This window comes from Ctenocephalides felis, unplaced genomic scaffold (genome assembly GCF_003426905.1).
Source record: "Ctenocephalides felis isolate EL2017-DRISC unplaced genomic scaffold, ASM342690v1 CF-g0.4_SCAFFOLD_01492, whole genome shotgun sequence".
Taxonomy (NCBI): domain Eukaryota; kingdom Metazoa; phylum Arthropoda; class Insecta; order Siphonaptera; family Pulicidae; genus Ctenocephalides; species Ctenocephalides felis.
The window spans coordinates 54,234,457-54,522,814 of NW_020537646.1; the positions used below are offsets into that span (position 1 = coordinate 54,234,457).

The following is a 288,358-nucleotide window of genomic DNA, read 5'->3' on the forward strand; positions in this document are numbered from 1 at the left end:
GGAGGAAGACCAAGGTTATGTTGCAAACTTCAAGACATTTAATAAACCTAAAAGGATTCAAGTTCCACCCTCAACCAAGAGAGAAAAGAATGGGGCTGTAATCGGACATAGCATAAAACCTGTTTGGAAAGAAAATATGGCTGACAAGGGAAATGCCATAAACCCTAGAAAAAGATTAAAAAACAAATCAGATTCTGATTCAGAAAATGAAGTAAAATCCAATAGGAAAAGTGAAGATCCTAACACATCAGGTGGCCTATATCATTTCATTAGGCTGCTAAAGGACGTCTATAATCCAAATGATCCCGTATTGAAAAATTTGTTAAGTGATGTTTTTCTCAAAATGGTAAAAATTAAACACAAAATAGATCCTGCAAGTTTAAAAAAGAAAAAATCTAATAAGGAATTACCTGTGAGTTAAGAAAAATAAATCAATCAGTACTCCTTTCATTATGAAACAAATAAACATTTTACAATATAACTGTAGATCAATGTTAGCAAACAAGAGTAGTATAGAACATTATCTGTGGTCTCATAAAATTCATGTGGCAGGTCTGTCCGAAACCTGGCTTAAAGAAGGTCACAAATATTTTATCAAAGGTTATCGGATTTTCCGAGAAGACAGAGTTGACGGTTATGGCGGTACTGCCATTCTAGTCAAAGACAACATATTATGCGAGAAAATTAACCACCCATTTCAGTGCCATCTTATCCAAATGTGTGCAGTGATTTTAAAATCAGAAAACCCTCTATGTATCATTTCAATCTATTGTGCGCCGAACTCTAAGGAATATTTCAAGAATATTAAAGATTTAATTGAAACTATCTCCATGCCTATGCTCATAATAGGGGATTTTAACTGCAAAAATTTAGCTTGGGGCAGTGACTTCATTGACAGAGGAGGCGAGATTCTATACAACATTATTGAAGACCTAAACCTCACAATAATGAATGATGGAAGACCAACCACTATTAGCACGGCAAGTAGGAAAGGAACGCCAATAGATCTTACTCTTTGCTCCAATAATTTATATGACAAAATCCAGTGGGACATTTATGCAGGCAGCTTAGGATCTGACCATTTGCCGATTAACATTGCGTTAAAGACTAATTTTGATGTAAAAGACTATATATATCCCTCTAGAAAATGGAATACTAAAGAGGGCAATTGGAATAATTACGCATGGGAAATAGAAGATAAGTTGAAAAAAGTGGTACTCCATGAGGATCATAAGTCTAAATATGATGCCATTATCAAGATTATAAACGAAGCAGCTGGTAAACACTTCAAGGAACGTAAAACAGTGGCAATTAAACAATTTAAACCCGTTATCTGGTGGGACGAAGAATGTGAAAATCAGATCAGGCAAAGAAAAATAGCGTACAAAAAGATGATAGACGAGTTTTCTTATAACAATTTTATTGAGTATCAAAAAATAAATGCTATTACAAAAAAAATTCTCAAATCCAAAAAGAGAAAAAAGTGGATGGATTTTACAAACTCACTCAATAGTAATATTAATACATCAAAGCTTTGGAATATAGTTAAAATTTTTAACAACAAAAATAATAGAAACTCATCTACGCATTCCGTCTGTAGCTCATTCTTCGAAGACATGCTAAAAATGTTCGTTCCAGACTTTGTCTCCAATGAAATCAATCTGAATTTTGCAAATAATCTCGAAAAAGGTCCCGATGACTTAAATTCTCCCATCAGACTTTACGAATTAGATAATATATTGAAAAATAAAAAAGACAGCGTGCCAGGAATGGATAATATCTCATATATTATGCTAAAGAAGAGCCCCATAGCATTAAAATGTTTAATCATAGAAGTATTTAACTCAATTCTTTCTACTTGTTGGATTCCAGAAGATTGGAAAAAAATTATAATTATTCCCATCTTGAAACCGAATAAAGATCCTTTGTCGATAGAATCCTACCGACCTATCTCTTTATTATCATGTTTGAACAATACATTTGAAGCCATCGTCAAGAATAGACTGGAGTGGTATCTAGAAAACAAGTCTCTTTTCAATCATAACCAATTTGGCTTTAGAAGAGGTCAAGGCACAAGTGATCTTTTAAGTACTTTATCCATTGACATTCATATATCCAATTCAAATAATAGATACCTGCTATTGTTAGCGACGGATGTACACAAGGCTTACGATAATGTTGATCATAGTATTTTACTGAATAGACTTGAGAAGTTGAATATTCCCCATAATATTATAAAAGTTATAATTCTTTTACTAACCAATAGGTTACTATATGTAAAAAACAAAAATAAATTAATAGGTCCCAGAGTAGCTCTAACAGGCTTACCACAAGGATCGATATTGAGTCCATTATTATTTAATATTTACATGTCGGACTTTGCTGCAGAAACCCAAGACGATGTTAGGACACTACAATATGCTGATGATTTATTTTTGTATATTTCTTGCAACTCGCTTGAGGAATGCATTCACAAAATAAAGTGTTCGATCTCAGAGGTCTCAGAATGGATGAGGTCCAACCACCTAAACCTTTCCTTGATCAAAACAAAGGGTATCCTGTTCACCAGGCACAGAAAATTCCTTCACCCTCAAGAAATTAATATGGGGAATTGGATCTGTAAAATATACGATAGTGTGAAAATTTTAGGGGTTACCTTTGATAAAAAGATGACCTTCCGGGCGCACGTTGAAGAGGTGATCAAAAAATGTGAAGTAGGTAAGAACATCATTAGAAAATTAGTTGGGACTGATTGGGGAGCCCACCCAAGTTCATGTTTGGCCATCTACAAATCCATAATTAGATCTCATATTGATTACGGATACATCATTTACGGAGGAATCTCAACTAATATACAAGGATTGTTAGATAAGGCTCAACTCTCGGCTTTAAGATTGTGTTTGGGAGCTATAAGGTCAACGCCTTGCATTGCCGTTTTAGCAGAAGTCGGGGAAGCTCCATTAAATATAAGGAAACACATACTAACCAATAGATTTTTAATTAAAAAATTCAACTCGGATTCAGCTCGAATCCTGAAGCAATTGGAAGTTTTAGCTGTTCTGCATTTTAGAACAAACTATTGGAAAAACAGACCTACACCTCCATTAATAACTGGATTGTATAATTTGAAACCTCTAGAAGACATAATAATTACAAATGATAAAATTCCGTATCATAGTCATTCTTGGAAATACTCATTTCCCAAGAAATATATAGGGTTGAATGATTTCAATTATACGACACATAATTGTAACAAAAATATAATAAACTGGGAGTTTGACAATTGGTTAGATACGGAATGGAAAGATTTTACGCTTTTCTACACTGATGGTTCCAAGTTAGAAAATAAAGTTGGATGTGCTGTGTATGTACCTAATAGAGATAAACAATTACAATTCAATTTACCGGGTTTTGCCTCAGTCTTTTCGGCAGAACTTACAGGTATTAATGCTGCCTTAGACTTCGTCATACAAGAAAAGATTCCAAAAACCATAATCCTAACTGACAGTAAATCTGCACTTCTGGCTCTAAACCATCCTAAACAAAATTGTAATTTTTTAATATTTGACACTATCCACAAAATAGAAAGCATCTTAGCAAATAAATTTGAGTTCAAATTAGTATGGATAAAAGGGCATTCCAACATTCGTGGAATAAGACTAGACTTTAAGAGATAGTGTAGATATTATGTAATTTAGTATATGGCTAATGTACTAGCTTATAAAGCCAATAAATCATATATAAAAAAAAAACATTCGTGGAAACGAATATGTGGATGGACTTGCAAAAGAAGCCTTTTTATCAGTTTTTCCTTCAAGAAAGGCTACTTCGACTGATCTTAAAAGCTGGGTAAGGAAACAAGGATTAAGGTTATGGCAAAATGAATATGATATGGAAGACAGAAAAGGAACCTTATTTAAATTTTGCAAACCAAAAGTGTCTTTCAGTACATGGTTTGCCAAATCCAGGTTTAACAGAAACGAAATTACCATTATCAATCGAATTAGATCTGCACACACATTTTGCAAATCTCATCTTTTTAGAATAGGTATGGCAGAAGATCCCTTCTGTTTGTGCGGCTTGGAAATACACAATCTTGACCACATCTTCTGGAAGTGCAAACTCTATGCTAGTCAAAGAACATCCCTACTACAAGAACTGTATAAATATAATTTCATATTTCCTATTAACACCACAATAGCCTTTTCCACTAATGATGAAAATATATATAAAATTTTTGTTTATTTTTTACAAAAATGTAACATTAAATTATAGTTATTAAGTATTAGTTATTAAGGTTTTATGAATCAAGTCACAATCTTATGTTGTAAACAATTTGTAAAATATGTATATTTCTCTGAAAGTTATAAATTTGTAAAATATTATTTTGTAATAAGAGGCTAAATGACCACACGGTCAAATGCCATTAATAAAATAAAAAAAAATTAAAAAAAAAATAATGAGATGAAAAAAATTATATAAATCAAAATCTTAATAAATCGCTGTTTTATAGTGTTCTAGGAACAATATTATGCTAAATATGAGAATGGATTTTTATAGTGCTCAAAATAAGCTTTAAAATTAGTATTTCTGCGTGTAAAATGAGTAAGCTATCAAGCAAATAAAAGACGCATACAATGTTTTTTTCATTCAGTAATCAAACCAGGAAAAACAACAGAAAAAATTAATTATAATGTAAAATTGATTGAACACTAAACTTGTATAAAATAATAAAATAATAAAATAATAAACTCTAGAGTGTCCACAATGCAATGCTATCAATAACATTAAATATAGGAGGGCAATATGTGCTCCTTCTATTTCTCGTTTGTTAATATAATAATATTTTATTATTTTACACAAATTTACTGTTCAATCAATTTTACATCATAATTAATTTTTTCTGTTGTTTTTTCTGGTTTGATTACTGAATTATGACAGACATCAAGTGTCGAAACGTTAAATGGAATAAATAATTTCGTTATTTAATCTTTTTTTATTTCGACGGTTGGGCTGCAAAAATATTACAAATATATATATATATATATATATATATTATATATATATATATATAAATATATATATATATATATATATATATATATATATATGTTGAAAATGTTTAAATTTGATGTTGAAATGTATGATAGATTTCTTGGAGGGCGTAACATCAAGTAAAAAAAGTAAAGTAAAGATTTTTTTCAAAACATCTTTATTTATCCATACGTTTCGACGTAAAATTCTACGTCATCTTCAGTGGTTCTACAATTTAAAAAACAGAAAGTAACGTTACAATTTGAATATACATAAGCAATAGTAAAAAGAAAAGTTTTAACTAAAGAGAATTGCAAAAAAACATTACTTACTTGAATTATTTATATTATCACTAACACATATTAATATAACTTGTAAAAATTAATAATTATAGAATTATAGAATTATAAATAAAGATGTTTTGAAAAAAATCTTTACTTTACTTTTTTTACTTGATGTTACGCCCTCCAAGAAATCTATCATATATATATATATATACTCGTATATATATATATATATATATATATATATATATATAATATATATATAATATATATATATATATATATATATATATATATATATATATATATATATATATATAATATATATATATATATATATATATATATATATATACTAGATGACCCAACAGACGTTGTCCTGCACCCATGTCTACAATTTTTTAATATAATATACTAATATTTACCGTTTACCTAAAAATAATAATTATTGTTTTTTAAATTACTCTTCACACCAAAATGCGCATATACATTTATAACATAACCATAACCATAACATAACACTTGTACTTCATGTTGGATTAAATTAATTTAATTTTTTATTATTTAAGATATCCAAAATTGCATCTTAAACTTCTCCTAATCGATATCTTTATCTTTACTTTCCCATTTCTTTTTGCAAAGTGAAATTTTTACGAATTTTAAAAATATTGTAGAAAGATTAGTAAAAGATGCAAAGAAATTATGTATTGAAAAAAAACTATATTGCAAATTTCATATCCGAATCTTGTGTTGGCGCCCTTTAAGGCGTGCGCTCGTATTTTTCGCATGCATCGCATTAAAGGTAGGACCGGCCCTGATTAATACTTAATTTTATATTTTATGTGAGTTAATTTGTCATATTGGTTCATATGTGTATAATTCCTGTATTATAACTACTGTAAATACTGTATTTTATATTATTTGAATTTTTGGCACATCTCAGCTGCTTTTCGGCAATAATAATGTAAACATTTCATTTTTGTTATTCATAATCATAAATTTATTATACATATTATAATATTGTCTAGGTTCATAAGTAAATTGAAATTTTTGGCAGATGATAGTTTTCATTATATTCACGTACATCCTAGAAAATTTCCTTATCAAACTTCAGAAAGATTCATCAAAATCCGAATAATCTTTTAGAAAGAGTATACAGTGAGTGCTTGTAATTTAATATGAATTTTAATAGCAATAAAGCTCAAATTGATTCTAAGTTTTAGTTAGAAAACGTTTGTATGAGAAAAAGAAAAGGGCTGTTTTTAGGGTTTTCCCGGCAATTATTCTATTTTGTCTCGCCGTAAGAACCATCCTTGGACTTCAACGAACATTTTTAAGAAAGAAATGGCCAAATTGGTCCGAGCGTTGTTGAGTTATGCGCTTACCAACACATTTTGCGATCCATTTTTATATATAAGAAGATATATATATATATATATATATATATATATATAATATATTATTAAAGGTTATAAATTAGACGATGATTTATATATTTAAATATATTTAAATATATATATATATATATATATATATATGTGTGTGTGAGTTTGCTAGTGAAGTAAATGAAAAAATTAAGCCAACTCGGAATGACGGAACTTATCTCACATTTGACCATGCATTAGAAAACTTCATCCTATATTTCTAAATTTTATATTAAATGAATTGCAAAGTTAACATTATTTATTTCAAGTATATCTGTAAGATAAAGAGTTTTTGAGATTTAAAACCTCATTTGTTTTTATAAATTAAATGAATTATATAGATCGTTTGCTCTATATATCTTTTATATAAAAATGGAGCTCGTTAAAATGATCCGTTAAAACTCGAAAACGGTTAAACTGATTTGGTCAATCTTGTTCTTGAAAAATTCGTGCCAATCCAGAAATTGCCCAAAAGGTGAGAAATTATTGAGTCTATAAAAAAGTGAAAACAATTTTTTGTTTCAAATTTTCGGGTAGTGCGGTTGTTTGGACTAATTTTTAATTAGCATCGTTAGAAAGGCTATTAATTTTTCTTACGCTATCCAAAACTTAGTTTTAGTCCAAGCGGTAGAACACATTCAAAAGTCGAGCAAATACACGCTCGCACTCACAGAACAGCCGTGTAAATTGTCTCTCAATTGCAAAGGCGAGTAGAATACTGCTCGTGTCTTATAACAAATTCTGTATATTGAACAATTCTAGGTAAAACATTTAGTAAAGCACTATATTCGTACATTTATATTTTAAATAATTTTATATTTGTGTATGCGTTTCGTTTAAAAATGCACAAATATACTATATGATTTATATTCCATACAATTTTTCTTAAAAAAAGAAAAAAAATATACACAAATAATAATATTTTATCGGCATTTGATTTTCATTAGTGCCACAGCAATATAATGCAAGTATGTTAAGTTAGTCATAAATACATTAAATAATATATAAAAATCTATTGAATGAAATGTCTCTCCATAATGTACCCATAAATACTCAGAATAACTGCTGAACTACCAAAATATGGAAAGCAGTGGTCCATATGTAGTATATTGATCTTCTTGTAGAAACAATAATCACCAGATATAGAAACAGTTGGTGATATTTAAGGAATTTTATTTATGATTAAATATTGACAACACTATGTGTAATCATATCGATCATTTATAAAATGTAGTTAGTATTTGCATATTTACAATTAAAAAGAAAAGGTTTCAAGAATTATAATTTTGGCAATTAGACTCGGGAGAAACAATAGAGAGATCCGAACTGACACTTGAACTTTTTGTTTTTGTGCTGACACTATGATGAGCCCAAAATAATGTACATCTGTCAAGTTGAGATGCGACGTGTGTTGACAGGTCGATACAGATCACTCCGCCCCAAATTGTTTTACATCTCTTACTGCCATCTTGAATTTTCTTGTAAATTTTTTGGTTGAGATTTTTTTGTTTTTTTTTTTAATTTAATTTTTCCTATTTTTATTGTGTGATTAATTTTTGTTTGTTTGTGGCCGCGGCCGTTTTTGCTGACGGTTGCCATGTTTGCTTGGTGAGTTGTTTGCTTGCTTGTGGCCGTTTTGTATGGCGGTTGCCATGTTTGCTTGTTGCATTGTTTGATTGTTTATGGCTGTTTCGTATGGCGGTTGCCCTGTTTGTTTGATGCTCCCTGTCCGCTGCCGTTGTGCCTATAATCGACATATTTACCAGGATAATAAGTGATTTATTGAGCACGTGTTGTTGTTGATCTCGATGTGCGTGATCGGAGTCTCAGTTGTATGATTAGAATGTTTTTCGAGTTATGGCGGTTGTAAGCCATTTATATTAATTATTTATATTTTTTTAAAAAATTCTTTTCTTAATAATTCATGAGACTTCAATTTTTTTTGTTACTTCTAAATGTATCTTGATCTTCTATACAATAATAAATACTATACAATTGTGCATTATCCTTGATTAAAACGATTTCTGAAATGCGGATTTATTAATTTCATTATGTTAATCACTATATTACTACAATAATGATAACTGAATAATGATTTTTTTATATTTCATGTAGTTTGTATTTTCTTTTCTTTTTTTATGTTTTGTTTGATGTTTGGCAAACGACACTTTTGTTGTACCAGTTCAATTTGCAATTTTCTTATATTTTGGTGACAATTTGTTCAATGTAAAATATAGTAATATAGCTGTTAACATAATGAAATTAATAATTCGGTATTTCAGAAATTGTTTTAATTAAGGATAATGCACAATTGTATAGTAGTTCAATAGTTATTCTGAGTATTTACGGCTACATTATGGAGAGACATTTTATTCAATAGATGTTTATATAATATTTAATGTACTTGCATTACATTGCTGTGGCACGAATAAAAATCAAATGCCGATATATTATTATTTGTGTATATTTTTCATCTTTTATTTAGGCAAAATTGATGAAATATAAATCATATAGTATATATATATTAGTGCATTTTAAAACAAATATTAAGTTTTAAGATATAAAATTGAAATTGAAATAATTTATTGCACACATACAAATATATAAAAATAAATATTATTTACGCATACACAAATATAAAATTATTTAAAATATAAATGTACAAATATAGTGCTTTACTAATTAACTTCCCGTAGGGTAAGTTATAGTAATCGCAAAAAAATCTAAAATGAAATTTTTTATATATCTTTACGTTTCAGAGGTTTCTGAACATTTTGGCATACCTTAGAAAAAATGGATGTATGTGTGTGTGTGTGTGTGTGTGTGCGTGTGTGTGCGGTTACAAATTTTCGTCGACGATTTCGGAAACACGGTTTAACCGATTTCGATTATTCAAAGAGCATTCGATTGCTGTTGATGAGGAGACGTGCTGATTAGTTTTTGGCATAAGCAGGGCTAGCCGTTCCGAAGATCCGGGGCAAAAAGTGGCACAAACGGTAACTCAGTTTTTAAGAGAACGGAGCGTCCGATTTTAATAATTCAAAAAACATTTTACTTGTATTGACAAGATAAATGATTGATCAAATTTTTATAAAGGCAGGTCTAGCGGTTTTGGAGATTTAGTGAAAAAAGTAAAAAAATGCCATTTGGCGGTCAAAAATGATCATTAGACATATGCACATCAAATTATCTTATATTTTATAGAGATTTTAACTGGAAGTATAAATTTTGTTTACATGTCTATCGGTTCCGTGCCAATGTTTTGATATTTCGTCTCTAAGCAGTTAAAGCAGTACGATTGCTTCGAAAATAAGTTCAGAATTTCCAAAATATTTCAAAATAAAGAAAACAAATTTTTTCAAAAAGTCTTTTTTTCAAAAAAGGTAAATTTTTGTCAAAATTTTATAGTTTCTCAAAAATCTAATTTTTTCAAAATATTTTTTTTTTTCAAAAATGTTAATCTTTTTAAAAGAAAATAATTATTAATACGGGAAGTTTCAACAATTTGCCTTATGGCACGATGCCATGCGCCCCACTAGTTTTACAAAGAATTGTTCAATATACAGAATTTGTTATAAGACGCGCGCTGCGAACACTCGAGGAGTGTTCTACTCGCCTTTGCAATTGAGAGACGATTTACACAGCTGTTCTATGAGCGCGAGCGTGTACTTGCTCAGGTTATTTCAACTTTTGAATGTGTTCTACCACATGGACTAAAACTAAATTTTGGATAGCGTAAGAAAAATTATTAGCCTTTCTAACGATGCTAATTAAAAATTAGTCGAAACAACCCCACTACCCGAAAATTTAGAACAAAAAAATGTTTTCACTTTTTCATAGACTAACAAATAATTATTTAACAATGTTTGTTAATGATAATATAGTCCACATCAATGTAAATAGAATTACTGCAGTAAACGGAGAGAAAAAAAGGGTATAACCTCTGAATTTTTTTACTGTGCTCCGAATTGAATGAAATTTTGGAATTAGGTTCATCTTACCTTCAAGTTCAAAAGTGAAAACAATTCGGGTTGCGCTATCACCCCCCGGGGGGATGACACCCCTTCTCAATTATGTAATTATATTTTTAAATCAAAATAGCGCCGGAAATCGATAGAAGAACTAATTATAAGAAAAAAATGTCTTTTATAGTTTTTCAAAAAACTAATACTTTTCAAGTTACTGGCCACTAAAGATTCATATATTTTTGGCGTTTTTCTTCGCTTTTTTGCAAATATCTCCTAAAATATACATTTTAACGAAAATCATGCAATGAACAAAATAATGTCAATAAAAATCTTAATAAATCGGTATTACATTAAGTGTTCTAGGAAAAATATTAAGCAAGATTTGAAAGAGCAAATTCGTTTTTTATTTCGTTCGAAATTTACATGTATTTGAAAGCATCTAGTGTCGAGGTTTTACATTTTATGGATTTCGATGAAATGAGGTTTTATAGTGCTCAACATAAGCTTTAAAATGAGTGCTGTTACAAGTTTTTTGCATGTAAAATGAGTGAGCTATCATGCAAATAAGAAGCATAGACAAAGTTTTTTTCTTCTAAATCATATGGTTTAATGAGCGCCATTACCACCAGAATTGAAGTAATTCACATTCCATCTAGAAGTCACTTCATTATAGATATCTTGATGGAATCTAGCAGATTAACTACTTTAGTACAAACTATTTTCAGAAAACTCACGATTTTATAAAAACTTTTTTTCCCAAATTTGAAATTCGAATTTTTTCGAAAATACTATAAAATGGCATCAAATGCCAGGGTGGGGCCAGTTCTGTATGGAAACTCGATCAGACCCTTTAATTTGATAATTTTTGGTAAACAGCACTTGATTTAAAATGGCTTCCTACACAATATTATTCATATGACAAATGAATCGCCTACTCATATGTCAAATGTTTTGACATTTGCATAATTTTATATTCATCAGTATTTATAAAACATTTTGTAGATTATATTATTATTTTATTTAGATTATTTAAATTAAAAACCTAAATTTGGAATCGATCAAAGGGGACATTTTGTCCTCCCAGATATAACAGACCACAACTTTAATAAGAAGATTCGATTGATAATATAACTTGGGAACACACACCTGTAAAAATGTCATTGCACAAAATTACAAGTTCTCTGGAATAAAATATTTTGAAAATTGATTATAATGCTCGCATTCAATTAAATTTATTAACAGTTCCGGTACTAGAACAAGTATAGCAGAAAAATGATTCACTGATGTCCTACAATTTTGAAGAAATTCCTTCCAAACGATATGTCAACATCTATGCATTTGAAACACAGTCAGGTATTGTTCATGTTTCATTAAATCACTCTTATAAATTGAAAAAGATAAAAAACTTTAGCAATCATTGGATAATGCAATGTAAAATATAATTTACTAATGGTTACTTTCCACTAATTTTAAAGAATAAACTGGAAAAATGTTCTATGAATTTATCGAATTTTGAATAAGATTCAACAGTTTTCTTTATTTAAACACTTTAAAAACTTACATCTGTGTAAAGCAAAAATGACCAACTAAAAAGCACATTTCTACAATGATGAAGTAGATGGCAGTTTACTGAACGTAGTCAAATAATTGTTCGTTTGATATGTGTTATTAGTTGTGATATAATTGTTATGGTTTTCACAATATAGTTTATATTTGCTCAAAGTCAAATTGGACCTTTGTGCCCTGCTCTACATATATACTTTTTATTAAATTTAAAATAAAATATAAACATATAAACTTTAATCCATCGAATGTTACTTAAAACTTTTCAAAAAGCAGGCCAAAGAAGAAATACTTAATTCATTTTCTATTTCTCCTCGCAAAAATTTGAAAATATTTGTATAAGCTCAGTAGTATTATTTACAATTACAAACAAAATCCAAAATCCAAAAAGAATCTGAAAAACTTGAAACGTAATCAATAAGTCGAAAGACCAAAAAAGACTTGGATGGATTAATGCTCGCATTCAATTAAATTTATTAACAGTTCCGGTACTAGAACAAGTATAGCAGAAAAATGATTCACTGATGTCCTACAATTTTGAAGAAATTCCTTCCAAACGATATGTCAACATCTATGCATTTGAAACACAGTCAGGTATTGTTCATGTTTCATTAAATCACTCTTATAAATTGAAAAAGATAAAAAACTTTAGCAATCATTGGATAATGCAATGTAAAATATAATTTACTAATGGTTACTTTCCACTAATTTTAAAGAATAAACTGGAAAAATGTTCTATGAATTTATCGAATTTTGAATAAGATTCAACAGTTTTCTTTATTTAAACACTTTAAAAACTTACATCTGTGTAAAGCAAAAATGACCAACTAAAAAGCACATTTCTACAATGATGAAGTAGATGGCAGTTTACTGAACGTAGTCAAATAATTGTTCGTTTGATATGTGTTATTAGTTGTGATATAATTGTTATGGTTTTCACAATATAGTTTATATTTGCTCAAAGTCAAATTGGACCTTTGTGCCCTGCTCTACATATATACTTTTTATTAAATTTAAAATAAAATATAAACATATAAACTTTAATCCATCGAATGTTACTTAAAACTTTTCAAAAAGCAGGCCAAAGAAGAAATACTTAATTCATTTTCTATTTCTCCTCGCAAAAATTTGAAAATATTTGTATAAGCTCAGTAGTATTATTTACAATTACAAACAAAATCCAAAATCCAAAAAGAATCTGAAAAACTTGAAACGTAATCAATAAGTCGAAAGACCAAAAAAGACTTGGATGGATTATACCAAGTTTTCTATAGAAAGTGTATAAATCTTCCAGTTTGATTGTATTGACAAAATATAGACAAACTAATGGGGTTTATTGTTTTTATGATACTTCATTGTATATAGCATTCAAACAATACATCCTTATACACTTAAAGTATTAATATTTTTGATTCTCTAGAAATTGTTTAGAATATACCTTACTTAGCAAAACAAAGTTTGCCAGGTCAGCTAGTATATATATATATATGTATATATATATATATATATATATGATATATATATATATATATATATATATATATATATATATATATATAAATTCACGCGTGTCTGTCATTCTGTCTGTCTATACGTTCGAGACGCGTTTTTAACAAAAAAGACAAAAAAAATATTTTTTCAAAATTTTCAAAGGAAAATACTTTTTATAATTTATATTCTTAATGTCACAAGTTTAAACTTTTGTCTTTCTGAAATTAAATACTAATACAAGTTAAACAGTGTTTCACTCATTTATAAAATAACCGACCCGGCAAACATTGTTTTGCTAACTAAAGTATTTCTAAACAATTTCTAGAGAATAAAAAAAAACTTTATTTTAGGGGTGTAAGGATGTGTTGTCTGAAAGGTACAGACAATAAGGTATTATAAACACAATAAAGCCCAAAGTCTCCTTGTGTAATAATGAATTATATGATTCATAATGACAATATTCGCTGTCCCTATTTTGTTAATACAATCAAACTGGAAGTTTTATACACTTTCTATAAAAATATGGTATAATTCAATCCAAGTCTTTATTGGTCATTTAACAATTTGTTATCTAGACTTTTTTACCCTATAGGCGGGGTAACTTGAAACGTGCATGTGGCAAAAAGGTTTAAAGCCTTTCCATAATTTTAAAGATATTTTACAAAATAATTACATTTTTAACTAATGCTAAAAAACTAACAACGGAAGAAAATACTTTTATTATGGATTTTCAAAGATTACCGTTTATCTCCCCCATTTCAAAGATTGCCGTTTTCACATCAAGGTTATAGCTGGTTATACATCTTTTTTCCTCAACTTTCAAATATTGTTAAACAATGCTTAACTTTACTGATTTTTGACACATCTTTCACCTTTTTAACCCCGGACCTTCATATATTACTATCTATTCTTCGATAAATTCTGAAAAATTATAACTGGGAAAATGTTATTCGACAAAATGTCCATTTGATTGATATCAAATTTAGGTTCTGAATTTAAATAACATAAAAAAAATAATATAACCTAGAAATATAAAGTTTGTCTATATTTTGTCAACACAATCAAACTGTTAGTTTTATACACTTTCTATAGAAAACATGGTTTCAGATTCTTTTTGGATTCTGGATTTTGTGTATAATTGTAAATAATACTACTAAATATTTTCAAATTTCAGAGGAGAGATAAAAAATTAATTAAGTATTTCTTCTTTGTCCTGCTTTTTGAAAAGTTTCAAGTAACATTCGATGAATTAAAGTAAATTTAATAAAAAGTATATATGTAGAGCAGGGCGAGACACAAAGGTCCAATTTGACTTTGTGATTATAATTGATATATATATATTTTACTATATTGTGAAAACCATAACAATTATATTTCAACAAATAAGACATATCAAACGAACAATTATCTGACTACGTTCAGTAAACTGTTTCATCGTTGTAGAAATGTGCTTTTTTTAGGTCTTCCAAAAATTTGTTATCTAGACTTTTTTATCCTATATGCGGGGTAACTTGTAACGGGCAGGTGGCAAAAGGTTTAAAGCCTTATTATAACTTAAAGGTATTTTACAAAATAATCACAGTTTTAACTAATGCTAAAACTACCAACGGAAGAAAATACTTTTATTATGGATTTCAAAGATTACCGTTTATCTCCCCCATTTCAAAGATTATCGTTTTCAAATCAAGTTTGTAGCTGGCTATACATCTTTTTTCCTCTACTTTCAAATATTGTTGTTAAACAATGCTTAACTTTACTGATTTTTGGCACATCGGTGGTGGACCTTTTTAATCCCGGACCTTCATATATTACTATCTATTCTGCCATAAATTCTGGGTAATTATAACTGGAAAAATGTTATTCGACAAAATGTCCATTTGATCGACACCAAATTTAGGTTCTGAATTTAAATAAGATAAATAAAAAATAATATAACCTAGAAAATGTTTTATAAATACCAATGACTATATAATTATACAAATGAGATCTTTCAGAGCACCGTGTTTGAGAAACATATGCCAAAAAGTGCATTTTCATATTAACATATCAAAAAAGTTTATATTTTCAGTCTCTGGTAACACTTGCGGCCCGTTTACTAACGTTTTTGTATATAAATAAAACTACAAACAAAACTATTTACTACAAATTTATCATAAATAAATAATATTCGCGTAAAACATCCTATTAAACGTAATTGAACATCATCTGTCAAAAGCGTTTGACATTTCAAGCGGATTTGAAATAATACCTCACCTTTCCGACCTTCTCTGGATTGGCACGAATTTTTCAAGACTAAGACTGGCCAAATTGATTCAGCCGTTTTCGAGTTTTATTCGGACATTTGAAAGAGAGCTCCATTTTTATATATAAGATATATATATATATATATATATATATATATATATATATATATATATATATATATATATATATATATATATATATATATATATATATATAAATATATATATATATATATATATATATATATATATATATGGCGGAATGACCGACCACATGACAGATGTCAGTTGAATGACGCCAATTGATGACAAAACTAAATTACATTGGGCTACGCTGATGCGAATCTGGCATCAAGCAAGCCATAGCTAGCGGATAGTACGTATTTATTCTATCATGTATATTTAAAAAAATACGATCGTAAATTTGATTGGGTTTTAATGATCAAATATTTTGTCGGGACAAAAATTGTAGTTCGAAAATTATATAATGATAAATCTAGTTTTTAATAAACTGACATCATAAACGAGTCTACATCCGATAATTGTGGTTTCACTTCTAAATAATAATTAATAAATAATAAATGGCCAACTAGCCCCATAACTGAAACACTGCGCCTCATTCAAGATGTTCTCCGTAATCCTCCAATGACGGGCAAATACAAATATATAAAAAAAAACTATATTAAGCAGAATGTCTGAATCCAGAGGTAAGCAGATTGACAAGCTATTAAAAAACTTAACTCTAGGAGAGAAAAAACCATCACAGCTCCTACGAGAAATGATGGATTTGGCTAAGGGAGAGGTCAGTGAAGACATCATAATTAAATTGTGGTCAGAACGCCTGCCACACCACATTCAGCCACAATTGATAGTTTCTCGTCATCTTGGTCCGGATGCCCTGGCTGAAGTAGCCGATATTTTGGTCGATCACTGTAGCCCCACATCACATGTGATGTCCTCAACACGCAAGTCTTCAGTGGAACAGAGACTGGACCACCATGAAACTCTTCTTATGTCATTAGCCCAGGAAATCAAGGAACTAAGGGCAATGTTAAACACTGAAAGGCAGAAAAATGATCAGCAAGAATCACAACACAACCGGTCAAGATCAAGAAGTGGACAACACAATCAGTCAAGATCAAGAAGTGGTTCTCGACATAGTTCCAGGACACATTCTCGTGGATCAGTTTGCTACTATCATTACAGATACGGTGAGAAAACCACAAAGTGTGAAGAGGCCTGCCTGCTTAAATCTCTGAACCGGTCGGAAAACTTACTTCACCGTCATTAATTGGAGCTTGCCATGACGGTGAAATAAATTCTGTCTGCTCTGAGCTCCGCCTACATATTTCAGACAGAAAGACTGCAATCCAATTTCTTATAGATTCAGGATCAGTTTTATTCATTTTACCAGCCCATAAGTTCGCCAATGGTCATGCCAAGGAAGAACTAATTTTGTTTGCAGCAAACTCTAGCAGAATTTCCACATATGGCAAGAGAACTCTGGAGATGGATTTATCTTTACGCAGAAGCTTTAACTGGCAGTTTGTTGTTGCCGATGTAGCCACAGCCATAATAGGAGCCGATTTCTTAAGCAACTATAATCTATTAATAGACTTGAAGGGTAGAAGATTGATTGATTCCACCACAGGCCTTACCTCTGATGGAAAGGTACTCAAGGCACAGCAAGTCAACATCTCCACTGTCAACCCGGCAGAGCCTTTCAAGGATTTACTGGCACAATACATCGCAATAACAAAGCCACAGGTAACCACCAATAATAAATCTTCTCATTTTGCACACAGGATAACCACAACAGGTCCACCATTAGCTACCAGATTCAGGAAGATCTTCGGAGAAAAGGCTGTGATTTCAATTTTGTTTTTATTTATATAGACGACGTCCTGGTAATGTAGACTGATATGAATGAGCACCGTCGTCATCTTCAATTGGTTTTTGAGAGGCTACAGGAATATTCTCTTACAATCAACTTAGAGAAATGCGCCTTTGGAAAAGATGAAGTAAACTTCCTCGGTTACAAACTGAGTGCTGCAGGATATTCTCCTTCACCAGACCGAGTAGAGAAAATTATTAATTATCCAAAACCTTCGACAGTTATAGAACTCAGAAGATTTTTGGGCATGGTAAACTATTATCGTAAATCAATACCCAAGGCAGCAAATATACAAGCACCACTTTATGAGTATGTGAAGTCCTCAGTTAAAAACGACAAGACTCAAATTGAATGGAATGACAATTCATTATCAGCATTCAGCAAGCTGAAGGAAGCTCTAGCAAATGCAACTCTTCTTCATTTTCCTCCAAGTATAGCAAATATTAATTTAATTACAGATGCATCTACAACAGCCATTGGAGCAACTCTGGAGCAGGAAGAAAATGGCGCATGGCACCCTATAGGTTTCTTTTCCAGAAAGCTCACATCTACTGAACAGCGATATTCAACTTACGATCGCGAGCTACTAGCCATCTTTGCGGCTTTAAAGTATTTTGAATATCTGCTAGAAGGAAGGCACTTTGTAATCAAGACAGACCACAAGCCAATCACACATGCATTTAAACAAAAATTAGAGAAGGCTTCAGATCGTCAGCGACGGCAGCTAGAATACATATCACAGTTTTCCACTGATATTATATATGTGAAGGGTGATCAGATCGTTGTTGCTGATGCGTTGTCCAGGATCAATGCCATTCAAATGCCATCAAAGTTAACCGCAGAGGAAATTTCGCAAGAACAGAGCAAGGACGTTGAAATGCAAACTATATTGAACGGCAACACCTCTCTTAATCTTCAAAAATTGACATTAGGGGGCTATCCAGTTTATTGCAACAGGCAAGATAATTTTGTGAAGCTCTACCTTCCGCAAGGTCTTCGCAGAATTGCTTTTGACATTGTACATGGAAATGCACACCCAAGCATAAGGATTACTTCAAGGGAGTTGCGAAGAAGGTATGTGTGGCCTGGGATTGGTAAAGACGTCACCATGTGGGCACGTCAATGCATTCCTTGCCAAAAATCCAAAATACACAAACATAATCACCTCACTCCTATCCATATTCCTATTCCTGAAAACAGATTTTCGCATATTTACATCGACATAATTAAATTACCTAATATTAATGGATATCCTTATTGCCTAACAATCATCAACAGATTCACAAGATGGCCAGAAGCTATTCCTCTAATGGACATTTCTGCAGACACGATTGTCCAAGCCCTATTTTCAAACTGGATATCAAGATTTGGTACACCATGTGTGATAACATCCGACCACGGATGCCAGTTTGAATCAGCTATATTCAAATCATTAATGGATGCAATAGGTGCTAAGAAAATACGGACAACGGCATATCACCCTCAGTCCAATGGTCTGGTTGAACGCTGGCATAGAACTCTGAAAGCAGCTTTAATGTGCTCTCCTGAGCCCTGGATCAAAGTATTACCTGTAGTCTTACTAGGTTTACGTTCTTCATACAAAGAAGACCTTAAAGCATCTCCTGCTGAGATGGTTTATGGAACCACATTAAGACTACCAGGCGAATTTTTCACATCTAAAGAACTGTCATCTGATCTACAAGCATTTCTGGACTGTCATAGAAAAATAATGCGTGATTTAAAGCCTACAGCCACAGCTCATCATAATAAAGCCAAGATGTTCGTATTAAAGGACATGGATATATATATATATATTATATATATATATATATATCGGAGATCATGAAACCGCAAGTGACGCGATTCGAGTTCATCCCAAGTCTGGAATGAAAAGAAAAATTAGATATGTTCAGTTCAGACCAACTGAAACATTTTAGATAATCAATGCATGTTTTCAGAATATGATGCACAATTTAATATCTTCGTTTTGAGCACCGTTAGAAGATCAGGAATAATAAATGCAATGTCGGCAGTTTGCTGATAGAAAATAGACTTGAATCAATCCTGTCCGTTAATGTGCGTCAAATTCTAATGTGGATCTGCAAAAAGGAAGAAGCGCAGTATCAAAAAAGAACTATACTAATAAATGAATTTGAATAAAAGATATTTTATATAGAAAGGGTTAGTAAAATGTATTAAATAATAAAATTTAGGGAAAAGATCATATAAATGAGAGGCAGATGATTACTAAATCATCAAAATTAACCAATTCTGAAATATCATAGAAATATTGAGCTTTTAAGAATTTTACTATAGTATTGTGAAATTTATGATTATTTAGTTTTCGTATGTGAAGTGGTAGTAAGTTAAAAAGTTGAATTCCAAATCCGTCAATTGAGTTAAAAGACGTTGCAAGTTTAAATACTGGTGCTTTAATAGTTAAGTTTCTTGTCTTGTAATGAGAATTTGACATTGAAGACAAATTGAAACGTTCGGGATTATTTTTTATAAACGATAAAGTAATGAGCAAAAATATACTGGGAACGGTAAGGATACTATGTTCACGAAAAATGTGTTTACAAGAGGGATAAAGAACTAATAGAAAAAATTATTCTCAGAGCTCTTTTTTGAAGTTTGAAAATGCGGTTAAGAGATGGAGAGAACCCCCAAAACTGGATTCCATAAGCGATGTGTGAGTAAAAATTGGAATAGTAAATTGAGAGAAGACAATTTAAACTTACCTTAGATTTAAGAACTCTTAACATAAAACACGTTTTCGTTAAATTGGGTGTTAGTACAGAATCAATGTGATAGTCCCAATTTAAGTTTTTATGCAATTGTATGCCTAAAAACTTCGAAATAGAAGAAAATTTGAAAATAGTATCATTTACGTTCAGCGAACTTATCTCATTATTAATTTTATTAACGGTACGAAATGACATTATTTGGGTTTATCATTATTGAGTAAAAGATTATTGGATTTAAACCAATTGGAAATTGAAGCCATTACTAAATTTAATTTGTTACTTATTTCTTCCAAAGAATTTCCCTTAACAATAATACTAGTGTCATCAGCAAAAAGAATAAATTTACAAAGATCTGAACAATTTGGAAGATCATTTATATATATAAGAAATAATAAAGGTCCAAGTATTGAACCTTGAGGGACACCGAGTTTGATATTTAATTTGTCTGATATTATTACCGAACCATCATCATCGCTCAAGTAAACAGACTGAGTCCTGTTGGATAAATAAGACGAAAATAAGTCAAAAGCTAAACCACGTACGCCGTATTTTTCAAGCTTATTACAAAGGATATCATGGGAGATACTATCAAAGGCTTTGGACAAGTCACAAAAAATTGTAATGCAAAAGCTACCATCTTCAAAAGAATAAACAATATCATGTAATAAAGTGTATATAGAATGGCATGTTGAGCATTTTTGTCGAAATCCAAACTGATTTTTAAATAGAATACCATTTTTTGTTAAAAAATTATTAAGGCGACTATGTAAAATTTTTTCAAAAATTTTATCAAAAGCATTTAACAATGAAATTGGTCTGTAATTATTAATTAAATCAGTGGCCCCTTTCTTATAAAGAGGCTTAACTTTTGAATGTTTAAGATGATTTGGATAGGTGCCTTTATCGATAGCGTTATTAAAACATATGAGAAGTTTATCAATAAATAATGGGAAAAATGTTTTAAAATGTCAGATGAAATTTCATCTGGTCCTGGAGAATAAGAATTATTAAGAGAAGAAATTGCATGCGACAATTCCTCGGAGGATATAGGATATAGATAAAAGGAATTTGAATTAGTTTTTATTCTAGAAAAGATTGCATTTGATATGACCGGATCAATAGTTATATTTGAAGTCAAATTAAAAGCTTCATTAACGAAAAAAATTATTAAATGCGTTGGCAATTGATAGCTGATCATAATTTTTTTTATTATTAATATTAAGGCATTCAATATTGGTAGAATTTGCTTTAAAGTTAACTTCCGATTTTATGAGTGACCACATCGCTTTTTGTTTATTAGAGAAGTGAAGATAATATATCATTGTACTTAATTTTTGCTAGTTCACATAAATCGTTGAAAAATTCCATTTACCATTTTTGTTAAAAAATTATTAAGGCGACTATGTAAAATTTTTTCAAAAATTTTATCAAAAGCATTTAACATGAAATTGGTCTGTAATTATTAATTAAATCAGTGGCCCCTTTCTTATAAAGAGGCTTAACTTTTGAATGTTTAAGATGATTTGGATAGGTGCCTTTATCGATAGCGTTATTAAAACATATGAGAAGTTTATCAATAAATAATGGGAAAAATTGTTTTAAAATGTCAGATGAAATTTCATCTGGTCCTGGAGAATAAGAATTATTAAGAGAAGAAATTGCATGCGACAATTCCTCGGAGGATATAGGATATAGATAAAAGGAATTTGAATTAGTTTTTATTCTAGAAAAGATTGCATTTGATATGACCGGATCAATAGTTATATTTGAAGTCAAATTAAAAGCTTCATTAACGAAAAAATTATTAAATGCGTTGGCAATTGATAGCTGATCATAATTTTTTTTATTATTAATATTAAGGCATTCAATATTGGTAGAATTTGCTTTAAAGTTAACTTCCGATTTTATGAGTGACCACATCGCTTTTTGTTTATTATGAGAAGTGAAGATAATATTATCATTGTACTTAATTTTTGCTAGTTCACATAAATCGTTGAAAATTTCTCTATATTTCAAAAAATAAATCATAAAACTAAAATTACTATTATGTTTGGATTCTCTTTCTGAACGCAATAATTTATTATATGAAATACATAGGCCTTGAGAGTACCACGTTTGAGTTTTATTAATGTTCAATTTATGTTTTGATATAGGGAAAGCAGTGTTGAAATTATGTAAAAAGGAATTTATAAATGAATCAAATGTGAGATAATTGGATTGATCCAACATATTCCAAGTCTCTTTTTCTAGTAGTTCCTTGAAAAGTAATTTATTTTTTATATTAAATTTTCTTTTATACCGATACACATGGGAAGTAGAATTAGTAGTATTAGGCAAAGAGAGCGAAATTCCATAATGGTCAGAAAGACCGGTATTAATTACACAGGAATTTACCGTAGATATATTTGTGAAAAAATTATCAATACAATATGAGGAGGAGATAGTTATTCTCGTAGTGTCATTAATAGTAGGAAATAATCCGAATGATTCCATGCTAAATTTGAAACTATCACTAATCCGGTCTCTTTTGTTTAAATGGATATTGAAGTCACCGCAAACAATTATTGAATCATATTTAATAAAAAGTTCATCTAACAGATTATATACTAAACTTATAAACTTCTTGACGTCTTGGTCAGGAGATCTGTAAACACAAACAACACAAAACGTGCTGTGAGAAAAATGGGTTTCGATGGCACAAAATTCAAAGACTTTTTCTATAGGCAAAATATTAGTTTTGATACTTTTACATTTCAATTTTGTTGAAGCAAAGATACAAACACCGCCATGTTTGAAGACATTCCGGGCAAAGAAGGAGCATAAATTATAACCATTTAATTTGATTAATAAAAGTTTAGAGTCGGTTAACCAATGTTCAGTCAAGCATAAAAAATTTGGTTTATATTTAGTCAGAACTATATCAAGTTTGTTTAATTTGTTAGGTAAATTTTGTATGTTCTGACAGAGAATAAATGAATTAACGTCATCAGCGAAAGCGAAAGGATTTGGAGTTACCGGAATTTATCAGAGGCAGCATATCTCTTGCGAGAATACGACAAAGCTTCTGTTTGGCACTGGAAATAAAATGAAGGCCGTGCCTGGTGTAGTCAGTTTTGTTAACGAACCTATTGATATCAAAGATCCTAACATTATTGAATTTACCACGACCAAAGTCACGGAAAATGCAACGATTGGCGTTGAAAATTCTGGAATTCAGAGCATAATCGTCATATCGGTAAGGAATTGTAACAATACATAGATTTGTCTTGCTACATGAATGACGGGCTATCTCTAATACATCCCTAATAGCATAATTAGATTTAGTGTCATTCGTTCCAGCCAATATAACAACATGATCACGAGCGCCAAAATTCGCAACTAGACCCGAGATATCAGCAATCACGCTAGAGAACCCCGCACCGGGTTTGACCACTCCAAGCACACTGTATTTGGTACCTAACAAACCTCTTAAGAACTCGGACCAAGATCTGCCGTGGCTGTCAGACAAAATCAGTAGTTTAGGAGTGGCCTGGGGAGAGGAGGAAGAAGGAAGTGTGGGAGACGCTTTGGCCGGTTGACTTGTACTATTAACTGCTGGGGGTGATGCCCTTAATCCAGATTGCACCTTTGAATTTTCGCCATTCAACTTGGAATTGGCTATTGCCAACTCTTTCGTTAACCTGGCAATAATTCTGTCTTTTTCGTCAAGCGCTGCTTTCAGTGAATTTTTACATACACGTAAACACAAACACTCGGCGCAGACAACGGTGCTGTCCAAATTAAACGCATCTTCAAAAACAGTTTCATCTACTGAAATATTACTCACCATTTGACTTCTTGTATTGACCATCTTGACTATGAGGGGCGCAGGTAAAAACTTGTATGGGCAGGTAGTAGAAATCGTCCGTTTGAGTGAGTTCACAACACAATGGAATTAAATGCACCAGGTATATTATATTTCTTAGGAGGTAATAAAGTAACTTATTTTAAAATTAAAATTGAAAGGAAATTGAGAATAATAAATGTGAAAAATATATATAAGAGACTTGTGTACTCTTCCGAGGTCGGCGGCGGACTGATATAAAATGACTGACTGATATAAAATCCTTGAAAAAATCTCAGACAAAGTATACAAAATTTCTATGGATGGTAGTGAAAAGAGCATATCGGTTGATAGGTTGAAACCAGCTTATACAATTAAAACAGATAATATTGAACTAAGCACTCCACAAGAATTTAAATCACATAACTTGGAATTATCGATGGATCCTCCAAGAAAAATTAATCCTAAAAAAGTCTCCTTCAAATTATAATAATTAAACTTATTTATTTATTTCTAATGGATACTTCTTTTTCTTTTAAAGGGGAGTTATATGGCGGAATGAACACGACCACATGACAGATGCCAGTTGAATGACGCCAATTGATGACAAAACTAAATTACATTGGGCTACGCTGATGCGAATCTGGCATCAAGCAAGCCATAGCTAGCGGATTGTTTTTATCGAAAAATTATCTCTCATTGTTTTAAAAAATACGATCGTGAATTTGATTGGGTTTTAATGATCGAATATTTTGTCGGGACAAAAATTGTAGTTCGAAAATTATATAATGATAAATCTAGTTTTTAATAAACTGACATCATAAACGAGTCTACATCCGATAATTGTGGTTTCACTTCTAAATAATAATTAATAAATAATGGCCAACTAGCGCCATATACGAGAAAAAAAATACGATCGTGAATTTGATTGGGTTTTAATGATCGAATATTTTGTCGGGACGAAAATTGTAGTTCGAAAATTATATAATGATAAATCTAGTTTTTAATAAACTGACATCATAAACGAGTCTACATCCGATAATTGTGGTTTCACTTCTAAATAATAATTAATAAATAATGGCCAACTAGCGCCATATACGAGGTCTGTTCAAAAAGTACCCGGAATTTTCGTTTTTTCAAAAAAATATTTATTTATTCGTCTACATTAATGTGGTCCCCTTCAAAGTAGTCCCCCCCAGATATAATACACTTATGCCAGCGTTTTTTCCAATTTTCGAAGCACCCTTGATATTCACTTTTTGATATGTCCTTGAGCACTCTCAGCGATTTTCTTCAATCGAGGAAAACCGCCGTCCTTTCATGGGTCTCTTCAACTTTGGGAATAGGAAAAAGTCACACGGAGCCATATCTGGTGAATATGGAGGTTGGGGCATGACTACGGTATTGTTTTTGGCCAAAAAATTACGAACAAGCAACGACGAGTGAGGAATTTTGGAATGAATTTTGCTGCCACTCGTTTCATGCCCAAAACATTTGAAAAAATGTTATGACATGAGCCAATTGATATGCCAACTTCATCAGCAACTTCTCTAATTGTGATTCGGCGATCATTCATAACCATTTTTTCCACTTCTTTCACATTTTCATCGTTTGTTGACGTGCTGGGTCGACCGGAGCGTTCGTCATCTTCAACGTCTTCGCGGCCATCTTGGAAACGCTTATACCACTCGTAAACACTTGTTTTTTTCATAGCAGACTCACCATAGGCTTTTTGTAACATTTCACACACTTTGTTACACTTTATTTCATTTTTTACGCAAAATTTAATACAAATTCTTTGACTTTTCAATTCTTCCATTGTAAAAATCGCCGAGCTCAGAAAACACGTCGAACCTTAGCGACTACCACAGACAAAGTAAACAGTGAATATAGCTGAAAATTTCATCATACTTTAGGGGCATGTATACCAACACAATAAAAAAAAAATTTTGACAATCAGACACTCCAGACCCGCGAAATTTAAAAATTCCGGGTACTTTTTGAACACACCTCGTATATATATATATATATATATATATATATATATATATATATATAAATTGGTACAGAAAAACTACATGGTCAGGAAGATACCTTCATTACGCGTCATATTGTCCCAAAAATTATAAAGTCAATACAATCATTTCTTTGATAGACCACGCAATCATGTTGTCTCACTCTTCTTTTCATACCCAAAACATAACATTAGTAACTAAAACTTTATTAGAAAACGGATATCCCCTCACCCTCATCAATTCCATTACCAATAAAAGACTTCCCTATCATAAAAGTAGCAATTATCAATCCATCTCCAAATTATTCCAAGACAACAATATTAAACCAACTTTTCACAGCATGCCTTACATTGAAGGCTTATTTGATTATTTTGCCAAATTACTCAAAGAAGAAAATATTTTTATTTCAGGAACAGCTCTATATTCTTTTAAAGAAATGTTTTCAAAAATTAAATCCACCACCCCTCCTAAATTCAATACTAACATAGTTTATTCCATCCCTTGCAAAAATTGCCAAAAACAATACGTTGGCCAAACATCACAGTACATTCATAAGAGAATGAGACAACATGAATTAAGCGTCACTCATCATAAAAGCCAAAATTTCCAAAGCACTCTTGTCCAGCATTCCATCGAAAACTCACATAATTTCACCTTTGAACCCAATATTTTATAAAGAGAGGATTGTACTTTTAAAAGACTTTTTTCTGAAAGCAGTTTAATCTTTTCGAATTCGTCAAATAGTGTTAATAAAAGATCAGATCACAATATCATTCATGACTCATATCTAAATTTTTTAAACCTGATTAAAAACAATTAATCCTAATAATTTTTGAATATGTATATATATACATGTATATGTGTTATAATATATGCACATCCATATATGTGCTTATATGTATGTTTTTGTGTGTACACTATATACATGCACTTGCATATATGTTTATGTATATAATTGTGGATACATTAATATATAGATATGTGCATATGTATGTATGAATATGTAGGTGTGCATATGCTTATGCATGTATATATATATATATATATATATATATATATATATATATATATACATAATATTTCTCAACATTTACTAAAGCAATATTTCCTCTTTTTTCGTAAATTACCAATACAAGAGCTATAAAAAATCATTTTTGCCAGGAATTCCGTACGTTGTCCTTTACATCTGGCCGACAGAACTCCATATCAGTGTATTTAAGTCTTGTGTAGTCGTAACATCTACAAATATTCTCCAAAAAAATCGAGTGTTTTTAACAAAAAACTATTAGTGATATGGATATATAAATTATTACAGGTAAATAATTTTTGCTTCTCAATTTTATATAAAACCTTTTTTAGTTAGTTCTTATTACTCTTTACCCCGGTACATAATCCATTCCTTTATAAACATTTTTTTCTAATTAATCTGTATTGACCATCATTAATTAATGTTAATCAATATTTTTAAAAAACATTGTATTTGACAGAATAAACCTGATGATGGAACGTACCTAGTTCCGAAACGTCATATTAAACATCTTCAAAAAACAAATTGTTTTTTATTATTGGATTTACTGTTCGGAAAAGAAACAATCAATATATTGAAAAAATCCAGGCCTTATATATTGAATATATATATATATATATATATATATATATATATATATATATATGAGAAAAAAATTCTATACCATATAATTGACTCATTTTTTATTAACATTTTTTATTTCAAAAAATATAATTAACAAAACATAATATGCGAATGCAATACAGAATTTGGCAATTTGGCTAATATAAAGATTCGTAAATAAGTTAAAAGTTTAAGAAAAATATGTTATACAGATCTCGAGCTCAAGATGACGAATTTCTTCCAAGCTTCTAGCGCTGAAAAAAATTAAACTAGTAACGCATGGCATTGTGCCTTAAGGAAAGTTACTGAAAATTACATTTTATAAAGAGCTTTAACATTTTCTGAAAAATGAAAAAAATTGAATTTAAAAAACCTTTCTTTTATTTTTCGAATTTTTTTAAAAAAAATTAACTTTTATTTATTAAATTTATTAAAATTAAATTTTATTTGAAAGATTTGATTCCTACTGATAACGATAACATGCTGATTAGTTATTGGCCAAGGCAGATCCAACTGTTTCGAAAATACGGGCCTAAATGCCAAACATAATAATTCAGGTTTTGAGAAACGGAACGTCCAATATCATTAAAAAAAATACATGTATAGACAAAATAAAGAACTGCTTAACTTTGTGGGAGGCAGGTCTAGCGGTGTTCCAATAAAAAAAAATTAAATAGAAACATTTGGTGGTCAAAAGTGATCATTAGACATGTGCACATCAAATTTCAGATATTTTTTATATTTCAGATATTACTCATCAAATTATCAAATATTTTAATAATAAGTATAAATTTTGTTTACATTTCTATGGGTTCTGTAATATTATTTATCCGTTATTCTGCGACGCGGCGCTTACACTCTTCTATCTTTTGTCTCTACGCAGCTAAAGCAGCGCGATTGGTTTAAAAAAATGTTGAAAATTTTCAAAATATAAAAAAAACTCAAAATTTTTCAGTTTTCAATTTTTTTTTAATGTTAATTTTTGGTAAGTATAAATTCAGGAATGGGGCGGTATTTTTGTCAGTACCCCTTGGCGGCAAATTTCTAAATCCGGCCCTGTATATATATACTCGTACATATATATTAACTGTGATATAGATTAACTGGACTAGACGAGGTTCTAAGGAAACTTTTTTGTCAATCTGGTGGGCTGGCTTAGAGGTATGCTCTGCTGGCCATTTAGCAGCCAAAAAAGATTTTTAGACATATGCACATTAAATTATCAAATATTGCTATGTTACTAAAAATAGTAACTTTTATTTTGATCTTGTTTTTTAAATTTTCATACAATTTAGAATTTTCACAAAAAAACAAAATAAGTGTTTGAAATTATATCAACGTTTCATTATTTGATAACCATACTTTGTTAATTTATTCCAATACATTTATTAAGATGCTACTATAATAAACGTAAGCTTGGAAGCTATCAAAATATTACAACGGTGTATGGATGTATGTGAGGCGCCAAATTTTATCACTGAATTAAGAACAAGCTCGTGGTTGAGCAAAACACCGATTGTTTCTATAAATGATGTTCAACGATGCAAAATTTTGTTCTGTAATAATCTCGCAAGTCTAATTTAATAATAGTGTAGGCGTATGGCAACGTCGCTATGTTAAGGGTCGTGCCGGATGGTGCGTACGGATGTGAGAACAGGCAGCCGGTCCCGGGTTGTTGTCGCGATAAGATATCTCTGTACATAAACTGTTAATAACTTTTTATTATAAATTAACATATGCATTTCATTGGTAATATACCGAAGTGGTGACCCCGACGTGATTTAGTGTGTGTGTTAATTTTAAATGAATTCACGTGCGAAGAAGTTAAATGCAGTGGAAAACATGAGTACGCCAGTAGTAGTGCCCCGCGATAACGTAAATTTGCCACATTTTTACGAGCAGGACCCAGAATTGTAGTTTGCTTCAGCTGAAAGTGTGTTTGTACACGCTAATGTGAAGGATGAAAGTGCAAAATTTCATACGGTCATTAGTAAGTTGGATCCGCGGTATGCGTCGAAAGTTTGCTATATAATTCTGAAACCCCCTAAAGATAATCCACATAGTGTGTTGAAAAAGGAATTGTTGAAACGATATGGCATTTCCGATGAAACAAAGCTACGCCAGTTGTTGGAAGGTCAGGAAATGGGTGATAGAACCCCATCACAGTTTTTACGGCACCTAAGCTCATTAGCGGGTTCAGCTGTTTCAAAAGAAATGCTAAACTTAATGTGGTCGTCGCGCTTGCCTACGCATGTGCAAGCGTTAATATCTGTACGGGAAAACAATGACATAGATTTGAATGCGAAAGCCGCCGACAGAATTATGCAATTGGAGACAGCATTGGGTGCAACAACAATGGCGATTGCAAGCACATTGTCGCACGCGGATTATTTTTACGGCAACATCGCCTCAGAATTGCGGAATATGCGAACAGAGATTTCTGACCTGAGGAAGCAGGTAGAGCGCCGACGAGACGGTTCATCCTTTTGTCGTAGGCGCAGATCGCGTACGCCCGCGAGCGCTCGGTCAGGCTCGGAAGAGCGCGTACGAACGCTGTGCGAAGATCATCGACGGTTTGGTTGGAACGCAACGAGATGGAGATCGCCGTACGACATGCGTTCGGAAAACTCCGTGGGCCATTGTTATTAGCGGCAAACGATATACGCCCAGGAAGACAGATAAGCCGCCGCGTTTGCCTAAGTGACAGAAAGAGTCAGGTGTCGTACCTGATTGATACGGGGTCGGACTTTTCAGCGTTTCCGCGCTCATTATTATGCAATCCAAATAGGAAGAGGATTGCATACCAGCTAGCCGCCGCAAATAATACGACGATTGCAACCTATGGTGCGGTGGCAATGGTGGTTGATCTTGGGCTACGTCGCGACCTGTCATGGAACTTTATTATAGCAGACGTTACGCAACCAATAATTGGTGTAGATTTTCTCGCATACTACGGTTTGATTGTGGATGTGAAAAATCGTCAAATAACGGATGCTATGACAGGATTAACGGCGCAGGCGGATATTGCAGCGGGATCAATAGCGACTATAAAGATGGTAACGGGTTCAACGGCGTACCATAAGTTTCTTGAGAAGTTTCCTGGTTTAACACGAACAGACGGCGCTGTTAGGTTACACAAGCACGCGACGCAGCACCATATAGAAACTAGTCCTGGACCGCCGGTGGTTCAAAAACCGCGGAGATTAGCTCCGGACAGACTAATTGCTGCTAGAAAAGGGTTTGAAGCTATACCGAAATTAGGAACGGCTCGACCATCAAAAAGTTGTTGGGCAGCCCCGCTACATATGGTTCCAAAAGGGTGTGATGAGTGGCGTCTATGTGGCGATTATAGAGGTTTGAATGCGCGAACGAAGTCCGACAAATATCCGGTACGTCATATTCATGATTTTGCCCAAGCCTTGGACGAAAAAACTATATTCTCGACTATAGACTTGGTGAAAGTGTTTAACCAAATTCCGGTGGCGGAAGACGATATTGCAAAAACCGGTACTAAAACGCCGTTTGGACTATATGAATTTCCGTACATGACGTTTGGATTGCGCAACGCCGCGCAAACATTCCAGAGATTTATCGATGAGGTGTTGCAGGGGTTAGATTTATGTTACGCCTATATCGATGATATTCTTGTTTCTTCCTCGTCCGAGAAAGAATATATGGCGCACCTAGAGACACTGTTTAGTAAACTTCTGGAATTTGGAGTAGTAATAAACCCAACTAAATGCGTATTCGGCCAAAGAAGTGTAAAGTTTTTGGGATATGGGGTTTTGGCTAAGGGTACTCGCCCCTGGCGAGAGAAGGTTGAAGTTATTAGGACATTCACAAAGCCAGCGACAACGCAAGAGCTGAGACGGTTTTTGGGCATGCTAAACTTTTATAGAAGGTTCATACCAAATGCTGCTCAAATTCAAGCATTCAGTTAAATGAGTTTCTGCGTGGAGATCCGAAGAGTAAAACCCCGGTAGAGTGGACAGCGCATACGTCAGCTGCTTTTGAAGCGTGTAAGGAGAGTCTGGCTCAAGCAGCACTACTATCACACCCACGCGCTAACGCTCATTTAGCTATTTTCTGCGACGCTTCAGAACATTCCATTGGAGCCTTCCGCAAACATTCCAGCTGAAATCTGATATTAACAGCAGATCTCAGCCGTTGAGCCCGACAGAGCGTGAGCAAATTGCACAACAAAACTCTTCAACAAGACGAGGACGCCGAGTTCGGTTTCCGGATTTTTGGCAGGCCGGATTTTTGTGAACTTCGTCACTAGAGGCGGATTACTGTAGGCGTATGGCAACGTCGCTGTGTTAAGGGTCGTGCCGGATGGTGCGTACGGATGTGAGAACAGGCAGTCGGTCCCGAGTTGTCGCGATAAGATATCTCTGTACAAAAAGTGTTAATAAAATATTATTATAAATTAACATACTTATTCATTGGTAATATACCAAAATAGAATAGTTTTAGTTTGTTCACTGTTCTACTCTTTAGAGTATAACGTTTCTTAATATACTGGAATATAGTACATTCCTTATTCATTATAAACCTTATATTATAAATCTTATATAATAAAAACATATGTTCATTTTGTATAATTATAATAATATAAATTTTGTACAACAATTAATATATATATATATATATATATATATATATATATATAAAATAAATATATATATATATATATATATATATATATATATATATATGCATATATACGTATATATATATATATATATATATATATACGTATATATATATATATATATATATATACTTGATAACAACATATATTACCAAACACATATTTATGCACATATAATGACACATATTCAACTAGACAGATGTAGGACAAACAACAGTCATATCACTCAAGTCATAATTTAATCCGAATCTAACTTCCGAAGATTTTGGTCTGTTGTAAATGTCATTTGCATCTGCAGATTTATAACTATCATTAGTGATTGCGGTTACTGCTCCTTGAACATTGTCAGGATTAAAATTTGTTCTGCCACGACTATTTTTTATTTTACGAGGAAACACACTATTTTCCATTTGCAATGTTGCATTCACTTCGTTACCTGCCGCACAAGTACAAGCTTTAAGAAAACTCTTTTTAAAGTTATCACTTAGAAAAGCATATAAAATAGGGTTAACCGCACTGTTCGAGTAACTAAAACACCCTGATAGTAGAAAAACTGCGACTGCCGTTCGAGTTTGGCATTGATTAGGTGGAGTGTACAATAGCGCCACTTGGGAAATCCAATAAGGCAACCAACATAGTATATATACAGTGATCACAGTCAGCACAAGTTTTGTAACTTTTCTATGTGAACGTTTTTTTTCTTTGGATTTGTTTTTTGGGCCCACTGTTCTGAGTTTTTGAATAACAAGACAATAAAATATCATAATTAATGTTAATGGTACTGCAAAACCCAAAACTAGAGAGTAAAGTGTAAACGTTGTCTGTCCATTATCATTTCCGCTTTCCGGCCACATAATGTTGCACGTAGCTTTATCTTGTGCTATTTCTATCGTACTTGCGTATAAAAAAACGGGAATCATAAATAAAGCACTAGCAATCCATGCAATAACCGAAACTATTCGAGATATAAATGGCGTTCGAAACCTTGGCGATGATATAGGATGACAGACGGCGATATATCTATCGGCACTCATTATAAATAAAAATATGCTACTTGTGAATTGATTTATACTGGTTGATATCATATACGCTTTACACATGGCGTTGCCAAATGGCCAGTGCCCTAGATGCATGGTTGTAATCAAGAATGGTATTCCCGTTAGAAAGCATTCATCAGCAATAGCCAAATTTACAATGTACATATTAGTGACTGTTTGCATTTTTGAAAAGCGCAGTACTACATATACTACCAACGTATTTCCTAATAATCCCACAATGCACACAATAGCGTATAGAATTTGTGTAATGACATTGATGTACGGAACGTTTTGAGGAAGACACATAGTTGATGTTTCTGTGTAGTTATTCCAAAATAGATCTGAGTTGTTTGTGAGTGCTCCTGTTAGATTATAAATAGCCATTGCGATTGATTGAAGTCTGATATTTACATTGTTTTAGATTGCAAGTTGATCTCATAGAACATTATTCAATAGTTGTGCATAAATTACTTTCCTTTATATTTAAATTTCTTCTCATTATTCTTTAATGTCATTTCTTAAATTTGAATTCCATCTATATTTTAAGTAATTTATACATTGAAATATGAGATGTCAAATCTGCTGAGTATTCTAAACATTATTTCTTTTTTTACACGTTGACATCGCGATAACATTTATGCAGCGATGTTGAGAATAAAATACTGCACACCTGAAAAAAGTATAAACAATATACTACGATAATTTTACCAATTAAGCGAAGAACATATATACAAATTTGAGTCTTTATCATATTATATGTTAAATGTTTTCGTGGTTATTAAAATAGAGGTATGTTAAAATATGTTACATTTCTATCATGCTAATTATTTATTTGTTATGCAGAACATGATAGCATTTATTTGTGCTCAATATATATATATATATATATATATATATATATATATATATATATGTATATATATTAGTGATGTGCCGACTCGAAAAATTCCCGATTCGAATGATTTGAATCAGAAAAAAACCTGATTCGAATCATGATTCGAATCAAGTTTATAAATGGACAAAAAAAATCATGAATGAATTTATTTAGTAAAAATGATTCAAATTTATAATCAAAATTGTTAGTTTAACCAATATAACAGACAAAGTAGAAATTGTAAACATAAATTACTATCAAAAAGTATATTCTGAAAATTATTAAAAATGATTTAATTTTAAAGGCGGTTGATACATATCTACAAGTTGATTTACAATAATAGATTACCAAATAATTGTGCATCACTAAAGCATATAAAATAATATTTGGAATCATGGGTCAATTGTTTATTTTACTATGTAATCAGTAAAGGATCGCAACTAAACTGAGAGCTGAAAGTTAATTTTATTAATGTGAATTAGCCATTACTTACATAATCAGAAGTTGAATATAATTTACTGGCTTTCTGGTGTTTTGTAATTATAAAAGGTAATTATACTTATATAAAAAAGGGTATTATATTGAAAGATTCCCGAAACTTGTTTCATAATTTTGAGTGGATTATTTTGATAACATTTAAAATCTAAAACACTTAATTATTATTAAAATTGGGTATTGATACTTCACCAACAAAATCGCTCTCAGCGCTCTGTAAAATAAATAAACACGCAAGAACGACGACGCATTGTATCTATTTCGAACTCATATCGCAAGTCAGATTAATGCGGTTTGAGTCATATGAAGTCGATTGAAGTCTTATCGCTCGAAGTCGGATTGATTCGGTTTGAGTCATATGGACTCGATTGAAGTCTTATCGCTCGAAGTCGGAATGATTCGGTTTGAGTCATATGAAGTCGATTGAAATCTTATCGCTCGAAGTCGGAATGATTCGGCTTGAGTCATATGAAGTCGATTGAAGTCTTATCGCTCGAAGTCGGAATGATAGTTAGTCGATGAATGCGGTTAAAGTCATATAAAGTCGATTGGAGTCGGGTGATACATTTAAGCGTATTATATATATATATATATATATATATATATATATTATATATATGTATATATATATATATATATATATATATATATATATAGAGATGGGCTTATCATATCCGAAGCCGGATCGGCTCGGATTTAACTCCGCTTCAGGGAGGAGTTATATCCGCTTAACAACTCCACGACTCCGACAACTTTGAAACCGAAATACTCGACACAAATGCGTCGAGTACGTTGTTTATGCATCTAAGGATTTTCCAAATCCCATTTAATTTTTTTAAATGAAAATTTATGAATAAAATAAAATTAAAAAAATATTAATAAAATAATTTTTCTAAAAAATTCACAAATAAATGACGAGTTGTAAAACTTTTCGGTCGACCACATGATCGACTCAACGACTCGTAATTTTAACAGTGTTGACCAAAGTAAAAATGCAAAACTTTCTTTGATGAGAAAATAATTGATTTTTTGGAATAATTTTATATAAAAATAATGTAGTAAACTTTGTAATAAAAGCAAAACACTTATCATGAAATATTTTCATCAAATAATAATACTTCTGCTTTATAATTTTTTCTTCTGCTATTTCCATTCGAGAATTAATATTATATCAGGTAGTTCGATTAGCATATTATTACTTTTATACAATTATATAATTGTGTAAAAGTAATAATATAATATAAATATTTTTTGCTGGTTAAATACATTGACGTCACTGATATATTTTACACTCTAAAAAGTATTGTTATTTCAGGCTATGGAAAAACAGACTAAATGTGTCCAAATTCACGGCCAAAGATTGCCGTAGTTAGAAATATGACCCCTTACTATTCAATAAATTATACATTGGAGTTATTCACACTTGAACACAATTTCATTGTTCTATATCTTTGAAGTAATATTTTTGTATTTTCTGGAAAAAAACGTATACCTAAAAGGTCATAAAACTGCCTGTTTAGAAGACGAGAAAGCGACAGCTTCCTTAGTACCAGTGTTCGCGCCAATTAAAGCATGCGGTTATCTTCTATATATATAAAAATAAGTCGGGTTTTCCTTCCTGACGAAATAACTCCAGAACGCACGAACCGATTTCGACAATTTTGCATTCGTTGGAAAGGTCTCGGGCTCCGCAAGGTTTTTAGCTAAGAAAATTAGTTGTGAATGGCATCGTGCCTTAATGCAAGCTGCTGGAACTTCACGCACCGTAATTAAAAATTCTAATAATGACATTAGTGAGAATTATCAGAATTATGAATCTTGGTTAAGTCAACGAGCAATTCTTGCCGCAAAGAATAATGATGTACACGCACTGAATTTCACCATTCAATCAAAAATTGCTGGCGATTTGGTGACATACCAATGATTCTGACTGGTCTTCAAACTGGTTTGACTTCAAACGATTGCAATTTCCAGTTTGCCTTGCGTTCGCAATAACAAGTCTCAAGGCAAATCGCTTAATGTTTGCGGGATAAATTTTAAATAGATTATTTAGAAAATCATTGTTTTTCACATGGGCAGTTATACGTTGCCTATTCACGAGTTGGAAAACCATCCGCTTTGTTTGTGTTAACGTCAGACCAAAAAACAAAAAATGTGGTTTACCAAAGAGCACTTCAATGAAACGGGTAATTTGCGAATTCACTTTCATTTACTTAGAGAAGTTCAACTAAAAAACACTTCATTTTTGTAATCGAAATAAATTCATTACTGTTGTATAATAAAATCAAATTTTTTCTTTTCATATATAAAACAAACAAAAAATTTCTTCATCTGTCTCATGAAACCATCTGGTGGCGAAACGGAGTTCGTCGGGTTTGCTAGTATTGATATATAAACAAAAAATCATCAGTCGAAAATCACAAAATAAATAAAATCAATCAATACGTTATCAAAAAACATATTAAAATTATTGTAAATACACTTATAACTTGTTATTAACATAAAATAAATATTACTAGTTACAAATTATAGTATTTTACAATTGGTCCTTCAAAATTCAATCACAACAATCATTGAATAAGCAACCAGTTTAGGGAAGTCGGATATGACAAATCCGGCGAGACAACTCCACTCGTCCACCACAGTGATAACTCCGGAGTGAGTTACCCATCTCTAATATATATATATATATATATATATATATATATATATATATATAATACATATTATATATATATATATATATGTACATATATTTATATATATATATATATATATATATATGTATGTATATATATGTATGTATATATATACAAATATATATATATATATATATATATATATATACAGGGCCGGTCCTGCCTTGCATGCGATGCATGCAAAAAATGCGGGCGCACGCCTTAGGGGGCGCCAAAACAAGTTTCGAAAATTAAATTTATATTTTTTATATAAAATCTGGAATTATTTATATAAAATCTAGAATACTTAATAAATAATAATAAACAATCTAACTTAACTAGGGATACGGAGACACAAAAAGCATATTTATTTTGCAATGTGATATCAGTAGAAGCAATTAATCGATTAATAAATGACTCTGCAAATTAGTGAATACCAGCTCTATTTATTGCTTAATCTTCTTATTCATTTTTTTTAAGTTGCCGTGGAATCAAAGAAGAAATCATCTAGTGTCAATCCCATAAGCGCAAACCTGCGAAAGATTAAATTCGGAAAAAAGGGTAGTCAGTGCTTTAATGGCATGTTTACTCCGAAGAATAGAATTGTAACTTTTATTTTTGTAGCAAATGTTTTGCATCTGATGAATTTTGAATGTTGAAGATATGCGTAGTTAGGGTTATGGAAATGGAACAAATATGAAAAATAAAAGCAAAATTTACTTTGGAACGAAAATCTTAAGGCTTTTTCATACCTAGTGGTGCCCATACTCTAAATTTTTAACTATGCGGAAATAATACATATAAAATATAATGAGATTTTTTTCAATATAGTTTAAGAAATGTGTAATTTCTTTACAGTTTTCACTGATTTTTGGACAATACTTCTAAAATTTAACTTTAAAACAACAAATTCTTACTCTGAATATAACGGGAAAGCCTGGATGAATACAATTCGGCTCTTACGATATCAATAAAAAAAAGTTTACGACGTAATTTTGGATATTGTAAATGATGAAAAATTAAATTAAATTAAAATTTAAAAAATCCAACATGAAATACGAGTGTTATGATTGAAAATGGAAAGCTAGTTTTTTTAGCTCTCTTGGAATGATTTGCTCAATAAAATATATAGCATAATGAATAAGTAAAATGTTTTAAAACCCAAATATTATAATTGCACATACGCTAAAAATAATTGAAAATTTAAAAGTATTTAATTATAATCGCCACTATTTTCTAAATAAATTTAAAATGAATATATTTTATACGATTTTAGATTATATCTAATTATTTGAGTACTAAATCTAGAATAATTAAAAAATTAATTAATTATAAACTGTTAAAACAGTTAAAATTAATAGGGGGGGGGGCGTTAGAAAAAAAGTTGCATGCGGGCGCTAAGAATCCCAGGACCGGCACTGTATATATATATACATATACGTGATATAAAAATATGCAACATCAACTTAAGATATTAGCATTTAAAATACATAAATATAACAGTGTATTCAAATTTTAGTTGCGTAAATAACCATTCCAAATAATAGGCAATAATAAAAACCGTTTAATGATATTGCAAAAACAATTCATTCTTAGCTTCTTTAACACTTTCGACTCGGGAGTCAGACTGCCAGTCGGTACGCTGCGCTCGGAATATTATTGTGCTATACATATCTCTCAACTCGGATTTTTTTTTTGTATCGGATTTTTTCAAAATGTGGTTATATTGCTTTTAAATATAGTTATTATGATAATAAAATAGAAAATTTTGAAAATTAAAAAAAAATGCACTCAAAACCATGCTATATTGTTTAAAAAATCATTTCTTCACAGATCTTTATTAGAATTATGGGGATCATGAGCTAATAAATTAATTTTGTTATATATTTATTTATAAAATTAATAAATCAATCAATAAATGAATGTAATAGTAAATTAATTTTTAAAAAATAAAAAAAAATTAAATGTAAGTTTAGTTTGCGACGGGTCATCGCCGACACGATTTGCCGTCGGAGCGGCGGCATCCGAGCTTAACGGTAAAACATATCATGCCGCCGGAGCGGCGGCATCCGAGCACAACGGTAAAATGACTATGCCGCCGGAGCGGCGGCATCCGAGTCGAAAGGGTTATTATATATATATATATATATATATATATATATATATATATCCTAGATGACCCGACAAACGTTGTCTTGTACCCACGTCCTATACTTTTTAATATTCTATTTAATGTCCTTTCGGTTATGGTCTTTTTGTTAGTATAAGCTATATAAGTATTGGAAACTGCAGTTTTTTGATCAGTATAAGTAATTCAGAAAAAATAAATAAAGTATTTACGGTAAAAGAATAATATCACCTATGTTATTTCCAACCAATAGAATTGCTTTCATAATTTATATCATACATAATAGTCTATAATTTTTATAATCTCGTACTCTACATCAGTTGCTTTTTACCAATTACAATTTTTAAATTTCATTTTTCTTACTAATAAACATTATTACTTTTGTTAAAACCTTAGTTTAATTATAATTTGTAAAACCTAGTTCATATCCAATCTAAGATCATCAAACCTAGTCACTATCCAATCTAAGATCATGAACTTGCTAAATATTTTATATCCAATACCAAATAAATAAATTTTTGACACATGAAAAAAATTCTAAATTATTTTTTCAATAAGTAGAAATATTCTTCTGTATTTAAATATTTAGTAAAGTAAAGCAAAATATAACATGCATAAATTTAAAAAAATAATGTTAGCGCAATTTTGAGCGTATTATGTTATTTATTAAATTAAATTATATAATTTCATCTGCCAAACAAATACTGTATCTTATATTGTTTTAATTTCTAGCACATCTGAGCTGGTTTTCGGCAATAATATTGTAGATATTACATTTTTCTTATTCATAATCATGAATGTGAATATTATATATTAAGATTGTCTAGACTCGCTTAAACTAAGTTCAAATTTTAAGTGAATAGTTATTTTTGGCAGATGACAGTTTTCATGTATCAAAATGTTTTCAACGTCAAACAATGATAAGTTGTTTTTTGCAATTTTTTCCATTTATTTCTACAATATTACTATATTTTTCTAATCTTAACAAACTTCAGAAAGATTTAACAAAATCCGAATAATCGTTCAGGAGGGGTATATTTTCATACATCATTACAGAAGAATTTTATATATTTGAGATATATGTGTATACTGTATATATATAGATATATGTATATATATATATATATATATATATATATATATTATATATAAAAATGGAGCTCTCGATAAAATGATCCGCTAAAACTCAAAAACGGCTAAACCGTTTTGGCTAGGATTAGTCTTGAAAAATTTGTGTTCATCAGTAGGTTGTCGGAAAGGTGAGATATTATTTCAAAATCGCGTAGGAACTTTACATTTTTAATTTGAAAATTTGTTTAGAAGCGTCATTTGAATAAAACAATGGACGGTGGCTAATACGTGAAATGTCAAACGTTTTTGATAGATGATGTTCAATTACGATTAATAGGATGTTTTACGTAAATATTATTTAATTATGATTAAATTGTAGTAAGTAGTTTTGTTTATAGTTATATTTATACACAAAAACGTTATTAAACGGATCGCAAGTGTTACTAGAAACTGAACATTTTAACTTTTATGAAATGTTAATATGAAAATGCGCTTTTTGGCGTTGTAGCACTCTTTTTTTGCGAATTATATTTTTCTTAAACACGGTGCTCTGAAAGATCTCATTTGTATAATTATATACCCATTGATATTTATAAAACATTTTCTAGGTTATATTATTAACTTCTCGTAGGGCAAGTTATAGTAGAGTAGGGCAGGGCTAGTTGAGCAAATTTTCACTTAAACGGATGTAGCTCCTCAATGAAAAGTTTCAATAAATTGCTATACGACCTAATAGATTTGTTGTTTATCGCTTAACAAAAGTGTTAATACTATTTTTTTGTAATATGTAAAATTTAAAAGCTACAGCTGTTTAAATTCAAAAAGTCAAGTATGCTCAATGTACCCCATAGGTGGGGCATGTTGAGCACTAAGAAATTATGCTGAAATTGTAGGTTTAATGTCGATTAGTGATGAAATAAAATAAGTTTTTAATAACCAGTTCTATATTAATAGTCTTTATTGACAGAGAAAACAAAACTTATAGTAATTTTCTTTGAATAATTAACCAAAAGTAGAATCAGCAAAACAATATCGTATCTTAGGAATTATTTTACCATCATATTCAGTTTTTGTTTAAAATCATTATTTCTTTATATTATTACTCATAGTCTTAGCTTAAATCTTAAAAATAATAATTAATTTCTGGAAGTTGATGGTAATTGTCTTAGTGACAGAACAAGTTTAGCAACTATGCTCAACTAACCCCAACTCGGAATTTCAAAGTGAAAGTGAGTTTATAAAAAAAAACGTGAGAATTATACCCAGAATCTCTGTGCATATTAAATGTACTATAATTATATGGAAGAATAACATTTACCTGATTAAAAATAAATAACATTTGACTAAACCAGACGAAAACTTGTGATGAATTACTTTTTTACTTTTTGGTCTCAAAATAAACAAAACGCCCGTGAGCCTCACTCATTTGTCCAGCGGCCACTAGCGATCGCGGGATGTTTATTTCTTTCAAATCTCTATCTTTCCGCCATATAATGCCTAAACGGACGGTGAATAGTTTTCGAGATATTTCGATTGCTCAACTTGCCCCTATGCTCAACTAGCCCCGTCCTACCCTAATCGCAAAAAAATCGAAAATATTTTTTTTTATATATCTTTACGTTTCAGAAGTTTCTGAATATTTTGGCATACCTTAAAAAGATGGATGTATGTGTGTGCGCGTGTATGTGAGTATGTGTGTGTGCGTGCGTGTGTGTGTTCGGATACAAATTTTCGTTGACGATTCCGGGAACACGGATGAAGCGATTTGAATAATTTAAAAAACATTCGATTCGTATTGATAAGGAGACGTGCTGATTAGTTTTTGGCGAAGGCAGGTCTAGCCGTTCGAAAGATATGAGGTAAAAAGTGCCAATAACTGTAACTCAGTTTTTAAGAGAACGGAGCGTCTGATTTGAATAATTCAAAAAACATTTTACTTGTATTAACAAGATGAAGAACTGATCTGATTTAATGAAGGCAGGTCTAGCGGTTTCGGAGATCTAGTTAAAAATGTAAAAAAAATGCCATCTGGCGGTCAAAAATGATCATTTGAAATATGCACATTAAATTATCAGATATTTTATAGAGATTTTAACAATAAGTATAAATTTTGTTTACATTCATATGGGTTCCGTACCAATGTTTATCCGTTAGACGGCGGCGCGGCACTTACGCGCTTTGATATTTCGTCTCTGTGCAGTTAAAGTAGTACGATTGCTTTGAAAAAAAAGTTCAGAATTTCCAAAATATTTCAAAAAAAATTTTTCTTCAAAAAGTCTTTTTTTTCTCAAAAAAAGTAAATTTTTAACAAAAATTTGTAGTTTCTCGAAAATCTATTTTTTTCAGAGTAAATTTTTTTCAGAAATGTAAATCCTTTAAAAAAAAAAAATTTTGGTACGGGAATTTCCAGCAATTTGCCTTAAGGCATGACGCCATGCGCCCCACTAGATTTATTTCAATTCAGAAACTATAATGGTATCGATCAAAGGAACATTTTGTCGAATAACATTTTCCCAGTTATAATTTCCCAGAATTTGTCGAAAAATAGATAGTAATATATGAAGGGCCGGGATTAAAAAGGTCCACCATCGATGTCTCAAAAACCAGTAGAGTTAAGCATTGTTTAACAACAATATGTGAAAGTAGAGGGAAAAAATGTATAACCAGTTATAACATTGATTCTTATGACTTTGCTATCAGGAGATAAACGGTTATCTTTGAAAGCCCATAATAAAAGTATTTTCTTCAGTTGGTAGTTTTTTAGCATTCGTTAAAAATGTAATTTTGTTCCAGGAAAATGCCGTTCCAGGTTACCCCGCCCTTAGGGTAAAAAGGTCTAGATAACAAATTTTTGAAATCAAAAAAGCACATTTCTACAATAATGATGCAGCTGACAGTTTTACTGAACGTAGTCAGATAATTGTTCGTTTGAAATGTGTTATTTGTTGTGATGTTGTTTTGGTTTTCACAATATAGTTTATATTTGCTCAAAGTTAAATTGAACCTTTGTGCCTCGCCCTGCTCTACATATATACTTTTTATTAAAATTACTTTAATTTATCGAATGTTACTTTTCAAAAAGCAGGTCAAAGAAGAAATACTTTATTCATTTTCTATCTCTCCTCGCAGAAATTTGAAAATTTTGTATAAGATCAGTAGTATTATTTACAATTATACACAAAATCCAGAATCCAAAAAAAATTTGAAAAACTTATACACATAAAGTATTAATATTTTTGATTCTCTAGAAATTGTTTAAAATATACCTTACTTAGCAAAAAAACGTTTGCTGGGTCAGCTAGTATATATATTGTATTGAAGCACAATCATTACCTTAATAGACAACACATTACTATTATCATATAGTAAATTCTTAAGAAAGAATCTCTCTCTCATTTCACAAATTCTAACAAACAACTCTTACCCACAACACCTTATCCAATACATAACAAACTAGCTGTAAGTGGAATTCTGTCTTAAGGCAATTAGGGCATCGTGCCTTAAGGCAAATTGCTGGAACTTCCCGTACCAAAAATTATTATTTTTTTTAAAAACGATTAACATTTTTGAAAAAAAATTACTTTGAAAAAATAAGATTTTTGAGAAACTATAAATATGACAAAAAATTAGTTTTTTTTTGAAAAAAAAAATTTAAAAAAAAAAATTTTTTTTTTAAAAAAATTTTTTTCTTTGAAAAAAAAAATTTTTTTCTTTATTTTGACATATTGTGGAAGATCTGAACTTTTTTTTCAAAGCAATCGTACTGCTTTAACTACATAGGGACAAAATATAAAGCGCGTAAGCGCCGCGTCGCTGTCTAACGCATAAGCATTGGTACGGAACCCATAGGAATGTTAACAAAATGTATACTTATTGTTAAAATCTCTATAAAATATCTGATAATTTGATGTGCATATGTCTAATGATCATTTTTGACCGCCAAATGGCTCATTTTTTTACTTTTTTCTCTATATCTCCGAAACCGCTGGACCTATCTTAATGAAAGTTGTATCGATTCTTCATCTTGTCAATACAAATAAAATGTTTTTTGAATTATGCAAATCGGACGCTCCGTTCTCTTAAAAACTGAGTTACCGTTTTCGGAACTTTTTGCCCCGTATCTTCGGAACGGCTTGACCTGCCTTTACCAAAAACTAATCAGCACGTCTCCTTATCAATACGGATCGAATGTTTTTTGAATTATTCAAATCGGTTGATCCGTGTTCCCGAAATCGTCGACGAAAATTTGTATCCGCACATACATACACACACATACATACATACACACACACACACACACATACACACACACACACACACATACATCCATTTTTTCTAAGGTATGCCAAAATGTTCAGAAACCTCTGAAACGTAAAGATATATAAAAATTTTCATTTTCGATTTTTTTGCGATTACTATAACTTACCCTACGGGAAGTTAAAAATAGAATCCTATATTTCCAAAACCGTCACAATAATTCAATTGAAAATTCAAACCATGAAAACTACGTCGGAACTATAAGTTTACCTTTTATAAAAGAATTGAATTACCCGTGGAGAAAACTTTTCAGTAAAAATAATATAAGAGTAGTTTGTCCTTCCAAATACACTCTTTCAACTTTTTTACGAAATTAAAATCCAAATTTAATCCAAGAATCCTAAGTAATCTAGTTTATGAGCTTAATTGTCTAAATTGTAATTGCGTTTACATAGATGAAACCAATCAAAACTTGCACAAAAGAACATCACAACCTAAAAACAATTCCAAAAACAAAAACCAGTATAAAACAATGCTAACAGATCATATTAATGAGCTCAAGCATACCATAGATTTTTTCAATCCCACGATCCTACATTTCGCAAATAGTTTATTTAAAAGAAGATTTAGCGAAGGATGCCTAATATCTTTACACAATAAGACAGCCATAAATAAGAGAACGGACAACAATTCGCTTTGCAACGTCTATAAAATAATCCTTGACCATTTTTCAAAATTCTATTAAATCTGAATGAAGCGTGTATTTTAATATTTTATTATTTCACAAAAAACATATAGTTACCAGTTCTTTTATACTTTTACAAAAAATTTGTAAGCACAATTCATTCAGTTTTTAGATGTCAATAACTCTGTACACACTAGAATGTAACAAAAAAATGTCAAAGATCATTAGTTTTAAATGTTCCAATTATTAATAGCTTGGTTTAATACTGTGTAATGGTGTAGTGTATTTTTGTGTAATTAATTTTCTGTAAGTATTAATATATAAGTCTATAATTTTATATCATTTTCCTTCTACATTTTTTAAAACATCTTTTAGTTGTTCCACTGAATGACGGTTTCAACGAAGACCGAAACGTGTGGCTAAATAAAATTTTTACAACTACTTTAGCTTTTTTACTTGGTGTTACTGCCCGAATTAAAATAAAACATATATATATATATATATATATATATATATATATATATATATATAGTGACCACAATGCCATGCTATCAATAACATCAAATATAGGAGGGCAATATGTGCTCCTTCTATTTCTCGTTTGTTAATATAATAGTATAGTTTGTATATTGTAGGAGTGCTATCGCATACAAAAATCGATAAAAATGAAAAAACAAATTAATTTATTGAAAAGAATAAGATAAATGAAAAAAATTATAAATTATTAATGATGTTTATATAAGTGTCATGTAAGACACCTAAGAACCGACACAAATATTTTACATGACACTTATATAAACATCATTAATAATTTATATTTTTTTTCATTTATCTTATTATTTTCAATAAATTAATTTGTTTTTTCATTTTTATCGATTTTTGTATGCGATAGCACTCCTTTTGTTTACATTATAATGATACCCATTCTGTCTCCATCTAGATAAGTACTTCAAATTTGTTTAGAATATTTCTGTAAGTGTTATATGTTTCTTTAGTACTGTGTCAAGCATTGCAAGGAATAGTTGGTGTTTTTTGTATATCAAAAATTAAATGAAATTATTAAAGAATGTGTAGTATATAAGTAACTGTTTTTGAAATTACACTGAAGATGAGACACACCATGGTCTCGAAACGTCTGTAATCATAAAATAAAGTTGTGTTAAACAAATCTGAGTGCTGTTTTGTTCATATTAAACAATTAATATATATATATATATATACGAGGTGTGTTCAAAAAGTACCCGGAATTACTAATAATTAAATTTCGCGGGTCTGGAGTGTCTGATTGTCAAAATTTTTTTTTTATTGTGTTGGTATACATGCCCCTAAAGTATGATGAAATTTTCAGCTATATTCACTGTTTACTTTGTCTGTGGTAGTCGCTAAGGTTCGACGTGTTTTTCTGAGCTCGGCGATTTTTACAATGGAAGAATTGAAAAGTCAAAGAATTTGTATTAAATTTTGCGTAAAAAATGAAATAAAGTGTTGCAAAGTGCAAAAATTCACCAGATATGGCTCCGTGTGACTTTTTCCTATTCCCAAAGTTGAAGAGACCCATGAAAGGACGGCGGTTTTCCTCGATTGAAGAAAATCGCTGAGAGTGCTCAAGGACATATCAAAAAGTGAATATCAAGGGTGCTTCGAAAATTGGAAAAAACGCTGGCATAAGTGTATTATATCTGGGGGGGACTACTTTGAAGGGGACCACATTAATGTAGACGAATAAATAAATATTTTTTTGAAAAAACGAAAATTCCGGGTACTTTTTGAACAGACCTCGTATATATATATATATATATATATATATATATATATATATGTGTGTGTATCAACGTCGACAAAACTATCATATATATATATATATATATATATATATATATATATATTGTTAAGAACTATTATATTTTTATTATAATATTTTATGTTTATCTATCTCTTCAGTATACATATATGTATAAATTTAAATCATTAATCGGATTTTAATAAATCTTTTTAGAGCTTATCTAGGTAAAAGTTAAAGATTTAATAAACTTTAAAACTATAGTGATAATATAGAGATAAATAAAAAAAACGTAGACAACAGCATATGACTGTTTGATATTGAAAACATTTTGACGCATAGAACTGTCATCTGCCAGAATCGTCGATCCATTTGTTATTTGAATTTAGGTTAAAATATGAGCTTAAACAATATTTTGATATAATATGTTCATGAGTATAAATAAAAAAGAGTAATGTCTACAATTTTATTGTCAAAAAACAACTAAGATGTGCTTATGGTGCTTATGTGCAACTAAGATAGTATATATTGGGCAGATGAAACTATTTGAATTATGGAAATTTTTTAAACTTATGCGTGTCGCATTTTGCCTTTAATTTACTAAATTATTTCACAAGACAAAAAAATTACTTATTTAAAATAATATATATAGAATATCTATTATATATATATATACCCATACAGCACGGGTCAAACAATGGTCGACCTGTTTGGTACCATTTACAGCCTACCGGGTTATTATAAGCCCATTATGGGCCAATTTATGACGCAGTGGGTTTAGACCCATACGTTACCCGCCGGGTCAAACAATGGTCGACCTACTCTGACCCATTACTCACCGAGTTGTTATGGGCAAATGAAAAATGGATTCAAATATACCGCGCATGCGCATACGCGTGCGCGCCGTTTGCGCAACTAGCGCACAGATGGTGGCACTTCTGTGTTGTTCGGCGTTGTTGCATTTCTTTGTTTGATGACTCAAGACTGTCATAGATAAACACGATGAAGAAATATAACCTGAGTACTGTATACGTATACTTATGCTACTAAAATTCTAAACAATATTAGAATATAATATATTCGTAATTTGTTTGTTGTTTGACTCTGTAATTTGTCAAAAAAAAATTCTATAAATAAATATGTCTGATAAAAAAATTCGCAAACACATTGCGACTGTGTCAGATAGACATTTTTATAGAAGACTTTTTTGGGAAATGCAGAAATTACGTTCGGAAAGTGTTTTGCAGAACTCTGAATGCGAAAAGGATAATATTGATTTGCCTAGTACTAGTGCTTTTACAACAGATAATATTGAAACTGCGACATTGTATATGACTTTAAAGGACCGTCTTCTTACAAGGCAGAGTTACAGGGTAATGTTGAAACAAATGATTATATTTCTCTTTCATATAGCGAGGATAGTTCCAATGAAGATATAACTGAAGTTTTTGATGCAAGACAATTTTTAGCAGACTAGGCTGTGAATTATCAGATACCTCATAATGCTGTATTCGCACTACTTAAAGGGCTAAAACTTCATGATTGTTTCAGTGATTTACCAGCAGATAGTAGAACACTTCTGAAAACACAAAGAACTACTGTATCAAAAGTTGTAAGTCTAGGTGAATATATTCATTTTGGTTTATTAACTGGATTGAAAGATTCTATTGATAGGTTGAAATTGATATCTTCTATCATTGAATTAGAAATTAATGTTGATGGTTTGCCTCTCTCGAATTCTTCAAACATGTCAGCTTGGTTAAGTTTCATTGTGTTAAAAATTTATTTGTATGGCTTTGGATATAGAATATATAGTTAGTAGATCATAGAGTGAATAGCACATACGAACAGGATTTGACTTTCTTAATTCACTAAAAATATGAACTATAATGCACATTCAATTATTAGTAAAAAAATGTAATTTAAACATTATAATTACTAAAAATCAGTTAAAATATGGCACGAGGTTATAGAAAATTACTGAAGCAATTATTTTGGATGGAAACACCAAGATGATTGTTCGCGCCAATCAAAGCATGCGCGTATATGCGAAATAGAAAACAAAAAATCATCAATCGATTTATTATAAAATTAAACTCAAATCATTCAACACGTAATAAAATCATATTAAATTATTATAAATACGATGTAATTTATGTAATTAAAGTAAAATAAATATTACTAGTTACAAAATCAAAGTATTTACAATCGGTCCTTCGAAAAGCAAAATTCAATTCAAGCAACACCCTAATAAACATTGGTCCAGACGAGTCGAATTGAAGTCCAGCACTCGAAGAAAAGAATACATCAAATCGGAAGTAAAAGGAGCAGAAATCAGGTCACTTAAAACTTTTACAATTACAATCCACGTCAAAATGGAATCTTTAAAATCGCTAAAACTGAAACGAAGAGGAATGAAATCGCGATTAACGAGATATGAGAAAATATGTAAACAAATGTCAGAAACACCTATTTCTGAGTTAGATATTTTAGATATAAACAGCCATGTCGAAGAGGTAAGGCCATTATTTGAAATATTCGAAAACACCATTATCAACATAACAACGCTATTAGAGGACGAAGATGAAATAAATAAGTTAATGAATATCGAATTAGATGAGTACTTTGAAAAATATAAAAGGTGCCTATCAACTTTATTAAAATTCAGTCAAATAGCACAAAATAAGTCAGATATAATATGACAAATAGTCTTAACAATATTAAATTGCCTCAGATTAATTTGCCTCAATTTGACGGCTCTTATTTAAACTGGTTGCAATTTTACGATTCATTTTCTTGTTTAATTCACAAAGATTCAAACATAGGCAATGCCCAAAAGTTTTATTATTTAAAATCCTGCCTAAAGGGGGATGCTGCTAATCTTATAGAATCACTACCGGCAACGGCCGATAATTATATTATTGCGTGGGACTTATTAAAAACGCGGTTTGAAAACAAGAAAATAATCGTAAATAACCATATTAAAAAATTATTTGATCATCCAGCCATGCACAATGAATCGGGTAAGAATCTTCGTAATTTAATAGATACGTTTAATAAGCATTTAAGATGTCTAAAAATGTTGCAACAACCGGTAGACCAGTGGGACGCTCTAATTAATTATTTAATCATGACAAAAATAGACAAGAAAACTCACCAAGAGTGGGAAATGCTCATGAATAGAGTCAGAATTAGTTACATTTGCCGAACTCAATAGCTTTCTAAATCAACGCTGTATGACGTTAGAAGCTATAAATCCAACTGAGACAAGAACCGTAAATTTCAATAATTTTAAAGACATTAACACTAAATACGCAAAACAAACGAAGTCTTACGATACACCAACCAATTGCAAAAATATTTGTCTGTTTTGCAATGGGACTTATCATTCGGCATACAAATGCCCAAAATTTCGATCACTATCTACAGAAGATAGATTAAACAAAGCAAAGGAATTAAAATTATGTATTAATTGTTTACGGTGTAATCATAATGTTAGTCAATGCCTTTCATCGAGTCGATGTACCTTTTGCAATTCAAATCACCATAGTCTCTTACACAGAAATTCGAACCAACCACCGACTCTTGATACACCACAAATTATTTCATGTCATTCTGCCGGTAACATACCTCTTAATACTTCACATTCATTTTTAATATGCAATCGTAGATCTAATGTAAAAGCGCAAGAAAATAGAATTTGGGATTTGAAAGCAAGCAATGACATACTATATTTCAATAAAACGAAAACACAACGCAAACAACATTTTTCTAATAGGACTACGACAAATGACGGAAGGTTTGTTGTTACAACACCATTTACAAATTATATAAAAAACAATGCGAATTGTAAATGCTATATTTCACGCACAAATGATTTACGAACAAATCAAAATCTATTTACCGAAGATAAAAACTTTATGAATACTTATATGTCACTAGGAAATAGAAGTATAGCTAATGAATCTATCAAACCCAAAACAAGTTTCTATTGGCCTAATCACGGTGTGTTTAAAACCAGACAGTTTTTCCAAAGAAATACGAAATTATCGTAATTTATTCTAAAACCGATTCATATTCCATACAATAACATAATCTGATTACTGTCTAAAGCAAGCTAAATATAATTCATTTATATGGTGGCAAGGCCCATTTTGATTAAAAAATTTAACTGAAACACAGCAAGACACAACATGATACATTCAAGCATGACATAGACATAATTATGAGTAAGACAGCATTAAACAAATCTTCAAAACTAAAATCACTAACTACCAAAGAATCACCCATTAACAATTCTGATAGCTAGACATGAGTATTTAAAATTGTATCATTGCGGAGCACAAATACTATAAAATACAATGCGTAATACCTATTGGCCTATCGGAAGCAGTAACTTAACAATATTAATCGTACAAAAATGTGTAACATGCTTTAAAGTAAAACCCACATTGATCCATCCATTAATGGGTAATTTGCCTAAAAGTCGTGTAACGCCGCAATCACCTTTTTTTTTATATGCGGAGTAGATTACGGAGGTCCTGTCTTAATAAGAGATCGTCAAACAAGAGGGTACAAAAAAATTAAAGGCGTATATATGTTTGTTTGTATGCTTTGTTACGAAGGCAATTCATATTGAATTAGTATCTGATTTAACGACGAATAGTTTCATGGCAACATTAAAACGATTTATGGCACGACGTGACAAACCTCGCGAAATATATTCAGATAATGGAACGAATTTCATAGGCGCAGCTTCTGGATTAAAGGAACTGTATAAATTTTTACAAAGAAAGTCAAATCAAAACGAGATTACTGATAAAATGATTAACGAAGGTGTGTCATGGAAGCACATTCCACCGAATTCTCCTCATTTCGGAGGAATTTGGGGAGCTGCCATAAAGTCATGCAAGGCTCACCTAAAACGAATATTAGGAAACGCCATTTTAACCTTCGAAGATTTTTATACGGTTCTGATCCAGATCGAAGCAATATTGAATTCAAGACCAATTTCTTCTTTAAGCTCCGATCCTAACGATTATGATTCATTAACTCCTGGTCATTTTCTCATTGGAAAATCCCTGATTTCAACTCTAGATCCGTCAGTGTTTGATATACCTGACAATAAACTTTCTCGATATCAACGACTCCAAAAACTTGTGCAACATTGTTGGAAACGCTGGCATAAAGAATATATTTCAGAGTTACAAGGTAGAACGAAGTGGCAAGTGCAACAATCACAGCAAATTGAAATAGTAATGGTAGTAATCAAGGAAGAAAATTTACCTCCAATGCAGTGGAAATTAGGACGTATCATTGAAACGCACCCAGGAGACGATGGAATTGTGCGTGTGGTAACAATTAAAATAAAGGGTGGTATACTTAAGCGTGCTGTTCACAGAATATGTGTGTTACCAAAACCATTAACAACAAATTAATTCACATTCACGAAGATTACCAAATATTTTGAAATCCACATTTCAAGCCCGGGAGTATGTTCGCGCCAATCAAAGCATGCGCGTATATGCGAAATAGAAAACAAAAAATCATCAATCGATTTATTATAAAATTAAACTCAAATCATTCAACACGTAATAAAATCATATTAAATTATTATAAATACGATGTAATTTATGTAATTAAAGTAAAATAAATATTACTAGTTACAAAATCAAAGTATTTGCAATCGGTCCTTCGAAAAGCAAAATTCAATTCAAGCAACACCCTAAAAAACAATGATATTGTATCTCCACCGCGGGATACTATATATTAATTCTTTCTGAATTTGTTATACTCTTTAATAGACTGCATTTTCCAATACGTATATCCTAAGCTATGACTATAAATAAATCACAGAGGAAGACGATTTTTGTTGGATAATTTTAGAAAGTCAATGTTTTAATCATGGATAAACAAAAAATTATTTATTTACGCATCCACAGGTATAACAAAAAATGATGTATAACCATTCGCATTTGCAACAAATTGAGATATATGAAACAAATTTGTGCTAAAAATTGTAGGGTATAATATTTAATATACAATTTTAAAGAACATATTTCGATATTTGTTAAAGGGATAATAAAAGAGTCAACTGTGGAAATCAATTTTAATTAGAGCAGTTTTAGATTTAACATCACTCATATTTTGGTGTAAATAATAATTCAAAAAACGATAATTATTATTTTTATATAAACGGTAAATATTAATATAAAATATTGAAACAATTCAAACTCTTGTCTTGTATTATAATATTAACTAATATTATATGATGCCATGAATTTATGACTTAATCATGGTAGCATGTATTTAAATAAATTTAGATGACCCGACAGACATTGTTCTGTACCCATGTCTAAAATTTTTTAATATAATATACTAATATTTATCCTTTACCTAAAAATAATAATTATTGTTTTTGAAATTACTCTTCACGCCAAAATGCATATACATTTATAACATGAGCGATGTTAAATGTAAATGTTAAAATGATGATTCTCAATTCCCACACTATATTGGAAATTGAAGTCTTTTAAACGGTATAACATAACCATAACCATAACATAACACTGGTACTTCATGTTGGATTAAATTAATTTAATTTTTTATTATTTAAGATATCCAAAATTGCATCTTAAACTTCTCATAATCGATATCGTGAGGGCCGAATTGTATGCATTCATCTTTACTTTCCCATCTGTTTTTTTTAAATTAAATTTTTACGAATTTTAAAAATATTGTGGAAAGATAAGTAAAAGATGCAAAGAAATTATATATTGACAAAAAACTATATTGAATATTTAATATCCGAATCTTGTGTTGGCGCCCCCTAAGGCGTGCACTCGTATCTTTTGCATGCATCGCATTAAAGGTAGGACCGGCCCTGATTAATACTTAATTTCATATTTTAAGTGAATTAATTTGACATATTTGTTCATATGTGCATCATTCAATCTGCCATACATATACTGTATCTTAAATTATTTTAATTTATGGTACATCTCAGCTGCCTTTTGGCAGTAATAATGTAGAGTCTACATTGTAGACATTTCATTTTTCTTATTCATTATCATAAATTTATTATACATATTCTAATATTGACTAGGTTCATAAGTAAATTGAAATTTTTGGCAGATGGTAGTTTTCATTTATTTTCAATGCAAACAATGACATGTCGTTTTTTGCAATTTTTTCCATTTATTTCTACAATATTGCACATAAATCCCAGTACTTTATAATCACATACATCCTAGAAAAATTTTTTAACAAACTTAAGAAAGATCAAAATCCGAGTAGAGTAAAGGTAAAGGTAGAGCACCAGAAATAGGTAGAGTAATGATAAAGGTAGAGCACCATATATAGGTAGAGTAAAGGTAAAGGTAGAGCACCAGATATAGGTAGAGTAAAGGTAAAGGTAGAGCACCAGATATAGGTAGAGTAAAGGTAAAGGTAGAGCACCAGATATAGGTAAAGTAAAGGTCAAGGTAGAGCACCAGATATAGGTAGAGTAAAGGTAAATATAGAGCACCAGATATAGGTAGAGTAAAGGTAAAGGTAGAGCACCAGATATAGGTAGAGTAAAGGTAAAGGTAGAGCACCAGATATAAGTAGAGTAAAGGTAAAGGGAGAGCACCAGATATAGGTAGAGTAAAGGTAAAGGTAGAGCACCAGATATAGGTAGAGTAAAGGTAAAGGTAGAGCACCATATATAGGTAGAGTAAAGGTAAAGGTAGATAACCAGATATAGGTAGAGTAAAGGTAAAGGGAGAGCACCAGATATAGGTAGAGTAAAGGTAAAGGTGGAGCACCAGATATAGGTGGAGTAAAGGTAAAGGTAGAGCCCCAGATATAGGTAGAGTAAAGATAAAGGTAGAGCACCAGATATAGGTAGAGTAAAGGTAGAGCACCAGATATAGGTAGAGTAAAGGTAGAGCACCATATATAGGTAGAGTAAAGATAAAGGTAGAGCACCAGATATAGGTAGAGTAAAGGTAAAGGTGGAGCACCAGATATAGGTAGAGTAAAGGAGGAGTATACAGTGAATGCACGTAATTTAATATAAACTTTATATAATAGCAATAAAGCTCAAATTGATTCTACGTTTTAGTTAGAATACGTTTGTATGAGATAAAGACAAGGGCTGTTTTCAGGCTTTTCCCGGCAATTATTCGATTTTTTCTCGCCGTAAAAACCATCCTTGGACTTCAACGAACATTTAAAAAAAATAATTGGCCAAATTGGTCCAGGCTGTTGAATTATGCGCTTACCAACACATTTTGCGAATTATTTTTATATATAAGACATAAGAATGTGTCATATTTTATTGTAGTTAAAATGTGTGATTATGTTGCTTGAGATCGAAATACAATAAGTTGAATTATATTGTGTTCTCAATAATTAGTTAATAGTCAGCTAATAGTTATCAGAATTGGGTCAATCAAGATTTACCAGAATTTTTGCCATGATTCACAATAAATTCACAAACTTAATAGAGATGCCGTTTGACAGGTTCAGATCAATAATAATTAGTGCAAGTTTCATTGGAGATTATTGAAATGGGGTGGTTTCAATAATTTATGAGGTATTTATAAATCAGGTGGATTGATATATACAAGACTCGTTGCGCAAAATTTGAGTGATTGAGAAAATTGAAGATTTCGTGATATGGACATCTTAGACTAAGTAATAAAAGCTTTGTGTCGCTATTACTTGCAGATTTAATTAATTCGATCAAGACGACCAGTAAAAGTATCAATATATCGAGCATGTTGCAGGCGACAGATTTAAATGTACGCATGGTTTCTTACTTTTGAAGTAATAAGGATGATAATGTAGATGTTGAATCGTGGTTAGAAAGAATAGATGCGATTGCTGAGAGATATAGAGTGCCTAACATAAGATTGATTTGTTGGTTGGTGTCACGTTCGAGCAGACCAGCAAAAGACTGGTTTGATCTTCAGCAGATAACGCGACATTGCCATACGATAAGCTGAAGAGCATGATGCGCAAAGTTGTTGGGCATGGAGTACCCACAAAAGTTAGCAATTGTCGGTTTAAGAGCAGTGTAAAGTTGGGGAATAAGATTCATCAATTATATTATGGAGAAAATTGTGTGATGGAAAATTGTGTGGTGAAGAGACCACTGAATTAGTCTACAAGTGGAGTTGAAAATAGTAATAGTCAGCAAGTAGAGTCAGTATCAGGTGGTGATAATGATATAAAACGAAATGATGCAGAAGATAATAATGACGGAAAGAAGAACAAAGATGCAAAAGTAGTAAGAGATGCTGGAAAGGGAAGTGAATGATTACTTACGGGATCGCGAAGAGGAACAAAAACACTCACTCACTGACGAAAACGATATCAAAAATACATCGACAGAGGAGACTGCATCTGAGGAGTGAGCATTGAAAGATAATGCATTATTGCATAAAATATTGCAAAACTAGAAGTATTCAAGTGCATATAAAACAATTATTGTGGAAAAATGTTATTCAGAGAAGTATTTATCCTGTTTTTTTAGCCAACAGGTAAAAATACCGTGTTATTCAGAGTGTTATTAAGAGAAAGGACGTTAAAGGACAGTACTACTACGAAGAGCGAGTAGACGAAAAGAGTCCTAACAAAGAGTGTCTTTAACAAGTGTGCATTGAACATGAGTACGTTGAGGAAGAAATAAAGATTTAAATTAGGAAGCAGATGATGAAAAAGAGAAAAGATCTGGGAAATTAGGAGAGGCGAAATAGAAATGCGAAGTGAAAAATGGCTATGATAGAAATGGATGGCACCGGTACGAAATATTGCGTGCATTAATATGGATAAATAATGAAGTTAACACTAAGTTGACAATAGCCCATCGGATGGAGGATATGCAGGAGTGTTCCAAAGCATATTAGGACAAGAAGCAAAATGAGAACGTGAACACAACTGTCGGTATAAACAAGGAACTTGTGCCTAAGTTCAAGGAACCCTATGGTTTAGAAGCCGTTTTAAACCACGACGTGTATGAAGTGACCGACATTAAAGGATTTTTGTTAGGACATGTTCCGTTTACAGGAGTTGTAGACCCTACGCGAATGAAATCTTGGAGTGAATGATTCACTTGAAATTTATTTGAATATTTCGCTAACACAGGTTTATTATTTTACAACCGAGAACGATTGTGGTGTCAGATATGGCCGAACTGTTAGCGAAATATATTACTGTAGGTATATTTATGAATGGTATATAATAATGTAATTTAGTATTTAGCTATTGTAATAATATTTACTAATATCTTTAACTGGCTTTTAGTAATTTTAACATCTAAATAACAGTTTTTTTTACTAATAATTCAATATACACTATTACTTAAGTTCATATTTGAAGTGAATTAATTTGTCAAATTCTGTTCACATGTGCTCTATTGAACCTACGATCAACAAAATTATTGCAGTAAATAGAGAGGAAAAAAGCGTGTGCCCTGTGAATTTTTTTTACTGTGCTCCAATTTACTTGATATTTTGGAAATAGACTAATCTTTATCTCAAGTTCAGAAGTAAAAAAAATTTGCACTGCGTCACCACCCACCGCATTAATTGAATTATAACTCTTTTAATTCTGATTTTATTAGAACTTGTAATATACTATTTTAACGGTAATTAAATGAGCTATAACTTTCTCTATCATAAATTTTGCCGTAACTTCTTTTATTTTGAAAAGGGCGAAGAGTTAAAGGGCTTGAAAGATAGTATGGTTGGACAGCCGCCCACTCTTTAAACAATCATAACTCTATCAGTATTTGTGTAACAGAAAAATAATAAAAAGCAATAATTAGTCAGAAAAAAACTTTGAATTTTTATCTATATATCTTTATACGTATCTTTTATTCTTTCAGAGACATAATAATGAGAAATTGTTTTTTTAAATAGATTTTTTTACAAGAAATAATGAGTTTTTTCAAAACGTTTGTACTAAAGTTGTGGTATTTTCTAGAATCCATCAAGATCTTTTGAACCAAGTTAATTCTAGATAGAATACAATTATTTTTAATTTTTATGGAAAAGGCACTCATAAACTATTTGATTTGAATGAAAAAAAAACATTGTATGTGTTTTTTATTTGCATGATATATACTCATTTTACACTAATCCCAAGTAGAAATGTATCGTGGCCAGAGGGGTAAAATATCGTGGCGCAATATTCGAATCTTGTCTTTAGATGGACTGGATAATATTTGTTTTCAAAATTATGGAAAATTTGGAAAATTCATCGGAAAAGTGTTTTATATGGTTTATTACAAATAATAAACATGTTTCCCATCTGATTTACGCCTCTAATTTTATATTTACACGAATTATACACAATTTTTAAATGTGGGCGAAATCCAAGTTTTTTGTGGCTGACCAAGATTTGTTTCTTCAGTATTATCGAACTTGGGAAACACATGGTATTTATAAGGGTCACGAAAAAAAAATAACTGTAAATAATTAATTAGCACCAAAATCATGATTAAGGCTTTTAAAAAGTCATATGCTCGATCGCAATTAATAGTTTGATAAATTTTTCTTATAAATTCAATATAAATTTTAAATGTGGGTTTCATGCATTTTTTTCTGGGCGACCAAGATTCATTTCTTCAGTATTTTCAAACTTGGGAAATACATGGTATTTTTGAGGGTCACGAAAAAAATTAACTGTAAATAATTAATTAGCACCAAAATCATGATTAAGGCTTTTAAAAAGTCATATGCTCGATCGCAATTAATAGTTTGATACATTTTTCTTATAAATTCAATATAAATTTTGAATGTGGGTTTCATGCATTTTTTTCTGGGCGATCAAGATTCATTTTTTCAGTATTATCGAACTTGGGAAATACATGGTATTTATAAGGGTCACGAAAAAAAATAACTTTAAATAATTAATTAGCACCAAAACCATGATTAAAGCTTTCAAAAAATCAAATGCGTAATTAATCGTTTCATATAAATTTTATATAAATTCAATATAAATTGCAAATATTATATTCACATTCATTTTTCCTTTTTTATAGAACTTGGGAAATAAGTGGCATTTACATTGGTCAAGAAAATAATCAATTTTAAATCATCAATTAGCGCCAAAAACATCAATGGTGACTCTTAAAAAACATATTCTTGATAAGAATTAATTAATAGATAAATTAATTAAATCTATTATTAAACGTGAAGATATGCGAAAATTTTCATTTTCGATTTTCGTCCCATTACTATAACTACTCTACGGGAAGTTAAAAAGGGCATTGAATAATTTAACTATATTATATATTTATTAAATATAAATATTTATTTATTAACTATATTTAACGACATTGTAAATATGATATCAGTCAGTAAACAAAACAAAAATAAAATTATACAAGATTATAGTAGTACAAAAGTACCAGAATATATAAAAAATTTAAATAATATCTAATAAATGAGGGGTAAATATTGTTTATTTATATTGAGCTTATATTGGTTTTTTATGTAGGGTAAATATTGTTTATTTATATTAATCTTATATTGTTTTTCAATATTGGGCTTATATTAGTTTTGAATGAGATTTTAATATTGTTTATCAATATTGGTTTCATATGGGGCCTATATTGGTTTTAATATTGAATTTATATGGGAAAATGTTAACAGAATAATATTATAGCAATATTGGTAAACAATATAGAGCCCATATAAAGTACAATATTGCGCCACGATTCGTTTCTACTAGGGATATTGTTCCTAGAACACTTTCTAAAACACCGATTTATTTAGATTTTAATTGAAATAATTTTGTTCATTACATGGTTTTCGCTAAAAGGTGTATTTTTGAAGCTATTAACAAAAAAACGATAAAAAACGCAAAAAACAATGAATTTTTAGTAGCCAGTAACTTGAAGAGTATTTGCTTTTGTGAAAAACATTATTCAACATTTTTCTCTTACAAATAGTTCTTTTATCGATTTCCGACGTTATTTTGAAAAAAACTAAAATTACACCACTAAAATGGGATATTATTCCCCCAGTGTCAAAAGAGTCTATATTATTTTTACTTTTGAACTTGAAAGTAAGATGAACCTAATTCCAAAAATTTATACAAATTGGAGCAGAGTAAAAAAAGTCAGACCCAAAACGCTCCATTGACTTAAGTAAATATTCCGTATATAATGCCAAACATATGAATTTTTGACATAATGAAACTTCTAAATAATATTTTGATTAAGTAATTTTTTTGTATTGTGGTTTAGTAAGGCAAAACTCGACTGCATTAGTTAAAAAATAATAATCTGTCAAATTAATTATAAATGGTATACATTAATTATAAATAGTATAAATTAATTATAAGAGGTATATTCACAGACAGTCTACAGCAGATAGGCGCATGCGCAGACTGTTCATGTGCCAAATATATAATGTATCTTATATTATTTTAATTTTTAGTACATCTCTGCTGCTTGTTGTCAATATTAATGTAGACATTACTTTTTTGCTATTCTTAATCATAAATATATTATATTTTAATACTGTCTTAGCCTATAAGTGAATTGAAATGTTTGTCAATTGACAGTCTTCATTTGTTTTTAATATCAAAAAATGCCTAAAATATTTTGAAAGTCAAACTATGATAAGCGTTTTTTTTGTAATTTTTTTAATTTATTTCTACAATCTAATTATATTTCTGTGAATCAAAAAATCCTAAAAAAATCCCTTAACAAACTTCAAAAAGATGTATCAAAATCCGAATAATTGTTTAGGAGGATTATTCTTTCATACACCATTACTGAATTTTATATATAAGATATATATATATATATATATATATATATATATACTAGATGACCCGCCAGACGTTGTCTTGTACCCACCTCTACGTTTTTTTATTATCCTATACTAATATTTATACCGTTCAGTTAAAAATAATCATTATTGTTTTTCGAGTTACTATTTACACCAATATATGAGTGATGTTAAATGTAGTACTGTTTCAAATAAAATGATTATTCTCAATTCCCACAGTTAACACTTTAATTATCCCTTTAACAAATATTAAAACATGTTCAATAAAATTATATATTAAAAATCATACACTGCGATTTATAGAACAAATTTATTTCCAATAGCTCAATTCATTTTATTGAATTTAAGGGTTATACAATATTTTTAGACATACCTGTAGATGTGGATGTTTAAATGAATGATTTTTTGTTTATTCACGGCTAAAACATTGATTTTCCAAATTTATCACCATGTATTTATTGTCAAGCATAGATACACATGTTGAAAATTGAAATATTTTAAAAAGTATAACAAATTCAGAAAGCATTAATATATAGCATACGGTCAAGGTAAAATATCACCTTGGATTTTTCTACCCAAAATAATTGCTTCAATAATATTGCCTAGAATTTTTATAATTTCGTTCCATATTTTAACTGGCTTTTAGTATTTTAATATCTAAATTGCATTTTTCACACTAATAATTCAATATACATTATTACTTAAATTCATATTTGAAGTGAATTAATTTGTCAAATTTTGTTCACATGTGCTCTATTCAACCTACTACCAACAAAATTATTGCAGTAAGTGGAGAGGAAAAAAGCGTATGCCTAGCTAATCTTTATCTAAAGTTCAGAAGTGAAAACAATTTGCATTTCGTTACCACCCCCCGCATAATTTGGATTATAACTCTTTTAATTCTGATTTTATCATAACTTATAATATACTATTTTAAATGTGATTAAATGAGCTACAACTTTCTCTATCATAAATTTTACCGTAACTTCTCTTATTTTGAAACGGCGAAGGGTTAAAGGGTTCGAAAGACACTCCGGTTGGACAGCCGCGCACTCTTAAAACAATTAGAACTCTATCAATATTTGTGTAACAAAAAATAATAAGAAGCAATAATTAGTCTGAAAAATACCTTGAATTTTCATATATATAGTTTTATACGTATTCTTTCAGAGATAATATAATGAGAAATTATTTTTTTTTTGTTTATATTTATATAATTTTGTTCATTACATAATTTTCGTTAAAATGTATATTTTTGAAGATATTAGCAAAAAACGATGAAAAACGCAAAAAAGAAACAAATTTTCAGTAGCCAGTAACTTGAAAAGTATTTGCTTTTTTGAAAAACATTATTAAACATTTTTCTCTTATAATTAGTTCTTTTATCCACACCCAACGTTATTACACCACTGAAAAGAAATGGCATCCCCCCGGGTAGTGCAAAGGAGTCTAAATTGTTTTCACTTTTGAACTTGAGAGTAAGATGAGCCTAATTCCAAAATTGCAAACGAATTGGAAAACAGTAAAAAAAAGTTCAGGCCCAAAGCGCTGCATTGAGTAAATATTCCGTACAAAATGCCAACTATATGAATTTTTGACACAATGAAACTTCTAAATAATTTTTTGAATAAGTATTTTTTTTTTGTATTGTGACTTGGTATAGTAAGGCAAAACGACCGCAAATTGAATATTTTTGAGCGCAATCACTTATGGCTCGACTCCTTTGCACGAATTCGTACGGCGAATCTGTTCGCAAAGTGTGCTGAGAACACGATTCACCGTGCGCGTCAGACGCATGCGCAGACTGTCAGTCGCATGTTATATTATTTGCATCTTATATTATTTTAATTATGGCACATCTCAGCTGCTTTTCGACAATAATAATGTAGACATTACATTTTCTTTATTTTTAATCATGAATTTATTATATTTTAATATTGCCTTAGCCTATAAGTGAATAGAAATGTTTGTCAAATGACAGTTGTCATTTGTTTTTAATGTCAAACCATGCCTTAAATATTTTAAAGGTCAAACAATGATAAGCGGTTTTTCCATTTATTTCTACAATCTACCTATATTTCTATGAATCAAAACATTCTAGAAAATTTCCCGAACAAACTTCAGGAAGATTAATGAAAATTCGAATTATAGTTTAGGAGGATTAATGAAACTTACATTGTTACAGAAGAATTTTATATATAAGATATATATATATATATATATATATATATATATATATATATATATATAATAATTGTTTCTTGGGCATCCATCCAATAATTAAAAAACAGTTTTATTGAAAAATGTTTTTATTAAGGGAACATACGTTTCGGGTCTAGATTTGACCCATCTTCAGTGCTACAAATAAATATAACAGGGTTACAAATTAAAACAATATATAAAAAAAAAAAATATAATTACCGAAAAAATAAGTAGAACAATGTATATCAAAAGTATATATGAAAAACAAACATAAAATAAGCTAATGCAAAGAAACTCACCATACAAATAAATTTAAATTTTTTTTTTTTTTTTTTAAAATAACACAAAATTGTAACGAAAAAATAAACATGAAATAAAAAATTGAAAAGACGTCAAGTTATGAAATTTTTTTGAAAATTGTAAAATTAAAATAAATAATATGTTTTATTATAAAAAAGCTTATTCCAAACGAACATGTTGTTAATTTGGAGACTGAGTTACGTGTGTATAACGAAAGTAAAATGTGGGCCTACGTGTTTACAGCGGAAAATAGTGGAAACTGTATCGTCATTGGATGAGAGAACGGGATAGAGAGAATTTTAGTGGTTACAATTACGAAGAATTTCCCAGCGATCATGCGCAGTAGGAACATAGAAAAAATTTAAATGTGTAAGCCATCCATAATCAAACGGTTAAACATAACTGGATCAAAATGAAATAATATGTGGATCAAAATAAAAATATAGAAACATAATAAAACCATGATAGAACAATGTAAAAAATATGTGATAAACAGAATTTTATTAAGAAAAAGTAAAGATATTAACTGAAAACAATAATAGTTATGAAAAAAGTTATTATATAAACAAATATAACACAACATATATATGTATATATATATATATATATATATATATATATATACGCAACTTAATAAACATGTATATATATACATATACATCCAGCAAACATAAACATGTATATATTTACATATACACATACACATATATATACACATACATATATATATATATATATATATATATATATATATATATATAACATAAAAGAAATGTTAGGAAGTATTGCGCATATTGAAAGAATTATTCGAAGCATCGCGGTAAATATTGCAAAGAGAAGCCGAATCAATACGTTTGCTAATCGTTATCCAATAATTTTTGGATTGGTGAAATTAAAAGAATGTTTCAAGTTGGAGACGTGTTCGGTGATCATGGTTTTATTTTGTTTCCTGTTAAGACTATTAAGTTCGTGTTGGCGCATTCTTTTTGAGAGAAATTGTGAAGTTTCTCCAACATAACAACTTGAACAATCATTACAATCAATGACATATACGACGTTTGACGTGCGGGAAATAGGGGTAGGAGTTTTAAAATTAGTGTATAGGTCTGTGAGAGTGTGTCCAGTCGAACACACTAGTTTCAGACCAACGGATGAAAAAAGTTTTTTCCATGAGTGGAAAAGGCAATCAATGTACGGTAATGAGATGAAGGAATTGAGAGAAAGTGAATTTTCAGGAACAGGGTTAAGGGTTTGTGAAATGATGCTATTTTGTTGTGATTGGGAGGTAAATAAGGAAGATGTACGGAATTTATTACGAAGAAAAGGTAATCTATTATTAATTACTGAGCGTAAAAGTTGTAGTGGATAGGAATTATTTTGAAGGGTAGAATATATCAAATTGATATTTTTTTCCTAATGTGATGGATGAGAAAGAAGGATGGCATGGTCTAGTAAGTTGATGATAGATGCAATCTTAGTTGATTTGGGGTGATAGGAATGGTAGTTTAAATAACGTCCAGACCAAGTGGATTTTTGATACCAACATGTAGTGATGGAGCCGGTATTTATAAAAAGGGTAATATCTAAAAAATTAATGGAGTTGTTAAGTTGGGTCTCTACGGTAAAACAAAGGTGTGTGTCGAAATTATTAAAAGAATTTAGGAAATTGGTTATATTATGAGTAGGAATGCAAGTTAAAATGTCGTCAACGTAACGTTTGTAAAAAAGAGGTACATAAGACAAGGTATTAAGTGTAGAGTTCTCTAGAAACTGCATACAAAGTTCAGCAAGTGGGGCACTCAAACTGGAACCCATTGGAGTGCCAAATTTTTGTTTAAAAAAACAGTCGTTGAACGAATAATAAGTATTGGAAATAATGAATTTAATACATTTCAGGAACCAAGAAAAATTGAAATCTGTGTGTTTACTTTTATCAACCCATTTATGGTCTATGGCAGAGAGAATAAGGTCAGGTGAAATGTTAGTAAAGAGGGAAACAACATCTAAACTTATAAAGGAAAAATCAGATGGTACAATGAGGGAGTTAAGTTTGGGAATGAGTTCGAAGGAATTTTTTACAAAATGTGGGGAATCATGAGTGATATTGGATAAAATGGAACTAATGAATTTGGATAATTTACAAAGAGGGGAATTCAAGTCAGCAACTATTGGTCGAAGAGGAAAACCATCTTTGTGGATTTTGGGAAGACAATAAAGTTTTGGGGAAATGGGATTGTAGGTTTTTAATTGTAAGGAGAGAGGTTTGGGAATTTGCTTGTTTTCTATGAGTGAATCAATTAATTTCAAAGTATTCCGATTTATAAGGTACGGTGGGATCTGAATTTAAAGGTTCGTAAATGTTTGTATCAGCTAGGAGGGACATGAATTTGGAAATATAGTCAACCTTGTTCATGATAACCGTGATTGTCTTATGTACCTTGTCTTATGTACCTCTTTTTTACAAACGTTACGTTGACGACATTTTAACTTGCATTCCTACTCATAATATAACCAATTTCCTAAATTTTTTTAATAATTTCGACACACACCTTTGTTTTACCGTAGAGACCCAACTTAACAACTCCATTAATTTTTTAGATATTACCCTTTTTATAAATAACGGCTCCATCACTACATGTTGGTATCAAAAATCCACTTGGTCTGGACGTTATTTAAACTACCATTCCTATCACTCCCAATCCAAATATTCTACCCTTCAAAATAATTCCTATCCACTACAACTTTTACGCTCAGTAATTAATAATAGATTACATTTTCTTCGTAATAAATTCCGTACATCTTCCTTATTTACCTCCCAATCACAACAAAATAGCATCATTTCACAAACCCTTAACCCTGTTCCTGAAAATTCACTTTCTCTCAATTCCTTCATCTCATTACCGTACATTGATTGCCTTTTCCACTCATGGAAAAAACTTTTTTCATCCGTTGGTCTGAAACTAGTGTGTTCGACTGGACACACTCTCACAGACCTATACACTAATTTAAAAACTCCTACCCCTATTTCCCGCACGTCAAACGTCGTATATGTCATTGATTGTAATGATTGTTCAAGTTGTTATGTTGGAGAAACTTCACAATTTCTCTCAAAAAGAATGCGCCAACACGAACTTAATAGTCTTAACAGGAAACAAAATAAAACCATGATCACCGAACACGTCTCCAACTTTAAACATTCTTTTAATTTCACCAATCCAAGAATTATTCATCGAGAAGCCAACACTTTACGCAGGAAGTTCGCTGAGAGTATTTTTATACAAATATTACCTACGATTAATAAACGTTTTGATTCGGCTTCTCTTTGCAATATTTACCGCGATGCTTCGAATAATTTTTTCAATATGCGCAATACTTCCTAACATTTCTTTTATGTTATATATATATATATATATGTATGTATGTGTATATATATATATATATATATATATGTATGTGTATATGTATATATATATGTGCTATATTTGTTTATATAATAACTTTTTTCATAACTATTATTGTTTTCAGTTAATATCTTTACTTTTTCTTAAAAAAATTTTGTTTATCACATATTTTTTACATTGTTCTATCATGGTTTTATTATGTTTCTATATTTTTATTTTGATCCACATATTATTTCATTTTGATCCAGTTATGTTTAACCGTTTGATTATGGATGGCTTACACATTTAAATTTTTTCTATGTTCCTACTGCGCATGATCGCTGGGAAATTCTTCGTAATTGTAACCACTAAAATTCTCTCTATCCCGTTCTCTCATCCAATGACGATACAGTTTCCACTATTTTTCGCTGTAAACACGTAGGCCCACATTTTACTTTCGTTACACACACGTAACTCAGTCTCCAAACTAACAACATGTTCGTTTGGAATAAGCTTTTTTATAATAAAACATATTATTTATTTTAATTTTACAATTTTCAAAAAATTTTCATAACTTGACGTCTTTTCAATTTTTTATTTCATGTTTATTTTTTCGTTACAATTTTGTGTTGTTTCTTTGTGTTATTTTTTAAAAAAAATTTTTTTTTTAATTTATTTGTATGGCGAGTTTCTTTGCATTAGCTTATTTTATGTTTGTTTTTCATAACAACATTGAAAAACATTTTTCAATAAAACTGTTTTTTAATTATTGGATGGATGCCCAAGAAACAATTTTATCATATTATTTCACCATCTGAAGAAAAACCTCTCGCTCTTTATATATATATATATATATATATATATATATATATATATATATATATATATATATATATATATATATATATATATATATATCTAAATAAAGTATAGATTTTTGAAACATCTTTTTTTTTCCATACGTTTCGACGTAAAATTCTACGTCATCGTCAGTGGTTCTACAATTTTGAAAAAAACAGAAAGGAAAACGTTAAAAACTAAATATACACAGAGCAAGAATAAAAAAAAAGATTTAACTAAAAAGGCAGACTAATTATATCTAAACCTTAAATTAAAATAATGCATAAAACATTACTTGAAATTCTCAGGAATTTCTGATTTATAGAAATATAGTTAGATTGTAGATATAAATGGAAAAAAATACAAAACACAGCTTGTCTATATTATTGACATTGAAAAAATTTAAGGCATTGTTTGACATTAAAAACAAATGAAGACTGTCATCTGCCAAACATTTTAATTCACTTATAGGCTAAGACAACATTAAAATATAATATATTCATGATTATGACTAAGAAAAATGTGATGTCTACATTATTATTGCCGAAAAGCAGCTGAGATGTGCCAAAATTAAATAATATAAGATATAGTCAACATGCCCCTGACAGGTGATGCAGTTTGCGCATGCGTCGGACGGTTGTGGAATTTGACAGATTATTATTTTTTAACTAATGCAGTCGTGTTTTGCCTTACTTCAGTAAATCGCAATACAAACAAATTACTTATTCAAAAAATTATTTAAAAGTTTCATTGTGTAAAAAATTCACATGTTTGGCATTGGATACGAAATATCAAATCAAGAGCGTTTTGGGTCTGATTTTTTTACTGTGCTCCAATTTCTATGAAATTTTGGAATTAGGTTCATCTTAATCTCAAGTTCAAAAGTGAGAATAATTTAGACTCCATTGCCACTTCCCGGGGGAACGACATTCCTTTCGGTGGTATAATTTTATTTTTAACAAACGTCAAAATCTACTCATTTTCTCAAACTTTGATAAATTTTTAAAATTAAACTACTTGTCATAAGGCCGTAATATGTCAGTAGTTTCTGTAAGACCATGATATATATCACCAAAAAAAGTTCTATGAAAATCGGCTTAAATTTTAGAAAATTAAAATTAGAAAACGGCTCGGTAGATTTTCACCTAAAACTAATCAGTATCATTCCCAACTAATATCTTTCGAACTGTTTTTGATTTTTTAAAATCGATTCGTTAGTATGATCTTAAATGTAGACGAAAAGTTTAACACTTTTTTCCAAATTACAAAGAAACGGCTCGGCAGGTCGTCGCACAAAACTGTCAAACGATAGTCCTCATTGAGATATATCAAAGAGACTTCTAAGTTTCCGAAATCGGTTCAGGCATTTTTGAGCAAACGTCGATGAATGGTCTAATTTTGACAAATGCCAAAAAGACTGTACCAATTTTTGCAAACTTTGAACAATTTTTAAAATTAAACGACTTGTCGTAGGGCCGTAATATTTTAGTATGATCTATAAAGACTATGGTATCTACCGTAAAAAAAATCTTTTTTTTTTCTTTTTTAATACCTTATTACAAGAAAACGACCCGGCTGATTTATACAAAAAACTAATCACCACGATTCCCAACCAATATCTTTCGAACAGTTTTTGAATTTTCAAAATCGATTCAGAATTGCGGGCTAAAACGTGTACGAAAAAATTTTCATTTTTCTGCGATTTATTTTATCTGTTCACAAACACACACACACGCATACTTTTTCCAAATTTGGTCTCATTTGATTCAGAATGGTTTAAAACGTCGAGAAAACATAAAATTAGCGAATTGGATTTTTTTATGAAAACATGAACTTCTCTTTCGAGAAGTTGAAAAATAGTATGAGACTTTTTAAAAATTTATTTAAACTTTATACGTTTCAGCTAGCATTTGTATACTAATATAATAAATGAAAACATTATTAATCCATGGTATGTGCCCAGTGGTATAACATATATTTTTATCATTACAATCGGCAAAACAACAAATAAACATAAATAACTTTTGATAAGTTGTTGAAACTATGTATTTACTATTCGGATTCCAAGATAGAAATGTCAGGTTTTTTCTTGAAGCAATTCTTAACATGTGTTGAACTTTTGCAAGAAAAAAAGCGAAGGGACCTTGCCATTTTTTAATAAATTTTGACACGCTATTTAGGAACCACGCATTTGTTTCGTTCAGGGCCGTGCAAAAACAACTCCTCAGCAAATATTTTTTTAATTACGTTCTCTTCAAAACATATGTATTTTGTACACAATATATTATGATTAAGATTATTAACTTCCTGTAGGGTAAGTTGTTGTAATCGTCCAAAAAACAAAATTGAAATTTTTTACATTTCTCGACGTTTTGAAGGTTTTTGATCATTTTGGCATACCTCAGAAAAAATGGGTGTGTGTGTATGTGTGTTTTGTGTGTCCGCATTTTTTCGTTCACGTTTTCGGGCGCACGGATCAACCAATTTGAATGGTTCAAAAAACACTCGATTTCTATTGATAGGGAGATGTGCTCATTAGTTTTTGATAAAGGCAAGTCCAGCAGTTACGGAGATAAAGAACAAAGAGTGCAGAAAATAGAAATCGAGTTTTTGAGAGAACGGAGCATCCGATTTGAATCATCTAAAAAACATTCAATTAGTAATGATTGGGAGAAATGGTTTTTAGCAAAAGCAGGCCTAGCCATTTCGAAGATACAGAGCTAAATGTGCAAAAAAATTGCAGTTTTTGAGAGAACTAAGCGTCCGATTTGAATAATTCAAAGAACTTTCTGCTTGTTTTAACAAAATTATTGATTTTGTAAAAAAATCGTTTCAAATTTTTTTAATTTAAAAAAAAAAAATTGTATATCGAAAATAATTCAGATTTTATTTTTAATTCTGACTAAAGTTCTAATATACTTTAAAGTTTAAACATTTAATTTCAACTTTGCAATTCAGTTTATATAATTCTTATAAATATTTAACGATATTACAGAATTTATAATAATCAGTTTGAAAACAATTATTATTCTTCGAACATTTCGTTACGGTACGGGAAGTTCCAGCAATTTGCCTTGACGCACGATGCCGTGCGCCCCACTAGTTTATATTCTCGGTTAAAATCGTCTTAAATTGCTTCGGATTTTTTGAGTTATTTTTATGTTGATGAAGGCGTTTACTCAGGTTTCGGCTAATTTCTCCGATATAAAAGAGTTCGCAACTAATGGGTCGCATGACATCGTGCCTTAAGGCAAATTGGTGAAACTTCCCGTACCAAAAATTATTTTTTTTTAAAAAAGATTAACATTTTTGAAAGTAATTTACTCTAAAAAAATGAGATTTTTGAGAAACTATAAATTTTTGACAAAAATTTACTTTTTTTGAAAAAAAAAGACTTTTTGAACAAAAATTTATTTTGAAATATTTTGGAAATTCTGAACTTTTTTTCAAAGCAATCGTACTGCTTTAACAGCATAGAGATGAAATATAGAAGCGCGTAAGCGCGGCGTTGCCGTCTAACGGATAAACATTGGTACGGAACCCATATGAATGTACACAAAATTTATACTTATTGGTAAAATCACTATAAAATATCTGATAATTTGATGTGCATATGTCTAATGATCATTTTTGACCGCCAAATAGCATTTTTTTTACTTTTTTTACTAGATCTCTGAAACCGCTAGACCTGTCTTCATGAAAATTTGATCAGTTCTTCACCTTGTTAATACAAGTAAAATGTTTTTTGAATTATTCAAATCGGATGCTCCGTTCTCTTGATAACTGAGTTACCGTTTTTGGCACTTTTTGCCCCATATCTTCGGCCCCATTAGTTTTGCCAAAAACTAATCAGCACGTCTCCTTATCAATACGAATCGAATGTTTTTTGAATTATTCAAATCGCTTCATCCTTGTTCCCGAAATCGTCGACGAAAATTTGTATCCGCACACACACACATATACGCACATACACACACACATACACACATACACATACACACACATACACACATACACACACACATACACACACACATATACATCAATTTTTTCTAAGGTATGCCAAAATGTTCAGAAGGTTTTGAAACGTAAAGATATATAAAAATTTTCATTTTCGATTTTTTTGCGATTACTATAATTTGCCCTACGGGAAGTTAATAGAGCAATTAATCTGATATAAGATGTTCCTGAGGTGGTCGGTATTAAACTTAGATTTAATTTGTGAAAAAAAGGAATTAAGAGTTGTATCGCAAATACATACCAACAAAATGCCACATTGTTGAAACAGTTTTTTCCACGAGAAATATAAATCTTTTACGTACGGTAGGCAAATGACACCAGTATATGACTCCAAGTCTAAATGATTTTTATGGTCGGAGAGGTCGTTTTGTTTGTTGAAAATGTAGTTTTGTCTGTTATTTATTACTAAGTTAATTACGTTTGTAGGGTACGAGTTATTTTTTAGTAATTACCAGGCCAATGTTGGTCCAGGTCCACAATTTTTTATTAGATAGTAGGAATGCGTGGTCTGTTAAATGTATTATTGTTGCTATTTTATTTTAAGTGGTAATATATGTATCGTCCGAGTTGGTTTCTGGTACCAGTTAGTATATGTCTAGAAAGCTAATCGAATTCATTATCTCTAAACTGTTGTTTTTTATTAAAGTTGTTAAAATTGTCGGGAAGGATGTTAATATCTTTTTCTGGAATACAAGTAATAATATCATCTGCATAGCGGAAATTAAAGATTTGTTTATTATAATCTTTGAATATTTTGTTTTTGATGTATGTAAGGAAATTTCTACTAATGAGGGAGATGCGGGCGAACCCATTGGGTTGCTAAAAATTTGGCAATAAAAGAAACCATTAAATTCGAAATTGGTGTTACAGATGATGAATTTGATAAATAATAGGTATAATGCGGTGTGAAGACTAATTTCAGTCTATTTGATAGTAATGGAATTTAGTATTGAGTCTAGTGGAGCATTTTTAAATAAAGATATAACATCTAGGCTAATTAGTTTATAATTATTAAGAATGAAAATGATATTGAGATGTTTGACAAACTCGAACAGATTTTTTATATAACATCTCAATAACATTACCATCCCTAATAATTATAAACTAATTAGCCTAGATGTCATATCTAATCTATAAATATGACCGTGAAGAATGTTTACTTTTTAATTTAAAATTTTTTGTAGAAGCGTAATTTAAAATTAAACAATGGCCTACGGCTCATATATCAAATGTCAAATGGTTTTGACAGATCATTTTCAATTAATTTTAATAATGGAGTTTTATTTATATAAAGGAATTTAATGGAGTAAAGTCGCAAGTGTTATTAGAAACTCAAAATATCAACTTTTTTGAAATGGTAATATAAAAATAAACTTTTTGGCTTTACGGCACTTTTTGTTTGCAAATCATATTTTTGCAAATATACTACTTATTTGAATTCATTGAAATAAGTAGTATATAAGTAACAATTCAAATTAGCAAATATATATACTTATTTGAGTTCATAAAATATTTTTTATATTATATTATTAGTTTTATTAACGTTATTTAAATTAAGATCCTAAATTTGGAATCAATTGAAGGAGTCATTATCGAATAACTTCTTTCGAGTTATAACATTCAATCATTTAAATAAGAAGGTAAGCTGATAATACAAATAACTACGGTGGAAAACACTACTGTAAAAATGTCATTAATGTCAATGCACAAAATTGCAACTTTTCTGGAAATATTGTGAAAATTGATTATAAAGCTCGCATTCTATTAAATGTATAAACAGTTTCAGAATTAGAATGAGTTTATCAGAAAAATGATTCACTATGTTTATATGTTTAAGGCACGACACAAGTCCTACAATTTTGAACTAAATTTTGAAGGAACTCCTACCAAACGATATGTCAAAATCTATGCATTTTAGACAAAGTCAGACATCGTTCATGTTTTATTAAAATATTCTGCAAATTGAAAAAGATAAAAATCTTCAGCTTTGGAAGTTTGTATTAAATTAAACCATTTGATAATGCATTATAAAATATAATTCACTAATGGTTATTTTCCACTAATTTTGAAAAAAAAACTGGTAAAGTTTGCTATGAATTTATCGAAGAATGGATAGTTATATGTATACGGCGGCACCCAAGTGCAGCCCTGCAATTAGTACGATCCTGCCGTACCTCGTGATTGTCCTGCATGATGCGCACGCATCAAGACGGCTCAATAAAAGAGGACAGACCAACGGCAAAAGTCCTCTTCTACTTTTGGAGGCCAACAGGGACAGGCCAATACATAAATTGTATTAATATTTTATAATAATAAATAGTAGTGAAAAATCAAACTCTTGTTATTCAACAATCACTTCAATGGTGACACCCAACGTGAGCATCCAACGTGACAAGGTCAGGTGAAGTAAAACAAGTATCTATCTGGCGTGAGTAAACAAAACATTCAAGAACATACATAAGTGCATAAAATCTATGGCTATTGGCTTTTTATTCATATCAATAGTTCTCGAACAAAAGGAAGAGCATTTAATCAACAACAATTGCCGCATATTTTATTAATATTACATAGTTTATTCACTAATCTGTCCGCCAAGAACAAGCAAGTTAACATTTCTTTCTACCAGCGACAAGCTACATCGCAAAAAGCCATACACTCAACCGCTAACTTACCAGCGAAGGGCTGCATACACTCAACCGCTAACTCACCAGCGAAGGGCCACATACACTCAACCGCTAACTCAACAGCGAAGGGCCAAACATACACTCAGCCGCTAACACACCAGCGAAGGGCCACATACACTCAGCCGCTAACTCACCAGCGAAGGGCCACATACACTCAACCCCTAACTCACTAGCAAAGGGCCACATACACTCAACCACTAACTCACCAGCGACGGGCCACATACACTCAACCGCTAACTCACCAGCGAAGGGCCACGTACACTCAACCGCTAACTCCCCAGCAAAGGCCCACAAAACCTTTAGCTCATCAGCAACATCAGAACATCAATCGACAGGCAACACAGCTACTAGCCAATGCAGAATGCACTAAAAGCAACTCTATTGTCCCATGAGAAACATTCATGGATAGATCCCTTATCGTAATTATTGTTGAGCTTTAGAACATCTGAGACTTATAAGCTGGATATGTATACCCAGCCTAAATCTTTCTCCAAAGAAATAAGTAATAATAATAAGTAATAATAATATTAATTATAGAACACAACCATTCTTTTCCTTTCTCTATAGGGGGGCTGTGCTGCGGCACCCAAGTGCAGCCCTGCAATTAGTACGATCCTGCCGTACCTCGTGATTGTCCTGCATGATGCGCACGCATCAAGACGGCCGAATAAAAGAGGAAAGACCAACGGCAAAAGTTCTCTTCTCTCTTGGTCTCTAAGACCAATTAACTGTTGATTTTTTTCTCAAAAATCTAGAATCATTTTGTTATTTTTTGCAAAAAAAGAAAACCTTCGATCAGGCCCAGGATTATCTATCTATAAAACTATTTTTTTTATTTTATTGATTTTAGATGAATCTTTAAGGTGTTATGATGGTCACCGCCAGGACCGTTTTTTTAAACAGGGTCAACAAAAACAACTATAACTTTGGGAATATTTATTATTTTTTTTTTTAATTTTTGTTACTTCAAGTCAAAACATTGTATAATAATGTCGTATTAATATTTTTGTAAAAAACATCGTCTAATAACAAAAACAATACTGAAAATTCTCATTTTTTCGTGCCTTCAAGTACCCCTAACCCCTTAAAACTCAATTTGACAGATTATTATTTTTTAATTAATGCAGTCGTGTTTTGCTTCACTTTACTGAATCACAATACAAAAAAACTTATTCAAAAAATTATTTAGAAGTTTCATTGTGTCAAAAATTCATATGCTTGGCACTGGATACGGAATATTTACTCAAGTCCATGGAGCGTTTTTGGGCTGAACTTTCGTACTAATTTGTATAAAATTTTGGAATTGCATTCATCTTATTCTCAAGTTCAAAAGTGAAAGTAATTTAGACTCCGCGAGTGGATGACACCATTTTTCAGTGCTTTCATTTGTTTTTAAAATAACATCGAACATCGATAGAAGAACTAATTATAAGAAAAATATGTTTTATAATGGTTTTCAAAAAAGTAAATAGTTTTCAAGTTACTGGCTACTAAAAATTCGTTTCTTTTTGGCGTTTTCATCGTTTTTTCTTGCAAATATCCTCAAAAATATACATTTTAAGGGGGTCTTCCTATGGGACGGCCTGTTGTTCAGGGATATTTTAGGATTTTTTTTCTACGACCAGTAAATATTTAGAGCTTCAAGTTTTTTTATCATTTATTAACACATATTTGGACAGTATAAATATAAAATTTCAGCTAAAAATATTCAGTCAAACTAGAGTTACAGCGCTCTGAATACCCCCGCCTCGAAAAAAAGCTCCTACTTCCTCCATGATTCCAGCTGATCGGTTTATCTGAAAAAAAAAAATAAACGGCGTTTTAATTTGTAGGCTTAAAAGCACGGAATGACCTATAATCAATGAATCAATCATATGAATATAAAAAAATTGGATTTTTGATAGACATTTGAAATAAAAGTTGCAAATTAGGCGTTTTTTTGTTTTTTGCTATAAAAAATCAAGTTTTTTGATTGATAATAGTTCATTCCATGCGTTTAAACATATTGAGTGTGCCCTGTAAATTTCAAGTAATTCGGTCCAGCCGTTTCTGAGATACAATGGAGGAAAGTTTGAAAAACACAGTTTTGAGAAAAACGCATTTAAAGTTTCAAGTCCGTTAAAAACTATTAAAATATCAACTTACTCTCAATCGGCGATGTCTGGTCCATAGAGTATTCCTTCCTCTTCCTCGTGAAACTTTTTTGAAGCAGATTGTTCAGCTCTTAAGTCAATCCTCGCTTGTTTAACGACATCACTTACGCGCCGCTCAGAACGTAAGATTAGCTTTTCATCCCGTTTCTCAACATACGCTTGGGCTTCACGACCAACAGGGCATCCCATAATCGACATAACTTTTAAAATACCTTGAAAACCTTCATTAAAGATAATAACTGCTAAGTAGCTAGCAATTTCAACAATTTTGGGACCAGAATGAAGATGTTTAGGAGCGAAAGTCCAAATCAAAGAATTTAAAGATTCGTTATTGTTTTGTGTCTCTGCTCCTAAACAAACTTTGTATAAACGGATATATGAATAAAAGGGAGGCCGGGTATAAAGCTGACGGTACACAATAGGCCCGGGCTCTAACTGCCAACTCAGCGCTCCAAACCGCTCTTTCTTTTACCTGCTGTATCTTTAAAACGACTTCGAATTTTCTAAAATCGCTTTACTACCGTATTCTAGACATGTTAAGGGAGCAATTTATGAAAAAAAATCGATTTTTTCAACCCATCACATAGGAAGACCCCCTTAACGCAAATCGTATAATGAACAGAATTATATCAATTATAATCTTAACAGGTGTTTTATAACGGGTTCTGGTAAAATGTGTACTGCTAAGGGCCTGTTTTTTATTTACATCAAATAATCATATGAGTGCCATTTCCAACAAAATTAAAACTAATCGTATTTCATTTAGAATTAACTTGGTTCAAGAGATTCCAAAATATCATGCAAACAAGTAATAATGTATATCGAATTATTATTAAGAACAATGTAATTTATATATTATTATTACTGAAAACAATTAATAAATAGTACGAGAATATAAAAATTATAGGCAACATTATTGAAGCAATTATTTTGAGTGAAAAAATCCAAGGTGATATTGTACCTTTACCGCGGATACTATAGGGTCCGCCAAATAACTTTTTTTTAAAAAATGCTATAAAAAAACTACTGAATGTTTTGTCAAATTTATTTTTTTATTTGAAAGTGTATTCCTTCCGGTAAATAATGGCTTCAACTCCTGAACCAATTGGACTTTGTATGGCGTCATGCCAAGGTCTTTATGCAAAATTCGTCTCAATGATGTCTCCGAAATGTCCAATTGTTGAGAACGACGGTGAATTGATGTTGATGGCGCTTCACGCACAATTTCTGCCACAGCAGCAATATTCTCGGGTGTACGCACTGTTTTTGGTTTTTCACGTTGGTTTATCGATGAGGATGCCAGTTTCTTTCACTTTTTTTCACAAGATAACAAAAATACGAAGCTGACGGTGCTTCTTTTCTTCCAAAATCCGTACGCAATCTGCAATATTACCATGATTTTCAAAGTAATGTCGCAATATTTCCCAGTATTGTTCAAGCGTATACACAACCATATTCGTTCAGCGGAAGGATAAAACTAATTATCTGTCAAATTAGACATGAGCTAAGTGTTACCATTCACGAAATAAGCACTAGTTGAAAAAAAGAGTTAGATGGCGGATTTGTTATACTGTTCAATAAAATGTAGTGTTAATTTCTAATATACTACTTTATTGAACCTTTTTCAATATTTGTTTGTTTGATGATTTTACGTGGCTGATTTGAATTTCACAGTATATTCAAAGTGTTAAGTGTGGGTTCTGAGACTCATCATTTTATTTAAAGCAGTTCTACATTTAAGATCACTCATATTGATGTATATGCAATATGCATTACGGTATAATAGACTGTATTGTAAAAAACATTAATGTAATATAATATGGTAAATTTAACTAAATATCATTACAGCTGTATAAGTTGAACCTGCAAAAGGTTTAGTTTCATATTCGAATAACACTTTTCAAACTTCTATAATCGGGCAATTCCAACTAATATAAAAAGCCAATGCAGGCACTAGTACTTCATTCAGTTCTATTCAGTTGTTAATTCTATTGTTAGTTCAGTATATCGTTCAGTAGTTCAATAAGCAATTTAGTTCAAACAGTTTTCATCATCCTATTCAGTTAGTGTTATCAGTTGTTTACATTCCATTGTGTGTCAAGTCGATCAGTTATTTTTTATTTTTATTTTTATCAGTATGTTCGAATTCATTTTCAATATCACAACCCGACCATGCTGATGTGTCCAGACCTCTTCAAGCAGCTGCCGACTTGGACTTCTAAACTTACAAATAACATTTGTATTCGATATTAATATTATTTCTTATTATTTTGATTTATATAAAATGTATATAGAATATGTCCAGTTTTATTGTATAGTTAGTTTAATTATTACGGCTTATATAGAAGCACTTTATTTTTAATATATATTTCATTCAATTATTTTTGTTTTCTAAATACTCCGAAAGAGGTTGAATAACCGCCCAACCTTACCATTTGGTCCTTCGAGGCGGATCCTTATTATTATTCGGATTAATTAGGTGTATCCAGTAGACAAAAATTTATATAATAATTACGCCTAAAATTGATAATGATGCAGAAGTTGTACGATTAACAGCAAAGAGAGAAATGTACAATCATTCAAGAAATGTACGATCTATCGCAACAGATTGATAAAACTTCAAATAAGTCACATTTTCTTTAAAATTTATATATTATGGTAAATGCTTGAGAACATTTTTGCAATAAAATTAAAAATTAACATATCAAAATAATCCTAGTTACATTCCGGAATATTCCGAAATAAAGGCACTTGAAACAATTTATGCCAAAATAAAACACGTTGAGAAATTGTTAAATAATAAAAATCTGTACACATGTTCAACTAAAGACAGTGTACCGAAACAGTATTTAACGTGCATTGAAGTACCTAAATTCTCAGGTGATATTCAACAATAGCCATTGTTTTTTGAAACTTTTAATTCACTGATTTATGAAAATACCAAGTTAGATAATGTACACAAATTTCATATTTTAAAAGGGGCGATACAAGGTCCGGTATTAAAAATATTTCATTCGATACTACCGATCGCTAATAATTATCAAATTCTTTGAGAAGCGCTTATCAAAAATATCAAAATAAACGTTGCTTAGCCACAAATTACTATAAACAGCTTGTATCATTCAAAACCATTTCTTTTGGACAAATAAATTTATTCCTTGAACAATTTGATACTGCGATGCAAGCGCTTTCCCAACTAAAAATTCCAGACGTCTATGATTTCCTAATAATGTCACTGACGTTCTCAAAACTCGATCCAGTGTTACAAGAAAATTTCGAGCATTTTTATCAAGGAGATTTTCCCAAATATCATGACCTCCTGAAGTTTCTGCAAAAATCACAACAAGCAAAAAAGCAAGTATATGGTATGAACAATAATCACGCAAATGATAAACCAAAATACGAAAACACTAAAATTAGCTAATCATTTTTGCTGAAAAATAAATACAACAAATGCTTTGTGTATCGGGAACAACATACACTGTTCACATGTTTGAAATTTCTAGATTTGAGTGTACCTGTTCGGCGATTCCTGAATCAGAAATTCAATCTATGCGACAATTGTTTGGGTCATAAAATAACGACTACATGTCGATCAAATAAATCCTCTTTATTATGTAACAAACGACATCACTCGTTGTTGCATACTGATAAGAATCTTGCGAATACATCAAAATAATCTTTCTAACTCTATATCAAATAGTTCGATTTTATGAGTATTTAATAACAACAAACCAGCACTTCATATTACCATATTGCCAAGAGCAATAATAAAAGTTACTACTAAAATCTGGGAATACATTTAGATAGAAGACTAACCTGGCATGAACATTTTCTAAAGAAGCGCCAGCAGCTTGAATTAACACGTAGGCAACTAAATTGGTTAATGGGCTGGAAATCACAAGTCACAATAGAAAATTAACTCCTAATACACAAGACAATTATTAAACCAATATGGTCCTACGGCCCACAACTATGGGGTGCGGCCAGTAAATCGAACATAACTATTCTACAAAGGTTCCAAAATAAAATTTTGAAAAAAATCGTGAACGCTCCAAAATACGTTCCCAATTGGTTAATACATCAAAATCTCAGAATTCAAACTATAGAAGAAGAAATTAGTCTTTACTGCACCAGATACAAAGCTCGGCTAAGTCATCATTCAAATGAATTAGCGTTAGATCTGCTCAAGCCTTAACCACCAAAGCGTCTCAAAAAAAGAATCTGCAATTATTTACTATAAAATATCACATAACATCTAAGAAGGTGCTATCCTTCTCACGCAGGGAATTACAACTAAGGTGCTAAGGAGGATAGCTATCCTTCTCACGCAGTCAAATAATATATACTTTGTATAGCTTGCTGTGAAAAATAAATCAATATATATATATATATATATATATATATATATATATATATATATATAGAAAAACAGAAGTACTTAGGTTTAACTGGACTAGGTCTTGTGGAAACTCTCTATTCAACCTGTTGGGCTGGCGAATCTCTTAGAATGCACGTCAATTCTATTTTTATATTCAAAAGCAGTCACTGAAATTTGTTCTGCTACTGTGAGCAAACCTGTGTCTTGGTTAATTTTTCATATTGGCGTGTAACGAGAAGCATTTAAATTTTTTTTCAGAAATATATTTTGAGTACTTTGGATTATGTTCAAGATACTCTTTTTTGCAGTAACACAAAGCTGAATTTCGTAGGTCCGCACGGATCCGATCTCCGCCTTATATGTTAGCATTAATTAGTAATGACGTAACCAAACAACTAATATGAAATATGACAAACATTCTTTGCAGAATCGACAAAAATAAAAGTCATCACATATGCATTAACGAAGAATAAGGTATCGCAAAATACATAGTTTGAAATCGTGGAAGAAAGTAGAATTTTCATCTCGGTTATCTGTAGACTGAGATTTGGATACACTTTCTGCAAGAACCACTTGAAAAGAATAAGAATAACGGACTCAGCATGCGATTGCGGAAGCGGAGAGGAAACAATAGATCACCTGTTCTGGAAATGCAACTTATTCCAAAACGAAAGAAGATCATTAATAATAAATTTACTCAAAGAGAATGTTATTTTCCCAATCAATGTACAAACATTAGTAGCTAGTAATAATTTAAAAATTTATAAATAAGGTAAACGTACCATAATACGGGATATCAAGGAACGTTTGACTTTAAAGACAAATTTTAGAGAAAATAGGAAAGGGGACGAACTAAATCTGTTATATTTTATTAATTAGACTTTTCGGATTATTATAAAACAAGATTTTTCGACGTAGAACGTCATTTATAGAAATAATCGGCATTTTGCTGAACCACGCGTTTGTCCCTAATTCCGTGATAAAAATCGGCTCGTGAAGATAATGCCGGGAGTCGTTGTACGTTATTCCGTGATAGCGCTCGAAGCATACATTTTTGATCGTATTGCCTTGATAAATATAGTTGAAGGATTATAAAAAGTACGGTTAATTATGAAATAATACTTTGATATGATTTTAAACATTTATTTAGTTTTATAAAAGTCATAAAATTATAAGAAGTTGGAAAACTTCTAAAATAAAAATAAAATAAAAGCTGGTATTATTATAGTAATAACTGTATAATAATCATTATCAATACTGTTTCGGTAAATCAAATAAATGAAACAATAAAGGAATAATTTTTAACGGCAATTAAACAAAAATATAAACTTAAAATAAATATAAAATTTAAACTCAAAATAAAAAAATTAAACATGAAATAAAAGTTACAATTCTGTCAACAAACTTAAATTTTTAAAGACTTTAAAATAATCTTTAAAGACTTTCAAGTTAACAATAACTACTAGCTTAAATTAGGTTTGATTGGGAATTTTGTATGTTTTAGAAGCTTTAAAATACATTTAATATAATATGGCAAATTTCTTTTAAAGCCTTTTTCAGGGTTTTGAGTGAATATTTAATTGGAGTCATCGTTCTTTGAAAAACTGAAAGACCGATTTAAAATCATACTCAAATAAATTTACTTATATTGAATATAATTAACAATTAATAAACAATTAATAGCATGAGTCACCCAATAAAGTCACTCGTGAATTGTTCATCATTGTACTTGTATTTACGTGAAAATGGCTGCAATGTAAGGCGCAGGTGTTGCGTGAAGGTCTAGCGGTTTGGGAGATCTAGTAAAAAAGTGAAAAAAATGCCATTTGACAAAAATTTATTGTTGTTACTGGAGCAGAACTTTTTATAACTTCGCATCAAATTACTCCTAGTGGGAAATACAAAATCACCGACGGCAGGAAAAGTGACCCATTTAATCGACGCAACTGTTAAAACCCTGCGAAAGCAACATTATATTCTATTTTAAGATTTTCTAGACCTCATGGAGCCTCTTCTAGACCTCACAAGGTAAAGCATTCAACACAAAACATATCAATCAACACCAGGGCTTCCCACTTTTGCTAAACTAGAACGGCTTAATGCAAAACGCCTTTAAATAGCTTAATTTGAAACCGAATTTGAAAAAATGCTGAGATTCGAAATCGCTGGACGATCATGTAATCGCAAAGATTACAGGGCATTCAACGTACTGTTCTAGACAGATACCCAGTAAAGAACATTTACGCTGTATCTTCTAGGCATATTTTTTTTTTCAAAAATCGACTTAGTAAAGACTTACAACCAAATTTCTGTCAACAAGGATGATATTCTAATAGCAATCACGACACCTTTCGGCTTTTTCGAATTTACCTATGTGGTTTTGGGACTTTGTAATGCAGACAAAGGTTTTTAAAGGTTTATCGACAAAATCACACAAGGTATAGAATTTGGCTATGCTTATATTGTGGGAGTAGTAATGTATATGAAAGTATAAACTCCACTTGTATAAAATTATATAAAATTTATTCATTATAAAATATTACTGATATGAAAATATGACAAGTCCAATTGTTTTTCTCTACAATTACTAGCCTGCTTGATTTCCACGCACACTCCCTGCCCAGTGTTGACCTCACAGTTTAAAAAAAAAAACAGGGAAACACGTTATAAATAAATGGTGGGAAAACAAATTATAGCAGTGTTGTGATACTGGTCAATTAAAAATAAATGATAGTTTCGTCGGCAGATCCACCGTATGGTAGGTAAATCGACCTTCCATCATCTTCAAACTCTGCTTAATGATCTGAATATAAGTCATGTAGTGAACTTCCTGAACCTTGATGTCTTGGTGAATTTCGAAGATCCTGCCACGATCTACTGTATTAATTTTAATTTCTATAATATTTTGGGTAAACAGATGGCACTCTGTAAGATTATAAATTTTTGCAATGATTAAAATAATCTATTCGACTTCAGTAGCCCTTTGGATCAAATATTGGATTCTCGAATTCTTGTGGCTCTGTGACAAACATTTTTATCAATTGCTCACCATTTTCACTACCATCATAATTAATTGGTATTAGTTATATCAGAATTACTTAATGTTTGGAATGCATTATTTATGGGTACAGTTTCCATTACTGCAGGCGTTGCATTCGTATCTGATGGGTTCTTATCAGAGGAAGAAATTGGCTCTTTATCCAAATCAGGATCAATGGTTTTTTTAACATAAGAGACCAGAATTGTGGAATCCAATAAATAATTTATGTCATCATTTTGTTTTGACTCGTCGCTGTCACCGATAATGAGATGTAGCATCAAAGACGATTTGTTGAGTTAACGGACAAGTTGAATTGCATTCCAATGAAAAGTTTAGGGTCCAAATTATTTTTTCTGTCAGCAATAAAAACTGAGGTCTGGGTATACCAAATGGGTAACCACGAAAGTCCGGTTCAAGTAGTAAGTGCGTTAACTATGATGAACCGAGGACTGGACGTATCTTATAAGTCGTCTCTGAAGACCAGTGATTATGGTGCTGCGTCAAAATCTATATTTCTTAAATCCTCGAAAAATAAAACTCCTTCTTTGTCTTCATTTCAATCGTCGTAAGTCACCAATGTGGGAGTAGTAATGTATATGAAAGTATAAACTCCACTTGTATAAAATTATATAAAATTTATTCATTATAAAATATTACTGATATGAAAATATGACAAGTCCAATTGTTTTTCTCTACAATCACTAGCCTGCTTGATTTCCCCACAATATCAACAATTAACTGATTGCAGCAAAGAACCTAAAACAGCAAAAAAAATATTCACAAAGCGGTTTTAGAGAGACTTCAGCAATATGGTATTATAATCAACTGTGACAAATGCGTTCTGAGCGTCCCGAAAATCGATTTTTTGGAATACACAGTTTTCAGAAATTGTATGCGCTCGATGAAAGAACGCGTGGAAACTCTTTTAAAAATCAAACATCTAACTACCATGCAAAAATTGCGCAGGTTCCTATGAACGATCAATTATTATTGCAGATGCATTCACCGTGCGACTAAATTGCAAGCTTCATAAATTGTTGAGAAGGTATCGTAAAAATAACACTGTCACAGAAATTTGTAAGGCCGATTAAACCACTGGCATTCTTCTCAAAAATTTATGAAGCACGCCAATGCGAATGACCAACATACTTCTGAGAACTTCTAGCAATCTTTGAAGTTATCCGATATTTTAGGCACTTTCTCGATGGATAACATTTCACACCATACACTGACTATAAACCCCTAACATTTGTTTTCCAACAGAAGCAGGATAAATTACTGCCAGGTCAGTTAAACCAACTAAACTTTATAGCACCATTCGCACCAGAAATAAACCACTTTAAAGATAAAGAGAACAAAATAGCCAAAGTTTTATTCGGAGATCGAAGAATTGAATTGGAAAGAAGAATTCAGATTATAACACAATCGCAAAGGAACAACAAACTGATGACAAACTGCAAAACTTTTATAAGAACAATTTCTCATTGGTTCTAAAGTTAGTACGTCTATCTGATACTACAGTCAACATGTATTGTGATGTACCTACTATATTTGTAAAACCTTTCATATCAAAAACATTAAGAAAGCAAGTTTTTGACACAATTCACAACTTAAGCCACTTTGGAAAATATGCTACTGTTAAAATGGCATCTCAGCGATTTGTGTGGCCTTCAGTAAACAAATACTGCCGAAGTATATTTCTTGGCAACGCATCTCTTGAAAAAATTATGCACTTTATCCAACGACTTTTGCACATACATTCAAATTTGATCAGACCCTTTCCAAGCGCATGAGAAAACAAGTATTGACTATCAGTAATACTTAGATTCACAAACAGGCCAGAAGTCATCCCACTTCGAGACATCACAAAGGTAATCAGTGGCGAAAGCATTTATAGATGGATGAATATCTTGTTTTGGATGCCAATAGAGATAACATGCGATTATGGAGTACAATTTAGATTTCACCCAATTGATGGTATAAATACCACCATAGGTATAAATTTGCTGGATCGAAAATTACAGATTACCACCCCGGCGTTTCCACAGATCTTTTAAAGGGGCTATTAAGTGCAACAACAACAAAATCTGCCTGAACGGCAGTATTATTTGGACTCGAATCTGCATGGAAACAAAATTTACAAGTTTTTCCAGCTGAAATGATATATAGCGAAACTCTTCGGTTTCCAGGAGATATTCGAAGACCATCAGAACAATAAAAACGCACACAAAATTTTCAAAAAACTTAGACAAATAGTAAAAGCAATTGAGCCTTGAATCACAGAAATAACAACGGCTTTAAGAACCAGATTTGCCAAAGGTTTGAAAAATTTTCAGTTGCAAAGACACTATAAGGACAGGTTTACAACAACCCAATACCGTAATACCGCTGAGTCATTTGTCAAAACCATCACCGTGATAAGAAAAGGAAAAGAAACTAAGATATCTATTGATCGAGCTAAGCCGGCCTACATATTCAAACCGACTAAATCCTGTTAGGACAGTAGTCATAGTCAAACATACTAAGCAGGGCACTGACGTAGGTTAATAGTTGCACAGCCTTGAAGTAATACGGCAGGTTGCTCTACGAACCCTTATCCCCATAGCATAAATCCGCAGCGTATCAAGACTCAGCTCTTCACTAGTTTATCTACACTGGTGGTAAACACACGAAGAAGAGCAAGAGTACCTAGCTACATTTGTGTGTGTACGTAGTATGTATGTGTGTATGTTTGGATACAATTATTCGTCCACGATTTCAAGAGCACGGATCAACCTGTTTGAATGATTCAGAAAATGTTAGACTGGTATTGATGGAGAGATGTGCTGATTTGGAAAAGCAAATCCGTTTTGAAGATACGGGGTAAAAAGTGACAAAAATGGCAATTTAGAGAGATCGGAGCATCGTATTGACGAAATAAGTAATTAGTTAAACTTTTGGAAAAACAGGTGCAGCGGTTTTCAAATTATAATAAAAAAAGTTTTCAAAAATGCTCAAAAATTGATTGAGGCTATTGATAAATATTGATGTTTATTAATGGAATCGTTTATGAAATCAAATTAGCTTGAAAATAATTCTGCTTATTGAAAGAAGAGTTTTAGCAGAGAATATTACGATTCATGGTATGTATGTTCATATATACCAAGAAAGAAAAATAACCAAGTAAGTATTAAAACATAGTAAGTGTTTGATAGTAAATTAAGCAGAAAACTAAAATGAATAAAATGTGTTAATATTACAGCCTGCAACAAATATGTTCTACATTAACACGAGCATCATTTGTGGTAATGAACAAGGCAATGAACTTTAGAAATAAAACAGAAGGCATGCGCTGCAAGGAAGTTTTAAATGAGAAGGAATTTTCATACAACGGATTCCTTCGATACCATCAGATTGCACGGTACCATTTAAGAGGTTACAATTTCTGACACCACAATGACTATCACCAAGGCTCAGGGACAAACAATGTCCGTTTTTGGACTTGAATTAGAAAATCAATGTTTTTTGCACAGGTAATTATATGTTGACCAAAGAGGATTTGGTCAAAATTATTGTTCATCAATTAGTTTTAAACTAGATTTTTAAAAGCATTCATTATTGAGTAATATTAATTGAATGAGAATATCTGATACAGCTATATGGAATGATGCAAGAAAGTTTTAAGTGAGAAGTTTTTCTTATACCATGGATTCCTACGATACCATCAGATTGCACGATACCATTTAAGAGGTTACAATTTCTGATATGATTGGCATTTGCGATGACTATCACCAAGGCTCAGGGACAAACAATGCCCGTTTTTGGACTTGAAATTAGAAAATCAATGTTTTTTGCACGGGTAATTATATGTTGACCAAAGAGGATTTGGTCAAAAATATCGTGCATCAATTAGTTTTAAACTACATTTATAAAATTAACTAACATTATTGAGTAATGATAATTGAATGGGAATAACTGATACAGCAATATGGAATGTTAGATGTTCAAACGTGTAAATAATTGACATTAGAATATTGATTACATACATTAGTAATAAATTATTTATACATAGTAATAAATTATTTATATTGTAAATATTTTTTATATATTGTGATATTTAATTTTAGGAAAATATTATGCAGTTAATTGTTTGTTTGCATAATGGTGTTTATGAAATATATGTATGTTGAAAGTAATATAGATGGTGTTTTAATTAGTTAATAGCAAATTTGCTTAGAATGTTATATATTATAATCATTCGTAATTATAACGAGAATTATTTAGAAGTATATTTTGAATAATATTTAAATATATATATATATATATATATATATATATATATATATATATATAATTTAAATATCGCTGGTTAGAAATTGAAAAATAAAGATACTAATAGAAAATCTTTACAACCAACTTGAATCGAATACTTTTATAAGTAAAATTATCACTTGATTACTTATGATAAATTTTATAAATTAATGCTAAACTTTATTTTTTTTTAAATATAAATTTTAAGGAAATTTTGATCAATGGTATTGGATCCAGGTTGATCCATGTTGTTCAAATAATAACCACTGCAAGGCGGCAAAATATTTTTGATGGCAAAACAACGTTTGCTGGGTCAGCTAGTATATATAAGGTTGTCAAATATCTCCCTTCCGCCTTTTTGTATTATAAACCAAGAGCAAAAAAGCGGAAGGGAGATATTTGACAACCTAATATATATATATATATATATATATATATATATATATATATCTTGAGGATTTTTTGTTCGACGTTGAAACAAATTGAATTGAATAAAACAGCCAATGCGTCAAATGTAGAAATATTTATTTTTAATTTTTATACGTTTCGAGACTAGATGAGCCTCATCATTCCGCTAAAAAATTTTACAATATAAGGACAGGTTTTAGAATTAAAAATATAACATTTAGAAAAATTAATTAAAAGAATTAAATTATACATACTAGACCAGGCAAAACACATTTTACTATCACCACAAACACAACAATCACATGCTACTACTGTAGGAAAACAAAAACAATTTGAAAAAGAAAGGTAAATGTAATAATTAATTTTATAATACATATTTAACTTTCCGTAGGGCAATAGTAATCGCAAAAATCGAAAATGAAAATTTTTATATATTTTTAGGTTTTTGAATATTTTGGCATACCTTAGAAAAAAATGGATGTATGTGTGTGTGTATGTATGTGTGTATGTGTGTGTGTGTGTGCGTGTGCGTGTGTGCGGATACAAATTTTCATCGATGATTTCGGGAACACCGATCAACCGATTTGAATAATTCAAATAACATTCGATTCGTATTGATAAGGAGACGTACTAATTAGTTTTTGACGAAGGCAGGTCTAGACATTCCGAAGATACGGGGCAAAACATGCCAAGAATGGTAACTCAGGAGAACGGATCGTCCGATTTTAATAATTCAAAAAACAAGATGAAGAATTGATCAAATTTTCATGAAGGCAATCTAGCGGTTTCGGGGATCTAATGAAAAAAGTAGAAAAAAAATGCCAATTGGCGGTCAAAAATGATCGTTATGCACATCAAATTATCAGATATTTTATAGAGATTTTAACAATAAGTATACATTTTATTTGCCTTCTTATGGGTTCCGTACCAATGTTTATCCGTACCGTGTTTATCCGTTAGACGGCGGCGCGGCGCTTACGCGCTTTGATATTTCGTCTCTATGCTGTTAAATCAGTATGATTGCTTTGAAAAAAAATTCAGAATTTTGCTGTTAAATGCTGTTAAAGCAGTATGATTGCTTTGAAAAAAAGTCTTGTTTTTTGAAAAAAAGTAAATTTGTATCAAAAATTTTTAGTTTCTCAAAAATCTAATTTTTTCAGAGTATTTTTTAAAAAAATAATTTTTTGTACGGGAAGTTCCGGCAATTTGCCTTAAGGCACAATGCCATGCGCCCCACTAGTTTGTGTTTCTAATACTAATAACAATAATTTTGTGTGCAAAAATAACAAAGAACACGATAGAAAGACGTGCGACCGACGAATGGTAAGCGCGACCAATTCGTGATTGTTTTAGAGGAAGGGGATCAATCAGGTGCGTAGTAGGATTGTAATTAGCATGTAATTGTTGTATTTGTGGTGATAGTAACGTGAGTGTTTTCCTGGTCTGGTAAGTATCATTTAATTATTTTAATTAATTTTTCTAATTGTTATATTCTTAATTCTAAAACTTTTTCTTATATTGTAAATTTCTTTTAGCTAAATGATGAGACACATCTGGTCTCGAAACATATAAAAATATAAAATAAATATTTCTGCATTTGACGCAATTATTCAATTCAATATATATATATATGTGTGTGTGTAACAATGTGTAATAATAAAACAATTTATAGAATACAAAAAAAATTGTTAAAAATATAATGTTTATAAATTTTTTATAAAATTGAATAATCTGCAATAGTTTTTCATTTCGCTATGCTTTACAGAAACTCAGTATACAGTTGAAAAGATCATGAAATTCGCTACAAGCAAAAGTGCCACCTTCACCAACTTTACTTACACTTATACATTATTTAAGCAAATTATTTTCAATCTGACCGCCAAGTATTTATGTTTATGTGTATGTGAACCGATTGTAGAATCTTCATCTAAAAACCAATTCGTAGAAATCTTAAAGAAATTAAAAAATTCCATCTAGACTAAAATGTGTTAATTTTAAAAAGACTGCTCGATTTGTGTTTTGAACTGCGCTATCTATCTGGAATGCTGATGTAACTCGATGATGATTATAATCAGTCCAGTCATTTCTCCGTTAATAGCAGAAAAGTGACAATTATTTTGGCGACAGATATCACGGTCTTATAGAACATATTAAAATATTACAACTCTAAAACAAGCCGTTTAATTTTTAAAATTCATCTCAATTTGAAATAATTAGTAGCATTATTTTGGTGATAAAGATTATGCATTTAACCGTTATATAAAAATTGGTTGAAATATATAAATTAATTAAAATTTTGCATAATGAGTTACAACTTCAGAACATACAAACACAAGTGTCTGTGGCTCATAATTAATATAAATATAAATATTATAAATGTGGTTGATAGATATCAAATGCAAATCGCAATATCTAGAATTAAGTAAAAGCGAAAGCTTTATTTTCAAAATAAATAGTTAAAAATTTTATTTAAATTTCTAAAATCTTAATTTCGGTTGATTAAGTCAATTATAACACAAGGTAAAATACCACTTTCAACTAGTTTTTTACTCATATCGTCCACAAGCAAATTAGAGTAGCTAAACTTCAAATAATATTCATTTGAATAATTCTAAATCATATAAAGAAAGCTCAAATTGTGTACACATAAAATGACTTGTAATTGAATTACCGCACATCTTGTCGCATCTGACGTTAATTATTCCTTGATCGACATATGCGTGGCTTTGGATTTTTCTTTCTCTTCAATTATGTTACAAACTCATAATATTTGATATTGCGACAGCGTCAACATCAACGAAATTAGCAATGGTATCATACTTGTTTCCCCACAGGTTTCATAATCGTATTGCATTTGAGAATTGCTCTAAGAAATGGCTGTAATGAAAACCTGAGGAAAAACAACTAAAAGCACGCATGGGCAATATACTAAAAATGAATAATTCATTCTTCATAATGTTTGTTATATGAAACTTATGTAATGTGTAAAAATAGATCATTTTACTTATGTAATAAATAATTTTTACGTATTACAATTCACAATGCTATGATAATAATGTTAGTAATCGTTATTTATTGGATAGCTGATCATAAGATAATCACGTTTTGATGCGCTAACATTTTGATAGTATATTCTGATTTTAAGTATTATAATCATAGATAAACATGTACTACTATAATTATGATAAAAAGCTTAATATTTGTTTTCTATGCGCAATTGAATATGACATTAGTTCATTTTCCTAACATAAAGATTATTGTACAAAAACGTTAATAACTAATTATCGATATATATATATATGTATATATATATATATATATATATATATATATATATATATATATATGAGTAAGTTCTTCAAGGGCATACATCAAATAAAAGGCAAAGATTTAGAAGTTAATCTTTAATTTTTCCAAACGTTTCGACATAGTATTTTATGTCATCATCAGTGGATCTACAGAATGAATATTGAAAAATTAATATAAACTAGGAAAAATGACAGAAATTGGAAAAAGAACTATAGATATAAGTAATATAATTATAACAATAACAATTATACTTAACAGATAGATAAACAAGAGAAATGAAAAGTAAAAAGAAATATATACAAACATACAAAAGCGTAATATATATACATAAATATACACACAAACAAACATGTATATATGATATACATGTAAAAACACGTACACATATGCATATATACATACGAATAATACGTATATATAAACATATACATACGGACATGTACATATGTATATATACACATATATACATACATACACATACACATATACACATATATATACATATATATATATATACATATACATATATATATACATACATACATATGCAATACAGACACATACACATATATAGACAATGAAGGTAACTTACATAAATATGGTTTTACATCAGTAGCTAGCGCAAGGAACATAATTTTGCACTATCATATATACATAAACTTGTTTTTTTTATATTATTTTGTTGAACAGAGTAACTCTGTTATATATATATATATATATATATATATATACTAGATGACCCGACAGACGTTGTCCTGTACCCACATCTACGTTTTTTTTAATATCCTATAATAATATTTATACCGTTCAGTTAAAAATAATCATTATTGGTTTTCGAATTACTATTTACACCAATATATGAGTGATGTTAAATGTAGAACTACTTCAAATAAAATGATTATTCTCAATTCCTACAGTTAACACGTTAATTATCCATTTAACAAATATTAAAAAATGTTCAATAAAATTGTATATTAAAAATCATACACTGCGATTTATAGAACAAATTTATTTCCAATAGCTCAATTTATTGTAATGCCAAGAGTTATCCAATAATTTTAGTCATACCTGTAGCTGTGGATGTATAAATGAATGATTTTTTGTTTATTCACGACTAAAACATTGATTTTCCAAATTTATCACACAAAAAATCGTTTGCCTTTGTAATATATAGCATAAGACATACGTATTGGAAATTGAAGTCTTTTAAAAGGTATAACATATTCAGAAAGATTTAATATATAGCATTTGCGGTATAGGTACAATATCACCTTGAATGTTTCTACCCAGAATAATTGCTTCAAAAATGTTGCCTATAATTTTTTTCGTACCATATTTTAACTGGCTTTTAGTAATTTTAATATCTAAATAACATTTTTCTCACGAATAATTCAATATACATTATTACTTAAGTTCATATTTGAAGTGAATTAATTTGTCAAATCATGTTCGCATGTGCTCTATTCAACCTACGATAAACAAAATTATTTCAGTAAATAGAGAAGAAAAAAGAGTGTGCTCTGCGAATTTTTTTACTATGCTCCAATTTGCTTGATATTTTGAAAATAGGCTAATCTTAGTCTTAAGTTCAGAAGGGAAAACAATTTGTACTCCTTCACCACCCGCAGCATTAATTGGATTATAACTCTTTTAATTCTGATTTTATCAGAACTTGTAATATACTATTTTAAGTAATTAAATGAGCTACATCTCTATCATAAATTTTACCGTAACTTCTCTTGTTTTGAGGGTTAAAGGGCTTGAACGACACTCTGGTTGGACAGCCGCGCACTCTTTAAACAAATATAACTCTATCAGAAAGAACGAATTTCAGATATATAATAATGAGAAATTGGTTGTTTTTTCAATGGATTTTTTTCATGAAATCATGAGTTTTTTGAAAATCGTTTGTACTAAAGTTATTGTATTTTCTAGAATCCATCAAGATCTCTTGAACCAAGTTAATTCTAGATGGAATACGATTATTTTTAATTTTCGTGGAAATGCCACTCATAAACTATTTGATTCAAATGAAATTGTTTTATTTGAAATACTCATTTGAAAGCTTATTTTGAGGACTATAAAACCCCATATCATATTTAGCTTAATATTGTTCATAGAACAATTTATAGAACACCGATTTATTAGGATTTTGATTGATATAATTTTGTTCATTACATGATTTTCGTTTAAATGTATATTTTTAGAAATAATTTCCAAAAACGATGAAAAACGCAAAAAACAACAAATTTTCAGTAGCCAGTAACTTAAAAAGTAATTTCTTTTTTGAAAAACATTATTAAACATGTTTCTATTCTAATTAGTTCTTTTATCGATATCCGACGTTAGTTTGAAAGAGATACAATTGAACCACTGAAAAGAGATGTCATCCCCCCGGGAAGTGGAAAATGATTCTAAATTATTTTTACTTCTAAACTTGAGAGTAAGATGAACCTAATTCCAAAATTCCATGCAAATTGGAGCACATTAAAAATATTCAGACCCAAAATGCTCCATTGTCTTGAGTAAATATTTCGTATCCAATGCCAAACATATGAATTTTTGACACAATGAAATTTCTAAATAATTGTTTGAATAAATAAATTATTTTTGTATCGTGGTTTAGTAAAGTAAGGCAAAACACGACTGCATTTAAAAGTTAAAAAATAATAATTAGTCAAAGTCTTTTGTTTTTAATGTCAAACTATGCCTTAAATATTTTCAAGGGCAAACAATGATAAGCGGTTTTTTGTAATTTTTTCCATTTATTTCTACAATCTAACTATATTTCTATTAATCTAAAAATTCTAGAAAATTTCCCGAACAAACTTCAAGAAGATTCATGAAAATCCGAATTATAGTTTAGGGAGATTAACCATTCATGCTTAGTTACAGAAGAATTTTATATATAAGATATATATATATATATATATATATATATATATATATATATAATTCTTCATCTAATATATATATATATATATATATATATATATATATATATATTATTAGATGACCCGATAATTTTGGTCATTTCACTATTTTTGTTAAAATGTATATTTCTGAAGATATTAGCAAACAACGCTTTTAATTTTTCTTTAACGTTCAGTTAAACAATAATAATCTGTCGAATTGAATTTTGATATAGGGTATGTAATTACATTGAACAGACATTTCACAACCGTCAGACGCATGCGCAGAACTGCATCACTTGTCAAACGCATGTTGACTCTATTTTATTACCTTATTTTAATTTTTGGCACATCTCAGCTGCTTTTCGTCATTAATAATATAGACATTAGATTTTCCTTATTCATAATCATGAATTTTTTATATTTTAATATTGCCTTAGCCTATAAGTTAATTGAAATGTTTGGCAAATGACACACTTGACAGACAAATATTTGCAAAAAACGATGAAAAACCCAAAAAAACAAATTTTCAGTAGCCAGTAACTTGAAAAGTAATTTCTTCTTTGAAAAATATTATTAAACATTTTTCTCTTCTAATTAATTATTTTATCGATATCCGATGTTATTTTGAAAGAGATACAATTGCACCACTAAAAAGGCATGTCATCCCCCCGGAAAGTGGCAAATGATTCTAAATTATTTTTACTCTTAAACTTGAGAGCAAGATAAACCTAATTCTAAAATTTCAAACAAATTGGAGCACATTAAAAATATTCAGACCCAAAACTCTCCATTGACTTGAGTAAATATTTCGTATACAATGACAAACATTTGAATTTATAACACAATGAAACTTCTAGATAATTTTTTGAGAAAGTAAATTATTTTTGTATTGTGATTTAGTAAAGTAAGGCAAAACACGACTGCATTTAAACATATAAAAAATAATAATCTGTCAAATGACGGATGCATGCGCAGACTGCATCACCTCTCAGACGCATGTTGACTGTAAATCTTATATTATTTTAATTTCTGGCACATCTCAGCTGCTTTTCGGCAATAATAATGTAGACATTATATTTTTTTTATTCATGCTCATAAATATATTATATTTTAATATTGCCTTAGCCTCTAAGTGAATAGAAATGTTTGGCAAACAGTCTTCATTTGTTTTAAATGTCAAACTTTGCGTTAAATATTTTCAAGGTCAAACAATGATAAGCGGTTTTTTGTAATTTTTGCCATTTATTTCTACAATCTAACTATATTTCTATGAATCTAAAAATTCTAGAAAATTTCCCGAACAAACTTCAAGTAGATTCATGAACATCCGAATTATAGTTTAGGAGAATTAACCATTCATATAAACTTACAGAAGAATTATATATATATACTAGATGACCCGACAGACGTTGTCATGTACCCACCTCTACGTTTTTTTAATATCCTATACTAATATTTATACCGTTCAGTTAAAAATAATTATTATTGTTTATCGACTTACTATTTACACCAATATATGAGTGATTTTAAATGTAGTACTGTTTCAAATAAAATGATTATTCTCAATTCCCACAGTTAACACTTTAATTATCCCTTTAACTAATATTAAAATATGTTCAATAAAATTATATATTGAAATTAATACACTGCGATTTATAGAACAAATTTATTTCCAATAGCTCAATTTATTTTATTGAATTTAAGGGTTATACAATATTTTTGACATACCTGTAAATGTGAATGTTTGAATGAATGATTTTTTGTTTATTCACGGCTAAAACATTATTTTTCCAAATTTATTACCATGTATTTATTGTCATAGCATAGATACACGTGTTGAAAATTGAAATCTTTTAAAAAGTATAACAAATTCAGAAAGAATTAATATATAGCATGCGGTCAAGGTACAATATCACCCTGGATTTTTCTACCCAAAATAATTGCTTCAATAATGTTGCCTACAATTTTTATAATTTTGTACCATATTTTAACTGGATTTAGTATTTTAATATCTAAATTGCATTTTTCACACTAATAATTCAATATACATTATTACTTAAGTTCATATTTGAAGTGAATTAATTTGTCAAATTTTGTTCACATGTGCTCTATTCAACCTACTATCAACAAAATTATTGCAGTAAATGGAGAGGAAAAAAGCGTATGCCCAGCTAATCTTAATCTGAAGTTCCGAAGTGAAAACAATTTGCACTCCGTCACCATCCACCGCATTAATTGGATTATTACTCTTTTAATTCTGATTTTATCAGAACTTGTAATACACTATTTTAAAGGTGATTAAATGAGCTACAACTTTTTCTATCATTAATTTTACCGTAACTTCTCTTATTGTTAAACGGCGAAGGGTGAAAGACCTCTGGTTGGACAGCCGCGCACTCCTTAATTAATACCTCTATCAATATTTGTGTAATGGAAAAATAATAAACAACAATAATTAGTCAGAAAAATACCTCGAATTTTCATATATATATACTTTTATACGTATTCTTTCAGATAAATTATAATGAGAAATTGGATGTTTTTTTTAATGTTATTTTTTTCATGAAATTATGAGTTTTTTGAAAATCGTTTGTACTAAAGTTGTGGTATCTTCTAGAATCCATCAAGATCTCCTAAACCAAGTAAATTCTAGATGCAATACGATTATTTTTAAATTTGGTGGAAATAACACTGAAAAACTATTTGATTTAAATGAAAAAAACATTATATGCGTCTTTTATTTGCATGATAGTTTATACTCATTTTACACGCAGAAGTACTCATTTTAAAGCTTATTTTGAGCACTATAAAAACCCATTTTCATATCTAGCCTAATAATGTTTCTAAAACACTATAAAATAGCGATTTATTAAGATTTTAATTGATATAATTTTGTTTATTACATGATTTTCGTTAAAATGTATATTTTTGAAGATATTAGCAAAAAATGATGTAAAACGCAAAACAGAAACAAATTTTCAGTAGCCAGTAACTTGAAAAGTATTTGCTTTTTTGAAAAACATTATTAAACATTTTTCTCTTATAATTAGTTCTTTTATCGATACCCAACGTTATTTTGAAAAAAGTAAAATTACACCACTGAAAAGAAATGTCATCCACCCGAGAAGTGGTAAAGGAGTCTAAATTGTTTTCACTTCTGAAGAGTAAGATGAACCTAGTTCCAAAATTCCAAACAAAATGGAAAACAGTAAAAAAAGTTCAGACCGAAAGCGCTCCATTGAGTAAATATTCCGTACCCAATGACAAACAATGAATTTTTGACACAATGAAACTTCTAAATAATTAACTTCCCGTAGGGCAAGTTATAGTAATCGCAAATGTATGAACCCCCTATGTAACCCTGAATTATTTAATTGTAGCACTGAAGATGGGTCAAATCAAGACCCGAAACGTATGTTCTTAAAATAAAAACATTTTTCATTAAAACTGTTTTTTTAATTACTGGATGAATGCCCAAGAAACAATTTTATTATATATATATATATATATATATATATATATATATATATATATATATATATATGATAAAATTGTTTCTTGGGCATCCATCCAGTAATTAAAAAAACAGTTTTATTGAAAAATGTTTTTATTTAGAGAAACATACGTTTCGGGTCTTGATTTGACCCATCTTCAGTGCTACAAATAAATATTTCAGGGATACAAATTAAAACAATATAAAAAATACATAATTACAGACAAAAATAAGTAGAACAATGTATATGAAAAGTATATATGAAAAACAACCATAAAATAAAAACAAATGTAAAGAAACTCACCATACAAATAAGTTTTAAAAAATAACACAAAAAAAACACACAAAATTGCACTTTGCAGGAAATGCAAACTACGTTAAAATTATTCAATTTTTTGGAAAATTGTTGTTTTGCTTTCTGCTTGCGCTCGTTGGGCCCCCCCCTGGCTCGGGGGCCCCGTATTTTTGATACAGCTGATACGCCGGTAGTTACGACCCTGCCGTTTAGTTAAAAATAATCATTATTGGTCTTCGAATTACTATTCACACCAATATAAGAGTGATGTTGAATGTAGAACTGTTTCAAATATAATGATTATTCTCAATTCCCACAGTTAGCACTTTAATTATCCGTTGAACAAATATTAAAAAATGTTCAATAAAATTGAATATTAAAAATTAAACACTGCGATTTATAGAACAAATTTATTTCCAATAGCTCAATTTACCTGTAGATGTAAATGTACAAATGATTTTTTGTTTATTCACGACTAAAACATTGATTTTCCAAATTTATCACACAAAAATCATCATCTGCCTTTGTAATGTATTTATTGTCATAGCATAGATACACATGTTGAAAATTGGAATCTTTTAAAAAGTATAACCAATTCAGAAAAAAATAATATATAGCATGCGCGGTAAAGGTACAATATCACTTTGGATTTTTCTACCCAAAATAATTACTTCAATAATGTTGCCTATAATTTTTATAATTTCGTACCATATTTTAACTGGCTTTTAGTATTTAAATATCTAAATTACATTTTTCTCACTAATAATTCAATATACATTATTACTTAAGTTCATATTTGAAGTAAATTAATTTGTCAAATCCTGTTCACATGTGCTCTATTCAACCTACAATCAACAAAATTATTGCATTAAAAAAGCGTGTTCTCTGTGAATTTTTTTACTGTGCTCCAATTTATTTGATATTTTGGAAATAGGCTAAACTTTATCTTAAGTTCAGAAGTAAAAACAATTTGCACTCCGTCACCATTAATTCGATTATTACTCTTTTAATTCTGATTATATAAGAACTTGTAATACACTATTTTAAAGGTGATTACAACTTTCTCTATCATAAATTTTACCGTAACTTCTCTTATTGTGAAACGGCGAAGGGTTAAAGGGTTCGAAAGACCTTTGGTTGGACAGCCGCGCACTCCTTAATTAATCATACCTCTATCAATATTTGTGTAACGGAAAAATAATAAACAACAATAATTAGTCAAATAAATATCTCGAATTTTCATATATATATACTTTTATACGTATTCTTTCAGAGATATTATAATGAGAAATTGTTTGTTTTTTTAATGTTTTTTTTTTTCATGAAATCATGATTTTTTTGAAAATCGTTTGTACTAAAGTTGTGGTATTTTTTAAAATCCATCAAGATCGCATAAACCAAGTTAATTCTAGATGGAATATGATTATTTTTAATTTTGGTGAAAATGGCACTCAAACTATTTGATTTAAATGAAAAACATTGTATGCGTCTTTTATTTGCATGATAGTTTACTCATTTTACACACAGAAGTACTCATTTTAAAGCTTATTTTGAGCACTATAAAAACCCATTTTCATATCTAGTTTAATATTGTTCTATAAACACTATGAAATAGCGATTTATTAAGATTTTAATTAATATAATGTTGTTCATTACATGATTTTAGTTAAAATGTATATTTTTGATGATATTAGCAAAAAACGATGAAAAACGCAAAAAAGAAACAAATTTTTAGTAGCTAGTAACTTGAAAAGTATTTGCTTTTTTGAAAAACATTATTAAACATTTTTCTCTTATAATTAGAAGTTATTATTAGTAAATTGGTAGATAGGAAAACTGATGTGCAAGTAAATTCGAGGATATATAAAATGGTAGACAGGACAACTGGTCTATAGACGAATATGTGGACAAATACACAGGTTGACATGTTAAATGGTAAACAGGTAAATTGGTTGACATGTTAAATGGTGGATCGATAAACAGGTTGATAGATAAATTGGTAGTAAGGTAAATTGGTTTACTGGTAAATTGGTTGACAGGTAAATTATTAAATTGGTAGACTGATAAACAGGTTGACAGTTATCTTGGTGGACAGGTATATTGGTAGATAGGTACATTAGCGGATAGTTGAACAGCTGAACAGGTAAACTGGTGGATAGGTAAATAGGTAATCAGATAAACAGGTAGATAGATAGATACGTAGACAGGTGAACAAGTAGACAAGTTAATTAGTACATAGGTAAACTGGTGGAAAGGTAAATTGGTAGATATGTAAAATGATATACAGGACAACTGGTAGATGGACAAATATGTAGACAGATAGATAGGTTGACAGGTAATTTGGTAGACATGTAAAACGGGTTTACAGGTAAATTGGTAGACAGGTAACATTATGAATTGATGAATAGGTTAACAAGAATTTTTGTGTTTTTTTTTCTTATATTGAATTTCACTTTTTCGTTCTCTTAGTATATTTATTTTGGTTTAATTAAGCTAGATATTTTTGTCTGTTTAATGTACACCCAAACAGGACCAGAAAGATTATCACAGCCGTACCTAACGCACACATTTGAAAACAAATCATTATTATGACTAAGTTAAATTTACCTAAAGAAAAATTAATTGCTGGAAAATAACTACTAATATTCAACTTTCTGCAATATAACAAAAAGGTAATCTATGTGTATACTATTGACAGTTATGATAACAAGAATTTGAACAAAAAAAGTTTGGACTCTTTAGAAGCGGTCGCAGATTATATTAATATGAGGCACTTACTGAGAGAAAATATGGTAAATTGTTCGAACAATCATTCTTCCGATTTTTTCTCTTGGACTCTATCTCAAAATCAACTGTCACTACCGCACCTGGCACAATCGTACCCAGTTTCCCCTACCCTAGACTTTACGTTCACAGTATGATTGTATGTAAACCTTGTTAAAAAATCACATATATAATAAAAAAAAATCAATTATTATTTTAAAATTTCCTTAGTGAATTAAAAACTAATGTGAATATACTAATATTCACAGCACTGAGAAATATTATATTTATTCAATTTGCAAATAACTTCAAAGAATTTTATGATTTTGATCTGTAAATGCCAATAGGAATATTCGCGTGTGAGTACGTTTTAGCGGAATATTCCCCGACGGTGGTATTAATAATATTTATTTAAAGATGTCAAAACTTTTAAAAACGGGTACCAATGAGATGGATTCAGAATGCTCCCTAATTTAAAAGAAAAACGGTCAATTCTAGTGATGATAAGTAAAAGAGATCAAGTACAGCAAGAAAACAGCTACGAATTCAAATTATTGACTAAATCTAACCAGCAAGATATATGAAGTGGTTGCTAATACTGATACTGCAGACACAAGAGGATAAATGCATCCCAGTTAACTCAACTTCTAGAATATGAAGCAAAAACTCTTCATCATATAAAAGTTATTGGCGTAACTAAGGTTAGAGTAAATCTTGATAATGCCAAACTTTGAGAGAGAGGTACTAAAATGCATTATTTTCAAAAGAAATGTAAAAGAACGTTCAAAATAGTGGTTACAAACCTACATTTGAGCATGGATACAGTACATGACAGAAATATCTCAAAGTTCACCCTGAATATGTTTTTAATTAATTTAATAACAACCTGATAACAAAGATTTTTATAAAATTGTTTTTTATATAAAACGTAAGTGAAAATAAAGCAAAAATGTTTTCTAAAGATAATGTTTAATGCACTCGGTTCCAAAGGTATGGTCATACCAGAAATTATTGCCTCCGTATCCTCAGACGCGTCAAATGCGCACAATATCACTTGACTGAGAAATGCAAGTGAGAAATAAGGTCAACCAAGTAAAATGTGTCCTCTGCGATAAAAATCACCCTGCGAAATATAAAGGCTGTCACGTCTATGAAGAAAACAAAAAAATACTTTATTACGTCAGAAAACAAATAATATTCAAAATTTGAATGCAAATGATACTTTAAGACCAGGTGTAACTGACTCCAACGTTACTAGAAACATCATGACTTTACTTGCTGATTCAACGAACTCAACAATCAATAGTAAATTTGAAAACAATACTAACAATAAAGCTAATGACTTAAAAGAACTAAAAACTATGATTAAAACATTGACAGAACAAATGAGCATAATGCTTAATTTACTAAAAACAATTTTAACTAATATTAAACTAATAACTAACTAGTGGGATGTATGGCTTCGCGCCTTAAGCCAGATTGCTGGAACTTCCCGTACTGTAACAAAATGTTCGAGGAATATTGAATATTTTCAAATAGATTATTATAAATATTGTAACATTGTCTAATATTTATAAGAATTATTTAAACTGCAAAGTTGAAATTATTTTTTTGAAGTATATTAGAACTTTAGTCAGAATTAAAAATAAAATTTGAATTATTTTCGATATACAAAAAAAATTTTTTTTTTAAAAATTGAGATAATTTTTTTTCCAAAATCAATTATTTTGTTAAAACAAGCATAAAGTTCTTTGAATAATTTAAATCGAATGCTTAGTTCTCTCAAAAACTGCCATTTTTTGCAAATTTATCTCTGTATCTTCGAAATGGCTGGGCCTGCTTAAAAAACTAATAACCACTTCTTCCAATCATTACTAATTGAATGTTTTTTAGATCATTGAAATTGGATGCTCCTCAGAGAATTTGCATATGAAACTCGAACGGCTTGAACAATCATGTCCATGAACATTTTCATTGATCATTGGCATAGACATTATGCTTATTTTCGAGACGCATTTTATCGAGACAAATCACAATATTCGTTTTCCAAATTATCGCACATTCACCACAAATCACCCGGACGATTTGTTAAAACAAATCACCCGGGTGATTTGTTAAAACAAGCATAAAGTTTTTTGAATAATTTAAATCGGACGCTTAGTTCTCTCAAAAACTGCCATTTTTGCACATTTATCTCTGTATCTTCGAAAAGGCTGAGCCTGATTAAAAAACTAATAACCACTTCTTCCAATCATTACTAATTGAATGTGTTTTATATCATTTAAATCGGATGCTGCTCAGAGAATTTGCATATGAAACTCGAATGGCCTGAGCAATCATGTCTATGAACATTTTTATCGATCATTGGCATAGACATTATGCTTATTTCCGAGACGCATTTTACTTAGACAATTCACAATATTCGTTTTCCAAATTGTCGCACATTCACCACAAAGCACCCGGACGACAGACCTCACGATGACAGTGCCATTATCATCAAGTCAAACATCAGACATTACGAGACAGATCCTTTTTACACTGACTGCATACAATCAACGAGCGTTTCAGTTGGCCTAATGACTTACGAAATAAAAATCGGAAATCTATTGTCCCCAAGACACATAATTGCTAAAAATCTATCTACAACTTTTTTTGCCAGCTTTGGTATTTTGTTCATCACGAAAGGTGGTTATAACGCAAAACACACATTTTGGGGATCTATACTAATAACATCTAGAGGTCGTCAATTGTATAATACAAGGAATAATAATAATCTTCGGACATTTTCTACGGGTAAGCCCACATACTGGCGAACTGATTTGAACAACATACCAGACCTTCTCGACATTTTCGTAGCCAAGAATATCAAAAATAAGTGGGCAAAAAGGCAAAAAATTAAAAAGACCTCGATTAAGAAAAACAAACGGTTCATGGGCAAGAAGCCTAGAAGAGAAAATACTGACACTTTCGCCGAACAACTGTGCCTCACAATTCAGCAATGTTTACGTAAATGCAACTTCAAGGATGAACAATTCATTTATGACTTTCTTTGGGTCTCGCCGTCGCACTTGACTCATACTTTTTTTCGTTTTACTGCGGCTGAAGTAATACATAAAATTACAAATAAAAATTCTAGAAAATTACGTGGGCCAGACAGTATCTCTATTAAATAAGAAACTAAATGACCAGGTAAAGCTTTTAGAATGCTTACAATATATACAATTCTATACCGAGAATGCAAACTTTTTTGCAGTCTTGGATAAGATCAAAAATTCTCTTTATAGTCAAACCAGGAAAAGACCCTTATCTATTGTCTTCCTACAAGCCAATTAGTTAATTATCTTTAATATCCCAAAATTTTAAAAAACTAATTCTCCAACGAATTGAAATAATCCTACAAGAACAAAAGATTATTACAAACCATCAATGTTCACTCGAAACCAGAAGACTCGGAACATTCAATCATTAAGCAAATTCATAAAATAATAAACATAACTAATATTGCACTACATAGAAAACGTACTATTATGTGGCTTTCTTGGATCTCTGATTCTGACAATGTCTGGCATACAGGCCTTATGTACAAAGTTGAAAGATATTTGTCAGATACTATATTTTTATTAATAAAATCCTGTTTATAAAATATACAATTTTTCGTCAGCATCGCTTATACCGATGTAAATATCACAGAAACAAATTCTGGAGTGCTGCAAGAAAGCGTCTCAAAATTATTCATATGACTTTCACGCTTCGCATTCAAACTTGTATCGTACTTGTACATAACAATACAATTATTCCGCCCAAAGTGTCAGTAAAGTATCTCAGCATTCACTTGGACAAAAAACTGAATTGGAAAATACTCATAAAGAACAAAAGAAAACTGATTATTGGCTCCTGAACAGGATGTCAGAATTATAAATTTTTCAATAAATTATAAATATATAAGGCGGTGATCAAACCCGTGTGTGCCTACGGGATTCAACTTTGGTGTAAAAGGTGCAATTTAAAAATCATTCAACGTGCATTTGAAATTCATTCAGTTTTAGGCGACGAGCAGCCAAGCCGTTTTTTTGTAAATAGCAGAAAAGTCAAAAAAATTTGTTCACGTTTTAGCTCACAATCCTGAATCGATATTAAAAATTCAAAAATCGTTCAAAAGATATTTGGGAATTAAATATTTTTTAAATTGAAAATGTTTTTAAAACAATTTTTTATTTACTTTCCATAGGGTAAGTTGTAGTAACCGCAAAAAATCAAAAATGAAAATTTTTATTTAACTTCACTATTTGAAGGTTTCTGAACATTTTAGCATACCTTATTGTTAAAAAAAATTGGATGTATGGGTGTGTGTGCGTGTGTCGCTTAATGTAAGCGTCCAATTTGAATGATTCATAAAACATTATATTTTTATACAAAATGAAGAACTGATGAAATTTTTGGAAAATTTGAGATCCAGTAGGAAAATTAAAATAAAAAGCTAATTGGCAGACAAAAATGATCATTAGACGGAGCTTAATTTATTTTATAGATATTTCATTGATAAGAACAATTTTTGTTAACATTTGTTTGAGTTCCGTACCAATGCATGTCCGTTAGACTGCAACGCATCAAACAAACATTCTCTAAGTATGTGAAAAATGTTACCGGACTACCAGCAAATATATGTAATCTGCCAGTATTTTTTGTGGCATTTGCTTCATATTTCACAAAATAATCTATTACGTTTTTTAAACAAAAATGTTTCGAAATTTTTTATAAAAATTAATAGTGTGATATAGTTTATGCACTAAACAGTCGTACGAAAATTGGTATTGGAATTTTATAATTTTATTGAAACTTGGAGTAATAAGTTACAATTCTAAGACATAAAAGCACGTGTTTTTGCACTAATTAATATAATATAATTACAGGTAATTTAAATTAATATGAAATATTTAAATTGGAAATCGCAATTTTGGTTGAGCAAGTCAATTATTACACATATCGGGAAGTTCATGCATTAAGAAAAAAATTCATTTTCAACTATTTATCATTTGTATTGATTTTTTTTAAATTTAAGTAAAATAACAGAATAATAATTTAAGTAGAATAATAAAATGTCTATATATATGTCTATTTTACTTTGTAAAATCTGATATATGTAAACATAAAATAAAATATAAAATATGCTTATTATACTCGTACATACTTTGATAGTTTGATAATCACTGTGAATAACAATTTCATCAAAATAAGAACAAACACTGATACTAATGAGAAGATAAAACTATATGTCCTATTAAAAGTCTATTTCGAAGATCCATTAACAAATATGAATTAGTATGCAAACATCATTAAGATAAAAAATTATTTATTCATTCTCCTAGCAGTACCTACAATAAACAATGAAATAATAGTAGCAATTTTTTGCGCACTCCATGTTTGGGGCTTGGTACGTTGGTATGCTAAATCGACTGGACCTGAATCATAGGTCCCAGGTTTGATCCCGCTTTGAGCAGCTTGTTGTAAACCAGTAGTTACAACGGTTTTTCAACCAAAATATAGATAACAATATGTTTCCAAGTAAAATTAGACATGATTTGACATTGCTGCATCAAATTGAGGCAAATTGCTAAAACCTCCGTTAAAAAAATTAAAATTTTTAAAAAAGCTTTAATTTTTTTTTAAACTTTGACAAATTAAATTTTTGAGAATTTTGAATTTTTTAAACAAATTATTTTTTAATTTGTTTTATTTTAATTAACTTCCCGTAGGGTAGTTATAGTAATGGGCCGAAAATCGGAAATAAAAATTTTTGCAAATATCTTCACGTTTTGAAGGTTTCTGAAGATTCTGGCATACTTAAGAAAAATGAATGCTTGTGTGTCCGCATTTTTTCGTTCATGTTTTTGGGTGTACGGATCAACCGATTTGAATGGTTTAAAAAGATTTGATTCCTATTGATAGGGAGATGTGCTGATTAGTTTTTGGCAAAGGCAGGTCCAGCCGTTACGGAGATACGGAGCAAAGAATGCAGAAATTAGAAATCGAGTTTCTGAGAGAACGGAAAATCTGATTTGAATGATCCAAAAAACATTCAATGTGATTGTGATTGGAAAAAGTTGTGTTTAGTTTTTAGCAAAGGCAGGTCTAGCCGTTTTCAAGATACAGAGCGAATTGTGCAAAAAATGGCAGTTTTTGAGAGAACTTAGCGTCCGATTTGAATGATTCAAAAATCTTTCTGCTTGTTTTGACAAAATAATTGTTTTTGGAAGAAAAAAAAATATTTCAAAAATTTTTGTTTTAATTTTTTTTTTGTATATCGAAAATAATTAAGATATTAATTTTAATTCTGGCTAAAATTTTGAAGCTCACTGATATACTTTAAATAAATAATTTTAACTTTGTAATTCAATTTATAAAATTCTTATAAATATTAGACAATATTATAGTATTTATTATAATCTATTTTAAAACATTGAATATTCCTCGAACATTTTGTTTTCAACATTTCTTAAAATAAATCCTGTTTTAGAGATGGCATATTGAAGCGTGTAAGCGCTGTGTTTCAGTCTACCGAATGAACATTGGCACGGTATTCATAGAAATGTGAACAAAGTTTATACTCATTACTAAAATCTCTTTGAAATATCTGATAATTTGATATGCATATGTCAAGTAATCAATTTTGACTGTTTAATGGCATTTTTTTACTTTTTTCACTCAATCTTTGAAACCGCTGAAACTTCGTTCATAAAAAATTAATCGGTTCAAAATGTTTTTTGAATAATCGAAATCGGACGCTCCATTCTCTCAAAAACAGAATTAATACTTTTGTCGCTTTTGCCCCGTATCTTCGAAACGGCTAGACCTACCTTCGCCAAAAATCAGCTCGTCTCCTTATCAATTGCAACAAAATGTTTTTTTGAATTATTCAAATCAGATGATCCGTGTTTTCAAAGTCGTCGACGAAAAATTATATTTGCACATACATACACATACAGCCCCGCCATTATTATAATCTAGAGCTGTGAACCGGATCCGGGTCCAGCGCGGTTCCGGTTCCGGAACCGGTTCTGGAACCGGTTCCCAAATTTTGGGAACCGTCGACGGTTCCATTTTTTTTTAACTTCCCGTAGGGTAAGTTATTGTAAAGGGCCGAAAATCTAAATTGAAAATTTTTACATTTCTCGACGTTTTGAAGGTTTCTGAACATTTTGGCATACCTCAGAAAAAAAGGATGTGTGTGTGTGTGTGTATGTATGTATGGATACAATTTTTCGTCCACGTTTTCGAGCGCACGGATCAACCGATTTGAATGGTTCAAAAAACATTCGATTCCTATCGATAGGAAGATGTGCTTATTAGTTTTTGGAAAAGGCAGGTCCAGCCGATTAGGAGATACGGAGCAAGAGTGCAGAAAATAGAAATCGAGTTTTTGAGAGATCGGAGCGTCCGATTTGAATGATCCCAAAAGCATTCAATTCGTAATGACGGGGAGAAGGGTAGGTTATGCAGGTCCAGCGGTTTCGGAGATACAGAGCTAAAAGTGCAAAAAATGACAGTTTTTAAGAGAACTAAGCGTCCGATTTGAATGATTCCAAAAACTTTAACAAAATAATTGATTTTGGAAAAAAAAAATTTTTGCTTCAAAATTTTGTGAGCTGTTGTTCATTCAAAACCTTTTCTTAAAAAAAATTAAATCGATTTTGAATATTACTATTCGAAAAATTTGCGGATGTACTGATTAGTACATCGAACGGGTATTTTTTTCGTAATCAACCTTTAAAATATTTTTATTTACGATTTTAATTAAATCTACAACGATTTTTTACCAATAATAATAATGAATTATAAATTAAGTACATTTCAGTTCAATATTCAGCTTTAGAAATTTATAAATTTATTAATTTTGTTTAATAAATGGTTACCGAATATGTATACTTAACTTATGTACAATTGTACCCAACAGTTTGTATTTGGGCAGAAAGAGAGATCGGAACTTTTGCGAATGCTTGAAAGGGACAGAATAAGGGATGAACTGCCGCTGTTCATCGCATATTCTGTCCTTTAAAGCATTCGCAACACAGATAAACAGACCACATGCGAAGAATTTTTTTGTTTATAGATAGGGAAAGAAGACGTGTTGCGACACAATATAAAAAATTAAACATTATTATATGTATTAGCCTGAATCTTTTCATTGCGAGCCATCAGTCTTTAGCCCATAAATATTGATTTTAATGACTTCTCCAAATCATAATTTGACACTCGTTTTCAGAAAGAACCCCAACTATTTTCAATAGACAACACTCGACTACAAGAGCCGCATTTCGTTAATCCGTCTAAATTATTATTTCTGAAACTAAATATTTATCCATTTCAACAACATTTCAAACGATATAGAAGTTAATACAAACACTCCTATTCTACTTTTAAAATTGTCATTTTTTTTTTTTTAAATAAAATCAGTTTATGTAACAAATATTAGTTTATGTTTCAAGTATATATTGTTCTATATATTTGTTATATAATATGAAACACTATTTTAAAATATGCAATATTTCAAAATTAATTAGCAAACTCGAAGGAATTTTTGAAATTTGTTGTTTTACGATTTATGAGTCGATGTACAATCGACAGGCTCTAAAAGTACGCTTCTGCTTTGAAATCTTTAGATATATATGTATTAGTACATTTACTAATATTATGATCATAAGGTCCACTTGCTCTCTTACTGCAAGAGTCGAATTACATAATGGGAAGAGCTTAGGTATAAAAATAAGGTTAGCAAAGTATGAAATGTTTATATTTTTATGAAATTAACAATTTAGAAATAAAATTACTTTTTATGAAGTAAACTATTTATTTCAATTAAACTAAGGCGTTTTGTTGTAATACTTTTAATTTGTTATTCTTTTTAATACTATATGCAGCCAGTTTTGTAAATTCTCCTGATCAAAAGAAACCGCCTCTTGCTATGGATATCGAAAACTTCAATTAAGAAACTAAAAACTAAAGAAACTAAAAATATGCTTCAAATTTATTGGTTTATGAAAAAGTTTATAATTATTTATTTAAAAGTTTATGAAAATTACATATAACCTAATAATGAATGCAGACTAAATATTATTCGAATGAACAATTACCAATTTGAAAATTGCATTCATGGCAAACAAATATATAACTAAATAGTAATGCACAAAAAACAATTAATTATAATTATATTAAAAAATTCAAAGGGTTACAAAAAAAATTTCAAGAACAAAAAGCGAAACACGTAGCTTGAAACGGATGTTTGTGACTGAATAGAAAAACTAGTGGGGTGTATGGCATCGTGCCTTAAGGCAAATTGCTGGAACTTCCCGTACCGTAACGAAATGTTCGAGGAATACTGAATGTTTTCAAATAGATTATTATTAATATTGTAACATTGTCTAATGTTTATAAGAATTATATAAACTAAATTGCAAAGTTGAAATTATTTGTTTGAAGTATATTAGAACTATAGTCAGAATTAAAAGTAAAATCTGAATTATTTTCGATATACAAAAAAAAAATTTTTGAAAAAAATTGAAACAAAATGTTTTTTTTCCAAAATCAATTATTTTGTTAAGACAAGCAGAATTTTCTTTGAATCATTTAAATCGGACGCTTAGTTCTCTCAAAGACTGCCATTTTTTACACATTTAGCTCTTCGAAATGTCTGGGCCTGCCTTTGCCAGAAACTAATAAACACTTCTCCCAATCATTACTAATTGAATGTTTTTTAGATCATTTAAATCGAATACTCCGTTCTCTCAAAAACTCGATTTCTATTTTCTGCACTCTTTGCTCCCTATCTCCGTAACGGCTGGACCTGCCTTTGCCAAAAATTAATTAGCTCTTTTCCCTATCAATAGAAATCGAATGTTTTTGAACCATTCAAATCGGTTGATCCGTGCGCCCGAAAACGTGACTGGAAATTTGTATCCATACATACATACACACACACACATCTATTTTTTCTGAGGTATGCCAAAATGTTCAGAAACTTTCAAAACGTCGAGAAATGTAAAAAATTTCAATTTCGATTTTTGGCCCATTACAATAACTTACCCTACGGGAAGTTTAAGAAAAAAGTAGCCGGACTTTTTTCCGGAGCGGTCTGGAATTTTCCGGGATCGATCCGGACTTTTCCGGGTTGGAACCGTCCACGGTTCTTCCGGAACCGGGTCCTTTTTGGACTTTGGAACCGGTTCTTGAAAATGACGGTTCTTGACAGCTCTTAATTATAATATAATCTCCATAAAATATCAGATAATTTGATGTACACACAATGAACATTTTTGATCGCCAAATGGCGTATGTTTTTACTTTTTAATTGAATCTTGGAAATTTCTAGATCTGCCTACTCAAAAATTCAATCAATTGTTCAATTTGTCAATACAAGTAAAATGTTTTTTAAATTATTCAAAAAATCTTCTAGAAAATAATTCGATTTTTGAACATTTTTGAATTCTTGAAAAAAATTGACTTTTTTACAATTTTTTTTTTTTTGTATTTTGAAACTTTTTGAAAATTTGTTTAGCTGCCTAGCTGATCTAAAGTCAAAATATCGAAGCGCATAAGTGCCGTGTTGGAGTTTAAAGTGTAAAGATTGATACGGAACCCATATAAATATATACAAAATTTGTACTTATTATTATAATCTTTATAAAATATCTAATTATTTATGTGCAATGCCTAATGATAAATTTTGACCGTCAAATCTTTTTTTTTTAATTTTGATATTTTTTCTGAAACTAAACAATTTTCTGTAAAAGAATTTTTTTTCACACCCTCTACACTCACATTTTTCTCAAAAACAGCTTAACAATTTTTACACTCTTTGCGCTCCATACCTCCGAAACTGGATTAATTCTACTTTGCGGTAGCTCGCATATCAATTGTGATTGTGTTGCTGCTTTGAATCTATAATATGTTACACGATTGTGAATTACTTCTTCAACTTTTTTTACCGTTTATTGGTTAGTACTTAAACCTCAACTTATCAATAATTGTTTGTGTCCCCACATGTAATAAATCTAATTGTTTTTGTTTAATAATCATTGTAATTACTTGGCGATTAGCTGGTAAATTTATCGGGTGTATCTGATTATGTGAGGTATTTGCGTTTAGCAGCCTTCCGCCCACTCTCAATAACTTGTTTTCTGCAATGGACAGGTTTAGTTTCAATAATGATTTTCCAAATACAATGTAATAATTGCAATTAATTTCTAATTTATTTAGCTCTTTATTGTGAACTTTTCTTTGCACTTGACGTGTGATCAGATATCGTGACATTTAATTGATTTTTCAAGTAGACCTTTTTTCATAATTTTTCTTGCTAGTTAATCAAGATTTGAACTTAACTTCTTGAATGATTTTGCGTTGCAATGACTCCTCTATTTTCAACTCCAATTCAGATTTAATTTTTTTCTGCTTTTCAGCTATGTTTTAAGTTCTTCTTTTTTTCAATTATACCAAGCTCTAAATGAAGCTTTTTTTGCTTCTTGTTTAGCTTGTCTATCCTTTTTTAATTTCTAATAATTAATATAAAACAACCTTTCGCGAACAGAGTATTAACTTTCTTGATTAGAAACTTTCCCTTCTGATAAAGTATCTACATCAGAGATTATGTCAACTACACAAAAATCATATTGTGAAATTGTAGATATCGCTCGATATTTCTTACTATGTTCTAAAGCTAATTTATCTTCCAATAAAGATATTGAAGACGAAGAAGATTTGTTGGCGAGCTATATGTAATTTATTGTATTAAATCGAATTTTTGAGATTCGAATAATGCTATTGAATTAATTTGTGCCTGGCATAAAATTTTTAATTCTGCTAGTTTGCTGTTTCTTTCCGCGTCAGAAACTTGTTCTTCTTCTAATTTTGCAACCCTGTTGTTGAGTTCAAATACTTTCTGGTTTAGCTTAACTACAGATTGTTGGGCATCTTTCCTAATAAATACACCTGTTTCTGAAGATTTGTTTTTTACTTGTAGTTTCATTATATCTTTATTCTAATTATGCGAATCTTTTATCTCCTCTTCCAATTTTTTAATTGTTTCTTGTATTAATATTTATTCTTGGCATTTACTTTCCAAGTGAGTCTGTATTTTCTTAATTTCTTTTATTAACTTTTTATTTTTATCATCCTCAATAATAATATAAGCTCGATCGTCCGACAATTCATTTTCTAATAGTTGAACACGATTTTGCATCTCAGAAATCCGTTCATTGTCACCAACAATGAACAAACATTCATTGTTACTTTTTTGGGCGGTCTTAGAGTTTTGTTGCGATCCTTGTATAATCATCAACTGAACGTCAGCACTCAATTCATTGATTTTCTTTTCTTGCTGCAAATTTATTGTAGATAATTTTTGATTTTTATTTTTAAATTGAATGATTTCATTATCGTGATATTTAATAATTCATCGAACTTTTCTTGAAGATTTTTATAATCATAATACAATCTATTGTTATATTCTAAAAGATTTTCATTTTGTTTATTTTTCAATTCGAGTTCTTTTTCTAATTCAATTATTTTTTCATTCACCTTTTCATTTGTTGAATTATTTTTATAACCATATAATTTTCTTTCTAAAACACTGAATCATTTTTCAAGACATTTGTGCCTTTGAAATAGATCTTCTATTTTTTATTTCTTAACTTAATTTCAAATTTAAGTTCGTCAATTTCTTTTTTATTCATTTTAGATTTACCTTCATTGTCATTATTTAAGTTTTGTAGCAAATCATTATCTTTCTCTAATTGTTCATTAATCATCAATAATTGTTCGCGTTTATTTTTTTCACCTGTCTTAAACTATTCACTTCTTCCTGTGAATTCGCCTCAATTTGTACAAAGTTATGCTACATTCGAACGAATTCAAATTTTGTTTCTACTAGTAAATCAATATTATTTTTTTGTTTCTGCTCATTTTTCCTAATAATTGCTGCAGGCATTGCATTCAAAATACTTTTTTGATCGAATTGATTTATAGGCGTTGTTTTATCTTCAACATCCAACACGTTTTCATATGCTTCTTCAATCATTTTCTTTTTCATTAAAACCATATTTCCGTTTTTCATATTGACGTTATGATCTGTATTGTATTCATCAAAATCTCCACCTATTTGTTTATTCATTTTACGTTTAAATATTTCACGATTATCGTGAAGTGTTTTATCTAAATCATTTTTGAAGGCACCTGAATAATCTTCAATATGTTTTTATATGCATGGTAATATGCAGATCCGAGAGAAAATTGAGGATCGCTTTGAAAAGGCAACGCGACTTCAAATCTTCCATTCGTATCACTACTGACATTTTGCTCAATTGCAGGTGCATTTTAATTTGAATTTGATCACTGTAAATTTATTTTTCGCTTGCATTTGTATATATCATTATATTCGCACTATAAAATTTCTGATTTATTCTATATTATTCTGTTTTAATTATTTAACGAATTTTATTTGGACATTGTGTACTTTTGTATGCAGTTGTATCCTGATTTGCTGTTGATTTAGAGGGAAGTCCCGTAACGCCGGACGGCACCAAGTACCGGACGGTCTATTTAACACGTATTATTTAAGCAAGTATAAATTTTTTCATTTCAAAATACAAGTGAAAGGGGCACTGGAACACACAGGTACAGGATCACGCGCCAAGCCTCGCCTGTGACGCACACGGCCACGGCGATAGCAACCCTTTCCTGTTTTAGGCGCAAAATCACGGCGTCACCTAAATATCAATGGAAGTAATTCTAGCATTTACATATGAGTGGTATGCAAAGATAAAAGTTGTACTTGATTGTGTGGTATCGGTGTGACCCAGCCAAAAGGGTGGATGAATAGTGACTTTTTTTGCAATATCTTAGAATATTCGTCAAAGACACATGTGCAAACATTCCAGAGTGTGGAGATGGCTACATATGTAATCAATTCAAGTTATTTTGAAATGTCCGGTACTAGGCACCACTGTTTAAAATCATATTTTTTGATACCAAAGTTTGATTGATAGTATTAATTATTTTTTTAGCAAAGATTGCGGTTTTGTTAATTTAGTGTGATTTCTAACTTTGTTATCTAACATAAATCATAATTTAATAAACATTTCGTAAAATACTTTTTGATTTATTTATAAATAACCTTAGGTGTCCGCCACTAGGGGACTTCTCCCTACTCTGCAGTTATATCACAATTTAAGAAGTAAAAATTTGTTGCATTGACTCAAATCTGATAAGATTTTATACAAATTATATTTCGCTAAATTTTTGATGTGGATAACTCAATGTAAAGTCATTTTAAACAAAATGTAAAAACATAAACAAATAACGACATAACATAAACAAAATCGTTTGTTCACTTTAATATTCATACATTTTACTTTTAAACTTCAGATATTCGTTTTAGTAACATAAAATAAGTAAAAGTTTTTAAAACTGCTTTAAACCATTTTTAAACAAGTAAATGCTTTTCTTGAAAAAAAAATGTTTGAATCATTTGTATTATTATAACTATTCACATATATTTATTGAAATTAATAATCAAAAATTTAATTTATGATTTTAATATTAACAATTTTTGTTATAGTTTGCCAATATCAGTATTTGAATAAATTTTAATTTTGGACAATATGTTATTATATATTATTTAATACCAATTTTATTAAACTTGAGCTATTTGGAATTTTGGTCTGACTACATATTAAAGTATAAGTCGATATAATTATCAAATTGTGGTGCCAAATAGCGATTTTGTAATTTTTTCGGCATTAATCGAAGTATAGATCCGTTGTTTCAAAATTATGTATTTTCATATCAACAAATGATACCTATATTTTTGTGAAAGATGAAAAGTTCTTAAGCAATATTTTTAGATATAAAATGAAAGTATTATAAAACCTGAAATTTCGATTTCCTTTTTTTACAAAATATTGAACTCAATTATGCTTTGCAGTGATAAATGAGAATATATTTTATTTGTAACTCCTATTCTGAAATATTTGCTTTATGAAAAATTAGAAATTATATTCTGTTTCTTTTTATACATAAGTTAGTGACTGTTTTAAACCATATTATATTATAATTCAATATTATATTTTATTATTTCGATTTTATAAGTATTCTTCTCAATTTTTGCACCTAGGGCAATGAACATAAATTAATCTACTTTACAATACAATTTCTTCACTACTTTACAATACAATTTCTTTTGTATGGAAAGAGCATGGAAAAAATTTTGAAAATTAAAACAAAATGTTTTAGGTATAACTTAGCAAGAAATGAATGAGTTTTGTTCATTCATTTGTTTGTTAAATTACATCTAAAAAACATTTTTTAATTTTTTGAAAATTTTTCCATGCTATTTCCATACAAAACTTTGATTGCGCTCTATCTAAACGTTAATATTGAGCCTCTGGGAGCAAGTAAATTCGAAAATAACCATTATAAGGACCACCCTAATATATATATATATATATATATATATATATATATAATAATAAATAATGGGTAAAGCTGCCCTAAGGCAGGTCCGTGAGATGAGTTAAACTCCAACTCGATTCAGGGAAGAAGTAGTGTGAGAGTTTTTCCCATTTCCATTTCACACCGCAGTGCCCGAGATGGGCTTATTTTCAATTGGAGACATATTTTGATCTATATTTTCAATTGAAAATGTACATCGCGCTCGCCGATGTCAGGATTCGAACGCGCGACCCTGTCCATACAAAGTCAACGCGTTAACGACCTTCGCCACGGCGAACCTATATGATGATAATTTTGTCGACGTTGATACATATTTGTAATACTTTTGCAGCCCAACCGTCGAATTAAAAAAAAGATTGAATAACAAAATTATTTATTCCATTAAACGTTTTGACACTTGATGTGTGTCATCATTCACTAATCTAAAAAAATATATAACACAGTTGATGATAAATATAATATACTAGCTGACCCGGCAAACGTTGTTTTGCTAAATAAGGTATATTCTAAACCATTTCAAGAGAATCAAAAATATTAATACTTTAAGTGCATAAGGATGTGTTGTTTGAATGCTGTATACAATTATGTATTATGAAAACAATAAACCCCATTAGTTTGTCTATATTTTGTCAATACAATCAAACTGCAAGTTTTATACACTTTCTATAGAAAACATCCTATAATTCAATCCGAGTCTTTTTTGGTCTTTCGGCTTATTAATTACGTTTCAAGTTTTTCAGATTCTTTTTGGATTCTGGATTTTGTGTATAATTGTAAATAATACTACTGTACTACCAACGGAAAAAAATACTTTTATTGTGGATTTTCAAAGATTACCATTTATCTCCCCCATTTCAAAGATTATCGGTTTCAAATCAAGTTTGTAGCTGGCTATACATCTTTTTTCCTCTACTTTCAAATATTGTTGTTAAACAATGCTTAACTTTACTGATTTTTGGCACATCGGTGGTGGACCTTTTTAATCCCGGACCTTCATATATTAATATCTATTCTGCGATAAATTCTGGGAAATTATAATTGGAAAAATGTTATTCGACAAAATGTCCATTTGATCGATACCTAATTTAGGTTCTGAATTTAAATAAGATAAATAAAAAATAATATAACCTGGAAAATGTTTTATAAATACCAGTGAGTATATAATTATACAAATGAGATCTTTCAGAGCACCGTGTTTGAGAAAAATATGCAAAAAAGTGCATTTTCATATTAACATATCAAAAAAGTTTATATTTTGAGTCTCTAGTAACACTTGCGGCCCGTTTACTAACGTTTTTGTATATAAATAAAACTACAAACAAAACTACTTACTACAAATTTATCATAAATAAATAATATTCGCGTAAAACATCCTATTAAACGTAATTAAACATCATCTGTCAAAAGCGTTTGACATTTCACGAAATTGCCACCGTCCATTGTTTTATTTAAATTACGCTTCTACAAAATTTTCAAATTAAAAATGTAAAGTTTCTACGCGGATTTGAAATAATTTCTCACCTTTTGAACTTTCTCTGGATTGGCACGAATTTTTCAAGACTAAGACTGGCCAAATCGATTCAGCCGTTTTCGAGTTTTATTCGGACATTTGAAAGAGAGCTCCATTTTTATATATAAGACTAGCTGACCCGGCAAACGTTGTTTTGCTAAGTAAGGTATATTCTAAACATTTTCTAGAGAATGAAAAAAATTAATACTTTAAGTGTATAAGGATGTGTTGTTTGAATGCTATAAACACCATTAGTTTGTCTACATTTTATCAATACAATCAAACTGGAAGTTTTATTCACTTTCTATAGAAAACATGGTATAATCCAATCCAAGTCATTTTTAGTCTTTTGACTTATTGATTACGTTTTAAGTTTTTCAGATTCTTTTTTGATTCAGGATTTTATGTATAATTGTAAATAATACTACTGAGCTTATACAAAATTTTCAAATTTCTGCGAGGGGAGAGGAGAGATAGAAAATGAATTAAGTATTTCTTCTTTGACCTGCTTTTTGAAAAGTTTCAAGTAACATTTGATGAATTGAAGTAAATTTAATAAATAGTATATATGTAGAGCACGGCGAAGCACAAAGGTCCAATTTGACTTTGAGCAAATATAAACTATATTATCAAAAACAAACCAATTATGTCAAAACAAATAACACAATTCAAACGAACAATTATCTGACTACGTTTAGTAACACTACCAGCTACTTCATCATTGTAGAAATGTGCTTTTTTGCTGTCTTTCAAAAAATTGTTATCTAGACCTTTTTACCACATAGACAGGGTAACTTGGAACGGCCAGGTGGCAAACAGGTTTAATGCCTTATTTTAATTTTAAAGGTCTTTTACAGAAGAAAATACTTTTATTATGGATTTTCAAAGCTTACAGTTTATTTCTAGATAGCAAAGTCATAAGAATCAAGATTATAGCTGGTTATACATCTTTTTCCCTCTACTTTTCAATTCCTTGTTAAACAATGCTTAACTTTACTGGTTTTTGACACATCAATGGTGGACCTTTTTAACCCCGGACCTTCATATATTATCATTTATTCCTCGATAAATTCTGCGAAATTATAACTGGGAATATGTTATTCGGCAAAATGTCCCTTTGATCGATACCAAATTTAGGTTTTGAATTTGAATAACAAATAAAAAATAATATAACCTAAAAAATGTTTTATAAATACCAATGAGTATAACATCATACAAATGAGATCTATCAGAGCATCGTGTTTGAGAAAAATATGCCAAAAATTGCATTTTCATATTAACATTTAAAAAGCGTTGATATTTAAAGTTTCTAGTAACACTTGCGGCCCGTTTACTAACGTTTTTATATATAAATAAAACTACAAACAAAACTACTTACTATAATTTAATCATAATTAAATAATATTCACGTAAAATATCCTATTGAACGTAATTGAACATCATCTGTCAAAAACGTTTGACATTTCACGGATTAGCAACCGTCCATTGTTTTATTTAGATTACGCTTCTACAAAAATTTTCAAATTAAAAATGTAAAGTTTCTACGCGGATTTGAACTAATTTCTCACCTTTTGGACTTTCTCTGGATTGGCACGAATTTTTCAAGACTAAGACTGGCCAAATCGATTCAGCCGTTTTTTAGTTTTATTCGGACATTTGAAAGAGAGCTCAATTTATATATATAAGATAAAAGGAGGAAATTATACATACCAAACCAGGAAAAACAACAGAAAAAATTAATTATGATGTAAAATCAATTTTACATCATAATTAAATTTTTTCTGTTGTTTTTCCTGGTTTGGTATGTATAATTTCCTCCTTTTATGAATTAGAAGAAATTATTAACAAGACATGAAGTTATATTCTGAATGGCTAATTGAAAATAAATTAACAATAACATTGGAAAAACGAAGTATATACATTTTAAACTCAAAAAATGTATGCAAATTATTAAAATAAACATTAAAATAAATAATACATATATAGAAAAAGTGAAATATATAAAATACTTGGGCCTTATAATACAGGAAAAGCTAACATGAACAAAGCACATAAATGAAATTAGAAAGAAGATAGCGGCATTAACAGGAGCTTTAAAAAGGATCCATTCTTTAGGGAAAAATAAGATATTGATTTTTAAAGCGCATTTAATACCCATAATTAACTTCCCGAAGGAGAAGTTTATGTTTTCAGAAAAAAATCCGATTCGCTAATTTTATGTTTTCTCGATGTTTCAAGCCATTCTGAATGATACTGATTAGTTTTAGTTGAAAATCTATAGCCGTTCTCTTGTATTAACTGTTGAAAAAAAATTAAGCCAATTTTTATGGAACTTTTTTTGGCGATATATATCATGGTCTTATAGAACTTACTGAAATATTACGGCAAGTAGTTTAATTTTAAAAAATGCATTCAAGTTTGAGAAAATGAGTAGTTTTTTTTTTGACGTTTGTTAAAATTAAAATTAGACGATTTACTTGGTACAACGATAGTGTCCTTAGTCTTAATGAACATACTAAACCATGAAAGTCCTACGGAAACTGGTTCAAATATAAAAATTGTTGATTTTTGAAAAATTGCTTTTAGAAAATACTCTGAGTTAAGGTGTTCGTTCGTTTACAATTATGTGTGATGAATCCACTCGGAATACTTTTAATCTATCATAAATTAATTTATTTTTATTGATTAAATCGATTATTTACACATATCGGCAAGTTAATGTAACTTGCCTCAAGGCAAAATACCAATGCCAACTAGTTCTATATGGAATAAATACTTGAAGTCAAACAACTAAAGCTAACTTAAATGATATACAGAGAAAAGTCAAAGTCAAACAAAGCCATAAAAATATCATATAAATTTCGTCACTTAACACCCACCAAATACTTACAAACAAAAACGAATATTCATTCACTAAACAACATAATTAAAATAGAGAATGACAAATCAATATACTAAATGAAATATAACAAAATTAAAACAAGTACAACAATAGATACAAATCAAGATATACACGAACACTAGACAACACAACAATTTTCGCATTGGACACAATGGAAAGAAAAAATTGAGAGGAAATATCATAATTGCCAAACGATATTAAGATGACCAATGATGACGATAAAATTAAAAGAAAAATAATGAAATATTATAAAGAAATTGAAGATTGAATAGATATTTTAATTATAATAAATATTACATTGTTGTATAATGAAATAGACAAATGATATGTATATATAAAATATGCAAATTGTTTCAAAATCTCTCATACCAGATACCCCTGTCTAACTGAGATATGAAAATAATATATAAGTGAATAAATGAAATATATATATATATATATATATATATATATATATATATGATTTAAGGTAAATGTACACTATTCCGGAATAGTAGTTTTTCATTTTGATCGCAAAATAAGAAAACGGTCAATAAATAATAATTTTATTCAATAGCACATCAATTATAATTTGAATCCCAATAAAATAGTACGATTTTCGAATTTAAATATTAGTTTTTAAAGCCGTAAAAAGCTTTTGAAAGCATCGGTCGTAACCTGATTGCCATTTCGTACTAGCTTGTTAGCGAGTTAGGTTATGTGACGGTTCCATTGCCTAAGGTTTTTATTCGATTCCGATAAGCTTAATCGATTCAAATATGAGAAATTTTTTATCAGTAATAATAAGAGCATATATGTGTCAAGAAATTGTCAATTTCATGACTCCCGCAATTAGGTTCACACAACTGAACCAGTGTGAACGTAATTCCGTGAGTATCCCGCAATTACGAGAAGTAGACTTGAAATAGTTTTATCTTTTATTTTCAACCGTGCTTAAATTCGGCGGTGTTTCTGGTGTTAATAAGTTTGGTAATGACTACAGAATACTTTAACGTAATTACGATATATGTTTTTTTAAATTTTTAACCCTAATAATTGAGTTTGAAATGACAACGCTTTCGTAAGAAAGTACACGATTTTTTTTACTTATTTGCATTGTTCGGTACCTAGAATATTGTAGTAATGAGAGAATCATTTATTTCTGCCTTTTCATCTATGATCAATTATTTCTATTATTTATTTATTTATTTATTTAAATATATAGCCAACAGATTTCTCCAAGAGGACTCAAAAATACAAATATTTTACATAATGAATAACAATTAAAACATATACAAAATTACAATATATAGTTAGTAACATAAAATGCTTAACATAAAATTACATATAATGCAAAATGTAACAATAATATTTATAAACAAAATAAGAAAATAATGAGATATTTGAAAAGAAAATAAAAAGATTAACTTGTGCAGATGGAGATTATTTGATTAGGTGAAGTGTTGTGAATATCTATTTCATTATTAATTAAGTTAAAGTTAGAGGACATAAGTAAAATTGGCGAATTTAAGAGAGAATTAGATTTAGGGGTAGGATAATTGAAAAATAATTGTGAACGCGAAGATAGTCTTGGAACATTAAAGGATAGTTGATTGAGAATAAGAGGACAGTCTATAGAATTATTGCAAAGCTTAAATAAGAACATAATTGTACAGATAAATCGACGTGAGGCAAGGGAAGGAATACAAAATTCTTTTAGTAAAGTGTTGTGGCCAAAGCCACGTTCAGGGTAAATTTTATATGTTTTATAATAAAGGTATTTCAGAAATTTTCGCTGAACCTTCTCTATCGCATCAGAGTTGTTGATATGATGAGGATACCAAATAATCGAACCGTATTCTAATTTTGAACGTACAATAGAATAGTACATATAAAGAAGTGCATTGGTAGACTTAAATTGTTTACAATTTCTTAGTATCAAACCTAAAAATTGATGTGCTCTATTACAAATATCAGTTACATGATCTGTGTTAAACAAACCAGAATCAAATAGAACACCTAAATCGGAAATTTTATTACATCTATCAATGCTGGTGTTAGAAATTTTATAATCAAAAAGTATTGGAACGCGCTTATGTGTAAAACTAAGAATCTTGCACTTTGATATATTAAGATGTAATTTATTATAGATACACCAAGATTGGAAAAGGTCAAGTTGAGACTGTAATAATAAGCAGTCATCAATAGAATTTATTTTGAGATATAGTTTCAGATCATCTGCAAATAATAAATGTGGACACCTAATAATATCAGAAATGTCATTAATAAAAATAATAAATAGTAGTGGACCAAGAATGGATCCCTGAGGAACACCTGAACTAATATTTTCAATGTTGCTCAAGAATCCATTAAGATAGACAAACTGTTTACGATTATGAAGATAAATCTTAAAAAAGTGAATAAGTGAAGAATTAAGACCAAGCTTAGATAATTTAGTAAGAAGAATGTTATGATCAATTTTGTCAAAAGCTTTACTGAAATCAGTGTAAAAAACGTCAACTTGTCCATTGATGTCAAGATTCTCAGCTATATATTGTTTAATACAAATTAAATTTGTTATCGTAGAACGGGCAGGCATGAATCCATGTTGATTAATAGAAATTAAAGTTCTAACAGAAGAAATTAGTTCTCTATAAATAATTTTTTCAAATACCTTAGCAAGATAATAATGATATCGGCCTGTAATTAGTAATGTTTGATGTAACACCTTGTTTAAAAGTTGGAACTAATCGTGCAATTTTCCAACAATTTGGAAAAGTGCTTGTACGCAATGATAGATTAAATAAAAATGCAAGTGGATCAGATAGAGTAGATGAGCAATCACGTATAAAGAAAGATGGAATACCATCGAAACAAAATATTTTGGAGTTCTTAAAACTTGCTATTGCAAGTTGCACAGTACTATAATCAATTTCACCTATATCAATCATGATTCTATCATTATGATCAAATAAAATGGGTATGTCAAGTTTAGGCTGATAAACACTAAGGGCGCTGGTATGTATGTATGTATGCAGAGATCTAAGGACATTCCTGTAAACACGATAGTTTTGATCCGATTAAGCTTTTGGAATATAATATAACCATTATATAACCTGCACATTAAAAAAACGAACATACATCATAAGTTGTTAAATTAATTTAAATTGCAATTACTCGAAAATAAGTTGCCGAGGCTACTCTTGAATGCAGTAACTTTCTAATAGTATAATACGGTTTGTTAAATATTATTAAAATTATATTCAATATCAGTAAATTTATTTGGGTACTTATTTGAGATTTTAAATCGGTCTTTCAATTTTTCAAAGAATGATGGCTTCAACTAAATATTCACCCAAAACCCTGGAAGAGGCTTTAAAAGAAATTTGCCATGTTATATTAAATATATTCTAAAACTTCTAAAACATACAAAATTCCCAATCAAACCTGATTCAAGCTAGTAGTTATTGTTAATTTGAGAGACTTTAAAGATTATTTTAAAGTCTTTAAAGATTTACGTTTATTGGTAGAATTGTAACTTATATTTCAAGTTTAATTTTTTTATTTTGAGTTTAAATTTTATATTTATTTTAAGTTTATATTTTTGTTTAATTGCCGTTAAAAATTATTTCTTTATTGTTTCATTTATTTGATCTACCGAAACAGTATTGACATTAATTATTATACTGCTATAACTATAATAATACCAGCTTTTATTTTATTTTTATTTTAGAAGTTTTTCAACTTCTTATATTTTTATGATTTTTATAAAACTAAATTAATGTTTAAAATCATATCAAAGTATTATTTTATAATTAACCGTACTTTTTATAACCTATTCAACTATATTTATCAAGGAAATACGATCAAAAATGTATGTTTCCAGCGCTATCACGGACTAGTGTACAACGACTCCCGGCATTATGTTCACGAACCGAATTTTATAACGGAATTAGAGACAAACGCATAGTTCACCAAAATGCCGATTATTTAAACAAATGACGTTCTACGACGAAAAGTCTTGTTTTGTAATGATCTTAAAGGTCTAATTAATAAGATATAACAGATTTAGTTTGTCCACTTTCCTATTTTCTCTAAAATTCGTCTTTAAAGTCAAACGTTTCTTAACATCCCGTAATATGGTACGTTTACCTAGTTGTTATTTTTGATGTTGAGATATATGAGTAAGTTATTATGGGGCGATACATCAAAGAATGAAAATTGTATGTAGGTATATATATATATATATATATATATATATATATATATTCTTTTTTCTTTTTTCTCTTTTATTTATTTAATATATAGTTTCTATTACCTTTTCTATCTTTTAATTCTGTTTGTTGTTAAGTGTTGCTGTTTTGTTAAATTTTCTCTTATATTTATAGTTTCTATACCAATCCACATATCTTATAATTACCTAGTTATATTAATTTTTATACTGTTTTTAGATCCACTGACGATGATATTAAATTAAATGTCGAAACGTTTGGAATTAAAGATTGATTTTTAAATCTTTGCTTTTTATTCTTTGATGATTAAATAATTAAAGATTTGAATAATCACAATAACTTACTCACACACACACACACACATATAATAATAATAATGGGTAGTGCTGCCCTAGGGCAGGTCCGTGAACTGAGTTAAACTCCAACTCGCTTCAGGGAAGAATAGTGTGAGAGGTTTCCCATTGCCATTTTACACCGCAGTGCCCGAGATGGGCTTATTTTCAATTGGAAACATATTTTTGATCTATATTTTCAATTGAAAATGGACATCGCCCTGCCCGATGTCAGATTGCCAAAGCGGGGATTCGAACGCGCGACCCTATCCATACAAAGTTCCTTGTACTTAAAGTGTAATAAAGTGAAGTTTTTGAAATAGTCTTTTAATTTATCAATCTCAAGTATTTTCAGCAAGTGAGTTTTCAGGAACTCCGGAAGGTCCAGAGCAACAACACCGATTTGCATATAGCGGCGCCAACAGCCCTTTCTGTTCATCAACGCGGTGCCCAACATTTATTTGGTGACAGCGGTGTTTTACTGCCAACATTTATTTGGTGACAGCGGTGTTTGACTGCCAACATTTATTTGGTGACAGCGGTGTTTGACTGATGAAGTAACATTCAAATTTTTTTTTGTGAGCTTGAAAGAACGGCGTTTGAAAAATAATTGCCAAGAGTGACAAAAAATATAAGGGTGCTACTTCAAACTAGGCAGTACATCGTGGAAAACTTTGCCTCCGAGGATAGCCTTGCCAAAAGTGGACGTAGTTGATGATCAGAAAACCGAAGACTCAAAATATTGAATAATTCAAGACCCGAAATATAAAATAATTCAAGACCCGAAGTATAAAATAATTCAAGACCCGAAGTATAAAATAATTCAAGACCCGAAGTAAAATATAATTCAAGACCCGAAGTAAAATATAAATCAAGACCCGAAGTAATAAAATAAATCAAGACCCGAAGTAAAATAAAATAAAAAAAAATCAAGAAGCAAGAATACGAATCAAGAATTAATAAGAAAAATCAAGAAAACTCTAGTTTATAGCAGAAATCAAGATTCAAAAATCAAGAAAAATTGTTAAAAAAATCAAGAAAAGTGAAAAGTTATAAAATCAAAAAATAAAAGTGTTAGAAAATTTCAGTGCATATTCGAGTGTTAGTGCAACATTGCAAGTCCCTTGAACTACTACAAGTACCAGGCCAAAAGAAAAATATTCAGAAGGATTCCAAGTTAGTAAACTAAATTTAAATATTTTGTATATTGTCAATTTTTGCGCTTCTGTTTTGCTGTATTTTTCTTAAATTTTTTTCTTTTTTTCCTCTTGAATTGAATAATGTTTTTTTTGTCCTTTGGTGTCAGTTTTTTTTTTACGGTAGCGCCGGAAGTCGCTACATTGGCGAGGGAGGTGTTGTACACCCCTGATATTACAAGTTGCTAACCACTGTCATAATATTAGATTTCTAACAAGTCCAGACTGAAATCTTAGAACCCTTGAGCTTTAGTTGATATTAACGGTTCATATTAACTTTTCTCAGACTACTGCGTAGTAGCTGACATTAACATTCTCTCACGAAATCATGAATCTACATCGACAAATCTCACCAAGATCATATTATCGACATTCCGCCTAGTTAACAATTCTCACCAAGTTCGCATGAATAACATTTTGTTTAATCAGCTAAATTCATTACTTTGTCCTTTTCGTTGCATAGAATATTCGAGACAAATCCTCACTACATTTCAAAGGACTTTAGTTTTAATAATTATGAAATAAATCAGTCTTAATCTGTCGGTCGCCGGGCAAACACTTCTCTTCCAATACCTCCGAGTTCCTTGTACTTAAAGTGTAATAAAGTGAAGATTTTGAAATAGTCTTTTAATTTATCAATCTCAAGTATTTTCAGCAAGTGAGTTTTCAGGAACTCCGGAAGGTCCAGAGCAACAACACCGATTTGCATATAGCGGCGCCAACAGTCCTTTCTGTTCATCAACGCGGTGCCCAACAATATATATATACATTTATAAATATATCCTGCATTTATATCCAAATTAGATGAAATGCTATATTAAAAATCACTGTTTATAGTTTTAAATCTAATTAAAAATTGATGTTTATAAATTTAAATAAATATTGACATGAAAAAAAGTAGAATGTCATTTGTTAATAATTATGAAAATAATTAGATAAATAGATTTATAATTTATATTTATTTGATTAGCTTACCAAATTATTTTGGATATCAAAACCTCATCAAAAAATTATAGATCACAATAAAAAGCGGCATAATGAATTCAAAATTATTCGTAAACAAAATTTTGACAGTTTAAAAAAAAAATTAACGACTTCAATAAGAAACAAATAAATTAATTATTCGAAGTTATGTTATAGGCAATATTGCCAAACAAGTTATAATACAAAACATTATTGTAAAATAAATATTATCATATTATATTAATTTTGGACCAAGAAGGAAATATTTTGACATTTGTAAATTTAGTGCATATTGGATATATGAAATGGACATTCACACATCTTACACGTAATACATACACCAAGCTGACAAAATGTTCGTTTGGAATAAGCTTTTTTACAATAAAATATATTATTTATTTTAATTTTACAATTTTTAACTTCCCGAAGGAGAAGTTTATGTTTTCATAAAAAAATCCGATTCGCTAATTTTATGTTTTCTCGACGTTTCAAGCCATTCTGAATCGAATGAGACCAAATTTGGAAAAAGTATGTGTGTGTGTGTGTGTATGTGTGTGTGTGTGCGTGTGCACGAACAGATTTTTTGCCGTAAATCGCCGTTTTCTCAAAAACGGCTGGACCGATTTCAAAAATTTAAAAGCCATTCGATGTATCTCGATGAGGACTTGAAAAATCAAAAACTGTTCGAAAGATATCATTTGGGAATGATGCTGATTAATTTTAGGTGAAAATCTACCGAGCCGTTTTCTTGTAATTAACTGTTGAAAAAAAGTGTTAAATTTTTGTCCACATTTAAGCTCATCCTACCGAACCGATTTTGAAAAATCAAAAACTGTTCGAAAGATATTAGATGGGAATGATACTGATTAATTTTAGGTGAAAATCTACCGAGCCGTTTTCTTGTAATTAACTGTTGAAAAAAGTGTTAAATTTTCGTCCACATTTAAGCTCATCCTACCGAACCGATTTTAAAAAATCAAAAACTGTTCGAAATATATTAGATGGGAATGATACGGATTAATTTTAGGTGAAAATCTACCGAGCCGTTTTTTTGTAATGAACTGTTAAAAAAAATTTAAGCCTAAGATTTTAATGGAACTTTTTTTTTAAAAATATTTTTTTTATAATCAATGATAGTGATAAATATAAATTTCTTAATAATTATAAAATAAAAAAATATTGTTAAAGGCAGATCAAGTTGCTTATTTAAAAATTGGATTGATTAAGTATATTATTTACACATTTCGGGAAGTTCATGCAACTTGCCTTCAGGCTAAATGCACCTTCAACTAGTTTTTTAAATTTATCATAACTCGACGTTTTAAAAATTTTTTGTTTCATATTTATTTTTTTCGTGCAATTTTGTGCGTTTTTATGTTTTTTTTTTCAAATTTATTTGTATGGTGAGTTTCTTTACATTTGTTTATTATATGTTGTTTTTCATACATACTTTCACAATATATATTTGTAATAAAACAAATTTATTAAATTTGTTAGATTTATGCTTTTTTACATGTTTTTATTTATTTTTGTCTGTAATTATGTAATTTTTATATTGTTTCAAATTGTAACCCTGAAATATTTAATTGTAGCACTGAAGATGGGTCAAATCAAGATCCGAAACGTATGTTCTCTGAATAAAAACATTTTCTTTCAATAAAACTGTATTTAATTGCTGGATGGATGCCAAAGAAACAATTTTATCATATATATATATATATATATATATATATATATATATATATATATATATATATATATATAGAATTTGGATAGCGAGAAAAAAATTCTATACAATGTAGTAAACTAATCAGTCGTTTTATTAATATTTTTTATTTCTAGAAAAATAATTAACAAAACATAATACGATTGCCATGCAAAACTTGGGTTTAAATAACCGATTATTAAATTTTTTTATTTTGCCTTGTCTTCCTCTCCGAACGTAAATTATCAAATTGGTTAATAAATCATTATCAAATTTGGTAATTTGGCTAATATAGAAATTCGTGAACGAGCTGTAAGTTTAGGAAAAATATATTCTTCAGATCTTGAGCCCTCTTAAAATGAAGAATTTGTGCAGCTTCAAGCTTATAGCGCCCAAAAAATTAAACTAGTGACGCATGGCATTGTGCCTTAAGGCAAATTACTGGAACTTTTCCGTACTGAAAATTACATTCTATAAAGAGCTTCAAAATTTTTTGAAAAATGTAAAAAATTGACTTAAAAAAACTTTTTTTTATATCTTGATTTTATTTTTGAAAATGATGAATTTTTGTCAAAGCAATCGCTGTTTCAGAAACGAAATATCGAAACTCAATTACCATTTTTCGAAACGGCTGGACCTGCATTTGCCAAAAACTAATTAGCACGTCTCTAATCTAATATTTTTTAATTATTCAAGTCGATTTCGAGTACACGGATCAACGGATTTGAATAATTCGATTTATATTGATAAGAAGACGTGTTGTTTAATTATTGGCCAAGGCTGTCTGTTTCGAAGATACGGGCCAGAATTCCAAAAATGATAATTCAGTTATTGTGAAACGGAGCGTCCAATATCATTAAAAATGTTCATGTATTGACAAAATGAAGAACTGCTCAAATTTGTTGGAGGCACGCGGTTCTGGTGATCCAATAAAAAAAATGGAATAGAAGCATTTGGCGGTCAAAAGTGATGATTAGACATATGCACATCAAAGTATCAGATATTTTATAGATATTTTAATGATAAGTATAAATTTTGTATACATTTCTATGCGTTCTGTAACAATTTTTATCTCGCTTACACGCATCTGTATTTTGTGTCAACGCAGCTGAAGCAGTGCGATTGTTTCAAAAAAGTTCTAAATTTTTAATATATTTTAAAATGTAAAAAAACACAAAATTTTCAAAAAGTCAATTTTTTTCAAAGTTTTCAAAAAATTAAATTTTCGCACCATTACAGTCCACAACGGTCAAACGCATGGTATAATATTTGCATCTTATATTATTTTAATTTTTGGCACATCTCAGCTGCTTTTCGGCAATAAAAATGTAGACATTACATTTTTCTTATTCATAATCATAAATATATATTATTTTATTATTGTCTCAGCCTATAAGTGAATAGAAATGTTTGGCAAATGATAGTCTTCATTTGTTTTTAATGTCAAAGTATGCCTTAAATATTTTCAAGGTCAAACAATAATAAGCGGTTTTTCGTAATTTTTTCCATTTATTTCTACAAACTCACTAAATTTCTATGAATCAAAAAATCCTAGAAATTTCCATTAACAAACTTTACGAGGATTCATGAAAATCCGAATAAAAGTTTAGGAGGATTAACCATTCATACGCGATTACAAAAGAATTTTATATATAAGATTAAACAAGCAAATTATTTGACAATCGCAAATTGAAAAAAAAACAAAATATAGTGAAACCGATAATTTTTAATAATCAAATATTTCTGTAAAATTAACCAAGAAAATATAAAGGGCTTTATAGCAAAGTGCCTAATAGAATGTGACCAATGAAACCATTCCTAAATTCATCAGATTCAAATTTTATTCCGGATTTTATTCATTTTTGAATTGATGTAAATTTTTATAAAAAAAGAGTTGAAATGTAGGTTTAATTTTAATTAAAGCCGCGGCAACGCATTACTGAATATGCCAATATATATATATATATATATATATATATATATATATATATATAAAGTGAAGTGAAGTAAAAATTAAGTGATTAAGAATTACCAATTTATATATTATTAAGTGATTAAAGATTTTAATATTCATTGGACAGTCTTTTGTTTTTTCAGTGAATGTCATTCGATTTTTGTGTAATAAGCACAAAGTCTGGAATTCACCTGATATCGATTTAAAATCGTGCTTTTTTAAAAGCAATCGGGTGTAATTTTCCCAAGATATTAAATATCTTGTCAAAATTATAAGGTAAACGTGCCTTCTGCTGACTCCTCTTTCCAAACACCGGATTGGTGTTGCTAATGGTTAGAGGATGAGCCATATTAGCAAGTGATTTTTTCTAAATTTAAATTTTTCTAAGTCTTTAGATTAACTTTATTAAAATCAGTGCTGTGTATATTGAGGAATTCAAGAATATTCCCAGGCAGGCGCCTGGGAAGAAATTAAAAATAATGAAAATGGAAGTATTAACGAGCGAGACCCTCAAAAACAAATACAATGCGCTATCTGATCGGACTGATATGGACACGGACATGGAGCTTGAGGAATACAAGAAGGTTAAACGGCGGAAGAAAGCCAAAAACAAGGAGATCGAGAAAATTGATGTCGGACCGCAGCCATCCACTTCAGACGTACAGGCAGCACCATCGAAGAAAATAGATATGAATCAAGAAAAAATTCCGCCTATCATCGTGCGGATTGCTGAAATAGAGCTGAAAATCATTCGCTATATCCGGGATACAACGAAAATCAATTTTAGGTATCAGTTCCTAAAAAATAATTTACACAAATTTTATACCGATTCAATTACTGACCACGAACAATTAAAAAGCATATTGCGAGAATGTAATTACCCCTTCTACACCTACTCCATGAAACAAAATCTGGGGAAAAAAATTACAATTACGGGGCTTCATCCATCTATAACTGAGACAGAAGTCCGCGAAGAACTGCAACTGAAAGGAGCTAAAGTAAAGCAAGTGGTGCAAGTAACACGAAAACAGTCGGACGGTAGTCAACATAAACTACCAATATACATAATTTTAGTCGACAAAGATCAGGATATGGCGGAGCTGAAGCGCATAACCAATATTGGTGGACACATCTTCTCCTGGGAGACCTACAGACCACAGAACAGAGCGTTGCAGTGCCACAAAAGCTTGAACTTCGGCCATACATCGTACACCTGCGACCTAAAGTACAGGTGTATAAAGTACCTTAATGTGCACGCACCAGGTGCGTGCCAGAAACTGCCAACTGAGGCACTGATGTGTGTGAACTGTGGCAACGATCACCCGGCAAACTTCTCAAAGTGCAGTGCACTTCTCAACTACAAGGAAAAAAAGGAAAGTGATGCTCTCAGGAGAAGACAAATATACAGGCCAGCACCAACACCAGTGCCGCTGACGAGGAGCTTTTCGTCAGCTTTAAATAACACCAATGTTGGCCCAAATGCAAAATCAGCGTTTCCTCAACTCCCTGTTCCAAGGTCATCATTTCGAAATCTGATCCAGTCATCACCTTTACCGGTTGAGCCTACATCATCAACATCACCGATCCGGCCTGCACCATCATCATCACAGATCCGGCCTGCACTATCGCAATCACCAACCCGGCCTGCCTGCAGCCAGTCCGATCCAGATTTCAGTACACCAGTGGGACTTTTTGCTGCTATGGGCGAGATCAGGATGCTGTTTGCTGATCCCCAGGTAAAACAAATTTTCAGTGAGATTTATAAATCACTAAACAATAACATGACATATAGCGAAAAATACATTACAATACTTAACTTTTTAACAGCATCTCCATAAACCAAACGCGTGACTTACACATAATGCACTTTAACTCTAACGGACTTAAAAACAACGTGGACGAACTGAGACAGACGATAGCCAAATACGATCTGGACATAGTACTGTATAACGAAACGCACTTAAAACCTACGGACAGACTATATATCAATAATTACAAAGTTTACAGAAACAACAGACAGACGGACGCACGCGGATGGGGCGGCACTGCGATTTTAATCAAGTCTAATATCAGACATGAGCAAGTGCCAAACCTAACAGCGGGTCGTTCTGAAATAACAGCAATCAATGTATACAAGAGAGGTCAAAAAGTAACCATAATATCGATTTACATCCCGGCAAGCGGACTAGAACATACGGACTTACAAAGACTACTGGACTCGAACAGATTTGTACTTATGGCAGGAGACTTTAACGCTCAAAATACATCTTGGAACTGTAACTTTAACAATGCGAACGGAAACAGACTTTACGGATACCTGACCGAACACAACACCACAGACGCACAACCACACTATCCTGACACGCCGACCAGATACGCCACCGTACAGACACACCATCACAGCACGATCGATTTGGCATTGACAAAAAATCTACACGTAACATCCGAACCCAGAACAAGAACACTTTTTAACTCCGACCATAATCCAGTTTTCGTGACCATTTCAGACAGACTAGACGTCGACCAGACTCCCAAACTCAAATTTCTAGATTACTCCAGAGCCAACTGGCCATTTTTCAGAGACATCATCGCAGGCAACACACGACACACAATGCCAATCGATACCAACACTGACATTGAGGAGGCTGTAACACGCCTTACACTGACAATCACATACGCTGTACAACGGACTATACCGACACTAGACTCAAGAACAACACCAGCCAACGACTTGCCAGAACATATTTTATTGAAAATAAAACTTAAAAATCATACAAGGAAACTGTGGCAACGTACCGGTGACAGACTACTCAAGGAACATGTTAACAGACTGACAAAAATTATTTCCAATGAAATACGTGACCACCGAAACAACACTTGTACCAAAAGACTCGAGAACATAAATACTGACCCACACAAAATTTGGCAGACAGCAAAAAGACTGACGCAGAAACCAACATCCATACCTCCACTCAAATTAACTGACAACAATTACGCAACGACACCAGCAGACAAGGCGGAAATATTGGCAAAAAACTTTGAGAACATACATAAACAAAATGCCAATTTGTCAAACGCAGACCTGAAACAAGACGTACACGAGACAATTCAAAACTTCACTGACCTCCACAGGGACAAAGACCTACGAATAGACCCTGCCACAGTTTCCGAAATAGAGACAATAGTTAAAAAATTACCGAACAGGAAAGCACCAGGACCGGACGGACTACAAAACATAATACTTAAACAACTGCCGACAAACGCCTACATTTTACTTACGCGCATAATAAATAGACTAATGACAAAAGGCTGCTTTCCCGCTTCTTGGAAAACCTCCACCATATTTCCAATAGTGAAGCCAAGGAAACAGCCAGACATACCACAGAACTACAGACCGATCAGCCTCCTCAACACAATGAGTAAGGTAGCCGAAAAGGTACTACTCAAAAGACTTAACAAACACATAAGACACAACAAAATCATACCTGACACACAATACGGTTTTAAAGAACGACACTCCACACTACACCCACTGACAAAACTCATAGAAAATACAGTTCTCAATTTTAACTGAAGAAACCATACCGGATTGGTGTTACTCGACTTTGAGAAGGCGTTTGACACCATCTGAATGGACGGACTTATACATAAACTTATCCAACTCAACTTTCCACCATACATTACAAGAACATTACACTCATACCTTTCAGACCGTAACTTTACCGTACAAGTAGACAACGGACTTTTGACGGTTAAACAAGTGACGGCGGGAGTACCGCAGGGCTCGATCCTAGGACTGTCACTGTTTAACGTCTACATTCATGACATACCCACTGACGCCGACACAACGTTACTGACGTTTGCTGACGACACTGCCATATACAAATCATCACGATCACCGACGCTACTGACTATAAAGATACAGATACACATAGACAAGCTGACCGAATATACTGACAAATGGCAGATCAGAATCAATCCGCAAAAGACGGAGGCAATTTTATTTACAAAGAGCCGAAATGCCACGACTAGACTGACTGACTTGGACAAAATTAAAGTATTGGACTGTGAAGTTGAGTGGTCGAAAGATGTCAAATATCTTGGTGTGACCCTGGACCATAGACTCAGCTTTACAAAGCATATTAATACAAAAATAGGACAGGCTTACGGGATGTTAAATCTACTGAGACCTCTCTTAAACCACAACAGCCCGCTAAGCGTGAAAAACAAGCGGACAATTAATGTTTTAAGCGAAATATATATGTTTTTGACTTGACTTGAGTGAAGTGAAGTATATATATATATATATATATATATATATATATATATATATATGTGTATATATATATATATATATATATATATATATATATATGAATGTTCTTGAGGGAATGAGGGCGATACATCAAATAAAGAAAAGCAAAGATTTTTAAAATAACCTTTAATTCCAAACTTTTCGATATTCAATTTAATGTCATCATCAGTGGATCTAAAAACAGTATAAAAATTAATATAACTATTAATTTTAAAATATGTGGATTGGTATAGAAACTATAAATATAAGAGAAAATTTAACAGAAAAAACACTTAACAACAAACAGAATATAAAATATAGAAAAGATAATAGAAACTAGATATTAAATAAATAAAAAAGAAAGAAGAAAAAGGAATATATATATATTTATATATATATATATATATATATATATATATACATATACATATATATACATATATACATACATACATATATATATATATATATATATATATATATATAAATATACATATATACATACATATATATGTACATACATATATACACATCTCGGGGCTGAGGAGAAACTGCTACGTGTGGACTGCTGCGTCTCCAAGTGTGGATTGGAGAAAGCCCTCCCTGTTCTTGGCCTGCTTAGCGGTTAGGAACATAGCGTAGGAGTGAAATAAAATAGCTCCCGTGTACAAAACTCCCCAACATGTAGGTAGGGTTGGTCACTCCACCTGACCATGCAAAGCGGAAGAACGGCAATGAATATGGAGAACAATAAAGTAGAATCGTTTACAGTACAAAGGAGGGATACCTCAGTACCGGCAGCCGAGGGTTTGCGAACGGGCCCAAAGTCGTCGTCATCATGAGACAGTTTGGACAGCGTAGTAAACCCCATGACTTCGCTGTCAAGAAATGTTACTGGGAGTATAAAAAAGAGCGTGGAAAATCAAAGGATGGAGGCACTGAAACGCCTCGAAACTCTTCTAACTGACCTCCACAAGATGATTAAATCGAAATCCAACATTCATATGGAGATTGAGACTAAAACGAGTAGTGTTGCAACTACCATGACGCGCTTTCTCGACCTCGATAATCGATGGTTGGAGAACCTACGGCATCCCACGCCAAAGAAAAACAGCCAAACTGTTGCGGTAATTGAAGAAGCGAGAGACACCGGAGCCGAGGTCGACGATGAATTCGTCGCTGAAGAAGTAAAAAAAAATCTGAGCCCTGGAAAGAGAAAGGACCGGAACTCTCCAGACCCGACGTACGGCCATGTCGTGAAAAAGAAAAACCTAAAATAAAGTCCACCAAAAATTGTGGCAGAATAGAAAGCCAAACAAAACGAGGTGACTGATTGGCATAAGGTTCAATCAAAAAAAGAAAAAAGAAGGCTAGCCAAAGAGCAGCTTGTGAAGCAGCAGCCAAAAGAGCGCCGGCCGGAACCGAAGAGGAAGAAAACGCGAACATTTCTCAAACCAGACGTAGTTCTAATTCGACCAGCAGAGAAGGCAAAGTTTTCCGAGATACTACGTCCACTAAAACAGGACATTCCTGACGAGCAGGTCCGAACGACTGTAGATAATATTAACAAGACCAGGAACGGAAATATGTTGCTTACAATCTCGAGAAAGTGTGTAGATAAAGGCCAAGGACTGCAACAGGCAATCGCGAGCAACCTTAAAGATGACGCCAAAGTGTTTTGCAAAGGGTCACAAAAAATAATCGAAATCAGAGACATTGATGACGATACAACTAAGGCCGACATTCAGACTGCTCTAAAAATGCACTTGGAGAAGCCAGTGAAACACCGGCGGAGTCAATCAAGTTACGTAAAGCCTACAGAGGCACCCAGGTTGCTACAGTAACGTTACCAGCAGCCACGGCGCAGAAATTACTTGAAGGAAACAGCAAAATTGGCTGGGTAAACTGCCGAAAACTGTATAAGAACAACAAATAGGCCAACCAAGTGTTACAAATGTTGGCTTTTCGGGCATCACGGATTTCAGTGCAGAAGTAAAATGATCCGTTCCAACTTTTGCACTAGCGAAATGTGCACTATGCGCTGAACACCGAAGCGCAGAGCATGCTGCCCACCATGCAGGAACCTACAGATGTCCTGTATATAAAGAGGCACTCGAGAAGGCACCAAATAAAAAAGCATGAAATTGCAGCTAAATTTAAATCATTGTGAAGCAGCACATGATCTGCTTATGCAGACAGTACGAGAGCTGAAGCTTGATCTTGTGATCCTAGCAGAGCCATACAAGCATCTAACTGGCAAACTATGGAAAGCAGACACAATCACTAAAGCTGTTATTTGGTCCAGTAACAAGCTCACCTTCCAGGGCACAATTACCAAACGCAGCGTCGGATTTGTATCAGCAACAACAGATGGCATCCACTTCTACAGCTGCTAAGCACCACCTAGCTTCTCATTTGTGGAATTCACTGTCTTTTTGGATCGACTGACCGAGGACGCTAAGCAACATCGTAAGTTGCAATAGCTGGAGACTTCAACTCCTGGGCAGTAGACTGGGGTAGCAAGTAGACAAACGCATGAGGAAAAGCAATACTATAAGCTTTTAGTAAACTAGACGTTGTCCTGCTCAATAGTGGCAATACGCCGACCTACACCAAAGGCGACTCAAGCTCGATTATAGACCTCACTTTTGTCAGCACTAGTCTCGTCAGAGGTAACTGTAACTGGATATGTACGCCGCCAGCGACCACAATGCAATACTTTGGGAAATATCGTCCAAACAGAATCTTGAAAGACCTATCAAGTAAGTTAACTGCGCTGGTTGGAAAACAAAATCTTTTGACCGAGATGCATTGCAAGTAGCTCTTGACGTTAACCCGATCAACAATGGATGCGCGGAAGAAAGGACCAAAACCCTGATAAAAAGAATGACCCAGGCTTGTGATGCCAGTATGCCCCGAAAGGGTGGCATAAATTTAAGACCTGCCGTCTGTTGGTGGAATGATAACATCAGTGTCCTTCGTAAAGAATGCCACAAAAAAGAAGAATAGCACAGCGTGGCTATAAGCAACTTCACAGCGAGGAACTAATCGCAGAGTACAAAAAATCTTGTCGAGAATTGAATAGGGCCATCAAAGAAAGTAAACAAAGATGCTGGAAAGATCTCATCAGTGAGGTGGACAAAGACGTTTGGGGTAGGCCTTACAAGGTGGTCATGACACTGCTAAAAAAGCAACAAGTGCAGTCGCCCACGTGTCCTCATTTTTTTCGGAAAGTTGTAACTGCGCTGTTTCCACAGCAACGCTACTAGTTGGCATCAAGTAAACTGGATGGCATCCCACTAGTCACTGAAGATGAGTTAATGGAGGCATGTAACCGTATAGAAAATAATAAAGCGCCAGGATTAGATGGTATTCCTAACATTGCACTGAAAACCATTATTAAGGCTGCGCCGTCGTTATTTCTAGACGTTTACAACACATGCCTGAAAGAAGGGACTTTTCCCAGAAAGTGGAAGCAACAGCGGCTTGTACTTCTCCAAAAAAAATAAGCCGCCAGAAGAGCCGTCATCTTACCGTCCGCTCTGCATGCTAGATACGGCTGGTAAGATATTGGAACGAATAATTCACCAAAGGATTGAGGCAGTCGTTGACCCACTTTTGACGGACAACCAGTATGGATTCCGGAAAGGACGATCAACCCTGGACGCAATAAAGGTAGTTGTCGATACTGCCAAAAAAGCAATCGAAGGAACAAGATGAAAGGAAGGTACAAAAGAGTGCTGCCTTGTGGCCACACTTGATATCAGGAACGCTTTCAACTGCGCAAATTGGGACTGCATAATGCAAGCTCTTGAATAAAATAATGTACCGGGTTACATATGTAAAATAGTGGCAAGCTATTTTACGTATAGGGTTTTGAAGTACGACACGATAAACAGCCCAAAAGAATATAATATCACCGGAGGTGTTCCACGATTGATGCCTAACATCGGCGGACCAAAGCAGAGCAGGAGACTTACACTTGCATCAGTAGTTGCGTCAGTGCTCACTTATGGAATACCTATTTGGGCAGACGCACTAGGGCTCCAAGAATCATGGAGGAAAATTGGTCCTGTATACCGCTTGAGTGCTTTACGAGTAGTATGCGGATTCCGCACAATATCTGAGGAAGCGGTATGTGTCAATGCCGGGACTCTGCCTCTTAGGGTCTTAGCTGAGGCAAGACAAAATCTTTACCAACGCAAGAGGTCAACGACATTAAGCGCTGATGATCTCAGAACCGAAGAACGTCTTAACACCATAAGACGATGGCAAATACAGTGAAATGCCGCAGAAAAGGGTAGATGGACGCATCGTCTTATACCTAAGATCAACGTTTGGCTGAACCGGAGACATGGCGAGGTCAACTATTACTTGACGCAGATGCTGTCTGGACACGGTTGATTTCGGGCTTATCTTCACCGATTTAAGCACGATGATTCTCATGAATGCCCAGCATGCCAAGGAGTTAATGGAGATGCAGAGCATGTAATCTTTGTGTGTCCGCGCTTAGGTGCACAGCGAAATAAACTAAAAAGAATTTTAAAGCAAAGGATTCAACCAGAAACACTAATTGAATCAATGCTTTCATCAGAAGATGCTTGGAACGCCAGTAGTACGTATGTTACAGAAGTCATCATAACACTACGTTTCATTGAGAGAAAAAGGGCGAATGAAAGATGTATGACATCTTAGCCACAATAAGGAAAATAGTTGCTAGATCCTTCCCCGCGAAGTAATGCCTAACGGCAGTTTCCGTGGGGGTTACATGGCTAGGGAAAGCGGAGGTTTTAGACGGTATTAACATTGTTGAGTCCAACATATCCAGACAATTCTGCGTCTGTTGAATACGTAAACGTATTTCCTTCACTTTACAAAAAAAAACACACGCATGTATATATATATATATATATATATATATATATATATATATATATATATATACATACATACATGCATATATATATATATATATATATATATATATATGCACATACATGCCTACACATTTATATGAATACATACATGTATATGTGCACAGAGGCAAATACATATCCACATATGTACTCAACGTAAACGTGTACACATATACATATATACATATATATATATATATATATATATATATATATATATATATATATACAACATACACATATACATATATACATATACACATATATATATATACACATATACGTGTATATGTGTATGTTGTATATATATGTATATATGTATATGTGTACAATTGCACGCTGAGTACACATATGGATATGAATTTGCCTCTGTGCACATATACACGGATGTATTCATATGAATGTGTAGGCATATATGTGCATTTATATATATATGCGTGTATGTATGTATATATATATACTTGTGTATGTTTATGTATATGTATGTGTATATATGTATGTACATATATGTATGTTATATGTACGTATATATATATATATATATATATATATATATATATATATATGTATATATATATATATATATATATACGTATGTATTTATATATGTATATATACATGTATATGAGTAAGTTCTTCAAGGGCATACATCAAATAAAAGGCAAAGATTTAGAAGTTAATCTTTAATTTTTTCAAACGTTTCGACATAGGATTTTATGTCATCATCAGTGAATCTACAGAATGAACATTGAAAAATTAATATAAACTAGGAAAAAATGACAGAAATTGGAAAAAGAACTATAGATATGAGTAATATAATTATAACAGTAACAATTATAACTAAACAGATAGATAAACAAGAGAAATGAAAAGTAAAAAGAAATATATACAAACATACAAAAGCGCAATATATATACATAAATATACACATAAACAAACATATATATATATATGATATACATGTACAAACACGTACACATATACATATATATATATATATATATATATATATATATATATATACATAGTCTAGACGTGGTATCCCTCTTCACTAACGTTCCCGTACAATTAATTTTAGACGCTATCACAGCTAGATGGGACGAAATTTCATGTCATACAACTATTTCATTACACTGGTATCTTGAGTCAATAAAATTTATAATTTCACCTATTTTGAATACAACGACCGTTTCTATTTCCAAATTTTTGGCACACCTATGGGTTCTTCTATATCTCCAACACTCGCTGAGTTATCTTTACAATATTTAGACAACAAAAGTGTTTAATTCTTGCAAATTAGATCTTCAATTTTATTACAGCTACGTGGATGACATTTTTACTTATGTGCCGGTTAAAAACTTTGAACTTTTACTCCACAATTTCAACTCTTTCAATGAACATCTCTCCTTCACTTTCGAAAAAGAACAAAACAATTCCATCAGCTTTCTTGACGTCAAAATTATAAAAACCTTAAATAACCGTATCATCACAAGTTGGTACCAAAAACCTACTTAGTCGGGCAGATATTTAAATTTTCATCCCTATCACCACTCTAGCATGAAAATAAGTACTATAATTAATTTAGTTGACCACGCCATACTTCTCTCGAACAAACAATTTTGGTCTGCTAATTTATCGTTAATCCATACAACACTTATTAATAACTCTTATCCTTCTAATCTCATAAACTCTGTCACAAACAATAGACTCGAATTTCTCAATAATAACATTAATATCTCTTCTTCTTCAACCAAAATCTCCAAAGACAATAACATTATTGGCAATGTTTGTCTCCCGTTTATTAAAGAACTTTCCCATTTGGAAAAAACTGTTTCACAAGGTCGACTTAAGATTAATTTGCAACATAGACTTAACCCTCAGCTCTCTTTTTTCCAACCTCAAATCACCCACTAGTTTAGAACGCACATCAAATATTGTCTATAAATTAAAATGCAATGATTGTGATTCCATTTACATAGGTGAAACTAGACAGAATTTAATAAAACGACTAAAACAACATGATAATAACTCAAAAAAATCCTCGACAAAATCAAATCATAATAACAGAACATATAAAAAATTTTAAACATTCTTTTAACATTTACAACGCTAGTATACTTTATCACGAACAGAACATTATTCAGAAAAGGTTTGCTGAATCCTGTCTAATCGGCATCAATAAACGGTGTGATGCCTCCTTACTCTGTGAAAATTATCAGGTGATACTTAATAATATTTCCAAATTTGTTTCCTCTTAACTAGCGTAATTCCGAACCTGTAAACCTACACTTACGCGGTCCGATCCCGAACCTTGATTCTTAGCCTCTTCAACCATACTTCGAAACACTGATTGTAAAAAAACTCGCCAACTATTCCTCAAACGGTCTCTTCAAATATATTTTAAACATATGTGTTATTACTGCCTCGGAAACGCTTGTACAAACAACTTTCTCCGTGCTAAATATATTATATATTTCACAAATATTTTGCTATACTATGTTCAACAAAAACAAAAAACAAGTTAGTGTATATATGATAGTGCAAAATTATGTGCCATGCGCTAGCTACTGATGTAAGACCATATTTATGTAAGTTAGCTTTGTTGTTTATATATGTGTATGTGTCTGTATTGTATATATATATATATATATATATATATATATATATATATATATATATATATATATATACATATATATATATATATATATATATATATATGTATATATATGTTTGTGTACACATGTGTGCATGTCCGTATGTATATATTTATATATACGTATTATGTGTATATATTAGAGATGGGTAACTCACTCCGGAGTTATCACTCCGATACAACTCCTCCCTCGGAGTGAATCCGAGTGGAGTCGTTTCACAGGATTTGTCATATCCGACATTCCTAAAATAGTATTAAATCTGTTAACTCGTGCAGACATTTACTGTTTTTGGCGTTTTTGCTTCGGAAAGGATGCGGTCGCTTTATCGTCACACAGGCAGTTTTATGACCTTTTAGGTATAAAACTCAAAAATAATACCATTGTGTATTTTCCAGAAAATACAAAAAGTTACTTCACAGATACAGAACAATGAAATTGTGTTCAAGTGTGAATAGCTCAAATGTATAATTTATTGAATAGTAAGGGATCATATTTCTAACTACGACAATCTTTGGCAGTGAATGACGGCAATCCAAAAAATATACGAAACAAAATATATTTAATCTGGTTTTTCCATAGCCTGAAATAACACTTTAGAGTGCAAAATTTATTAGTGATATCAATAGTATTTAAGCAGCAAAAATATTTAGTATTAAAATATTTTTTTATACAATTATATAATTGTTTAAAAGTGATAATATGGTAATCGAACTACCTGATATAATATTAATTCTTGAATGGAAATAGTAGAAGAAAAATTTAGAAAGCAGAAGTATTATATTTGCTTTTATTACAATGTTTACTACATATTTTTTATATAAAATTAATCCAAAATATCAATTTTCTCATCAGAAGGAAATAATTAAATAGATTTTGATTCTCAAATTTTGCGTTTTTATTTTGGTAACACTGCTAAAATTACGAGTCACTGAGTCGGTCATCTGGTCGACCGAAAAATTTGACAATCCGTCATTTATTTGTGAATTTTTTAGAACAATTATTTTATTGATATTTATATATTAGATGCCTAGTGGACTTTTTATAGCAAAAAATTACCAGCTAATTGTTAGTAGGATTCCGTTTTCGACATCAGTTCTATCTTAGCCTTCCCGACGATAGCAATAGTTTTAACAATATTTTGCAAGTTACCAAGCAATCGAACAATAAACTTTTGTGTTAAGGTGTATATTCTGTGTATAACAAAATCAGTGATTGCAATTGATTAGAAAAATGGCAATGAGACGTGAAACCAGTACTATCTGGAATCATTTTCCTTAAAAGATAATAAAGCAAAATGTAATTATTGTGCGGATTTTTTAAGCATTTAATCTTCTAATACTGGAAATTTAATAAGGCATTTAAAAGAAAACACCCCGCTATATCGATTTATCCGGCAATGCGTCGGATAATAGTTTTGCGTTAAAAACTTCAGAAGCTGGTATATGAGATTCAAGTCCATCTAATACAATGAAAAATAATTCTAATGTTATCATTAATTATTTGCAAAATACTTATCCTTCACCCATGCGCCAAATTGCTGAAATAGATGCACAATTGAATGAATTGAATTCAAGATGATTGCAAAAGAATATCATTCAATGCAAATCATTGAAGGGATTAAATTTAGAATTTTGAAATGCTTAAAATCGTGGCTTTTTATAATAATATCAACAAATATGTTTGAATTGTTTATAAAAGAATTTCAAATAATTAATGGGATTTGACAAATCCTTAGATACATAAACAATGCACTATAGAACACATTTGTGTCGCGTATTTCGGTTTCAAAATTGTCGGAGTCGTGGAGTTGTTAAGCGGATAAAACTCCACCATGAAGCGGAGTTAAATCCGAGTCGATCCGGCTTCGGATATCTCGAAGCCCATCTCTAGTATATATGTACGTGTTTGTACATGTATATCATAAATATACATGTACAAAGGTGATTAAAATGAATGAATAGCACAGTTTGTTTATGTGTATATTTATGTATATATATTACGCTTTTGTATGTTTGTATATATTTCTTTTTACTTTTCATTTCTCTTGTTTATCTATCTGTTTAGTTATAATTGTTATCGTTATAATTATATTACTCATATCTATAGTTCTTTTTCCAATTTCTGTCATTTTTTCCTAGTTTATATTAATTTTTCAATGTTCATTCTGTAGATCCACTGATGATGACATAAAATCCTTTGTCGAAACGTTTGGAAAAATTAAAGATTAACTTCTAAATCTTTGCCTTTTATTTGATGTATGCCCTTGAAGAACTTACTCATATTTCTCAACATCAAAACTAACTTCTTTAACATACATGTATATATATATATATATATATATATATATATGTGTGTGTATATATGTATGTATATGTATATGTGTATGTATATATATGTATATATTTATATATATATATATATATATATATACTAGATGACCCGACAGACGTTGTCCTGTACCCAACTCTGCATTTTTTCAATATCCTGTACTAATATTCACCGTTCAGTTAAAATTAATAATCATTGTTTTTCGAATTACTATTTACATCAATAAATTAGTGAATGTGGAACTGCTTCAAATAAAATGATGATTCTCAATTCCCACAGTTAACACTTTAATTATCCCTTTAACAAATATTAAAATATGTTCAATAAAATTATATAATAAAAATTAAATACTGCAATTTATACTACAAATTTATTTGCAATAGCTCAATTCATTTTAATGTCAAGGGTTATACAATTTTTTAGTCATACCTGTAGGTGTGGATGTAAAAATGAATGATTTTTTGTTTATTCACGACTAAAACATTGACTTTCCAAATGTATCACACAAAAAATCATCGCCTGTCTTTGTGATTTATAGCATAATTTACACGTGTTGGAAATTGAAGTTTTTTAAAGGGTATAACAAATTCAGAAAGAATTAATAAATAGCATTCCCGGTAAAGGTACAAAATCACATTGGTTTTTTCTACCCAAAATAATGGCTTCAATAATGTTGCCTATAACTTTATATATTTGTACCATATTTTAACTGGCTTTTAGTAATTTTTATATCTAAATTACATTTTTCTCACTAATAAATTTATATACATTATTACTTAAGTTTATATTTGAAGTGAATTAATTTGTCAAATCCTGTTCACATGTGCTCTATTCAACCTACGATCAACAAAATTGCAGTAAATGGAGAGGATAAAACCGTGTGTCGGAAATAGGCTAATCTCAATCTTAAATTCAGAAGTGAAAACAATTTGCACTCCGTCACCACCCACCGGATTATTTGAATTATAACTCTTTTAATTCTGATTTTATCAATACTTGCAATACACTATTTTGAAGGTAATTAAATGAGCTACAACTTTCTCTATCGTAAATTTTACCGTAACTTCTCTTATTTCGAAATGGCAAAGGATTGAAGGATTCGAAAGACATTCTGGTTGTACACTATCAATATTTGTGTAACAGAAAAATAATTAAAAGCAATAATTGGTCAGTAAAAGACCTTGATTTTTCATTTATATACCTTTATACGTATCTTTTATTTTTTTAAATAGATTTTTTTTTCATAAAATCATGAGCTTTTTGGAAATCTTTTGCACTAAAGTTTTGGTATTTTCTAGAATCCGTCAAGATCTCTTAAGCCAAGTTGATTCCAGAGGGAACACGATTATTTTTAATTTTAATTTAATTTAAAAATATTGTATGCGTCTTGTATCTGCATGATAGCTCACTCATCTTATACGCAGAAGTACTAATTTTAAAGCTTATTTTGAGTACTATAAAACCCCATTTTCATATCTAGCTTAATATTGTTCATAGAACAATTTATAGAACACCGATTTATTAGGATTTTGATTGATATAATTTTGTTCATTACATGATTTTCGTTTAAATGTATATTTTTAGAAATAATTTCCAAAAACGATGAAAAACGCAAAAAACAACAAATTTTCAGTAGCCAGTAACTTAAAAAGTAATTTCTTTTTTGAAAAACATTATTAAACATGTTTCTATTCTAATTAGTTCTTTTATCGATATCCGACGTTAGTTTGAAAGAGATACAATTGAACCACTGAAAAGAGATGTCATCCCCCCGGGAAGTGGCAAATGATTCTAAATTATTTTTACTTCTAAACTTGAGAGTAAGATGAACCTAATTCCAAAATTTCATGCAAATTGGAGCACATTAAAAATATTCAGACCCAAAATGCTCCATTGTCTTGAGTAAATATTTCGTATTCAATGCCAAACATATGAATTTTTGACACAATGAAATTTCTAAATAATTGTTTGAATAAATAAATTATTTTTGTATCGTGGTTTAGTAAAGTAAGGCAAAACACGACTGCATTTAAAAGTTAAAAAATAATAATTAGTCAAAGTCTTTTGTTTTTAATGTCAAACTATGCCTTAAATATTTTCAAGGGCAAACAATGATAAGCGGTTTTTTGTAATTTTTTCCATTTATTTCTAAAATCTAACTATATTACTATGAATCAAAACATTCTAAAAAAATTCCCGAACAAACTTCAGGAAGATTCATGAAAATCCGAATTATAGTTTAGGAGGATTAATGAAACTTACATTGTTACAGAAGAATTTTATATATAAGATATATATGATGAAAGTTTTGTCGACGTTGATACATATTTGTAAAAAATTTTTCAGCCCAACCGTCGAATTAAAAAAAGGTTAAATAACAAAATTATTTATTCCATTATACGTTTCGACACTTGATGTGTGTCATCATTCAGTAATCTAAAAAGACATTTAACATAAATACACAAGTGATGATAAATATAAATATATAAAAGGAGGAAATTATACATACCAAACCAGTGTCTTTAACAGTGTTAAATCAATTTTTACATCATAATTAATGTTTCCTGTTTTTCCTGGTTTGGTATGTATAATTTCCTCTTTTTATATATAACATTTATATTTATCATCACTTGTATATTTATGTTAAATGTTTTTTTAGATTACTGAATGATGACACACATCAAGTGTCGAAACGTATAATGAAATAAATAATTTTGTTATTTAACCTTTTTTTAATTCGACGGTTGGGCTGAAAAAATTTTACAAATATGTATCAACGTCGACAAAACTTTCATCATATACATGGGAAAAAAACCTATCTTTATCTTTAGTTCGTTCTGTTTTAAATAATAATTCTTATCCTTCATATTTAGTAAATACCCATGTAGAAATTAATATCGGTACAATATATTACCAATATTGGTTTTCTGTGGCCGTGATTACCTATATTGCACAAATATAGGCGAACGTCGGTTCTGTGATGATGTCAACTAATCGATCAGGCCAACGTCAGCCGATATTGAGGCAATAATCTCTATAAATGGCCTTGTCCAATATTGGTCTCAAACTAAAATAGAAATATTGATGCAATATTTTTTATCATCGGCTAATAAATATTGTCCTCGAATAGAAGAATAAATATTGATGCAATATTTTTTTATCATCGACTGGAAAATATTGTCCTCAAACTAAAATAGAAATATTGATGCAATATTTTTTTATCATGGCCTGATAAATACTGTCCTCAAACTAAAATATAAATATTGATGCAATATTTTTTATCATCGGCTGATAAATATTGTCCTCAAACTAAAATATAAATATTGATGCAATATTTTTTATCATCGGCTGATAAATATTGTTCTCAAACTAAAATATAAATATTGATGCAATATTTTTTATCATCGGCTAATAAATATTGTTCTCAAACTAAAATATAAATATTGATGCAACATTTTTATCATAGGCTAAAAAATATTGTTCTCAAAACGAAATATAAATATTTTGATCATCGGCTGATAAATATTGTCTACAAACTGAAAGAAAAATATTGATGCAACATTTTTTATCATCGGCATATAAATATTGTCCACAAATTGAAATAAAAATATTGATGCAACATTTTTTATTATCGGGTACAAAATATTGTCGACAAATTGAAAAATAAATATTTATGCAGCATTTTTTATCATAAGCTAATAAATATTGTCCTTAAATTAAAAAATGAATATTGATGCAACATTTTTTATAATTGACTATTAAATATTGTTCTCATATTAATAATAAATTTATATTTAAAATAAAAAAAAAATATCTTGTCTGGGATCGAACCTGAGACTACGACGCTAAGAGTCGGCAACGCTAGCGTTTAGTTAACGAGTCATACAGAATGCAAAACAATATACGCTCGATATATATACACTTCAAATATTTAACCATGTGATTATTTAGGCATACAAGCTAAAAGGTAAAAGATACGTAAAAAGTTTATTCAGACGAAAGATGCGGAATAAAATTATGAATAAAATGATATATAATTCAATATGTGTGTTCATATAATTATTTTCAGATTTTTCAATTTTTCTTGAATTTTAGCACTGCAACTCGCCCATAGGCCAAACCGTTTGAAATACGGAATTGTGATATATGAAAGAAAAATTAAAAATTTTGAGACGATTCTAACAATGTATAATACTTTATATGGTTTATTTATGACAATATGAATTTGGAATTTTTTCTTAAATTACAGGAGTAGCTTATTTTCCAAACTGTTTACAATACGAAGTTTAGTTGTATGAAAGAAAAACTAAGTATTGTAAGACGAATTTAATAATTAATAATAATATAAATTGTGGTTTCTTTACGAATCTATTAAATATCTTGCATTTAATAAAGCTATGAGTTTTCTACTTTTTGGCGCGGACGAATCATTCTAGAATGTACGAAGTTTGAAGCGCATTAATACTACAAAATGGTTCTTTAATGCGGCTTGAGCGTCACTTGACGAAATGTATTTTATTTTCGATTGTAAATAGTCAAATTATGTTTTAATAAAAAAAATAGTGATAATGTGTGTATGTGTGTAGGTTGTGTTATGAGTTATAAGTTGTAAATAAAATATAACAGTGAGAAGTGTTGTGTCGTGTCTCATGTTATTATATGTCTGAAGCTGGAATTTTCGAGAATATTTTCAAAAAGATTTGCATGTCTTCAATAACCTTTTTACACTAAGATTTTCTAATTTGATCAGGAGTTTAACAGCATTGAGAAATCTGCCGTATATATTATGTGAAATATTTTATAGACATCAAACATAACATAACCTAATTTCTGGCAAGGAGAATTTTACGCGCATTCTACTACAAGGTAAATGCATATAATACTTCTCAATATTCTATTCATTTCAGTCTATTCATTTAAACTTATACTTACTTATTTTCAGAAAATAATAATATAGTAGAGAGAAAAAATTTCTATACTTTCATATTTATAAAAGGTAAGCTTCAAGCTATAATATAATTATTTGCTTCTGCATTTAAAACTTATTCTTATTTATTTTCAGATAATATTGTTGTAAGCGCAGAAAATAGAGAAACTGGTTTGCTTAGTAGTAAAATGTTATCGAAAAGGTTTTCATCAAAAGTTTGTAACTAAATAAGTTATAGAAAGGGAAAATATAAATTTTGACAAAATAGTCATAATGTTTGATAATAATAAATACATTGTGGAATGTCAATAAATCTGTACATTTGCATAGCAAGATTCTAGACTATGATATCAACTCATTATTTTTTAAGGTAAAAGTAGAGTCAATTATATTTTACAATCTCATTTTAACGCTTTCATAAATTATTCATATTGATAATATATAATGATATATAATAAATATATTAACAAGGAATACAAGGTTTTAGATGACAATACAAACTTGGACAAAAATATTTTGGGGTTATGATTTAAAAAGTTTCCCAGTCACTGTTCTAGACGATAAGATAAAAGTTATCATTTCTAAAGGGAAGAGTTAAGTCAATCTTATTTTACAATCTCATTTCAATGCTTTCATAAATATTTCATAATGAATAATATTTATATTAACAATGAATACAATATGTTCAGATGATGTACAGTGTTTTATCGAGTGACGATGTTATAAATAGTTAAATTAATTTACTTTTGTTACTGTTATTCGATTATAATTTACTTGATATATATCAAATGTAATGTAGGTTTCCCAATGACTGTTCTAGATGATGAAATAAATATTTCATAGTGGATAATAAATATATTAACAACGAATAAAATATGTTCAGAGGCTGTACAATATTTTATCGAGTGACGATGTTATAAATAGGAAAGTTAATTTGCCTTTGTTATTGTTATAAAAAAAAAAAACTTGATATGTATTAATAAATATCCATTAAAAATAATCAATATTCATGACACTTTTGTATTTTATGAATAATCATATTTTTAATACAGTTATATATTTGTATCATTGTTTATATTTAATAAATGAATTTCCACAATAACATTTTTAATAAATTTACATTAATGTTCATTTCAGGTGTTTTATTGTTAAATAATTGACATTGATTTATGCGTTATATTATTTCAACTTCAAATCTTCAAATATTTGTGTAATATTTCAACATCAGTTATAAGTTTCAGAATAATTCAATAATTAATAATTCTAAATGTTCACCAGCTCTCTGTCTAATGGTATATTACCTACCGACATTCAACAATTTGTAGGCAACATAGGTTCCAAATGGCCAAATATAGACTAATATAGACCAATGTTGGTTTACCAATATGGTTGGTTTACTCAATATAAAAAATGTTCAATTTTTATGACCAGCCGATATTGGTTTCAAATTTGACCAATGTAGATTGTATATTGCTTGTAGATTCAGACCATATTAATTTCTACATGGGTAACGTCATTAAAAATAGATTAGAGTTTTTACAAAACAATTTAAACAGTTCTTCCTATTTTAACAATTCTTTTTCAAAATCTAATTCTTCTTCTTTAGATAAATATAAAAGTGTTATTTGTTTACCCTTTTTAAGCAGTTTTTCTTATTTTTTAAAAAAGTTATTTGCCGCTGAAGGTTTTCTTTTGGTTTTCAGTTTTGATAGCACTTTCCGTTGTCTTTTTTCTCCTCTTAAATCAAAAACTCCCACTGATAGGGTTACTGATTCTGTTTACAGGTTGGACTGCAATGATTGCAATAGTTGTTACATTGGTGAAACTTCCCAATATATATACAAGAGGGTTAATCAACATACTTATAATTCCAGAAACTCAAATCAATTCAAAACGATGTTTCTGAACATATGATAAACCTGAACCACACTTTTAACATGTCAAATCCCTCAATCCTTTACATTGAAAAAAAAACGGTGACCTTAGAAAGCTAGTTGAGTCTTTACTTATATCCCTTAATATGTCTTGTGTAAACAAACGTAATTCCTCTCATCTCTTACATGATAGTTACAAAGTAATTATTAATTTCATGAAAAGTAATTCAATACAGTTGTAGAATCTTTCATTCGATATATTTCTTCTCTGTTTTTCTTTCCCCTTTCGTTCTTGCTACTCTCTCCCACTCCAATACACGGGCGTTGCCTACACTGCGATGTACTTTTAACCTTGAACAGTGCACACAACGCTATGCTACCATTAACATTAGATATAGGAGGGCAATATGTGCTCCTCCTATTTCTCGTTTGTTAATTAATAGTATTTTATTATTTCACACAAATTTAGTGTTAAATCAATTTTTACATCATAATTAATGTTTCCTGTTTTTCCTGGTTTGGTATGTATAATTTCCTCCTTTTATATATTTATATTTATCATCACTTGTGTATTTATGTTAAATGTTTTTTTTAGATTACTGAATGATGACACACATCAAGTGCCGAAACGTATAATAGAATAAATAATTTTGTTATTTAACCTTTTTTTAATTCGACGGTTGGGCTGAAAAAATTTTTACATATATATATATATATATATATATATATATATATATATATATATATATATCTTATTTCTTCTTTCTTTTTTATTTATTTAATATCTAGTTTCTATTACCTTTTCTATCTTTTATATTCTGTTTGTTGTTAAGTGTTGTTCTGTTAAATTTTCTCTTATATTTATAGTTTCTATACCAATCCAAATATTTTATAATTAACAGTTATATTAATTTTTATACTGTTTTTAGATCCACTGATGATGACATTAAATTGAATGATGAAACGTTTGGAATTAAAGATTATTTTATAAATTTCTGCCTTTTCTTTGTATGATGTATCGCCCTCAAGAACTCATTCATATATTTCAACATCAAAATTAACTACAAAATCATATATATATATATATATATATATATATATATATATATATATATGATTTAGTAGTTAATTTTGATGTTGAAATATATGAGTGAGTTCTTGAGGGCGATACATCAAACAAAGAAAAGCCAAAGATTTATAAAATAATTTTTATTTCCAAACGTTTCGACATTCAATTTAATGTCATCATCAGTGGATCTAAAAACAGTATGAAAATTAGTATATCTAGGTAATTATAATATATGTGGATTGGTAAAGTAACTATACAATAAGAGAAAAATTAACAACCAGCAACACTTAACAACAAACCAAATATAAAAGATAGGAAAGGTAGTAGAGACTAGAATTAAATAAATAATTAAAAAGTATAGGCAAAAATATTTAAGTACACTCATATAAACCTACGCATATATACATATATATACGTACACATATACACACATATATATATATATATATATATACATATATATATATACATGCATATATCCATATACACATACATGTAAACATATAATACACATATACATATACAGATACAACAATATATACCTATATATGTACACATATACATGTACGACTATACACATATAAATATACGTATATACATATATGCAACGTGCATGCATATTCACAACGACGTACATGTACATGTATGAACCATACATATACTCATACCTATCTATGTAACTATAGCTATACACGTATACACATATATATACGCATAAACATGTATATATACATATATACACACACATATATACATATATATATACACATATATATATATATATATACACACAATACATATATATACATATGTACATAAATGCTCACAAATATATATATATATATATATATATATATATATATATATATATACATATACATATACATATATATATATATACATATACATACATACATATATACGTATATACAATTACATGTATACACATATACATATGCACATACATACAAACATACATGTAAATAAGTAATATACATATATATACATACATACATACAAATACATATATATATATAAACATACAATATATGTAAACTCGTATATATGTAAAGCAAACAAATTATTTATGAAGATGGATAATACATATAAAATACAAGTGGACTTACATTACGTTGGTTGGTTACATATAGAGAAGTGTACACAGCACTAGAGATTGGCACTAACATTTATACAACTAACTTGTCAGCACTATGCATTTTTTATATAATTTTTTTTTTGTATGATGTAAACAGAAAAATGATAGTTTTATTGAACAATAATGTAAGTAGAATTATGTAATTTCTGCCACGACTTCTGTACTTTGCTAGTACCGAGGCATGTATAAAAGCCACCACATGTTTTGAGAGATTTTTAAGGGTCATTCCAGGATTGTTATGGGCGGGTAGGTAGAAAATAGTCGGAAGTTGAAACTAGTAATGTTAGGCTAGGTTTGTATGGTTAGAATTAGGAGAAAAAAATTGGAAATGTTATTTAGTATTACTAAGTAGTTATACTAATAACTCAAAAATCTAAAATAAAAAATTTTTAAAGTTTATTCAAAATTTGCTATGTATGGGTAGGTAAAGCTCGGGTATCAAGGCCGAAATTAAACTAGGAAGTGTTGGCAAGGTTAGTAAGGTCAATTAGTTTTGTTCAGAGGAAATAAATTTGGAAACATTATTTAGTATTACTTGGTAGTTATCGCAGAGTAAGGAGGAATCCAGTTTTCCAGTGTGGAAAAAACTTTTTCATAAGGTAGACATCAGACTAACCTGCAACATAGATCTAACTCTTAAATCCCTCTACACAAACCTGAAATCTCCCACTAGTATAGAACGTACTTCCAACATTGTCTACAAAATAAATTGCAATGATTGCCCTTCTACTTACATAGGTGAAACCGGACAAAATTTAATAAAAAGACTCAAACAACACGACAATAATTCGAAAAACCCCAACCAAAACCAAACTATGATAACAGAACACATAAAAAATTTCAAACACTCCTTTAACTTTTATAATGCCAGTATTCTCTACCATGAACGGAACACCATTCAGAGACGTTTTGCAGAATCTTGTTTCATATCAATATGTGATCACGTGGTGAACAAAAGATCGGATTCCTCCTTACTCTGTGATAACTATAACTATAACTGTATATATATATATATATATATGTATATATATATGTGTGTATATATGTATATATACATGTTTATGCGTATATATATATGTGTATACGTGTATAGCTATAGTTACATAGATAGGTATGAGTATATGTATGGTTCATACATGTACATGTACGTCGTTGTGAATATGCATGCACGTTGCATATATGTATATACGTATATTTATATATGTATAGTCGTACATGTATATGTGTACATATATATGTATATATTGTTGTATCTGTATATGTATATGTGTATTATATGTTTACATGTGTGTGTATATGGATATATGCATGTATATATATATATATATATATATATATATATATATATATATATATATGTGTGTATATGTGTACGTATATATATGTATATATGCGTAGGTTTATATGAGTGTACTTAAATATTTTTGCCTATACTTTTTAATTATTTATTTAATTCTAGTCTCTACTACCTTTCCTATCTTTTATATTTGGTCTGTTATTAAGTGTTGCTGGTTGTTAATTTTTCTCTTATTGTATAGTTACTTTACCAATCCACATATATTATAATTACCTAGATATACTAATTTTCATACTGTTTTTAGATCCACTGATGATGACATTAAATTGAATGTCGAAACGTTTGGAAATAAAGATTATTTTATAAATCTTTGGCTTTTCTTTGTTTGATGTATCGCCCTCAAGAACTCACTCATATATATATATATATATATATATATATATATATATATATATATATATATATATGATTTTGTAGTATATATATATATATATATATATATATATATATATAACTATGTTTGTCTGTCTGTCTTTCCTTTATGGATTTTGGTAAACTATTAAGTATATCGCCGGACAGGTATTCGTCATTTTTTTCATTTAATCTAAGTATAAAGCCACCACTGATTGGCCACTACTAATTTTTTCTCAAATTTTGGACCAATTTTCATTTTTGTATTTTTTGTATAAATAATTATTTACGTATAATCTTCGTAAAAATGTGCCCATGAAATTAGTATTTGCCATAGGATAAATAATGCAGCATTTATTTAGAATAAAAAGACTTATAATTAATAATGAGACATTGGATGTGTTTTCCCCTGAAGGCTAAATGAAGACAGATATTTTATTTTTAGTAAAAATAGTAAAAACCATATTTCTATATTTAGCAATAATATTACGTCGTTAATTGGTTGTCTGATATGTGTTATAAATTGCTGTAATGTATGTTGTTTAGTCCTGTTCTTACAGTGTATTATGTAAAATGCTTATATTCTTATAAGCTAATATAATGCAATGCTTAATGAAATATTTCTCTCGACGATGCATCTAATAAAGGTCAACACAACAACAATCAGTCACACAAGATACTAGCGCTATTTTCCATCTTAATAGTTGTGAAAAGATGGAGTTTCCATCCATCCAAGTTAGATATAACAGAACCGCATTTTTGTTAAGATATTCATTTATATGTGTAACACAGCAACGCGAGTTCGGGTACAGGTAGTTTATTATAATACGTAATTATTTAGTATATTTTTGTTATTATTGCATTTATATATATATATATATATATATATATATATATATAATATACATATAATATGTATATATATCTTATATATAAAAATGGAGCTCTCTTTCAAATGTCCGAATAAAACTCGAAAACGGCTGAATCGATTTGGCCAGTCTTAGTCTTGAAAAATTCGTGCCAATCCAGAGAAAGTCGAAAAGGTGAGAAATTATTTCAAATCCGCGTAGAAACTTTACATTTTTAATTTCAAAATTTTTGCAGAAGCGTAATTTAAATAAAACAATGGACGGCGACAATTTCGTGAAATGTCAAACGCTTTTGACAGATGATGTTCAATTACGTTTAATAGGATGTTTTACGCGAATATTATTTATTTATGATAAATTTGTAGTAACTAGTTTTGTTTGTAGTTCTATTTATATACAAAAACGTTAGTAAACGGGCCGCAAGTGTTACTAGAGACTCAAAATATAAACTATTTTGATATGTTAATATGAAAATGCACTTTTTTGCATATTTTTCTCAAACACGGTGCTCTGAAAGATCTCATTTTTATAATTATATACTGATTGGTATTTATAAAACATTTTCTAGATTATATTATTTTTTATTTATCTTATTTGAATTCAGAACCTAAATTTGGTATCGACGAAATGGACATTTTGTCGAATAACATTTTTCCAGTTATAATTTCCCAGAATTTATCGCAGAATAGATAGTAATATATGAAGGTTCGGGATTAAAAAGGTCCATCACCGATGTGCCAAAAATCAGTAAAGTTAAGCATTGTTTAACGACAATATTTGAAAGTAGAGGAAAAAAGATGTATAGCCAGCTACAAACTTGATTTGAAAACGATAATCTTTGAAATGGGGAAGATAAACGGTAATCTTTGAAAATCCATAATAAAAGTATTTTCTTCCGTTGGTAGTTTTAGCATTAGTTAAAAATGTAATTATTTTGTAAAATACCTTTAAAATTATAATAAGGCTTTAAACCTTTTGCCACCTGCCCGTTATAAGTTACCCCGCATATAGGATAATAAGATAACAAATTTTTGAAGACATCAAAAAAGCACATTTCTACAATGATGAAGTAGAAGTCAGTTTACTGAACGTAGTCAGAAAATTGTTCGTTTGATATGTCTTATTTGTTGTGATATAATTGTTATGGTTTTCACAATATAGTTTATATTTGCTCAAAGTCAAATTGGACCTTTGTGTCTCCCCTGCTCTACATATATACTTTTTATTAAATTTACTTTAATTCATTGAATGTAACTTGAAACTTTTCAAAAAGCAGGTCAAAGAAGAAATACTCCTCGCAAAAATTTGAAAATTTTGTATAAACTCAGTAGTATTATTTACAATTATACACAAATTCCAGAATCCAAAAAGAATTTGAAAAACTTGAAACGTAATTAATAAGCCGAAAGACCAAAAAAGACTCGGATTGAATTATACGATGTTTTCTATAGAAAGTGTTTAAAGCTTGCAGTTTGATTGTATTGACAAAATATAGACAAACTAATGGGGTTTATTGTTTTCATAATACCTAATTGTATGCAGCATTCAAACAACACATCCTTATGCACTTAAAGTATTAATATTTTTGATTCTCTAGAAATGGTTTAGAATATACCTTATTTAGCAAAACAACGTTTGCCGGGTCAGCTAGTAATATATATATATAAACATATTCTGATATTGTCTAGGGGGCTAGTTGTATCATACAAGAATCATATACAGATTAAGTGAAACATATTTAGTGGAATTTATAGTTTGTGAGGTGTGTTCAAATGTAAATTGTGTTTCAGGAGACTATCTTTTGTTTGTATTATGATAATAATTGATCGTAGTTTACGTTGATTTATGATATATATATTAATATTATGATAATATTACTTAAACACAAGTCAAATTTCCTTAAAATAAATGAAGAATAAATTATCAGAGGCATTATTGTCGTCTTTTTGTCGTTACTACTTGCCACCATACAAGACCTTTCAACTAGCCCCAAACACTATGTAAGTTGATACACCGCACTTTTTATAGAAAATTATTAATTGTAAAATAATGAACAACAGTTATGGAATTCTTTTCAATTGATTTGGTAGAGGAATAGTTACAGCAACTACTTATTTTTATTTTATTGAAATAAAATCAGTGAATTTCAAGATATGTTAGGTTTTTAAAAAAAAACTATTTCAACCAACCCCTTACTCCCCTATGTATGTGGATGTGTGTGAGTGTGTTTTTCATTTTATATTCATATGTAGTAAAAAACGAAGAGATTAAAATATTGACACAATGTTTTCGGAAATGACACGAAAGTTTGCAAATATTTAGAACAATTTGCCTTCTTTATGAAGGTACTTCAAATCCAATTTATGTATAACTTTGTGTGCAAGAAAATATCATAAGCCTTCGTATCATATACTGAACACTCTATTTTGAACACAATAATTTATTTTATTTGCTATAAAAAGATTTTACTGTATATTTACGGATAACAATGATATACTACAAAAACTACATATACATGACAATGGGCGTCAACATCAATTTAAATGAATTTATGAAAGGCTAAAACGCAATATAAAGGTAAATTTTACACTCACGCAATTTATAAGCTTTTATTATAACATAGCATAACTAAAGCAAGATAAAACAAAAAAAAATACATTATACACTTAATAATAATGCATGATTAATACTTGTCGTGCGCATTATTTATATATCCCATATATTGAAATAAATAGAAAATAAACACATGAATTTACCTACTCTGTATTAGATAAAATATAATCGATGGCCACTCACAACAATATGGTCGAAGCCGAAGAAAATAATTCGCTTGATTAGCTCACACGTACTACCGTCCGCATGAGATGCCCGCAGTGAACTGATTTCATGGACACTGCGTGAACGTTTCATTTTCATCCCGAGCCGAACCCCTCTGCGAGTCGGTAAACATCGAGTCGCTATTACTGCTACGTGTTCTGTGCGATTTTAGCTCTCGCGTGAAAATGGTGGGGTGTGGCGCTTCGAATGACAGCTGTTAAGAATTTTTGTTGTGGTACAACGATATAAACTTGCAGTGTATGACATTGTGTCTTATGGTAAGATGCTGAAACTTCCCGTGCTTAAAATAAAATTTATAAAAAAGGTTAATTTTTTTACAGCTTTGACAAAATTTGATTTTTGAGAATTTTGAAAAAAATTACTTTTTTGAGAAAAATGATTTTTTTATAATTTAAATATTTTGAAAAATTTAAACTTTTTTTTAAAGCGATCGCCGTCTAACGGATAATAATTGGCACGGAATTTATTGAAATGTAATTATAATTTATATTTAACTTCCCGAAGCAGAAGTTTATGTTTTCATCAAAAAATCCGTCTCGCTAATTTTATGTTTTCTCGACGTTTCAAGTCATTCTGAATCAAATGAGTTCAAATTTGGAAAAAAGTATGTGTGTGTGAACAGATTTTTTGCCGTAAATCGACGTTTTCTCCAAAACGGCTAGGCCGATTTCAAAAATTTAAAAGCCATTCGATGTATCTTGATGAGGACTAGCGTTTTTGAGTTTTGTGCGACAATCGGCCGGGCCGTTTCTTTGTAAATCACGAAAAGTGGAACAATTTTCGTCCACCTTTTAGCCCGCAATTCTGAATCGATTTTGAAAATTCAAAACCGTTCTATAGATATTGGTTGGAAATTGTGCTGATTTTTGGTAAAGATCGGCCGGGCCGTTTTCTTGTAATAAAGTTTAAAAAAAAAAATCGACAATTTTTTTTTGAGGTAGATATCATAGTCTTGTAGATCATACTAAAATATTACGGCCCTACGACAAATGGTTTAATTTTAAAAATTCTTCAAAATTTGCAAAAATTAGTAGTTTTTTTGACATTTGTTAAAAATAGACCTTTGATCGACGTTTTCTCAAAAACGCCTGAACCGATTTCAGAAATTTAAAAGCCATTTGAAGTATCTCAATGAGGACTATCGGTTGTCAGTTTTGTGAGACGATCTTCCGAGCAATTTCTTTGTAATTTGAAAAAAAAAGTGTTAAATGGAACTTATTCTGGCGATATATATCATAGTCTTATAGAACTTACTGAAATATTACGGCCTTACACCAAGTAGTTTAATTTTAGAAGCTAATCAAAGTTTGAGAAAATGATTATTGTTTTTGACGTTTGTTAAAATTATAATTATACTATTTACTTGGTATAACGATAGAGTACTTGGTCTTAATGAACATACTAAACCATTAACGACCTACGGAAACTAGTTCAATTATAAAATTTATTGATTTTTGAAAATACTCCGAGTTAATGTGTTCGTTCGTTTTTAATTATGTGTAATAAATTCATTAGGAATACTTATAATCACTCATAATTTAATTTATTTTTTAGTGATTAAGTCGATTATATACACATATCGGGAAGTTCATGTAACTTGCCTCAAGGCAAAATACGAATACCAACTAGTTATTAATAAAATTTCTGTAATGAATCTGTAGATGGATTATATCACCTTATAAATATCAATTATGACATCTCCGACAATGTTTTTTAATGGCTATAATACATGTCTGAAAGGAGGGGTTTTTCTAAGAAAATGGAAACAGCAAAGATTAGTTGTTCCAAAAGAAGAAAACCACCTGTTGAACCATAATCCTACCGTCCTATATGCATGCTGGATACAATGCGTAAAATTTCTGAAAGAATGATTCACCTAAGAACAGATGCAGTAGTTGACCGACTCCTAGCACATAATCAGTATGGTTTTCGCAAAGTGCGATGAACTATCGATGGTATAAATTTGGTAGTTAATACTGCCAAGGATGCAATTGCGGCAACTAGATGGATGGGTGGTGCAAAGAAGTTTTGTCTAGTTGCTACATTAGATATCAAAAATGCATTTAATTCCACAAACTGGGATTACATTATAAATGCACTCCGAGACAAGAACGTGCCAGTATACTTCTGAAATATAGTCGCAAGCTACTTTACAGACAAAATTCTGATGTTCAAATCACGCGATGGCACAGAAGAATATAACAGGAGGTGTGCCGCAGGACTCTGTTCTAAGCCCGTTGCTGTGAAATATCATGTATGGTGACATTTTGAGACTGAAGATTCCAGCATGTGTCAAATTAGTTTGCATTTGCTTATGTACCAGCATGCTTAACGGCGGTTTCCGTAGGAACCAGGGGCAAGGGCAAAGATGAGGTTTTAGTCGGTATTAGAACCAGACGGTATTGAGTCCGGCATACCCACACAAGAGACTGGTTTGTGATGCATAAATGCATTTACTTTGACATAAAAAACACACACACATACAAACATTCATTTTTTCTAAGGTATGCCAAAATTTTCAGAAACCTTTAAAACGTAAAGATATGTACAAGTTTTCATTCTCGATTTTTTTGCGATTACTATAACTTACCCTACGCGAAGTTATTAATCATTAGGATTCCCAACCAATATTTTAATAACGTGGTCCGATTTTTTTTCTTTATCGAGCTACATTGATTGGTTTTGAAATTTTTGAAATTAGTGCAGCTGTTTTTGAGAACACGTGGACAAAAGTTTGCATAATCGGCTCACACATGATTTCATAGTTCACAGTTTATTCAATGTTGGTCTCAAATGCTTCAGAGTGATTTAATACGTGGAGAAAAAATAAAATTAAAGGATCGGATATTCTGGCGAAAACAAACTTCTCATTCAGGAAAATAACAATTAACTAAATTATTATTTTTAGCAATCAACTTAAATATGTATATAATACCCGGTTGTTAACAATTATATCAAAGTTATGTAAACTTGAAATTACTTGTTATTGAAATGCATCCCTAAAATTGAAATGGAATAAATAGTATAATTTAAAGAGATATTCATCAAGCGGGAATTCTAGTCTAAAAGTGTTAAGAAATAGTTTCTTTCAAATAGATAATAAATTTATCAGATATTTTGTAAAAATTATAAAAATGAGTACTAATTTTGTTACAATTTTTCTGAATTACGTACCCAGATTTTTTATTTTTAATGTTACCTTGTACTGTAAAACACATATCAAAATTTTTAGAAAAAATATTTTTCTGAATTTTCAAAAATATACACAATTTTATACTTTAAATATAAATTTCAAATTTACAATTCTTTTTAAAAATGTATATATTTCATCTGCGTTGTTCTAATAGTAAGGAATATATCCTCAGTTAGATTCATTCGGCATGTAATGTAATGTAAACATTCTCAAGTGTTTAATGAGATATTATTGTCGCTACATAGTATGAGCGAAAAAATATATAGTACTAGTTACATAATTTAGCATTAAAGAATACATAGAACCCAATTTTTAACTTCCCGCAGGGTAAGTTATTGTAATGGGCCGAAAATCGAAATTGAAAATTTTTACATTTCTCGACGTTTTGAAGGTTTCTGAACATTTTGGCATACCTCATGGATGTGTGTGTGTGTGTTTTTTTTGTATAGCGAAGGAAATGCCTTGATGTATCCCAGACCGGTCTTTTGTCTGGGCATGTCGGACTCGATACCGCCCTGGTATAATACCGACTAAAACCTCCGCTTTGCCCTTGCCTCTGGTCCCCACGGAAACCGCCGTTAGGCATTACTTCGTGGGGGGAGGATCTAGAATCGTGTGTGTGTGTGTATGTATGTATGGATACAATTTTTTGTCCACGTTTTCGGGCGTACGGATCAACCGGTTTGAATGGTTCAAAAAACATTTGATTCCTATTAATAGGGAAATGTGCTGATTAGTTTTTGGCAAAGGCAGGTCCAGCCATTTTGGAGATACGAAGCAAAGAATGCAGAAAAAAGAAATCGAGTTTTTGAGAGACCGGAGCATCGGATTTGACTGATCCAAACAACATTCAATTCGTAATGACGGGGAGAAGTGGTGATTGTTTGGCAAAAGCAGGTCCAGCGGTTTCGGAGATACAGAGCTAAACGTGCAAAAAATGGCAGTTTTTGAGAGAACTAAGCGTCCGATTTAAATGATTCAAAGAACTTTCTGCTTGTCTTAACAAAATAATTGATTTTGGCAAGAAAAACCTCTGGCAATGATCAGTCGTTTCATAAACGTTTGACCGGAGCTAGTCGCAAACTAAATGTTGTGGTTACTCGACAAATTCTCGCAGAAACCAAGTGCACCCCCATAGTATAACATACTGTGCGGAAAAAGCCTCTGACAATGATAATTCGTTTCACTAACGTTTGACCAGAGCTAGTCGCAAACTAAATGTTGTGGTTACCCGACAAATTCTCGCAGTAACTAAGAGCGCTCCCATAGTATAATATACTGTGGGCAATAAGCCTCTGGCAATAATTATTCGTTTCATTAACGTTTGACCGGAGCTAGTCACAAACTAAATGTTGTGGTTACTCGACAAATTTTCGCAGTAACTAAGTGCGCTCCCATAGTATTATATACTGTGGGCAAAAAGCCTCTGGCTATGATCATTCGTTCCATTAACGTTTGACCGGAGCTAGTCAAACTAGATTTACAACCGCTTAGCGTGCTTATGCATTGTGTGGGAGCACTGCCATGTATATCTGCTCGGTTTTGCCAGATGCCTGAGTTCTTTTTAAATATTATATATATATATATATATATATATATATATATATATATATATCAAACGCATAGTTCAATTAACTCTTTGGGCGCTAGGCGACCGTCTAGTGTTTCAAAATCGATTGTAGTAAACGCTAGCGTTAGTATTCCATATACTCTGCACATTTTACTCAATTTGTTTTAAGAAAATGAAAGATCGGCAAAAACAGATTTTTCAATCTCACACAAAATGAAACATTCATATTTCAATTTTGAAACGAGATCTCGTATCTCGTACCGAAAAGCGTATGCTTCTCGGTGTACTAATTGTAACCATTAAACATACTAGTTTGAGAATCGCCCGAGTTATCTTAAACGATTTCGAGGAAATTGCGATCGAAACATATATAAATATATTTAAAATCACTCTGAACGGTGGATCACTTGGCTCGTGGGTCGATGAAGAACGCAGCTAACTGCGCGTCGGCATGTGAAACGCAGAATATATGAACATTGTCGTTTCGAACTCACCTTGCGGTCCTCGGATACTGTGACCGAACCACCTCTGGCTGAGGGTCGTATAACATTACCAGACTGCCGCTTGCTTTAAACGGCCTGCCGGCGAATGATGAAATTTTGCGTATATGCGTGCTCCTAAATAATTCACTCAACGTGTGAGCCGGTCCACTTTGCAACGTCGGACATTACCGCTGGGAAAAAACCCAGCACTAAATCCCGCGGCCGGAGACGGACGCTGGAAAATGTAGTGTTAGGGAGGATCCTATTATCTCGGAGCGTTGCGGCGAGTTCAAGTCCATATTAAATAGGGTCATTTACCCATAGAGGGTGCCAGGCCTGTGGCGACCTTTGCGCGCATCGAGAGGATCTTTCCTCAGAGTCGAGTTGCTTGAGAGTGCAGCTCTAAATGGGTGGTAAACTCCATCTAAGGCTAAATATGACCAAGAGACCGATAGCAAACAAGTACCGTGAGGAAAAGTTGAGAAGAACTTTGAAGACAGAGTTCAAGATTACGCGAAACCGTTCAGGGGTAAACCCGAGAAACCCAAAAGATCGAAAGGAGAAATTCCATTTATTGGCGTGCGAATGATCGGGAATCGTCCTGCGATACGCCGTGGATTATGCGTTAGGCGGCGATGGCATGCACTTCTCTCTCAGTAGGACGTCGCACCTTGTTTGGTGTCGATCTACGACAGCGCGGGAGCCTGGCACAAATTTATTTATTTATTTATTTGGCAGATCTTGGTGGTAGTAGCAAATACTCCAGCGAGGTCCTGGAGGTCTGACGTGAAGAAGAGTTTCGTGTAAACAGCCGTCGCACACTAGTCTGTCGATCCTAAGCCCCAGGAGAAATTGAGAAATTGTTGGTGCATTTAATTTTGATTAAAATCTGAAACCCATCGGGCGAGAAGAAATCCGGCTCCTATACTGGAACCCGTTTACAAGTTGGGCCCTCGCGAGAGAGTGCTCTGAATGTCAACGTGAAGACATTCAAGCAAGCGCGAATAAATGGCGGGAGTAACTATGACTCTCTTGAAACGGAATAGACAGGAAATTGGATGACAGAATATATTAGTGCATGCAGCCTGCGCCAATATCATCCAGGCACAATACTTGAAGATAGGTTTAGTGGGTATTACCGTCGGGCCGAGTCTCACACTACCTGGTCACCGGTGGCGTAAACTGCATTCCCCTCTAGCCAAAAAAATAGCCAAATGCCTCGTCATCTAACTAGTGACGCACATGAATGGATTAACGAGATTCCCACTGTCTGTAACTACTTACGTCAGCCCACTGACGGCCAAAGGTCCTGCACAACACCTACAAGCATAATATTTAAAACTCGAGGAATAATCAATTATCAAGTAGATGCTACATAGCAATGAGTGAAAGCTCGAGCTATACATAATAAGAATAAATGGTTAATGAATGAATGTCCCTATCTACCTTCTAGCGAAACCACTGCCAAGGGCACGCGCTTGAAAAAATTAGCGGAGAAAGAAGACCCTGTTGAGCTTGGCACTAGTCTGGCATTGTAAGGAGACATAAAAGATATAGCAGAAGTGGGAGATAGCAATATCGTCGGTGAAATACCACCACTTTCATCGTTTCTTTACTTACTCGATTGGGAGAAAAGCGTGCGTCGAAAACTTGCGTTCCGACTGTCACGGTTTTCTAGAGCCAAGCGCATAAGAGTGTTGTGAGGCTTTGCGCCGATTGCCAACAATACTCTAGCGTAATTCGATTCAAGAAAATTGCTAGGCGGGGAATTTGACTGAGGCGGTACATCTTTCAAATAATTCAGGTTAGTTTTACCCTACTTATGAATCGTCGTTGCAATAGTAATCCTGCTCAGTACGAGAGGAACCGCAGGTTCGGACATTTGGTTCACGCACTCGGTCGAGCGGCCGGTGGTGCAAAGCTGCCATCCGTGGGATTATGCCTGAACGCCTCTAACGCCGTATCCTTTATAGACAAAGTGAGTCGGAAGGCTCAATACAATGTAATTTACTAGGTATTCGGCACACGCCGTTTATCGCACGAGCCATTTTTAGCCGAATGAGGCGCTGGACAGTGGCGGTATCCATCCGTTATATCTATCCTGCCTATAGTGGTCGATCATGAGTCACTAGTTCGATAACTAGTACAACGTGCGTAAGTCAGCTTGTAAGTCAAAACTTATCGACAATAGAAATATTCATTATTTCTTTCAATAACTATAATACTAGGAAAATAGTTATAAAAATTTTGAGAGTTAACATAAGAGTATTTGTTTTTAAGAGAAACTTTTCGTATTTTATATTATAAATATATGATATAATTTATTAAATTATATATAAAGGAGAATGTCTTTCGCTAAGTTTATTGGAAATGCGTACAAGATTCCAATTAAATAAAATGCGTACAAGTTGCTAATAAAAGCAAATGCTTACAATCAAGGAAATCCGCATAAGTTATCAATAATGCAAAATACGTGCAAGTTGCTAATTATGCATAATACGTGCAAGTTGCCATTCAGGTAAAATACGTGCAAATTGCTAATAATGAACAATACGTGCAAGTTGCCATTTTTATTTAATTTTTGTAATATACTCCAAATCAATAAAAAATAGTAACTCAACTTGACCTGAAATCTTGCTACAAAATAGGTCAAAAATATTTCTCGGCTTTTTGAAATCAGTAACTTACACGTACCTTAAACAACATCAAGTAAACTTTTAGGGAACATAAGCAAGTAAGCGAAGCCTGGAATTTTGCATCGAAAAAGATCAAACACATTTCTCAGCTTCTTAAAATTAGTAACTTACATGTACCTCAAACAACGTATGGTAAACTTTTAGGAAACATTAGCAATTGAGCGTAAGCTAGAATCTTGCACCGAAACAGGTCAAAACCATTTCTGAGCTTTTTAAAATTAGTAACTTACATTCACCTCAAACAACATCAAGTAAACTTTTAGGAGACTTTAGCAAGTAAGCGTAACCTAGAATCTTGCATCGAAACAGGTCAAACTACTTTTGTAGTAAAAGATTGTTTTTCGATTTTTAGAAATAACATATATTTATTCTAATATTTACTTACATGACATAGTTTAATTAATACAATTTTATTTCTTTAAGTAATATTTTTTATTTACAATAAAATTTCTTACATTTAGCTAATACAATTAAAATAAATTATTATCAGAAAACAAAGATGCCACAAATTTGGATACACGGTAGCAAAAAAGGAAAATCAAAATAAACACATTGAAATTTATCACAATATGTACTCATGTTGAAAATGTACATATGTTCAAGCAAATTTATAAAGAGAAGCAAAGAAGAAATGTCCATTTTATATAGCTATATAACAATCCCAGGTAAAATGTTAAAATGGCTGTACGGATTGGGCCCAGTCTTAGTTGCATAATTTTATATTAATTAGTATTTATAAAACATTTTCTAGATTATATCATTTCTTTATTTAGATTATTTAAATTAAAAACCTGCTTTTGGAATCGATCAAAGGGGACAATTTGTCGATTAACTTATACCCAGATATAACAGATCACTACTTAAATAAGAATATTCGGTTATAATATAACTTTGGAACACACACCTGTAAAAATGTCAATGCACAAAATTACAAGTTCTCTGGAATAAAATATTTTGAAAATTGATTATAATGCTCGCATTCAATTAAATTTATCGACAGTTCGGGTACTAGAACAAGTATAGCAGAAAAATGATTCACTACAATTTTGAAGACCTACAATTTTGAAGGAATTCCTTCCAAACGATATGTCAAAATCCATGCATTTTAGACACAGTCAAGTATCGCTCATGTTTTAATTAATCACTCTACAAATTGAGAAAGATGAAAAACTTCAACAATAATTGGATAATGCAATGTAGAATATAATTCACTAATGGTTATTTTTCACTAATTGTAAAGAATAAACTGGAAAAAATTTCTATGAAGTTATCGAAGAATGGTTAGTAATATATGACGATCTGGGGTTAAGTCCACCACCAATAACTCAAAAACCAGTAAAGTTTAACATCGTTCAACAGCAATATTTGAAAGTAGAGGGGAAAAGATGTATAACCAGCTATGATGATTCTTATGACTTTGCTCTTGGGAGATAAACGGTAATCTTTGAAAATCCATAACGAAAGTATTTCGTTTTGTTGTTAGTTTTTTGGGTTGTGAGCTCTGTGATTTAGTTAACGAGATCTTAATATGAAATTTAACTATACGCTATTTAATTGTTTTATAAAATTTAATGTTAATTAACTTCCAGTAGGGCAAGTTATAGTAATCGCAAAAACATTGAAAATGAAAATTTTTATCTTCCCGTAGGGCAAGTTATAGTAATCGCAAAAAAATCGAAAATGAAATTTTTTATATATCTTTACGTTTCAAAACCTTCTGAAGATTTTGGCATACCTTAGAAAAAATGGATGTATGTGTGTGTGTTCGGATACAAATATTCGTCGAAATTTTTGGTACGGGAAGTGGCAGCAATTTGCCTTAAGGCACGATGCCATGCGCCCCACTAGTTTTGAGTGAGATTCAACAGTTTTCTTTATATAACCAATTTAAAAACTTACATCTGTGTGGAGCAAAAATGACTAAAAAAGACTTAGATTGAATTATACCATATTTTTATAGAAAGTGTATAAAATTTCCAATTTGATTGTATTAACAAAATATGGACAAATGTATATTGTTATTATGAATTATATAATTTATTATTATACAAGTAGACTTTGGGGTTCATTGTGTTTATAATACCTTATTGTCTGTACCATTCAAACAGCACATACTTACACTCCTAAAATATTCTTTTTTTATTCTATAGAAATTGTTTAGAAATACCTTACTTAGCAAAACAACGTTTGCCGGGTCGGCTAGTATATATATATATATATATATATATATATATATATATATATATATCTATTGAAGTATGTGAATTTGGTGTTGATATATATTTTGATAAGTTATTTTGATTTGTACAGTAACACCAAGTAAAAAAACTGAAGTAGTTTTGAAATACTTTATTTATTCATACGTTTCGGTCTTCGTCGAGACCGTTGTTCAGTGCAAAAACATTATACTCTATATAATGTAGAAGGAAAATGATATAAAGTTACAGAACTTATATATAAAGACTTACAGAAAATTAGTTATACGAAAATACACTACACTATTACACGGTAATAAACCAAGCTAATAACAACTGGAACATTTAAACACGTTTAATTTGTTTCTCGAGAATCAATAATATTAATACTTTAAGTGTATAGGAATGTGTTGTTTCAATGCTATATACAATGAGGTATTATGAAAACAATAAACCCCATTGGTTTTTCTATATTTTGTCAATACATTCCAAATGGAACTTTTATACACTTGCTCTAGAAAACATGGTATAATCCAATTCAAGTCTTTTTTGGTCTTTTGACTTATTGATTACGTTTCAAGTTTTTCAGATTTTTTTTGGATTCTGGATTTTGTGTATAATTGTGAATAATACTAGTGAACTCATACAAAATTTTCAAATTTCTGCGAGGAGAGATAGAAACTGAACTAAGTATTTCTTCTTTGACCTGCTTTTTGAAAAGTTTCAAGTAACATTCGATGAATTAAAGTAAATTTAATAAAAAGTATATATGTAGAGCAGGGCGAGGCACAAAGGTCCAATTTGACTTTGAGCAAATATAAACTATATTGTGAAAACCAAAACAAATATATCACAACAAATAACACATTTCAAACAAATATTTATCTGACAACGTTCAGTAAAACTGCCAACTACTTCATCATTGTAGAAATGTGCTTTTTTATGTCTTTCAAAAAATTGTTATCTAGACTTTTTTACCCTATAGGCGGGTTAACTTGGAACGACCAGGTGGCAAACAGGTTTAATGTTTTATTTTAATTTTAAAGGTATTTTACAAAACAATTGCACTTTTAACTAATGCTAAAAAATTACCAACGGAAGAAAATACTTTAATCATGGATTTTCAAAGATTACCGTTTATCTCCCGATAGCAAAGTCATAAGAATCAAGGTTATAGCTAATTATACATCTTTTTTCTTCCACTTTCAAATATTGTTGTTAAACAATGCTTAACTTTACTGGTTTTTGACACATCGGTCGTGAACCTTTTTAACCTCGGACCTTTATATATTACTATCAATTCTTCAATCAATTCTGGGCAAATTATAACATATAAAATGTTATTCGACAAAATGTCCCCTTTGATCGTTTCCAAATTCATGTTTTTAATTTAAATAATCTAAATAAAATAATAATATAATCTAGAAATTTTTTATAAATTTTATAAATGCTAATGAATATAAAATTATGCAAATGAGTCCTTTCAGAGCATCGAGTTTGAGATAAATATGATTTGCTAAAACTTGAAAAAAATAGTGCTAAAAACGCATTTTCAAATTAACATTTTTAAAAGTTGTTATTTTGAATTTTTAATAACACTTGCTGCCCGATTAATAACGATTTTGTGTATGAATAAAACTACAAACAAAACTACTCACTACAATTAAATAATATTCACCTAAAACATCCTAAGAGAACATCATCTGTCAAAAACATTTGACATTTGACGTATGAGCCATCCATAGTTTCATATAAATTACGCTTCTACAAAAATTTTCAAATTTGAAATTCATATTATCACCATGACTTCTATATAGTATGTTGTGGAAATAATTGAGAAAATACCCGATCAATAACAGCATTAGTATCTGAACGACATTTCTGTAAAAAAATTATTATCATATTAGTTCAGTCATTTAGTAGTTTTACCTAAAGAGTTTTGCGGATGTTTTGAAAATTAGTGATTCAATAGATTTTGATGTGATCTTTACGAATTTCAACTTTGCCACCTCGAATTTTTGCCGCTGCCGCCGCCATATTGGAAAAATTGCGTCAAAAAACAGTTTTTTAACGATATCTCCTTTCTGACTCATGTTACATTAAAATAACTATATACAAAATTAAACTAGACACAATTCTCTATAATTTATTCAATAACGTTTTTTCTGTAACATCAATAGTTTTAGCGTACGTGCGCCTCAAAGTTTTTGCTGCTCGCGCTACCATCGGTATTTGGCCGCTCTTTGCACTTGAACGCATTCTCTCTAATAAATATATAATTTCAATGTTGAATTAAGCTTTTCTGTGCTCAGGTCTGGCCTAGAAATAACATAAATTAATTATTTTTGTTTTTCATTTTTATTTTTGCTGATGATTGAACATTTTGAATCATACAATTTAATGCATTTATTTTATTTTTTTGGCAATATTTATGTAAATTTTGCATTATTAAACTATGAAATATTAAATAAACTCAAATTGGAACTATATATAGAATTAATCTTTGGCGATAATCGTTCTAATAACTCGATTGCAACGATTAGATTACTGCGTATTGTACATAAGATCATATTATCTTCGAATAACAATACACAATGTCAATTATCTGCATTTCTACATCTACATATCTATAATATGTTCAGAATCATTTGAAGTATTTTTTCTAGACGTCAGTATATTTTTATCGTTCCGTATACTAGTGTTACTTTCATTTTTAAAGCCATGGCTTACTGCTTCAGTAGACATAACTTTTGATGAAACAATGACCCCGGCTGTGCCACAAAATAAATTTTTGGCCAACGATTTAAACAAGAAACGTCTCATTGAAATGTTGAAATTAAAATTTGAAGCTGCAAACATTATGATCAAACAAGCCACCGAAGATGCGAATACGTTAATAATTAATGCTGCAATTAACATTTCCACTATGTTTGATTCTGTAATAGTTATTGGCAAAGATGTTGATCTTCTTATCCTGTTGACGGCTATATCAACGCGTTCAAATATATATTTACTAAAACCGGGAAGAAGAAAAATTTTGCAACAGTTATATTCTAAAAGTAGCCTAATAGAAAAAAACAGCTGTAGATCATACATTGTTTTTGCACGCCTTTAGTGGTTGCGATACAACTTCAGCAATTTTTAATCAAGGTAAAATCGAATATATAAATACATTATGTAAAAATCAAGATCTAAATGAAATTATCCATATATTTGATAATCCAAAAGCTGATCCAGAGATATTGCAACAGCTGGAGAACGCGTCCTTCTTAAATTGTACGGTTGTAGTGATGAGAATATCATAAAAAATATATCTATAAATCTCTTTAGATATGCGTACTTCACAAAATTGGCATACAAAATTAAGTTTAATATTGCATCACTACCACCAACCCAGGTATTCATTCTGAAAATATCACCAAATTCAGCAGTAGTATGGGAATGAGGTAAATGCAGAACAATAGGGATCAAAAAGAAGCAAAAATGGCCTGATTTCTGTGTCTTCACTCCAGCCCTCAGCTCAGCACACCTTCTTGAATCTGATTTCTTGCCAATGCACAAATGGATGTCAGAAAGCCTGTCGATGCAGAAAAGCAGGATTGAAGTGCTCCATTATCTGCACAAATTGTAGTGGAACTTGCAGTAATGCACAAGTCCCATTACAAGATAGTGATGAAGAGGAAGGCGCAGACAGCCTTTTCGAAAAACTTTGCAATGACGATAATCCAATCGCAGACAATATGGAAGATAGTGCAACCCCTGACGTTTCGATCGTCGAAGATGATTAAATAATAACGTATGACCCATCGAGAACATCAAACTGCAGGTAAAAAGTTAATTAAGTAAATTATAAAAAAAAATCTAGTTTAATTTAGTATAAAACTATTCTTACAATTTAAAATTTGCGTAGAATTCTATGATTCAAATGTTCAATCATCAGCAAAAATAAAAATGAAAAACAAACATAATTAATTTGTTATTTCTAGGCCAGACCTGAGCACAGAAAAGCTTAATTCAACATTAAAATTATATATTTATTAGAGAGAATGCGTTCAAGTGCAAAGAGCGGCCAAATACCGATGGTAGCGCGAGCAGCAAAAACTTTGAGGCGCACGTACGGTATGTTCAACTATTAATAAAATTGAAAAAATAATACAAAAGGCAGTGAGCAAACAAATGGTCACTTGAGAATTAAATAAAAATCTAATTTAAAATCAAAATAAGCATTCTTATTAACATTTAAAAATATATATTTCCAATAATAATTAAATTATAAATTTAAAGAATAACAACACTATCTAATACTGAACATAATCTGTTTTAACTTGTCAAACTATAGTCAATCAAACTATACATTGCGTATCGTGTTACTTGTGCCTCTGTGGCATTTTCTTCGGTTAGATATTTGTAAAGTATGGTTTATGGGCATGTTGTTAGAAAGTTAGGTATTATAGTATATTTATTATTGTAAGTTATCTTGATCCTTAGAGACCTTTTTATTTTGTAAGGCTCCCTATAAAATCCTTCCGTTGTGTTAAGATCTGGATCTCACTGGCTGCAGACAGGCCAGATTGTTGATTCTTCGGTTTAGTGTTGGTGCAGATTGAATCGAAGATGGGGAAGACTGAATGGAAGTTCGAAATGATGACGGTGAGACAGGAAAATAAAATTACGCAGGTTTGTTGTATAATGCTGAAGAATTGCTCCTTGTCAGCGGCACTGATGTTGGTTTCGACCTATATGTCTAAGCTGCACAACTTGTCTGGCTTTTACCCCCTTCAATAGAAGCTCTTTTAATATAAATTAAATTTGTGAATAATAAAAATAATACTAGAAAAACAATAAAGTGGAATAAAAACAATAAGTGACAGTTAATAATAAATATAACAAAATAACAATATTAGAAATAAATGATAAATGTTATCAAAAGCTTAAATATTATTTAAGCTTATGACAAAGCTAAAATTTTAGTGAATTTTGGACGAAGGTTGAACACAAACACACATACTTTTTCCAAAGTTGTGTCATTCGATTCGGTACGACTTGAAATTTCTAGAGAATTTAATATTAGTAATCGAATTTTTCAAATTTCTCAAATTTCTCAAAGTCGATTCCCGTAGGGCAAGTTATAGTAATCGCAAAAAAATCGAAAATGCAAATTTTTATATATCTTTACGTTTCAACACCTTCCGAACATTTTGGCATGTACTTTAGAAAAAATGGATGTATATGTGTGTGTGTTTGCGTGTATGTGTGTGTATTTAGGGAACACGGATGAAGCGATTTGAATAATTCAAAAAACATCGATTCGTATTGATAAGGAGACGTGCTGATTAGTTTTTAGCAAAGGCAGGTCTAGCCGTTCCGGAGATAGGGGCAAAAAGTGCCAAAAATGGTAACTCAGTTTTTAAGAGAACGGAGCGTCCGATTTGAATAATTTGAAAAGCATTTTATTTGTATTGACTACATTAAGAACTGTTTAAATTTTTCGAAAGGAAGGTACAACGACTTCGGAGATATGGAGGAAAAAGTAAAAAAATGAGCCATTTGGCGATCAAAAATGACCAATAGACATATGCACATCAAATTATCAGATATTTTATAGAGATTTTAACAATAGGTATAAATTTTGTTTACATCCCTATGGGTTCCGTACCAATGTTCGTCCGATTTGAATAATTTGAAAAGCATTTTAATTGTATTGACTACATTAAGAACTGTTTAAATTTTTCGAAAGGAAGGTACAACGACTTCGGAGATATGGAGGAAAAAGTAAAAAAATGAGCCATTTGGCGGTCAAAAATGACCAATAGACATATGCACATCAAATTATCAGATATTTTATAGAGATTTTAACAATAGGTATAAATTTTGTTTACATCCCTATGGGTTCCGTACCAATGTTTATCCGTTAGACGGCAACGCGGCGCTTACGCGCTTCGATATTTCGTCTCTATGCAATTAAAGCAGTACGATTGCTTTGAAAAAAAATGCAGAATTTCCAAAATATTTCAAAATAAATTTTTCTTCAAAAAGGTTTTTTTTTTCAAAAAAAAGAAGATTTTTGTCAAAAATTTATAGTTACTCAAAAATCTAATTCTTTCAAAGTGATTTTTTTTTCTTTTAAATCTTTTAAAAAAAATGGTACGGGAAATTCCAGCAATTTGCTTTAAGGCACGATGCCATGCGCCCCACCAGTTCGATAAAGTATCGATATAGTCCAGATCAGACTATACGGGTACACATGTATGAAACGCAGATGCAACGTTTATGCGACCATATCTTGAGTTGGATATAATTTTGAAGAAATTGTTGATTCAGTTCTTTCAATTGTTTAATTTCTTCGTGAATTGCTGTTTGATATTGTTACAGCAAATAGGTTTAAATGCTATGGGGTACTCTTTATGATTCAGTTCCGGACACAAATAGAAATTACACCAAAAATTTATTACAGAATTTTGTTAAAAATATAAAAAAATACTGATGTCTAAAACAATACTATTTTCTTCAAATTGGTAAGTACATAAGCTCTCGTAAAGCATTTTTGCTTTTCGCGTTAATGTTAATAATACACATTATACTATAAGTGAATAGTCATTGGCTTTCGCGGGTCATTCTCTACGGGTTGATTGTTATTGGTCGTCATGTCAGGTGCGAGGAATATTTGGTTGTATGCGTACGCCACCGAGATGCATGTTGTCGGAATGTCATTAGAATTTAAGGTTATATCTCTTGTCGTAGTGCAGATCTGAGTCACTTTTGAAAATTTAGAGGAAGTCTACATGTTTTCATTTTATGATGCCTGTAAAAACTAATTATATAATACTAACTTCTCTTTCTACTAAAGCGTTTGAAAGTTTTTTTTTTTTTTTTTTTAATTTCAATAATTATTACAACTGCTAATTTATTAACATCAAGTAATATTGATAAATAATAATATAAATTTAAATAAATAAAAGAGCAAAGGATAAAATTTATATGAAAATAATATCCGTAATATGATTTAATGTAAAATATAAGCAAATAATAATAAAAATAAGATTAATAAATAATATATAAAATTTTAGAATAATAAAATAATACTAGAAAAATAATAAAATATAACAAAATAGCAATAATAGAAATAGTAAGATAATAATAATAATAATAATAATAATAATAATAATAATAATAATAATAATAATAATAATAATAATAATAATAATAATAATAATAATAATAATAATAGTAATAATAATAATAACAATAATAATAACAATAATAATAATAATAATAATAATAATAATTTACAAATTTATAAGATCATTTGGAATTTTTCGTTTTAGTCTTGTTGGGCGCGCTTCTGAGTATACTTTGTTGGCCAAGTAATTTGGGTGCTCGTCTATTCTTTTTTTGTAGTTGTTTGTTTTTGTTGAATTTCTTCATTTACTGTCATTATATTGCTGTCCTGGTGAATCAGCCAGTTGGGAACGTACCTAGGTGCATTCAGTGCCTGCCTTATGATCTTGTTCTGCACTCGCTGAATAATCTGTAGATTGGTTTTTTTGGCGGTGCCCCATAGTTGAATCCCATAAGACCACACTGGTTTAAAAATACATTTATAAATAATTAACTTGTTATTCGTCGATAGTTCGGAACGTTTATTTAGTAGCCAGTAATGTTTTTTGAATAGTTCATCAATCTGCTGTTTTTTCTTGTTAATGTGAACTCTCCAGTTCAATTTTGTGTCTAGGTGTATTCCGAGATATTTTACGCTATCTTTTACTGGGATTTCCTGTCCATTTAACTTAATTGTAGGGCATATACCAGTACGCAGCGTGAACGTGATATGCGTAGATTTTGAGCCGTTTGTCATAATTCTCCATAAAGAAAGCCATTTTGTAGCAATATCTAGATGTTCTTGTAATAGTTGCGAAGCTATTGCGGGATCTTTATTGGAGGCAATGATACATGTATCGTCAGCAAATGTCGACACGCTTGTTCCGGAGTATAAAGGAAAATCCGCTGTGTATATGTGTAGAGTTGGAGAAAGGACGCTTCCCTGGGGCACCCCAGAAAGGATCTTTCTTCTGGTCGACTCCTCGTTGTTAATGTTGACGAAAAATTCTCTATTTTCAAGGAACGATTTTATTATTGAAAATATCGGTTCTGATAAACAGAGTTTTAGTTTGTACAACAAACCAGTGTGCCATACTTTGTCAAATGCTTGCGCAACGTCTAAAAACACAGCCGAACAATATTTTTTTGCATGGAACGATTCGTTAATTATATTTACTAGGCGATGTACCTGTTCTATGGTTGAGTGTTGTTCTCTAAAGCCGAATTGGTGATTTGGAATTAGGTTTTGATTCAACAATTCTGACTTAATGCGTTGGAGTAATAACTTTTCAAATATCTTCGAAACACAAGGAAGTAGGCTTATTGGTCTATAGGAAGACAATAAATGAGGATCTTTCCCAGGTTTAAGTATAAGAATTATTTTAGCTATTTTCCAAGCTTGAGGGAACACTTTTAATCTAAGAATTGAAATGAATATTATTGTTAATAATCTAAATCCCTTTTCTGGCAGTTCTTTTATCATTTTTATCGTAATTTTATCTGGTCCAGGAGATTTATTAGGATTTGCAGCCTTGACATAATTTTTCAATTCGGTCACCGTTATGCGTTTTACTATTTGGCCTGGTATAGATTCATTCTGTAAACAATTATGAATAAAATGTTCATCATTTACGTTGCAACTGCGGAGATGAGGCTGGAATGTATTTTTCAAGTGTTCTGAAAATTCTTCCGATTTTTCTTCTGAACTTCTTGCCCAGGAACCATCAAGTTTACGCACTGGAGGTATATGTACTATCGGCCTTTTTAATCTCTTCGTTGCCTTCCAAAGAGAATAATTTGTGTCTTTAGTGGATGAAAGATTAGTTAAATAATTTTTAAGGCATTCATTCTTATATTCATATAATAAAGTCTTAAGATTCCTGCAGGCACAGTTAAATTTGTTTTTATCGGTTAATATGTGGTTTGCCATATTTTTCGCAATTTGCGTTTTTGAGCTATAATTTTTTTAATGTTAATAGGGTAATTAGGTTTGCTACTTGCATTTGAATGTATAGTAGATTTTTGAGCTGCTGATGATAGTAGAATTGTGAAGTTTGTTATCGCCAAGTTTAAATCCTGTTCATTTTTAAGAGGTATGTTGCAAGAAATTTTTTCATCAATTATCTCTTGGAATAATGACCAATTAGTAAATCTATTTGTGAGAAAATATGAGTTTTGATTTACTTCTGTAGTTGTAGAATATTGCAGAATAATTGGCGAATGATCAGAATTTAAATCTAAATTTGATTTGATATCTAAACAATTATTGTTAACGCCTTTAGTTATGAAAAAATCTATTAGATCGGGATTTTTTTTAAGATCTGTTGGCCAATAAGTAGGTTTGCCGGTAGATATTGACTTAAGATTGTTTTTTTCCATCGATTTATAAAGTTCTCGACCCCTAGGGGTGATCAGTCTAGAACCCCAGAATGTGTGCTTAGCATTATAATCTCCTACCGCTATAAATGAACTGCCCAGCGTATTAAAAAAAATTATAAACTGATCTTCGGTAATCCTGTGTTTAGGCGGACAGTAAATGGCTGATAATACTAGCTGGTTATGCGATGGTATAGTAACTGAAATTGATGTTGCTTGAAGAAAGTCCTTCTGGAATGGTTCAGCCTCATGATGATTTATGTTAGCTTTTATAATAACCGCAGTTCCTCCATGAGGTCTTCCACTTGGGTGCGGAATATTATAAACTATATAATTTGGTATACGTACGGAACTATTGTTAGTGAAATGTGATTCCGATATAAGCATGATATCTATATCGTTGATTGTTAAAAAATATTTAAGGTCTTGAGTGTGGTTACACAAGCCATTTGCATTCCATAAACAGATTGTTAATTTGAAATACATGATTTGTTTGCTAGAATGGTTGTGAGTAAATTAAGCATAGTGCTCATTTGTTCAGTAAGTGTTTTTATCATTTCTTTCAATTCTGACAGATCATTGATATTATTAATGTTTGTCGAACTCTGATTAGTAGATGATGGAATGTCCTGATATTCAGGCAGTACAGTATTTTTACGTGTTACATATGAGTATGAGGTACCTGGTTTAACACTTGAGGTTGATCCATGAATTGGTGATGTTCTCTGTCTTGGTGATGGAATTTTTTTTTCAAATTGTTCCTTATATATTTTGCATCCCTTGTAGTTGGCAGGATGGTTAAGACCACATAGAACACACTTCACTTGGTCATTGATCTTGTCTTCCCATAAACACTTCTCTGTCAGGTGATTTTGTGCGCACTTCACACACCTCGGGGTCATGTGACAATAGTTCCGCGTATGGCCGTGCCTTTGACAGCGTGTGCACTGGACAATTTCTATAGTATATCGCTTAGCCTCGATCGCTACTTTGATTTTGTACAAAAATTCGATTTTGTAAAAATCTTTATTATTTGGTTGTTGTTCCAGCTCAACAATGAACATATTTAATGGATGTTTTGTAAGTCTGTTCTTGAGGTTTGCGATGCGAACTACCTTGTGACCTAGAGCCTGAATTTCCTCTTGTAGAATATTGACATCGGTGCTGTGATGCAAATTTTTGACAACAATTTTAAAAGTCCGATTTCTTTTATCTTGAAAAGAATGCATTTGTGTGTCTCTTTCTTTCAATAATTTAATAATTTTATTATATAGTTATGGGTTGTCAAGATTTATTCTCACTTTTGTATCATCAATAACTTTCAATTTATACAAATTTTTTGCTTCGCTTTCCAAAAGCACTGATAATGGTTTTATGTCTCGTACATCGTGTATAAATATAGGTGGCGGTCTATTGTGCACAGCTTTCGTTTCGGTCACTTCCTCGGTATCAGGACTGGCTAAAACTTCATAAAAGTTTCTTGTTGGTGTTGGGTTTAGCCAATAGTCTGAGGTTGTCGTTTTTATCGGTTGTAGATCATCGTTTTGGGTGCGTTTGAGTTTTTTATTTTTTATTTGAATCCAGTCTGAATCTTTACTTGTGTTTTCATTCAAACCAGATTGATTTTCTAAATTGATTACAGGTTCGGAAGAAGCTTGTGGAAGTGATTCGGTAATTGGTCTCTTATTTTTTGTTACCTTCCTTGACTTAATTTGGCGAATTTCTAAATCCATTTTTTCCCAGTCCATTATTGACGTTTCATTAGATTGATGGCTTTTGGTATTATTTTCCCCATTGGGAAACATTCGATAAATGTCCAATCACTTATGCAATAGCTTATGCACTATTTACAGTTAGAATTAATGATATTTACTGTATTTATTTTTCAAAATTTATTTTCGCTTTTTCTATAATGACAAACTTTTGTTTTTTTGATCAAATTCAAATTGATTGAGCGTTTGAAAGTAATAAAATAATTGAAGAGGGTTAAAGTCAAAATCTTATTTTATTTATTCGAGGGAGAGCTATATCTGGGCCACCTGATACGAGTGAGACCAATCAATTTCCAAATCCCCCAATTGAAATAGGAATAACTATAAAGTAAATTATAAAGCATGAGCTAAAACAATATCTATTGCTACCGATATGTTCATGAGTTATGTCGTTTTGCGAATCAAGAAACATATGTTTCTCAGAGATTCCATAAAAATCACTCTTTGTTACAGATGGCGTATTTCATGTTTGTTTGAAAAGTAAAAACGTTACAATGGCGATGAATAGATATAAAACAATAAAAAAGCAAATTTGCTTGTGCACTTATAATAATACCCAAATCTCAAATAATATTGTGATAGTGTACGAATACAATAAACCATACTAGGTTTATTAACAGCTTTTATATGTTGCAATATCTCTAGTTACCAGTATTAATGGATTGTTTATAATTTTTAAAAACAAGGATTAACTAGTTGGTATTGGTATTTTGCTTTGAGGCAAGTTATATAAACTTTCCGATATGTGTGAGTTATCGACTTAATCAATTAAAAAGAAAATTAACGAGTGGATTTATTACACATATTTGAAAACGAAATAACACGTTAACTCGGAGTATTTCCTAGAAGCAAATTTTTACAAATCAATGATTTTTATAATTGAACAAGTTTCCGTAGCACTTTAATGGTTTAGTATGTTCATTATGACCAAGTACTCTATCGTTATACCATGCATATTGGCTAATTTTAGTTTTAACCAACGTCAAAAAACTTCCCATTTTCTCAAACTTTGATGAATTTTTGGAACTAAACTACTTGTCGTAAAGCTGTAATATTGCAGTAAGTTTTATAAGATATATATCGCCAAAAAATGTTGCATAAAAATCGGCTTAAATTTTTTTTCAACAGTTAATTACAAGAAAATGGCTCGGATTTTCACCTAGAACTAATCAGTATCATTCTCAACTAATATCTTTCGAACAATTTTTAATTTTCTAATTCGGTAGTATGAGCCTAAATGTGGGCAAAAAGTTTAACACTTTTTACCAAACTACAAAGAAAGGGCTTGGCCGATCGTCGCACAGAACTGACAAACGATAATCCTCATCGTGATATATCAAAAGGCTTTTAAATTTCTGAAATCAGTTCAGGTGTTTTTAAGCAAACGGCGATGAAAATTCTAATTTTGACAAATGCCAAACAACAATACTTACTATATACTATATACTATACACTTACTATTGTTAAGCTTGATTTCTTGTTTAGAGTAATAAATCTGAATATAAATTCATTCTTCGTTAATTATATAAATATGCAGCTTTGTAATATTTTATGTTCAAGATTAGTAAAATGAAATTGTAAACTTTGATATTTGAACAAAATCAGTGAAATATCGTTAAATCACCATTTTTTTATTGCCATGTTGTGCGTCTAATTTGTTGAAAGGTTTTCGTTTCATTCCCACGTGTCGCTTTCTCCTATTTTTTACTACCCGAAGGAGAAGTTTATGTTTTCATCAAAAAATTCGATTCGCTTCATCGAATGAACAATTCATCGAATGTTACTTAAAACTTCTCAAAAAGCAGGTCAAAAAAGAAATACTTAATTCATTTTCTATATCTCCTCGCAGAAATTTGAAAATTTTGTATAAGCTCAGTAGTATTAATTACAATTATACACAAAATCCAGAATCCAAAAAGAATCTGATAATCTTTAAACGCAATCAATAAGTCAAAAAATCAAAAAGACTTAGACTAAAAGACAAGAAAATATAGACAAACTAATGAGATTTAGTTTTTATAATACCACATTGTATATAACATTCAAACAACACATCCTCATACACTTAAATTAAAGTATTAATTTTTTAGATTCTCTAGAAATTGTTTAGAATATACCTTACTTAGCAAAACATCGTTTGCCTGGTCAGCTAGTATATATATATATATATATATATATATATATATATATATATATATATATATATATATATATATATATATATATATATATATATATATATATATATGGCATATGTGTGCCATATATTATTTAATAATTAAGTCTTCAAATGAAACCGCAATTACTTGATGTAGACTCGAAAATGTGTATTTATTGATATCTCAATTAATAAAGGAACTGATATTACATAAAATCTAATATCAATTTTGATCCCGACAAAATGCTCGATGATTTTCAAAAACGCGATACAAAATTTTTTTATCGTATTAAAACAATCCGCTAGCTATAGCTTGCTTGATATGATATTTGATTGGCGTCAATCAACTGACATGTGTCATGTGGCAGTGTTCATTCCGCCATATCACTCCCCTTCAAAAGAAAAAGAAGTATCCGTTAGAAATAAATAAATAAGTTCATAATTTGAAAGAGACTTTTTTAGGATTGGTTTTTCTTGGAGGAACCATAGTTAACCCAAAGTGATGTGGTTTGAATTCCTGTGATGTGGTTGGTTGACTGTTATCTGTTTTAACTGTATATGCTGGTTTCAATCTGTCAACCGATATGTTCTTATTAGTACCATCCATAGAAATTTTGTACACTTTGTCTGAAATTCTTTCTATGATTTTATATGGTCCACTATATGGAGGCTCAAGTGGTTTTCGAATATGATCTGACCTGACAAATACATGAGTGCATGTATTCATGTCCTTGAGTACAAACATATTGGCTTTATTATGATGAGCTGTGGCTGTAGGCTTTATATCACGCATTATTTTTCTATGACAGTCCAGAAATGCTTGTGGATCGGATGACAGTTCTTTAGATGTGAAAAACTCGCCTGGTAGTCTTAATGTGGTTCCATAAACCATCTCAGCAGGAGATGCTTTGAGGTCTTCTTTGTATGAAAAACGTAAACCTAGTAAGACTACAGGTAATACTTTGATCCAGGGCTCAGGAGAGCACATTAAAGCTGCTTTCAGGGTTCTATGCCAGCGTTCAACCAGACCATTGGACTGAGGGTGGTATGCCGTTGTCCGTATTTTCTTAGCACATATTGCATCAATCGATGATTTGAATATAGCTGATTCAAACTGGCATCCTTGGTCGGATGTTATCACACATGGTGTACCAAATCTTGATATCCAGTTTGAAAATAGGGCTTGAACAATAGTGTCTGAAGAAATGTCCTTTAGAGGAATAGCTTCTGGCCACCTTGTGAACCTGTCGATGATTGTAAGACAATAAGGAAATCCATTAATATCAGGTAATTTAATTATGTCGATGTGAATATGAGAAAATCTGTTTTCAGGAATAGGAATATGGATAGGAGTGAGGTGATTATGTTTGTGTATTTTGGATTTCTGGCAAGGAATGCATTGACGTGCCCACATGATGACGTCTTTACCAATCCCAGGCCACACATACCTTCTTCGCAACTCCCTTGAAGTAATCCTTATGCTTGGGTGTGCATTTCTATGTACAATGTCAAAAGCAATTCTACGTAGACTTTGCGGTAGGTAGTGCTTCACAAAATTATCTTTAGTGTTGCAATACACTGGGTAGCTGTCTAGTGTTAATTTTTGAATGTTCAGAGAGGTGTTGCCATTTAATATAGTTTGCATTTCAACGTCCTTGCTCTGCTTTTGAGAAATTTCCTCAGCAGTTAACTCTGAAGGCATTTGAATGGCATTGATCCTGGACAAGGCATCAGCAACAATGTTCTGTTCACCCTTCACATAAATGATATCAGTGGAAAATTGTGAAATGTATTCCAACTGCCGTCGCTGACGATCTGACGCTTTTTCTAATTTCTGTTGAAATGCATGTGTGATTGGCTTGGCTTGTGGTCTGTCTTGATTACAAAGTGTCTTCCTTCTAGCAGATATTCAAAATACTTTAAAGCCGCAAAGATGGCTAGTAGCTCGCGATCATACGTTGAATATCGCTGTTCAGTAGATGTGAGCTTTCTGGAAAAGAAACCTATAGGGTGCCATGCGCCATTTTCTTCCTGCTCCAGAGTTGCTCCAATGGTTGTCCAGTTACTAAGCAGATGTTTGTTGAAACAGCTGGGTAGTGGAGTAATGCAGCGTTTGCAAGTGCTTTCTTTATGTCATCAAAAGCCTTAAGAGATTCTGGGTTCCAAAAATTGGAGTTTTGTCATTTTTTACTGAACTTCGTAAGTAATTGCTTAAGGGTGATTGTATATTTGCTGCCTTGGGTATTGATTTACGATAATAGTTTACCATGCCCAAAAATCTTCGGAGTTCAATAACTGTCAAAGGTTTTGGATAATTAATTATTTTCTCTACTCGGTCTGGTGAAGGAGAATATCCTGCTGCACTCAGCTTGTAACCCAGGAAGTTTACTTCATCTTTTCCAGTGAATATTCCTGTAGCCTCTCAAAAACCATTTGAAGATGACGACGATGCTCATTCATATCAGTCGACATTACCAGGATGTCGTCTATATAAATAAAAACAAAATTAAAATCTTGGAAGATGTGATTGATAAACCTGTGGAATGTCTGGGCAGTCTTTTTATTATCCTCTTCATGCATGTGTACTTGGTGGTAAGCTTTTTCCAAGTCTATTGTAGAAAATACTGCTTTCTGATGAAGATTATTAAAAACATCTTGTATTAAAGGTGGAGGATACCTGTCAGGCAGCGTGTTTGCGTTCAGCCTCCTATAATCTCCACACATTCTGAATGTGCCATTCTTTTTGGGAACCATGTGAATAGGGCTTGCACATGGACTGTTGGTCAAAGTTGGAGCTCAAAGTGCCCCTGTTCAGGAGATCTTGTATCTCGGACCTGGCTGCAACAGCCTTTTCTCCGAAGATCTTCCTGAATCTGGAAGCTAATAGAGGACCTGTTGTGGTTATCCTGTGGGCCAAATGAGATGATTTATTATTGGTGGTTACCTGTGGTTTTGTTATTGCAATGTATTGTGCCAGTAAATCCTTGAAAGGCTCTGCCGGGTTGACAGTGGAGATGTTGACTTGCTGTGCCTTGAGTACCTTTCCATCAGAGGTAAGGCCTGTGGTTGAATCAATCAATCTTCTACACTTCAAGTTTATTAATAGATTGTAGTTGCTTAGGAAATCGGCTCCTATAATGGCTGTGGCTACATCAGCAACAACAAACTGCCAGTTAAAACTTATTCTTAGTGATAGATCCAGCTCCAGAGTGTCTTGCCATACGTGGAAATTCTGCTAGAGTTTGCTGCAAATAAAACTAGCTCTTCAACTTGACATGACCATTGACAAACTTATGGGCTGGTAAAATGGATAAAACTGATCCAGAATCTATAAGGAATTGGATTGCAGTCTTTCTGTTTGAAATATGTAGGCGGAGCTCAGAGCAGACAGAATTTATTTCACCGTCATGGCAAATTAATGACGGTGAAGTAAGTTTTCCGACCGGTTTAAAGATTTAAGCAGGCAGGGCTCTTCACACTTTGTGGCTTTCTCACCGTATCTGTAGTGATAGTAACAAACTGATCCACGAGAAGGTGTCCTGAAACTATGTCGAGAACCACTTCTTGATCTTGACTGATTAGGTTGTCCACTTCTTGATCTTGACCGGTTGTGTTGTGATTCTTGCTGATCATTTTTCTGCCTTTCAGTGTTTAACATTGCCCTTAGTTCCTTGATTTCCTGGGCGCATGACATAAGAAGAGTTTCGTGGCGGTCCAGTCTCTGTTCTACTGAAGACTTGTGTGTTGTGGACATCACATGTGATGTGGGGCTACAGTGATCGACCAAAATATCGGCTACTTCCGCCAGGGCTTCTGGGCCAAGATGACGAGAAACTATCAATTGGGGCCGAATGTGGTGTGGCAGGCGTTCTGACCACAATTTAATTATGATGTCTTCACTGACCTCTCCCTTAGCCAAATCTATCATCTCTCGTAGGAGCTGTGATGGTTTCTTCTCTCCTAGAGATAAGTTTTTAAATAGCTTGTCAATCTGCTTACCTCTGGATTCAGACATTCTGCTTAATATAGTCTTTTTGATATATTCGTATTTGCCCGTCATTGGAGGATTACGGAGGACATCTTGAATGAGGCGCAGTGTTTCAAAGTCCAGGGCTTTAAGTACTGCTGCGTACTTAGTATCGTCGCTCCTGATCTTAGCAGACTGAAACTGATATTGAATTACTAAAAACCATAGGTCTGGAGAATCTCCATTGAATGGAGTAAGACAGCGATTATTAAATACTTCTATATTGTATTGATCAGCATAACTGGACTGCTCGTGTTAAAGATCGCCTCGTGATCAAGATCGATCAGAGATCTGTTGAGCGCTGTTTCATCATTGCTGAACGAAGGTCTAGTCGACATCTTTGAAAAAATTGGTATAATTTACCATTGTTAATGTTTTGTAGTTGACAAGTGTTTTTCTTTCTCCGTCTGACGTCACCAATAATGGGTACTAAGACGTTGAGTATGTCTCTTATTCAACAATTTTACTTACACGTTCGGAATCACCATTTATGGCATAAGTGACCCATTTGATATTTATTAATTATATATTAGAAGTGAAATCGCGATTACTTGATGTAGACTCGAAAATATGTGTTTATTGATATCTCAATTAATAAAGGAACTGATATTACATAAAATCTAATATCAATTTTGATCCCGACAAAATGCTCGATGATTTTTAAAAACGCGATCCATAATTTTTTTATCGTATTAAAACAATCCGCTAGCTATAGCTTGCTTGATATGATATTCGATTGGCGTCAATCAACTGACATGTGTCATGTGACCGTGTTCATTCCGCCATATATATATACTGGGCTACTTAACCCAGCCTTGGCCATGCCAACGATTACCCAGACTTGGGCCAAGACTGGGTAACCCAGCCTTGGCCATGCCAAAGATTAACCATACTTGGGCCACGACTGGCTAACCCAGCCTTGGCCGTTCAATGATTATCCATGCTTGGCCCAAGACTGGGTAATCCAGCCTTGGCCATGCCAATGATTACCCAGACTTGGGCCACGACTGGCTAACCCAGCCTTGGCCGTTCAATGATTATCCATGCTTGGTCCAAGACTAGGTAACCCAGCCTTGGCCATGCCAATGATTACCCAGACTTGGCCCACGACTGGCTAACCCAGCCTTCGCCGTTCAATGATTATCCATGCTTGGTCCAAGACTGGGTAACCCAGTCTTGGCCATGCCAATAATTACCCAGACTTGGCCCACGACTGGCTAACCCAGCCTTCGCCGTTCAATGATTATCCATGCTTGGTCCAAGACTGGGTAACCCAGCCTTGGCCATGCCAATGATTACCCAGACTTGGACCAAAATTGTCGTGCGTTCGGTTATTTACGGCATGATTCGAGTATTTTGGTTTAACGCTCAGTCGTCAGCCACATTAAGCTGTAGTAAACGGCTTATAGTATCGATGCTCAGTCTGTAAACTACGCTTATACATCGTGTGTTGTTCAGTCGGTCAATTTTTTATGACTAGTCTCTTAGTCACATTTTTTTTTATTATTGATTGCCGTTTAAAGTAATCGCGTCAGGTGGCGTGTGTTAAATAAAAAAAACAAAAGTTTTAAATAAAGAAACTAATCCAATTATTAGCAGAAAAAGTGTCAATAATCAAATGAGTGCTAACAATCAGTTTTAAAAATAAGAATAATGATCTTAGTGATACAGACTCGTGTAATCTACGAAAATTTAATAATAACTTGGATAACGTCTCCTTCTTTATTAAAGTTAATTGTTTAAATTTATTTAAACATGTAATCAGTGGCGGCGCTAAACCATGCGTGGGCGTCGGCGAAATTCGTTTGCGAGGAATATATATTAAATTTAACTTTAATTATAAACAAAATTTGGACAGAATAAAAGAATTAATATTTTTAACGAACTCAAATAGGAACAAATACATTAATTATTCCAACTTATATTATAGGCAATATTACAAATCACATTTTAGATACAGAATAATAAAATTAATTTGGGCGGTTATGAATTTAAAACAAATGCCGAAAATGACGTTTGTTCCGGGAAATTTATGCATAAATTGATTTATGATTAAGATTTAATTTGCTTAAGATGTTCATTCAGGTAAACATCACAAAATTATCATAAATCATGATTGAAAACTAAATATTATAACATATTATATTAAATTCCGACCGAAAAGAAAGTATTTTGACAGTTATAATTAATATCAAATAAAATGCAAATGTCAAAAATCAGATCTATATATAAAAAATTAATTATTTCCACAATATTTCTGTGTTGATTTAGCCAAAAATATGAATTTAACAACTATATAATTTATTCATGGATGACTTAAAATAATTATTAATTTATTAAAAAATAAATAATATTTAGGTATAAAGTCATTTAATTAGAGATATTTCTTAGTTGAAACATGAAAGAAAATATTTTTAACAATGCCTTAATATTAATAATATGAAAATTTATGATCAGCTTTCAATTACCGACGCATTTAATATTTTTTTCGTTAATGGAGCTTTTGACTTCAAATATAACTATTGACCCGGTCATTTCAAATGCAATTTTTTCTAGAATGAAAACTAATTCAAATTCCTTTTACCTATATCCTATATCCTCCGAGGAATTATCGCATGCAATTTTTTCTCTTGATAATTTTTATGCCTTAGGACCAGATGAAATTTCATCTGACATTTTAAAACAATTTTTTCCAATATCTTATATATAAAAATGGAGCGCTCTTTCAAATGTCCAAGTAAAACTCGAAAACGGCTGAATCGATTTGGCCAGTCTTAGTCTTGAAAAATTCGTGCCAATCCAGAGAAGGTCCAAAAGGTGAGAAATTATTTCAAATCCGCGTAGAAACTTTACATTTTTAATTTGAAAATTTTTGTAGAAGCGTTATTTAAATAAAACAATGGACGGAGGCAATTACGTGAAATGTCAAACGCTTTTGACAGATGATGTTCAATTACGTTTAATATGATGTTTTACGCGAATAATATTTAATTATGATAAATTTGTAGTAAGTAGTTTTGTTTGTAGTTTTATTTATATACAAAAACGTTAGTAAACGGGCCGCAAGTGTTACTAGATTCTCAAAATATAAACTTTTTTGATATGTTAATATATCTCATTTGTATAATTATATGCACATTGGTATTTATAAAACATTTTCTAGGTTATATTATTTTTTATTTATGTTATTTAAATTCAGAACCTAAATTTGGTATCGATCAAATGGACATTTTGTCGAATAAAATTTTTCCAGTTATAATTTCCCAGAATTTATCGCAGAATAGATAGTAATATATGAAGGTCCGGGGTTAAAAAGGTCTACCACCGATGTGTCAAAAATCAGTAAAGTTAAGCATTGTTTAACAACAATATTTGAAAGTAGAGGGAAGAAGATGTATAACCAGCTATAACTTTGATTCTTATGACTTTGCTATCGGGAGATAAACGGTAATCTTTGAAAATCCATAATAAAAGTATTTTCTTCTGTTGGTAGTTTTTTAGCATTAGTTAAAAATGTAATTGTTTTGTAAAATACCTTTATTATTAAAATAAGACATTAAACCTGTTTGCCACCTGGCCGTTACAAGTTACTCCGCCTATAGGGTAAAAAAGTCTAGATAATAAATTTTTTAAAGACAGCAAAAAAGCACCTTTCTACAATGATGAAGTAGCTGACAGTTTTACTGAACGTAGTCAGATAATTGTTTGTTTGAAATGTGTTATTTGTTGTGATATAATTAGTTTGATTTATATAATATCATTAATATTTGCTCAAAGTCAAATTGGAACTTCGTGCCTCGCCCTGCTCTACATATATACTTTTTATTAAATTTACTTTAATTTATCGAATGTTAATTGAAACTTTTCAAAAAGCAGGATAAAAGAATAAATACTTAATTCATTTTTTATCTCTCCTCCCAAAAATTTGAAAATTTCGTATAAGCATTATTTACAATTATACACAAAATCCCGAATCCAAAAAGGAATCTGAAAAACTTGAAACGTAATCAGTAAGTCGAAAGACCAAAAAAGACTTAGGTTGGATTATACTATGTTTTCTATAGAAAGTGTATAAATTTTCCAGTTTAATTGTATTGACAAAATATAGACAAACTAATAGGGTTTATTGTTTTTATAATACCTCGTTGTATATAGCATTCAAACAACACATCGTTATACACTTTGAAGTATTAATATTTTTGATTCTCTAGAAATTGTTTAGAATGTACCTTACTTAGCAAAACAACGTTTGCCGGGTCAGCTAGTTTATTAATAGAATTCTCATATGCTTTAATAACGCTATCAATAAAGGTACCTATCTAAATGATCTTAAACCGCTGATTTAATTAATAATTACGGACCAATTTCATTATTAAATACTTTTGATAAATTTTTTGAAAAAATATTGCATAGCCGCCTTAATAATTTTTTAACAAAAAACGGTATTCTATTTAAAAATCAGTTTGGATTTCGACAAAAATGCTCAATATTCCATTCTATATACACTTTATTATATGATATTGTTCATTCTTTTGAAGATGGTAGCTTTTACATTACAATTTTTTGTGACTTGTCTATAGCCTTTGATAGTATCTGCCATGACCTATTTTCGGTAATAATATCAGACAAATTAAATATCACACTCGGTGTCCCTCAAGGTTTAATACTTGGTCCTTTATTATTTCTTATATATGTATAGATATATAAATATATATATATATATATATATATATATATACGTATATATATATATATATATATATATATATATATATATATATATTAGATATATATATATATATATATATATATATATATATATATATATATATATAAATGATCTACCAAAATGTTCAGATCTTTGTAAATTTATTCTTTTTGCTGATGACACTAGTATTATTGTTAAGGGAAATTCTTTGGAAGAAATTAGTAACAAATTTAATTTAGTAATGGTTTCAATTTCCAATTGGTTTGAATTTATTAATCTTTTACTCAATAATGATAAAACCCAAATAATGTCATTTCGTACTGTTAATAAAATGCTAAAATGCGTACTGTTAATAAAAAGTCATTAAATCTAAGGTTAGTTTAAATTGTCTTCTCTCAATTAACTACTCCTATTTTTACTCGCACATCGCATATGGAATCCAGTTTTGGGAGTTCTCTCCATCTCTTACCCGCATTTTCAAACGTCAAAAAAGAGCTTTAAGAATAATAAGTTCCCAGTATATTTTTGCTCATTACTTTATCATTTATAAAAAATAATCCCGAACGTTTCAATTTGTCTCCAATGTCGAATTCTCATTACAAGACAAGAAACTTAATAATTAAAGCACCAGTATTTAAACTTGCAAGGTCTTTTAACTCAATTGACGGATTTGGAATTCAACTTTCTAACTTACTACCAGTTCACATATGAAAATTAAATAATCACAAATTCCATAATTCTATAGTAAAATTCTTAAAATCTCAATATTTCTATGATATTTCAGAATTTGTTCATTTTGATATTAAGGGGGGCGATACATGTAATCGCCTTAATTTTTACCATTTTTTGAGGACTTTTTAAACTGGGAAGGAATGATTGAATCTTTTTGAACTTTTTTAGGGTTATTTATTATATATTAAACTACACAAAAAAAAATTTTTTTTAATTTTTTTTTTTAAAATGGCTGCCGTAAAAATAAATCTGCCAAGACCCTCTCGGAAAACGCCATCAATTTGCGGGCGTTCTCACTTTTCGTACGGTGATCTGAATTTAAAAAAATTAGTTTGTACGTGTTCATAAAACATATATCTTCTAGTTAAACCAAAAAAAATTTAAAAAAGTCACAAAATCGTACATTGGCACACCTTAGAAATAAAAAGTTCGATTTTTCACCTTTTTTTCAATGTTTTTTTTGGTAAAAGGGTTAATTTTTGAAACATTTTTTGGAATGTTTGAGGTTTAACTAGAAGCTATTACTGTAAAGTAGATGTGTGCAAAATTTCATTGGAATCGGTTGAGAACTTTTTGAGTTATCCCGCCCGCAAATTTCAAAAATGTCGTTTTGAGAAAAACGCGTTTAAAGTTTTGACACAGAAACAGATAAGAGTACAATAGCACTCAAGCGTCGAGTTGAAGCGTGGCACTTAAATGAGTTTTTATTGTATAAATAATGATAATTTTGTTTTGAATATTTACAGGCATATTTTTGAGATGTTATTGTAACGATTTATGAAAAAAAAAATCGATTTTTTTTTCTTGTTACATGTATCGCCCCCCTTAAACAATACTTTGCTAACCAATGATAATATAGTAATCATCTGCATCTCATTCATGTCCCTTGCACCCGTCAGAATGGACTGGATGTTTAAATATACTTTCTGAACAGTTAAAAGAATACACCCTCAAAATTTGAGCCTTGTGGGAGCAGGTTATGAAATTTTTTTTTACATTTTCAAAAATTGAAGGGATGATGTCGCAATTGCGGAATGACTGCTGGAACGGAACTTTCTTAATAAACCGATAATAAAAAAATATCATTAAAAAATTACTAGCTTTGAGAAAACAGGTTAGTCAAATAGTTCACTGGCTATTCTACTATTAGAATAACATTGGCGCACAGGATTGATTCAAGACTATTTTCTATCAGCAACTGTCGACAATGTATTTATTATTCATGATCTTCTAACGATGCTCAAAATGAAGATATTAAATTGTGCATCTTATTCTGAAATATGCATTAATTATCTAAAAGGCTTCAGTTGGTCTCAACTGAACATATCTAATTTTTCTTCTCATTCCAGTCATGGGATGAACTCGGATCGCGTCACTTGCCGTTTCATGATTTCTGTTATATATATATATATATATATATATATATATATATATATATATGATATTCAGTTTTCAGGGCAATACATCAATTAAAAAATTTGTATGACTTTAAAACATTTTTATTTTTTTCATACGTTTCGACACATTGTTTTGTGTCATCTTCAGTGGACTCTAGATTGAAAGAACAGATAGAAATTATTAAATAAAACTAATATATAAGAAGTGAATTGGTATGAACTCACATGTAATTGAATTAATCCTAATTATTTCATATTATAAATGTTCACAATGCACAATCCTATTTATTTCATATTATAAATGTTCACAATGCACCAAAAAACCAATTCTTGTCATTTTAAGTTGAACAATATATAAATTTTTGAATGAGATTTTTATGAATTTGTAAAGCACATCACGCCGTACATTTCTGTGCTCCGATGCACGGGTGACGACTGAATGTACGTCAATGTGCGAACCACGTGTTGAGGGCTAGGTACAAGGCAAACGAACTGACCAAAGAATTTAAGATTTGACAACGCGAGAGGGTACATATAGTGAAATATAAAAACATGACAATTGTGAGGGTGGACATAATTGGTAAAATTGAAATAACAATTAAAAGAAAAAGAAAAAGAAAAAGAAAAAAAAATTGGCATTAAAATTAATATAATTAAACGTCGATCATGATAGGTAACTATTTTAAAGGTATGAATTTCGAGACATAGTTTAAGACTACTTGGTAATTCTCGCACAGTGAGGAAGTATCCAATCTTTTGTTTAAGCTATTTTTATAAAGGTGTATTAGACATGATTCTGAAAAGCGTCTCTGAGATGTATTCGATTCGTGATATAAAATTGTGGCCACATCAAAATTGAAAATATGATTGAAACTTTGTATGTGGTCAGTTATCATTGTTTGATTTTGATTTTGATTTTTGGAATTGTTATAATGTTATCTAAGACGTTTTTTTAGATGTTGTCCAGTTTCGCCAATATAAGTGGCCACACAATTTGTACAGTCAATTTTATACACGATGTTAGAAATACGATCTAAACTTGTCAATGATTTTAAGTTCGAAAATAAAAAGTTAAGGGTCTGATCAATATTGCAAACTAAACGCAATTCCGCGAATTCAAATAGTTTTTTCCAAATAGGAACTTATTTTCTTCTTTTTTCTGAGACTCGAGGGAAGGATGATTATGTTTTGTGTTAAGGACGGAAAGTCTGTTGTTAATTACTGATTTTATAAGATGTGGAGGATAGCAATTATTTAATAGGGTTCTGTGGATTAGAGATAAGTTAAAAGGCCAAATTTTTTTATCTGACAAGAGAATAGCATTATCAACTAAATTGATAATAGTACCGATTTTCATGTTAGTGGGATGATAAGAATGAAAATTGAGATATCTGCCAGACCACGTTGGTTTTTGGTACCAGTTAGTAATAATTTTATTTTCAGGAGTTTTTATGATATTTACATCTAAAAAGCTAATTGACCTATTGTGTTCTTTTTCGAAGGTGAAGGTGAGGTGTTTATTAAAGGAGTTAAAATTTTTTTAGTAAAGAATCAAAATTATTTTTAGGAATGCAAGTAATTATATCATCAACATATCTGTAGTAAAGAAAAAATTCAACATTAGATAGTTTAAAAACGTTTTTTTCGAGGTGTTGTAAAGAGAGTTCAGCAAGAGCAGGTGAGATAGGCGATCCCATGGGGGTACCAAAAATTTGTGTATAAAATTGTGAATGGAATTCAAAATTAGTATTTGCGACTATGAATTTAATGGACTCTATTCTCTTGTCAGATAAAAAATTTTGGCCTTTTAACTTATCTCTAATCCACAGAACCCTATTAAATAATTGCTATCCTCCACATCTTATAAAATCAGTAATTAACAACAGACTTTCCGTCCTTAACACAAAACATAATCATCCTTCCCTCGAGTCTCAGAAAAAAGAAGAAAATAAGTTTATTGGCACTATTTGTCTCCCTTACATTAAAAATCTCTTTCCTATTTGGAAAAAAACTATTTGAATTCGCGGAATTGCGTTTAGTTTGCAATATTGATCAGACCCTTAACTTTTTATTTTCGAACTTAAAATCACCGACAAGTTTAGATCGTATTTCTAATATCGTGTATAAAATTGACTGTACAAATTGTGAGGCCACTTATATTGGCGAAACTGGACAACATCTAAAAAAACGTCTTAGACAACATTATAACAATTCCAAAAATAAAAATCAAAATCAAACAATGATAACTGACCACATACAAAGTTTCAATCATATTTTCAATTTTGATGTGGCCAAAATTTTATATCACGAATCGAATACATCTCAGAGACGCTTTTCAGAATCATGTCTAATACACCTTTATAAAAATAGCTTAAACAAAAGATTGGATACTTCCTCACTGTGCGAGAATTACCAAGTAGTCTTAAACTATTTCTCGAAATTCATACCTTTAAAATAGTTACCTATCATGATCGACGATTAATTATATTAATTTTAATGCCAATTTTTCTTTTTCTTTCACTTTTTCTTTTTCTTTTTCTTTTTCTTTTAATTTTTATTTCAATTTTACCAATTATGTCCACCCTCACAATTGTCATGTTTTTATATTTCACTATATGTACCCTCTCGCGTTGTCAAATCTTAAATTCTTTGGTCAGTTCGTTTGCCTTGTACCTAGCCCTCAACACGTGGTTCGCACATTGACGTACATTCAGTCGTCACCCGTGCATCGGAGCACAGAAATGTACGGCGTGATGTACTTTACAAATTCATAAAAATCTCATTCAAAAATTGATATATTGTTCAACTTAAAATGACAAGGATTGGTTTTTTGGTGCATTGTGAACATTTATAATATGAACTAATTAGGATTGTGCATTGTGAACATTTATAATATGAAATAATTAGGATTAATTCAATTACATGTAAGATCATACCAATTCACTTCTTATATATTAGTTTTATTTAATAATTTCTATCTGTTCTTTCAATCTAGAGTCCACTGAAGATGACACAAAACAATGTGTCGAAACGTATGGAAAAAATAAAAATGTTTTAAAGTCATACAAATTTTTTAATTGATGTATTGCCCTGAAAACTGAATATCACATATTTTAACATCAAAATTATAAAAAATTTAATATATATATATATATATATATATATATATATATATATATTGAATGGTAGAGTCTTGGATTTGTGTATATTTTGTAGAGTTTCGAACAAGAATCCAAAAATAATACAAAATAAAAAACAAGAAAAGTTTTTAAAAAAACAATTTCTTTATTTAATTATTTGTTTATTGTCAACGTTTCGGAACTAGGTACGTTCCATCTTCAGGACATCTGTCAAGAAACATGATCTTGATGAGATTTTAGCAAACAATATGTTTAGGAATAGAAAATAGATTTTTCTTAAATAATAAATTAATTGTAACAAGTAATAATGTACAGAAATATGATAATATGATCAAAAAGAAAATGATAAAAATAAATGAGTGGATTATCAGAACAGGATATTAAAAATGATAGAAATTTTTTGAAAGTTATGGAAAATTTTTTTAAGAAAGGCTTAATGATAAAATTGAATTAATTACCTGTATGTTTGAATATACGTTAGCACTTTTTCACTAAATAAGAATTTTTGACAAAAAATGAATTTGTGAGTTATTTTTCCACCGAATAGTTAACTTTTGTAAATCAAAATTACTAAAAGTGTCGTCTTTTTTTTTTTTTTTTTAAATTATTATTTGAAAACAAATAATATTGTATTCGATGTTGTACTATTGGCTTTTGGAAACGAACTAAATTGTATTTGCTGGTTCATATGTAACACGTGTAAACACTTGAAACGAGAACTGTGAGATTGTATGTGTGTGTTTTTTCATGTTAGGGTGTAAATACTTAAATTATTGAACTTAAAAGGAAGTCGATATTAATTGTTTATCAAAAAGTGTAAAAAATTTAAATATGAGTCATGTAAAAGGTTGTGATCTGATCTAATGTTGACACTGTTAGAAACATTTATGAGAATGAGACAACTCTCCGCGAATAACCTTCTAAAGATGCAACTTTCATGATATAAAATCTTTGGAGTGAAATTAAATGAATGGGCGTTTTCTAAATATTTCGAAACTCATTTCTGATGTCCTAAAAAATGTTACAATCAATTCTCCCTATTATGTCAAGAATTTGTACCAATTTGTGAATTTAATTAATAACCGCAACATCCCTAAAAATCACTTATTTCTAAGCTTAGATGTGGTCAACCTTTTTACATGTGTCCCACATGAATTAATCCTAAACTCAATCGATAAACGTTGGCACACAATTTGTAACTTTACTGACTTTCCGAAAACAGTCTTCACTCATATTATCAACACTATTTTAAATTACTCCTATTTCCATTGCCAAGACAACTTTTATTCTCAAATTAAAGGCGCAGCTATGGGATGTCCCTTATCTCCCGGAATTATCGACTTAGTTTTACAAACACTAGAAATTTCCGTTTTCTCAACTTTAAAATTTCAAATTAACTTTTATATTAGATATGTAGATGACACTTTTTTTATTATTAACAAAAATCATATAAACACAGTACTAGATCTCTTCAATAATTTTAACAATAATATAATTTTCACACATAAACTACAAAATAACAACAGGCTTAATTTCTTGGATGTATCCGTTTACAACACTAATAACTTTATTCGAACAAATTGGTATAGAAAAACTACATGGTCGGGTAGATACTTACACTATTCCTCATACTGTCCCAGAAACTATAAGATAAACACTATTATTTCCCTTACAAACCATGCTATTTTGTTGTCTCACCAAACTTTCCATCCACAAAATTTATCCCTAGTAAAAATAACTCTAATTGAAAATGGTTACCCAAAAAATCTCATTCATTCAGTTATTTAAAAAAGACGAACTTTTTTAAAAACACAAATTAATTCTCCCAATACCAGTACCAACATCAAAAACACCAATCTTATTTACTGCAGCATACCATACGTTGAAGATTTATATTATCATTTTGCCAAAATTTTGTTAGAAGAAAACATTTTAGTATCAGGCTCATCCTTACACTCCTTCAACCAATTCTTTACGAACATTAAATCCCCTACCCCATCCAATCTCAATACTAATGTAGTATATTCTGTTTCTTGTAATGACTGTGCTTTTCAATATATTGGACAAACCTCCCAATATGTACACAAGAGAATGAGACAACATGAACTAAGTGTGGTCCACCATAAACAAAAAAATTTCAAAAGTACCCTAGTACAACACTCTATAGAAAACGCCCATTCATTTAATTTCACTCCAAAGATTTTATATCATGAAAGTTGCATCTTTAGAAGATTATTCGCGGAGAGTTGTCTCATTCTCATAAATGTTTCTAACAGTGTCAACATTAGATCAGATCACAACCTATTACATGACTCATATTTAAATTTTTTACACTTTTTGACAAACAATTAATATCGACTTCCTTTTAAGTTCAATAATTTAAGTATTTACACCCTAACATGAAAAAACACACACATACAATCTCACAGTTCTCGTTTCAAGTGTTTACACGTGTTACATATGAACCAGCAAATACAATTTAGTTCGTTTCCAAAAGCCAATAGTACAACATCGAATACAATATTATTTGTTTTCAAATAATAATTTTAAAAAAAAAAAAGAAGACAACACTTTTAGTAATTTTGATTTACAAAAGTTAACTATTCGGCGGAAAAATAACTCACAAATTCATTTTTTGTTAAAAATTCTTGTTTAGTGAAAAAGTGCTAACGTATATTCAAACATACAGGTAATTAATTCAATTTTATCATTAAGCCTTTCTTAAAAAAAATTTTCCATAACTTTCAAAAAATTTCTATCATTTTTAATATCCTGTTCTGATAATCCACTCATTTATTTTTATCATTTTCTTTTTGATCATATTATCATATTTCTGTACATTATTACTTGTTACAATTAATTTATTATTTAAGAAAAATCTATTTTCTATTCCTAAACATATTGTTTGCTTAAATCTCATCAAGTTCATGTTTCTTGACAGATGTCCTGAAGATGGAACGTACCTAGTTCCGAAACGTTGACAATAAACAAATAATTAAATAAAGAAATTGTTTTTTAAAAACTTTTCTTGTTTTTTATTTTGTATTATTTTTGGATTCTTGTTCGAAACTCTACAAAATATACACAAATCCAAGACTCTACCATTCAATATATTCCAAGAACATTATGGAACGAAATTTCTTTCAAAACTTATCAAGAACTGTAGATTACAAACAAATATGTTTAATGAAAAAATATTCAAAACTTAACTCTAAATATGCTAATGTTATTAACAAAAAAATTTTTCTAATTCGATGTAAAAATGAATAGATTATACCTAATTTTATTTCTAATATTATAAACAAACAATTCTTATACAACACTTTCAACATCTATAAAATTGAACGACAAATTAATTACCTGAAAATGTCTGTTTTGAATCTAGAAATAAAAAATACTTTTATCTACATAAATTACTTGAAATCACAACTGGATAACATAATCAATACACTTTCCAATACTTTGAACAAAGACCTCTTAAATCAATTTTTAGCTTTTGAAAACTATAAATTTAACAAACATTTTAATACTACTAAAGAAAAACATATTAAAAAAACTAAAACTTTAATTCAAAAAAGAGATGACAACTATCCCTTCAAAATCTCTAAATCTTGTACAGATAAGTGGTTAGTTAATAAAACTGATATTTACATTCCAGAAAATGTTAAATATATTCTAGCATTAGGTCCAAAATTTGCATACTCTCCTCAGAAATACAGTAAAACAGATTTCATAAAAATTCTAAGTAATATTGCATACAACATTAGAAACATTGAAACAAACAAACAGAATAACATTAGATCGAAACTATTTGACAGACTGGTAAAACATATAAAGAAAGTAAATAATAAATTTCAAAACTTTCATTTAAAGAAACTCCACAAAGACATTTTAGAAACTAAAGCTTTCATTAAATCTAATAATATTATAGTTTGCCCAGCCGATAAGGGTAATATCACAGTCATTCTTGACAAAGAATTTTACAACAATTCCGTCCTTAACCTACTTAAAGATGATACAACATATAATATTTTAACAGAAGATCCCACACAAAGTTTTTCTAGAATAGCTTTTAAATTAATCAATGATCTGAAAAACAAAAAACTAATTTCTGAGAATTTTGCTTTTAACCTAAAAATACAACACCCTATCTCCCCTAAGATGTACTGTCTTCCAAAAATACACAAACCTGAATGCTCTTTCAGACCGATTGTCTCCTACATTGGCTCTCCTTTTTACAATATTTCGAAACTCATTTCTGATGTCCTAAAAAATGTTACAATCAATTCTCTCTATTATGTCAAGAATTCGTACCAATTTGTGAATTTAATTAATAACCGCAACATCCCTGAAAATCACTTATTTCTAAGCTTAGATGTGGTCAACCTTTTTACATGTGTCCCACATGAATTAATCCTAAACTCAATCGATAAACGTTGGCACACAATTTGTAACTTTACTGACTTTCCGAAAACAGTCTTCACTCATATTATCAACACTATTTTAAATTACTCCTATTTCCATTGCCAAGACAACTTTTATTCTCAAATTAAAGGCGCAGCTATGGCATGTCCCTTATCTCCCGGAATTATCGACTTAGTTTTACAAACACTAGAAATTTCCGTTTTCTCAACTTTAAAATTTCAAATTAACTTTTATATTAGATATGTAGATGACACTTTTTTTATTATTAACAAAAATCATATAAACACAGTACTAGATCTCTTCAATAATTTTAACAATAATATAATTTTCACACATGAACTACAAAATAACAACAGGCTTAATTTCTTGGATGTATCCGTTTACAACACTAATAACTTTATTCGAACAAATTGGTATAGAAAAACTACATGGTCGGGTAGATACTTACACTATTCCTCATACTGTCCCAGAAACTATAAGATAAACACTATTATTTCCCTTACAGACCATGCTATTTTGTTGTCTCACCAAACTTTCCATCCACAAAATTTATCCCTAGTAAAAATAACTCTAATTGAAAATGGTTACCCAAAAAATCTCATTCATTCAGTTATTCAAAAAAGACGAACTTTTTTAAAAACACAAATTAATTCTCCCAATACCAGTACCAACATCAAAAACACCAATCTTATTTACTGCAGCATACCATACGTTGAAGATTTATATTATTATTTTGCCAAAATTTTGTTAGAAGAAAACATTTTAGTATCAGGCTCATCCTTACACTCCTTCAACCAATTCTTTACGAACATTAAATCCCCTACCCCATCCAATCTCAATACTAATGTAGTATATTCTGTTTCTTGTAATGACTGTGCTTTTCAATATATTGGACAAACCTCTCAATATGTACACAAGAGAATGAGACAACATGAACTAAGTGTGGTCCACCATAAACAAAAAATTTTCAAAAGTACCCTAGTACAACACTCTATAGAAAACGCCCATTCATTTAATTTCACTCCAAAAATTTTATATCATGAAAGTTGCATCTTTAGAAGGTTATTCGCGGAGAGTTGTCTCATTCTCATAAATGTTTCTAACAGTGTCAACATTAGATCAGATCACAACCTATTACATGACTCATATTTAAATTTTTTACACTTTTTGACAAACAATTAATATCGACTTCCTTTTAAGTTCAATAATTTAAGTATTTACACCCTAACATGAAAAAACACACACATACAATCTCACAGTTCTCGTTTCAAGTGTTTACACGTGTTACATATGAACCAGCAAATACAATTTAGTTTGTTTCCTAAAGCCAATAGTACAACATCGAATACAATATTATTTGTTTTCAAATAATAATTTAAAAAAAAAAAAAAAAAAAAAAAAACACTTTTAGTAATTTTGATTTACAAAAGTTAACTATTCGGCGGAAAAATAACTCACAAATTCATTTTTTGTCAAAAATTCTTGTTTAGTGAAAAAGTGCTAACGTATATTCAAACATACAGGTAATTAATTCAATTTTATCATTAAGCCTTTCTTAAAAAAATTTTCCATAACTTTCAAAAAATTTCTATCATTTTTAATATCCTGTTCTGATAATCCACTCATTTATTTTTATTATTTTCTTTTTGATCATATTATCATATTTCTGTACATTATTACTTGTTACAATTAATTTATTATTAAGAAAAATCTATTTTCTATTCCTAAACATATTGATTGCTTAAATCTCATCAAGATCATGTTTCTTGACAGATGTCCTGAAGATGGAACGTACCTAGTTCCGAAACGTTGACAATAAACAAATAATTAAATAAAGAAATTGTTTTTTAAAAACTTTTCTTGTTTTTTATTTTGTATTATTTTTGGATTCTTGTTCGAAACTCTACAAAATATATATATATATATATATATATATATATATTATATATATATATATATATATATATATAATATATATTAATATATATATATATATTATTTTTTTATTAATATATTAGCTTAAATACGCGTTACCTATGTTCTATGTCACTCAGAATTTAAGTGGTAATGTTCATGATTATGTAACGTACGATAAAGCATTTAGAGGTGAAATTTCTTTATGTTTGAGACTTTTTACCAAACTATAAACTATAAACTAAACTATAAACTATCCAATATTTTTAGTTATACCTGCAGACGTAGATGTATAAATAAATGATTTTTTGTTTCTTTACGACTAAAACATCGATTTTCCACATTTATCACACAAAAATTAATCGTTTGCCTTGTACCTAGCCCTCAACACGTGGTTCGCACATTGACGTACATTCAGTCGTCACCCGTGCATCGGAGCACAGAAATGTACGGCGTGATGTACTTTACAAATTCATAAAAATCTCATTCAAAAATTGATATATTGTTCAACTTAAAATGACAAGGATTGGTTTTTTGGTGCATTGTGAACATTTATAATATGAAATAATTAGGATTGTGCATTGTGAACATTTATAATATGAAATAATTAGGATTAATTCAATTACATGTAAGATCATACCAATTCACTTCTTATATATTAGTTTTATTTAATAATTTCTATCTGTTCTTTCAATCTAGAGTCCACTGAAGATGACACAAAACAATGTGTCGAAACGTATGGAAAAAATAAAAATGTTTTAAAGTCATACAAATTTTTTAATTGATGTATTGCCCTGAAAACTGAATATCACATATTTCAACATCAAAATTATAAAAAATTTAATATATATATATATATATATATATATATATATATATATATATATATGGTAGAGTCTTGGATTTGTGTATATTTTGTAGAGTTTCGAACAAGAATCCAAAAATAATACAAAATAAAAAACAAGAAAAGTTTTTAAAAAAACAATTTCTTTATTTAATTATTTGTTTATTGTCAACGTTTCGGAACTAGGTACGTTCCATCTTCAGGACATCTGTCAAGAAACATGATCTTGATGAGATTTAAGCAAACAATATGTTTAGGAATAGAAAATAGATTTTTCTTAAATAATAAATTAATTGTAACAAGTAATAATGTACAGAAATATGATAATATGATCAAAAAGAAAATGATAAAAATAAATGAGTGGATTATCAGAACAGGATATTAAAAATGATAGAAATTTTTTGAAAGTTATGGAAAATTTTTTTAAGAAAGGCTTAATGATAAAATTGAATTAATTACCTGTATGTTTGAATATACGTTAGCACTTTTTCACTAAATAAGAATTTTTGACAAAAAATGAATTTGTGAGTTATTTTTCCACCGAATAGTTAACTTTTGTAAATCAAAATTACTAAAAGTGTCGTCTTTTTTTTTTTTTTTTTTTAAATTATTATTTGAAAACAAATAATATTGTATTCGATGTTGTACTATTGGCTTTTGGAAACGAACTAAATTGTATTTGCTGGTTCATATGTAACACGTGTAAACACTTGAAACGAGAACTGTGAGATTGTATGTGTGTGTTTTTTCATGTTAGGGTGTAAATACTTAAATTATTGAACTTAAAAGGAAGTCGAAATTAATTGTTTATCAAAAAGTGTAAAAAATTTAAATATGAGTCATGTAAAAGGTTGTGATCTGATCTAATGTTGACACTGTTAGAAACATTTATGAGAATGAGACAACTCTCCGCGAATAACCTTCTAAAGATGCAACTTTCATGATATAAAATCTTTGGAGTGAAATTAAATGAATGGGCGTTTTCTAAATATTTCGAAACTCATTTCTGATGTCCTAAAAAATGTTACAATCAATTCTCCCTATTATGTCAAGAATTTGTACCAATTTGTGAATTTAATTAATAACCGCAACATCCCTAAAAATCACTTATTTCTAAGCTTAGATGTGGTCAACCTTTTTACATGTGTCCCACATGAATTAATCCTAAACTCAATCGATAAACGTTGGCACACAATTTGTAACTTTACTGACTTTCCGAAAACAGTCTTCACTCATATTATCAACACTATTTTAAATTACTCCTATTTCCATTGCCAAGACAACTTTTATTCTCAAATTAAAGGCGCAGCTATGGGATGTCCCTTATCTCCCGGAATTATCGACTTAGTTTTACAAACACTAGAAATTTCCGTTTTCTCAACTTTAAAATTTCAAATTAACTTTTATATTAGATATGTAGATGACACTTTTTTTATTATTAACAAAAATCATATAAACACAGTACTAGATCTCTTCAATAATTTTAACAATAATATAATTTTCACACATAAACTACAAAATAACAACAGGCTTAATTTCTTGGATGTATCCGTTTACAACACTAATAACTTTATTCGAACAAATTGGTATAGAAAAACTACATGGTCGGGTAGATACTTACACTATTCCTCATACTGTCCCAGAAACTATAAGATAAACACTATTATTTCCCTTACAAACCATGCTATTTTGTTGTCTCACCAAACTTTCCATCCACAAAATTTATCCCTAGTAAAAATAACTCTAATTGAAAATGGTTACCCAAAAAATCTCATTCATTCAGTTATTCAAAAAAGACGAACTTTTTTAAAAACACAAATTAATTCTCCCAATACCAGTACCAACATCAAAAACACCAATCTTATTTACTGCAGCATACCATACGTTGAAGATTTATATTATTATTTTGCCAAAATTTTGTTAGAAGAAAACATTTTAGTATCAGGCTCATCCTTACACTCCTTCAACCAATTCTTTACGAACATTAAATCCCCTACCCCATCCAATCTCAATACTAATGTAGTATATTCTGTTTCTTGTAATGACTGTGCTTTTCAATATATTGGACAAACCTCCCAATATGTACACAAGAGAATGAGACAACATGAACTAAGTGTGGTCCACCATAAACAAAAAATTTTCAAAAGTACCCTAGTACAACACTCTATAGAAAACGCCCATTCATTTAATTTCACTCCAAAAATTTTATATCATGAAAGTTGCATCTTTAGAAGGTTATTCGCGGAGAGTTGTCTCATTCTCATAAATGTTTCTAACAGTTTCAACATTAGATCAGATCACAACCTATTACATGACTCATATTTAAATTTTTTACACTTTTTGACAAACAATTAATATCGACTTCCTTTTAAGTTCAATAATTTAAGTATTTACACCCTAACATGAAAAAACACACACATACAATCTCACAGTTCTCGTTTCAAGTGTTTACACGTGTTACATATGAACCAGCAAATACAATTTAGTTCGTTTCCAAAAGCCAATAGTACAACATCGAATACAATATTATTTGTTTTCAAATAATAATTTTAAAAAAAAAAGAAGACAACACTTTTAGTAATTTTGATTTACAAAAGTTAACTATTCGGCGGAAAAATAACTCACAAATTCATTTTTTGTTAAAAATTCTTGTTTAGTGAAAAAGTGCTAACGTATATTCAAACATACAGGTAATTAATTCAATTTTATCATTAAGCCTTTCTTAAAAAAATTTTCCATAACTTTCAAAAAATTTCTATCATTTTTAATATCCTGTTCTGATAATCCACTCATTTATTTTTATCATTTTCTTTTTGATCATATTATCATATTTCTGTACATTATTACTTCTTACAATTAATTTATTATTTAAGAAAAATCTATTTTCTATTCCTAAACATATTGTTTGCTTAAATCTCATCAAGTTCATGTTTCTTGACAGATGTCCTGAAGATGGAACGTACCTAGTTCCGAAACGTTGACAATAAACAAATAATTAAATAAAGAAATTGTTTTTTAAAAACTTTTCTTGTTTTTTATTTTGTATTATTTTTGGATTCTTGTTCGAAACTCTACAAAATATACACAAATCCAAGACTCTACCATTCAATATATTCCAAGAACATTATGGAACGAAATTTCTTTCAAAACTTATCAAGAACTGTAGATTACAAACAAATATGTTTAATGAAAAAATATTCAAAACTTAACTCTAAATATGCTAATGTTATTAACAAAAAAATTTTTCTAATTTGATGTAAAAATGAATAGATTATACCTAATTTTATTTCTAATATTATAAACAAACAATTCTTATACAACACTTTCAACATCTATAAAATTGAACGACAAATTAATTACCTGAAAATGTCTGTTTTGAATCTAGAAATAAAAAATACTTTTATCTACATAAATTACTTGAAATCACAACTGGATAACATAATCAATACACTTTCCAATACTTTGAACAAAGACCTCTTAAATCAATTTTTAGCTTTTGAAAACTATAAATTTAACAAACATTTTAATACTACTAAAGAAAAACATATTAAAAAAACTAAAACTTTAATTCAAAAAAGAGATGACAACTATCCCTTCAAAATCTCTAAATCTTGTACAGATAAGTGGTTAGTTAATAAAACTGATATTTACATTCCAGAAAATGTTAAATATATTCTAGCATTAGGTCCAAAATTTGCATACTCTCCTCAGAAATACAGTAAAACAGATTTCATAAAAATTCTAAGTAATATTGCATACAACATTAGAAACATTGAAACAAACAAACAGAATAACATTAGATCGAAACTATTTGACAGACTGGTAAAACATATAAAGAAAGTAAATAATAAATTTCAAAACTTTCATTTAAAGAAACTCCACAAAGACATTTTAGAAACTAAAGCTTTCATTAAATCTAATAATATTATAGTTTGCCCAGCCGATAAGGGTAATATCACAGTCATTCTTGACAAAGAATTTTACAACAATTCCGTCCTTAACCTACTTAAAGATGATACAACATATAATATTTTAACAGAAGATCCCACACAAAGTTTTTCTAGAATAGCTTTTAAATTAATCAATGATCTGAAAAACAAAAAACTAATTTCTGAGAATTTTGCTTTTAACCTAAAAATACAACACCCTATCTCCCCTAAGATGTACTGTCTTCCAAAAATACACAAACCTGAATGCTCTTTCAGACCGATTGTCTCCTACATTGGCTCTCCTTTTTACAATATTTCGAAACTCATTTCTGATGTCCTAAAAAATGTTACAATCAATTCTCTCTATTATGTCAAGAATTCGTACCAATTTGTGAATTTAATTAATAACCGCAACATCCCTGAAAATCACTTATTTCTAAGCTTAGATGTGGTCAACCTTTTTACATGTGTCCCACATGAATTAATCCTAAACTCAATCGATAAACGTTGGCACACAATTTGTAACTTTACTGACTTTCCGAAAACAGTCTTCACTCATATTATCAACACTATTTTAAATTACTCCTATTTCCATTGCCAAGACAACTTTTATTCTCAAATTAAAGGCGCAGCTATGGGATGTCCCTTATCTCCCGGAATTATCGACTTAGTTTTACAAACACTAGAAATTTCCGTTTTCTCAACTTTAAAATTTCAAATTAACTTTTATATTAGATATGTAGATGACACTTTTTTTATTATTAACAAAAATCATATAAACACAGTACTAGATCTCTTCAATAATTTTAACAATAATATAATTTTCACACATGAACTACAAAATAACAACAGGCTTAATTTCTTGGATGTATCCGTTTACAACACTAATAACTTTATTCGAACAAATTGGTATAGAAAAACTACATGGTCGGGTAGATACTTACACTATTCCTCATACTGTCCCAGAAACTATAAGATAAACACTATTATTTCCCTTACAGACCATGCTATTTTGTTGTCTCACCAAACTTTCCATCCACAAAATTTATCCCTAGTAAAAATAACTCTAATTGAAAATGGTTACCCAAAAAATCTCATTCATTCAGTTATTCAAAAAAGACGAACTTTTTTAAAAACACAAATTAATTCTCCCAATACCAGTACCAACATCAAAAACACCAATCTTATTTACTGCAGCATACCATACGTTGAAGATTTATATTATTATTTTGCCAAAATTTTGTTAGAAGAAAACATTTTAGTATCAGGCTCATCCTTACACTCCTTCAACCAATTCTTTACGAACATTAAATCCCCTACCCCATCCAATCTCAATACTAATGTAGTATATTCTGTTTCTTGTAATGACTGTGCTTTTCAATATATTGGACAAACCTCCCAATATGTACACAAGAGAATGAGACAACATGAACTAAGTGTGGTCCACCATAAACAAAAAATTTTCAAAAGTACCCTAGTACAACACTCTATAGAAAACGCCCATTCATTTAATTTCACTCCAAAAATTTTATATCATGAAAGTTGCATCTTTAGAAGGTTATTCGCGGAGAGTTGTCTCATTCTCATAAATGTTTCTAACAGTTTCAACATTAGATCAGATCACAACCTATTACATGACTCATATTTAAATTTTTTACACTTTTTGACAAACAATTAATATCGACTTCCTTTTAAGTTCAATAATTTAAGTATTTACACCCTAACATGAAAAAACACACACATACAATCTCACAGTTCTCGTTTCAAGTGTTTACACGTGTTACATATGAACCAGCAAATACAATTTAGTTTGTTTCCTAAAGCCAATAGTACAACATCGAATACAATATTATTTGTTTTCAAATAATAATTAAAAAAAAAAAAAAAAAAAAAAAAAAACACAACACTTTTAGTAATTTTGATTTACAAAAGTTAACTATTCGGCGGAAAAATAACTCACAAATTCATTTTTTGTCAAAAATTCTTGTTTAGTGAAAAAGTGCTAACGTATATTCAAACATACAGGTAATTAATTCAATTTTATCATTAAGCCATAATTTTCCATAACTTTCAAAAAATTTCTATCATTTTTAATATCCTGTTCTGATAATCCACTCATTTATTTTTATTATTTTCTTTTTGATCATATTATCATATTTCTGTACATTATTACTTGTTACAATTAATTTATTATTTAAGAAAAATCTATTTTCTATTCCTAAACATATTGATTGCTTAAATCTCATCAAGATCATGTTTCTTGACAGATGTCCTGAAGATGGAACGTACCTAGTTCCGAAACGTTGACAATAAACAAATAATTAAATAAAGAAATTGTTTTTTAAAAACTTTTCTTGTTTTTTATTTTGTATTATTTTTGGATTCTTGTTCGAAACTCTACAATATATATATATATATATATATATATATATATATATATATATATATATATATATATATATATATATATATATTATATATAATATATATTAATATATATATATATATTATTTTTTTATTAATATATTAGCTTAAATACGCGTTACCTATGTTCTATGTCACTCAGAATTTAAGTGGTAATGTTCATGATTATGTAACGTACGATAAAGCATTTAGAGGTGAAATTTCTTTATGTTTGAGACTTTTTACCAAACTATAAACTATAAACTAAACTATAAACTATCCAATATTTTTAGTTATACCTGCAGACGTAGATGTATAAATAAATGATTTTTTGTTTCTTTACGACTAAAACATCGATTTTCCACATTTATCACACAAAAATTAATCGTCTGCCTTTGTGATTTATAGCATAAGGTATGCGTATTTTTTAACTTCCCGAAGGAGAAGTTTATGTTTTCATCAAAAAAATCCGAGACCAAATTTGGAAAAAGTATGTGTGTGTGTGTGTGTATGCGTGTGTGTGAACAGATTTTTTGCCATAAGTCGACGTTTTCTCACAAACGGCTGGACGTATTTCAAAAATTTAAAAGCCATTCGATGTATCTCGACGAAGACTATTGTTTGTCAGTTCTTTATAAAAAGCAGAAAAGTGAAAAAAAATCGTCCACGTTTTAGCCCGCAATTCTGAATCGATTCTGAAAATTCAAAAACCGTTTGAAAGATATTGGTTGGTAATCGTGCTGATTAGTTTTTGGTACATATCGGCCGGGCCGTTTTCTTGTAATAAAGTGTTAAAAAAATTTTTTTCGACAATTTTTCTTATTATTTTTTTGACGGTAGATACCATAGTCTTTTAGATCATACTAAAATATTACCGCCCTACGGCAACTCGTTTAGCTTTAAAAATTCGTCAAAGTTTACAAACATTGGTATCGTTTTAAAAAAATGATTGATTTTTGAAAATTTGTTTTTAGAAAATACTCCAAGTAAACGTGTTCGTTCGTTTTCAATTATGTGTAATAAATCCACTCGGAATACATTTAATCACTCATAAATTAATTTATTTTTTATTGGTTAAGTCGATTATTTACACATATCGGGAAGTTCATGTAACTTGCCTCAATGCAAAATACCAATACCAACTAGTTAAAATTGCAGTCTTTTAAACAGTATAACCAATTCAAAAAGAATTTATATATAGTATCCGCGGTAAAGGTACAATATCACTTTGGATTTTTTCACTCAAAATAATTCTTTCAATAATGTTGCCCATAATTTTGATAATCTCGTACTATATATTAATTGTTTTAAGTAATAATAATATTTAAATTACTTTTTTTTTAATAATAATTTAATATACATTTGTATTTGCGCGTTACGTAATTATGGAATTTATCAAACTTTCCTTTGATTACTCAGGTTGTGGATTATAATTTAACCCTTGTAGCTATGGACTGTATTAAACACTTATTTTTTGTTTTTGTAAGTATTTGTTGCAATTTTTATTACAATTACTGATTTGTCATAAAATTATAATAAATAAAGATATATTAATTTATTATTTATAATACATGTTTTTAAGCGGATTTTACTTTTAGAACTGTACAATTAGTCCCATTAAACTCTCCGCAATGCCCTCTACCAGGGGTAGTAACCATTCCGTGTAAAAGCCCCATGCCATGAAGATTGTCACCTTCATAGCCAATATAGTAGAACAAAAATACGCCCGAACAACATTATTAATTATTTGCATGATATTTTGGAATCTCTTGAACCAAGTTAAATCTAGATGAAATACGGTTAATTTTAATTTTTTTGGAAATGGCACTCATAAAACTATTTGATTTACAAGAAATAAACATTCCCTTAACTGTACATATTTTATAGCTTATTTTGAGCTTTAAAGCTACTACAAAACCCCATTACAAAATTGTTCTTGGGCGTCCATCCATTAATTAAAACTATTTTATTGAAGTAAAATATTTTATTATCAAACGTTTCGGGTCCTGATTTGATCCATCATCAGTGCATATAAATAATTTGAAGAAAAAAACAAAAAACACGAAAAATATAACGCATCAAGTACTATACAATTTCCAAAGCACAAATTTTAAAAAGCTATTAATTTAAAATAAATATTAAATTGAAATAAAATAAATGAAAAGGTTTAAAAAAAAACTCTTCTTTAAAAAAAAAGACATGTTATACGTTTGGAAAAAGTTTTTCTAGTGAATATATATATATATATATATATATACATATATATTATATATATAAATATATATATATATATATATATTATATTATATTTATTTTATTTATACTAGATGACCCGACAGACTTTGTCCTGTACTCATGTCTACAAATCAAAAATTCCAATTTTTTTAATAACCTATACTGATATTTACCAATTTGGAGCAAATTCTGCTCCGACCAAAATTCAACACTGCAGATGCATAGAATTGTACGCTCGCACAAAGTAAAAAACTATAAGTGTTGAAAGGAAATTAGTGGCCGCCATTATCCATCAACATCCCTGCGAGCGTTAGTTTTTTAGTTTTTTAAGACTTTTTATTTCATTTCAAATTTGGATACATTATATAAACATTATGACTTACAAACTATGTACATCTATCATATTGATAACAATACATTAAATTAAATTATATTTGTAAATTCTATACACATTATACTTATATACATTAAAGATTTCAAAATAAACTAAATTTAAATTTAAATTTTGGTAAAAAATATCAACAAAAAACCAACTCTTTATAATATTAAGGACAAACACAAACACAAAAGTTAATAAATAACTATGTCACAATAATAAAATAAAACAAAAATTTCTTTCATAGCTAACTAAGTAATATTAATTATTTCTTTGACTATTATCTATTGAGTTATTAATGGAGGAAGGTATTTTGTATTTGCAGTAGCATGGCCTATAAGTATTTATGCATCCAATGTTATTTATGGTAGGGTTCTGATTAGTTAAACATGTAGTATAGTACTTTTTTGAAATACCGTCAATGTAGGTTTTTATGTAGTGTATATTTATGGCTCCATGAAGAAATGTAGTACTTATATAATGTTTTGTACTTGGGTTTCTTGATTATCCTATAATCATCCTTGCAGCAATATTTTGTAGTTTTTTAACTTGTCTAGATTCTGATTATTTGTCATACACCAGATTGGGCATCCATATGTTAAGATTGGTCCTATCATAGTCAGGTATAACGTTTGTTTATTTTCTACATTAAGACAGCTTCTGAATTTCATTAAAGGGTTTAGCATGTACAATATCTTTTTAGCTTGGTTAATTTTATTTTTTATGTACCCCTGCAGTAACATGTCTATTGGTAGATTTATTGTTATATAAACTAACATAAAACATTCTATTGCAGAGATAACTCTTAATAATATTAATTACATAATTTGGAAACTTCAATTGTATCATTTTCAATAGCAGACCATTAATCCATACAGTATCGAATGCCTTTTCAATGTCCAGCATTACCATTGCACTATTTCTCCTTTGATTGAATTTGAGAATAGTTTCTTCTGCAATTATTGATAACGGATGGAGAGTAGAATGTTTTTCTCTAAACCCATATTGAAAATTTGGTATTATTTTATTTTCCAATAAAAACTTATTAATTCTAATGTGAATTACCTTCTCAACTATTTTACTTAAGTGGCTTAGCAGGCTAATCGGCCTGTAGCTGGTGGGTAGATCACTGTCCTTGTTGGGTTTCTTTACAGGTATGATATTAGAAGTTTTCCATATGAATGGAAAATAGTTAAGTTGTAATATACTATTTACTATTTTTGTTATTAGGATTATAGTTTTCTTGCCTATATTTTTTAGAACAATATTTGGTATACCATCCGGGCCTGCAGCGCTTTTGTTTTTTCTGCGTTGAATAATATTTTTAATTTCTTTTGGCGTAGTATACTCAATTATGAGGTGATCTTAAGGGATTAAAAGTGTTGAGTTTATTTTTGCATTGACATAATCTGTAAATTCGTTTATGAACTTTTTCGAAGACGTCAGCAAAGATATTCGCCTTGTCTTCATTATTTGATACGTAAATAGAGTTTAGTTTCAGACAGGGAATGCTTTCTTGTTTTTTAGTAAATTTTTTAGCAAGATACCATACATTGTTAGGATTAACATTAAGATTATTAAGCTTTGCATTCCATATTTTATTTTTGTGTTCATTAATTTTAATTGAAATATCTTTGATTAATTTATTCAACAACATTTTAACGACCGGATTACCTGATTTTTGCCACATTTTTCTAATTTTATTCTTATATTTAATTTGTTTTAGTATATAGGTAGGTATTGTGAAGTAGTTATTCTTATCAATTTTAGGTATAAATTTATTCATAGCCATTTGTATGTTATCTGTGAGTTGTTGAACCGATACCTCTAATTGCTCAGTATTATTGATATGCTTGCCAATTGTAATGTTTTTGTTTACGTACGATCTAAAACCTTTCCAGTTTGCCTCTTTGTAATTGTATTTTAAGTTACTTGGATCTGGTATATTTAATGAAGCGGCTGTCCTATCAATAATTAATAACTGGGTTGTGGTCCAAATTTGTCTCTGAGATAGTGTATGGTAAATAATTGGTATATATGTTGTTAGTAAGCGCAAGATCGATGATTGATGGAGTTTGTAAGTGATTAACCGGATATCTAGTGGGGGAGGATGGGTAATGCAAAGTATAATTATTTATATTGTTAATCAAGAAATAATATAGTTTTCTACCATTTGAATTACTATTATTGCAATTCCAATATTCATGCCTTGAATTAAAATCTCCCGCTATTAAAATTTTGCTGTTTAAATTAAGTAATGATACTAAATCACGGATATCTAACTTATTACATGGAAAATATACAGAACAGAACGTTATCAATTGATTATTCATTTGGATGTTTATTGCAATTGCTTCTGCCGTAATCAATTTTGTAATATGAATTTGTGTAAATTTAATATTATTTTTAATTACTATACATATACCTCTTGAGCCTATACAGGTAATGTCTTTTCTAATTATTTTATATCCAGGTATATAAATTTTATTATTAGGTTTAAGTAAAGTTTCAGATATTAATACGATATCTATATTGTGATAATTTAAACAATTTATTATTTCATATATGATATTTTGAATACCGTTAGCATTCCAGTACATTACATTAAAAGTATTTTTGTTTATATGCATAATGACATAAAATATTGAAATACCAATAATTGTTTTTCTTTATCTGTGTTACATTTTTTGATTTCTTTGGACAATTTAAGTAGAATATCTAAAGTTTTGACAACTGTGCTATCTGAAAATAGTTCATGAATTTCAATAATATTTTCAAATATGCTACTGATGTTAGTTTCTGAGTTTTGAACAGGATAATATGTTTTGGTAGCTACAGGTGTTTGTCTAGATGAATTTTGCGTATTATTTATATTAGTAGTCGTATTAGTATTGGGAAGATTAGGAAAGTTATTTCTGTTTAATGATTCTGAGAAGGATTTTGTTAATAGAGGAGGAGCCGGAGCAGGAATTAAATTACCTTTATTATTATTGTTATTGTTCAAGCCACGTCTAGCACAATATCTTTGGAACGTTTCGCAGTGCTTATAATTAGCTGGGTGAAAACAATTTACACATTCAGGTTTTTCTTCTGCAGTTTTTCCACATTTTCCAGGTGCATGTTCCTTGGTACATTTTACACATTGAAATTTCATATTACAAAATGGTGAAGTGTGTCCATGCTTTTGACATCTATAACATTGTGGTACATGATGCGGGTTGTATATCAGGCGTTCCCATGTTACCTTGTGTCCCATTACATGATTTAGAGATTTAATTTCATTCATTCAATTCTTGGTCTGGTTGAAGTATTATTATGTGGACTGGAAGACCATATTTAGTGTTATTAATTGATTTGTCATCTGAATTATTTTGGTGACTTTTATTGCTTTGCTTGTCAAATATTCATATATTTCTTGTGAATTAATACATGGTGGAATACCCTTAGCAACTATCTTCTTCTTGGTATTACTGGTTTTTGGATATGTAAAATATTGTAGATCGTCAGCATTTAATTTTTTCAAGACCGTATTATAATCTTGTTCACTAGATGTAGTTATTAGGTAGTTATTGATACCTCGATATTGAGATAGCATTTGAGTCTTACATAACTTTTGTAGTTCCCATATATAGTGACGATTAGGTGGTATACTTTTAATTATAATTGGAGGCATTTTAACTTGGCTTTGGTGAATATCTGATACATGATTTGAATCATTCGCACCATTATTTCTTGTCTTTCGTTTTTGAATTAAGTTAAAATCTTCTTCAGGTCCTGTAGTATTATGTAGTAATTGATTAAATATGTTATGGTCTGCAAAAACCATATTATTGTCATTTGTATTGTGTACATTACTGTGCATTTGATTATCTGAAGATGTTGATGGTTCACTTGTATCCATATCATGAAATGTTTTTGTAGTTGAATTATTATTATTTCTCACATTTTCGCTGCCGTTATTTATGTTTAAAGATTCATTAATTATTTCAACAGGAATATCTGTTTCATTTTCCATAATTTCATTCAAGTTTTTACATGTATTATCTGCATTAGTATTATTTATATTATTTGTTACCTTGATACTTTCTTGATTTTTGATAGTATTCATCATTTTGTAAATTAACTTTTTTCACACTATCTGACATACCACTCTTAATAACTTTGCTTTTACTGACAACACCTTTTTTAACACTAAATGATTTGCTCACTAATTCACTGTTTTTGTTGCTAATAATTTTATTAGCATCACTATTCACTGCAATTGAACGTGTATTTTGTGGAAATACATAGTGCTGATCATTATAAATTGTGTTCATAGCATTTGCAATGCTTGAACCCAAATTGCATAATGTGTTATCACTACCATCCGACAATGAGTCATCATTGTCGCACTCTGACGGACCTTCGTCCATGAATATTAATTGTTTCCAATACCGATGTGAACTCGTCGAGCGATCGAGTAGGAATCTCCCTGCGAGCGTCAGCATCACCGTTAGACGGACGCCTTCACGAACTCAACCGAGAGCGGGCGAATACCCCGGACGCTGCAGAGTGCAACACCAACGCTAGACCTACAACACGATTTCGCAACAACGCACGACGGCCCTAAAGGTAAATCTTCGCATACGAAAGGGCGCATGCAGAAGTCAGGTATACCCGACGATCCAAGTTACAACCCAAGTTACGAATTGAGATCACAAATCACTAAGAAATTTGTTATGCAAATCCCGACAGCACATATCCGCTATTAAAAACGAGAGACTCTAAGTTAAGTAGAGCTCTCCGATCTTATATTTATATTTATATTAAAGGCAAAATTAGACATGGATACCCAAATGGCGTGTGGTGCATCTATATCAAAAAATAATCTACCGTCATTAGACAATTTTTTTTCCTTTCTAGTAAAGCGTTGTGCAACTTACGATATGAACCGCGAGCAACGATCAAAAATAAACATTCCGGTTCAGAGAATTCATTTCGCTGCACCTATCAAATAGAAATGCCCCTTTTGTAATAAAGAGCATTACCTCAATCAATGCGAGAAATTTTTAAAACTACAAATAAATGATCATGCTGAATTTGTACGAAAGACGCAATTGTGTTTTAACTGCCTTAAATCATTGCATGTAATATCACAATGTCATAGTAAACGCAAATGTTCGTTTTGCAAAAGGCGTCATAATTCTGTTCTACATAGGTCTGAAGATTCGTTAAATATAGCAACACCCAGTACAAGCACTGTGACCATGATTGCAGATGCGGAACAAAAACAAACCCTTTTGCCCAAAGTTCTAGTGCTTGTATCAAACGGTAGTACTACATCCACAGCGCGCGCTCTTCTAGACTCTGGTTCGCAGATAAACATTATTTCAAAGTTTCTGGAAAAAAAATAAATTTAACTTATAAGAATGCAAATATAACAGTTGGCGGGATAGGCGGTATAAACGCCAATGTTTTAGGTTCGGTAACTCTACAAGTCGCATCTAGGATTGGCAATTATACTTAAACGTAGCAATTATTGGCAATTAAACTTGTACGGGGCAAACCTTTGTTGCAAACAGAGTATCGGAAATTCAAAAGCTTACGTCACACGCCACTTGGAGACATGTTCCTTCCAAAAACAATCCAGCAGATTTAATAAGTCGCGGAATCACACTTTTTGATTTACAAAAATCAGCTTTATGGTGGAACGGTCCGGATTGGCTCGCTAACTCAAATAATTGGCCCTAAAAGTTTTTAATTTCACATGATATAGAATTGCCATATAACAGAAAATCAATTGTAATACTGGTTACAACACAAGAAAGCTCTCTTAATTTAATTTATAATAAATTCCCAAATTTCACAAAAATGATTAGAGTTTTAGCATATTGTTTCAGATTTAGGTATAATATAAAAAATAAAAATAATAAAAGATTAGGTCCGCTTCAAATTACAGAAATGATCAAGTCAAAATATTCAATTATTCGGCAATTACAGAGAGAAGTTTACAACAAAGAACTAAATAAATTAAATATTAACGGCGACTCGTCCAACGCGTCCAACGCGTTCATTGTTAAAACTAAATCCGTTTGTAGGAGCGAACGATTTATTGCGAGTGGACGGGAGATTACGGTATGCAAACATCCCATATGGCCAAATGGATCCGATAATTTTACCGGTAAATCATCCTGTAACGACATTGATTATTAGACAAGAACATTTGCGTTTGCTACATGCAGGAATACAAACTACTCTCGCTAATATAAGGCTAAATTACTGGCCTGTAAACGGTAGAAGAGAGGTAAAAAAAAATATTCACAGTTGCGGTACTTGTTATAAATTCAGAGTAACAACTCAAACACATTTAATGTCAGATCTACCACTAAATAGAATCAATCTAGTAAGACCCTTTTTAAATGTAGGAACCGACTATGCCGGTCCTATCATGTTAAAGTCAAGCAGATTGCGCAAAGCGCCCTTAATCAAAGCGTATATTGCGATTTTTATTTGTTTTGTAACCAAGGCTATACATTTGGAGATGGTGACAAGTTTGTCTACAGATGCATTCATAGCCGCTTTAAGACGTTTTATATCTCGACGAGGTCGCTGTGCCAGGATTCATAGTGATAATGGTACAAATTTTGTAGGTGTAAAACATCATTTGCCCGAACTCTTTAAATATTTAAAAAATGAACAGAAAAAAAATAAACTAATTGAATCCGTATCAGTGGAGAGCATCGAATAGAAATTTATCCCAGCTCATGCTCCACACTTAGCGTTTTTTGGGAAGGGGCTAAAAAATTAGTTAAATCGCACATACGGAGAGTAGTAGGTAATACATCATTCACATTTGAAGAGTATTGCACATTTCTAACCCAAGTAGAAGCCATAGTAAATTCGCGTTCATTGATAGCTGTTTCAGATGACGTTACGGATTACGGATACTTAAGCCCGGGATACTTTTTAATTATTGATGTGATAGCCTAATTTCCTGAGCCCCAATCTAATGTCAATACCAATATTTAAATTGTTGGCAAATAAATAAATTGAAGCAGACATTTTGGAATCGCTGGTCCACTGAATATTTGTCACAACTACAAGGTCGAAAAAAATAGTATAAAACCAACCCCAGTCTCAAAAATGAGACAATTGTTTTAATTAAAAAGGATAATACTTCACCTCTCCAATGGAACATCGCAAAGGTAATTGAGACAAAAAAAGACCAGACGATAGAATACGAGTTGCAGTAGTTAAAACTGCTAAAGGTTTGCATACCAGACCTATAACTAAATTATGTCCACTACCTTTTAATACACAAAAATAATAATTGCCGCAATCATAAGAATAATTTTTTATTGATTATTTTAGATTTTACATAATAAGTTAATTATATTTAATAGATAAGCAGTTATTTTCATTTTCTTCATAGTTTTAAGTTAAGATTAAATAAAATACAATAGATTAATATTTTAAAAAATCAGCAAATATTTCAATTTTACCAATTATGTAGTTAAAATTTTTCGTCGTGATCAAATAAATTCAGGTCTAACATAAACCATGTTGCTTGATGGTTGGGGCCCCAGTATGGAGCAAATTCTGCTCCGACCAAAATGCAACACTACAGATGCACAGAATTGTACGCTCGCACAGAGCCATAAAACTAAAAATCTCTGTATCTTAGGTATAAAAATTCAGTACAAGTTCAAGCGTCAATAAGAAAAGTCATAAGAAAGTACAAAACTAGAAATGTTCGAGGAATACCGAATGTTTTGAAATAGATTATCATTAATATTGTAACATTGACTAATATTTATAAGAATTATATAAACTGCGAATTGCAAAGTTGAAATTATTTGTTCAAAGTATATTAGAACTTTAGTCAGAATTAAAAATAAAACCTGAATTATTTTCGATATACAAAAATTTTTTTTTTTGAAAAAAAATGAAAAAAAAAAGTTGAAACAAAATTTTTTTTTCCAAAATCAATTATTTTGTTAAGACAAGCAGAAAGTTTTTTGAATCATTCAAATTGGACGCTTAGTTCTCTCAAAAACTGCCATTTTTTGCACATTTAGCTCCGTATCTTCAAAATGGCTGGGCCTGCCTTTGCCAAAATCTGATAAACACTTTTCCCAATCATTACTAATTGAACGTTTTTTAGAACATTCAAATCGGATGTTCCGTTCTCTTAAAAACTCGATTTCTATTTTCTGCACTCTTTGCTCTTTATCTCCGTAACTACTGTACCTGCCTTTACCAAAAACTAATCAGCTTATCTCCCTATCAATAGGAATCGAATGTTTTCTGAACCATTCAAATCGGTTGATCCGTGCGCCCGAAAAGGTGACTGGAAATTTGTATCCATACATACACACACACACACATCCATTTTTTCTGAGGTATGCCAAAATGTTCAGAAACCTTCAAAACGTTGAAAAATGTAAAAAATTTCAATTTCGATTTTCGGCCCATCACAATAAGGTCCATTACTTACCCTACGGGAAGTTAATAAGTTAAGTTATGTACATCTAAATCATAAGTGAATAATTTAGTGAAATAAATAAGTCAACAAGGGTTTCATTATAAACCCAATTTTACATTTATGGGAAATGTCCCACAATTAGTTAAAAACTATTATGTTTTTTACAATACACTCTACACCGAAAAATATATACATCCATATGGATTATCTTAAATGTAGAACTACTTTGAATAAAATGGTAAGTCTTAAATTCCACACTTAACTCTCAATTATACTGTGAAATTCAAATCACCCACATAACACAATGTAACATATACCAAACAAATATTGAAATATATTCAATAAAATTGTATATTAAGAATTACACTTCACTAAAATTTACGTATATACATTTAAACTGTATAACAAATTCAGAATGAATTAATATAGTATCTGCGGTAAAGATACAATATGACATGGGATTGAGTGAAACAACTCAATAATTGCTTCAATAATGTTGCCCATAATTTTTATAATCTCGTACAATATAATAATTGTTTTCAGTAATAATAATATTAAATTACATTTCGTTAAATAATAATTCGATATACATTATTACTTATTTGCATGATATTTTGAAATCTCTTGAACCAAGTTAATTCTAGATGAAATACGATTAATTTTAATTTTAATGGAAATGGCACTCATAAAACAGACCCTTAACAGTACACATTTTATAGCTTATTTTGAGCACTATAAAACCCCATGATTTATATAAAATGTAACACCTTGCCGCTAGATGGCTTCAAATACAACAATTAAATCTGGAACGAAATAAAAAACGACTTTGTTTTTTTCATAAATACGGTAGAACTCCAATTATCCGAATTAATGGGGACCCATTCGGACAATCAAATATTCGGATAATCGGAGTTTCTTTTTTAAATTGCCATTGGAGAGAAAAAAAGTTACGTTTCGATATTGCACTATTTTTTTATTGAATTGAATGAAAGAAACATGATATTTTCACATGTTTTAAATATAAATAAAATGTACTTATATACAAGTTTAGAAATAAAAATCATTGTTTTTTAAACATCTACGTCAAATCAAAACAAACAATGTGCCTACACTGGCTTCGCGGGTGGAAGAATAATAGCGCACTTAGACTTTTTTTGGACAAATTTTTTTCTGAAAGTGATTCGGATAATCGGCGATTCGGATAGTCGGAGTTCGGATAGTTGGAGTTCGGATAGTCGGAGTTCGGATAATTGGAGTTCTACTGTAGCTTAATATGGTTTCAAGGACACGATATAGAACACCGATTTATTAAGATTATAAGTAATATAACAATGTTCATTACGCGATTTTTGTTAAAATGTGTATTTTTGGAGATATTTGCAAAAAAACGATGAAAAACGCCTTACATTTTTATTCAACTTCAATCAAGCTTTTCCTCTCGTTAAAAAAAACGTTTGCCCAAAAAATAATACTGCAACTCCTTGGCTAACTAAAGGGTTGAAAATTTTACCAACCATTGGCGCACCTTCATTGCATCATTAACATCATTATAAATTACAGCTCCGCATGCTTGTTCGGAGCTATTCGTAAATCCTAGTGCTGCACATTTTTTGTATTCCGAAGTTCTAAGATAATGTGGCATGTTATAGTTATTCAACTTTGATTCAGAAAATATGGCTAACCAAGAAGTAACCAAGAAGAACCGTTATAAATGATGGTAGCGCTTCATCCCAATCAATCTTTAATTTCGAAATTTTCTTTATTAAGATTTTTATCTTAATAACAATAGGAGTAACAAATCTCAAAGAATCCCAAGGAGGCGCAATTGCTGAAAGGAGATGACGTTTGGTCCAGTTTCTCCACATAGGATTTATACCAAAAAGATAATTATTCAATAAAGGATTCCATTTTAATCTTAATTTCTTTGATAAATTTTCGGTTTTAAAATCGCTAAGGACATGTTTATATAGGATATCAGGATTTGGATTAAGCTCACGTATACTAAGATGCTTAGATTCCTTTTTCTTCAGTTCACAAGTTCCACAAGAAACTGCAGTTTGCAAATCCCGGAAAATGGCTTTTGTATTTACCATATCATTGTCGGAAGTACGTGAAGATTGTGGGATGTCTTCTAGTTGTGTAATCTTATCTTTTTCTTCATAAAGATCTGCGTTTGAAGCAATGCATGAATTAGTCAAAGTGCTGGAAGTTTGAGATAAATCGTTTTGATTATCTAAAATTGTTTCGGCACGCTTTATTTTTGTTTTTGCATAAAGCATTTCCAACGCTCTCGCGAGGAAATATTCCGGAATACAGCTAGGATTTTCTGACTGTTTCAATATATTAATTTTATCAGAAAGGTGCATGCATTGCTTATGCGCATTCTCAAGAAGGCATAATTTTTTACGAAATTGTAACTTACTTGAAGAAAAGCTAATCTATTGAGAAATGTCGTAAGTTTCTTGGATGCTTGAAAAATACATTTCCCTCTTAGCTGTTAGTCGATCGATCTCTGCACCAACGTCAAGTTCAGGTGCCATCTTGGATTAAAATTTCCTCAATATATTCAATAAATCCTAATCAAAATTAGGATCCGGCTCGAAGGACCAATGTTACGGATGGGGGTTGTTAAACCCCTTCAAAATAGCTAATTGAATTTGACTCAATAGCTATTCTTAGGATTTGATATAATTGAATATATTAAGGAAAATTCACTCGATGTGTTCTGCTTGTTCGGCGGCTCAGTCGAATGGTGGCTTCAGGTCTGGAATTTTCAGATCGCTATAAGGAATGGATACTGAGGTAGGAATTGACTACAGAAGCACAATAAGAAACACTGGATGAGATTAATAACGTATTTATTTACACAAACAACATCGAACACTCGGAAAATTCAACAAAACTCATACGGAACACAAGTGAAATGGCCTACGTGACAAGCGAGCGCGAGAGATCTTGTTCACCCGTCAGATTAGCTATTACATCCAAAATCCTCTTCTTTTCGGTACTACCAGAGCCCAAGTATTGTCCGACTCTGACAAATATCGTCTGGCGACATCTTACAAGATTCTGGCGCGAACAATCTCTATCCGCGCGAAATTATTCTACATTCGTTCTTTATCCTGTATATTTAGAAGAACTAAAGCAAACTTTCTATCGATAAAAGTTACTAGTTCAGCGGGTCCGCATCAGATACCTAGTCTAGATAAATTTATGTTATGTTTAAATAAATGCTTGGATGAAGGAATATTTCCATCCCACCTCAAGCATTCAAAAAATTGTCCACTTCATAAGAAAAATAATAAAGACGATATAAATAATTACCGTCCCATTTTCCTTTTGAACTCTTTCGATAAAATAATTGAAGAAATTTTGCATACTAGATTAACGTCTTATCTCAATAAATATAATATTTTGTTCAAGAATCAGCTTGGTTTCCAAAAGAACCATTCTACTTCCCACTCAATTTATAATTTAGTTCATAACATCATTGACTCCTTCGAAGAAGCCACATATTGTACTGCAATATTTTGCGATCTGTCTAAAGCTTTTGATAGTATTTCTCATCAAAGACTTCTTGACATATTAGAAAATTGTGGTATTCGCCGACGTTCGCTTAAACTATTTGAATCTTACCTGTCTAATCGAACACAAAGCGTTTACTTAAATAATGATTACGAATAAATAATTTCGGATAAATTGACAAGTACATTGGGTGTGCCCCCAGGATCAATTTCAGGGCCTCTCTTATTTCTCATATATATTAATGATTTACCCCATTGTACAAATGTTTGTGATTTTATTCTCTTTGCGGATGACACCAGCGTTATCATGCAGACCCATATTTGAAAAACACAATATTCTAACTGCCCCATGCATTTTTCTGCTGGTAACATTATCTTTCATCAAAAACAATTCAAAACTTTTTGATATGGCTTCGTCCTCCTCAAACTACAACACTAGACAAAAACTTATTAATGCGCGCACATATAAATCAGCCAGCTCTTTCAATACGATCGACGGTTTAGGTATTCAGCTTATGAATAAACTTCCACTAAATATCCGAAACTTAGACAGCAAAAAATTTCAAGCTTCCCTAGTTAAACTTTTCAAAGAATTAGCTTTTTATGACATTACTGAATTTTCTCAATTTGATTTCAATAACTATTTTCTTGCATAATCCTTATTTTTTATCTATGTAGACTGCCTGTGCAACCAAAACTAAATAATGTTTTTTTATTGCTATTCTATTAATTTAAATATTTTACGGTTTTAAATGAGTATAACTCTCAACCTTGTGCAAGAATTTTGAGCTTGACTCGTGGTCAAATAGACTTTAATATGATAAACTCGATAATAAAGATTGTATTTAATGTTCGAATTATATTAAGTATTTATATATTAAGTATTTTTTTTAGAAGCAAAATTCGTGCAGCTACTATGATTATTTTAAAATTACTATCATTTTAATATTAATTATGAATAAGCTTGACAAGAGCCTGAAATAATATCTATTATTATTGATCACGGCTTGCTTATGAATAAATAAATAAATAAATAAATAAATAAATAAATAAATAAATAAATTGCGTTTATATCTTTGAGCTTTCTTGATATCAGTTGATAGTAAAATGAATCACTATTTTTAAAATTGGAATGCATTATCAAAATCTAGTTATTGAAAAGAAAGAACATCGTTTGACTACAGGCAATTTACGTGTGTGTCCACATCAGAGTAATGCCATTCCAACCACTCTATCGACACCTAGAAACACTTGCACTCTTGCCAACACCCAATGGAGCAGGCAAATCCGACAAAGTCAATAATAAACCACTCAGCCAACATAAAAGTCTTGGGCTCAACAAGGCCACAATCATTGAGTCACCGTCCAATACTACGTAAAAATAATATTTCAGTGAGATGTAATTTATTGTAATATAGAGTCTTTCCAAAAATCTGACACAAACAACCAATTCTTCTAACATATAGTTTAGGAAGTAGATCTTGGGAAACACCAACTGCTGCCTTTTGATCAGTAGAAATATGTAACCATTGTGCATTTTGAAATAGGTCGAGAAATTTTGATAATATGTTGGCTGCAAATGTTTTCCAACCAGTGGTTAGGCCTACCAACCAGTGGCGGACTATCATTGAATCATTAAAATTATTGTAATTTACAGCTTCGCATGCTTGTTCGGAGCTAATCGTAAATCCAAGTACTGAATATTTTCTTTGTTCTGAAGATCCAAGATAACGTGGGATGTTATAGTTATGCAACTTTAATTCAGAATATATGGGTAACCAAGAAGTCATAATAAATGATGGTAGCGCTTCATCCCAATCAATCTTTAATTTCAAATTTTTTTTATTAAGATTTTTATTTTAACAATAGTAGTAATAATGGATCGATTCTGCCTTAACATGGCTTACGCGCTGTGAGCGCTCACGCTTATAAGCACAAATTTTTAGCGGTTGACTTGGCCGATAAGCGCTTAGAATCGACAACTAAATTCCGTTCGTTTTGGATACTGTGAGCGTCAATAAGCATCAAAATGGCGGCAACGGGCGGTAACGGTAATTGTGTAAATTTTGTTACTTTCTGGATCATTCAGCGAGATTATAAAGAATTTAACAATTGATAAATAAATGAAATTTGGTTTGCTTATGCTTAATTCATATTAATATTAAAATTAAAATTTAAAATTATTTAAAATTAAATAAATTTAAAATTAATTAATATTAATATTAATATTAAAAAATAATTGTGATATACACTTTGGCATTTTTGCGGGATTATAAAGAGTTTAACAATTAATAAATAAATAAAATTTAGTTAGCTTATGCTTAATTAATAGTAATATTAAAATTAAAATTTAAAATTATTTAAAATTAATTAAATTTAAAATTAATTAATAGTAATATTAATAATAAAAAATAATTGTAATGCACAGCTCGCCATTTTTGCATACTTATTGAACTAAGAATGAATGAAATTAGGATTAGATTATGCATTCCATGCATTCGTTTTTATAAACGGCCATGACACTTTCATGTGCCTTACCTCCGTGGCGTGAGCACGTATGAGCGCAAAATATGTGCTACGAAAATGCTACGATGATGCTACGAGCGTACTTATGTGACACTCACAGCGCCAAGTCGAACGATGAAAAAGCGTCCAAGTCGAACGCACCCAAAGATTTGTTATTCTCGGCGCACCAATTTTATGAGAATGAATCGTGTTATGGCATAACATGAGCGAACAAAGTTTTTATTTTTTTGATGTTGGCTCTCTGTGTTTGTACTCTCAAAATCGGCAATAATCTATCTCTACGGTGCTAATGCGAACGATTTTTTCAATTTTGGATATACTTGTACCGGTACTTCCAAGCGAAAAGCGTTCACGATTTTTTTTTTCAGATAAATATATAAAATATATATATAGTGCAGTAAACGGAGAGGAAAAAAGGGTATAACCTCTGAATTTTTTTACTGTGCTCCGAATTTCATGAAATTTTGGAATTAGGTTCATCTTACCCTCAAATTCAAAAGTGAAAACAATTCGGGTTGCGCCATCACCCCCCGGGGGGATGACCCCCCTTCTCAATTGTGTAATTACATTTTTTTAAAATAACGTCGGAAATCGATAGAAGAGCTAATTATAATAAAAAAATGTCTTCTATAGTTTTTCAAAAAAACTAATACTTTTCAAGTTACTGGCCACTAAAGATTCATATATTTTTGGCGTTTTTCTTCGTCTTTTTGCAAATATCTCCTAAATTATACATTTTAACGAAATTCATGTAATGAAGAAAATAATGTCAATAAAAATCTTAATAAATCGGTATTACATAAAGTGTTCTAGGAAAAATATTAAGCAAGATTTGAAAGAGCAAAGTCGTTTTTTATTTCGTTCAAGATTTAATTGTTGTATTTAAAGCCATTTAGTGTCGAGGTTTTACATTTTATGCATTTCGGTAAAATTGGGTTTTATAGTGCTCAACATAAGCTTTAAAATGAGTGCTGTCACAAGTTTTTTGCGTGTAAAATGAGTGAGCTATCATGCAAATAAGAAGGCATATACGAAGTTTTTTTCTTTTAAATCATATGGTTTAACGAGCGCCATTTCCACCAGAATGAAAGTAATTCACATTCCATCTACAATTCACTTCATTATATACATCTTGATGGATTCTAGCAGATTCACTACTTTAGTACAAACTATTTTCAGAAAACTCACGATTTTATAAAAACTTTTTTTTTCAATTTTTTTGAAAATCGAAATTATTTTCATTCAATGCGGACAAACAAAACACAAACACACGCACATCTATTTTTTCTGAGGTATGCCAAAGAGTTCAGATATCTTCAAAACGTCGAGAAATGCAAAAAATCATTTTAGATTTGAATGAATTTTTTTGCATTTCTCGACGTTTTGAAGATATCTGAATACTTTGGCATACCTCAGAAAAAATTGATATGTGTGTGTGTGTATTTTGTATGTCCGCATTTTTTTGTCCACGTTTTGTCCATCGCTGTAAACCATTTTGAAGTGAGAAACTATTGCAATTTTTTTCAAATATAGTAGTGATTTTTGAAAAATGGTTTGAATAATACACATTGATGGAAAATAATCCAAAACTTTAATTATCATAAGTAAACCACTTGTCGCAGGCCTAGTTTAGTACGTTCATTTAGAGCAGAAACTCTATCGCCATGTAAAGTTTCACTTAAATCGCAAAAAAATGACAACCTATTATGAAAAAGAAACGACTTGACCGATCTTCGCCAGAAACCATTTATTTCCAAATGATATCAATCGATAGTTTGAGAAAAAACGGCTAAGAATTTTCGACAAAAACATGGACGATAATTTTTGCACTTTTTTGCCAATAGTAAAGAAACGGATCGATCAATTTTCTCAAAAAACTAATAAACGCAAGCGCTTATCCAGTTTCATTTTATAGTTTTTAAATTTTAACATCGGTTCAGACGAGAAAACGTCGAGGAAAGGTCAAAATTTGACTTACGTCAAAGACGCAGATTATTTTTAAAAAAATACACATATATAAGGTTAGGCGGGTCCAATTTAACTTTGAGCAATTATATTGTGAAAACTAAACAAAAAACATAACAACCAATAGGACACATCAAATAAAAAGCATCTGACTATGTTTTAGTCCAACTTCCAGCTAATTCATCACTGTAAAAATGTGTTTTTTCCGTTTTTTAAAAATTTGTCACTTGGTATTTTTTACCCCATAGACGGGGTAAAATCGGACGACGAGAGGACAAACAACCCAATTTACTATTTTTAAGGGGGGCGATACATGTAATCGCCTTAATTTTTACCATTTTTTGAGGACTTTTTAAACTGGGAAGGAATGATTGAATCTTTTTGAACTTTTTTAGGGTTATTTATTATATATTAAAATACACAAAAAAATTTTTTTTTATTTTTTTCTTTTTAAATGGCTGCCGTAAAAATAAATCTGCCAAGACCCTCTCGGGAAACGCCATCAATTTGCGGGCGTTCTCACTTTTCGTACGGTGATCTGAATTTAAAAAAATTAGTTTGTACGTGTTCATAAAACATATATCTTCTAGTTAAACCAAAAAAAAATTAAAAAAGTCACAAAATCGTAAATTGGCACACCTTAGAAAAAAAAAGTTCGATTTTTCACCTTTTTTTCAATGGTTTTTTTGGTAAAAGGGTTAATTTTTGAAACATTTTTTGGAATGTTTGAGGTTTAACTAGAAGCTATTACTGTAAAGTAGATGTGTGCAAAATTTCATTGGAATCGGTTGAGAACTTTTTGAGTTATCCCGCCCGCAAGTTTCAAAAATGTCGTTTTGAGAAAAACGCGTTTAAAGTTTTGACACATAGAACAGATAAGAGTTGAGGCGTGGCACTTAAATGAGTTTTTATTGTATAAATAATGATAATTTTGTTTTGAATATTTACAGGCATATTTTTGAGATGTTATTGTAACGATTTATGAAAAAAAAAAAAATCGATTTTTTTTTTCTTGTTACATGTATCGCCCCCCTTTTTTAAAGGGGTTTAGCTACATTATTCAACCAATGAAAAATATGAATTTTATAGATACATTTTTACAGAGATAACTCTTTATATAACCTTAATTTGATATTTTGTCCAAAATATTCACCAGCAAAGTTGAAATAAATATTTATTTAATTTATCTCTTGTAAAATGCTTCTTTTAACGTCGTAAGAATCAGGGTGATGGCTGGTTGTACATTTTTCCTTCCACTTTCAAATATTGTTGTTAAGAAATCCTTAACTTTAATTTAATCCTTAACCTCCTTGAGATATTGGTGGTGGACCATTTTACCCACGAAGCCCCGCTCTATCTTATATGTATATATATATATATATATATATATATATATATATATATATATATATATTAAATTTGTTACATACTCATTGAGGACTATAAAAACTTTTCAATTATGACCCCCCCTGACGCCGAAGCTGGATCCGCCACTGATAATAGGATTTGAATGAAGCTTACGTATAGTAGGATGCTTAGATTTCTTTTTCTTCAGTTCGCAACTTCCACAAGAAACTGCAGTTTGCAAATCTCGGAAAATGGTTTTTGCATTAATCAACGAATCAGTACTTGTAAGCATATCATTGTCGGAAGAACTTAATGATTGCGGAAGGTCTTTTAGTTGTGAAATCTTATCTTTTTGTACATAAAAATCTGCGCTTGAAGCAATGCATGAATTATACAAAGTGCTGGAAATTTGAGATAAATCGTTTTGATCATCTAAAATTGTATAGACTTCGTGCGTCTATATAAGTTATATTATTCACAATGAAACAGTAACAACACTATAATAACACGAGTTTATTAATAACTCCAAAACTGTACAAAGTATTTAATATAATATTTAACTTTGACATAGCAATTAATTTATTCATTAAGTTCACTCGGCAAAACGCGGTAGCAAAAACCAGAGAGAGACTTTTTATCATGGCCGGTAATCTCCGAACAAAACTCTGTAGCTCGATTTTAGTTAGAGCTGCTCTCCCTTGGAGCGCTCTTGCAGCGATTTGGCACTCATCTGGTAAGAATTTCAACGCGGGCAATCAAACAATTTCGAGAACGTTCGGTTGCGTTTATAAGTGATTAGGATTAGTTTGCAAGCAAAATGTCGATGTGTTACGTTCCAGGGTGCACTAATACCAAAAAATGCAAAATTGCATGTATTTCCAGCGAGAAATGACAAAGTACGTAATAAGGAGAAAATAACCAAACATTAATCACAAATAAATATTGTTTTGGATGTTGTAGATGTTTGCTATTTGGCTGGTCAAAACTAGTGTTTTCTACTAAAACCTATGTAGTATGTAAAATGACTAATAATATTTACGGGCCTTCAACAATAAGTAAGTATTTTTATCAATATGCATACTTCAAAATACTTGCATCTATTACTACTAGTCTGATATAAGTTTTTATTAAAGCATAATAACTGAGACATTTAACAATGCTAGGAATTTTAAGGTTATAGTTATTGAAAGATTAAATTGCCGTCAGACTAACCAACTCACCGATAGGTAAGTTTTTAAGAATTATTCTTGTACTAATAATAAATGTTTGTAATAAATAATTTAACATTGATTTTTTTCAGCAGTTTTTCTCTTGGAAGTAGTTATGAAACGGGTTTACTAAACACAAGTATTGATATGAGACTAATAAACAGGGAAAAACATTAATAAAGAAATTGCAAGCCAGTCTGAAACATGCTGAAATATTTGCCGATCTTCCAATGGCATTGAATAATAGTATTCATAATGATATATTATGTCGGCTAAGAGAAGATACTGATTTATTAAATGGAAGGAAATTCATGCTTAATGATAAAATTCTAGCTAAGGGGTAATTTAGGTTTGGCTATGTTCCACAAAAAGTTTATGAGTAGTGATAGTTGCATTTTGATAATACACAGAAATATTATTATCTGCGTTGTTTAATGATCGTAAAAATAATTACATTGTACAGATTGACAGGAACTGTCAAATGGAAGAAAGTATATATTTGCTAATCCTCTTTTTTATTTAGAGGAATAAAACACCATTAACGTGCACCCCTTATTTCTGATAGAGATATTATTCTTAAATGTGTTATTGAAGATGCCATAAGAAAACTATAGTACTTGTACATTACTATTAATAATTTCCTTTTTTTATGTTAATGATGATAATGACATTTTGTTCAACATTCAAATGAACATCAACACTAGTCGTAAATTAACAGAAACAAAACCGTAACTTAATTGTTAATTAGCATTATTCGAAAAAAATATAAACTGAGTTGCTTGAGAAGATTATCGTATGCATTAATTTTGCAGATTTTTAAATATATATATTTTTTACTTTTTATATGAATATAATTATTTTTCTCTTTTTAGTTTCTAGAAATTTTGTTGCTTTTGCGAATATGAAAGAGATCTGATAGCTTCTCAAATTTTTGCGAATAATGAAAGATATGCAATAGTTTCTCAAATTTTTTGATTTATTTATTATTGAGATCGAATTATGAGATGTGTTTAAATTATTTATCTTAATCTAATTGTAATTATAAGTAATCTTTGCTCTAGAAATATAAATAAATATACCTATATATATATATATATATATATATATATATATATATTTATTTCTTTTGTGTTTAGCTTATAAGGATGAATCTTTTGTAACCATGTGTGTAAAATACTATTGTTAAAAATAAATGCTTTTTAAAATTCAATTTCTTTTTTTTTTAATTTTGAATTCAAACGGTCTATAATATTGGTTCATTTCTATAGTATTTTTTGTACGCACCCGTTCTACGATCGACGCGTGCGCACCAAGGGAGAGCAGCTCGAACTAACCCCGGCAAGTTGACAGTTAACGTGGCAACGAAATATGCCCCGAGAGAGCGATCTATATACTCTTCTTTTATCTATGCTTTTTATCTTGTCCAAATAGGGAACAAGCAAGCTCATAAAAATGTCAGTGAATAGGGAACGGGCAAGCTAATAAAAATGTCAGTGAAAACGCCATGACTTCTCGGGGTGGCGAAAAAAAGCAAACACGGTGTCCAAACAAGATGGCGTTTGACAGGTTTTATTTCGTATTTTGACAGGTTTTATTCAAACTTATGTGCTTGTTAAAGATGGTTATTGCTTCTTATAATCGCAGTTTTTATTTATTTCTAATAATAATGCGGCACATCTGTGTCACCAATCATGTGCGTATATTAAGTGAAGAAAGGGCATAAATAAGAAAGTGAATTTTGTTATAATTTCGAAAGAAAATTAACGAAGAAATAAATTGCTTCATTGGATTGAGGTATGTACTCATAATTAAAATGTATTTGCTATTGACCACAATATTAAAACAAACATGTGTTGCTTAAAGGTATGATACAATTTTCAGACAAGGCCATAAAATATTTTATGATTTCCATGTTGTGTTATCAGCTGAGCAAAGTTTAGATCTTTCTATTAGTACTTTGTTGCAGAATGAATCTCGTATTTGATAGGATGTCAGGACTTACAGGATTTCTACACTGCAATTTGATTTGATTTAATTGTTTTGTTACCTGCAGGTATGTTTTGTTTTATTGCATAAAAAGATATTACTTTTAAAAATTTTAGGAAGCTATTGTATCAGTATATGCAAGGTTCAAGAATTTCTCCAAAATTTTATTTGCTAATATTGATAGAAGAGGGTCTCCTCCATAGATTGGTAATTATTTGTGTGAATTTAATATTACATACCTGTTAAAATTTTATACTTTAAATTATATGCTCTCAATGGTTTTTCTTTCAGATTAATTTAGGTACATATAAGAAGTATTTATCATTGATTTCCAAAAGCTTTCAATTTATGTATTACATATAACATTTATGTACAGTTAATATTATTATACAAGCTAACAGTCATGATACCTGATCTTTCATTTACCATCCCAATCTTATCCAATAATGAAAGTTTGAAGGTTCACCAAAATAGGACATAAAAAAATAATATTTTCACCAGAAAATTGATAGTCCTTTGGTATATTACATAGAAGTTTTAAAATTTTCATTCTGTGTATGACTCATTCTACATGTATACGCACACTAGCTTCAAAGTGAGTTTAATTAATATCTCCTGGTGAAAGTAATCCATTTTAAATTTAATTTTAAACAAATAGCGTATGCACAAGTACTGCTATATTTATTAATTTGTCTAACTCAGTCCATATTGATGAAAATCCTGACTATGAAGTACAATTAAAAACTTTGTTTTTTTTACTCATGAATTTACCTTTGTCAGTTAATACAGCACCTCCAGATTTTACTTTTTTTTATTACGCCCGAGAGTACATTAATTTGGGTTGGAGTGATTCTGCCGCATTATTAACAAATGAAATAAAGCCATCTGGAGTGCAAATAGATAAGAGACTACTTTCAAATACCCTGAAAACTACTAATGAATGAATCTGAAAAGTAAAACCTAAAGCAATATAACTAATTTCTAACTTTCATAATTTGTGTTTTTTAAGAATCAAACTCATAAATGAATTTTTAATAATACTTTTATGCATGTAAATATGATCATTTAAGCAAATATTGATTTAATTTACTAAAGCCTTTTCAAACTTTGAACTTTCTTCATATTTTTCTGATTGAATATCCTTCCTGACTGTAAATAGTATGCATATTGGTAGTAGCAAACAAAATTTATATTTTGAATTTCATTATTCTTACCTCTGTTATTGTAAAATCATAAAAAATAAATGATAAAGATATGTAAGAAATATGAATTACAGCAAATGTCTAACCTAAAAATGCACGTTTTACATCAAAACAAATATTAGTTGACAGCAAATTCAACTCAGAAATGTGTCATCCGCCATATTTGTTAAGCACCAAGTTGCACTTAAAATGCGCTAGAGGAGAGCTTGCCAGTTTCCTATTATATCCTCTAGCGCAAGTTCGACGTTCTAGATAACTGCAGACTTGCAATCGTTAATTGCGAACTTCACTTGCGTTCCCTCCGTTGTGTCGTTGTGTGTTGCGCGATTTATATCGGCGTCGCTCAACTGTCAGCTGTCAAGCGTACGCTACAATTGTTTCGGCATGCTTTATTTTTGCATAAAGCTTTTCCAACGCTCTCGCGAGGGCATATCCGGAATATAGTTAGGATTTTCTGACTGTTTCAATATATTAATTTTATCGGAGAGGTGCATGCATTGCTTACGCGCATTCTCAAGAAGGCATAATTTTTTACGAAATTCTATCTTACTTGAAGAATAGCTAATCTGTTGAGAAATGTTGCAAGTTTCTTGAATGATTGAAAAATACATTTTCCTCTTAGCTGTTAGTAAATCGATCTCTGCAACCAACGTCAAGTTCAGATGCCACCTTAGATTTTATTTCCTTAATATAATAGACCAATGTTAAGGATGGGGGTTGGTTAGACCCTCTCGGAATAGCTTATTGTATTTGATTCAATAGCTATTCCGAGGATTTTGTACAATTGAATATATTAAGGATGTATTTGATGTTATCTGCATAGATAGCGGCCCAGTCGGATGGTGGCTTGAAGTCCGGAATTCTCAGATCGCTGTAGGAATTGGATGCTGAGGAAGGAATTGAAAAGTACAAATAAGAAACACTGGCTGCGATCAATAAAGTATTTATTCACACAAATAACATTAAACACTCGCAAAATACAACAACAACTAATACGGCACAAACAAGTGAATAACATATGTACATGAAAAAACAAGCGAGCCCTCATAAAACGCTCATGATTAGCGTTGATATGCAAATCGTTTTCTATCGGTATTGCCAGAGATTAAGTATTGTCCAACTCCGACAAATGCAGCATGCTCGCCCCATCCATCGTCGTTCTGGCGCGAACAATAGTGAAGGAAATGCTCTTACGCATCCCAGACTGGTGTTTTGTCTGGGTATGTCGGACTCAATACCGCCCTGGCATAATACCGACTAAAATCTCCGCTTTTCCCTTGCCTCTGATCCCCACAAAAACCGCTGTTCGCGCCAATCAAAGCATGCGCGTATATGCGAAATAGAAAACAAAAAATCATCAATCGATTTATTATAAAATTAAACTCAAATCATTCAACACGTAATAAAATCATATTAAATTATTATAAATACGATGTAATTTATGTAATTAAAAAAAAATAAATATTACTAGGTACAAAATCAAAGTATTTACAATCGGTCCTTCGAAAAGCAAAATTCAATTCAAGCAACACCCTAAAAAACAACCGCCTTTAGGCTTTACTTCGTGGGGGAACGATCCAGAATGTTATAATTCTTAGCTTGATTTCATGCTCATCTTCTAAATGGGCGAAGTCCCATTCGCCCTCTCTCTTTCCATAGAACGCGGATCAATTAGCACATCTCTCGCAAATCTGTCTATGGCCTTCCAAACAGCTTCAGTTGTCAGCATCACTTCAACAACAGTACCTGGAGTAATTCTTGTGTGTGTGTGTGTATGTTTTGTGTGTCAGCATTTTTTTGTTTACGTTTTCGGGCGCACGGATCAACCGATTTGAATGTTTCAAAAAATATTCGATTTCTATTGACAGGGAGATGTGCAGATTAGTTTTTGGTAAAGGCCGGTCCTGTCGTTACGGAGATAAAGAGCAAAGAGTGTAGAAAATAGGAATCGTGTTTCTGAGAGAACGGAGCATCCGATTTGAATGATCTAAAAAGCATCCAATTAGTAATGATTAGGAAAAATAGAAATGGCTATTAGTTTTTGGCAAAAGTAGGCCCAGCCATTCCGATAATGCAGAGCTAAATATACAAAAAATGGCAGTTTTTGAGAGAAATAAGCATCCGAATCGAATGATTCAAAAAACTTTCTGCTTGTGTTGACAAAACAATTGCTTTTGGAAAAGAAAAATCATTTCATTTTTTTTTGTATATCGAAAATACTTCAGATTTCAATTTATATACTAACTTATATACTAACTTTCAATTTATATATTAACTTGTATACTTTAAATAAATATTTTTGACTTTGTTATTCAGTTTATAAAATTCTTATAAATAAATATTCGACACACATGCCATACACCACTAGTTGTGTATATATCTGTACATTTTATTCTATAATGATTATTATATATTTGTCAACAATACAATGAATAAAAATATATATATATATATATATATATATATATATATATATATATATGAGTTTTTTATTGTGCAATGTCAATTATATTTTTCAGGGCCATATGGTAATTTTGAGGAGCCCGAACTCACTATTTTTGTAGGGGCCATTTACAGTTATCGATTAGGTGCCGGTACACTTGGACCGTATCCGTTAAGACCGGTTTGAACCCTACCTAATTTAGCGCCAGCTCTAATCCGTGCTCTATTTAAATTTTGCACTTGGGTAGGTGCCAACCATATTTATGGCAAATCTGTATAATTTTCCACTTTCTAAATTTTTTTCAAAATCAGTCAGTTTGCTGGGCATGCCACATTACAATATAACTCAAAAATGAATATAATGAGAAGCGTGGTAATAATATATCAAAATCTTGAAACTTTAAACGAGCCAATTTAATCTAAATTAAATGAGTTTCAGATTAGGTTGGCACTTGCAAAGACTATTAATATGACCCGGAAACATTTACACGTGGCGTGCTTTTTACTGGGTAAACTATTCATAATTTTTTTGTTAGCTGCTCCTTTCACCTTTGCAATCAATTATTTTCATTCTAAATATTTTATACTAGAAATACTTTTTATGGCAAAACAACATTTCAGCTAGCTATATATATATATATATATATATATATATATATATATATATATATATAGTGTGTGTGTGTGTGTGTGTTGTTTAATTGGTACAGACAATGAGATATTATAAACACAATAAACCCCAAAGTCTACTTGTATAATAATAATTTATATAATTTATAAAAACAATATTCATTTGTGCATCTTGTGTTAATACAATTAAAATGGAAGTTTTGGACACTTTCTATAAAAATTTGGTATTATTCAATCGTCTCTTTTAGTTTTTAGCCATGGTCAATGTTCAGTTGGTCATTTTTGCCCCAAACAAATGTAAGTTTTTAAAGTGGTTATATAAAGAAAACTGTTGAATCTCACTCAAAATTAACATTACATTTTATAAAACAATTAAATAGCGTATAGTTAAAATTTATATTAAGGTCTCATGAACTAAATCTCAGTGCTCACATCCCAAAAAACTAACAAAAAAAGAAAATACTTTTGTTATGGATTTTCAAAGATTACCGTTTATCTCCCGATAGCAAAGCCTTAAGAATCAAGGTTATAGCTGGTTATACATCTTTTTCCCTCTACTTTCAAATATTGCTGTTGAACGATGCTAAACATTAGTGTTTTTTCAGATATTGGTGGTGGACTATACTAACCCCGGATCTATATATATATTACTATCAATTTTTCGATAAATTCATAGAAAATTTTTCTAGTTTATTCTTCAAAATTAGTGGAAAATAACCATTAGTGAATTATATTTTACATTGCATTATCTAATGATTGTTGAAGTTTTTCATCTTTTTCTATTTGTAATGTGATTTAATGAATCATGAACGATAATTGACTGTGTCCAAAATGCATGGATTTTGACATATCGTTTGGAAGAAATTCCTTCAAAATTGGTATGAATCATTTTTCTGCTATACTTGTTCTAGTACCCGAACTGCAGGTACAATTAATTGTATGCGAGCATTATAATCAATTTTCAAAATATATTATTATAATATCAACCGAATCTTCTTATTTAAGTAGTGGTCAGTTATATCTGGGAATAAGTTGTTCGACAAAATGTCCCCTTTGATCGATTCCAAATTTAGGTTTTTAATTTAAATAATCTAAATAAAATAATGATATAATCTAGAAAATATTTCATAAATACTAATGGATATATAATTATGCAAGTAAGACTGGCCCAATCCGTCACAGCCATTTAAACATTTACCCCGAATTGTTATATAGCAATATAAAATGGATATTTCTTCTTTATGAATTTGCTTGAACATATGTACATTTTTAACATGAGTACATATTGTGATAAATTTCAATGTGTTTATTTTGATTTTCCTTTTTTGCAACCATGTATCCAAATTAGTGGATCTAATTTGGATAACCTAAGTACATCTTTAAAATCTAAGTACATCTTTATTATCACCATGACTTGTATATATTATGCTCGGGAAATAATTGAAAAAGACCCGATAAATAACAGCATTAGTATCTAAACAACATAAGGAAAAATCTGTAAAAATTTTATTATTATCATGTGGAATATATTTAAGTATTATAATTTTTTCATTGCAAATTGGAATGCTGGAAAAAGTTCTTTCTATGCATTAGAAGGCCTATTTGGATGATGAAATGATGTAATATTGCCGTGCAGCACTTACTTTGGGGCGGCATTTTTTAATTTACTTATAGTTGTAAAAAGCAACTTATTCATTTCATGTTTATTAACTTCCCGTAGGGTAAGTTAAAGCAATAAGCCGAAAATTGAAAATGAACATTTTTGCATTTCTTCACGTTTTGAAGATTTCTGAACATTGTGACATAGCTCAGAGATATGATCATAAGAAAAAATGCACGTGTGTGTGTGTGTTTTGTGTCCCAAACATTCACGTTTTCAGGCGCATGGATGAATCGATTTGAATGGTTAAAAACATTGGATTCCTATTGATAGGAAGAGTCCAGAAAATAGAAATCGAGTTTTTGAGAGAACTGAACATCCGATTTGATTGATCCATAAAACATTCAATATGTAATGATGAGGAGTTAGATTAGTTTTTGGCAAAGGCAGGTCCAATCGTTTTGGAGATACTGAGCAAAATGTGCAAGAAATATCTGTTTTTGAGAGAACTAAGCATCCGATTTGAATGATTCAAAAAACTTTCTACGCGTGTCGACGAAGCAATAACTTTTGGAAAAAAATATTTTTTTCATTTTTTTTTAATTTTCAATTTTTTTTTAATATCGAAAATAATTCGGATTTTATTTTGAATTCTGGCTAAAATTCTAATGCTCACTTATATACTTGAAGTAAATAATTTTAACTATAATTTAGTTTATATATTCATTAGAAATATTAGACAAGGTCCTTTATTTTAAATTTGATTGACAGGATAATAATTTTATTACATTGTATTCATTCAAATTCGTTGAATTCATAAAAGCATCTTTTCGATCTTGTTCGACGATTCTTCCGAATTTTTTTATATCAGCTTATAAATGTCATTTCTTTGAAAAGTTTATATGATTACTTTGAAGTAAAATATAAATATTTTTTTAAATTATCAATTTTTCTTTTGAAAATCAGGGCCGGCAGAAGGCGGTCTGCGAAGGGCATTATAAAAATATGTTAACGAGTGCATATAAATATGTCTAAAAAAATTTACTCTGTATTAATTAATATTGATAAAATAACTTAATAATTTATTAACTGCCCGTAGGGTAAGTTATAGTAATCGCAAAAAAATCGAAAGTGAAAATTTATATCTTCACTATCTGACTCGGCAAACGCTGTTTTGCTAAGTAAGGTATATTCTAAACAATTTCTAGAGAATCAAAAATATTAATACTTTAAGTGTATAATGATGTATTGTTTGAATGCTATATACAATGAAGTATCATAAAAACAATAAACCCCATTAGTTTGTCTATATTTTGTCAATACATTCAAACTGGAAGATTTATACACTTTCTATAGAAAACATAGTATAATCCATCCAAGTCTTTTTTGGTCTTTCGACTTATTGATTACGTTTCAAGTTTTTCAGATTCTTTTTGGATTTTGGGTTTTGTGTGTAATTGTAAATAATACTACTGAGCTTACACAAAAAATTTCAAATTATTGCGAGGAGAAATAGAAAATGAATAAAGTATTTCTTCTTTGACCTGCTTTTTGAAAAGTTTCAAGTAACATTCGATGGATTAAAGTAAATTTAATAAAAAGTATATATATAGAGCAGGGCGAGGCACAAAGGTCCAATTTGACTTTGAGCAATTATAAACTATATTGTGAAAACCATAACAATTATATCACAACAAATAACACATATCAAACGAACAATTATCTGACTACGTTCAGTAAACTGCCATCTACTTCATTATTGTATAAATGTGCTTTTTTGATGTCTTTTAACAATTTGTTATCTAGACCTTTTTACCCTATAGGCGGGGTAACTTGAAACGTGCAGGTGGCAAAAAGGTTTAAAGCCTTTCCATAATTTTAAGGGTATTTTAAAAAATATGTAATTATTTTTAACTAATGCTAAAAAACTAACAACGGAAAAAAATACTTTTATTATGGATTTTCAAAGATTACCGTTTATCTCCCGATAGCAAAGTCATGAGAATCAGGGTTATAGCTGGTTATACATCTTTTTTCCTCAACTTTCAAATATTGTTAAACAATGCTTAAATTTACTGATTTTTGACACATCGGTGGTGGACCTTTTTAACCCCGGACCTTCATATATTACTATCTATTATTACATTATTATATCTATATATTACTATCGATAAATTTTGGGAAATTATAACTGGGAAAATGTTATTTGACAAAATGTCCATTTGATCGATATCTAGGTTCTGAATTAGAATAACATAAATAAAAAATAATATAACCTAGAAAATATTTTATAAATACCAATTAGTATATAATTATACAAATGAGATTTTTCAGAGCACCGTGTTTGAGAAAAATATGCCAAAAAGTGCATTTTCATATTAACATTTCAAAAAAGTTGATATTTTGAGTCTCTAGCAACACTTGCGGCCCGTTTACTAACGTTTATAATAATATATAATATATAAATAGTATATAAATAGAACTACGAACAAAACTAATTGCTACAGTTTAATCATAATTAAATAATATTCACGTAAATCATCCTATTAAACGTAATTGAACATCATCTGTCAAAAACGTTTGACATTTCATGTAATAGCTACCGTCCTTTGTTTTATTTAAATTACGCTTCAACAAAAATTTTCAAATTAAAAATGAAAAGTTTCTACGCGGATTTGAAATAATTGCTCACCTTTTGGACTTTCTCTGGATTGGCACGAATTTTTTAAGACTAAGACTGGCCAAATCGATTCAGCCGTTTTCAAGTTTTACTTGGACATTTGAAAGAGAGTTCCATTTTTATATATAAGACTAGCTGACCCGGCAAACGTTGTTTTGCTAAGTAAGTAAGTAAAATATTAATACTTTAAGTGTATAAGGATGTGTTGTTTGAATGCTATATACAATGAAGTATTATAAAAACATTAAACCCCATTAGTTTGACTGTATTTTGTCAATACAATCAAACTGGAAGATTTATACACTTTCTATAGAAAACATGGTATAATCCAATCCAAGTCTTTTTTGGTCTTTTGACTTATTGACTACGTTTCAAGTTTTTCAGATTCTTTTTGGATTCTGTATTTTGTATATAATTGTAAATAATACTACTGAGCTTATAAAAAAATTTCAAATTTCTGCGAGGAGATAGAAAATAAATGAAATATTTCATTTTTGACCTGCTTTTTGAGAAGTTTCAAGTAACATTCGATGAATTAAAGTAAATTTAATAAAAAGTATATATTTAGAGCAGGGCCAGGCACAAAGGTCCAATTTGACTTTGAGCAAATATAAACTATATTGCAAAAACCATGACAATTATATCACAACAAATAACAAAATTCAAACAAAAAATTATCTGACTACGTTTAGTCACCTGCCTTCGAAATGTCTTTCAAAAATTTGTTATCTAGACCTTTTTACCCTATAGGCGGGGTATAGTGCTAAAAAACTACCAACGGAAGAAAATACTTTTATTATGGATTTTCAAAGATTACCGTTTATCTCCCGATAGCAAAGTTTTCAAATCAAGGTTATAGCTGGTTATATATCTTTTTTCCTCTACTTTCAAATAATGTTGTTATACAATGCTTAACTTTACTCGTTTTTGATCGGTGGTGGACCTTTTAAACCTCGGTCCTTTATATATTACTATCTATTCTTCGATAAATTCTAAGAAATTATAACCGGGACAATGTTACTCGACAAAATGTCCATTTGATCGATACCAAATTCAGGTTCTGAATTAAAATAACATAAATAAAAAATAATGTAACCTAGAAAATGTTTTATAAATACCAATGAGTATATAATTACACAAATGAGATCTTTCAGAGCACCGTGTTTGAGAAAGATATGTCAAAAAGTGCATTTTCATATTAACATTTCAAAAAAGTTGATACTTAGTTTCTAGTAACACTTGCGGCCCGTTTACTAACGTTTTTGTATATAAATAAAACTACAAATAAAACTACTTACCACAATTTGATCATAATTAAATAATATTCACGTAAAACATCCTATTAAATGTAATTGAACATCATCTGTTAAAATCGTTTGACATTTCACGTATTTGCCACCGTCCATTGGTTTATTCAAATTACGCTTCTACAAAAAATTTCAAATTAAAAATGTAAAGTTTCTACGCGGATTTGAAATAATTTCTCACCTTTTGGACTTTCTCTGAATTGGCACGAATTTTTCAAGACTAAGACTGGCCAAATCGGTTTAGCCGTTTTCGAGTTTTACTTGGACATTTGAAAGAGAGCTCTATTTTTATATATAAGATATATATTATATCTTTACGTTTCAAAGGTTTCTGAATTTTGACATACCTTAGAAAAAATGGACGTGTGTGTGTGTTTAGATACAAACTTTTGTCGATGATTGTAGGAACACGCATCAACCGATTTGAACAAAACATTCGATTTGTACTGATAAGACGTGCTAATTAGTTTTTGGCAAAGGCAAGTCCAGCTGTTTCAAAGATAGTGGACAGAAAAGCCGAAAATTGTAATTCAAAAAACATATTATTTTATTATTGTTGATTAAACGAAGAACTGTTTTTGAAAAAACAGGTCTAGTCAAATTATCTGATATTTTCTAAGGATTTTAATAATAAGAACAAATTCAATGTATATTTCTATGGGTTCCATATCAATGTCTATCCGTTAGACTGCAACGCGACGCTTACGCGCTTTGATATTTCGTCTCCAAAACAGCTCTAAAAAGTTTCCAAATATAAAAAAATGTATCAAAAAAGTCATTTTTTTCAAAATTTTCAAAATGTTATGTTTCGGTACGGGAAGTTACATCAATTTGCCTTAAGACACGATGCCATGCACCACTAGTTTATTTGTATTAATTTATAACAACCACTATTTGATTGACTTATAATAGAAAGGGCGGCAATCTGGAGATCGCTCCGGGCGGCAAAAGTTCTAGGTACGCCACTGATTAAGAAGCCATTTTAAATCAAGTGCTGTTTACCAAAAATTTTTAAATTAAAAGTGTAAAGTTTCTACGCGATTTTTTAATATTATCTCAACTTTCCGACAACCTCTGGATTGGCACGAATTTTTCAAGACTAAGACTGGCCAAATTGGTTTAGCCGTTTTCGAGTTTTACGGAATCATTTGATCGAGAGCTCCATTTTTATATATAAGAAGATATATATATATATATATATATATATATATATATATATATATATATATATAAATATATATACATATATATATATATATATATATATATGTTGAAAGGGTTTAAATTTGATGTTGAAATGTATGATTAATTTCTTGGAGGGCGTAACATCATGTAAAAAATATAAATAAAGTAAAGATTTTTTAAAACATCTTTATTTTTCCATACGTTTCGACGTAAAATTCCACGTCATCATCAGTGGTTCTACAATTTTGAGAAAAAAACAGAAAGTTTATTTTAGTTTAAAGACTATTATATATTTGTTATATATTTGTCAACAATACAATGAATAAAAAAAATAAATATATGTAAGTTTTTTTTGTGCAATGTCAATTATATGTTTCAGGGCCATATGGTAATTTTGAGGAGCCCAAACTCAGTATTCTTGGTTCAACCACATGTTTTTTTCTGATGGATACACTTATATACAAGAATTTTGGATTTTAATAAAAAAATCCATAAGTATATACAGAATTTGTCGAGATGCGCGATAACGATGAGTCTTATGCTTGCTTGTCACTCTTGCAAAGCGAACTTATATGGGCGTTCTTGTACCGGCAGCGCGTGCACTAGCTTAAGTTTTTCCAACTTTTTACCACGAAGTTCCACCTACATTTAAATGAATTTTTGAATAACAGAAGAAAAATGTACAGGCTTTGGAATGATGCTAATTTAAAAGTAGTCCAAAGAACCGCACTGGCAGAAAATGGGAAATAAAAAATCATTTTCACCTTTTCACGCACTAACCAATAATTTTTTCACATTATTTGTTATGAACAACATAGACAAGATCAGTATAAATAAAATGACGTTTACATTTTTTCGATATCTCTCATATTTCCGACAAAAAGTGAGTTTGATTAAAGAGGCCACTTTCACATGTTTTCACTGATATCTCAGACAAATGATGAGCTACGGATCTGAAATTTGGTATATTGAATTTTCTCAAAAATACCTATAAAATGACATTTAAATACGAGGGTGGGACCAATTCTGTATGGAAACACGCCTATACCCTTTGCTTTTCCTAAACTATCTACAGCCTTACCCGACACACCAGTGATGCTATATTTATTTTCGAAAATAATGATGAATTTAAGGAAATTTCTTCTTCTGTTGCTATCGATATAGCTGAATCTAAATCACTGGCCTTACATTTAACAATAGTCTTAAGTTCAGGGTGTAAACCCTCTTTAAAAACTTAATTAATTCTCTTAAAATATTTCTAAAACGAAAAGCATAATCTGTAACACTTTCTTTAAAGCCCTGTCTACATTGAGTAAATTCAATTTGTAACAAAGCTACTGATCTGACACTAAAATATAAATATAAATATTTTCTAAACATGATTTTAAATCTGAAAAAATTTGTTAAGGTTTTGTATCGTGTAGCCTCCATTGCACGACCACCTAACTTTATATGTAAAATTTAATAGAGAAAAATGATCACTGGAATCAATATTATCAAAAATATATGAGCACGTGTATAAAAACTCGCTTAATTTAGTAAGGTCACAGCCATCAAATCTAGGTACCATATCCATGGCTTTTGCAAGAGAAAAAACTGATGCCATGTTAGCAATTTGGTCTTATTTTAATATAAGGATTGAAGGAAATGAGGAGGATTTGCAAATAGAAATAGATCTAGATGTAATGACTATGCAATAAAAAACAAAGTAATTTCTGAAAATTTGTAAATGAATATTATCAAGAAGCAAAAAATATGATGTCTAGAATTTGGTAATAAAACCAAAAATTTTGAATCAATCGACTCTATAAATTTTTCAAACCAAAATCGCTGTCGTCCTCTTGTATAGCTTGGCTTGAAGTTCCTTGCCGTGCTTTCTAGTTTCTGCTATGGCAATATGGCGGCCATCACTATCGACAACGCCAAGCCTTGAAGTAATGGTTTTCTGCTCACGAAGTAGTTTAGGCCAAATTTCTCGGTTCTTCTGAGTTTTCTTTTCACTGGCCTTTTTATTTATTAGTTTTTGGTTATTTACCACTGTTATTCCCAGCAGATTTGTTATGCCAAAAGCGTGAATATATAATTAATTAACTTATTTTGTAGAACAGAAATGCTACATTACACAGGTTTGTTTTGTGGTTTATTATAAAAAAGGAATGATTCAATGATATATTTATAAGTTTAATGTTTGCTTCTTGATGACTGTTTTGTGAGAGACCGGGCCAATGATCGTCTTCGCGATAAGAAACCTCGGGCGAGAAATCATCCGGCCGCTTCGGGAATCCTCGTAGGGATTCGGTCCATAGTGGTATACTCCTGTTGCATAGATGGGACCTATGCAACCTATTTCTTTGAGTCGAAGTTATATTGAGGAAATTATGCACAACACATAGTAAGGAACAAACTGAATCACATTATGATCAAAACTTAAATCCACAAACTTTCGAAGTTGATGATTTTGTTCTTCTAAGAGACGAAATTCCATATCCGCGAAGATGTAAAAAGCTTTTACCTTTATGGAAAGGGCCTTTTAAAATTTTAGATTTCGATAATATTTAAAATAATACAATTTTAGTTCATAATAAGCCGGTACAAGTTCATAATTATAAACTGAAAAAAATTACAGAAAATGATTAAAGGACTCCTGATTTTCGCAATCTTTATCAAATAGTCAAATAATGAAATAAACGAAGTAATCATAGGATAAGTGCATCAATAATAATAATCATAGGTTAAGTGTTAATAGTGATGTTAAGTTTAAATTTCATAAATCATTTAATAAAATTTGTAAATCTTTGAGATGTTAACCGTTATATTATTGTAAATGTATTTTAAAGTGGTAAAATTAGTAGTATTTTGTATTTTAAAGTGGTAAAATTAATTTTTCTTTATATAATACGCCGAGGACGGCTTTATTCTTGCAAGGTACTTGTTAAGAACTATTATGTATTTATTATAATATTTTATGTTCATCACATCTTTATTAAGATAAGTTTGTAATTTCATGCTGTAAGCTGGAACCATTTATATAAAATTTATATAAATCCACCCTTATCCGATAATAAGGGTCGAATCAGGTAAAACTGATTATTATTGAGCGGGAGTTAGTCATAATTGAACCACCAACATGTACATATTAAATATCAACACTACAAAATATCAATCATGTAAGTTATAATTTAAAATAAAATCGATAAATTTTAAAAAGTGTCAATATCAGAAGAAAATCAGTAAATAATATCTCTTCAATATATATATATATATATATATACTAGCATACCCAGCCTCGCGTTGCGACGGCCCTTACTAAAATCCACCTGAGTAGAATTTGAATCCGTTTGACAACCAACATTTCAAACCTTTTGTTTTTAAAAATTCATATCAATCCAAAAATAAATAAAAACCACCTGATTGAAATTTGAATCCGTTTGACAACCAACATTTCAAACCTTTTGTTTTTAAAAATTCATATCAATCCCAAAATAAATAAAATCCGGATTAAAATTTTAATATGATGGATCAATAAATAAAATGAAATAATTGCAGATTTGAATAAATGCGTACAATGCAAAATTTATAATGAACAACCAAGTGACTTTTATAAATTTGTTATATCCTATTTGATATTACGTCCTATTTACCTTGCTAACTTTTTAACATGTTCTATGATGCTGTATTTAGGAATGGTTTCATTGGTCACATACTATTTGGAACTTACTATAAGCCCTTAATATTTTCTTTGAAATTTTTCCATAAATTTATAATTAGACACTCTCCGATTTCAATAAATTTTTTTTAAATTTGTGATTACTTACGAATCACTTTTAATATAAATTTCCGACTATAAATTGATATTCATACTATCCCTAAAACTAACATGGATAAAGTTCTGAAGAATCCGAGTCCAAAACTATTAAATATTTGATTTTGGCACTTTTATTAATTTTTTATCAATTTTCCTACTGTAATATAATGGATGATTATTTATCAAAATTGTAATATTTATACTATAATTTCAGATGTATACTATCTATTTTGGCATCGCAATTAATTTACCTATGCAACCTATATCTTTGAGTCGAAGTTATATTGGGGAAATTATGCACAACACGTAAAAGGGACAAACTGAATCACATTATGATCAAAACTTAAATCCACAAACTTTCGAAGTTGATGATTTTGTTACTAAAAGATATATATATATATATATATATATATATATATATATATATATATATATATATATATATATAAGTAAGTTCTTGTGGGGCGATATATCAAAGAATAAAAAGCAAAGATTTATAAATTAATGTTTAATTCCAAACGTTTCGACATTCAATTTAATGTCACCATCAGTGGATCTAAAAACAGTATGAAAAATTAGTATATCTAGGTAATTATAATATATGTGGATTGGTATAGTAGCTATAAAATAAGAGAAAAATTAACAAAACAGCAACACTTAACAACAAACAAAATATAAAAGATAGGTAATAGCGACTAGATATTAAATAAATAAAAAAGGAAAAATAATATAGGCATAAATATATAAGTACACATATACAAATATATATACTCATATAAACCTACGCATATATAAATATATATATATATATATATATATATATATATATATATATATATACATACATACATGCATACAAACACATATATATATACATATACATATACATATACAATTACAAAAATATATACATATATATGTACATATATATATATATATATATACGCCCATACATATATATATATATATATATATATATATATATATATATATACATATATGCAACGTGCAAGCATATTCTCAACGACGTACATGTACTACATGTATGAAACATACATATACTCATACATAACGTATATAGTATTTATAATTATCTATTTGATTGTCATTTATCATTGATCAATATTTATTGATTACTATTTTTTTTTCCACTTAAAATTTTAGTTCCAGCCTTAAGGCCCAATGCCATCTACCACTAATTTACATTTGTTTTTAATATACTATTATTATTTATTTCATGTTGGTTTTCATAAGTTCTTGTTTATCGGAAAATTGAGTATAGTAAAAAAAACATCTTATCGGCGATGGATTTACTTTTTCATTAAGAACTTTAGGATGGATAGAAAAGAAACATATTAAATCGCTAGCTACTCAAGGTATAGATCTGTTTCATAAAGTTTGTTATCAATAAATAGTTTTCGAGAAAGAAGTCTATTTCTCGTTCATTATATTCGTATACATATATATCTTCTATATATATATAAATAAGTCGGGTTTTCCTTCCTGACGAAATAACTCCAGATCGCACGAACTGATATCGACAATTTAGCATTTGTTGGAAAAGTCTCGGGCTCCGCAAGGTTTATAGCTAAGAAAATTAGTGGTGCATGGCATCGTACCCTAATGCAAATTGCTGGAACTTCACGCACGGTAATTAAAAATTCGAGTAATAAAAATAATCAACAATTGTTTTAAATAATTTAAATAATTTCAAATAGATTATCTTCTATATATATATATAAAAACTAGCCGACCCGACCGACTTCGTCCTGTCAAAAAAAATTGTAATGTGGCGGTGTTTTGTTCCTACCTTTTTTCTATTCTTTGCAAAAAATTATCCTGAACAGAACCGTCACCCTGGTAATAATTCGGCGTGAATTAAAAATAATTAAATAAAACACTATAAGCATTTAAAACTAAGTAATTTTAATCATGTCAATCATAATTCAAACATCAGTTCAATTTTCATTATAGTGCTTTGTGATAAGCGATGGTTTTTGTTTGATTACCTGGCGCATAGACAAACAAATCTGATGGTTTTCCAATACGGGAACAGACAACATACAATTTACCATGTGAGAAACATGGGTTTTCCAAATTAATACCACAAACACTTGATGATACCATAAACGCACTGGAAACTGTAGTCGTTTAAACCTAAAATGGCAGCAGATCATTGGGATGCACGGTGCGAGAACATCTTCTGCTTTATACGTTCCTTTCAATATTGTTGCTTCCATCACGTTGTTTGATAGATTTTTTTATCGATAATCTTGTGCCGTTGCAATGGCGCGGTTGGTCGATATTTCGCGACATTATAATTGCCGATCTAACCTTTGATTGAAGATTGTGAGGTGACAATCCTGGCAAATCCAGCGAGTTTAAAAATTCCGGTGGATAGTTAACTACATTGGTACAATTATCTTGGTTAGTTGCCGAATCAACTGATTCGCCTGTAATTTGTTCTTGAATTTTGAAATTTAATTCATTTACATCAATGTTTTTGGCTGCCAATATAGCTCGTTAATTAATAAAAAGATATTTCTACGTTTATATAAATATAATAAAAATCAGATTATCAAAAACTACACAAAATATCATGACATAAATTATTGTTTTTTCTACAAATATCGTTGCCTACTTGATTCCCACATATACTGTAAACGTTTGTATGAAAAGAAGAAAAGGGCTGTTTTTAAGGTTTTCCCGGCATTTATTCGATTTTTTCTCGCCGTAAGAACCATCTTTGGACTTCAACAAACATTTTAAAAAAATAATTGGCCAAATTGGTCCAGGCGTTGTTGAGTTATGCGCTTACCAACACATTTTGCGATTCATTTTTATATATAAGACTAGCCGGCCCGACAGACTTCGTCCTGTTAAAAAAAATTGTAATGTGACGGTGTTTTGTGCCTACCTTTTTTCTATTCTTTGCAAAAAATTATCCTGAACAGAACCGTCACCCTGGCAATAATTCGGTGTGAATTAAAAATAATTAAATAAAACACTATAAGCATTTAAAAGTAAGTAATTTTAATAATGCAAATCATAATTAAAAAATCAGTTCAATTTTCATTGTAGTGCTTTGTGATAAACGATGTTTTTTGTTTGATTACCTGGCGCATAGACAAACAAATCTGATGGTTTTCCAATACGGGAACAAACAACATACAATTTTCCATGTGAGAAACATGGGTTTTCTAAATTAATACCACAAACACTTAATGATACCATAAACGCACTGCAAACGCATTGGGATGCATGGTGCGAGTACATCTTCTGCTTTATACTATCTTTTGAATATAGTTGATCAACATTTCGCAACATTATAATTGCCGATCCAACCTTTAATTGAAGATTGTGAGGTGACAATCCTAGCAAATCCAGCGAGTTTAAAAACTCCGGTGGATCGTCTTGGTTAGTTGCCGAATCAACTGATTCGCCTGTAATTTGTTCTTGAATTTTGAAATTTAATTAATTTACATCAATGTTTTTGGCTGCCAACATAGCTTGATTAATAGAAAGATATTTCTATGTTTATATAAATATATTCAAAATTAGATTATCAAAAACTACACAAAATGTCATGACATAGCATAGATCATTGTTTTTTTACAAATTGCGTTGCCTACTTGATTGAAGAAGAAAAGAGCTGTTTTTAGGGTTTTCCCGGCAATTATTCGTTTTTTTCTCGACGTAACAACCATCCTTGGACTTCAACAAACATTTTAAAAAAAGAATTGGCCAAATTGGTCCAGGCGTTGTTGAGTTATGCGCTTACCAACACATTTTGCGATCCATTTTTATATATAAGAATAAGTCGGGTTTTTCTTCCTGACGAAATAACTCCAGAACGCACGAACTGATATCGACAATTTAGCATTTGTTGGAAAGGTCTCGGGCTCCGCAAGGTTTATAGCTAAGAAAATTAGTGGTGCATGGCATCGTGCCCTAATGCAAATTGCTGGAACTTCGCGCACCGTAATTAAAAATTCGAGTAATGAAAATAGTCAACAATTGTTTAAAATAATTTCAAATAGATTATCTTATCTTATATATATACTAGATGACCCGACAGACGTTGTCCTGTACCCACGTCTACGTTTTTTTAATATCCTATACTAATATTTATACCGTTCAGTTAAAAATAATCATTATTATTTTTCGAGTTACTATTTACACTAATATATGAGTGAAGTACTGTTTCAAATAAAATGATTATTCTCAATTCCCACAGTTAACACTTTAATTATCCCTTTAACAAATATTAAAATATGTTCGATAAAATTATATATTAAAAATTATACACTGTGATTTATAGAATAAATTTATTTTCAATAGCTCAATTTATTTTATTGAATTTAAGGGTTATACAATATTTTCAGACATACCTGTAAATGTGGATGTTTAAATGAATGATTTTTTGTTTATTCACGGCTAAAACATTGATTTTCCTAATTTATCACCATGTATTTATTGTCATAGCATAGATAAACGTGTTGAAAATTAAAATCTTTTGAAAAGAATAACAAATTCAGAAAGAATTAATATATAGCATGCGGTCAAGGGCTACTGGCTTTTAGTATTTTAATATCTAAATTGCATTTTTCACGCTAATAATTCAATATACATTATTACTTAAGTTCATATTTGAAGTGAATTAAAAAAAGGCGTATGCCCAGCTAATCTTAATCTAAAGTTCAGAAGTGAAAATAATTTGCATTTCCCGCATTAATTGGATTATAACTCTTTTAATTCTGATTTTATCATAACTTGTAATATACTATTTTAAAGGTGATTAAATGAGCTACAACTTTCTCTATCATAAATTTTACCGTAACTTCTCTTATTTTGAAACGACGAAGGGTTAAAGGGCTCGAAAGACACTGCGGTTGGACTGCCGCGCACTCTTTAAACAATCATAACTCTATCAATATTTGTGTAACAAAAAAATAATAAAAAGCAATAATTAGTCTAAAAAATACCATAAATTTTCATATATATACTTTTATACGTATTCTTTCAGAGATATTATAATGAGAAATTGTTTTTTTTTTTTAATGGATTTTTTTATGAAATCATGAGTTTTTTGAAAATCGTTTGTACTAATGTTATGGTATTTTCTAGAATCCATCAAGATCTCTCAAACCAAGTTAATCTAGATGGAAAACAATTATTTTTAATTTTGGTGGAAATGGCACTCATAAACTATTTGATTTAAATGAAAAAAAAAAAACATTGTATGCGTCTTTTAATTGCATGATAGCTCACTCATTTTACACGCAGAAGTACTTATTTTAAAGCTTATTTTGAGAACTATAAAAACCCATTTTCATAATTAACTTAATATTGTTCCTAGAATACTGTAAAATAGCGATTTATTAGGATTTTTATTGATTGTTCATTACATAATTTTCGTTAAAATGTATATTTTTGAAGATATTAGCTAAAAACGATAAAAAACGCAAAAAGAAACAAATTTTCAGTAGCCAGTAACTTGAAAAGTATTTGCTTTTTTGAAAAACATTATTAAACATTTTTCTCTTTTAAACAGTTCTTTTATTCACACCCAACGTTATTACACCACTGAAAAGAAATGGCATCTCCCCGGGTAGTGCAAAGGAGTCTAAATTGTTTTTACTTTTGAGCTTGAGAGTAAGATGAGCCTAATTCCAAAATTCCAAACGAATTGGAAAACAGTAAAAAAAAGTTCAGACCCAAAGCGCTCCATTGAGTAAATATTCCGTACCCAATGCCAACCATATGAATTTTTAACACAATGAAACTTCTAAATAATTTTTTGAATGAGTAATATTTTTTTGTATTGTGACATAGTATAGTAAGGCAAAACGACTGCAAATTGAATATTTTTGAGCGCAATCACTTATGGCTTGTCTCCTTTGGACGAATTCGTACGGCGAATCTGTTTGCAAAGTGCGCAAACAAAATTATTGCAAGCAAAAGCAAACCACGCGCACGTTGAGAACACAATTCGCCGAGCGCATTTGTGCAAAGGGGAAGCACCACTAGACTGACCGTTGTAACACCTATGACACACCTGGAGTTCCGAAAGGATACCCCAAGTTGCCTTCTTGACGGGAGATATAGTGCTGCGACCTATGTCGCCATCCCGGTCTCGCTGATGGTATCTTCTCAAAATATTCCAAAATAACTCAACATAATACTCCCAATAATTCAACCCTACGGGTTTGATTAAGAGCGGTTTCCCCGATTGAAACCGTGCGCGTCCATTGATTCAATTCAACACCTCAATTTGCATAGAAAATTTGTGCATATCTTCACGTTTTGAAGGTTTCTGAACATTTTGGCATACCTCCGAAAAACTACACTTCAAATGTTGTTGTGTGAATCAAAACACAAAAACATATTAAAAACCATGAAAAAGCGCTTCTTTATACACCTAAGGGAGTGGTAATACATAAAGGATGTTTATTAACACGGCTATCGTTTAAATTATCGCTCCTTTTTGTCTCGTAAGACTAATGCTCGACATCAGGCGTGTAAAGAAAGATGCATGCGGCGTGTTAATAGTTACAACAGATCGAGATGTTTGTATCAGTTATTTATAATCCAATTTAAAAGTCATGTATGTAGATGCAAAAAATAATTTCTCTGCATGGAATTATGAAAAGAAATTATTATATTATATTAGCAATTTTGATAGTAACACATAAATAAATAAATGAATAAATATTTTCAACCATAATATTCTACATGTTCATGATAAATCAAAGAGACATATTATTTATTCATTACACTAAATAAAGACAAATCATGAGGAAAAATTAATTCTTCAATATCAATGACAGATATATCATTGTTTTCTGAAAGAATTACGTGATATGAATTCAATTTTGCTTCATGAAATTGTGTGGATAATAATGTTATCAGAAGCAATTTTTTACCATAACAGATAAAAATATTTTCTATTAAGCCAAAAACTGGCATTGTATTGTCAGAACATTCTAATAACACAATACTTCCGATTGAATATCTAGTTCTATAAACGTTGATTTTTGATGTTTGGAGTAACAGGCATGTAGGTCGTTCTTGTTCTATTATGAAACTATTAAAAAGATCAGCATGTTGAATATTAATCAGTTGTACTGTTTTTCCGGGAACCACAGTATCACATCTGTACAAAAATTTTTTACATGTTTTTTCCTCTCCGTTTACTGCACTATTAACATCTTGTAATATGGTACGTTTACCTTATGATTAGACTAATATATCAATTCACTACGTAGTAATTATGTCCTCTATATGAGTTTGAAGCTGTTCTATTCATATTGTCAAAGGGATATGCATTTGAAAGCAATTCCTAATGAAATCTTTATTAACAAATATACAAACACAAACGAACAAGAATCGCCATTTTGTAAACTGACACAAAAATAACACTGACGTTTCTTAGTAAGCAATAGAAAACATTTGACCCCTAAATAGCCCTTCTGAACAAGGATTTTGTTCTAAGATAATAGGTCCTGGCCACGACGTCAGACGACAGAGATAATTCTAGCATTAGTGAAATTGAAAAGTTATTTCGTAAGTACTTTATTCCATACAAATGTGAGGTTGAAAGCAATCTTACCGTCATTAGAACGGAGCTTCTGAAAATTTCGGAACAAAATAATTTAGTTAATAAAATATGTAAGCAACTGAAAACACAAGTAACATCTGTTGAGGAGAAAGTTAAAACGCTTGAAGGACAGGTCGAAAGTGCAGATGATATGTACGGCGAATTTAACGATCGTAAGAGACGCGAAAAGAATGTAATAGTGTTCAACGTAATAGAGTCAAATAAAACTAATGGACAAGACAGATTACAAGACGACATGACGAATATTACTAAGCTCTTACCACAAGACACACAAATTACAACAAAAGACCTCAAAGTTCGTCGTCTTGGAAAACCAACTACAGGTAAAATCAGGCCATTATTAATTGAAACTCCATCCGAAACAACCGCTCGAACCGCCCGAAAACTAAACATCCAAATGGGATTTCTCTGAAACATGACATAACGCCTGTCATCTGAAAATGCTCCGAAACGAACTAAACTCAGATATGGAAAATGTAGACAAAACGATCAAATATATAAACGGTGTCCCTAAAATAGTAAAGCTACACTCCTTTTGCGAGCCATCGCAGGAACGAACGCGGCTTATCAATCTGCTATCAAAACACTAGGGGTCTTAGAACAAAACTGAACACGAGAGTAATCTTCTGTGAGTGTGAGTGATGTAATTTGTGTTACAGAGTCATGGCTAAAGTCTGATATTGCTGATGGCGAGGTTATCGACAACACATATGCGATTTTTAGGTGCGATAGAAATCAAATCAGTGATAAATATGAAAGAGGTGGTGGTGTATTCGTGGCAGTAAAGCGGAGTTTTTCAACGGAGTTGATTTAACTTCCTAATAATAATATTGAACAAGTTTTTGTGAAAGTTAATGAATGCAAGAAATTGAGCAAGCAGTGTTATGAAAACTACATTACTGAAATAGAAAATAAAATTAAATCTGACAGTACTAAATTTTGGACATTTGTGAAAGAAAGAAGAAAAAAGTATTTAAATACACCTGACACTCTGACTTGGAATGGTTTAGTGGCTCATGAAGGAGAAAATATTGCGAACCTATTTGCATCTTTTTTCAAAAGTACTTATTCATCTAGCATTAATAGCTATATCTAACGAATATGAAGAGGAAGCAAATATCATCGACGCCGACCTCTCAAACGTAGATGTGAGTTTTGATGAAGTATATAATCAACTGTTAAAATTAAATGAAAGAAAAGGAGCCGGTCCAGATCTTTGCTAACTCACACACATCTTTGCTAAATCCTTGCAACATGGTAGTTTCCCGTCAGCTTGGAAATCAGCTTATATAACACCAATCCATAAATCTGGATCTAAAACAACAGCCGATAACCATCCCATTTGTATTCAATCTGCTATTTCTAAGTTGTTCGAAAAATTAGTGCTACCAAAATTGTCGTGGTCTTTTAAAAATATCATAACCACAAAACAGCACGGCTTTTGTAGTGGCAGATCTACAACAACAAATCTACTATTATATGCAGAACAAATATTAGGCGCTATGAACAACGGCCTGGATGTCCATACAATCTATACTGACTTCAGTAAAGCGTTTGATCTCGTCGATCACAATATTCTGTAAAGGAAGTTACAGCGGTATGGAGTCAGGGGCAAAATTTTTGACTGGTTTAGATCTTACTTAACAGGTGGGCATCTACAGGTGAGACTAGATGGACATTTATCTAAAAAAATACGAAGCAATATCTGGTGTACCGCAAGGATCACACTTGGGATCAATATTATTCAATATTTTTATTAATGACATAGGCACTGACTTCAATTCTGATTACCTTTTATATGCAGATGACCTCAAAATATACAAAACTATAAATTGTGATGATGATAGATTATCGTTACAACAAGACATCGCGACAATTAAATAGCTTGTGTATAAGTAATAAACTTAAGTTTTTTTTTTTTTTTTTATAATTTTATTTGATCATCTATCTACAGGAGATATAAAATCAATTGCATGGCTTAGAATTTAACAAAGAAAGAAAAAGCTAAGATCTGCATCCAGTGATGCAGTTCTTTACAGTATGATATATAGATCGTACAAAACAAAAAAAAAATACAAATTAGTACTTATTATTAAACCTAAAACAAGTCATTGGGGTAGTTCTTTTTAAGTCTTCTGAATTGGATTGGTTTTAGCAGCTTTCTTGCAAGGTTATTTGGGTGAAAGGTGAGCCTATTACGATACTTTAGACAAAGTCTAGGAATCTCGTCTCTAATGAAAGAGACACCCAGTTCATCATGGAGTAACCAATTTGGGGTGTATTTAGGTACGTTGGCAATTTGCCTAAGCATTTTATTCTGGAACCTCTGTAAGATCTCTACATTTGAGTGGCTGGCTGTGCCCCAAAGCTGAATCCCATAGGTCCAAATGGGTTTGAGTATTGATTTGTATATCAAAACTTTATTTGACATCGACACTTTGGATTTACGACCCAGCAACCAATATAGTTGTCTTTGCTTTTCTTCGAGTTGTTTACGCTTTTGGCAGATGTGTGTCTTCCACGTGAGTTTTCGATCCAGGTGAAGTCCCAGGTATTTAACATTATCCTTGATGGGTAGCAAATTATGGAAGAGTGTCACTGGTGGGCATGTATGTTTCCTCAGTGCAAAGGTGACGTGAGCTGATTTTTGGTTGTTAACCTTGAATCTCCAGATGCTAAGCCAGTCTTGCAGTGTATCCAGGTTTGATTGTAGGAGGTGTGAAGCTAGAGCGGGATCTTCGTGGGCAGCTAAAATTGCCGTATCATCCGCAAATGTTGCTGTAACCGTATTAGTTGTAACGGGTAAGTCATGAGTATATAAAAGATACAGCAAGGGTCCAAGTACACTTCCTTGCGGGACACCGGAGCAGATAGGCCGAGTTGAAGAATTTTGATCACCTATGCTAATGAAAAAGGATCTGTTTAGTAGGTATGATTTAAGGAGAAGGAAGTATTGAGCAGGGAGTAAGGTTTTAATTTTAAAAAGAAGTCCAGTGTGCCAGACCTTATCAAAGGCCTGGCTGACGTCAAGAAAAGCGGCAGAGCAATAGAGTTTATTTTGGAAGGAATTAGTTATATAGTTAACCACTCTATGTATTTGCTCAATAGTGGAGTGCCCACTTAAGAAGCCGAATTGATGGGTGGGAAGGATAGAGGAAGACACCATTAGGTTTTTAATTTTGCTGTGGATTAGTTTTTCAAATATTTTGGAGAGTGAAGGGAGAAGGCTGATAGGCCTGTATGACTCAGGTAGAGTTGGGTCCTTGCCTGGTTTTGGTATAAGGATTATTTTTGCTGTCTTCCAGCATTTAGGAAAGTGGAGAGTTCTTAGAATTCCATTAAAAAGTATAGTTATGTATCTATAAGCAATAGGGGGAAGTTCTTGTAAAGGTTTAATACTAATATTGTCGATTCCAGGAGATTTGCCGGATTTTGATGAACGGATTGTGCCTATGACTTCGGAGATACTGAATTTGAGTGGTGGTTCAGTCTGGCTGCTAGTTTTGTCGGCTAATAAATTATGTATTGGGCGCTCCAGGAAAGGGTCACAAGTCGGTGGATGAGGTGTAAACACGTTCTCAAAGTGATCGGCGAAGAGATTGGCTTTATCTTGTGCGGTGCGAGCCCATAGTCCATGTTTATTAATAATAGGCGGATTGCTTTGTGTGGGACGTTTAAGTTTATTGGTAGCCCTCCAAAGAGATTTGTCAGTAGTAGAAAGGTTTATTAGAAAATTTTCCATTTTTTGATTGTGCCAGTCAGACAGTAGATGTTTGATTTCTCTAGAGGCTTTGTTTAGATTATGTTTATCGGCTGGAGATCTTGTACATTGCCAAATTTTGCGGAGTTTTCTCTTCTGGGCTATAAGTTTCTTGATGTAAATAGGACAAACAGGCGTAGTAAAAGTCTGGGATTTTGGAGTGGAGAAGGTTGCTGCTTCTGTAATTATTTTGTTGAAGTTGTACACTGCTGCTTCTATATCATCGTGGGTTTTCAGAGGAACGTTGCAATGTAAGCAATCAGCAATGTAATTCTGAAAGGTAAACCAGTTTGTGCTGTTATTTGTTAAGTACCTATTATTTAATTGGACAGGACACAGGGAGTTGTATGAAATGATGACTGGTGAGTGATCCGAAGAAAGATCAAGACTTGATTTAGCTGAAATGTGGTGAGGTTGGATGCCTTTTGTGATGCAGAAGTCGAGGAGGTCAGGTGTTTTGTATGTATCACTGGGCCAGTAGGTTGGTTCGCCAGACGATACGTGTAGTAGGTTATTGTCCAGGATAGAGAGGTAAAGCTGCCGGCCTCGCGTAGTGGTTAGTCTTGAGCCCCAGAAGATGTGTTTAGCGTTGTAGTCTCCACCTGCAATAAACTTGGGTCCCAAGAAGTTGAAGAAATTGTTGAATTGTTCACTCGAGATTTTATGTTTAGGAGGACAGTAGATTGCGGCTAGGATAAGTTTATTTGTAGGATGATCAATGGTAACGCAGCAGGCTTGAAGATAGTTTGTACAATAGTGCTGCGATTCATGATGTTTTATGTTTGATTTGATTAATATTGCACATCCACCGTGTGCGGTACCATCCGGATGATTGATTGTGTACGTCGAAAAACCGGGAAGTTTGATGTAGCTGCTGGAAGTAAAGTGTGTTTCTGAGATCAGAATAACATCCAAGCTGTGAAGCTGGATGAACATTTGCAATTCCCGTTTGTGTTGTGCCAAGCCGTTGGCATTCCAGACTGCAATTTGAAGGAAGTGTTGCATTACTTGAGTTTAGCTACGACGGCGGTTAATAAGTTCATGACTGTGTTTAATTGCTCCGCTAAAGTTTTAACTATGGATTTTAACTCTGTTATGTCGTTAGCTTGCTGATGATGGTTGATAGCTTCGGTATTGTTTATATCTTGTTGTAGTTGGCTATTTTGACGAGCAGTTACAGCGAATGAGATTCCGGGTTTAACTGTGTTTGAGGTGATAGGATTAGAGGAGGAGGGAGGATTTGTTTGTTTAGGACGCAGTGGAGGATATCTGCGAGAGTACATTTCCTGATAGACTTTGCATCCTTTGTAATTGGCTGTATGGCCTTCATTGCATAGGACACACTTTACGTTTTTGTTGGTACGATCGGTCCAGCTGCAGTCTTTTGTGAGATGATCGCCGGCACATTTCACGCAGCGCGGTTTCAGATTACAGTAAGTTCTAGTATGACCGTATCTTTGGCAATTAACACATTGGACTATTGATTTACTTGGATTCTTAGGCTCGATGTTCACTTTAGTTCGGCAAATAAATTCGATTTTGTAGATTTCTTTGTTGTTGGGATTTTGTTCCAATTCGACAAGAAACATGTGCATAGGAGCCTTAGTAAACCTGTGTTTCATGTTAGTGATTCGCATTACTTTGTGCCCATGAGTTGTTAATTCTGTGGCGATATCTTCAATTTCTGTGCTGGAGTGTAAGTTCCGAACGACGACCTTAAACGAACGTGCCGATTTGCACTGAAATGAATACATTTCGGTATTTTTTTCTTTTAGTAATTTCAGAATTTTATTATATGTTTCAGCGTCTGTGAGGGTAACTTTGACCTGCGTATTGTTGATTAATTGTATGTTATATTTTCCTGGCGCATTTACACTTAATAATTCAGTGAGGGGTTTGATATTTTCGACACCGTGAACAAAGATCGGTGGCGGTTTTGGAATAGGGGCAGCGGTGTTCACTGTTTGTTCTGGCTGTATGTTATTTAAGACATTGTAGATATTGTTCGATGTTGAATGCAGCCAGTAGTTACTTTCTAGCTTTTTTGACACAGAATTACCTTCAGAGCTGCAGTCGGAATTATTTCTTTTGTGTTTTCTGTTGTTAACCGTAGTCCAACCTTCCTTGGAGGTAGAGGGTATTGGCAGCGGTACATTACTGTCAGTTTCCATTACGTTAGTTTTATTATTAATTGTGGATTCTTGATTACACTCCGGTTGTACATTATTAACACAGTTCACTTGTTTTGCGACAAATTCAGAATTAGTTGTAGAAGTGTCATGTAAAATTTCGATGGTTTCGACAAGCGGTATAGCGAGCGATATACCTGAGTCCCCCGGCTGGGGACTCGCCATAGTTAATCCGGTCGACGAACAATACACTGGTGTGTTGTGACTCACTGTTAGATAACACTGATAAGAATTAAATATTTTTATTTGCGTGCCCGAAGTGACCTGTACGAAGGTTGAATTCGAACTGTGTAAACTTAAGTTATATCCTAAAAAATGCGCAGTAATGATACTATCTCGATCCCACAGTTCAGTTCGACGAGATTACTTTTCAGAAAACCAAAAAATAAATTCAGTGACTTCTATAACAGACCTTGGAGTTATTTGTGACACCAAATTAAACTTCTCACAACATATTAACAAAATTTCCCTTCAAGCCTTAAGAACACTTAGCTTCATCATCAGGTGTGGTCGAGATTTCCACTATACATTCTATACTCCACACTCGTCAGGCCTATTCTAGAATGTAACTCCATAGTTTGGACACCTCACACTGAATAATCAAGCAACAAACTTAATAGAGTGCAGAGAAAATTTGAAAAATACCTTAAGCACTTTGCGCAATCGAAAAGAATTAGTGCACATGAAAGCGGAAAATTTTTACTGAAATGCAAGAACAATAACCTAAGCAAACGACAGCAAATTACTGATCTTATTTTTTTTTATAATACAGTAAATGGCTCAATTGATTTCCTTGATATTCTAGAAAAAATTAATTTGATATGCCCGAGACTAGGATTAAGAACAAATCGTATTGTGCAGACTTCAAAAACGACAAAAAACTATATATAGAACGGTCCAATAAACAGAGTAGCAATGGTGGTCAACGAACAGTGCTCGAAACTAAACTTTTTTAATTCATCACCTAATACATTTATCAACATTGTGAAAAGAAATAGTACTTATTAGAATTTGTTAGCAATACTAGTGTGTTTGAGTCTACATATAAGTGCATGTGCGGATGTATGTGTGTACCATAGTAGAAACGAATCGTGGCGCAATATTGTACTTTATATGGGCTCTATATTGTTTACCAATATTGCTATAATATTATTCTGTTAACATTTTTCCATATAAATCCAATATTAAAACCAATATAGGCCCCATATAAAACCAATATTGATAAACAATATTAAAATCCCATTCAAAACTAATATAAGCCCAATATTGAAAACCAATATAAGATTAATATAAATAAACAATATTTACCCTACATAAAAAACCAATATAAGCTCAATATAAATAAACAATATTTACCCCAAATTCAAAATTATTATTTAACCCACATTTAAAAATATTATTTAGTTTATATAGAAAAACAGTATTTAACTCATTGATAATAAAAGTTTATTTATTCTAAATGAATACATACATTTTTAAATAGTTTATGTATTGAATTTTAATAATTTTATTAACAATTTACACATTATGATAATAAGATATAGAACAATCAAAATATTTTCAGTCATTATAATAATTTGGAGGATCTTAATGGTAAATCATAATCTCATCTTTGTTAATCCTATCGCCTTAATTGTCTATGTTGTTTATATAATATAAGTAATGATAATACTTACGTACCTTAAACATAAAACTCAAAATTATGTTAATTAACCGCTTGATTTTAATTATATTTTGTTCACAAAATATGTTTTTAGCCAATTATCATTTGATATTATAGATCATTTTATTTTTCACTAAATATGCACATTTTTCCAGACTTACTATATATTATGAATATATTTTAATATTATAATAAATTCTAAATTCAACAAGAATTGCTAAATGCACTGCGTAACGACTTTCATACTATTGAAAAATGCGAGGTTCTGCGCTTTGTTCGATGGTGATGCAATAGACTTAGAGCATTGTTAATCAAAGGGCGGTTCTAACATATTTTTATGTTTTTGTATCATTTTATGTTACAAAGTATACGCTCATTAATTTGTTGTTATTAGTTTATTCAGTGTAGTAGTCAGTAAAGTATATCCAAAACTCCCTTTTCATTGATTTCAATATAAGAGAGTTAGTAAATTGCATAATCAGTGAAACGTTACTTAGAAAATATTCAAAACAAAATTAATAAAATTGCTATTAATTATCATTATATCAAATATGTTTACATTTAGAAAATTTTTAATGTTTATATTTATTATTAATTTTTTTTGCTGAATTATATTAAATAAATTTTATCTTCACAAAACATAATAATATTTCACTTATTTTATCCTACGTTATGGTCTTATGGATTCTTTCCTTCTTCAAGAACTAACCAACAAGCATTTTTTATAATCACATTATTTACTATGTACACAGTAATAAATTTAAAGAAGACTTCTTTTGCCTTTAAATAAATTTTTTAATTAAACTTTTACTCTTAAATAACATTAATGTAAATAATAAACTAGTATAGTAATATAAATAATAATTGCTATTAAAAATGTAAGAATAAATAATTAAAACAAAAGTGCAATGATATAATATTAGTTCATAAAATACGTATAAAATAATTTTGGCCACAACTGACATATAGTTAGGTAGTCGTCTAGGAACACCGTGGACGAAGGACAACGAATTGTACGAAGGACAGTACACGAAGCAAGATAGCCTTATACAAATATCGGTTATATGAAAGAAAGAAGAGACATTCTCAAAAACCAGATGTTCATACATAACCATATACATGTATATAGTGCAATTTCAGAATATTTTTAAAACGTTTATATTTATAAAAATAAATCGATATATTAACAGATTTAACAGATGATAACAGATTTGAATAATATTAATACATACCAAACTAGAAAAAAACAAATTTAAGCAAGTCATGTGACTAACTACAAAATTTCATTATTTAACATTTATTTTATTCGAAGTTTTGATTTTTTTTTTATCAAACATTTTGTTTAAATTTTCTTTCTCAGTGCGGTACGTACTGACATTATTTAAGTTTGTTAATTATTCTGGTACTTTTGTACTACTATAATCTTGTATAATTTTATTTTTGTTTTGTTTACTGAATGATGACATACTTACAATGTCGTTAAATAATATAGTTAATAAATAAATACAATATAGTTAAATTATTTATTGCTTTTTTAACTTCCCCTAGGGTATTTATAGTAATGAGACGAAAATCGAAAATGAAGATTTTTGCATATCTTCACGTTTAATAATGGATTTAATTATTTTAACTTTAATTAATTAATTCTGATCAAAAATATGTTTTTTAAGAGTCGCCATTGATGTTTTGAAGACGTGCTACTTTTTACAAAAAGAAATAGAATACCTTGGGTTCGAAATTTCGAAAATGGGGGTAAAACCAGAAAGAAAGAAACTAAATAAAGCACTGAACTTTTCACAGCCAAGCAACGTACACGAGGTTCGACAATTCTTGGGGTTGACTGGGTACTTCAGGAGATTCATTCAAAACTATGCGACGATATCCAAACCAATTAGCAACCTAATAAAAAAGATGCAGAATTCAGATGAGCAAATGAAAAAGATGTGGCGTTTGAAAAATTGAAGAACGAACTTATCTCTACTAAAGTATTAGCATTATTTGTTGCAGATGCTTATACAGAGGTGCACACAGACGCATCACATTTAGGATTGGGTGGAATATTATTAAAAAGAGGAGAAAGCAAACAAATGCATACAGTTGCTTATAATAGTAGACAGACTACTAGAGATGAGCAAAGATACCATAGTAACGAGTTGGAGACATTCGCAGTCGTATGGATAATGGAGAAGTTAAGAGTGTACCTAGTTGGGAGAAAATTTATCGTAGTGACGGATTGCAATGCGTTGAGAAGTCCATTCACTAAAAAGAATTTAATACCAAGGATAGGACGATGGTGGCTGAAACTACAAGAATTTGACTATGAAATGATTCATCGACGATCAGAGAAAATGAGACATGTGGATGCTCTATCCCGAAACACCATAAATGAAGCTGAAGAGACAGAGTGTGCAGATGGACTTATGGTATTGAATAACTACTTAATAGAAGAAGACTGGTTAACCATAGCGCAGAAAAATGATGAAAAACTGAAGCTTATTATGGGAACTATACAGAAGGGACATTATGCAGGAATCAACAGAGAAGATGATAAAATTATAAAGGAGTATGAAATTAAAGATGGAAGATTAATGAGGAAAATCGAGAATCGGTTAGTGTATGTAGTACTAAAAAGAGTGAGGTCACACATTTTAAGAATGTATCATGACGATTTGGCACATATTGGACGGGACAAAGTTATCAAAAAGATATCGGAGAAATATTGGTTTCCTAGAAAGCGGAATTATGTGAAGGGATATATAGGAGCATGCATTGAATGCCTATATAACAAGGTACCAGGAGGCAAGAAACCGTGGAAACTACATTCCATAGACAAAATAGGAATACCATTTCACATATTGCATATAGTTCACTTGATACCGTTCATTAAAAGCAAAGCTGGAAACATCTTAATCATAATCGTAGATGGGTTTACTAAATACACAATACTTAGAGCTGTTTGAGATACAAAAAGTCATGGAAGTAAGAAGATTTTAGAAAAAAGTCATATCGTTCTCTGGGTGCCCAGTGAGAGTAATTACGGACAGAGGCACAGGGAAACCGTTTGAAGATTTTTGCAAGCAAAATGATATTATACACGTGAGAAATGCTACTTCAACACCAAGAGCAAATGGACAAGTGGAGAGAGTAAATAGATTTGTAACAACGGCTTTGGCATCGTTCTCAAAAGATAAGCACTTTAAAGACTTGGACAAAAGTATTAAACAGGTTCAATGGAGCATTAATAACACATACCATAATGAAATTAAGACAACTCCATTTCGATTGTTATTCAATTACGAACCAGTCAGGCGACTTAGTGAGAGATATTGAAATGGTTGAATTAGAAGAAGTAGATATTGAACAATTCAGGAAAGAGGCAATTGAAAACATACGAGAAGATCGATGTAAACAATGAGAAAGGTATAATAATAAAAGATGCACAAGCGACTCATACCAAGAAGGAGATTTGGTCATGATGCGTTGTGAACCACCGAGTACAGGCGAGTCTAGGAAATTGCGCCCTAAGTATAGAGGACCTTACGTGGTCATAGCAAAATTGCCACACAATAGGTTCCGAATAGAGAATTTGCCAGTTATGCAACGTAATCAACGTTTCTACAGCGGCATATTACCAATCGATGCACTAAAAAAATACGAGATGCAAGAAGACGACAGTTACTCAGACGACAGCAATGATGACAAATCTAATAACAGTGATGAAGAAGAGGAGACAGTCAATATACAACCACTGAAACGGACAATCACACGTCCCAAGAAATTCGACAACTACATTCTCGAGGACGAGAATTGATCAGGATAGCCGAGTATTAACTATGAATAAATGACATCGTGAATATAGTAGGCGGTGGATAATATATAAAACAATAATATATAATACGCATAATAGTGAACGTAGTGTAATTTGGGTAAATAAAGTGATCAAGAGAACATTGTGTTTCAATAGAGACGATCAGAGTTAACAATGAGACGATTAGAGTTAGAGAACATTGTGTTTTAATAGAGACGATTAGAGTTAACAATATATATATATATATATATATATATATATATATATATATACACACATATATATGTGTGTATATATATATATATATATAAAAAGATAAATTTTAATAATTTTGATATTGATGTTGAGATATGTGAGATTCAGTCTTCAGGGCAATACATCAATTAAAAACTTGTATGAACTTATAACATTTTTATTGTTTCCATTCGTTTTGACGCATTGTTTTGTGTAATCTTCAGTAGACTCTAGTTTGAAAGCACAGACTAAAACTATTAATTTAAAACTAATTTATAAGAAAGTGATATGGTGTAAAAACTTACATGTAATTGTAATATTCCTAATTATTTCCTAATAATAATTGTTCACAAATGCACTAAAAAAAACATTTCTTGTCACTTTAAATCGAAACAATTATATAAATTTTTAGAACGAATTTTTTATTGTAGAGTTCATGTCGCAAAGCCGATGTCCGATGCGACAGTAGAACACACTAACATGCAACGCACATGTTAAGTTAGGTATAGGGAACAAAAACTGACCAGAGAATTTAAGATTTGGAAAAGCGAGGAGGGTACATATAATAAAAAGGTAAAAAGATGACAATTGTGAGGGTGGATATAGTTGGTAAAATTTAGATAAAAATTAAAAGAAAAATTAATTAAAATTAAAAATAATATTATTAAAAAAATCGAATCACGATAGGCAATTAGTTTAAAAGAATGAACTTCGAAATATTGTTTAAAACTACTTGGCAGTTCTCACACAGTGAAATAGTATCAATTCTCCTATTTATACTATTTTTATAAAGATGTATAAAGCATGATTCTGAAAAGCGTTTCTGGGGCGATTTACATGACGTCGATGCTGATATGCTTCTTGAGTGGACTGTAATTTTTATAATCGGCGAAATGTGAAATCCCCACGATGATTGCTTTAGAAAATGAAAGTCTTGTTATATTCACTTTAAATTTATTTATTTCTACTGTACAAATACGTCCTTCTTCTTTGACTGCTAATACTAGACTAAATATTTATTTCAATTTCAGACCTGACGGAATACATTTTATTGACTTATTTTATAACCTAGTTATATGAGCCGTCGAACCTGGGCAGGTTCGTTCCCTATTTACGGGATTAACAAAATTTCTCCTGACCGTTATATGAAATGATATCTTATAATTTTACGGCGACGGTTATACCAGATGTTTTAGTTTAAAAAATTATCCATCCTCCGCCGCCTTAATTATTCACTTATAATTAAGATCAGTAATCAATATAAGAAATTTAAGCAATGATATGTATATGTAGATACTAATTATAATTACAAAGTAATAGTATATATGACATATATTTGAACAGAATTAACCAAAATATATTTCTTAAATAATACATGAATATCTAACACATAATTAGTAAAAGTTAATATATTTTTTTATGAGGTTACATATTAATAATATACATCATAGTTAATAATGAAATGAACGATCAAAATTGTTAGGAAAACTTGTTACTAAATTCAATAAATTAACTTTATCGTTAACCATAATTCTCAATATCAATTTTAAAATTATTGTACTGCAAAAATAATATAAAGCACAATATAATATTAATTCTGTGAAAGTCAATTTTAGTTCACAACTTTTACTGGTAAAATGCACAACTTTATTAATGGGCCTTATAAATGTATCATTTTTTATCTTTACAGAAGCTATTATTACCCGTGCAATGCTTTCCAAAAATACGGTAAGCGCTTTGTATATCAAAAAATGCCCGAGCCTCAAAAACATAAGTTTATTCATACCATTGAAAATGCTTATTGGTCTTGAATCAATTATGGATTCTATCCGTATTACTAATTTATAACCGTAGGTCGCGTGAGAAATTAAATCGGCGGTTGTCTGTACTTGCCATATTTCAGGTATTAGATGCATTTCCGTTATATTCTCTACAGACTGCATTAAGAGGTTGGTATAATAATCCAGCGTATTGTATCGCTGAACTCAATCAAATATTGAGTTTTGTCTATTTCCAAATTTAAAAACTTAATGGTATGTTTATTTAATTTTATGAGCGATAGCGCAGCGCGGATTTCAAGCCTAGACAGTGTTGTACTTTTAACGGAGCTTATCATAAATTTTGAATATAATAGGTGAATTGTAGGTTCTCTAACATAGTAAGCAGTCTTAATAGCTCTCATAGATTCACAAAACCCGAGAAATTTTATCCTACATTTTTCTCTCAAATGCCAAAAGTAACTGTAAATAACATTTCGTAGAATAATTATATTTTTTATAAGAAATATATTATTTTCAAAATCGCAGCAACGGGCCATGATGCATCTATATACCGTTTCGTTCCAAACTGTCACTAACTGACATATGTTTTGCGAAATTAGCTAAAGCTGCGCATGGCGAAAAAATACCGAAACTCATAGAAAATTTGGCAATAGACGAGAAAATAGCTTGATTTGTTATTCGGAATGATATTTTGCAGTTGATAGAAAAAACGCGAAATGCATAGATGACTGGCCATAGCAACCCCAAGAAATTTAATTTTTTTTTATTGTCGGTTACATAAAAATCATTGGATTCAAGATTTTCAACTGGTATTGAATCAAGGATACTAACTTCGTTGATAACCCATGGCAATTGGAAATTATCATGTTTACAAGTTCGACTTATTCTTTTCCTAAACCCTTTTGTCTTTTCCAATAAATTTGACTCAAAATAATATCAGCTTCGTAAAAATGATTTTCAAGAGGGTATGAAACTAAAGAATAATTTTTTCCTACATAAAATACGAGTTGATTCAAGTATCGTTTAGCTAAAAAATGTGCAGAAGTAGATTTGCAAGTTACCATTTTTAATTTAAAACGTTTAATTTTGTCATCGGCCTTTTTTTGCCATTGAATTTCTATTAAATTGGGATGTTTTTTCGTAACAAGAATTTGTTTTACTACACCGGTAAACACAAAACTACAAGATTTAAAACGCTCTAAACTGATAAAAATGACTTGTTGTAGTTTGCGACTTACATAATTAATATCATTCAGAAAAATGCCCGATGATATTTTTAGATACGCATCAAATACTACTCGAATTCTGGCACTTCCATTCACAAAAACGGCACGACTGGGCAAGTAATATACAAATGAATTTAGTGCAATATTCTGTTCATATTTTTGAATTTTAGAAGCTCGTTCTAAATTAATAGATTCGTAAATTCTTTGTACTTCGTTTGCAAACCCGTGTAATTGTTTAAGTGAGTTTCCAGACTTACAAATCTGCGGTTCGCTTGATATAATGATTTGTCTAGAGTTATATTTAAACGAAGCTTTAACGGTAACGCGACCCTATATCGATCATTTAATTTTTCTACACAATTGTTATTACCTTTCTCCGGAATTTCCGCGCGACTAAGCTCTCCCGACTCGCAAAATTTCGATACCTTGTTCAATAAAATATTGTTTACTGTAAACACCCTTTTTAACACATTCCCATTGTACGCGTTAATCTCGCCTGACAAAAATAACCCAAACACTGAGTCTCGCAATACCGGTAAATTTTGGCCTAAAGAAATATTTCTGCCTTTTATTATCTTAAAGAACGAGCCCACACCGATTAGCAAGTCAATATCGCCAGGTACATTAAAATTTGGATCCGAAAGTGTAATGTTATAAGGTAAATTTAAAAGCGAAGGATCGATATATTGCGACGGGACCTTATTTGTGATTCTTTCTAATATAATAAAAGGTAATCGTTTGGAACATGTTGATGTCGCATTTGAAACTGATATATAGACAATGGAATTGCCATGAATATTTATGCCATTGACCCCAGCCAGCTGTACAGTATTAGGAACCGAATCTAAATTTAAGGATTTTACCAAATTTTGACTAATAATATTAATTTCTGAATCCGTATCTAGCAGACATCGAGTACGAATTTCCTCGCCCCTTCTGTTTTTAAGATATATACAAACTGTCGGTAAAAATGCGCACGAGTTTGACAATGTTGCATGTAAAACCTGTGAGGCAGGTAAAGCTGCAGAGGACGTTTCGGAAATTTGTATAGCGTTAGGTTTAGTTTGTAAAATTTGTACTGCTTGTGAGTGCAATAAAGTGTGGTGCGATTTATTACACATTTTGCATTTATGTTTTGATCTGCATAATCGGATTGTATGTCCGTCACCCAAACATTTATTATAACCCGTTATTATCGCGAATAAAGTCTATTCTTTTTGGTATTTCCATTTTAATGAATTTCGTACATTCGGAAATATGATGTGCGGCTGAACAAAGTTCACAAACTGCCTGAATATTTGAAACCGTAAGTAAAGTCTTACGCTTGATATAATTGTCCGGTTCTGTGTCCAGCTTATTTGAAAGCTCTAAGGCCAAACAACGATTTTCTAAAAATTTAAATAACTCCGACATAGAGTGCATTTCCTTTTGTGCTCGAACGGTATTAAACTTTATTTTAGTTTCTGAATCTAATTTATTCAATAATAAAAAGGCCATTAAAAGGTCCCAATTTTCAACTCTTATGCCCAATGCTTTAAGAGAATTTACATTTTGCTGCGCAATATTCAAAAAAGATTTTAATACTTTGTATGTACCTTTCGAACACGTTGGAATATCCATGATCTTTTGTAAATGCGAATAGGCAATTATACACGTGTTCTCGAGCTTAGCCGATAATAAATCCCATGCTTCGGAATAATTATTATCAGTGAGGGCTATATTATTAATTACAGCTGCAGCTTCGCCAGACACATGACATTTCAAATAGTACAGTTTTTCAACATCCGATAAATTAACATTTTTGTGGATTGTGGATATAAATAAATCTCTAAAACTAATCCAATTGTTATATGTAGCTGAAGTAGTTTTATAGCTGAATTAATGTAATTTTTACTATTATTTTCTTTACTATTTGAATTGTCGATGTGATGTGTAAATTTAATAGTTAGTTTTAGATAAAGATTATCGATTAAAATGTCTTCATCCTGCTCATCAAGCGAATCGAAGATGGCTGCTCTAACTTTTTCATACTCCGCGAATCTGTTATCAAACATAATTTTCAGACCCTTAAGCATTTCCGATGAATGTTCGTCCCAACTATCACTGTTCATTCTTTCAAGATACGATTTGAAATTTTGACGCCTTTTAATGAGTTTTTTAAGTTCTGCCATTTTAATTGTCATTAGAACTTAATAAGTTTAATTAAATATAAGATATTTTTGATAATAAAGCGCAAAACGTTACAAAATATAATATGTAATAGGTGTTAGGCTATGCGAACGGAGTAATGCAGCGGAATGAATATAAATTAATAAATCTCAAATTAATTAACAATTCTAATGTAATGTTATTAGAATTGGAGTCTAATATAGCAATGATATAAATATGTGTTGTAAATAATTTAACAATTAGATAATCCAATAATAATTTATAATATTTAATATAATATTTCATAAGATTTAGCTCAAAAGACTAAGGCAAGTGGTCCAAAATCAAGAGGCAAGATCCAATTTCAATTAAAATTCTGTCCAGATTTATAAAATGAAATAAAATTATAGCTTATCTGGTATTCTGTTGATTTGACGGGAAGCGTGGCGGTATCTTCGAGGGGACCCAAAACTCGTATTGGAGAAGTCACTATAACTCGGATGGTGCTTCACGTTCCTGGTGAATGCCTCAAAATAGTAGGCTGGTTGCTTCCGGCGTCGCTATCGGATCAGTATTGGATTCCGGCGGTGCTTCGAATCAGTAGTGGGTTCGAGCAAATGCACTAAAAGCGTCCTTTGATTCACCGTAAATTACACGTCAATTTACATAAACAATAACTTTATTAATGCTTAAATCACTGCTGTTTAAAACAACGTTATTTATCAGGTGTATTTGTAAACTGAAATTTGAATACTTTTTACAGTTTCACTTTCACAATCACTATTAATTTAATATCAGTTATTTTGATACGTTTATTATTAGTATTAGCTTTTGTCTTGATAACTGGTCCGTCAAAAGCTCAAATGCGTGGCTCAAAACGTTGATTAAAATCAACTTTAAATATCTGGGTCGAAGATGACCAAATGGAGCGATTTACATGACGTCGATGCTGATATGCTTCTTGAGTGGACTGTAATTTTTATAATCGGCGAAATGTGAAATCCCCAGGATGATTGTTTCAGAAAATGAAAGTCCTGTTATATTCACTTTAAATTTAATTATTTCTACTTCACAAATACGTCCTTCTTCTTTGACTGCTAATACTAGAATAAATATTTATTTGAATTTCAGGCCCGACGGAATACATTTTATTGACTTATTTTATAACCTAGTTATATGAGCCGTCGAACCTAGGCAGGATCGTTCCCTATTTACGGGATTAACAAAATTTCTCCTGACCGTTATATGAAATGATATCTTATAATTTTACGGAGACGGTTATACCAGATGTTTTAGTGTAAAAAATTATCCAGTCTCTGTGATATAAAATTGTAGCAACATCAAAATTGAAAATATGATTGAAACTTTGGATGTGGTCAGTTATCATCGTTTGATTTTGATTTTTATTAACTTCCCGAAGGAGAAGTTTATATTTTTATAAAAAAATCCGAATCGCTAATTTTATGTTTTCTCGACGTTTCAAGCCATTCTGAATCGAATGAGACCAAATGTGGAAAAAGTATGTGTGTGTGTGTGTGTGAACAGATTTTTTGCCGTAAATCGACGTTTTCTCGAAAACGGCTGGACCGATTTCAAAAATTTAAAAGCCGCTCGATGTATCTCGATGCGGACTATTGTTTGTCAGTTTTGTGCGACGTTCGACCAAGCCGATTTTTTATAAATCGCCAAAAAGTGAAAACTTTTTCGTCTACGTTTTAGCCCGCAATTCTAAATCGATTTTGAAAATTCAAAAACCGTTCGAAAGATATTGGTTGGGAATCGTGCTGATTAGTTTTTGGTAGAGATCGGTCGGACCGTTTTCTTGTAATAAAGTTTAAAAAAAAAATTGACGATTTTTATGATTATTTTTTTGACGGTAGATACCATAGTCTTCTAGATCATACTAAAATATTACGGTCCTACAACAACTCGTTTAGCTTTAAAAATTCGTCAAAGTTTGAAAAAATTAGTATGATCTTTTTGGCATTTGTCAAAATTAGAACTTTCATCAACGTTTGCTCAAACACGCCTGAACCGATTTCAGATATTTAAAAAGCATTTGATGTATCTCGATGAGGATTATCGTTTCTCAGTTTTGTACGACGATCGGCAGAGCCGTTTCTTTGTGATTTAGAAAAAAGTGTTAAACCTTTCGTCCACATTTGAGCTCATACTACCGAACCGATTTTAATAAATCAAAAACTGTTCTAAAGATATTAGTTGGGAATGATACTGATTAGTTTTATGTGAAAATCTATCGAGCCGTTTTTTTGTAATTAACTGTTTAAAAAAATTAAGCCGTTTTTCATGGAACTTTTTTTGACGATATATACCATGGTCTTGTACAACTTACTAAAATATTGCGACCTTACGACAAGTAGTTTAATTTTAAAAATTCATCAAAGTTTGAGAAAATGAGTGGTTTTTTGACGTTTGTTAAAAAAAATTAGATGATTTAGTTGGTATAACGTTAGTGTACTTGGTCTTGAACATACTAAACCATTAAAGTCCTACGGAAACTGGTTCAATTATAAAAATTGTTGATTTTTGAAAATTTGCTTTTAGAAAATACTCCGAGTTAACGTGTTCGTTTGTTCGTTTGCAATGATGTGTAATAAATCCACTCGGAATACTTATAATCACTCATAAATTAATTTATTTTTTATTGATTAAGTCGATTATTTACACATTTCGGGAAGTTCATGTAACTTGCCTCAAGGCAAAATACCAATACCTACTAGTTTTTACAGTTGTTATAATGTTATCTAAGACGTTTTTTTAGATGTTGGCGAAACTGTACAACATCTAAAAAAACTTCTTTGACAACATTATAACAACTCTTTATTACCTTTTTTTATTTAAATTCCTTCTTTTATAAAAAATAAATAATAAAATATTATCTGAGGCAAGCACTTATCCGAGACAAGTTTGATTTCTTCAAACTAGCCTCGGGAAGAATCAAACTTGCCTCGGAAGAGCGCTTGCCTCTGATATCGGTTGAGCGCTTGCCTCGGACAAGAACTATCACCTTATACTCCAGTCATTGGAGCATTTTGGATCTGATTTTTTTTTCTGTGCTCCAATTTGCATAAAATTTTGGAATTAGGTTCATCTTACCAAGTTCAAAAGTGAAAACAATTTGAACTCCGTCACCACCCCCGGGGAGGGAGTAACACCCCTTCTCAGTTGTGAAATTTCATTTTTTCAAAATAACGTCAGATATCAATAGAAGTACTAATTATAAGAAAAAAACTGTCTATTAAAGTTTTTCAAAAAAACTAATACTTTTCAAGTTACTGGCCACTTAAAATTCATATATGTTTGGCGTTTTTCTTCGTTTTTCTGCAAATATCTCCTAAAATATACATTTTAACAAACTTCATCTAATGAACCAAATAATGTCAATAAAAATCCTAATAAATCGGTGTTTTATAAAGTGTTCTAGCAATAATATTAAGCTAGATTTGAGAGCAAAGTTGTTTTTCATTTCGTTCAAGATTTAATTGTTGTATTTGAAGCCATCTAGCGGCGAGTTTTTACATTTTATGCATTTCAGTAAAATTGGGTTTTATAGTGCTCAACATAAGCTTTAAAATCAGTGCTTTTATAAGTTTTTTTGCGTGTGAGCTATCATGCATTTTTTTTTATTTAAATCATATGGTTTCATGAGCACCGTTTTCACCAAAATCAAAATTATTCACATTCTATCTAGAATTAACTTCATTACAGACATCTTGATAGATTCTAGCAGATTCATTACTTTAGTACAAACTATTTTCAAAAAACTCACGATTTCATGAAAATAATTTATTTAGATTTTTTTAAAAATCAAATTTATTTTCATTATATCTCAAAAAAGTAAAAGATTCGTATAAAGGTATATAGATAAAAATCAAAGGGGTCTTTCTAGCTCATCATTGTTTTTTATTATTTTTGTTTCACATAAAAATTGTCATAGTTATGATTGTTTAAATAGTGCGCGGCTGCGCAATCTCGAGCCCTTTATCCCTTTGCCGGTTTAAAATGAGAAGAGTTAAGCAAAAATTTGTAATCAAAATAGCTGTAGCCCTAAATTACCTTTCAAATGAGATACTACTAATTTTTATGTTATGACCCAAAAACTAATCGCATTTTTGTCGAATTGTGTCCATATTTCGAGCAATGTGAAATTAAGCAGTATTTGGTGACCAAAACTATTGACTAAATATATATTGACTATTGACGAAATTTTGACACGATATTGAAGAACCATGTTTTAGTCTCGTTCAGGGCCGTATTTTCAAAACGTTTGTTTATAACTTTGTCGTTATGTAATTGTAAAAACAACTCCTCAGCGAATGTTCTGTTAATTACGTTCTCTTCAAAATGTAAAATTTTCGGGTTGAAAAAATCTATATTATGGTTTAGTTTAATATGCTCAGTTAGCATGATCTTAAATTGCTTCCGGTTTTTTGAGTTATTTTTATGTTGATGAATGCGTTTACTCAGGTTTTGGCTAGTTTCTCCGATATAAAAAAGTTCGCAATTAGAGCAATTAATCTGATATACCAAGCTCCTTAGGCGATCAGAATTAAACTTAGATTTAATTTGTGTAAAAATTGAACAAGGGTTGTATCGCAATTATATACCAACAAAATGCCACATTGTTGAAACAGTTTTTTCCACGAAAAATATAAATCTTTTACGTACGGTAGGCAAATGACACCAGTATATGACTCCAAGTCTAAACGGTTTTTATGGTCGATGAGGTCGTTTTGTTTGTTGAAAATGTAACTGCGTCTGTTATTTATGACTGAGTTAGTTATGTTTGTAGGATAAGAGTTAGTTTTTAGTGTGCTTATTACCAGGTCAATGTTGGTGTCCCAGAAAATTTTGTCAGATAGTAGTATGGCGTGGTCTTTTAAATTTATTATTGTTGCTATTTTCATTTTAAGAGGGTGGTATGAGTGGTAATTTATGTATCGTCCGGAGCTAGTTGGTTTCTGGTACCAGTTAGTAATTAGTCGGTGGTCATTTGTACGTAAGAATCTGAAAAACTTGAACCGTAATCATTAAGTCGAAAGACCAAAAGACTTTGATTGGATTATACCATGTTTTCCTTAGAAAGTGTATAAAACTTCAAGTTTGATTGTGTTGACAAAATTAATGGGATTTATTGTTTTTATAATACCTAAAACTGGCATTTTGTCAAAAGTCCAAAATAACACGGCATGTACATGCACCTCACGGAACATTTTCCTTGCCAACAGCAAGATTTGAACATGTACACATCGATATAATTGGTCCTTTACCTCCTATTAACTCCTATAAATATTGTTTGACAGCCATTGATCGATTTACCAAATGGCCAGAAGTATACCCACTACAAGGAATATCTGCAGAAGAAGTAGCGGTTGGATTTTTATCATGCTGGATATCCCGCCTCGGAGCTCCAGTCAAAATAACGACGGATCGAGGTATTTAATTTGAATCTGAATTATTTAGATCATTAAACAAATTGACAGGTACCATTAGGATCAGGACTTGCAGCTATCATCCATGTTCCAACGGACTAATAGAACGCTTCCATCGACAACTCAAGGCTGCGATAATGTGTTACAAAGACAACACATGGTTGGAAGCGCTTCCGCTAATTCTATTAGGCATTCGAAATGCTTACAAACCAGATATCAAGACATCGGCAGCTGAAATGGTGTATGGTGAACAACTCCTCCTTCCTGAAGAGATTTTTGAATTACATAAAAATCCTCAAAATTTAAGACATCCGGCTGATCTACTCTCGAGACTTCGACAACACGTAGCGCATCTTCAACCAAGTGAATCCAGTAACCACACAAACAATAAACCATTTATTTTTCAGGACCTACAAACATGCACGCATATTTTCCTCCGCGACGATACTATCAGGAAGTCACTCCAACAACCATATCAAGGTCCATACGAAGTTCTCAAGAGAGATGATAAAACAGTAACCATACGAACACAGAAAGGCAGTACACGTGTGTCCATCGATCGCATCAATCCAGCCCACATCATCGCAGATCCAATAGACCAAACAATCATCACCAAAGCAGAGAACAACTATTTCACTCGATCAGACCGAAAAGTTCATTTTCGAATACCATGACCTCCAGTCTCCGCGGGGGGCTCCTGTGGGAACCATCTGTATAAGAGGTTTGACAACTGATGGCGTCACCAGTTATGCCTCAACTTCAATTGTGTCACCGCTTGTGGGACTCGCCTACGTTGCACCAGATGGCACCACGATATAACCTTTAGACATCCCCACTCCTTGTTGCTGAAGGTATTTAACACATAGCGCAACACAGACAAACTCTCTTTTACCTCAACCATTCAAGGAGTCAACGACTGCTGACCTGGGACCACGGACAGTAGCCAGCCAGAAGAAGAAAGCAAATTATAATTTCAATGTGAATATATCTTATATAAAAAATAATATTTTATTATAATATCTGAGTTATTCAATTGGAAATATATGTGGAAGATACCCACACCTTAATCCAAATTGCTGGAACTTTACGCACCGTAATTAAAAATTCGAGTAATAACATTAGTGAGAATTATCAGAATTATGCTTGGTCAAGTCAACGAGCAATTCTTGCCGCAAAGAATAATAATATACACGCACTGAATTTCACCATTTAATCAAAAATTACTGGCGATTTAGTGACATACCAATGATACTGACTGGTCTTCCGTTTGACTTCAAACGATTGGAATTTGCAGTTCGTCTTGCGTTCGCAATGACAATTAAAAAGTCGCAAGGCCAATCGCTTAGTGTTTGCGCGATAAATTTCAAATAGATTATTTAGAAAATCATTGTTTTTCACATGGGCAGTTATACGTTTCCGGCTCACGAGTTGGGAAACCATCCGCTTCGTTTGTGTTAACGTCAGACCAAAAAACAAAAAATGTGGTTTACCAAAGAGCACTTCAATGAAACGGATAATTTGCGGATTCACTTTCATTTACCTAGAGAAGTTCGACTAAAAAATACTTCATTTTTGTAATCGAAATAAATTCATTACTGTTGTGTAATAAAATCAAATTTTTTCTTTTCAAATATAAAACAAACAAAAAATTTCTTCATCTTTCTCACGAAACCATCAGCCATCTGGTGGCGAAACGGAGTTCGTCGGGTTTGCTTATATATATATATATATATATATATATATATATATATATATATATATATGCTTATGTGGAGAGCATTTCCATAAATAACTTGGTATATTTAATTAAAACTCAATACTATGTAATTTAACGATGATTTTATTAGGTATCGATTATTAGAGATAATTTTTATACACTTTTTGTTTCTGTATAACAAATGTCATGGCACACTTAATCCAACTTGGAGCTAATTTGCTCCATACTGCGGCTCCAAACGTTAGCGTAAATTCTATGAAGTAATTAGTAATTGAATAGTAATGACGACTTATTGAATGTAATCGGGTACACTTTCATAATTGGTATAATATATAAACTCTTTGAAATTTTTAACTTCCCGTAGAGTAAGTTATAGTAATCGCAAAATATCGAAAATGAAATTTCTTTCGTGGACGATTTCGGGAACAAGGTTCAACCGATTTCAATTAATCAAAAAACATTCCATTATAATGTTTGTTCGATTATAATGTCTTTTGATAAGGAGACGAGTAGGTGATAAGGCAGGTATAGCCGTTTCGAAGATACGGGGGCAAAAAGTGCCAAAAACGGTAACTCAGTTTTTAAGAGAACGGAGTATCCGATTTTAATAATTCAAAAAACGTTTTACTTGTATGGACATGATAAACAATTCATTAAATTTTCATGAAGGCAGGTCTAGCGGGTTCGGAGATCTAGTAAAAAAATTTAAAAATGCCATTTGGCGGTCAAAAATTAGCATTAGGCATATGCACATCAAATTATCAGATATTTTATAGAGATTTTAACTATAAGTATAAATTTTGTTTATATTCCTATGGGTTCCGTACCAATGTTTATCCGTTAGACGGCGACGCAGCGCTTACTCGCTTCGATATGGCGTCTCTATGCAGCTGTTTTGAAATTTGAAAAACAGTTCAAAATCTCCAAAATATTTCAAACTAAAAAAATACAACTTTTTTCCAAAAATGTAATTTATTTCAAAAATTTATAGTTTCTCAAAAATCTAATTTTTTCAAAGTATTTTTTTATTCAAAAATGTTAAACTTTTTGGTACGGGAAGTTAGAGCAATTTGCCTTAAGGCACGATGCCATGAGCGCCACTAGTTACTCTTGGTGCTCTGATTCCATCGTATGTTCCTGTGTTGTGAAGTCCTATTTTTCGCATAGCTTTCCTACTGGATTAATTCTATTTTGCGATAGCTCGCACATCAATTGTGATTGTGTCACTGTTTGAATTTATAACATAATTTATAATTGTGAATTACTTCTTTCTTTTCTTCTTATTGGTCAGTAACTTGATGATTAGCTGGTAAAATTATGGGGTGCATCTGATTATGTAAAGTATTTGCGTTTAGCAGCCTTTCGCCCGCTCTTAATAATGATTTTTTGAACACAATGAAATAATTGCGCTTACTTGTCACTTTATTCAATTCTTTATTGTAAATCTTTCTTTGTATTTGACGTATGATCAGATATCGTGGCTCATTTAATTGATTTTTCAAGCGGACTTTTTTCTTATTATTTTTCTTTATAGTTAATCAATATTTGTAATTAACTTTTTGAATAATTTTGTGTTGGAATAACTCCTCCATCTTCAACTTCAATTCTGATTTAATTTTATTCTGTTTTTCAGCTCTGATTTTGCGTTCTTCCTTTTTGCGATTATACCAAGCTCTATATGTATGGCGGGATTAGCTCATGAGTAGCGTTCCCGACTCACACGCTGGAATGGTTTGGAGTTCGAATCTTTGGCAAAAGTAGAAATACTGTTAAAAATAGTTTGAAACAATGTTAAAAATAGTTTGAAATAGTATTAAAAATAGTTCAATCGTGTATAAAAAGAGACTTGAAAATAAAAATTAAATTAAATGGAAGTAAGAATAGAAGTAATGCAGATGTAAGAAGATAGAAATGATAGATAGTAAAAAAGGAAAAGAATAAAAAAAGCTCTATATGCAGCCTTTCTTGCTTCTTGTTTAGCTTGTCTATCTTTTTTTAATTCCATATTATTGTCTGACCATTTGCCTGATATAAAATAACATTTTTTTTTTGATATATTATTCATAGCAATCTATACAAAGTACATTCAGCTACATTAGTTACAGTTATATATTATTTGTCTGCGTGAGAAGGATCGCTATCCTGCGATAGCGCCTTCATAGAAGTTATGTTATATTTTGTAGTAAATCATCGCAGATTCTTTTTTTGAAAATATAAAACAACATGCCGCTAAAAAATTATTAGTATCTACATCTGAGATTATGTCATTTACATAACAATCATATTGTGAAATGTTAGATAGCGCTGGATATTTCTTACTGTGCTCTAATGCTAGTTTATCTTCCAATGAAGTTTTTTCTTGGCGAGCTATATATAAATTTTGTATTGTATTTTTGAGATTCTAGTAATGCTATTTAATTTATTTGTGTCTCGAAGAATTCTGATTCCACTGATTTGCTGTTTTTTTCTGTATTAGGAACTTTTTCTTCTTCTAATTTTGCAACCCTGTTGTAGAGTTCGAATACTTTCTGGTTTAGCTTAACTACAGTTTGATGGACATACAAAATCTTTCCAAATAAGTACACCTGTTTCTGAAGATACTTAATTTATTTTCCAGTGTCAGCTGTAGTTTCACATAATAACTGTTGTAGTTTCATTATATCTTTATTCTCATCATGAGATTTTATCTCCTCCTCCAATTTTGCAATAGTTTCTGGTAATAATATTTTTTCTTGGCATTTACTTTCCAAGTGAGTTTTTATTTCCTAACTTCCTTACAACTAAAAATTTTTGTATTATTATGTTGATTATGAAGTGTATCTATCTTCATGGTACAGAATTTGCGCGGGCGATTTATTCTTATAGTAAATAGTGCAGTAAACGGAGAGGAAAAAAGGGTTAACCTCTGAATTTTTTTACTGTGCTCCGAATTGCATGAAATTTTGGAATTAGGTTCATTTTAACCTCAAGTTTAAAAGTGAAAACAATTCGGGTTTCGCCACCACCCCCTTGGGGGGTTGCGACCCCTTAATAAATAAGTGGACATTGAGTCGTTTTATCGCTAATAAATTTTTTAATATTATAGGATATAATTAAAAAAAATTTAATACATTTACCTTGCGATAAAATAATTTTCAACCCCGCGAAGACCCTAAAGCCCTTCAAACAACTAAATTGAAAAAAAAAAACACTTAAAAATAAATTTCGGTATGATATATTAAGAATTACGTATAAAGTAAATAATATTTTATGTTTTCTATCTTGATTATCAAATCTTTAATCCATTTTTAGACCCTTAAAACAAATCTTTGATGAATACACAAATTGAAAAATTATTTAATGAAACCATAGGTAATCATAATTTATTTCAAACTGAAACAACATTTACTACTCAATGTCGGAGTTGCTGTTATCATCACTATCTTCTTCTGGCTGTATTGGAGGGCTATTCTGGCAGTTAACACGTAGACCTTTCAGCCATAAAATACTTTACTATAAGAATAAATCGCTTGTCAAAATTCTGTATCATGAAGATAGATACATTTCATGATGAACATAATAATACAAAATTTTGTGGTCGGCCCCCCCGAGATATACGCTAGACCAATTAATTCATTTTATTTCAAAATATACGTTTTTATTATAAATACACATAAGCATATTTAAGTCAATAGTTTTGGGCACTAAATACTGCTTACTTACACATTGTTCGAAATATAGACACAATTCAATAAAAATGCTATTAGTTTTCGGATCATAACTCCTTTAATTTAGACTCCATTACAAATTGTAATATACCATTTGAAAGATTAATAAAGGCTACAACTTTTTTCATCATTTTTTTTTCGTAACTCCTCTCATTTTGAAATGGCGAACGGTTAAAGAGTTCGAGAGAGACTCTGATTGCGCGGACGCGCACTCTTTAAACAACCATACTTCTGTCATTTTTTGTATGAAAGCAAAATAATAAAAAACAATAATAAGCAAGAAAGATCCCTTTGATTTTTATCTACATGCTTGTTATTAAACCATATGATTTAAAAGAAAAAAACATCGTAAATGCTTCTTATTTGCATGATAGCTCACTCATTTTACACGCAAAAAGCTTGCTATAAAACTCATTTTAAAGCTTATGTTGAGTACTATAAAACCCAATTTCACCGAAATGCATAAAAAGTAAAACCTCGCCACTAGATGGCTTTAAATACAACAATTAAATCTTGAACGCTTAATATTATTCCTAGAACACTTTATGAAACACCGATTTATTAAGATTTTCAATGACATTATTTTGTTCATTACATGATTTTTGTTAAATTGTATATCGTATTTTAGGAAATATTTGCAAAAAAAACAAAAAAAACGCCAAAAATATATGAATATTTAGTGGCCAATAACTTGAAAAGTATTAGTTTTTTTGAAATACTATAAAAGATATTTTTTTCTTATAATTAGTTCTTCTATCCATTTCCGACGTTATTTTGAAAAAATGTAATTACGCAATTTAGAAGGGGTGTCATCCCCCCAGGGGATGATAGCGAAACCCGAATTGTTTTCAATTTTGAACTTAATGGTAAGATGAACCTAATTCCAAAATTTCATGCAATTCGGAGCACCGTAAAAAAATTCAGACCCAAAACGCTCCGTTTACTGCACTAAAAGTATCTTATGACTAAAAGGTCCACGGGTTAAATAAATATCACTATAGTCAAATTAAAGTTCAACTAGTGGGGCGCATGGCATCATGTCTTAAGGCAAATTGCTTTAACTTCCCGTACCGTAATTAAACATTCGAAGAATAAACATAATCAGTCAACAAAAATGTCTATGAATAAATATTATAAAACAAAATCACAAAAAAATGTGAAAACTTATTAGATTAGATGACGTTGTTTATATATGTTTGAATGAAATATGTATAAACAAAATTTAATTGAGCGCGCTTATAGTTAGAATGAACATATTTTATTTCAAATGCATCAATTTTTCGTTCGCGAAATATATGCACTGAGTTAAAAATTTCAAATAGTTTATGCAGTATCAACAATACGAACATAAAAAGTATTAAAAACTCTACCTTGCCGTAACTCACTTCCGTTGCATTTGTACGGATTTACACTCATCTCGCGCCTAAACAATTTTACTCCAAAAATAAAAAAAAAAATTACAGACGTGGGATTCGAACTCGAACTGTCTGGACTTTCTTTTCTACTAACGCGAACGGTGACGCGTTAACCATGGGGAGTTGTCTCCGAACAAATGTATATTACCCTGTTTTGGAAAGGACTACTATTTTTAGCGAAAAAGAGATGTCGCTACTAGTTTCAAATATGTAAAACGTCAAAATTGATCGCTTAGATTTGCCATTCGCCATTTTGTATTAAAGTTTGTGGTTCGCATATGGTTAGCATGTTGTTTCTGTAATTAATTGTATTCAAGTAAGCATTTATGTAAAATTTAGTATGGCAAAATGTAACGCACCAACTTGTGGTAACTTCAAAAATAATATAAAAATGCACTTCTTTCCGGCTTTATGAAGTGAACAAATTAGAAATGTCCAATTATATTTCACAGAATAGTTCTCATGTCCATAATGACCAGGAGAACACTCTTCAACTCCAGTGGAAAAGGTAATAATAATTCTGAATATTTTAATACCATTTGCTATTACGACTTGATATTATATTACAACATGTTATGTTTATTAGATGTTCTTGGGAATACAAATTGCATCAGAATCTAGTGACTGAGGATATGAGTGTCTTGATGCCGAAGGCATGTAAAATGTATGACACATCCATTATATGTTGAGGGAGTTGAGAATGATAGACAAACAATGCAATAATTTAAGGTATAAATTTCAATTGCAGTATAAAATGCTCAGAAATATTCTTAACATTCCATCCGAAAGGACTGCTGCACTGTTCTATTGACACAATCGAATCATAAGAAATTCAAGATTTTGTAGAATGCAACTTTATTAATGATTGATTGGAAAGCAAAATAACTATCCGATGCAAAGTTAATGTTAAAGAAGAATGACTCATGAATGAATTTTAATTCTTGGAATTTAGTTTTCTATCAATTTTGATATCAATATATATATATATTTTATGTCTGTAGGATTTAACGTTTTAAATTTGTTCATTATTTGTCATTTCTTCTAATTATACTATTCCATTATCTATAGTATATACTCTATATACTACATACTTAGACTCTATACTTTTCTCTTCTCTTTTTAATATATTATTATTAGTCATTAAGAA

At 30.7% G+C, this 288,358-nt stretch overlaps 3 protein-coding genes and 1 pseudogene across 3 annotated transcripts; 3 read left to right on the forward strand and 1 right to left on the reverse strand.

Annotated features, from left to right (window-relative positions):
- Positions 1-32,961: 32,961 nt before the first annotated feature.
- On the reverse strand, positions 32,962-160,968 carry LOC113371401 (somatostatin receptor type 2-like). Its single transcript, XM_026612030.1, has 2 exons — positions 160,871-160,968; positions 32,962-34,477 (listed from the first exon to the last, which is right to left on the reverse strand). Exon 2 carries the CDS (start codon positions 34,189-34,191, stop codon positions 32,962-32,964), a length of 1,230 nt encoding a protein of 409 aa, XP_026467815.1. The 5' UTR covers positions 34,192-34,477; positions 160,871-160,968.
- On the forward strand, positions 140,323-140,890 carry LOC113371402. The gene is made up of 2 exons (XM_026612031.1): positions 140,323-140,333; positions 140,479-140,890. Exons 1-2 carry the CDS (start codon positions 140,323-140,325, stop codon positions 140,888-140,890), a joined length of 423 nt encoding a protein of 140 aa, XP_026467816.1.
- A 5,130-nt stretch (positions 160,969-166,098) lies between the features above and the next one.
- Positions 166,099-166,253, forward strand: LOC113371716 (annotated as a pseudogene).
- A 109,581-nt stretch (positions 166,254-275,834) lies between these two features.
- LOC113371404 lies at positions 275,835-281,046 on the forward strand. The gene is made up of 3 exons (XM_026612032.1): positions 275,835-275,891; positions 280,114-280,375; positions 280,424-281,046. Exons 1-3 carry the CDS (start codon positions 275,835-275,837, stop codon positions 281,044-281,046), a joined length of 942 nt encoding a protein of 313 aa, XP_026467817.1.
- Positions 281,047-288,358: the final 7,312 nt, after the last annotated feature.

Excerpts from the sequence above, each read along its gene's own strand:
- LOC113371401 (XM_026612030.1), bottom strand. The coding sequence starts at position 34,191 with ATGGCTATTTATAATCTAACAGGAGCACTCACAAACAACTCAGATCTA.
- LOC113371404 (XM_026612032.1), top strand. The coding sequence starts at position 275,835 with ATGACCAAATGGAGCGATTTACATGACGTCGATGCTGATATGCTTCTT. Across the intron at positions 275,892-280,113 it reads ATATGCTTCTTGAGTGGACT|TCCAAAATAACACGGCATGT; the intron begins GTAATTTTTATA and ends TTTTGTCAAAAG. Across the intron at positions 280,376-280,423 it reads CAAAATAACGACGGATCGAG|GTACCATTAGGATCAGGACT; the intron begins GTATTTAATTTG and ends ACAAATTGACAG.